Source organism: Saccopteryx leptura, chromosome 2 (assembly GCF_036850995.1).
Source record: "Saccopteryx leptura isolate mSacLep1 chromosome 2, mSacLep1_pri_phased_curated, whole genome shotgun sequence".
In the NCBI taxonomy this organism is placed as follows: Eukaryota; Metazoa; Chordata; class Mammalia; order Chiroptera; family Emballonuridae; genus Saccopteryx; species Saccopteryx leptura.
This window is the reverse complement of record NC_089504.1, coordinates 166,235,428-166,523,785: the sequence shown is the minus strand read 5'-3', so window position 1 is coordinate 166,523,785 and position 288,358 is coordinate 166,235,428. Positions and strand designations below refer to the sequence as shown.

At 41.4% G+C, this 288,358-nt stretch overlaps 3 protein-coding genes, 1 long non-coding RNA gene and 1 pseudogene across 4 annotated transcripts; 2 read left to right on the top strand and 3 right to left on the bottom strand.

Moving 5' to 3' along the window:
- Positions 1–103,408: 103,408 nt before the first annotated feature.
- On the bottom strand, positions 103,409–161,743 carry LOC136395099 (protein POLR1D). The gene is made up of 3 exons (XM_066369258.1): positions 161,606–161,743; positions 119,502–119,576; positions 103,409–104,451 (listed from the first exon to the last, which is right to left on the bottom strand). The coding sequence occupies exons 1-3, from the start codon at positions 161,629–161,631 to the stop codon at positions 104,184–104,186; spliced, it is 369 nt and encodes a 122-aa protein (XP_066225355.1). The 5' UTR covers positions 161,632–161,743; the 3' UTR covers positions 103,409–104,183.
- Positions 160,034–161,744, bottom strand: POLR1D (RNA polymerase I and III subunit D). The gene is made up of 2 exons (XM_066369257.1): positions 161,606–161,744; positions 160,034–160,589 (listed from the first exon to the last, which is right to left on the bottom strand). Exons 1-2 carry the CDS (start codon positions 161,629–161,631, stop codon positions 160,217–160,219), a joined length of 399 nt encoding a protein of 132 aa, XP_066225354.1. The 5' UTR covers positions 161,632–161,744; the 3' UTR covers positions 160,034–160,216.
- Positions 161,745–163,047: 1,303 nt separating this feature from the next.
- On the top strand, positions 163,048–233,232 carry LNX2 (ligand of numb-protein X 2). Its single transcript, XM_066369251.1, has 10 exons — positions 163,048–163,244; positions 197,848–198,371; positions 215,213–215,460; positions 216,620–216,819; positions 217,943–218,311; positions 222,179–222,319; positions 226,718–226,895; positions 229,350–229,581; positions 231,235–231,393; positions 233,078–233,232. Exons 2-10 carry the CDS (start codon positions 197,959–197,961, stop codon positions 233,211–233,213), a joined length of 2,076 nt encoding a protein of 691 aa, XP_066225348.1. The 5' UTR covers positions 163,048–163,244; positions 197,848–197,958; the 3' UTR covers positions 233,214–233,232.
- LOC136395093 (nucleolar and spindle-associated protein 1 pseudogene) lies at positions 201,991–203,250 on the bottom strand (annotated as a pseudogene).
- A 53,175-nt stretch (positions 233,233–286,407) lies between the features above and the next one.
- LOC136393200 (uncharacterized) lies at positions 286,408–287,893 on the top strand. The gene is made up of 3 exons (XR_010749058.1): positions 286,408–286,638; positions 287,337–287,413; positions 287,830–287,893. It is a non-coding gene; the product is annotated as an uncharacterized lncRNA (long non-coding RNA).
- The last annotated feature ends 465 nt before the right edge of the window (positions 287,894–288,358 follow it).

Below are 288,358 nucleotides of genomic sequence, written 5' to 3'. Positions count from 1 at the left end.
GCTGTATATAATTATAACTAATGAGGCCCCTACCCCTGATCCTACCAGATAAGAATCACGTCAAATGAAAGAATCAATAGTAATCATATCATAGCTTCTGGGAGAGCCTCTTGTTCTTTGCCATCTACATTAGAAACCCTGAAGGGCCTGACCAAGCGGTGGCATAGTGGATAGAGCATTGGACTGGGATGCAGAGGACCCAGGTTTGGGACCCCGAGATTGACAGCTTGAGCGAGGGCTCATCTGGTTTGAGCAAAGCTCACCAGCTTGGACCCAAGGTCACTGGCTCGAGCAAGGGATCGCTCAGTCTGCTGTAGTCCCACGGTCAAGGCACATATGAGAAAGCAATCAATGAACAACTAAGGTGTTGCAAGGAAAAACTAATGATTGATGCTTCTCATCTCTCTCTGTTCCTGTCTGTCTGTCCCTATCTATCCCTCTCTCTGACTCTCTCTCTGTCTCTGTAAATAAAAATAAAAAAAAAAAACAAATCCTGAAGGGCAAGGATAAAGGACTTATTCATATTGGTGTTGCTAACCTTTCTCACAGTGCTTGGCACATTACATATATTTAGTAAATGTTTAATGTTAGTGCTAATGGCAGTAGAGGTGCTGTCCCTTCTTAGCATCTATTCAATGCATCACACCAGCATCTTGATGAGCATCTTGGAATTTTATAAGCTCTCAGGGCTCTAGCTTTCTTTTCTATTAAATAATTTTTTAAATTTTTAATTAGAGTTGATATGACATTATATTAGTTTTAGATATGTAACATAGTGATTAAACATTTACCTAACTCACAAAGTGATCACCCCCAATAAATCTAGTAACCATCTGACACCATACATATTAAATATTATTGAGTGTATTCTTAATGCTATACTTTACATTCTCATGACTGTTCTGTTACTACCACTCTGTACTTTTTAATCCCTTTATTTTTTTCATCCTTCCTCCCAATCTCCCCTCCCATCTGGTAACCATCAAAATGTTCTCTGTATCTATGAACCTGTATCTGTTCTGCTTGTTCATTTATTTTGTTTTGTAGATTCCAGATATAAGTGAAATTATATAGTGCTTATCTTTCTCTGTCTGACTATTTCTCTCAGTACAATACCATCTAGGCCCATCCATGTTATCACAAATGGCAAGATTTCATTCTTTTTTATGGCTGTTATATTCCATTTATATGTGCACCATTTCTTCTATATCTATTCATTTATTGATGGACATTTAGATTGCTTCCATATCTTGGCTATTGTAAATAATGATGCAATTAACATATGAATGTATGTGTCTTTTCAATTGAATGGGTTTGTTGTTGTTTGGATAAATACCCAGAAGTGGAATTGCTGGTTCCTTCTTTGTCTCTTATTACAACCTTTATTTTAAAGTCTGTTTGATCTGGTCTAAGTATTGCTACCCCAGCTTTTTGTTTTTATTTACATTTTTATGAAATATCATTTTCCATCCCTATACATTTAGTCTCTGTTTGTTTTTCACTCTGAAGTAAGTCTCCTAAAGACAGCGTATGTAAAAGTCTTACTTTGTTATCCATCCGGCCACCTTATATAATTAGAGCATTTACTCTATTTGCATTTAAAGTAATTATTGATAGATATGTATTTACTGCCATTTTATTATTCAAATTTTTAAATCTTTTTTTCTTCTTAAAGAAGTCCCTTTAATATTTCATGTAATACTGGTTTGGTGGTGAGGAATTCCTTTTGCTTTTTCTTATCTGGGAACCTCTTTATCTCTCTTTCAATTCTAAATGATAGCCCTGCTTTGTATATTTAATGCCAATCCTTTCTGGCCTATAAAGTTTCTGTTGAGAAATCAGCTCACAAGTCTTATGAGAGCTTCCTTGTAGGTAACTATCTGCTTTTCTCTTGTTGCTTTTAAAATTCTATCTTTGTCTTACCATGTGTCTTGGTGTGGGCCTCTTTGGGTTCATTTTGTTTTGGATTCTCTGTACTTCCTGTACTTGTATGTCTATTTCCTTCACCAGATTAAGGAAGTTTATCATCATTATTTTTTCAAATAGATTTTCAATTACTTGCTCTCTCTTCTCCTTCTGGCACCACCATGATGTGAATATTGGTATGCTTAAAGTTGTCCCAGAGATTTCTTATAGTATCTTCATTTTTTAAATTTCTTTTTTTTTTTTTTTTTTTGCTGTTATGATTGAGTGTTTTCTGCTTTTTTATCTTCCAAATCACTTATTTGATCTTCTGCTTTATTTACTCCATTCTTGATTCATTGTAATGTATTCTTCATTTCAATTAGTATATTTTTCATTTCTGACTAGTTCTTTTCTTATGGTTTTTATCTCTTTTTTGAAGTTCTTACTAAGTTCCTCTACTCTTTCTTAAGTTCATTGAGCATCCTTATAAGCAGTGTTTTGAACTAGTAGATTGCTAATCTCCAATTTGTTTAGTTCTCTTTCTAGAATTTTGTTCTGTTCTTTCATTTGAGAGATTTGTTTGTACCCTCATTTTGTCTGCTTCCCTATGTTTGTTTCTATGTATTAGGTAGAGTTTCTTCCTCTCCCAGACTTGAGAGAGTGGCCTGGTACAGTAGGTGTCTTGTAGGGCCCAGAAGTATAGCCTTGTTTATCACCTGAGCTGGGTACTCCAAGTGCACTCCCCATCTGTGTTGTGTGCACCTTCCTGTTGTAGTTGAGCCTTTTTAAAATTAATGTTTTAGAGAGATAATGGGAGGATGGGAGAGGGAGAGAAAGAAAGCAAATGAGAGAGAAACATTCATTTGCTGTTCCACTTAGTTGTGCATTCACTGATTGCTTCCCACATGTGCCTTGACTGAGGATTAAACCTACAACCTTGGCATTTCAGGAGGACATGCTAACTGACTGAGCTAGTAGGCCATGTTCATGTAGTTGAGCCTTGATTGCTGTTGGAACATTAATGGGAGAGATTTACCTCCAGGCCAATCAACTACAAGGACCAGCTGCTACCAACCGTGGAATATCTGCTGTGCAGGGGGTGACCCCACAGAGCAGAACTCACTTCAACAGGACTCTGATACCCACTGAGTCTACCCCTTGCGTTTGTCAATCGTGGAGGTGGTTGAGTGGTGCTTTAGCATGGTCTGAAGCTGTGCTGGCTCTGGGGCCTCCTGGGAGGTACAAGCCAAGTATAGCCACTGCCTATGCCCTGCCAGGGGCCCAGCCAGCATGAACTACAAAGCAATCTGCAGATGGCTGCTACTTGTGCTGGGTTTGCTCCAGCTTTCTTCGATTCAAATTGAAATAATATCTCACTTCTTTTTTAAAGATTAAGATGATATACCTGTAACCAGAAGGTCACTAGATTTTCTGGTGAATGTGTGCAGGTGAAGGCAATTAATATCAGCAATGTAGAGTTTCTATTTGAGCTTTGCAGGACCTCTGGCCTCACTTGTACAGTGTGTCCATTTCCCATGCTTTCCTGGAAGTCCTTCATGGGCTGCCTTACTGTCCCAGTAGAGCCCAAGCTCTATGTTGATCAGGCGTCCCTGATTTGACTTCCCCACACAGTGGGACACTCCTGCAGGGCCACTCTTGAGGCCGCTGTGAGGATTCTACTTATCAGTGCTGACAACAACTGCCACTGGAGGAAAGACACAACCACACACAAGTTAGTTGCAAGAATCACACAGGCAGTTTATTACTCACAAATCCTTTTGGCGTGCCTAGAGCGTAAGGGGGCCCCCGTCGGTGTGCTCCTCTCAACTGTCTTTGGTCAGAGCTCAGAGCAGTGTGGAAATAGTCCACGTTCACATTGGAGTCTGGCTGACTACCACAGCAGGGGGGCCCTCAGCTTTAGTACTTTTTCTGGCCAACGCCTTCTAGCAGGTGTCAATTTACAGGATTATCACCTCAAACCACCTTATTGGAAGTTTCTAGCAGGGAGCCCTTTTTATGTTAATCTACTGAAATGTTACATCAAGCCACTTTTAAGATGTCCCTAGGGAAGCTTCTTGTTTTTGTTAATTTACAGAGTTATGACATCAAGCCACTTTTTTTTATTGTTTTATTTTTATTTTTTTTAATTAATTTTAATGGGGTGACATTGATAAATCAGGGTACATATGTTCAGAGAAAACATCTCTAGGTTATTTTGACATTTGATTATGCTGCATTCCCATCACCCAAAGTCCAATTGTCTTCCGTCACCTTCTAACTGGTTTTCTTTGTGCCTCTCCCTTCCCCCAACCCCCTTCCTCTCCTCCCCCCCACCCCGTAACCCCCACACTCTTGTCCATGTCTCTGAGTCTCATTTTTATGTCCCACCTATGCCACTTCTTATCTATGTATAACTTCACACACACACTAACTGGGCCCTGCTCGAAAGTCAGAGTCTGTTTATCACATCTGCACACATTATATTAATTCCTATCCAAACAGCATAATTTCATTTAATTTCCTTAATTAATTTTAATATTGTATCTTAATTACTTTTATATATCTTCCATTTTTTATATTTCTATATATTTAATTACTATAACATTATATTACTACAACACTTACAAGTGCCCACAGGCTACTTTGTTAGCTGGCACTCACCATGGCACCCACCATGTGCTTCTCCAGAGAGTATTTTCCTTATCCATGTGCTCAGCTTAAGCTAGATCTACTGCCTCTTTCTGCAGCTCACTCTAGGACCACTGTTTATTCCTTATGCATTCATAAAGTCCTAAGCACATTGTCTAAGACAGAGTGTGCCCTCAGTAAATGGAGCTGTGTTTTCTTTCCTGGGTGACAGGATGCAGGAATGTTGGTGAAGTTCTCTCAGGGCATAGATTGTCATGCCCAAGTAATTCACACCAAACCTTTTCCTTCTCTCTTCCACTTTGACATCAATGGAAGCAAAGGCGATTTCTGCAGGAATGAGGTCATTCTCCTATTCAGAGATCTTGAAGATGAGTATGGAACATTTACTAAGTATGTCAGTAGGAAGTGTTTGAAGAAGAAAACATGGTGGGCTTGACACAGACAGAATCAGTCTTCACCTCAAGTAGTTTTCCATTGAATTAGTTTCTGTTTTATCCTTAGGGATGACAGTGCCTCTGAATGAAAAGGCTGAACTTCAATGCCTGTGGCCTAAGGTGAGATTTCTATCAGAAAACTTGGTTTTTGGCCTCCCAGTATAAATGTTCCACATCTTGTCTGTCTTTCTTCCCCAGCGGGAGCCTACAGCTCAAAGATCAGCCAGGTGGCAGCATAAAGCAGTAAGCCCACAGTGACTGCTTTGGCTGCTCAGTCCTCTCCCTGCACACTCCTCTTTTCCCATTTTGATCAGAGTAGACCCAGGATACATCCCCTTGCTCAACCTCCCATTCTCTGAAAGCCCTTCACTCAAAGCCACCCAAGAAAGCAAAGATAAACCCCTGGAAGAGAAAGGACAAAGGACTTGTTTAAGGGGATAGTTCTGTGGTGTGTCATGCAGAGCAGAGAATATTGGTTTTAAAAGTCCTGGGGATTCTAAGACCATCACCCCCACCCTGACCCCCAACTAACACAGGAAAGATCCAGTTTTGTTCAGCAAGGTACTTGGGTTAGTAATTTCTCAGGGCCATAAGGAGCAGGTGATTAATGATGGCTGTGTATTCATCACATTTCAGAAGAGAGGAAGCCTTCTCATGGAAGGCCACTCCAAGAGACCTCGATTCTCACAGGAGCTGCTCTGGGATTTTCTTAGTGATGCCCTTAACCCTGGTAGGGGGCTGAGTATTTCTATCCTAGTTGTCACAAAGAAGCCAGTGAAGCGCCAGTGGATTCTTGGGCCATGTTATCTCACAGTCATATGCCATTCTGAAGGGCAATGTCCTTGCTAGTTGGCTGGTACTCCTCAACCTCAAGAACCTTGGTTCTTAATTCTCACAAAGACCATCGCAGCTGTCATCATTGCTTGAGTAATTTTAACTGCGTAGATCTCTGTGTCATTTTGGAGTATCGGATTAGTGTCTCCAAGACAGCAGATCCTTGTAAAAGAAAGAAAATTGAACAGTTAAAATCCACAGAGAATGGCTTACTACTGGATGTTCTCTGAGTAGGCCCTGTGCGTCTGAGAGAAGTGCTACTTCCATATGACAATGCAGAGTTACTGAGTAAACTGAATCCCTAAGAAAATTAATTTCTTTTATTTCTTCAGCTATGAAATAAAGGCTAATACCGCAGAACAGTTTACATCAGCTAGAGCTTGAAAGCCAAGCTTAGCTGGCTCTATCTTGGACGTATCACTCCTCTTATATCATTGATATCTTGTCTAGTTAGTACATCAGACATAAACATCTTTCTAAGCTTTCATTACTCATTAAAGATTAAAGCACAAATTGGGAACAATCTGATAGATCTCTTCAACTTTCTGTCTTATCTTAGGATCTCTTGATAAGTCTCCTGACCCAGCAGGAGCTCCACTTCCACGACCACACTATGCCAGTGACAGTGATTCATAATGCTAGTGGCCATGTTTAGGGTGCAGACACTGCCTGGCTCTTTCCATCCCAACCTCAGACGCCATGAAAAGGTTCTAAGATTATCCATCCCAACTCTCCAGTGTCTCTTTCTTGATTCTGCTATAGGTGCAATTCTTTTTTTTTTTTTTTTTTACCACACTTAGCACTAGCAGGCCTAAGTTCTGTGGCATGTAGTTTTGTTAAGCTGGCTTCCTTTAGTGGGAGGGTTGGCCTGTTGATTTGTTTTACATGAATGCTGCAGGAAGATGATGGTGGAAGCAGTGTCCCCTGTGAATATTTCTTTAGGTAGCAATTGGTTTATGAAAGAATAGTTTCTAAAATATTTAAAAATCAAGTTGGCTCTGGCTGATTGGCTCAGTGGTAGAGTGTCGGCCTGGCGTGTGGATGTTCTGGGTTCAATTCCCAGTCAGGGCACACAGGAGAAGTGACCATCACCTTCTCTACCCCTTCCCCTCTCCTTTCTCTGTCTCTATCTCCCTCTTCTCCTCCCACAGCCATGGCTGGGTTGGAGCAAATTGGTCTTAGGTGCTGAGGATGGCTCCATGGCCCTGCCTCAGCCACTAAAATAGCTCAGTTGCCAAGCAACAGAACAATGGTCCCCAGATAGGCAGAGCATTGCCCCATAGGGGGCTTACCAGGTGGATCCTGGTCAGGGTGCATATGGGAGGCTGTCTCTCTGCCTCCCCGTTTCTTACTTAAGAAAAAAATAAAAATCAAGTAAAGTAGATTACTAACCAAAAACCATCTCAAACTGTAACATCTGGCTAATAAAATATAAATATATTATTTATATTTATATATAAAAATAGAATACAAAAATATAGATTTTATATTCTCAATTAATTGTTCATTTTATTGTTAAAATATGTTGCAATTTTGTTTTATGACAGAGAGCCTGAATGGTGGAAGTTTTTCTAAATCTCTCATTTCTTTGCTAAGAAAGACTTACAGAATAGTATTTGGTTTAATTAAATCAGTTGGCCAGAATTTAATACTTATTACATGGCAGTCAGATGTACCAACTTATTTAATCTTCACGATCAGTAAAATGAACTACAAGTTAGGAATTAAAAATATGTATTTTACTGGTCAGATATTATAATTTGGGACAGTTTTGGTTAGTAATATACTTAACTGGAAGTTCATGTATTTGAGAAACATATGACATAGGTACTATTTTTATTTCTGTTTCACAGATGTAAAAACTGAGGCATAGAGAAGTAATTGGCCAAGTAGGAAGAGGCTCAGCTAAAATCTTGGGTAATGGTGGTTATTACTAAGATAAAGGGAAGAGTGGAATAATGGGGAAATGAGCAATTTCTACCACACTTGTACTAATCCACTGAATGAATATTCATTTGAGTAGAGTAACACTGTTGTTAACAGAGGGGCCTCTGAACATACGCTGGCTATGATCTTGGGCAAGTTGCTTAATTCTCTAAGCCTCAGTTGTCACATCTGTAAAACATGAAGCATGATAATGCCTGCTTCTTGGAACTGAAGTGACTTAAAAGACTTCTGGAGCAGTCAGTACAGTGTCTGTCATATAATAAGTACCCAGTAAATGCTAGCTATTCTTTTTTTTTTTAATTTATGATTTTAATTTATTGTGTTTACATAGATTCAAGTGTCCCATCAAATATATCTCCCCCCACCCTTGTGTTCCCCTCAGCCCCCTCTTTTCCCCCTCCTCTCAACCCCTCAATTCCTTCCCCCTTCGCTTCAGGATTTGCTGTCCTGTTCTCTAAAACGCTGTGTTATATATATATTATTTCACTAATCTCTTTCCCTTCTCTGATCCCGTCTTCTCTTCCACTTTCCCTCTGACCGCTTTCCCTCTGGTCCCTTTGATCCCACCTCTGCCTCTGTTGCGTTTCTCAGTTCACGTTGTTCATTGCATTCCTCATATGAGTGAGGTCATATGATTTTTTTTTCTCTGCCTGGCTTATTGCACTTAGCATGATAGTTTCCAGGTCCATCTATGTTGTCGCAAAAGGTAAGATTTCCTTCTTTTTCCTGGCCACGTAGCATTCCATTATGTATATGTACCACTGCTTTTTTTTTTTAATTTATTTATTCATTTATTTTAGAGAGAAAAGGGAGAGACAGAGAGAGAGAGAGGAGAGACAGAGAGAGAGAAGGGGGGGAGGAGCTGGAAGCATCAACTCCCATATGTGCCTTGACCAGGCAAGCCCAGGGTTTTGAACCAGCGACCTCAGCATTTCCAGGTCGACGCTTTATCCACTGCGCCACCACAGGTCAGGCTGTACCACTGCTTTTTAATCCACTCATCCACTGATGAACACTTGGACTGTTTCCAGATCTTGGCTATTGTAAATAATGCTGCAATAAACATGGGGGTGCATTTCTTCTTTTGAATCAGTGATTTGGTATTCATAGGATATATTCCTAAAAGTGGGATAGTTGGGTCAAAGGACAGTTCTATTTTTAATTTTTTGAGGAAACACTTTACTGTTTTCCATAGTAGCTGCACCAGTCTGCATTCCCACCAGCAGTGCAGGAAGGTTCTCTTTTCTCTACACCCTCATTGGTTGTTTTGTTAATGAGCACCATTCTGACTGGTGTGAGGTGGTATCTCATTGTGGTTTTAATTTGCATTTCTCTAATGATTATTGATGTTGAACATTTTTTCATATGCCTATTGGCCATCTGTATGTCCTCTTTGGAGAAGTGTCTATTCATTTCTTTTGCCCCTTTTTTGATTGGATTGTTTAACTTCCTGGTGTTGAGTTTTACAAGTTCTTTATAAATTTTGGTTATTAACCCCTTATCAGACGTATTGGTGAATATATTCTCCCATTGTGTGGGTTGCCTTTTTATTTTGTTAATGGTGTCTTCTGCTGTGCAAAAGCTTTAGAGTTTCACATAGTCCCATTTGTTAACCCTATCCTTTATTTCACTTGCCCGTGGAGATAAATTAGCAAAAATATTGCTACGAGAGATGTCGGAGAGTTTACTACCTATGTTTTCTTCCAAGATGTTTATGGTTTCACGACTTACATTTAAGTCTTTTATCCATTTTGAGTTTATTTTTGTGAATGGTGTAAGTTGGTGGTCTAGTTTCATTTTTTTGCAAGTACCTGTCCAATTTTCCCAACACCATTTGTTAAAGAGACTGTCTTTACTCCATTGTATGCTCTTTCCTCCTTTGTCAAATATCAATTGTCCATATAGGTGTGGGTTTATTTCTGGATTCTCTATTCTGTTCCATTGATCTCTATGCCTGTTCTTATGCCAGTACCAAGCTGTTTTGAGTACGATGGCCTTGTAGTATAACTTGACATCAGGAAGTGTGATACCCCTCACTTTATTCTTCTTTTTCAGGATTGCTGAGGGCATTTGTGTTCTTTTTTTGGTTCCATATGAATTTTTGGAATATTTGTTCTATATCTTCAAAGTATGTCATTGGTATTTTAATAGGAATTGCATTGAATTTATAGATTGCTTTGGGTAATAGAGACATTTTAATGATGTTTATTCTTTCTATCCATGAACACAGTATATGCTTCCACTTGTTTGTATCTTCCATGATTTCCTTTATCAATGTTTTATAATTTTCCGAGTACAAGTCTTTAACCTCTTTGGTTAAATTTACTCCTAGGTACTTTATTTTTGTTGTTGTTGCAATAGTGAAGGGGATTGTTTTCTTAATTTCTCTTTCAGACAGTTCATTGTTGGTATATAAAAATGCCACTGATTTCTGAATATTAATTTTATATCCTGCCACCTTGCTGAATTCGTTTATCAGGTCCAGTCGTTTTTTTTACTGCAACTTTAGGGCTTTCTATATACAGTATTATATCATCAGCAAATAATGATAGTTTTACTTCTTCTTTTCCAATTTGGATGCCTTTTATCTCTTCTTCTTGTCTGATTGCTGTGGCTAGGACTTCCAGAACTATGTTGAGTAAGAGTGTGAAAGAGGACACCCCTGTCTTGTTCCTGATCTTAAGGGGATTTCTTTTAATTTTTGCCCATTGATTATGATGTTGGCTTTGGGTTTGTCATAGATGGCTTTTATCATGTTGAGGTATGATCCCTGTATTCCCACTTTGCTGAGAGTTTTGATCATAAATGGGTGCTGGATTTTATTAAATGCTTTTTCTGCATCTATTGATATTATCATGAGATTTTTATCCTTTCTTTTGTTTATGTGTTGAATCACATTGATTGATTTGCAAATATTATACCAACCTTGTCTCCCCAGAATAAATCCCACCTGATCATGATGTATGATTTTTTTCATGTATTGCTGGATCTGGTTTGCTAATATTTTGTTGAGAATTTTTTTTTTTCATTTTTCTGAAGCTGGAAACAGGGAGAGACAGTCAGACAGACTCCTGCATGCGCCTGACCGGGATCCACCCGGCACGCCCACCATGGGGCGATGCTCTGCCCACCAGGGGGCGATGCTCTGCCCATCCTGGGCGTCGCCATGTTGCGACCAGAGCCACTCTAGTGCCTGAGGCAGAGGCCACAGAGCCATCCCCAGCACCCAGGCCATCTTTGCTCCAATGGAGCCTTGGCTGCGGGAGGGGAAGAGAGAGACAGAGAGGAAAGCGTGGCGGAGGGGTGGAGAAGCAAATGGGCACTTCTCCTGTGTGCCCTGGCCGGGAATCGAACCTGGGTCCTCCGCACGCTAGGCCGATGCTCTACCGCTGAGCCAACCAGCCAGGGCTTGTTGAGAATTTTAGCATCTAAGTTCATTAGGTATATTGGTCTATAGTTTTGTTTTAAAGTACTGTATTCATTTCTGCGGGTTCATGTAGAGACACCAAGTCCAATATGAATTTTGAGGAGTTTTATTATGAAAAAGCCGGTGGCTTACACGGGGCAATCCTCCTACCCAAATCATGCAGCCCTGATCACCTCTCAGAGGCTGCTTATATACTCTGTGACCACATACAGGTGGGGGGAGGCATAACATCATGACACAAGCTTACAACTACATACAGGTGGAGATTCACAAGACAAGCATTTCATAGATTCTTCCAATGTCTTTCCCCTCCCTCCATTTCCTAGGGGCATGCTATTCCTAGGATTCAAAGAGGGGAGAAAGAAAGCAATATACAAATTCTATCTCCTGTTGAAAGAGCAAGGAAGTTCTTGAAATACCTTACTACAGTTTTCTTTCTTTGTGTTGTCTTTGCCTGGCTTTGGAATCAGTATTATGCTTGCCTCATAAAAGGAGTTTGGAAGTCTTCCTTCCTCTTGAATTTTTTGAAATAGCTTGCAAAGGATAGGAGTTAGTTATTCTTTGAATATTTGGTAAAATTTGTCTGTGAAGCCATCTGGCCCAGAACTTTTGTTTGTTGGGAGTTTTTTGATAACTGTTTCAATCTCATTTGATGAAATCGGTCTGTTTAGGTTTTCTGATTCTTCTATATTGATTTTTGAAAGATTACATGTTTTGAGGAATTTGTCCATTTCACCTAGGTTGTCTAATTTTATGGCATACAGTTCTTCATAGTATTTTCTTACAATCTTTTGTATTTCTGCTGTGTCAGTTGTTACTTCTCCTCTCTCATTTTTAATTTTATTTATTTGAGTCTTCTCTCTCTTTGTCTTGGTAAGTCTGGGTAATGGTTCATCTATCTTGTTTACCTTTTCAAAGAACCAGCTCTTGGTTTCATTAATCCTCTGTATTGGTTTTTTTTAGCCTCTATGTCATTTATTTCTGCTCTGATTGATCTTTATTATTTCCTTCCTTCTACTTCCTCTGGGTTTTACTTGCTGTTTTTTTTCTAGTTCTTTTAGATGCAGGGTTAAATTGTTTATTTGAGCTTTTTCTAGCTTCTTAAGGTATGCCTGTAGTGCTATGAACTTCCCTCTCAGGACTGCTTTTGCTGTGTCCCATAACTTTTGAGTTGTATGTTCATTTTCATTTGTTTCAATTTTTTTTTAATTTCTTCCTTGATATCATTGTTAACCCATTCATTATATAGTAACATGCTATTTAGTTTCCAAGTGTTGGAGTGTTGTTCAGTTTTTCTATTGTAGTTGATTTCTAGTTTCATGCCATTGTGATCAGAGAAGATGCTTGATATGATTTCAATCTTCTTAAATTTATCAAGGCTCATTTTGTGTCCTAACATGTGGTCTATCCTAGAGAATGTACCATGAGCACTTAAAAAGAATGTATATTCTGCTGCTTTAGGGTGAAAGGTTCTGAAAATATCTATTAAATCCAGTTGATCTAGTGTATCCTTTAAGACTGCTGTTTCTTTGTGAATTTTCTTTCTTGAGGATTTATCCAGTGATGCTAGTGTGGTATTGAAATTGCCTACTATTATAGTATTGCTGTTGATCTTGCCCTTTATGTCCATCAAAATCTGCTTTATATATTTAGGTGCTCCTATATTAGGTGCATAGATATTTATACTGGTTATATCTTCCTGTTGGATTGCTCCCTTTATCATTATGTATTGACCTTCTTTATCCCTTTTAAAGTCTATTTTTTTTCTTTTTGTATTTTTCTGAAGCTGAAAACGGGGAGGCAGTCAGACAAACTCCCGCATGCGCCCAACCAGGATCCACCCGGCATGCCCACCAAGGGGCGATGCTCTGCCCATCTGGGGCGTCGCTCTGTTGCAACCAGAGCCATTCTAGCACCTGAGGCAGAGGCCACAGAGCCATCCTCAGCACCTGGGCCAACTTTCGCTCCAATGGAGCCCTGGCTGCAGGAGGGGAAGAGAGAGACAGAGAGGAAGGAGAGGGGGAGGGGTGGAGAAGCAGATGGGCGCTTCTCCTGTGTGCCCTGGCTGGGAATCAAACCCAGGACTCCTGCACACCAGGCCGATGCCCCACCACTTAGCCAACCGGCCAGGGCCTTAAAGTCTATTTTGTCAGATATAAGTATTGCTACCCCAGCTTTTTTTTTTCATTTCCATGAAATATTTTTTTCCATCCCTTTACTTTCAGTCTATGTGTATCTTTTGTTTTGAGGTGGGTCTCTTGTAGACAGCATATGTATGGGTCTTATTTTCTTATACATGCAGCTACCCTATGTCTTTTGATTGGAGCATTTAATCCATTTACATTTAAGGTTATTATTGATATGTAGTTGTTTATTGCCATTTTATTCTTTAAATTCCCATTTCTCTTTTACTAGATTCCCCCCCCCCTTTGTTCTGTTATACAGCAGGCCCCTTAGCATTTCTTGTAGCATTGGTTTGGTTGTAATGCATTCCTTGAGATTTTTTTTATTTGGGAAGCTTTTTATTTCTTCTTCAATTTTAAATGTTAGATTGCTGGATAGAGAAGTCTTGGTTATAGGCTCTTGTTTTGCATTACTTTGAATATTTCTTGCCATTCCTTTCTGGCCTCTAATGTTTCTGTTGAGAAGTCAGATGTCCTTCTTATAGGGGCTCCTCTGTAGGTAATAGACTGCTTTTCTCTTACAGCTTTTAGTATTCTTTCTTTATCTCTTAATTTTTCAATTTTAATTATGATGTGTCTTGGTGTGGGCCTTTTTGGGTTCCTTCTTATTGGGATCTCTGTGCTTCTTGAACTTGTGTGACTTTTTCCTTAATCAATTTAGGGAAGTTTTCAGCTATGATTTCTTCAATCAGAACCTCTATCCCTTGATCTTTCTCTTCTCCTTCAGGAACCCCTATAATACGGACTCTGTTCTCCTCATGTTGTCACAGAGCTCTCTTAGAGTTTCCTCATTTATCTTGTCCTCTAAATTACTGATTCGATCCTCAGCTTCATTCATCCTGCTTTTAATTCCTTCTAGTGTGGTCTTCATTTCTGATATTGTATTTGTCATTTCTGACTGGTTCTTTTTTATTATTCCCATGTCCTTTTTGATACTTGCTATCTCTTTATTTAGGTGCTCATTATGTCCATCCATTGTTGCTCTAAGATTCTTTGAGCATCCTAACAATCATTATTTTAAACTCTGCATCTGGTAATTTGGTTATTTCCATCTCATTCAGATCTTTTTCTGGGGATTTCTCTTGTTGATTCATTTGGGTTGCATTTCTCTACCTTCCCATTTTGTCTGTGTCTTAGAAGGGTGTGGCCAAAGGAGTCCAATGGGTGTGGCCTCTGTGTTCCCTAGATGTGGTCTGTCTGCAGGCCTGCCACCCCCTTTGCCATCACCTTGGGTGTTCAGCACAAGCATTGATAGTGCCAGCCCACTGCTGCTGTCACTGTGGCTTCTGCCTTACTTCTGTGGGTGGGACTGTGTTCGCATGCCAGGGCTGCAAGCCTTGGCCCCACGGGTGGGACTTCAGGCAGGATCACTTTCATGCGCCCAGCCTGGAGCTGCGGGCTGTACCACTTTTGTGTGCCCCATCCGCAGCTGCAGCCGGCCCCTGGTTTCCGCCCCCACAGGCAGGACTGCACTCCCACATCTCACTGCTATTTTCCCTCTGGGGAGCACTCAGCAGTGTGGGGTTGGCGATGCTCAGTACTCAGTACTGTATCCCTTATGGCTCCCTGCTTCTAAGCGATTCTTTGCTCTGACGGCAGCAGGAGAGCTTCTGTTTGGCTGGTGACCTGCTTCCCTTTGCTGGTATTGCTGGTTCCATGAAATATATTCACTTTAGATTTGGGGAGTGACACAACCAGGGGTTAGGATGGCTGTCCCTCAAACTGTTTCACCCTGTGCCTGCTACTCTGGTCCTCTCAGCTCATCCAATTCCCTGGAGCCTGGGTGAGTGGTTGTGAAAAAGATTTTCTGCACTGTTCCTTTAAGATGAATCCTGGGTCTGAGAAATCTCTCTTTCTCGCAAACAATATCCTTGTTTGTTTCGCAGCTAAATACTGTCCATATGCCTCTTCTAGGCTGCAGGCTGGGGCTTCAGTCCTGGGACCCAGGACCCTCCCTTCTCCAGGAAACTTCCCTCCCCCTACATGAGTCTCTCTGGGCTGCTGTTTGCTCCCAGTAGCTAGGCCGCCCTCTCCGCATTTCCACTTTCCCTACCAGTCTCACTGTGGCTTCAGTGATCTTTGGTTACAGATTCCTCTTAGTTTAGCCCAAAGTTTGTTTTTCCAGATGATTATTCTTAAAATTAAGTTGTAATACACTTTGGTTCTGGGAGGTGAAAGTTGGTATGTCTGCCTACTCCACTGCCATCTTCAAATGCTAGCTATTCTTAAATGCATGTATCATATGGGCAATTTCATGCAAGTCCCAGAGCCACCAGCATTTCATAGGAAGGGTGAATTCCCATGCCAGACCTTGAGAAGAACTCCAGAATAGCACAGGGCAGTACAGAGGGGTGAACCAGTCAAAAAACTGTTCTGAGAAAATACTTCTAGAAGTTACTTCTCAAGAAGGCGGGGCAGGGGGGGGGGATGAACATTTTGGTCACTTTAGGGAGCAGGACATAGTGGAGGGTTCCAGATACTTTGCTGGGAGTGACTCAGTCAACCAGAACTCCCATTCTAGGAAGAATCCCTAGATCAGGATACAGATTAAAGACAAACTTTTTCCTTTGCTTTCCATTCTCCATAAGATGTAGTGGCAGGTATGGGAACATTTCTGTGACTGGGGACATTCTCCAGAATGAGATAGGTTTCTCCCTGACTTAGCCAAGAATGTGGCCAGCTCAGGGGAGAGAAGATGAGAAACTCTCTTTTGTCACAGAGAAGTTAGAGGACAATGTAAATTAAATAAAATAGAACAAGGGCTCCAATTGGTGATGCTAGTGTTCTGCAAATGAAAATGTATGCTTCTCCTTTAAATTGCAGTACACAGAGATGCAAGAAACCTTTCTTTTTAGAGAATATGTGCTATTTTCTTGGGGAAATGAGGAGAAAAATAATGATTTCTTCCCTTTCCTACTTCTCTTTTTCCTGCTTTACTCCACCATTCTTTATCCCCTCTTCTTTTTCCTTTTGCTATCTAATTGTCATCATCGACATCATCATCTTTACCATCATCAGGACTTCCTAGTGGGAGGCACTCAAGCTTTGGAGAACAATGAGACTCAGACTCTACTTACATTAGTCACTACAGGAAACAGAAACTACTCCAACTATATTAAATAGTGAAGAAAGAATGTAATATAGGAAAAGTTGAAGTTACAGAACTCTTGGAAGGGATAGAGAAGCTGACTCCAGGCTGGGCCTTCAGGAAGTTCAACAACACCTAACTGTCCTGCCTCAATTAAAAAAGAGAAGAGTTAGGAGGCTGCCACAGGCACAGCTGAGCTAAAATATCGCTCACAGCTATGATCTTGGCTTAGGGGTTTTGTTTCTACAACTTCTTTTCAAGTATGAAACTAGTGACTGTACACTGGACTGCTGCACTGGAAAACCCGAAATCTCCAGGACCATTTCTGCTAGAAGCAACACCTGGCAGCAGGAATATGACCTTGTTGGAAAACAATTCCCATAGGTCTCTTGTGTCTATACAACTTGCAGATGTACTGACTGCTTTGTTCTAAACTATCTTTTCGGCCCTGGCCAGTTGGCTCAGTGGTAGAGTGTCGGCCTGGCGTGCAGAAGTCCCGAGTTTGATTCCTGGCCAGGGTACACAGGAGAGGTGCCCATCTGCTTCTCCACCCCTCCCCCTCTCCTTCCTCTCTGTCTCTCTCTTCCCCTCCCGCAGCGAGGCTACATTGGAGCAAAGATGGCCCGGGCGCTGGGGATGGCTCCTTGGCCTCTGCCCCAGGCGCTAGAGTGGCTCTGGTCGTGGCAGAGCGACGCCCCAGAGGGGCAGAGCATCACCCCCTGGTGGGCAGAGCGTCGCCCCTGGTGGGCGTGCCGGGTAGATCCAGGTCGGGCGCATGCAGGAGTCTGTCTGACTGTCTCTCCCCATTTCCAGCTTCAGAAAAATAGAAAAAAATAAAAAATAAAAAAAAATAAAAAATAATAAATAAACTATCTTTTCAAGGTGGCTTGCATAACGAATTGCCTGGGAGATATAGATATGCTCTCCTTCCAGTAAGGAATGCTTGTTATCCATTATAAAGACACCTGGGTTCTTCAAGCTCAGGGCTCCTCTCCTTTACCCTAACCCCCTGCGTGTACAAGTGTCCTGGCTTTTTTCATGTTGTCCTGTGAGAATTGAGGCTTATAGAACCAGCATATGGAAAAGCTGATATTCTGGCCACTGCTATTTTGGGGAGTAATAAAGCCCTTTGTCTCTGACCCAGGAGTCTCAAGTTCTCTGCCAGCAACTACGCTTCCAAATTTGAACAAGTGCATCTAATTGTTGAAACCGTATGAATAACTTGAATCTTAGGTACAAGAGAATCTGAAACATGTCAGTTTAACTGGTCATACTCTGCAGTATGGAAAAGCACCATATGCATCACCCTTCTTTCTAAGGATGTATCATCTGTTTGGGACTTAAAACAATGGTGACCACTTATTGGGTTCCTACATCATCTGGAAATTACAATAGGTAGGTTACATAAATTACTGTGAACACTGACAACAGCCTTTTAATATAGATATTATTTCATTCCTTTTTCTTAGGGAGAAACTTCTACAGGATTCAGTGACTGCCTGGGGCCATCCAGCTCCCAGTTTCTAAGTCAGATTCAGACTTTGGTCTGCCTGATTCCATTGCCTGGCTCTGTCTGCCCCTCAAGGCTGCTGTTGCAGCATAGCACAAGGTGGTGTGTGCCACACAGTCTTGATGAGACTTTTTTTCCTGGAAGCATTCTAAGAAGAGCTCTTGATGCCCTGAGTCAGGGAGAAAATGCCTCTGAGGAAGGGAGGCTTGATATACCTCTAGGAAGGTTGAAGCTTAGATTAGTGGGGTGCATTTGGATGGATGAGACGGGGAAGAGAGAGCAGCTGAAAAGGACCGTGTGAGAAGATGCATGAAAATGTGTGTCGGGAACAGAACAAACTTTGTGAGAGCAGAGGGAGAGTGTAGAACAAATAGGTTGTTGCAAGGGCCTGGTGTATAAAGAGTATTGAATTCCAGATAAGACCTGACCCTATAGATAGTGGCAGGAATACCAAATTGCCATGACAGGACTCCCACTACCTTCTTTTCCCACTAACTTGTTTTTCAACCAAAATAATCCCCAGGAAGAAAGAGCAGCTCATTGTATCTCTAAACCAAGGAATTCTATGAGGGGAAAATGGCTGCTAGGCAGCACAGCCTGTCTCTGAAGGCCAGGGAGACAGCCTCATCCCCAAATTCTCCAGTTCAGGACCAGGACCGCGTTAGCATAAACTGAAGGAAGAGCCAGGAATGTAGCACACATTAGCAGACAATATTGCTTTGATTGCAGACAACACACATGAATTGAATTGATAAAGGAATCTTTCCATCAAAGCCAGAAATGAGTGGAAATTAACTCTAACAAAGTAAGCAACTGTGCTCAAGAGACGGGTGGAAGAAACCTACGCATTCTTGGTGTGTGTCAGAGACGCAAAGGAGCAAAGTGTTCAGGCCCATCAGCGAGTGCGGGAGTGATTAATAAACACTTACGTGGACATTCATCCTACAGGCGACTGACAAAGCCTCACAATGATGGGGAGAAGGGGCATTTCTTTTGATAAATGTATGTGAAATGCTCATTTACTCCTTTTTGATGGATTTAAATGTCCAGGTATTCTCTCCATAGAAATTGATTCTGAAATGGTGCTGGGTTAAAAATAAGGGTTAGAGATATAACTACATCAATAAGGCAGGAAATATATTCATCCTAGTCATCAATGCATAGATTGAAAATGTGCTGTAGATTAACGGAGGTCTGTGGGGGGGGGGGGTGGCGGTGGTGGTGATATTTATTCTTTCTAAAGTATAAAGTCAGGTAGACGGATACACAACCACTCTGCCTGAGATTGTGTAAATAGTATTAGAGACTAAATGCCAGCCTTTTCCTCCCTGCTCTGAAACAATTTAAAAATTACCTATTGGAAATCAGTTCTCAAAAACATACTTAAGTTTGGACTTACTGGGATTGGCACTGGGTCTGAATTTTCCAATGGAGGAGGCATGAATGTGACCACAGAAGGTTGGTTAATGTGGCCTCAGAGACAGGAAGCTCATTCATTGAGGCCCTCATCCACTCTCTTCTTCCCAGGTAACAAGTTAGGATCTGGTTTGTCAGAATGAATTACCCGCCATTGGCCCCATGGTCCCCTTCTCTTGACTGTGAAGCCTAACCCCCAAAGGCTCTGTTATTTTGTCTGGCATTTTCCTGTGCCCACTCAGACAAACCCTGGGGAAGTGTGTGTCTGAAGGAAGGGAGTCCTGTTTGTGTAACTATTGTCCATTTTCTGCCTGCAGCAATAGCATGATGGCACAAAAGATACTCCCAGGTACAAACATCCAGGGAGACAAGATGTGTCTCCACCAGCCTGGAGGCTATCTAAAGCAAAAGAAGCCTGGCCTTGGGCTCTATATGGAACAACTGTAGTTGGTCCCATCCTTATCATTCCCAGAGACTCAAATACTGTACATGGTCTCATGAATCTTACAGTAAAATATTGGAGGTATTCTAAGAGGTCCCAAGACTCTATTTTTTGAAATGTATGTCAGAGCACCAAAGTGCAATTCATGGTCCCTGCCAGGTCCCCTCTGTTCCTATAGTGCAGTGATGGGCAATCTTTTGAGCTCGGTGTGTCAAAATTTGCCAAAAAACCAAGTATAACTCGGGTGGTGTGTCACTTCGAGAAAAAAACCCATAATTTCGTGATATTTATAGTTTAAATAACAAAAATGTATAATTGTAATATATAACTGTATTTAATAAACCAAAAACTAATTATTTAACTTACCTGCTTAGAGACTTCTTTGTTCATCTGTCAGTCGGTTTCTTTTGTTGGACTTGATATTATTTAACTTGTGTGGGGTGCCATGAACTAAATAAGTGAGGGGAAGGGGAAATTCTTTAACTAACCTGCCTATTAGTGACTTTTTTGTTGCTGAATTTCATTGGCTAAATCTTCAATTGAAGGTTGATATTTTGTACACTTCAAGCCCAAGCAAGCGCTACTAACTTCATCTGTCAGTCTGTTTCTTTTATTGGTTTTGATATTATTAACGCTGAAAATAAGGTCTCACAAAAGTATGTAGAGGGAAAAATTGTGAGTTAAGCCATTGCTATATTTTTCAGGGTGCTAAAAGTGTCCGGTAATCGGTTCCAGGCACTCCAAATTTCCTGTTGGTAGTGGCACTCCTCTTGATTCTCCAAGCGGCACCTTTCCAGATTCTCAAGCTTTGACCTCAAGTTGACAAACACCTGAGCCCAGTTGCTGTCTTGAAATTCTGCAAGTTGCATCTTATGTAAATTAAGATGGCTGCCGCTATTTCTAATGGCGGGAAACAGCACCCATAGCACAGGCTGTCGCCTTTCTCAGCCTCCCCCTCACTTATCTCAGTAATGATGGTCAATTAGAAATCCACAATACCCCAGAACAGTAGATTGGATGATGGTTGCTGTGGTTATGTGGTTGCTGGTAATGGCGATCACAGGGCCCCCAGAAATGCGTCCCCCACGGCATTCTGCTGCTCCCTGCTCCGCCGGCCGGAAGTGAGGTCAAAGATCCCCTAACAGCCTAACCAGAAGTCCCAGAACTAGACACTCTATGCCAGAGTTCTGTTGTTTTGGCCTACAGACCTCCAGCACAGAGTGTCTACACTACAGCAAATGACTTATCCTCGGCTACTGCACCTGGCCATGCAAGAGCCAAGGATAAAACATCCTTCTTGGCATGCGGCCCCATGCTTCTCTGGTATGTGGCCGCATGTGGCTGCATGTCATTGAAAATGGCTACGTGGCCCTGGCCGGTTGGCTCAGCGGTAGAGCGTCGGCCTGGCGTGCGGGGGACCCGGGTTCGATTCCCAGCCAGGGCACATAGGAGAAGCGCCCATTTGCTTCTCCACCCCTTCCCCCCTCCTTCCTCTCTGTCTCTCTCTTCCCCTCCCACAGCCAAGGCTCTACTGGAGCAAAGATGGCCCAGGCGCTGGGGATGGCTCCTTGGCCTCTGCCCCAGGTGCTAGAGTGGCTCTGGTCGCCGCAGAGCGACGCCCTGGAGGGGCAGAGCATCACCCCTGGTGGGCAGAGCATTGCCCCTGGTGAGCGTGCCAGGTGGATCCCGGTCGGGTGCATGCGGGAGTCTGTCTGACTGTCTCTCCCCGTTTCCAGCTTCAGAAAAATACAAAAAAAAAAAAAAAAAAAAAAGAAGAAAATGGCTACGTGTGTCAGTGCTGACACGGGTGTCATAGGTTCACCATCACAGCTATAGAGGCTGAACATACAATGGTGAGTGGGCAGCCCTCCTTCAAGCTTTCCTCTCTGGAAAAGTCAAAGGAATAATCAATTAAGGAATGCTCTTCAGTCCTCTGTAGGGTGGAACTATATGTATTAGGATTTCTCCCAGCTGCAAATGCAGAAAATTGGACTAACAATGGTTTAAACACATAGGAAATTATTCTTTCTCCTAAAAACAAAGTGCGATGTAGCTCTGCAACAACATCTGCGGGGGCCAGGCTTTCCTCATCTTTCCTCTCCTGCGTTCTTAGTCTGTGCTTCTGTTCGTGTGGGCCCACTGATGGTGGGCAGAAGGCTGCTGCATGCTAGATCTCACCATGTTTCGGGCAGGGACCAGTAGGAGAAACATGGATAAAGGGTGGGCCACTGGCTTTTCATCAAGAACCAGAGCTTTCTGGGAGCAAGGAGCCAACAGAAGGGGTTGGGGTTCAGTCACCAGGGTTGCGTGACTGGGCCAGCCATCAGAGGATGTCCCACAGGTAGTGACAGCAATGACTGCACACAGAAGAATAAGGGGCACATCTGGGATGGAAACTGTGATCAGAGGTGTTTCAGTCAGTTTGAGCTGTTACAAAAAACACCACACACTGGGTGACTTAAACAATACACTCTTATTTTCTCATGGTTCTGAAGGCTGGGATTCTGAGGTCAGGGAGCCATCATGGTCAGGTTCTTGGTGAGAGCCCCATTCCTGGTTTGCAGATGACTGTCTTCTTGTATGTTCTCACATGTGGGAAGCAGAGAGAGAGAAAGCAAGCTGTTTGGGGTCTCTTTTTGGAAGGAGAATAATTCTATCCAGAGGGCTCTATCCTTATGACCTAATCCCTTCCCAAAGCCTACATCTTAACACCATCACCTTTGAGATTAAGGTATTAACATATGGATTTTGGGGGGCTGCAAATATTCAGTCTATAGAGGGATAATGAGAATCATAGGGTAGTTTTTTTTTATATAAATAAATTTTTATTTTAATGGGGTGACATCAATAAATCAGGGTACATATATTCAAAGAAAACATGTCCAGGTTATCTTGTCATTCAATTCTGTTGCATACCCATCACCCAAAGTCAGATTGTCCTCCGTCACCTTCTATCTAGTTTTCTTTGTGTCCCTCCCCCCCCCCCCCCTCCCCCCTGCCCCCCCCCCCCCCCCCCCCCCCCCCGTAACCACCACACTCTTGTCCATGTCTCTTAGTCTCGTTTTTATGTCTCACCAATGTATGGAATCCTGCAGTTCTTGTTTTTTTCTGATTTATTTATTTCACTCCGTATAATGTTATCAAGATCCCACCATTTTGTTGTAAGTGATCTGATGTCATCATTTCTTATCATAGGGTAGGTTTTTAAGTGAGGTTGACTCAAGATTTGACACCTTAAACCTTACAGCCTTTTAAGCTTATCTTTATTTATTTTTCTTTTCTTGTTTCTTTTTTAATATTTGATTAAAATAGCTTGATTCTCCACCCCATCCCAGGAACCATGGAAAATCCGATGCCATCCCTAAATTCCTGTGGGTCCATGTAGCTTGCTTCCAATGAAGCCCTTCTCTGCTTTCCACAGCAAGTTCTCATAAGCTCAACTGTACCTCTTCGCAAAGTATCATAACGTGAGGCTCTTTGCAACCATGGTGTTTTGGGGTTTTTTCCCCAACTCATCAAAACCAGGAGTGCACACATTGTAGTTAACTGGTATTTAATCACTTTTTTGGCTACTCAGAATGGCGAGCCTGCATTTTTGAAGAAATTTTCTGAGGGGCGACTGACCTTCTACATCTGGAATGGAATTCTCAAGGGCATTTCACAACAGTCTTCTTTTTCACCTTGAGATAATTTTTTTTCTTACAGAGTTTTTTTTTAGCTGATGTTTTTTATTGTGAACTAAATACATAAGTGAGCACTAATTAGTCTCACCTATTTTAATAGACTTTAAAGTCATTTTTTCCCTAAGGTCCAATAGTCATATCTCTTTAACAGAAAGGAAAAGAAACTGAAGGTTTTTTTGTTTTTTTGTTCTTTGCCACCCATCACAACTATAAAAATGAATCATTTGTATTTTCTTTAGTAATAGCTAAAAGGAAAGACCATGAATTAATCTCCCTCCATTAGGTCAGTAAATAGAGGTGTGGACCCTTTGCGCCTGTCTATACTCCTTCTGAGAACAAACGTTAGAATGAGGCACATCCCCTGCCCAACCCCAGGATGAAAGGACCTGCTGATCACCATCCACATGACTCTGGGAAATGCCAGGGCTGGAGCTCAGGTGTGACTGTCACATGGCAGGGGGCAGTGAGGGATGGAGTTCCCACTGGAAGGTCTTAGCTGCCATGGAAGAGACATGTCTGCTGTGCCTCCTGGGGACTGAGTTTTTTCAACAGTCACTTACAGCTTTCGGTAAACCCTGCGCTGTTCCTATGACAGAACTGGGAGCTGCTGTTGACACAGCATGTTAGATGAGCACACGCCTCCACATCTAAGCAATGGTGGGGGCCAGTCAGAAGATGTCCAGAATCAGACTATGAGGAATTTGATAAGGTTCTGGAATGAAGATGGGACATAAAACTGCTTCCTTTGGAAGGGGGGGGGGGTTCCTTCAAGGCAGCTGGGAGCTCATCTTGGGAAACTGGAAATGTAACCCCAAATGCTGTCACTTCCATGTCTTCTAGTGTAGCCCTGGCTTCCACTGAGCCCCTCCAAAGAGGGAGCTTGAAGTTGAAAGCCTGAGTCTGCCCTTGGGGAACTAAAACGTTACTCACCTCTCGGCTGAATCACAGACAAACAGATCATCTGACTGTGGTCATTTGAGGTGGCATGGGCGAGGTGTCCTTCAGCCCCATGAGCCATATAGAGGCAGGTGGGAAATTGGGGGCCCAGGGGCACCCAGGGCTGGGTCATATTCATACGTCACTGCTTCCTCGTTCATTCATTTATTTAACAGCAGGTCATTGGCACTGGACTAGAAGCTGAGGTCACATTGAAGTGATTAAGATACCATCTCTGCTGACACAGAGCCTTGCATACATGTCAGGAAGTCAGGAAGTCCCCACGTGGAAGAGTGAGGCCAAAGGAGGACATGGGGAGATTGTCAGGGGAGGTGATTCTTGGGCTGAGGTTAAAACAATGAGAAGGGGCTGTTCGGTGAATGGTGGGAAAAGCATCTTGGGCAGAGAGATCTCTGAGAGCGGGCATACAGCAGAGGCAGCCTGCGCCCAGGGGAGATGCAGGGAGCTCTGTAGGACTGGAGTACGGGGATAGGCCAGGGCAAAGGTGAGGCCAGAGAGCTAAATGTAATTTTGGCCAGTGCTGCCCCATTGAAATATTATGCGGGCCACATATGTAATTTTAAATTTATAGTATAGTAGTCATAGTTTAAAAGTTTTTTAAAGCAGGCAAAATTAATTTAAATACATATTTTATAATTCAAAATATCATTTCAACATGAAATCATGCATAAAATTACTAATGAGATATTTTATATTATTTTTCTAACCTAACAAAATCTGGTGGGTATTTCACACCATGCCTTGGACTTGCACCATCACCACACCTAGGGCCACACAAAGGGCCATCATGCTGGGCACTAGATGTTATCCTGAAAACAAAGAAAGGGCCATGGAAGAGTTTCAAAGAAAGTAGTGGCTTGGTCAGTTTTGTGTTCAAGAAAGCTCTCCAGCTGAAGTGGGATGAGAAGCCAATCGGGGCAGAATTACAGTAGGCCACGCAGAAGGGAATGCCCTGGAATAGAACAGTGTGTGCACATGTGTCTATAAGAGTGTGTGAGAAAAAGAGGGGGGTTCCCATCTTTCTTGGGAAGTGCCTTGCATAGCAGGATTAGAAAGCACAATGCCCCATAAGAAGTGTGGGTAATTAAACCAAATTGTGTGCTTTTCGGTTTTCCATACAGACGACCCTCTGAGGTGCTGCCTTCTTCCCTTGCTCCCCAATGCAGGCAGAGGGCTCTCTGGTCTCGGCATTGTCATGCCAATGTTACCATCTGTAGAAGAGCAGCCCTTGAGGGGATGTCAGGCATGAAGTTCCATGAGCCCCAATATCACTTGCTTTGAGATCAGCCCGGAACATGGAAGGCCCTGGCTCTGCTACCCTCCTTTACTATAGAGTAATGCATGAGCCAGGGCTCAAGCTCCTGAGCTGCTGGGGAGGGGTTCTGAGGTGGGAGCCAGTGTGGGCAGGCAGGAGGGCCCAGGGCACCCCACCCCCCACCCAGAGCACAGGGCAGATCCCAGAATTCAGGACAGGTACAGCTGTGTTTCTCAGGCAGGTACGAATGGTCCTGAGCAATTCCTCTGAGCCTTTGTTTCCTTATCTCAAAACAGAAATCATAGCTTACCTGAAGGGGCTGTTTTAAGGAACATATGGGACAATACAGGCTGATGGCCTGGAAAAGAACCCTGCCAGTGGGCAGCATGCAGTGGGCACTTGTTCCTTTTCCACCACTTTGGGGCTGTCCAGGTCTCATTCTGTCTCAGACTCCCACACTGGGACCGCCTAAGCCTGCCATGTCCGGCAACATGGGTGCCCCTTCACTGTTATTCAGGACATGGTGGCTGGGAGGTGACTAAAAGACCTCAGTAAAGGCACTATAAACATGTTGGCAGATGTCCCATACATGGGAATGTGCTTCCTTCCCTCCTGTCCCCTCCCTGCCCCTCCCCTCCTCTTTGTTTTCCCCCTCTTTCTTCTCTTTCCTTCCCTTCCCTTCCCTCCCCTCCCCTCCCCTCCCCTCCCCTTCCCTTCCCTTCCCTTCCCTTCCCTTCCCTTCCCTTCCCTTCCCTTCCCTCCCCTCCCCTCCCCTCCCCTCCCCTTCCCTTCCCTTCCCTTCCCTTCCCTTCCCTTCCCTTCCCTTCCCTCCCCTCCCCTCCCCTCCCCTCCCCTCCCCTCCCCTCCCCTCCCCTCCCCTCCCCTTCCCTTCCCTTCCCTTCCCTTCCCTTCCCTCCCCTCCCCTCCCCTCCCCTCCCCTCCCCTTCCCTTCCCTTCCCTTCCCCGGTGTCCCAACTCTCTGCCCTTCTGCTCTCTTCCAGAACCCGAATTCTCTGTCCTTGACTCTCAACTAAACATCTCAGTTGTTTTCTTAAGCAAATAAACATAATCACGCTACCTCCTCTATGACTACTGAAACCGTCACAGAGTCAGGCCTGCAAAACTTTTTGTTTATTGTTCGTGGCCAGAGAAAACACTCTCCTGCCAGTCTTGTCTGGGAAGGGTTGGGGGTACCAAGGGGTGGAAGGTTTTTACAGAGAGTTGGAGGGGCTGCCGTCTGAGGGAGAGACAGAAGGAGTGGAAGTGGTAAATGCAGTGGGCTGGCCACTTGTGCATTACGGGTGTCAGTGTGTTAAGGATGGTGGAGAGCTACTTTGGTATGTGCGAGGCCACATTCCTTTGTTCTCCCCTTGGTTGGGTGGAATCAGTAATCATTATCGTGCTTGTTGGAAGCATTATTCCCGTTAGCTCTGATGCCACATGGTGCCCCAGATGCTCCAGGTAACTGAGAGCCAGAAGGAAGCCTTCCTGAATACAAAATTCTGTCTGGAGGCAGCCTCAGAGAGGGTTGGCTCACGGGAAAGCCCGTGGCTGCAGGAAAGAAGCAAATCTGTCTCCTATACCAGCTGGGGCTGAGGCTGAGCCCTGGCAGAAGCTGGGTCCTCTTTCTGCTTTTGTGGGCACTTGCACCTGCAGTCTGTTCAGAGAGCAATGCAGGGGCTGACCTGATACTGGGCACCCTGCCCTGAGCCTGTCTGCCATGAGTAGCAGCCTGGAGACACATGAAGAAGCCTGGGGCTTGTGGTCCTTCAGGTCTGGGTCAGGTGTAAGTTCTAGCACCTATAAGCAGTGCTGCCTTGAACAAGGCATTTACCTTCTTGAAGCCCAAGTGTTCCCAATTGCAAAGCAATACTAAAAATGCCTACCTGCTTTCCCATATGGGAGAAGTACAGAACTCAAATGACAGGGTGTAAAAATGCTTGGTGAGCAGACTCTCTGGACAATTTGTGGTGCTGTTATTATTACCTGTTCTGTGAGGGGCTGTGGTACTGTGAGTGTCACCTGTTCTATGAGGGGCTGTGTACTGTGAGTGTCACCTGTCTTGTGAGGACCTGTGGTACTATGATCATCATCTGTTCCATGAGGGATGGTGATACTGTGATTATTATCTGTTCCATGAGGGACTATTCAAAATGTACTGCAAGACCCCTAATGAGGAAGCCTGAAATTATTGTGAGAGGGTCATGTGACGGCTGGCTCTTGGCAGGGATTCCCAATGTTTAGGCAGCACTGGGTCTGGGTCCAGCTGACACACCAGCCCTGGTTGGTGGCCCAAGCATCAGTTTCACGCTTCCTGAGACAACCAGGCAAATCTAAGTTACCATGGCCAAGGGTCTGGAGGATTTGGACTGAACCCACTGCTGCAGCTCTCCAAAGGGCTCAGGCTGGTGAATGGAAGTTCTACACGGTCAAGATGAGAAAGCTGACCAACTGCCACAAGGTGATGGTCACCTAAGGCCTACCAGAGACCAAGGGCTGATCCTCTGTCTTATGTGAGCACAACTTTTGTTTTTTTTCAGAGTTAATTAAACTTGGGGATTCTGGCTCCCTTTCTCAAAGCAGGCTGATACATAAAGCTAGAATATCACTTACTAATTGATAGTGAAAACACAATGGACAGTGGACCAGATCAACACATGACTTCATATTACATGAGCTGTGAAAAAAGTAGACTTGTCAGAATTATCAATATTAATATTAGAAGATTGTTTGCTGAGCTTGGAATTGGAGTGCAAGGAGTGGCTTAGATGAGCTCAATAATAGTATTAAGACAGATACTCTCTTTTCTCTAGAATATAACCTTGCCATGGAGATAAGGATCAAGTTCTTGGCCAAACTGCCTTACTTCCAGACAGAGAATGGATAAGCACTGCCAATACTGGTCTTAGGACCTTTCCCTAGTCTTCATTATAGACCCATCTATCTTCTCTTAGCATTTGCTCTTTCTAACTAAAGTTCACATTTGGTAGATCAAGTTACAGTGGGGTCCCACAGTCCTAGGAATCCGATGAGTTTTCATGTCTCCCTTTGCTTCCACCCTGTAGATTGCACAGTTTCCAAACACTCTGGAAAGAGGGGCAGATGGAGATGAGGCTGGGTGAAGTGTGATTGCAGGAGGTCCATCAGACCTGGAAGAAGATGTCCAGCAGCACTGGAGGATACTGGGCACAGGACTTAGCCTCTGATAGAAGCTAATTAATTGAGGAGTAAAGTCAGGGAAACAGATAGGTCAGGGCTCAGTAAAAGCAGAGCCACTTAACTCTACTCCAGAAAGCAAGACAGAACCCTGGTCTTAAAGACTGGACAGGCCAAAGCAGGCAGTGAGAAGGGTGCAGACAATGGAGTCTTTGTTCCTCCCTTCACCCACAAGGCTCAACAATTATGAAAAGGGCAAAAAAACCCAATGGCAGATAACACATGCAGGTGGGGACTAGTTTGGGTTGGTTCGTGTACTGAGTGAAGTGACCCCTGCACATGGGGTGACCCTGAGGCATACATGGGCCTGATACCTCAACCATATGGCACCAAGACTAGCAGAAAGAGTTAGAGAAAGCCTGGCCTGTGGTGGCAGGTGAATAAAGCATAGACCTGGAATGCCGAGGTCATTGGTTCAAAATCCTAGGCTTGCCCTGTAAGGCATATACAGGAAGCAACTACTACAAGTTGATGTTTCTTCCTTCTTCTCCCACTTTCTCTCTCTCTCTAAAAATCAATAAATAAAATTTAAAAAATAAATAAAAGTTAGAGAGCAAGTGATGTTAGCAAAATAGCAGGAGAACCAATGCTAATCCTGTAGGCAAAATAAAAATGTTATGATATGTCTTGGAAAGCTATCTGCCAGGTCAAAGTGAGATCAGACCTGCTTGGTTATCTTCTCCTTCCTTCCCCAAGCTCACCTGTAGCAGCTCACTTTGGGGACAGGATAATGGAATCTTTTCCCGGTCCATAGACCAACATGTGTCATTTTTATTTTCAGAGCTGTGTCAAAGGTTCTGAGAGAGGCTACGTGGTTACAAGCACTGGCTTCTGAGAGGGACAGTCTTTGTTTGAATCCCAGCTCTGCCACCTGCTGGCTATGGGACATTGTGCAAACCAGTTAGCCTCTCTTAAGACTCAGTTTTATCCACAGTAAAACAGGAGAATCACTTTTCCCTCATTGGTTTGCTGTGAGGATTAAATGCCAGGGCCTGGCATGAACCAGTATCTGTTGGCTGATGAAAGGAGATAATGCTTGTGAGATCTTAAGGCAGCAACTGTCATATAACAAATGTTCAATACATGTTCAACAACAAAAAGGAGAATTAACATTATAATTTACAAGACTACAGAGCTCAAGGCACTTGGGTCACCTGCACCTATACACACAGCCTTTGAGAGGTGGGGCAACACCTTCTAGTCCCTGAATGTGTGGCCACAGTATAAAACAAGCTCATACAACTAGAAAGCAACTTAAAATTTGGATGGTTTGTTAAAGTGTTCCTGGTCAGGAGCCCACACCCACTCTCTCAGCCCCTCTGAACAGGCAGGGAGGTCTACGGAGGGCACACACCTGACCCTCTTCCTCACTAGCCGACAGCTCCCGGCAGCCGCCGCATGTGCTCCCTGACAGAGGGGCAGAAAAGCACCCACACTGCTGCTTCTTTTGGCTCAAAGGGTGGAAGCATGCCTCCTTCTGTCAGGGATGCTCAGACAGCCTTGGGAACTTCAGTCAAACAGTCATTTCACATCCTGCTGAGGTCTCCTCTCTTCTAGGAAATGACATGCATGGAGCGCACACAGAAGTTCCCGAGTTAAAATGGAAGGCTGACACTTGTCTTAGGGTAGGTCTATACAGGTCTTCTCCCTCCTTGCCTGACTCCAGCTTAGGGGTCTCAGCCTTGCCTTCATGTGACCCAAGACCCCACCACATTCTCAAATGGCCTTTGGCCTGAGAACCAGCAGGGTAGAGACAGATGCATCTTCGGGTTTTCAGGGCCTGTGAGATAGAGAGAATGAGCGGCTGTTTTTCTCTCTACCTCACAGCCTAGCCCTCTGTGGTGCTAGTCTCCTTTGCCCACACTTCTTCTGGGGAGAGCCACAAGGTCAGGGCAATGGCTGCCATCGGGCATAAATGGATTCCTGCATACTACTTTGTCCCTGTCCTGGTGTAAGTCCATGGTAAGCTCAGAGCTTGCTGGCCTCACACCCTCTAGGGAACATGGTGAAGAGAATTTGGAGATGTTTCTTGTTGGAAAGCAACTTTGCCTATAGTGTTTCAGACTAGAAATGTAAAGAAGACACATTTGCCACCAGCTGTCCGAAAGAGATGGCAGGTATCACCGAAGGGGGCTCAGGCACAGCTTTTTCTGCCCCACCTCCACTCCCAGCCTCTGAGGCAACTGAATTAGGAATATGACTGAAAATAGTTTTGAAAAAAAAAAATGATTAAAAGGGCCAGCTAGTTTTCAAGCAGGACACCAGGCAGACACTAAGGTTATAATTACTTTGAAATGTCCAACAAACAGATGTTTCTGGTCTCTCGTTATCTCTAGAGGGGCGAGACTCTGAAAGTGATTCAATCATAATTAATTTTTTAATTGCTTTATCAGTAGAGTCATTAATTATTTCCCAAAAAGCCACATTTCTCAGACCTGGCCTTGCAAAGGAGGCTGGGAGGAGCCATCACTCTCTTCCTGACATCTGTGCCAATCAGCATTACACTTCCTTCAAGACTTCTGTCATTACCAATTACAGCAGCAGCAAGCACAGCACCCAGTGGGTGTTCATGATGGTCCTGCAGTCCTCACAATAGTCTTACCATTAGCATTGTTACCCTTTCACAAATAAGAAAACTGAGATCCAGAGGCTTTTCATCACTGACTAAGTCTACCAGATTGTCTCTTTGGTCCTCAGTTCTCTTTCATGAAAATGCTGCTCCAAAGGTAGCAAGACATGAACTCCGAATTTTTTTCTGTCTTTTGCACTCCTATTCTTCTTACTCTTCCTTTCAAAAATAAACATCATGTAGCCCCTGGCCAGTTGGCTTAGTGGTAGAGCGTCCGCCCAGCATGTGGAAGTCCCGAGTTCCATTCCTGGTCAGGGCACACAGGAGAAGCGCACATCTGCTTCTCCACTCCTCCCCCTCTCCTTCCTCTCTGTCTCTCTCTTCCCCTCCCACAGCCAAGGCTCCATTGGAGCAAAGTTGGCCTGGGCACTGAGGATGGCTCTGTGACCTCTGCCTCAGATGCTAGAATGGCTCTGGTTGCAATGGAGCAACATGCCAGATGGGCAGAGCATAGCCCCCTGTGGGCATGCTGGGTGGATCCCGGTCGGGCACATGCAGGAGTCTGTCTCTCTGCCTCCCCACATCTCACTTCAGAAAAATACAAAAAAAAAATAGGCATCATGTACATACTGAACATTGGGCAATGAAGGACAGTGGTCCTGAGAGACAAAAACAAACAAATAAGCAAAACCCCACAAAAAATGAAGTGAGCCCTATGCTTGCCCTAGATGACTACCATGAGAGCATATCAAGGCCACAGTGCAGGGAAAGATACCCAGGTGGAGCCTCTGGACTCTGGAGTTGAGAAGACAGAGATAAAATTCTGGGGAGACCAAAGTAGCAGGAGTTCACAGAACAGAATATTAAAGAGGGTAAAATTGCATAGACAAAGAATCTGAAAATCTGGAGAGGATCCCCCTTGAATATTCAGGAGGATATTGATCAGTGTATGCATGTAAGGAAACTACACAAAGTTGGGGAAAGAACTATACAAAAGATAAGAGGGCACAGTGCCCAGTGCTTCACATGGCAGGGAATAGTTTTTGTTCCCACCAACCAGGCTGGAAACCTCCACAATTCTCCAAGGAGTTGGTGAATTATTCTGAAGGGTCTTGCCTAGGAGCAAGGAATAATTATCTCCAAACTAAACATGTGCGTTGCCCTAACCAATCTTAAGGTTAAGACTCAAAAAGACAAAATTGTTTTCAAGAACTTAACTGCATCGCAGAACAATGTTCAAGAACACTTATAATAATACAAACATATTCAGCATACAACAAGGAAAAGTTTATAATGTCTGGCATTCTGTCAAAGATTACCAGACATACAAAGAAGTTGAAAAGTATGGCTGATAATAAGGAGGAAAATCAATTAATAAAAATTCACCCAGAATAAAATAAAGTTACATGAAGTTGTAGTTTGATACAAATGTTAAAATTAATAGAAAAGCATATTAAGGCCCTGGCCAATTGGCTCAGCAGTAGAGCTTCGGCCTGGCATGTGGAAGTCCCAGGTTAGATTCCCGGCCAGGGCACACAGGAGAAGCGTCCATCTGCTTCTCCACCCTCCCCCTCTCCTTCCTCTCTATATCTGTCTTCCCTTCCCGCAGCCAAGGCTCCATTGAAGCAAAGTTGGCCCGGATGCTGAGGATGGCTCCATGGCCTCCACCTCAGGTGCTAGAATGGCTCCAGCTCTGGTTATAATGGAGCAGCACCCCAGATGGGCAGAGCATCGCCCCCTGGTGGGCATGCCGGGTGGATCCCGGTCAGGCACAAGCGGGAGTTTGTCTCTTTGCCTCCCCACTTCTCACTTTAGAAAAAAAAAATTAAAAAACCAGAAAAATGAAAAGCATATTAAAACAGTTGTTATCATTGTTTTTTATAATTAAAAAAGTTTAGAGACATGGATGCTCTAAGACCTAAATATAAGATCTGAAACAATAAATTACATAGAAGAAAACATAGGTACTAAACTCATGGACCTTGGCTGCAGAGAACATTTTATGAATTTGACCCCAAAGACAAGGGAAGTAAAGGCAGAGGTGGATTTAACTGTGGGCACACTGGGCATGCGCCCTGAGATCCGAATTGTGAAGAGCCCCCCAAAATCCCAACTTTACACTTTTTTTTTCATGTGAGGGGCCCAATATTTTCTTCTACACCTAAGGCCTCAACTGACCTTAATCCACCTCTGAGTAAAGGTAAAGATAAATGAATGGGACTACATTAAACTAAAAAGCTTCTGCACAGCAAAAGAAACTGACAACAAAACAGACAGCCAATTAAATGGGGGATGATATTTTCAAACAACAGCTCAGATAAGGGGTTAATATCCATAATATCCAATATATAAAGAATTCACAAAACAAGCAAACAATCCAATAAAAAAATGGAAAGAGGACATGAACAGACACTTCTACCAAAAAAACCCAAAAATACAAATGGCCAATAGACATATGAAAAGATGCTCATCTTCACTAGCTATTAGAGAAATGCAAATCAAAACTACAATGAGATATCACCTCACACCTGTTAGATTAGCTATCATCAACAAGACAGGTAATAACAAGTGTTGAAGAGGCTGTGGAGAAAAAGAAACCCCCACTGTTGGTGGGAATGCAAATTAGTACAACCATTATGGAAAAAAGTATGGTGGTTCCTCAAAAAAATTAAGAATAGAACTACCATATGACCCAGCAATCCTCTACTGGTTCAGATGTTCAGTCATGTCCACAAGATAGTAGTACTTTAGGAGCCACTCAGTGTTAGCTAACTCAGGAGAGAGGGAGGGAGGGAGGAAGGGAGGGAGGGAGGAAGGAAGGAAGGAAGGAAGGAAGGAAGGAAGGAAGGAAGGAAGGAAGGAAGGAAGGAAGGAAGGAAGGAAGGAGAAAGAGAGAGAGAGAGAGAAAGAAAGAAAGAAAGAAAGAAAGAAAGAAAGAAAGAAAGAAAGAAAGAAAGAAAGAAAGAAAGAAAGAAAGAAAGAAAGAAAAAAGAAAGGAAGGAAAATTAAATCTTTAAGGTCACTTAGACCTGAGTTTGAATCTTGGCTCCACAATTTACGAGCTATGTGACTTTTGTCACAAAACTTAATATTGAGTTTCAGTTTATTCTTCTTTTTTTTTTTAGGTTTTATTTATTCACTTTTGAGAGAGAGAGGGAAGGGGGGAACGAGCAAGAAGCATCAACTCCCATATGTGCCTTGATTCGGCAAGTCCAGGGATTTGAAACGGGGACCTCAGCGTTCCAGGTCAACGCTTTATCCACTGTGCCACCACAGGTCAGGCCAGTTGGTCTTCTATAAAATGCAGAGGATGGCTGCTTCAAAAAGTTGTTAATAATAATAGTACATACTGTGTATCAGGAAACAAAAATTACCAAGTAGAGAACAAACTCTCTTTGCCTGTCTCCAAATGGGTCTATCACCCTTTTCACCAACTCCAAACTCTTGAGAAGGGATTTGTAGATCACTCTCTAGCTAATGGTCAATGAATTCCAAGTGTATAAAATACTGTCTTAATGGTCAGCCTGGTTATATCTTCTCTGCCCCCTTTAGAATGTAATTTACAGAAGGGCAGGAAGTAGTCTATTTTTCAGAAGGCTCAATAATTTATAGGTGACCAGTAAAATTTGTTGAACAAATTGGTGAACTAGGGCAATGTGGCAGGGGATTCTATTCTTCAAGAAACAGCATCTTGCCTGACCAGGCGGTGGCGCAGTGGATAGAGCGTCGGACTAGGATGCGGAAGACCCAGGTTCGAGACCCCGAGGTAGCCAGCTTGAGCACGACCTCATCTGGCTTGAGCAAAAAAAAAGCTCACCAGCTCGGACCTAAGGTCCCTGAGCAAGGGGTCACTCGGTCTGCTGAAGGCCCATGGTCAAGGCACATATGAGAGAGCAATCAATGAACAACTAAGGTGTTGCAACGAGAAACTGATGATTGATGCTTCTCATCTCTCTTCGTTCCTGTCTGTCTGTCCCTATCTATCCCTCTCTCTGACTCTCTTTCTGTCCCTGTAATAAAAAAAAAAAAAAGAAAGAAACAGCATCTTTATCACTGTAGCACAGGCTGCTCTCAACTCCTGCAAAAATGTGATGTTGTTTTGAAAATGGAGGTATGGGTCCAGGGGTTGGATCTGTGGACAAGCACCTTAAAGACAACATACGTCCCAGGAAACATGTCAGGGACATCATTATCCTATGCAAGTACAGGGTGCTGGCCTCAGCTGGGTTTTTCCCTTTGTTACTTAACATAATTCTTAGTACATTTTCTTCAAGGTCTTAGCTTCTATCCCTGAGACAGGTTTCTTTTTCTATGAATTCCATTCTAATACTTTGTATAGCTGTTATGGTTAGAGTACAGGGTTGAACTCCAGAAACTAACAAATAGCTTGTGTTCTATTTAAAGAAAATCTTATACACTAAAATCCAAGTTTATAAAATACATAACTATAGGCAAGGGTCTGAATATCACAAAATGTCCTGAACTTGCAAAAGGACTCATCTCTGAATTCTGGTAAAAAGCGAACCCACTGGTATATTTAACACACTATTCACTTTGCAAATCTTGATTCACAATCACCTGAGGGCATGTAATGTGGGATGTACTACATGCATATGTTATGGGATTGTTTGTGTTAGTGAACCAGCATGGCTACATCGCCTTATTTCAGCATCTCTTATTATACAAGACTGAAATGGCCATTTCTAACTTTCAGCAGTAACCTTTAAGTTAAAAGAAAGGAAGAGAGAAAGGAATACAAGTTGAATGGTTTGGGCTCAAGTTGGCTCCCTTTAGGCCAGGGTTTATTGTTTGCATGAAAATCCCTTCGTGTTTGCCAAGAGTTTTCAAAGGCAACTGCCAGGCTGCTGGCATCATCAAAGGAGTTATCCCAAAGAAAGCCAGAGCACAGGGACTTCATGGGGCCCCCCTGGTGGGGCTTCATAGGGACAAGCAGATGAGACCCTGGCCTGGATGGCCAATCTTTACCTGTACCAGCATCTCAACAGGGCAGAAAATATGTCTGACCTGCTAGTAGGTCAGATCTGCTGGCAAAGAGCCACTTACCTTATCCTATTATCTACAATTTGATGGCTGTGACTCCTAGCCTGGGTGACCATGGAACAGGGCAAAAGTTATTGGCCTGGGGAGTGGGGGGGAGGGGTGTGAAATGCAAACCACTTGTCTTTTTCAGACCTCCCGCCACCCCCGCCCCAGAGGTGTACAGACTGACTCCATCATCCGCTAGGTCATGGTCTGGCCAGTCAGGCAGCCTCCTCTGACCACAGAACTCGGAGAGAATTACTGCACTTCTGTGTTCCTCTGTTCCTCTCTGACACTAGAGAGAACAGTGCCATCCCTCTTCTAAGCTTGTTCCTGAAGTTGACAGTGCTGCAGGTGGCAGAGCGGCAGAAACCACTAGGGCAGGTCGCCTCTGAGCAGGGTTGCATAGTGACTTTCATGGGCTCTGGACACTTTTGCCTATGTGGGCCTCTCCCTCCATAAAAGTTTTTTAGCCCTGACCGGATAGCTCAGTTGGTTAGAATGTTGTCCTGAAGTGCAGAGGTTGCCGGTTTGATCCCTGCTCAGGGCACATACAGGAACAGATCAATGTTTCTATCTGTCTGTCTCTCTCTCCCCCTCTCTCCCTTAAATTAATCAATAAATTAAAAAAAATTAAACATTTTAAATCTATTTTATGATTGTGTCAGTATAAGGTAATATATTAATATATGGGGGGGAGTAGGTTTACAGTTGTTTATATGGAAAATAATACAATAATTAATAAATAATACAAGAATAAACTGTGTTTTGAGTTCTCACAACTGTAAACCTATTTTTGCCCCACTTGGATATTAAGACATTTTTCAACCAAAAGCTAATGTTTGTTTTTTTTTATTTTAAAAGTAATTGAGACATTTTTGTGTGCCCCAAAAAGTACCGTGGGCTCCAACACTGTGCCTGTTGTGCCTAATGGAGCAGTTGGCTCGGATTATGAAGTGACTAGATTTTGACATTCCTTTTACTACACAATACTGTAACGTATGTTACAGTTAAGAGTTGGGATTTTGGAATTAGATTTAGGTTTGATTTGTACTACTAGGTTGGTAAATTGCTGAACATCTCTGAATCTCACTTGTGTCATCTGTAAAATGGGGGAAGTATTTCCTTGGAAGGTTTGATGTAAAGGTTAAATCTCCAACATAGTGCTTGTCAATTAGGAAACACTCAGTAAATGGAATGAGAGCGATGATGAAACACTCCAGTGAGTGCTGTTCTCCAAAATATAAGTCATTGGGCATTCTTTTATTTCCTACACCCAGAGCCCAGAATTCTGGAAGGGAACTCAGTCCACAGATCAGGGGGTAAAGGGACTAGACAGAGTCTATGAGGAGGTAGAGGGCAGGCAGCAGGAAGACTTATAAAAGTCAGAAGTTTTCTTATTCTTCATCTTGCTGAATGCCAACAAAGAAGCGACCTACGTGAAGTCCAGCTGGTTACTGGGGAGATTTCTGTCTGGTTCAGGCAAGGATAGAGTAAGGGAAGATGGGCACAGAACCCCCTTAGCATAGTTTTAGATTTTCAGGGACCAAGTGCAGAGAACTTGCTTATCTCCTCAGGTTGGTTTGGCCAAGGCAGGCCTGGCATCGTATTAGACACGAGGCAGTGAGAACAATGCAGGTACAATGGTTTTTAAACTAAGCCGAGGACATGATTACAAATGAGAAGATCTGAACTTTTATAAGAAAGGTTTCAAGTTGCTTACATAGCTTAAAAAAAAAATTTTATGCTCTCCTAGCTTAAAATGCATGCAAATAGAAATACCATAGGGCAGAGAAGATCTTTTAAAATGCAAATAGCTATGGGATGTTTATGGGACTATCAATCATTCACACCTTCGAGGGAATTAGTTTAGAGGGCCTGATTTCCCTCAACACTTAACTGAGATTTACATTACTGCCAAACAGGAGTTTGGATGGGAGGAGAAGAAAGAGGGAGAATATACTTTGTTCCCTGGGTACTTAGTTGAAGGAGGACTGGAGGTTTTCTGGGTTGGAGAATCTTCCAGTGACCAGGGAGCACCAGGTGGTATTGAGACCCTGGAGGGGAGGTTGGCGGGGGTGGGGGGTGGGTGAATAGTAGAGCACAGGGCAAAGGGAACATAGAGAGAGATGGGGAAATGTTCTACCCTGAATTTCTTCCTTTTTTTTTTTTTTTTTTTTTACAGAGACAGAGAGAGAGAGTCAGAGAGAGGGACAGATAGGGACAGACAGACAGGAATGGAGAGAGATGAGAAGGATCAATCATTAGTTTTTCGTTGCGACACCTTAGTTGTTCATTGATTGCTTTCTCATATGTGCCTTGACCGCGGGGCTACAGCAGACCGAATAACTCCTTGCTGGAGCCAGGGAGTTCAAGCTGGTGGGCTTTTGCTCAAACCAGATGAGCCCGCACTCAAGCTGGCAACCTCAGGGTCTCGAACCTGGGTCCTCCACATCCCAGTCCAATGCTCGATCCACTGCGCCAACACCTGGTCAGAATCTACCCTGAAATTTAAGCAAACAGTGAAATCAGGGTCTTTGAGTGTTTTATGAAAAAAATAAGTTGTCATCCTTTTGGATGCAATGTCCACATCGGTCACTGCTCTGAAAATTTTTCTCAGGTGGCCTGTCAAATGTCAGGAAGCCGCCTATTCTCATCTCCCCATCAAATTATATTTTAATAAGTTAGTTTGAAAATAGTATACTTAATTGCTAGGTATACTTTTAACAAGATTTGTGTGCAACATCTATGCTGTCTCGTTAATTCCCTAAAAGAAAACGTCTTTAGGGAGAAAGTTCTTATTTGACTACAGTACATTTATTTTGGGTGGTTACTTATTTTGGTACCAAAACTTCATCCTCAACTTTTCTACTGAGCTTGAAAGAGAATTCCCATACTGGCCCAATATAACGGGACTAAGAAACTCCCTGGGAAAATAATTTGAATCAAGCCCAAAAACCATGTTCTTTTCCCAACTCCTTAAGATAAATCAATCTGAGTATTTATTCTTTTTTTTTTTAAGAAGGGGGTGCAGAGCCACTGCCCAATCCAGCTACGGTTGGGGCAGGAGAAAATGCACCTCTGGGAATCTTGTTAGAATGAAGATTTAAATTTGATAGGATTTGGAAGGGCCCCCAGAGTCCACTTTCTAACAAGGTTCTAAATGATTGGATGCTACTGATAGGGGACCACACTTTGAAGAGCAAGGCAGACCGTGTACCCACTGGTGATGGACTCAGGAATGATAACCTTGACTTATCTAATACACAAGACAGAAAGATAGATGTATAGTATTTAATGTGGTACCTGGTATCTTGTCAGACTCTCACTGTTGCTGATTTATTATCTGTGTAGGATAAACTGGAAAACTTATTCTTGATACACTACTGCTTTATATAATCAAAATTGAGACAAAGTTAATGCTGGCCTTCAAGGACATGGTAGGTGACGGCTTTCCCGGAACCACTGTGGGGAGAGCAGTCACTTCAGAATCAGCCTGCAGTCCCACGGGCTTGGTAGTGAGAGGTAATCAGGGGAGTGAGGGTAACAGAGCCATGGCCTGGCTGGCTGGGTCCTGGAGCAGCCTGGCTTGCAAGGAAGATGGGAAAAGCCAAAGCCCGACTATAGCCCTGAATCCTCAGGCCTGACCCTGTATCCGCACTGGCGTGCAGTAATACTCAGTGGAAACAGCTGGGCAGACAGGTCAGGCGGCATCAAAAAGATGCTCACAGGGCTGCTGATATCCTGCGCAGTGCCCATGGCTCATGGTTGTGTTTCTCTGAGGGATATGATTGCCCCACATGTGAACTAGAAATGAAAAAATGTGTGCCATATATGGTGTGGAGGAGGCACGTGTACATTGGAAAGAATAGGGAGTCTGGGGTCAGTGAGAAGCTGCTTCCAACCTCAGCTCTCAGGCAGTGATTACCTGGGTGGCTACAGGCAACACCGTGGCTCTCCGAGCATCAGTTCTCTGATCTGTGAAATGGGGCTGCCAACACATAACTTGCAGGGTCACTGTGAGGAATGAAGGACGCAGTGTGTTGTCAGATGAACAGGCCATTTCACCTTTATGAAATGGCGCCTTTAACATGACGAGTTCTGCCTAGTTCCTGGGAGGCAACAGCTTCCATTCAGATAATCAGGCAGGCAGTTTCACTTCAGGTATCTTCCCTCAATGTGGTTCCTACACTCATTCAGTAGACGTTATCTTGACTTTGATGCCTAAGGTTGTGTGCATTACAGCCCACAGTAAGGGGGCCTGGACCTGGCCGTTCCTTCTCTCCTACCGAAGTCACACCTTGGGACTCTGTTGATCCTGTTCAGTGACAAGCCTGATGGGATTGGGGGACCTGTAGCTGAGCAAGTTTAGCAAATCTGATGGCCTTCCACACAGCCCCTGCAGAGAGTCACACCCCCAGCCCTTGCTCCACTCACCCCTCCTCTTGGCCAATAAAAGAGAAAACAAAATATTTTCATTAACAGTGAGGGAAATCTAAGCCAATCTATGAAGTGACCAACCTGCTGAGTTATTAAATTGGACCTAGAAGTAAACAGCATAGAAAAAGATTTTAATGAAAATGGTTAAATATTATATAGCACATAGCACAGATCCTGTGAGCAAAAGAGTGATAGTTTTTAGACTGTTGAAGTATTACAACAGGTCCAGAGCTCTTTGCTTGTTCAAATAATGTGTTTTTTTGGACTGCTGATGGTCTCTGGCATACCTCAAAATTCATGCACACTCAGTTGGCTAAATGCTATTCAGAATCTATAAAAACCTTCAGGCTTTATTTTCATATAAAAAAGTCACTTGTCACCCAGATCATTCATTTAACTCAATTTCAAAGCTTTCTCCCTGGCTACCATCCCATCAGGATCAAAGAAATGGGGCTTGACCATATTTTTTATTTGACGGGATCACTAGAGAATCACAAATGATAATGACTCTTTCCCCCTTTTGAACATCATTCTCATTTTCCAAAAATAAACATGCCTTGTCATCGTGAAGCAGCTTATGCCTTTTGCCAGCATTTTGTCAGACAAAATGGGTGAGGAGGTCGTAAGGTCCTGGGACTCCTGGCCCCCATAGTAAGCGAATCATCATCTCGTGGTGTGCAACTGTCACAAGTCACAACACTGTGAGGATGGCACAGGAACTCTAGGCCGCTGTCTGTTGGAATCCATGGGAGTCCGAAAGACCAGAGTAACAGGCTTTATTGAAAGGAAGAAAGGAACCCTGCTGGGCACTTCTCCCGGGGAGAAGAGCGCTGGTTACAGACTAGGGGCAAATTATATAGTGTTTGAGAGAACCTGAGGGGATACTGAGGCAAAAGTTCTGGTATGTCCGGAGTTTTCCTCCTTGGAGGGCTTGCCAGCTTCTTGGAATTCCTCTGTCTCAGGGGCAATAGTCCAGTAAGGGTGAGGTCTGACAGATAAGCGGAAAATCAAGAGAGCAGTTTGGAATCCCTGTATCTATCATTTCTCAACTGTGTGGTTACATATAAAAGAAAGGCAGTAATTAATTTTATAATATACGATGAGGAGTGAAGAGGAGAAAGAGGAGAAAAAATTGGAAAATTATTGCTTCTTCTGGAGAGAACTCAAGAAAAGAACCTTGCCAAGCCAAGTCCCTCATCCAGCTAAGGAGGTCATCAATTTCCATGCTGTGAGGTCTGAACCAGGTGATGTCTCCGAAAACCTGAGTGAGGAAGTAAAATAATTTTGCGAGGTAATAATTGTTAGTTGCTTGCTGCGAGTGCTGATTGAACAGGGTGACATGGTGATACATGGTCTCCTGGATGAGCCTCATGAGACATGCAGCTCTGGTTCCTCTCGAATGGGAGGACATGTGGAGATTTTTAGAGACAGGGAATCTGTTGGTGTAAGTTTTTAGAAGGACTGAATATGTGTGGTTAAAAGGAAGGGGGTTTGGAGAACATTCAGGAGGGAAATTCTCGGGCTGAGGGGTGGCTTCTTCCTGCTGTCATCCCTACCTATTTGCTATTTCTCTCGTGAAGTTCTCCTTGGGGTATTGGGGAATAGGAGTGTAGGAGCATTTGATTGTAGGTAATCCTAGAGATTTCTTTCATCTGGGCCTGTAGGAACTTGATAAAGAAGGGGGCAAGTATTTAGAGATCAGGAATGCAGAGATAAGGCGGGTTGTATAGTGGGGGGTGAAAGTTCTTCCATGGTAAAGTTAGAGATATTTCTTCCTGGCAGCCCTGGAGAGAGCAGTTAGTTTGAGCTAAAAGAAATGTTTCATGTTCATTTGTAGGCTCTTCTTCAGCCAAGAAGACCCAGTGATCTTGTCCCCTTACTATGTGAAGGGTAAAAAGACTGAGAAGTGTTAAGAGGTGAATGCTATTTATTCTCCTAGTTCTTCAGGGATATGGGAGAGCTTTAGGGTTAGGGGACCTGTAGGGGTTGAAAGATAGGATTTAGGAGGTTTGCTGATATAGGGTTTCAGATTTTTCTGTTTCGTGAGGGCAGGTTTCAGGGTTGGTGTGTAGGGTTAGGTAGATTTTTCCAATTTTCTGATTGGCGAAAGTCTTCATGAGGTTCTGTAAGAAACTAGTGAACAAATGTAAGAGGCAGGGTCCAAAAGTTAGAAAAATAAATAGGAGAGTGAGTGGACCAATGAAAGACAGTAGTCAAGATGCCCAGTTTGTGTGAAACCACTGATTTCATGTTTACAAATTTGTTGGGCTTCAGAGAGAGAGAGAGAGAATAAGACAGGGAAGTGTGGCCAGTCCCCCTGTCCCTAGACCTACTTTTATAGAATTTTAAAGCAACAAGAAGAGAAATTACCTGTATAGCTCTTTTGGTCCTTAGATTGATGGGTAATGTACTAGGAATTGAAAGAGGCTCATGGGGTGGGATTAGGTTAATATTTGGGGTGAGATAGATTAGGGTACAGGTTTCTGTCCAATTAGTAGAGAGACATATATAGGTGTTAGTCCCACATGAGTAGAAAGTCCCTGATTGGGTGAGGTAGGTTGAGAGGTGCAGTGGGAGTTGTCAGGATCACGGTGTATGGACCTGTCCACAAGAAAGTCAGCCCTTGGGTGATGTAATGCTGGAAGCGCCTCTTGGACAGTCTTTGAACAGTTTGCTGAGTAACCTGTAAATCCTGCAAGTGCTTAGGAAAAGGGTGGTTACATTTCTACACTTTGCAGCTAGAGTTTAAGTCCTAGTGACCACTGCTTCTAGCTGGAATTAGCAGCAGGTCCCAGCCTACAATAGGCATGGGGCATTGAGACAAGAGGAATAACGGAGATATTATACATTAAACAAAGTAACAAAATCAGACTGTCAATACCCACAGTAGAGATCTTTGAGGGATAAATAAAACTCAAATATTTAGGCAAGACATAGTGGATGGCCCTTGTGTTCACAAGAAATGAGATCAGTTTATCTGCTACTTGGAAGAAATACCTTAGGCTCATGAACAATGTCCTTGGGCCTTCAGTGGCAATTCCCAGCATGCTGGGCAAGGTCAGGTCACAGGTAGCTGGAGCAGGGCTAGAAGACACTGAACCCTCCCCCCATGGAGCAAGGGGGCAGCTTACCTTCTCGTGTCCCTCTTTCCACAGCAGAGGTGTGTCCCTTGATGGGGCTGGGAAGCCTATCAGGCTTCAGTTCAATAACATTTTTTTCCACTCTTGAAGTAGGGCCCTGATGGAATTCTATGAAGCCCTTTAGGGTGCTGGAGCCTTTAAGAGTGTATGCCAAAAGCTGGTATTTCCTGACTTCTTTTGGGCCTTATTTGCCTTTTCTGTTACTTCCTTGGTCATTATAGACCTTAAAAACCATGCTCAGAAGATCTCACTAAGGGGCTTGACTAAGAGCAAAATTGGGAATTCACTGTTTAAAGAAGCCTATTGGACCAAGGAAAGAAAAGATTTGATCTGTGGTGGTAGGTGGTTCGAGACTGTGGAGGGTCTGAGTTCGATCTAGGGTGAGACTTCAGGTGGTGGGGGTTAAGGCAATGCCTAGATAGACTATGGACTGAGAATGAAGTTGAGCCTTAGCAGAGAAGACACGATATCCCTTCACAGTGAGGAAGTTAAGAAGGGTGGCGGTATGTCTCCTTGAGGCAGGCAGGGAGGGGCTGCAGAGGAGTAGGTTATTTACATATTGTAAGAGAGTACTAGTTTTGAGATTGCATGCTGCTAAATCCTGAGCTAGTGCCTGCCCAAACAGGTGTGGGCTGTTTTTGATCCCCTGGGGTAAGACAATCCACGTAAATTGCTGGGCTGCATTAGTGTCCGGATAAAGGTAAACAGAAAGTAAGAGTCAGGATGTAGAGGAATGGTAAAGAAGGCATTCTTGAGGTCCAGGACCTGTAGAGATTAGGGACTACTGCATGGAGGGGAATTACTGCCTCTTTGATTAGGTGTAAGGCTTGTACAAGGCGATAAGCCCCTGAAGGTTTTTGAACAGGAAGTGTGGGGGTATTGCAGGAAGAGTCCGTGGGGATGAGTAAACCTGGTTTAAGAGGTGGGTAATTATTGGTTTAAGGCCTTAGAAACAGACACAGTTACACATTAAACAAAGACTTTACATAAAAGTTATGAATTGAGGAATTTAAATGAGCGTGCTTTACTTGTTTCAATTCAAATTATACTAGAGATATTTTCTGACAAAGAGACAAGACGGATTACTTACTCACATAGCTTAATATACAATTCTGTTTTTTTAAGTTTTTTTGAGATGGCAGGGAGTTGTCAGCATAGAGGGGAGGAAGATAGAAAGCAGATGGATGGACAGTGTGAGCAGCTGGATGGAAAGAAGAAGGGTCAGAATCTGCAGGAGGAGGAGGAGATTAAAGCACCACGTGGTCAGAGGAGTCAAAAAAGATTTAGAGCTCAGAGGAGAGGGAAGGGGGCGAGGAGGAAAGAGGCACAGTCACAGTTTGTAAGGAGGGAGGAGGGGTCAGAGAAGAGACAGGCACCTCAGCCAGAGCCACAGCCTCTAAGGAGGTGGGAGGGGATGAAGAACACAGTGAAGAAGGGAGAAGCCCCTGGCCAGCAGGGGAAGAGAAAGAGAGTGTGGTATTTGCAGGTGAATGAGAAACAGGTTTCTGCAAAGGGAGGGGGCTCTTGGAGGGAAGAGACTCAAGTTGAAGAGATTTGCAGAAGGACCAAAGAGGGGTCCCAAGAGAGGGGTGCCCTCAGGAGTCAGGCAGGAAAGAGAGAGTTGGGAGTCTGTGGAGAAGGAGAGATTAGAAGCGAAGGTTTTAGGTGAGGTTTCTTTGGCCAAAAACGGCCTGCGTGTAGAACAGAAGGCACAGAAATTAAGGACAGGAGAGAAGGGAGAAGAAAAGCCCGCACATAAGGAATCTCTGATGCCCTCCCCATCCAGTGGCAGAAATTGTAGTAGTCTCTGAGGTCTGAGATTGGGAGGAGCCCATGTTCCGAGGGGAGCCCGGCTGGATGGTTTGGACTGAGAGGAGCCCACATATGGGGTCCGAAGTCAAAACCGTCCGACCAGGAAGGGGTGTTTTTAGAGAGAAATTTGGAGGCCAACCGGGGAAGGGGAGGGAGAAACTCCTTACCTCTGGTCCAGCAGGGGTTCAGGACAGGATTAGACTGCTGGCCAATCGACCTACAATTACACATCCAAACAGAATCAGGGAGTAAGCCCGGGATGAGCTGCCGCTGCCCATTGCTTCCCTGGTTGTAAGTTTGGATGGCAAAGAGGGATCGTCCAGGCAGTTAGTACCCTGTCCTGAGTTTAGGCACCAAATGTTGGAATCCATGGGAGTCCGAAAGACCAGAGTAACAGGCTTTATTGAAAGGAAGAAAGGAACCCTGCCGGGCACTTCTCCTGGGGGAGAAGAGCGCCAGTTACAGACTAGGGGCGAGTTATATAGTGTTTGGGAGAGCCTGAGGGGATACTGAGGCAAAAGTCCTGGTATGTCCGGAGTGCTCCTCCTTGGGGGGCTTGCCAGCTTTTGGAATTCCTCTGTCTCAGGGCGATAGTCCAGTAAGGGTGAGATCTGACAGATAAGCTGAACATCAAGAGGGCAGTTTGGAATTCACATATCTATCACTGTCATGACATGCTGTCCTACATGGTTAAGGGACACATAGGGGGACACTGCCCTTGTAATGCTTTGTCAAAGACGGCAATCCAGGAGACATGATCTGGTGAACTGCGCACCCACCAGAGGTCTCTGTGAAGCTCGTGCCCATTAAGGTAGCAGTGCAGGTTCCACTACCTGCAGATGTGGGGCTCATCCAGACCCAGAGCCTCTCACAGACGTCACTTCCCCACACCCACAGAACCTAACGTTAGGAATTCCTCCCACACTCACCTTCCTCTTCCTGCACTGGGTGCCTTGTGCATTTGGCTGCTGGGGGAGAGGATGGAAGGAGAGGAACTTGTGAAATCAACATTTTTGGGAAACCTCCAGCTTGTTTCAGAATCAGCAGGACACATGAGCTGCCACAATAGGTTCACTTTCATGTGGATGCCGCAGTAGGCAAGACTTCCAAGTAAAATCTCTGAATGTGAATTTAGCTAGTTTTGGATAAAGACGCCTTTCAGCGTCAATAAACACCATGAATGCAGCGGCGTGGAGTTACAACTTAATGAGATGAGGGGAAGTGCACCGGGTCAGGCCTCATCTCCCAGCCTCTGTCATGCTAATCAGCTGGGCAGCCGGCAGCTGAAAAACTGCTGGAATTTTTATTTGCATTTCATTTACTTGGAAGGAAATTGACCCAGATGGTCCACAAAGGCCCTAGAAGGCTGGCAAGCAGTATAGGGCTGCACACTTCTCGGAGGGCCTGCACTTGTCTGCCCATCCTTCTTTGAGCCTGGGGCATAAAAGATTAAAACAGCGTAAGGGAATTGATTTCATGATTTTTAGATAATTTCCCCAAGATTTCAGAAAGGACCTCAGCAAACTAATTTAATCAACCAGGAGTTCAATAGTAATTAAGGGGAAGAAAAGCTGAGATAATGAAAGAGGTGGTGAGGATTTCTGCTGTTGCTGGTGGGAACCTTTCTTAATTAGGAAAAATCTAAAAAACGAGCTGATGTTGATGGAGACAGGCACAGGCAGGGAGAGCCAGGGGCGGCGCCACGGTCAGTCCATGATGGATTGCCCACGCTATTTATGTCCTCTAAAGAGTGCCCAGACAATTGGCCACTGAAGTGCCCTGCATGGCATTTCCATGGGTTTTTGCCTGAATCATGAAGGTTCGGCCCTTTGGGGGAGTCCAGGGTTTGTCTCCACCTGGTCCCTTTCAATGGAGAGCTCACTCTCATCCAGGTGACACTCACACCTCATTATGACCCTTGGGTAATGTAGGATTGGGGAGCACAGGCTGTGGGGTTTTTGCTGCAGAATGGAATGCAGAAAGCCAAACAACACTCAGAGAGGTGGAGAACCAGTTTATTACACCTGCGGGTTCAGAGGAGCTGATTCTTTAAAGTCTGAGCCCCAAACGGCAGGATCTAGGGGGTTTTAAGGTCACATGGTTGGGCGGGGTTACAGAGTATATGGAATGCAGAAGCAGGTTTACAGAAGCTAAAAAGGCAGGGTTAGTATAAGCAGAACAAAGAAGCAGTAACAGCTATATTAAGGTAAAGCATTATTGCTTTGTCATTATGGAATCATAGCCATATCAGAATCAGGTTGTCTGCATCCAAATCTAGGCTCTGTGGATTACCAGCTGTGTGATCTTGGGTGAGTTAGCCTTCACCTGCACCTCAGTATCCTTGGAGATAATAATAGTATCCCTCTAGGGTCCTCGTGCATCTGAAATGAGGTAAGGCACAAGAAAGGTTTAGCACAGGGCCAGGAACATAGTAGGGCCAAATAAATGGCAGCTATTGCTATTGTTGTTAAATGGCTATTCTCTTCCAATCTTTATTTCTTTTTAAAATTTTTAATTTTTTTATTTTTAGCAAGAGAGAGAGAGGAACAGACAGGGATAGACAGAAGGAAGGGAGATGAGAAGCATCAGTTCTTTGTTACGGCACCTTAGTTGTTCATTGATTGTTTTCTCACATGTGCCTTGACCAGGGGGCTCCAGCTGAGCCAGTGACCCCTTGATCAAGCCAGTGACCTTGGACTTCAAGCCAGTGACAATGGGGTCAAGTCTATGATCCCATGCTCAAGTTGGCGGTCCTGTGCTTAAAGCTGGTGACCTCGGGATTTCGAACCTGGATCCTCAGCATCCCAGGCCAACACTATATCCACTGTACCACTGTCTGGTCAGGCTTTTCCAGTCTTTAAATAAAAATACCTCCTAGATCAATGAAAATGGTTTGATATAAAAATAATTGGTGCCCTTCCCATCTTATTTGGATGCCCACAGATACCTGGCATATAGTAGATATTTAATGAGTGTTGGATGAATAAATACATAAAGCACCAAGTATCAAAGAATAAAACACATGGTTAGACTGGGCAATAGGAAAGAGGAATGAACCATGAGTTTGTTCGATGGAGCCACACCCTTAGAGTCCACCTATAAGCTCAGGCTTCTTCTCAACTCAGCCTGTATCAGAATTTCCTTTGAATCTCAGGAGTTCTCCTTTCCAAACTACTGCTACCAATCATTGGCTCAAATAGATCAACTCAGGTTTACCTGTGCTCAGCTCTGATTTTCTGACCTGAAAGCAAGTAGGAAAAGTATACCTAAATAAACAAACACTTTACCTCTTTGAGGATGTTGAATACATGTCCCAGAGTAGAGTTTCTGGTGGTTGGGGCTGGTACTTGTTTGTTGACTCTGTCCTTTGGACCCTTTCCCATCCTAGATGCTGATTCCTGGACACTGATAGCCATATGCCTTTTGCCTGTGGGGTCACCTTCTTCCTTCTGAGTCTTGCCTTTTCCTGACCTCTCTGGTCACATGTTTCCTCACTTCCCACTTACCACAAGGCCTGGAGTGAGGCCCCATGCAAGGTCCCGCAAGAAGGTAAGCCTGGTTTACTTGCCAGCTTGACCACAGAATTTTACCCCTGACTTCATCTCTGCTTCCACTTAAAAGAAGAAGTGAGAGCACCAGGCATCAGTGCTCATGAAATGCATCCTGATTTATGTCTAGGTATTTACATGTAACTATAAGGGTGTTTTGGCAGTGGTGATGTGAAACATTCATTCCACGTATAAAGCCAGTAGCCATGGCTACCATCACAGCCACCTGGCCCATGCAGGTTCGCATTTGATTCGGACAGACAGTAATGAAACAACAGAACCAAGAACTGGTGGGCCATTACCTTTAATCCTAGCTCGCCCCCGGCGGGCAAGAAATACACACAGTGGGAAAACATTTCCCTTTCCATTCAGGGCTCCCAAAGCCACTGACTTATCCAAGTTTCCTAGAATCAAAGGTGTCTACCTCACCAGCCTTATTCACCTCTGTTCCCCATCTCCTTCTCTCTGCACAAACTCTGCACAAACTGGCTTCTCCTTCGGCACTCTGCCACCTTGGCTGCCTCTCCTCTGCAATGCTAATTTCAGGAACCGAGAGAGAGAGATCCCCTGGTCTGCCTTATTTTATAGTGTAGAAATTAAAGCCTTTAAGCCAATATACAAATAAGGAAGTTTCTGATACAAAGCCACTCATCTGAGGCATAAATGGAATTCCTCATAAGAGTGCACCACCCCACATCATGCAACAGTCAAGGATGTGGGGAAAAGCTTAGTTTTGAGAATATTTTAGTATTAGAAAGATGTTGAAAAGATCTTAGTATTAAAAGGGTGGGAAAGGCTTAATCTTAAAACTAAGCCTTAGGCTATAATGACCCTGCCTGCTTACAACCTGTCCCCCCACACCCAATGCAAACTATAAGCGAGCAAATATAAATATCATATTTGCAAATTTATTTTACCTATACCACGTGAGTGTCAATAAATAGTTCTCTTCATTAGTGTTGTATATTGGCTTTCAGTAACAAGCATTATCCTATTGTCTTCCAAATATATACCAACTTAAGCTGTATTATGCAAAACTTGAGAGTTTTGGAAAGATCTAGGAGTGGGCCAGGGATCAGGGATCCCAGAGACAAGGACACACCTGGACTGGGAATGTGCTGGGAGCTGGAACTGAACTTGAGGCCTCTCTGCCCCTCATCTGCTCTTTTCTATGTTTTTCTTCCTTCTTCTCTTGTTCTTGGCACACTGGCTTCCTCCATTGTTTTGGGGAACAGAATGGAAAACATGGCCCCCAATGGCTGCCACGTTGATATGTTAAAGGTCCAGGCGCCCAGAGAAAGAACCCAAATCTCTTTATTTTAATCCTAAATCCAAGGGAAGGGACTCTTGAGTGTCTCATCTGAGGCAGGCACTTACCTCATCATGGGGGGGGGGGGGGGCAAAGTAGCTGCCAATGTTTATGAGTTAATATTGTAGGGCACTCTGAGTCCAGGAGACCCTAGACACCTGGAGCCAGCTGTCCGAGAGAGTCAGTGGCCTTAGTGCCAGGAAGTGCTCTCCACTGATGCCAAGAGAAAAATGAAAACACAGGAAAAGACCTCAAATTGTTCTTCATAGTCCCTTGAGGATAAGTAACCCAGTGTTCTAGACAGCAGGGCAGGGTGAGCTCGCAGACTCTGTATCTGTGTCAGTTGTACTAAGGGAAGGAAGAATTTCCCTTCTGGGAGGCTGGAGTGAGGGAAGAAGGGGGAGGATGGAGTGGGGGTGGGGATTCAGGTGCACACTGTCTTGAAAAGGAGCCTGATCAATGGTTAAGCCAATTCCTCTGCGGCTATCTGAATTTCCCAAGAGGGGACTGTACATCATAGAGCACATAGGACAGAGACGGGAGAAGAAGCCTGGTTGGGCACTTGTCCCAACAAGAGTAGTGTTTTAGAGTGCCATAGTGGGGACAGGCTTTGCATCAGAAACCTTAATTTCTCAGGAACTCTTGTTCACAAGCAGGGAGAAAGCTAACAGGATGAGTACCCTAGGGCAGTGGTTCTCAACCAGAAGTGATTTGCCATCCTCCCTATAGCACTCCTCTCTGGAGCATGTGGCAATGCCTGGCTGAGAGATAGGCAATGTTACTGATCCATTGGATAGAGGCCAAGAATGCTGCCAAATGTCTTATAGTACTCAGCATAGGACCCCACACAAAGAGATACCCCAAGGTCGCCAGCTTGAGTGTGGGCTCATCCAGCTTGAGTGCAGGCTCACCAGCTTGAGTGTGGGGTCACTGGCTTGAGTGTGGGATCATAGACATGATCTCATGGTTGCTGGCTTGAGCCCAAAGGTCGCTGGCTTGAGCCTAAGATTGCTGGCTTGAGCGAAGGGTCACTCGCTCTGCTGTACCCCCCTGGTCAAGTCATATATGAGAAAGCAATCAATGAACAACTAAAGGAGCTGCAATGAAGATTTGATGCTTCTCATCTCTCTCCCTTCCTGTATGTCTATCCCTATCTGTCCCTCTCTCTGACTCTCCCTCTGTCTCTGTCACAAAAAACAAACAAAAAACAAACAAAAAAAGAAGTGAGTCTGGGCAAGTGGTGGTGCAGTGGATAGAACATCAGACTGGGATGCGGAGGACCCAGGTTTGAAACCCCCGAGGTCACTGGCTTAAGCATGGGCTCATCTGGCTTGAGCACAGGCTCATCAGCTTGAGTGCAGGGTCACTGGCTTGAGCGTGGGGTCATAGACACAACCCCATAGTCGTTGGCTTGAGCCCAAGGTCACTGGCTTGAGCATGGGGTCACTCACTCTGTTGTAGCCCCCAATCAAGGCACATATGAGAAAGCAATCAATGAACAACTAAGGTGCTGCAATGAAGAATTGATGCTTCTTATCTCTCTCCCTCCTGTCTGTCTGTCCCTATCTGTCCCTTTCTCTGTCTTTCTCTCTCTGTCACAAATAAAAGAAAAGAAAAGGAAGGAAGGAAGGAAGAAAGGAAGGAAGGAAGGAAGGAAGGAAGGAAGGAAGGAAGGAAGGAAGAAAGAAAGAAAAGAAAGAAGGAAAGAAAGAGAAAAATAAAGAGAAAAAGAAAAAAGAAGTGAGCTTGGTAAAACAAGCCTAGATGAAGCAAGTGACAGCAGGTGGCATTTACAGCAAAAAGCAGTGTGGGGCTTGGGACACAGGGAGACCTCTTGAATTCTTAAAATTAATAAAACCAGTTCTGGCGGAGGAGGACAAGAAGGAAACATAGTTCTACAAACTTGTAGAAAAATGTAAGACTGATGAGTTAGCAAACCGGATCCCTGTATCTGGCTTTGGTGGAAGATGGCCAGAACTCTGAGGCAACACCTGCTGGCCTTAAAGATTGGGAGTGGCCAAGCCCCATTCTCCAAACTGTGTGTCTCTCAGCCAAAGCTGCAGTGTCCAACAGAACACGCTTGTCCAGAATTTTGCTCTGTAACAAAAGAGGAGGATGGGTTAAGAATCCAAGGAAGCATGTCTAGTCCTGAAAACCCAACAATTTGCATAAGGGAAGCTGGGAAATGACCCTTGGAATTTAGTAGAGCCACGTTATCTTTAAAGGAATTGACTCCACTTAAATGGCCAACCTGACTCTCTTCTCTTCTCATAACAGGAGAGTAATGACACCAGGAAAGATGTGCTTTGTGGTTATAAGAGATAAGAGCCAGGTCGAAAAAATGGAATCAAATTTTTCTATAGTCACCACTTGTTCTACTTGTAAATTCAGGACCTGGAAAGGCCAATCCTAGAGCATAGGGTCTCCCATGGTTCTGCCATAAGCAGGACATGTGCTGTTGCCAGTAGAATTTCTTGAGAGGACTGTATGGGTGATGGATGAGGTGTTCTCTGATCAAGCAGAAATGATAGAGGTGGTGGCCCTCACAAGGATTGACCCTAGCTTCTTCCAAATTCTGTCCCTGTATTGCTGGTGGAAGGCTGGGTCTAGAGAGGGAAGCGGCAAGCAAACTCCAACCTATTTCTCTCTTCCTGTGCTTTACCCTAAGGAACCCCACTGCCTGAGCCCTAATTGCTTTTACTGACAGGACTCTTGGTACATAAGAAGCACAAGAGAGTTTGAAGGAGAAGCCAGTGGCTATGGTAGCAGTGTTTGTGTTTTGTATTTTCTTTATACAAGTGGGATGTAGTATTTGTCGATGGCATCATTAAGTCTCTTGGACCTTATGCTTCTCTAGTTACTGTATTTAGAGAAGAAACTCTGTAAAGATTCAAATGTGCATGGATTTCACATTTAGCTGGATCGAGTAGGCACAGTGTCATAGGGGCCACTTATCCTGGGTTACTTACTTACAAGGGTTAATGTTTCAGGGTGTTAAATCTCCTGCATCTTATCTGGTAGCAATGAGTGAGAGAGATAAAGAAAACAGTGAAGTTTTGTTTGCTGTTTTATCAGCTAAGAAGAATTCCCCAGTTATCCTAGGAGATGGGTACATTTCAAAGTATATTTAGAAGCCAGGGGCTCTACAGGGCCTTGTGTACTTTTGCTAAGATACTGGATGAGCAGCAGATGTGGTTCAAGTGCCAAACCTGGATGGAGCTGTTGTAGGTTATACTATGGCCTTCTTCAAGGATATCAGGAGGGAATAATCACATATCTTTAAAAAAATAAAATAAAAAATATATATTATTCTTTTCTAAGTGAAAGGAGTGGAGATAGTGAGACAGACTCCCATACACACCCTGACTGGGATCCACGCAGCAACCCCTATCTGGGGCTGATGCTCGAGTACTGAGATATTTTTAGCACCTGGGGCTCATGCATCTCAGTGCCTAGGGCCAGCTTGAACCAATTGAGCCACTGGCTGTGGAGGAAAAGAAGGAGAGAAGGGGGAGGGGGAAGAAGCAGACTGTCACTTCTCTTGTGTGCCCTGACCAGGAATTGAACCCAGGATATCCATACACCAGGCTGACATGCTATCCACTGAGCCACCTGCCAGGGCTAATAGATGTATTTTTAATTACTCAAATTTTATTTTAGCATTCCAATGAGTGTTATATTAACAAATAAAAACTAATCTGTTTAGTTGGGGCCTTTTGGACTGAATGATTGTGTCTCTCCCAAATTCATACACTGAAGCTCTAACTCGCAATGTGATGGTATTAGGAGGTGGATCCTTTCGGATGTGATTGAGATTGCATGAAGTCATGAGGGTGGAGTCGTGAATTGGAGTCACTGGAGAGCTTGCTTCCACCTTCTGTTCTCTGTCACCCAAGAACACAAAAGTCAGCAGTCTGCAACCAGGAAGAGGGCCCTCATTAGAACCCTATCCTGTAGGCACCCTGATTCTAGATTTCCAGCCTCCAGAACTGTGAGAATAAATTTTTGTTGATTATAAGCTATTTGATCAGTGGTATTTTTGTTATAACAGCCCAAATGGACTAAGACAGGTTTCTCATTAAGGTCACCAGTGGGAGCCATTAGTCCTCTTAATGTATATTGATGAGCTGAAGGTTTTTGCACTGGTCTAGGCATACCAGTACCCACTGGCACTGATCCTAGATATATCTCTTAACTGGTTTTGACCAACCCTTAATTTTTGTTGTGTAAAATAGGTTATGTGACCTTAAAGGTGTGTTGTTTTAAACATTTTACCCCCCCAAAAATTAAATAAATAAAAGGAAAGAAAGAAAGAGAAAAAAGCAGAATGTTGTTGTAGTGGAAAACACTGGTTTCAGAGTCAGACCTGATAAACTTTCTTCATTCATTTTATTTTACCTGCCCATGTCCATGTTCTTTCCTTCCTCCCTCTTTTTCCCTTCCTTTCTTCCATAAACATTTATTGGGCTTCCATAACATTTACTAACTTTATTTCCTTACTCTTCAAGTCACTGCTGGCTTCTATCCTTTTCCCCTTAACTTGTTCTATTCTGTCTCCTACCCAGAAGCCTGTGAAGTTCTCAACATGGGGCATGATGGCTCTAGTACTGCAGTACCCCGCTCAGGACAGAAGATGCTGAGCCAACACCCGCTGTGAACCTCGTGTGGTATTATCTGCGGGACTTTCTGCTCTGTATTGACTGTTGGCAGACTAGAAGAAAGATAGGAATTCTGTGTCCAATGCAGTGGCTTTTTGTTAAAAGAGAAGTTACTCCTGCACAAATGAGCTTATGTTTTAGAAGAAATTTAAGAATCACACAGGACATGATTATTTGCAGATGAGGGGGATATAAATAAATACATGAGCTTTTCTCATGCTTCTTCAGTGTCATCACTGATGTGATGATCATCTTCTCCTTTTATTTCTTACACAGCTCCATTGGATCACTTCTCCTGGGGTGTGCAGCCTCACTGGCTCCTTTTATTCACAAGACTCAAGGTAATGCCCTTGAAATTTCCATCCTCTGCTCAACTCCACAAAGAGCATACATCATCAAGAAGCTCAGGATGAACTAATCACATATCTTGAAAAAAGAATTATACATATATATTTTTAATCACTCAAAATTTATTTTAATGTTCTAATGTACATTATGTCTATCATTCTTTTACAACAAAAGGTTGTTTTTTGGGTGGTGGGTGGGTGGTGGATGTAATTAGCAGGAGAAGAGCTCTGTCTGTCACACCCTGTGAGACTAATAGCATTTCCTCTAAGAGCTAGTAAGCTGATCAATAAGATGTCTCTGATGCAAAATATATAGGTTTTAGCAATGGCTCTCATGATGTTTTTAAAGACAAGATGACTGGATAATAATTGTACTGCTAGACAAATCCACAGCTGCACGACCAACCATATCTGAGGAGTATTAACCCATAGATCCATTCACTGATAATTATTTGTGGATGAATGTTGTATTAGAGTTCTGTGCTTGTAAGGTAGAGAAATTTATTATAGCTAATTAAGCAAAATAAGAATTTATTGGATGGCTACTGGGTCACTCACAGAATTAAAGAAAGAATTACAGCCTGACCTATGGTGGTGCAGTGGATAGAGCACTGACCTGGAATGCTGAGGTCACCATTTAGAAAACTGAGGTTGCTGGCTTGAAGCAGCATTGCCAGCTTAAGCATGGGGTCATTGATGATCCCAAGGTCACCTGCTTGACCTAGGGCTGCTGGCTTGAGTCTAAGATCAGTGGTTCAATCCATGGTCAAGGCATGTATGAGAAGTAATCTATGTACAAATAGGGAGAGCAATGAGTTGATGTTTTGTTTTTCTCTCTCTCCTTCCCTCCTTCTCTTCCTTCCTTTATCCCCCTTCCTCTCACCCTCTCTCTCTAAAAAAAAAAAAAAGGCTATAAGAAAGAAAGAAAGAATTGGAAAATCAGACCTCAGGTAAGAAAGGACCCAAAGGGTGTGGGGATCTTGCAGCAGTAACTGAAGTGCTGTTTCTTCTGGGGTCTGTCCTGCAAATGACCCTGCTTTAACCACTTTCCATTCTGTCATTGCTCAAGATTCAAATTCCCAGAAAAATGTCTCAGCCTAATTTAAACTGAAAAGAGGGAAGTTTGTCACATGAAATGAAGACAAATAAGTCACCAAAGAAAATGGGACACTGTTAGCAAAAAAAGAAAAAAGAAGAAGAAGAATGAATAAATGAATGAATGAATGCTAGGTAGGTAAAAACAACAAAGTCCACGGGGATAGAATGGAAGAAAGTTTCTGGTGACAAACTATGCCATGACATATTCAACGCTTTTAATTAAAATCTTAGATAGAGATACTAGTGGAAGACCTAGAAAACTAGGACATGACCCTGGCTAAAGGGAGAGAGAATGATCTGAGTGACTGAGCTAGAGTAAGGTTAAACAATGATTGCATACTTTCTCAAACTCCCATCAAAATATTCTCAAAGGTAAAACACTAGAGGAATAAAATAATAATAATATAAAACACTGTTCTAAAATTTCTGGCTAATGCAACTGCAAAATAGGAGATTGCTAACATTACATTGCACAACTCCAATGAATATTATTCATATGAGTCTATGAAAATGATGCTCTTAGAATTGTGTAATTATGCTTGTGTGCCTGTTTATGGCAACCCTAGAAACAAAAATATAATTATTAGAAGGGAGAAGAAAATTTATCATTATATGTACATAACGTAATTTTCACTTAGAAAATTCAGAATAAAAATAAACCTATCAAAATAATTCAGCTAAGTAACTTGACATAAGATAAATTAAAAAAAACAAATAGTTTTTATACCAAAAATAAACCTATCAAAGTAATTCAGCTAAGTAACTTGACATAAGGTAAATTTAAAAAACAAATAGTTTTGCCCTGGCCGGTTGGCTCAGTGGTAGAGCGTCAGCCTGGCGTGCAGGACTCCGGGGTTCAATTCCCAGCCAGGGCACACAGGAGAAGCACCCATCTGCTTCTCCACCCCTCCCCCTCTCTTCCTCTCTGTCTCTCTCTTCCCCTCCCGCAGCCAAGGCTCCATTGGATGGCTGAGGCGCTGGGGATGGCTCCATGGCCTCTGCCTCAGGCACTAGAATGGCTCTGGTAGCAAAAGAGCGATGCCTCGATGGGTAGAGTATCGCCCCCTGGTGGGAGTGCTGGGTGGATCCGGGTTGGGCGCATGTGGGAGTCTGTCTGACTGCCTCCCCGTTTCTGGCTTCAGAAAAAAACAAAACAAAACAAAACAAAAACCAAATAGTTTTTATACCAAAAGTAAACAATTAGAGCATATAACGAGAAGAAAAATCCCTTTATATTAGAAATAAACTTTTCCCCAACACACGCATACACATTACCTAGGAATAATCTTAATAAATGTGTAGAATTTACATGGAAAATAATAAACTACAAATCTTTATTGAGAGTTATAAAGGACATGAACAAATGACAAGATATTATAGACAATATCTGTGCCCCCCAAATTCAGATTCATGTATTGAAACTTATCTCCCCAATGTAATAATATTTGCAGATGGGGTTTTTAAGAGGTAATTAGGTCAAGAAGGTTGAGCCTTCATGAATGAAATTAGTGCCCTTATAAAAGATACTCAAAGAGCTCCCTCCCCACTTCGACCGTTTGAAGACACACTAAGAAGACAGTTGTCTATCAACGGGAAAGTAAGCTCTCACCAGATACCAAATCTACCGGCACCATGACCTTAGACTTCCCAGCCTCCAGAACTGTGAGAAATAAATTTCTATTGTTTATAAGCCACCCAATCTATGATATTTTTTACTTTAGCAGTTCAAGCAGACTACGATATGAGACATACCATGCTACGGAATAGGAAAAACATCATTTTGTAAATAAGCAATTCTTTTAAACCTGAAATGTATAGGTTGGATGTTATTCCAATCAAAATTACTATAAGATTACCTTTCCTTTGGAACTAAAAAAATCAAAGTTTAGATAAAATAATAAATGTGGAAAAACTAAGAATTGTCTGAAAAAAGAGACTAAGGAGAGCTGTCTGTATGGTAAATTATATATTATAAAATTTCTGTAATACAAGTATTTCTTAGTACAAAAATAGAAGTGTTAATGGAACAAAATGACTCATATAGATCTTAGTATACCTATAAATTCAACATGTTGATAAATTAAATATAGAAAATCAATAAGGAGGAGATAACATTTAATAATTGGTACAAAGAAATTATGTGGACCTTCACACCTAACACCAAACATAAAAATAAATTTTAGGTGGATTAAAAAGTTACATTAAAAAAAAACATAATAAAACTGGTAATCAGAGATACAAGTAAAGCTTAAGCTTATAAAAAAGGCTGTCTCAAATAATCGTAAATTGTGGTTAAGACTCTGGCATTTTGCTAAGTGTCTAGATGAGGCTGGTGTTCTGACGCTTCCACATGTGCTTTGCACAAGTCGATGGGTAGTAACTTTTAGAGTTTGGGTGCTTAGGTGTCTGGGTCAGAGGCTAATGACAGGAAATATGAAGGAAGACGTACTCTCCTTTTCTGCATGAAATTTATGGCCCTGGTGTCACTCATAGTGAAGACTGAAGGGGACTATTTCCACCTCCAGCAATAGACACATTGAGAGGACCATGACACAATGTCCTTGGTAGGAATCAGCTTGTCACAGGGAACACCAGGAGCAGTAGTCATACTGAAGGCCTTCCCTCAAAGGATTTGTGAGTAAATAGACACCCATCTGGAAGATGAAAGGAGAAAGAGGGTGCTGAAATCCTCAAGCACAAATCACCCCCTAGTCTCCCAGAAGAAGACTTTGAAGAGAGGTTCAAGGTTAAGTACCAGCTGATGAGGGCTATTGAGCCTTCAGAATGAAGTTGCACTACTGGTTAGAGTTCTTCTGGCTGCAAATAACAAAAAGCCTGTCCCCAGCTAGCTGGACATTAAGAACTTTTATTATTTCACTCAGAAAAGTGCAGAGGTGGGGCAGCTCCTGATGGGGCACTTCAGGCTTCAGCTTCGCTTTCCCACCATTCTCCTTGCTCTGCCTTCCTCTCTGTGCCATCTCTTCTTTGGCCCAGAGAGAGGTGGGTCTCCCCTTTCTGGATGTTGTCATGCTCTAGGTGAAAAAAAGACATTCTTTATTATTATTATTATTATTATTATTATTATTATTATTATTTTGACAGAGAGAAAGTCAAACAGACAGGAAGGGAGAGAGAAGAGAACCATCAAGTCTCTGTTGCAGCTCCTTAGTTGTTCATTGATTGCTTTCTCATATGTGCCTTGACCAGGGGCTACAGCAGAGCTAGTGACCCCTTGCTCAAGCCAGCAACCTTGGAGTCATGTCTATGATCCCACGCTCAAGCCAGTGATCCCTCGCTCAAGCCAGATGAGCCCACGCTCAAGCCGGCAACCCCAGGCTTTCGAACCTGGGTCCTCTGTGTCCCAGTGTATGACACACTATCCACTGTGCCACCGCCTGGTCAGTCAAAGACCTTCTTTTTTCTAAGAGTAAAACACTTTAAAAGAAGCCCCAGATGATATTCCCCTATATTCTGTTGGCCAGAATGATATCTCAAGGTCCAGTCCTATCCACTGGTTTGCTTAGACTAGGCGGGGTCTATGCTGAAGCTGAGGGTGGGGTTTACCTCCATTTAATCATGTGGGAAAGGGAAGAATTGTTGAACAAAAATGGAAATCTATTATATTAAGGGAAACATGGATTTGAGTAGACTATTAAGAGTTCATTAATGACTAATTTTATGTTGCTGCATTTGGGGCTTGGAAATATTGGTTACTTTCATGACAACCAAACTCCAAAGGAGCCTGACTGTACCCTAGGAGGACTGCACCAGGTTCCCTGAGTGTCCTCTTACTTCCATTTTGCACTCTTACCATCCCTCTAACCTCCACAAAGTAACTGTTGTATTGGAACAGCAAGAAACGGATGTCTTGCCACACAATCAATTAGCCAAATTAGAAAGTCATTAGGGCCAGTGCGCAACTGCATGGAGACCTAAGTCGTTCAAATCAATGCGGTGCTAACTACAGTCTGAGACTAGCTTATAAAGGCAAAATTACATACTGATTGAGGAATGGGGAGGAAAGGAAACATAGCAATAGAATTAAGCAGTGAAACAAGCTTTCTTACAACATTTATCTATAGGGTTAATTCAGGGAGAAACATTCTGAGAACACCTGCTACTTCACAAAGCTAGTCCAAGGCCACAGTCTGGGAAATCAGCCTCAAGGCCAAGAATAGGGAGTCTTTTAGAAAAAGTAAGTTCTGCTAAAAGTCTCTTTGTTTTAAAGAAAGTAAATTCTGCCAAAAATTATTTATGTTAAGAGCCTTTTTTTTCTATATTTGAGTAACCAGTCATTCTTATGACACATCAGTGAGATCCTAACCCTCCCTGGCTCAAGACCTTCCAAAGGTTTTCTGTTCATGGGGAATGATATCAGTATTAAAAACAGTACTTATAAAAACAGCTAGTAAGCTCTGCCCAGCGGGCAGCACCACCTGACTCCACCCCCTCTCTGCTACACAGGGCGCCTCCCTCACCGGGCTTCCTGCTGTTCCCTAAAGGTATCTATCTAGCTGGCGCAGGTCCGAGGATATTTGTAGCTCCTGCTCCCGCCACCCGGAATGCTGCTCCTACCCGGTGGTTTGGCACCTCTTGCACCTTCGTATCGTTTTAGTCTCTGTTCAGGTGTCATTCCTCAGAGGAGCCTTCCTGACCAGAGCGTTTCAGTCAGCCCCTTCTTCACCTTCGTCACTTTAAGACACTCTACCCTGACTTCATTTCTAAGTATTTTCCATTGAGAAACATATCACTCTTACAGAAATGTACACGTGTTTACTGACAACACAACAGTATTAAGTGAGTGCTGATGTGCCTCAGCCAGATTCAGGGACAGAAGGTGACCTGTAGCCTGAGCTCCTTCCCTGCTGCCTGCTTCTCTCCCGCCTGGCGCCGTTACTCATAGCTTGACTCATTTCCTTGCTTTACTGATGTGTTAACGCCTGTGTGTGTGTCTCAAATTATACATTGGTTTAGTTTTGAGAACAAAGTAGCAAAAAAAAAATTATTTGTGTAAGGAAAGGAAGAGAGTGTCACTGTGAGATGAAGGCTCTCAAGAAGAGAGTGGTGTCATCTCCCTGTGAGTTTACAGAAGCCCAGGCTTCCCACAGGGCACTGGACAGAGCTCTCTAGCCAGTGCGAACTGCGGGCTGGGTGTCCAGCAGGTAATGGGCCCAGGGATTGGGAGCTCTGTATGTTCTACTTCCAAGTTCACTAGGGCCTACCTCCATCTCACAAGGGTAGCTCAGTGTCCTCAGCTGCCAGACAGCAGGGTATGGAAAGGCATGGGAGGAAGAATGAGGATTCCTCAGTTGTCTCTAGCCTGGGCTTTTCCCTTACTCCAGATCATACATCCATTTGCTTAATGATATTTCTGCCTTAATGTGTAATAAGCATGTCAAATTCTACAGGTACCAAACCACATTTCAATCTTCTTTCTTCTCATGGAATTATCCATGACTTGTTAATTCCTCTTTTTCATATTCTACATCTCATTTATCAGAAAATTCTATTAGTATCTCCCCCACCCCCAAAAAAAAATTATAGTTAGAATCTGACCTTCTTTCCCCATGTTCCCTGCCTCCATCTTGCCCAATCAGCCAATAATCCTTCCTGGATTATTTCAATAGGCCTTTAACATGTACGCTCCATGAGGGCAAGAGTCTTGTCAGTTTTGTTTAATATTTATCCTCAGATAAATTTGTAGGACTCCTCTTTACTCTTGGTCTTTGTTTTATTTCAAATGCCTTTTCTATTTTGGGGGTTGTCAAGTGTCTGTTAATCCTCGATGTCTGCTAATAATTTAGAGTTGGGTCTATGAAGCTGTTTGGAAGCTCTAAATGTCATGAGTGGCTAGTTGACATTGAGTTTCACTGTACAGTGGTCTTAGTGCGTTTACTGTTGAGGACTCTACAATGTCAGTATCTATTTTTTTCTCTTAGACTGAAATATTTCCCCGTCTCTTGCTTGGAGGATAAGAGTGTGGCCGCTCATGTTCTGGGAGCCAGATGGAAAATGTGAGCGGTAGGCTAGGGTACGGAGTGGGGCAGGAGCTGTTTCAGCTGGGGGCACACACTAAGCATATGACTGCCTAATCCTTCTGTTCTTTGAAGGGCATGATCTCATGTCTTCTGGTCCACAGGTCCTCTTCAGAGAACCAACCTATAGTCTGCTTTTCTGATGGGGAATGGCAAATGCCCCTTGGAGTGCAATGGGTGAGGCATCTTGGAAGAAAGCTATTTCTCAAATGTTCCATGCTTTGCCTGCAGGCCTACTGGGGTGATCTGGCTTTGGAACTCACCAGCACAGCAGCTGACCCCTCTGGAACTGAGAAGAACACAGCCGAGCCCTGGGTTTCTTGAATTAATAATTAATTAAAAAAAAAAAAAAAAAGAATGGTCACAAATTCAAAGATCCTCTCTGTACTTTAAAAGTTCAGCTGCCAGAAGGGAAAAAAATTGCCTTTTTAACTCATGGTCATATGTCTGCCACGGAGTGCAATAAACTAAGACCCAAAGGCCTCTAAGCTCTAGTGTTCTCTAAGAGATAAGTATTGAACTCAAAACTCTGTTTCAGGAAAAAATATAATCTGTGGGAAAATGTAAAGAAAGGCAATAACTTTCCGGAGATGTTAAATATCAATACCAGTTTTGTGCTAAGATATCTCAGTCCTCAGGAAAGCAGAGCTACGTAGGCAGAGTAGGGGATGTGGGATGTTCATGATCATGCCTCTCCAGTTCGCCTTTCCATTACTGTCTCAGTCTTGGGAGCATTCTCTGGGGCAGCATGAAGGGGCATAACATATGGGTGTGATTTCTGTGAGGGTGAGCATAGAGTTAACAGTTCACTCTCTTGGCCTACCTTCTTGACTTCTACTATTTATATCTTTCCCAAGAGATGTATTTGTATATACATCTCTTGATAAGATAAGAGGAATTTTCCTCTTATCTTACAGCAATAATCCCCATCATTGCTTACCAATCTTAATTTAACACTTTTTTTCATACCTCTCAGCCAAATTCATAGATTCATAGCAACTGGTGATTGAAAGGAATTTACACAGAGCTTCCCTCAGGTGTGGGCTTTGTGATAACATAGATCTGGGTTCTATTTCACTACTTTTTTGCTAAGTGACCTTGGAAAGTTACTTGACCTTTAATTCTCAATTTCTTCATTTATTCAATGAGGATATCAATAGCTCCCTCAACAATGATGCTGTGATAGTACCTAGCAACAATTAGGAGTGAGCTTTCTGGACACAAAGAACTCTGTCCCAGAAGTTTTGAGATTTCTACAAGTATTTTCACCCCCTGAGTGTTTTGCACCCTTTTCAGTTAGACAGAGCCTCCTGATATTCCCTGAGTGCTGCCTTTTTCAGGGCACTATATCTCCTTGAGGTTCTCACTCCGTAACCACAGCTCACTGCTATCTCTTCTCCTGGCATGATTGTGTTGACAGAATTAGTTGGAAAAAAAAATATCTTCAGAATTGTGATATTTAGTAAGTGCCATCAACAATTTGATTTGTGCTATCTTTCTAAAAATAAAAATTTGTGGATGCTTTTTCTACTTTTAATTGTAAACTATAGGAGAATGATCAAGGCTCAAAGTGGAAGGGAGAGAGAAATCGCAGGGGAAGGTGGACTTGTAGCTCAAGGGCACTTTTCTGGCATTTTATTGGCAATTCCTCTTCTTCCTTGTCACCTCCCATAGAAATGAGTACTGTTTGTGACCATTTCTTTGCCATAAAAACCCTCACTCAAAAAAAAGTGTAGGAGGGGACTTTTAAAAAAATGCTGACAGTCCTCAATACTGTCCAAAAGGAAATTCAAACTCATTTCAAGCCCAAAAGTGCATACTGACTTAAAGGTGACAATTCACCCTTAGAGAGCTCTGAGCAGGAGCAGGCACTCTCTGGCCAAGCAATAGGGCAGCCTCAGCTGCAGCCTTGTGAGGCTGATGAAGAAGGGGACAAAACTACCTCTTTGGGAAGAAAGTCAAATTCAAAACAACAGCTTCCTTCAATCCCAGCATTTGTTTCATCCTTACATAAAATTAAAAACAAACACAAACTTTTTTCCAAAAAGCTTGTCTAGCTGCAAGCCAGACTTCAAACAGGCCTAAAATGGCCTTAGCATGCTGCACACCAGATAGTTCAAGGGAGCCGAAGAGTGCCCTGGAGAAGACTTTGTATGAGAATTTTAACTTCCCATTTCATTTGACTTTTGGTCTTTAAAATGCAGGTCAAATCAATGAATTTAATGAAGGCCGTTTAACACAATGGCTTTGCCTTGCATTTTGACCCACATAAAGGGGAGGCAGTCCAGGTCACAAAGCTTTAGCAAAACTTTAAGTGGTTAGTACACAAATGTGACAGAACGTTTAGAATCTTAGAGATTTGCAAGACCTATTGACAAGCGGTTAAAAGTATTTGAAATAGCTGCATGAGTGAACTTTGATAAGGTAGCACTATTGTCTTCCTTCTATTGTCTTTTTCTCTTCATATGAAAACTCCCCCAAAAGAACAAGAGTCTATGAATGTGAAATGTAGTGTCAGTTTTACTGGACTCTGGCTGCCTTTGAGCACTGTGGACTTTTTGTGGTGAGTTCATGCTATTTAAAAGTATTCTTCCCTCTGAGTTTCAACTCTTGCAAATGGCGATTTTTCAGTCTACTACCCACCCAAGTCTATTCCAACTGCTTTCACACCATGAATGACTCTTTAAGCTAAAAGAAGTGGAGATTAATTTCAGTATTTTTGCTTCTTCTTGACAGTTGGATTTTTCAAGAGGGAATGCATCCTTGCTCACCCTTTGGCTCAGTAGAGGGGCAGTGGGTTGAATTTGCCATGAAGGATAATGAACCACATTCTTCTAGGTGTCCTTCACGCCAAAAACACAGGCAGAAAGTTCCACTCCAGAAAACTTCACATCACCTTTAAACCTGGGAGATGTGAAGAGACTAAAATAAAATCTGACTAAATGTCAAATATTTAAAAAGTGTGTATTTTATGGAAATGCAGGGTTGGGAAGATCTTAATCTAAACCAATACCTTAGGAATCAATGTAAGCCAGTTCCTTGATTCCAAGGTTTGTTACTACGAATCATCTATACCTGTCTTTATATATCTTTTTTTATCAGCAAACATTCAGTTTTTTGAAGCTGTGTCTAAAATATCAGTTCCTGGGAGCTGCCATCATTGTTTGCAAACATCCTCAGCCTGTCGGTAAATTGCATGGAAACTGGTAGGATGCAAAAAGTCTACAAAGACCTCGTCCAAAGAGCCATGTGTTGGTTTCACAGGGTCTCATAGTTCTAAGATTTGCTAAATATGCTTTGGTGGGGTTTCTCAGTAAATCTCTATAGATGGTTTTTATTGTATTTTACCCTTTTGTCTGTTTTTTTTGTGTGTGTTTGAAATTTCTCCCTTATTCATTGACCGGTAACTTTCTGTCACCCATCTTTGACTTTTCTCCTTACATCTGCATTTAAGCTGTCATTTACTTCTGCTGCTCCCTCCTCTCAATATCTGACAGCCAAAGCCTTCATGCGCTTTTATCCCTTTGTGTTTGCATTATGACATAACCTGTGCAAAGTAGCCCAGCTCCCCAATTCTTGTATGTAAAATTTGCAACATTTTTTGAGACGGGTCAGTGCCCATTTTGGGGATCCTTTTCTTTATCTGAGTACCGTGTTAAAACTTTTTTTGCAGATGTGGCCTATTCAGGAGCAGACTGTGGCTGCATGCAGAGATGGGGAAAAGAAGAAAAGGCCTTCCTATTTTGTGATTGCCATAGTAACTCAAACATTGCCAGTGTGTTTGCTGGTCCCCTGGCCGCAGCCTGTGAGCTTGATTTCCTGTGCAATCAAGCCCTCTACTGGAGACCATGGCTTGTATGACACAGGGCTCCACAGAGGACAGTGTGCTTGTTAGGCCTGAAATTAAGCATTTCACTTTAAAATAATACCCATTTGTATCCATTTTGTTCAACATAACAACAGCTGCTGTCCCTGGAATGACAGACTTGCCTTTTTAACCAAAGCTTCATATGACATTTATGAATGAGGCTGGTTCCATTCATGTGCAGTTTGAATTCACAGTAGTTATTTTTGCTGTTTTTTTTTCCCTTCCACAGCATATGGGTGAAATTCAACATGATTCAAGTAATTATATACACAGTTCATGAGGAGGAAAAAGCCTGCTTTGTTTGTATCATCTCTTTTAAACTAGTTAGTGGGTTTTAGTTTTTAGTTCTTTTTTTAAAAAGGAAAATATAGAAGATGAATAATGGTAACTTTAAAAATGTTGATTGCCTCAAAATAACAGGCATCATGAAAGAAGACGCAATGTTGTCACCAAGTTATTTTGGATAAACAACTAAAAACACCACTCCAAATTTCTCAGTGGGGAAGATTCTGAGAGATCTCAGGCTAAACTCATTAAAAAACTACAGCTCTAAGTTCCTGTTCTGCTTGCCAAGTGCTCAGGGGCCCAGAAAAATGAACAAAATGGCAAGGCATCCTGCAGGTGAAAAAGCCTGATTTGGCATAAAAGACCAAATGGCAATCCTTCCAGAAAACTGCAGTTTTGCCATATTGTTAATATTAAGAAAAATGATCAAAGTTGTCACAATATTAACCAATAAATGCTGGTGATGTGTGAATAAAAGCTACACTAGTAGCTCTTCTCCTTTTCCTCCTCTTCATCTTTGTCCTTATCCTGCCCCCTCTTCTTCTTCTTCATAATCACCATTATCATCACCATTATCACCATCATCATCACCATCATCACCATCATCTTCCTCCTCCTCTGATTTACTAAACTCTGGCAGAAGATACCACTTTTTCATAACATGTCACCAAAAGTTTTCTATTCCAACTGGAGACTGGAGAAGCAATAAGAAATCAACCTATTTGAGCCTAACTGCCAATTTGTAAATCATTCAGCTAACAACAAATATTTGACTCCATAGATTCAATGTCACTTACAATGCTCCCCTAACCTGAAAATTGAAAGAACCCAAAAGAAGGATTTCTCTCAACATGTAAAATCATTTAGAAAACTAAAGCATCTTTCTCTTGTCATAAAGTTTGAACAAGTTATTCCATCCTCCCTCCTTTATCCCAATTTGTAGAAAATAAGACTTCCAATCAAGATGGAGTGGAGATGAATGTGGTACGCACATCCTCCCACAACCACATCACAATTACAACTAAACTACTGAACCACCATCATTCAGAACCACCTGCAACCTAGCTTAATGGAAGTCCTATGACTAGGGATTTAAAGAAGAAGCCACATCGAGACTGGGAGGAGAGGCCGAGACGTGGAACAGGCTGATCCTATACCCACATGTAGCATATAAAAATCAGAGAAATAGTTTGGTTGTGGAGGTCTCATCTGAGGAGCAAGGGGTCTCAGGCTTCCCAGCTCAAGATTCCAGTGTCAGGAAGAGAACTCCCCCTAACTTCTGACTGTAAAAACTAGTGGAGATTGAGGCTGAGGGAGACAGAAGGCTGGTGGAGTCCCAAGCGTTCCTCTTAAAGGGTCTGCACACAGAGAACTTGCTCACACTCACTCTCTCTGAGCTCCAGCTCTGGGCAGCAGCTCAAAAGGTGCCAGGGACAAAAGGGGAGGAACTGAAATGTCTGGCATCAGGTGTGAGCTGGGAGCAGCTTTCTGCCAGACCAAAGTGCTGGCACCCACCTGTGGGCCCACCAAAGCTGTTTCTAGTGTTTTTTGTTGTTTTTTTTTCATAAAAATGACCCCTTTTGTCCTGTGCTTCAGACTTTCCTAAAATCTCTCAAATGAGCAGCAGTTGGCCTTGGTTCACAGCATGGCCTTGCCTAAGCACCTCCAAGCCCAGCACAAGTAGCCACCATCTGCAGGTCACTTTGTAGCTCATTCCAAGTGGCCCTTGGACAGGGCAGAGGCAGTGGCTGACCTTGGCCTGCACTTTCCAGGAGGCCCCAGAGCCAGCACACCCAGTGGACAGCTTCAGATCGCATCAAAGCACCACCCAACCACCTCCCTAGCAACACACTCAAGGGGTAAACTTAGTGGGCACCAGAGCCCCACTGAAGTAAAACCTTCCCTAGGGGCTGAGCCCCTGCACAGCTGATCTTTCATGGGGGTTGATGGTCAGTGATCACAGGCACTCTGTGTAGCTGATTAGGCCAGGCATAAGTTCTTCCCATTGATATGCCAATAGCAATCAAGATTTAACTACAACGGGAGGGTGTATACAGCTCACATGGGAAGGTGCATCTGGAGTACCCAGCTTAGGTGATCTGGGAGGCTGTGCCACTGAACCCCAAAGAACACCTATTATATTAGGCCACTTTGCCACACCCAGGAGACATGGCAGCTCTACCTCACACATGAAAACAAATGCAGGGAGGCTGCCAAAATGAAGAGACAAAGAAACACGTTCCTAAAGAAAGAACAAAATAAAACTGCACAAAGGTGGAGACAAACAATCTGCTAGGTGCAGAGTTCAAAACACTGGATATAAGGATGCTCAATGATCTCAGTGAGAATTTAAATAACATAAAAAAAACATGAAAACCATTATAAAAGAGTCAGAAATGAAGGATACACTAACTGAAATGAAGAATAATTTACAGGGAATCAACAGTACAGTACATGAAGCCAAGAATTAAATCAGCAATTTGGAATATAAGGAGCAAAAACCACCCAGACAGCAAAATAAAAAAAATCCAAAAAATGAGGATAGTGTAAGGAGCTTCTGGGACAACTTCAAGTGTATCAATATTCACATCATGGGGGTGCCAGAAGGAGAAAAGAGAGAGCAAGAAATTAAAAACACATTTGAAACAATAATGACAGAAAAATTCCCTAACCTGGTGAAGGATATAGACATACAAGTCCAGGTAGTGCAGAGGATCCCAAACAAGATGAATTCAAAGAGGACTACACCAAGACACATCATAATCAAAATGCCAAAGGTTAAAGACCTTAACAGCAACAAGGGAAAAGCAGTTAGTTACCTACATTGGAGTGCCTATAAGACTGTTAGTTGATTTCTCAACAGAAACTTTGCAGGTCAGAAGGGAGTGGCATGAAATTTCAAGCGATGTAAAGCAAGGACCTATAGCCAAGATTACTCTACCCAGCAAAGTTATTTATCATTTAGAATTGAAGGACATACAAAGAGCTTCCCAAACAAGAAGTTCATCACCACCAGATCAGTATTATGTGAACTATTAATATTAAAGGACCTTCTTCAGAGGTGGGTTTAATGGCAGGTGCACTGGGCACGGGCCCTGGGCCCCGACTTCTGAAGGGCCCCGCAAAACCCCAACTTTACACTTTTTTATAATGACAAGGGGCCCAATATTTTCTTCTGCGCCCAGGGGCCTCAACCGACATTAATCTGCCTCTGGCATTCTTTAAGAAGAAGAAAAAGAAAGATTAAAAATATGAATAATAAAATGTCAATAAATACATATCTATCAATAATGAATCTAAAAACCAAAATAAGCAAACAAGCAGAACAGATACAGAGAACATTTTGATGGTTGCCCAATGGGAGTGGGTTTGGGGAATGGGTGAAAAAGGTGAAGGGATTAAGAAATACAAATTAGTTGTTACAGAATAGTCATAGGGTTGTAAAGCACAGCATAGGGTTGTAAAGCACAGTATGTAGTCAATAACATTCTAATAACTATGTGTGGTGTCAGATGGGTATGAGATTTATTGGGATGACCACTTAGTAAGTTATACAATGTCTGATCACTGGGGTGTACACCTGAAACTAATATAATATTGTATGTCAACTGTAATTGAAAAATAAAAAATGATTTAAATAAAAAATAAGAATAAAAAGCAGCATCATGGATCAATTTCAATGAAAATGTCTTTCTTTGAGACCTATAGCATATGTTTTCCAACTCTTTCAGAGTTATCTATTTTACAGAAAAATTATTACATCAGCACAAGCTATAAATTTAGGCTGAAAAGTTAAACTAATATGGTATTTGATTTTTGTAAGAAATTGATTAAGTATGTTAATATATTTAAGCAACAATAACAAATAAGATTCCACTCACCAGCAGGTATGTGTGTGTGTGTGCATGCACATAATATATCCACACTAAAGTCAAGTGTGAAGTTTCAAGTAGAAACCATTCTATATCTAAAGTGCTTAGTAATGAGTTTGGAATATAATGTGTTTGTAATTTTTATTATCCTAGTAATTGCATTTATTCATTTATTCAAAATTCACTTGAAGCCAACATGGGATGTGCAACACTTGTATAAAGTAAACTCTCCAATAACTTATTTACTGAAGAACTAATGGGAGTCTTAAATTAATTTTTAACTATGTACACACTAATGAATAGATATTTCTTTATCCTCTCATTCATTTATGCTGAAACTTTATAGACTAAATCTTTCTCTTTGTATATATTACATACATACTAATGTATATTAAGTACAGTGACAGCACTGAGACCAAAAGATAAAAGTACCCCAACACTCACTGAACAAACACTGAGTGTGGAAACAGCTAATAAAACAATGTTCACAGCAGTGTGAATCCGGTGAGTGGAGTATGTCCAAGGTGTAAGGAAAGTGCCTGGCTGTGAGGAAGGAAGGACGTCACTCAGCAGAAACCAGAGAATGACTGTGCTTTGTAATTTGGCTCGCTGGGGAGAAAGAGAGGATAGGTGTGATAAAGAATTCTAGGAGGTTGAATGCAAATGTACAGAAGCATGGAGGTATGAAAGGGTAGGAGGCTTTCTGGAAATAAAGAACTCAGGATAGTTGACATATTCCTTAGTTTTTTCCCAAAAATTTCTAAGTAAGTAAATAATTTATTTTTTAAATAAATGATTTTTTAATCATTATCACAGTCTCTGCCCTCGATCTACCATGTTAAGTTTAACAAGGTAAAATTCTGCATTGTTAAACTAAAGAGAAACCGTATTTGGGTTGTCGTAAGCTTGGGTTTCTTGCACTCATTTAAAAGCTTGAGGATTAACTATGGTCACTTCTAACCACAGCCAGTCTTTTACTCTCTGCAATTTAAAAGTGTGTCATGTCCTCTGGGAGCCCTCTGGTCTATGTGACACGTGCATCGTCTGTGAGCATAGGGATGTCTTTCGGATGGGACCTGGTGGAGGAGCCTGGGGCAGGACTGTGTTTCTGTGGGTCTGCGGAGACCTGGGGACAGCAGTGAGACAGAGCAGGGGTGGGGGCAGCGCAGGGCCCAGCTCGAGGTGAAGAGCAGGACATGCATGGGGGGCCTAGGGAGCCCACTCCAGCCTTCCCTCTCCAGCTTCACTCTGTCTGCCTTCCTCATATGTCTTGTCCTTCCAGCTCCCCACCCCAATACAGCCACAGAGCCACACACACACCACCTCATTTCTGAAACATTTCTTTAGTTCTCAAGTATTTAGGATAAGCAGATTTGTTGGTGTGTTGTTCTACAGTTATTTTTGTTAGTTCACATTTATTGGTTAGCCCAGCCAGATCAGAGCTACTCTGCAGGGCTCTGGCAGAACATATTTCTTCACACTTTCAATATTGTCTCACCAAAGCTTTCCCAATTTGAGAATTAGAGAAACAATAAGAGATCAACCTCTGGGACCCTAATTCTCAATTTGTAAATTCATGTCAGCTAACAAGAATACGAGCCATGAATTCAGTGTCCAGTAATGCATCTTACTCTGTGCTCAGGATAAGTCCAGGTAATGGGATGGAGGGCTGAATAGGGACTCAAAGAGGCACAGACACAACCTTGTGACATACTCCACAGCACCCTGCATGGCACTTACAGGCTGCAGTTTAAATAATAAGTTGGTTCATTGCTTGTTTCATCTATATCCCGCTCCGTGAGGGAAGGCTTGTTTTTTTTGTTTGTTTGTTTGTTTCTTTTTTGGGTTTTTTTTTTTAGATTTTATTTATTCATTATAGAGAGGAGAGAGAGAGAGAGGAGAGAGAGACAGAGAGAGGGAGAGAGAGAGAGAAGGGGGGGAGGAGCAGGAAGCATCAACTCCCATATGTGCCTTGACCAGGTAAACCCAAGGTTTTGAACCGGCAACCTCAGCATTTCTAGGTTGACATTTTATCCACTGCACCACCACAGGTCAGGCTGGGAAGGCTTATTTTCTGCTGTATCTCCAGGGCTGAGCAAAGTTGCCAAGAAGACAGTAAATTAGACAATAAGACAGAGAGAGTGATCACATCCAGCAACAGTGCTGTTTCAGACTCTCTAGGATCCTCCCAGTGGCCTGTAGCAACCTCTTGTCCCCATTGAGACTGTCTCTGAACAAGACAGGTACTCAACCAGGTCTTTCTTGGGCCACCCACAGTGCCTACTATAAAGGCAACACCCATCTTCTTTTCCTAGTTGAATCAGAAGGATGCCTGATTTTCCCCACTCTGCATACTTTGCAGATTCTGTGCCCAACTATCTTAAATTGTGACAGACCAGTGGCTATGAGACTAAGGTCAAAGCATTCTATAAATGTTGACAATTCTTATTCATCTGCAGTCTCTCTAGACCAGCGCTCTCAGCCCTGCAGCCGCCCGGGGTGGGGGGGAGCGTTAGCACTGCTGCACTCTGGGCTGGTCAAAGCAGATTCTCTGCAGGCCACACCCACAACTGAGTATTTTTAAATGTTCTTTAGATGATTCCAACGTGTAGCAAAGGTTGACAATCTCTTATCTGAAGGTTGTTACAAACTCTTCCTGTTGGGTTCGAAGTTCTATAAATTCTGTGATCAGGAGCTCTCAGTGAGTTCAGAGGCAAAGGGTCTTTCAGTGTATACCTTCTCTGCTCACAGCCTCCCCAAAGAGCCGTGCATTGGGTCTATTCTCTGACTTGGATTGGCTTTGCAAAGCAAATGAAGATGGAAACCTTGTTAAGCTTGAACCTCTTCTTTGCGATAGTAGTTGGAAGTTCCCAAGAATGTGGTATGGGAAGAGCCACTGAGGAGGGTGGATGCAGAGGGCAAGTTTGGGGGTCAGGAAAGCCAGGGAGGCAGCAAGATAAGCAGCCCCCAGAGAAAGGCTGCTTCGGAGACCAGGACTCAGCCTCGAACCCGTTTGATCTCATTGACCAGAGGCAGCCATGATTGAAGTGATCTTACCTGGATCCCAAAGGCTGTAGGTACTAATGGGCTCACTGTAACAGAAAATGGTGGGAAACACTAACTGCCTCCACCTGCTGATGGGGCTGTCTGGGCATCAAGGGTAGGAGAGTCTCACCTGGGCTCAGAGGCAAGTGTATTATTTCTGGGGTCCCGGCGCTGTCAGGAACACTTGTATCTCACCCACCATGCTGAGTACCCACCATGGAGCCCTCACCAAGACACTGACCCTTCAGGTGTCAGAGATGCAGGGGGTCATGGCAAAGGTGGGGTGAGGGGACCTTAGAAAAGGGCAGTGACTTTCAGCTTTGCAGAGGGGCCTCAGGGCCCGCTGTAGGTGGGGTACCTATGCTAAGGAAGAGCTGAGCGGGAAAGGCCTGGCGTCTAAGCCAGAGCATCTCAGCTCTCATGATCTTATTGTCAGGTCTGTACTGGATCGCACATTTACATAGGCTTGCTTGGGCAGTACAAATATGAAACCCTAAGGTACCCCACTCCACTTAACTCCACTCAAGAAACAGACCCTTGTTGTGGCTTTCAAAGAAACTCCCATCACCACACAACTTCCCACATTCTAATTTCTGTGAATTTGACCGCTCTACAAACCTCGTATAAATAGAATCATATAGAATTTGCCCTTTTGTGACTGGCTTATTTCATTTAGCATAATGTCTTCAAAGTTCATCTATGTTGTAGCAATTTTCTTCCTTTTCAAGGCTTAATAATATTCCATGGTATGGGTGGGTCACCCTCGTTTACCTGTGCATCCATCGAAGGGTGCTTTGGGCTGCTTCCACCTCTGGTGACTGTAAAGAGTGCTGGTGTGAACAGGGGTGCACATAAGCTCACTGTTTAAGTGGATTTCTACAACTGCTCGTGGCCCCATGCCTCACCCTGCTGGGTCTTTTCTGCCAGCCTGACCTTGGCACACTATGCTCTTCTTCTCCCAGTCTCCTGGGTACAGAGAAAGGACCTTGAGATAAAGCTCCTCCCCTGGCGTCTCCCAGGCCATTCTCAGAGCTGCCTCCTCCCCTGCCCTGCTCCCAAGTTACCAGGTGACCAGCCACCACTCAGGGCCGCTGCTCCCATTCAGGGATGCTCTGCTCAGTGCAGACACAGCAGCGTTTGTTCTGGCCTGACTACCTGGATGGGAGAACTCCATAGAATTCACATATAGAAAGAGTTAAAAAAATAATAACCCTAAAATCATCACAACTAGATAAAGAAATGACAGTGATTCTGTTCCCAACTCTTTTCTTTTCTTTTCTTTTGTTCCTTTGCTTCTGTAAGAAGCCACAAAAGGGTTAAATACTTTGCCATGAGGTGAGATCAACTTCTCCAAATCTGTGGTGGCCTGACTGTCCCCAGACCTGCACTGTGTGAGAGATGCCCCAGCGCCTTTGTTGGTTATAATGGTTCATCTTCATTATTGTTCTAATACTCCTTTAAAAGAAACACACTTTAATCTTTCTCTGATGCCAATGACTGCCACAATGCGGGTGCTTTATTCCTCTCCCCTCTGTCCTTCCCTTAACCCCCTATTGTTGCCATAGCCACGATGGGGTGATGGCCTGTTTCTGTACTGTACCGCCTGAGGTTATTGTTTAAATCTGTATTATTCTACTGTTCTGAAGATTTACATTTTTAATGGCTCATTTATGTAATCCCATAAATAAAGTAGCTAAAAAAGCATCCCACACAAATGAGAGAATCAGAGTTTGTAAAAGGCTCCTGAGGCAGGTCAGCCAGGGTCTCAGCTGCGGCGCCTTGATTGGTGTGGCTGGTAAAACCAGGGTGGCAGTGGGCTTAAGACCACCCAGTCAGCGCCCAAATGGGGCATTACCAAGGAATAGCGGGATGGTGCTGGAGTTCAATCTCCCCTATTTATCAGAGAACACAGTTCTCCGACAAAATCCATTTTAGTCTGAGACTCATTTACCTTATTGCTTTAACAGCTGCACCTCTCTCTGTCTGGCAAAGAAGTTTCTACGATTAGCTTTCTCCCTTGTAGCAGCTGATGCTGTGCATCCCCCCCCCCCCACACCCCTCCTTTCTGCTTCTTAACCAATATATTCCTGGGGCTGCTAAATTCTCTCTAAAGAGCCTGTGAATTCAAGCACCTGCCTCAAGAATGTATTTGACACGCTAAACAGAGATATAGTTGGAACAATTCACTGTTAGGCTTCCCTTCACCAGCTTCTTGCCTCATACTCGTGAAAAGCCTTAGTGAGCCTTAGCTCCTTTGGGGAAGTTTGTACTAATTAGGCACAAATGAAGAAAGTGGCTAAAATGGAACCAAATCAGCACGTGCCTAACAGTCTTTTCTGGTCTCTGCCCGGCTTAGATGCAAAACTCCAGCCTGGTGGACATCTGGACTCCTGAATACTTGTGCAACAGCCAGTATGTAATGCTGTCACTTGAAACAATTTTTCTTTTGGACATCACAGCAGAGCCTGACCACAGGTTGGAGCCTCTGTCTTTCTCTGTCCCTCATGTCCCTGCATCTCTGCAGTGGCCTCTGCACAGACTTGGACATCTGTGTGAGCCTTTGTCAATCAGAAACACCACTGATGGTTCAAAAGTGGTCTGGGGTGGAAGCCATAAAAAACAGGAATCAAAGTGCTCTAAATGCACAGAAATATCATAATATAGTCCAATTTAGTCAAATTTTAATTGATTAAAACGGCAAACCCAAAACAAAAAAAGTATTCAAGTCTCAAACTTCCCATTTTCTTGCCACAGGAAAACAACTTCTAAGTTTGGCAAAATGAGAATTTTTATCTGTAATACTCATCTTAGGGGTTTGTAGGAAAGAAAAAGGCATTTTTCTCTTACATCTTTGTAGAAGAAAAAACACTATGCAAGTCGAAGGAAAATCATAGGTTTGTTGTCTGGTTTTCCCAAGAAAGATGTGGAGACAGAGTGAAACTGAGGGTTCTTATGAATTTGATAAAATTTAGTTTTCAGTCTTAGCTCTAGAAATTCTCTTTCTCTCTCTCTTTCTCTCTTCACCTCAGAGATCTAGTTTTCCTCCCAATAATCAACAACTCCCAAGTCATCAGAAAACAGTATCCAGGACCTGATTAATGGTCACATGGTCCAGACTTCTGGCAAGCCAAAGATAACATTTTTTTTTTAAATAATTTTTTGGGTCCTGGCCAGGTAGCTCAGTTGGTTGGAATGTCATCCAGACACGCCGAGGCTGGGGGTTTGATCCCCAGTCCAGGCACATACAAGAATCAACCAATGACGCCATGAATAATTAGAACAACAAAATCAATTTTGTCTCTGTCTCTCTCTTCCTCTCTCTTTAAAAAAGTCAAGAAATACTTTTTTGTCTCTCTTTGTCTCTGTCTTTCTCCTTTCCTCTCTCTCTAAAAAAGTAAAAAAAATGTTTATTTTCAATTATATATAGTTGGTATATATTATATTAGATTTAAGTGTACAACCCAGAGAGACATTTATATAACTTACAAAGTGATCACCCTGATAAATCTAGTACCCATCTGATACTATACATAGTGGTGTTGGTGAGTAGTGACACACTACTCACAAAAATTAGAGGATATTTCAAAATGAATACAAAGTGATAAAAAAAGAAGCATTTGATTTTTTTATTAAACAAGAACATCAGAAAAGCAAACGACAAGTCAAAGAAAGTTGTTTGATTATGCAAATGAGATACAAAATCAACTTTTATCTCATTGGTGAAAATGCACTATTCAAAAGGCTGAAAGTACTGGAGTATCTGCACGTTCCCTGATCTTGAAAGTGCATTTTGAAATATCCCCTAATTTTTGTGAGAAGTATATTATTGACTATGTTTTCTAGGCTGTACTTTATATCCCATGACTATTCTGTAACTATCAATTTGTACTTCTTAATCCCTTCACCTTTTCCACCTATTCCCCCAACTTTCCTTCCATCTGGCAACTGTCAAATGTTCTCTGTACCTATGAGTCTATTTCTGTTCTGCTTGTTCATTTATTTTGTTTTTTAGATTCCACATATAAGTGAAATCATATTGCATTTGTTTTTCTCTGTATGACTTACTTCACTCAGAACAATACCCTCTAGAAATCATGTTGTTGCAGATGCAAGATTTTATCTTTTTTATGGCTGAGCCATATTTTATTGTATATATGCACCATTTCTTTAGTCATTCATCTATTGATGGACACTTAGGTTGCTTCCATATCTTGGCTATTGTAAATAATTCTGCAATGAATATATGGATGCATATGTTTGTTCTACTTAAGTTTCTTTGAATAAATACTCAGAAGTGGAATTTCTGGGTCTTTCTTTGTCTCTTGTTATAGCCTTTGTTATAAAGTCTGTTTTGTCTGGTGTAAGTATCACTACTTCAGCATTTTGTTCATTTGTTTCCATTTTCATGAATTAGTAAAGATAACATCTTGACTTAAGTTATGTTTTAGTTCCTGAGCCGTAAGGTGGAGGGATGTAGCTACTTTTATATGACAGTGGACAACGGGACGCTGGAACAGACCTCAGAGCTGTCCTGAAGACCTAAAGAAATGACTCATTTCCTTTACCTCACCTCCAATCAACAACTGCCAGCACAACCACAAGGCCCTAACACGTGGTGCTTCTGACTTTATCCTTTATAATCCTTTTTTAAAAATTTATTGATTTTAGAGAGAGAAACACTGATCTGTTGTTCCACATATTTATGCATTCATTGGTTGATTTTTGTATGTGCCCTGACCCAGGATTAAATCCATAACTTTGGTGTATCAGAAGGATGCTCTAACCAATTGAGCCATGTGGCCAGGGCTTGACCTCTATAATCTAAACCTACATGCCATGGCAGAGTTTTGGCTTTTGAGCATTAGCTTACTGTGTTCCTGGATGGCATCATTCATAAATAAAATAGTCAATCTTTCTCCATCGTAATTCTCAGTGTTTACTGTTTTGCTTTGCCAGCACCAGGTGGATAGCCTCTTTCTGTTCTGTAACAAGAGAAGGTGCACTGGAACCAGAGCCAGTGAGTTCTCGTGGGGCGCTTACGGCAAGTCCTCACTCTGCTGAGTGCAAGTCCTGAGAAGTCAGCGGGAACTTCTCTCTGTTAGCTGTAGTCCCCCTACCAGGCAGAATGACACATGACACATGGCAGTCACATACGCTGAATGATGAATGGAAGAACTTATCTGAGCCTTACTTTAGTCATTGGTGAAGACTGTCTCTGAGTGCTGTCATGAAAACCTAAGGAAATGATATCTGTGAACACCCCATACAGAGCATAAAGGTGAATTATTATTTATGGTGATGAAGGCCTCCAGTAGAACAGAAAGAAGCTAGTCCTGTAATTAGACTTTCTGCCTTTTACAGAATTTTTATGAGTAAACTTTAAGCATCACTAGTGAGATTATTATCTTCCCTTAAAAAAAAAAGAGGAAATTCCATAATGTCTGACTTTCATATACAGAGTTAATGCTAATCTTTTTTTTTTTAATTTCATTATTGGGAATGGATTTGCCCTGATTGATTTACAAGTACTGGTGGGTCTCTTTGTGACCGTGACCCAAGGATGAGCTGAGATAATTGTGGCTAAAAGAAGAGTTTCAGGTCAAGCCATGCAGTTGTGTCACTTAAAAAAAATCTCATATTCATGGATATTGAATTAACTGTTTTGATCTTTCATTGAGTTCTGACTAGTAGAGCTGAAATACCCAACTAGTCCATGCAAAAGTTAACATAAGACTGACCAGGCGGTGGCATAGTGGATAGAGCGTCAGACTGGGATGTTGGAGGACCCAGGTTCGAGACCCTGAGCTCGCCAGCTTGAGCACGGGCTCATCTGGTTTGAGCAAAAAGCTCATCAGCTTGGACCCAAGGTCACTGGCTCGAGCAAGGGGTTACTCGGTCTGCTGAAGGCCCATGGTCAAGGCACATATGAGAAAGCAATCAATGAACAACTAAGGTGTTGCAATGAAAAACTGATGATAGATGCTTCTTGTCTCTCTTTGTTCCTATCTGTCTGTCCCTATCTATCCCTCTCTCTGACTCTGTCTCTGTAAAAATAAAAAAAAAAGATCATAAAAGTTAACATAAACTAAAAATTAACTTTAATAATTGGGAAAACAAATGAGCACATCTATTTTGTTGGTATTCCTGTATATTTATCTCTTTGATGAATCACTATGAAATTGAACTAAGTGTTTCTTGAGGATTCTGTACTGCCAAAGCCATAGATAATTTCACTTGCAGTTCTTGAAGTCTCCCCTCCGTGAAGAGTTCTTGGACTAAGCAAATCTACACCAGCCTCAGCCCACCTGATCATAAAACCTCCAGGGGCTACGCGTGCCTCACGCTCCCAGCACAGCTGCAAAGATGCACCATCTACTCTGTATGAGAAATTAGGTGCCAGGAGCATTTATATCACCTCTCCCTGGTGCTGCTCAATTGGATGCTGAAGATGTCGCAGGAACTTGGGCCCAGGTGAAAGACAGGTCCTGGCCGGGCCACTGGAGCCTGGTACTTTAGGACTCAGTTTTGCTTACAGGTCAATGGCATTAATCTCATCTTGCCTCAGTTCTCTTCTGATCTCCAAGCCATCCAGGTCATCTATCATCATAAAGATTTTTTTCCCCAGAGGGTCCTATAGTCACCTAATGCCATGGCTTTCAAACCTTTTCCACTCCAACTCACAGTAAGGAATAAATTTTATGTCTATATCTAATACACACACACACATACTCATATATACACACACAAAATTATAAAACAATGTTTATCCAAAGTTTCAGATATGTCTTCACATTTTCTATTCTGTCATATATACTCTCTATCAAAATTTTAAAGCTCAATCATGTTGCACTAAACTGAGTCATAACATGATAAGTTCTCGTCCTGCTGTAGCTGAAACCGGTCTTTTTCCTAAGGACACGCTTTCCACTCTCTTTCCCCTGGAGGCTTTCCCTGCCACTCTTCATGTGTCATACACTCTTTTTGACCCCGCCAAGCTCTTTCTTCCATCTTCCTTCTGATCTCTCAGCTCCTTTGACTTGCCTTCCAACAGCCTTTGTTGTCAGCCATTCCTCCTTGTATAAGTACCAAGCGCTGACCAATTGTGCTGCTGGAGCCCCTGATCCCTCCTTGTTACTGTCATCTACCAAGCTCCCTATGTCTTCCCCTCATTTATTAAAGATTTGGCTCCCAAGACACTGTTTTCCTCTTCAGAAGTACTCTTACATCATTCTGAGTCATTTCGACATCCAAGTCAATGATCCACTCACACTTTGATTTCTCAGTTCCTTGATGTCTGCAGGTCCCGTGATCTCTCCTGTCCTCCTACTCACTGCTCTACTCCCCTGCAGCTGGTCATTTACTCTAGTACCCTTCAACCCCAGTAAGACCTTAACTCTTTAACACTTCTCTGTCAGTCACTCCTGCATGTCCTACTCCAGGGCAGATTCTGTGGTACAGACCCCTGACTTCTTTCTCCTCCATTATAATTGCCTATCTAATTGGGGCAGAGGCTTTGGAAACAAACTATGGTTTGCCCTGGATTTCTGCCTTCTTTACGCTGTCGTGTTAGCAGCTGGATGTGACTTTAAGAAAGTGCACACCACACAGACAGTTTTCTCCTTAAATTTACTAACACAGACAGCACTGCCCAGCCCTCCCACTCCAGGCCTTTATCAAATTAGATTTCTGCTATTTCACGCATTCTCCTCTTTTGTCTCAGACTTCCAATCCTACACAAATACCAACCCAGATATTGACCTAACTCCATATTTCTATTAAAAAGAGTAGCAGATAAAAAATGCCTCATCTTCCCATGACCAAACTGTTCAGCAGATACCTGTCTGTACCCTAAATAGGCTGCCTTTCCTCTACTCCTAAAACCAACACCTTCGCTTGTACCAGAATTCCACGCTCTCTCACCTTTTTAGGGACTTGGCTCTGAAATGTCCCTCTTTCTCTCTGCATCACCACTTCCTCTTTCTCTTCTTGGCCATTCTCTTTAACCTACAAATATGCTGTAATATCTTCAAAGTAAAAAAAAAAAATGTACTTGACTCCATGCTTCTTCCAACTATATATAATCCAATATTTGATTTTCCTTCACAGAAGATCTCAAGTGTCCTAGACTCACTGCCCTTACTTTATATCTTATTTTCTCTTTAAACCACTCTGATAAGGGCTCATCTTTATCTTTCCCCTGATTCTGCTCTCATCAAGGTAACTAATGACCTCTACCTTGGCCAAATCAACAGTCTATTCTCTATCTTCTAGAGAACAGGTTTGTCATATAGTAGGCAAATAGTTGTTGAAAGAATGAATGAATATAATTCCTATTTTTTAATACATTGGGGATTATAGAAATAAATGAAATTCAATTTTCATACCAGGCTAATGAATTTTCATCCACTTACTCACTTTCTGTAAAGTTTTGTGTATATTTCATCTATGTCAGCTTTGTACATATAAATTCTTAGAGCTCTAATTCCTCACCTTGAAAAAATTTTAGAATACTTTCTTTTTAACTTAAATGCTAAATGTTTAGGATAAAAGAGTACTGATTGAACATATATATTCATGTGTAATTTTTATATTGGACCTCAGATACACAAAATTGGACTATTCATAATTCATAGTTCAAGATATTTTCATTGTTATCCATGCATGGCTCACTCTAATTTATCAATCAGGTTTTAATAATGTAGCCATTATTCGTGAACCCACTACCCATCATGAAGGTTATCACATGTTAATTTCACATAGAATTGTTCCAGTTGTGGATTATAAGAGGAAAAAAAGAAGGAACATTGCTTTTGTACTTTGTATTAAAGTCCATGCTAGATAGTTTATCTGCATTATTTAATCCTCACTTAATCTGAGAAATAAGCATTATTATCCTCTTTTTCCAGATGAAAAAAGTGGCTCAGAAAGATCTGAGTTTTCACAGGAAATACTAAAGGAGGAATTCAGATGTATGCTTGTCTAGCTTAGAAGCACATGCCTATGTGAGCACACTGCCCTGTGGAAGGACGTTAGTACACAGAGGACAAGGGACCCACGGTGGCTGAGACCCAACCTGTTCCATGTCAGCATCCCTGCTGCTGAGATTTAGACACCTTAACTCCAACAAAGAAGGAAGATTTTAAATAGCATTCTTTTATAAGCTGTGATATGTAATATTGCATATAAATTGCAAGAAATCAATGAGCTTTAAAAGTGCATGCATCTTAGAAACCTTTTATATATATTTTTGAAATCTTTTATGTTAATAAATTATTTGAAGAAGTATTAGCTGTTTTGCATCATTCAAACACATTTGGGGATATGTTAAAATGAAAAATATTTATGCAAACTTCATATTTTTAGTGCCGTAAAAGTCAGCAATACATTTTATATATCCATTTTCCAAAATACAAAAAATCCTGAATTTGCAAGGCATACTCATTTCCACCGAAAGAGTTTGATGCCTTAAGAAAACAAAACAAAACCAAACCCTAGAAATAAAATGTCATTGCTTTATGGAACAATGTTTGTTGTGGTAACCTTACTCCATCCACTGCAGGATTGACTGTCCCAGCATCCACAGGGCAGGTGGAAGGGGTGATAGGGTGGCTCTTTGGAAAATCCTCTGGTGTCGTCCCCCCCCCCCCCCCAACCCTTGTATCTTTTCTTTTCACTCCCTTGCTCAGCCTGTGCATTGGAGAATCTCTTGTTCAATAGTTTATGACTTTTGTTTTATGAAATTCATAGGTTTTCACTACACAGAATTACCTCTGATAAAATTGTTTTTGTTCTGCCCCTTTCAATCTGTACCCCATTGTTTAAATTCCATGAACTGGGTCCTTGTATCATCATAAACTGATGTTGTAGGCAAGGCTCTGAAACACTGATTTGTTTCCCCTCTATAAAATGCAGATGATAATTTCCATACTGAGTTGTATTCAGTGGTCATGTCAATTTGGTCTCCTTTAATTAGGAACTGTTTTAGCTGATCTTTGTCCTTCATGACACTTTTGAAGAGTAGAGGCCAGCTATTTTGTCTAATGTTCCCTGGTTTGGGGTTTTCTGGTTTCTTCATGACCAGATTCAGGTTACATTCTATAATAAGACACAAGTTCTGTGACGTTCTCCGTGCGTCCTTGGAGGCATGCTGTACTGCTTTGTTCCCTGGCTGGTCACATTTGTTCTGACCTTTGGTGAAGGCAGAAGCCAGGTTTCTCCATTATAAACTGAACTATTTCCTCCTTTATAATTAACAAGTGTCTTATGGGAAGATATTTTGAAACCATGCAAATATCCTCCCATGAATTTCAGCATTGATTGATGATTCTGAACTGAAACAATTACTGCCAAATGGCCATTTTTAAATTCCTCCCTTCTTTCTGTAGCCTGACATTTTCCAAAGCAGCATCAAGAAAAGATTTTAATTCAATTTTGAAAGGACAAAGTTCAACAATTGTTTTAATTCCTCCTGAATATACCCGAGAATATTCAACTCAATCAGCCCCTTAGACACCATAGTATTTATGAATCAATTCAGCAGTTAATGGTTCCCTGAGCTCATCTCTTCCAGAGCCCAACTAGGAAGCACCTTCTCAACCAGTATCCCCAGTGCTGTTCGATACTATTGTCATTGTTTGGGGCGGGAAGTTGTTGGAGTTGAATAGGAATTACCAAATTAAAGGAAAAGTCAAACCTAATTTAGAGTAAGCCAAGTTTCAGTCTTTCTGTAGCTTAAGTATTATATTTAGCAAATAATGAACTCATCACAAAGAATAAACTTAATAAAGTCAAAGAATTGATGAAGGATAGAACTTGATTGTAGAGTCTCTCCAAGCTAAATAACTTGATATTTATATTGCAAAGTCATTGTTTTAATATTAATTGGTAAGTCATTAAATAAATGTCATTAATAATTTTAAAAGCTGTTTTCTTTTCTAATTTTTGTCCTGTCTTTTTCTCTTTATTTCATGCAGAAATAATTGCAAATATGATCTTGAAAAAAGTTGCAAACAAGGAATAAAATCTACATTTTCCAAAAGTTTTTTTTTAGAAAAAATGCAATTGTAATTCTGACACATTTTCATTCATATTCCAGGCTTTTCTTGTTCATTAAACAAACACTTCTTTAAAGATTTGTACTGAGAAGTGGCCATTTAGTCTCCACTATTTAAAATAGCCAGCCTCCTAAAGCCATTATTTAGCAGACCACATAGTGAAGTCATTTGAATGATTACTGTAAAACAGGATTTAAGAAGAAAATAAGTGAAAGGGGAAAAGTGTTTTTGTGATCATTTCAAAGCTGTAAGCACATGGGGCTGGGTGCCATGACACAATTATTCTGTCTTGCCTGTAGACACAGGAAAAGTAGAGGGATTTCCTTTGGAAAAGGAGCTCCTTTTAATCAACAGTCAGTGGTCAAAGTAAACACCCAGCTGAAGATTATGTTTGAGAAACTGCTTACAACTATTCCAGAGGCATTAACAAAGCAAGGAGCTGGGTGCAAAGGCAGTGGAAGGCATGAAAGAAATGTGTTGAAAACGTCCCTCCTGTACGTCACACTGTCAATGACCAGAATCCAGACTCTTCCGCAAGGATTTCCCAATCTTAACTATTTTATGGTTCTCCTGAAAAATCATTGTTATAAGATACTGTAGTTGAGTAAAATAAGAAATATAATCAGTAACTAGCTTGTAGACACACACAAAAACACAAAATCAATTCTGTTTGTTGGGAGAACCACAACCCCCTCCTGCTACATTATTCCATTGATGGAAAAACATTTACATCTCTTTTGTTAACTAGTTTTCTGTAGATATTTTATAATCACTGGGCAACTCCATTTCACTGCTCTTTCAGAAGCAACTCTGAGAGGCTAGACCCATGTTTTTTATTCCACAGTCAAAAAGAAAAAAATCTTTTTCTGGCTTTTCTTTTTTTAAAAACATTAGTCTATCATACATCAAACCTGTCAAGCTTTTTCATTAAAGTTCATGGTTTTTAAGTTCATTGTAAATAACTCAACTTGATTTTACAAAAGAGAAAAAAAGTGTCTTGCCCTGATGTTGGCCATTACAAACTGTAATAATATCCCTTGTCAAATGGGATTTCTCAAGAGGCTTTCTGAAGGTGTAGGGGGAAGGATTTAACTAAATAAAAATATTTTGAAATTAACACCAATGTTATACTTTGATTGTGGGATGACTTCTTTCATTTTATTAAAAGTCTAGAATTTTTGCAAAACATTAAAGGCAAACTCAGTAGCTATGTTTATCAAGAGATATGTGTTAGTTTTCACAGTGGTTTGAAGTAATACTGACTTTGTGGAAAGAAAGTCCCAACAATAAAAAAGAGCCATTTGTTTGCTGATAGTTCTTTAAATTTTTAAAGTAAGCAATCTCTTGGATTTTTTTCCCCAAAGAAATGAAAAAAAAAGAGGCATTCCTCCTGCCTGTACACATACCTTTTACTCAGACAGTGTCATTGCAATAGGCCATATTCCATCACTCAGAGTTTTCAGTCTGGGAAGCAGAACCACTACAAATGATGTGCCTTAAGGGACTCTGCAGGCACTCGACTCTGCCCAGTTGTGAGCTGATGAAGATGTCTATAGAAAGTCCTGTCTCTGTCATCTGGTGGTGGGCATATAGTTACTGCAGAAAAGTTGCTGGCAGTAAGGAAAAATCCCAGATGTGAAACAAAATAGAGCAAGACGAATCAGAACCATAGGACAAACTGGAGCCTGTGTCTGTCTCCCACCATATCTAACTTGGACAGCATGGCTGACCTACAGAAGAAGTTGGCACTCTCCTAATGGAGCTGCACCTGCACCTGGTCGGAAACTCAAAAGTAGGTGAAAGAGATCTGGTGGGAGTGGGAGGAGCTGCTGGCTCAGCTGCTGCCCCACACAATAAGGCAGTCCACACACCAGCAGCCATGTGCACGAGCTGCAGTGGTACCCATACCTGGTGACAGTTTGAAACTTAAAGGATGCTGTTTCACCTTCACCTTTCAAGTCCCTGTGCCCAACCCTAACCTAGAATCAGTCAAGAAGGCTATTCTGGGAAACACTCTAGCTTTGCTAAGTTGATCCGGTGGGGAAACCACCCCTGCCATTTCCCTCCAATCTTGCCAATCCTCTATCAGCCTTCTTCTCCTTTTTCTCTGAGAACTCCCTGATGTTGCTTCTTTGTTGGGATGTCAGAAGGAACTCAAAGTTTTTACAACTAAGGAAATAATTTGGACGTTCTTTTTATGATAACATTATCAGGACGGTCCCCAAAGTTTTAGTACTTCGCAGTTGGTAGGATACATGGTTAACCTTAAGTTTGTGCTCCCATTGGACATGTTTGAAAAAGCTTAAATTCAAGCCCTGACCAAATATTGTTTCCTTTCATGAAACTTTTCCTGTCCCCACCACAGACCATGTCCCTTCCTCTTCTATACATGGAAACGTCTTTCTTAGCGCTTAGCTTATTCTGCCTTCTGCAGCATCATTTCTGAACTTGTCTCCCCAAATAGAGGTCTCTGAGAGCAGGACTTTGTCTTAGTCATGTTAGTTCCCTCTCCCTTTCCCACTTCTCACTCCTACCTCTAGACTCGATATATGCTCTGCACATAGTAGATGCTCAACAAATGTTTGCTTAGCACACTGATTAATTGTTGTAACTTACTTTTCTTGTTTTATACTTTACTTTCATGGTGGAGCCTAGTAGGCCAGACAAAGAATATCTCCATTGTGAGTGTGTGGTTTCCTTTCATACGATGCCTATGTTTGCACAGATCGCCCCAACAATTCCTACTTTTACCTTGAAACGAGAATTCTTTTTTTTAAGATAATAAACATTTTTATCATTCATGATGAACAATTTTTTGCTAATAAATTGTGGTAAATGGAAAAAAATGAAGATACACAATTTTATATAAAATGCCACTGTAACTTTTAAAGGAGCTGTGGTCATGTAAACAATGGCCTTTAAGGATACCCAGGTCATAATCTTTGGAATTTGTGAATATTGCCTGTAAAAGAAACTTTGCAGAACTGATTAAGTATCTTGAGAGGAGTAACTTATCCTGATAACTTCTTGGATTATCCAGATGGGCCCTAAATAGAATCACAAGAGTCTTTATAAGAGGAAGGCAGGAGAAGAATTTACTGTAGAATAGGGAGAGGTAATGTAATGATAGAAGCAGGCATTGAAGTGATGTGCTTCTTTTAAAATATCAAAAAAATTGATAAGGTTTTAGCCCAAACTGTTCAGGAAAGTAGAGACATAAATTGCTAATATCAAAAATGAGAGAAGTGACATAATTACAGCAATTAATAGTATAATCAGGGAATATTATAAACAATTTTATACTAATAAATTCAACAAATCAGCAAATCTCACTCAAGATGAATTAGATAACCTGAATGGCTTCATATCTATTAAATAAATCAATTTCAAGAAATCCCACAAGGAAAACTCCAGGTTGAAATGGCTTCATTAATGAAGTCCTTAAAGAAGGAGTAATACCAAGTTCTATACAAATTCTTCCAGGAAATTTAAAAATAGGGATTATTTTTTTATACATTCTATGATTATAACATTACCCTATTCCCAAACACAGACAAAACCCATTATAAGAAAACTACAGAACAATATCCTCCACAAACAAAGATAGCTAAACAAAATTCTAGCAAATCAAATCCAACCACGTATTAACAAGAATAAAGTATCAAGACCAAGTGAGGCTTATCCTAGATTGTACATGGTTGGTTTAACATGGAACAATTTATTTTATTCATCATATTAACAAATAGAAAACAAAAGCCATATAATCATTTCAATAAATGCATAAAAAGCATTTGACAAAATCTAATATCCATTTCAGATTTTAAAACTCTCAGCAAACTATAAATAAAAGGGAACTTCTTTAAACTGATAAAAGGCATCTACCAAAAAAAATGTATAGCTTTTCTAAGTTTAGGAACAAGAAAAGTATGTCAGTTTTCATCCTTCTATACAACATTACAAACACTAGAGGTTCTAGCCAATGCAATAGGGCAAGAATAAGAAATTATTAAGACATTTATATTGGAAAAAAACCCTATATTTTTGCAGATCATGTGAACATCTATATAGAAAATCACGTAGAATATAGAAACAACAATAACAACAAATCTACAAGAACATCTGAGTTTATTTTAGTAAGGTAATAAGATACAAGATCCATACATAGAAATCAATTGTACTTCTATTGTCTAGAAATATAGAATTTCATGGTTCGGTCTGGATTCCCCCTCCCTGCTCAGCAGCCTAAAAACTTTAACCATACAGGGGCAATTATAACGTTCGCCTTACTTGTTTTTTTTTTCTCTAAATCATTGCCATTTGTTGCCTGCTGTCCAATATATTGAGAACTGTTCTTTCACATGTTTGATTTAGTTGTTTCACATCAGAGGATAAATCTGGTCCCTGTTACTCCATCTTGGCCAGAAGCAGACATTTATCTCTATTCTTGATACATTCATTCCACAAGTCCTTTTCCATACTAGTACAACCCAAGATTTCCACCCCAGCTTTCTATAGGTAAAGCAATTCACATGTAAATAAACTTATAGTTAAAATGTGAAAGCAATTCAAGAGTGTATTTTTGAAAACAGGGGGAGTGATAGTAAACCAGATAAAATGTACACTTACCAAGAAAAGAAATGGCAACATTCTTTAGTTTTTTAGAATATCTGACATAAAAGTTTTTCTCATCATTCTTCCCCTTCCACAAATATATAAATCCACACCATTATACATATATTTCCATTGATTATAATTATACTTTTCCAAGAATTTCCATTCCTCATCCTCAGTGTAAGAAAAACCTTTAAGAGGTAACGAGCATAAGTGAAATGAAAGGAAAATCTTCTTACAAGACAGCGATACACTCGAACTGTAAGAAAAAGACATGCATCATATAGTTACCATTATCCAAGTGATTTTCAATTAATACAAGTAGTCCTGATGTTTTTGGTCCTGAGTCTCCATGCAGTTTTTCTTTTTCTTTTTTTTTTTTTTAATAATTTTATTTTTTTAATGGGGCGACATCAATAAATCAGGATACATATATTCAAAGATAACATGTCCAGGTTATCTTGTCGTTCAATTATGTTGCATACCCATCACCCAAAGTAAGATTGTCCTCTGTCACCTTCTATCTAGTTTTCTTTGTGTCCCTCCTCCTCCCCCTTTCCCTCTCCCTCTCCCCTCTCCCCCCATAACCACCATACTCTTATCAATTATCAATGTCTCTTAGTCTCACTTTTTTTTTATTATTATTTATTTTTTTTTTTTTCTGAAGCTGGAAACGGGGAGAGACAGTCAGACAGACTCTCGCATGCGCCCGACCGGGATCCACCCGGCACGCCCACCAGGGGCAACGCTCTGCCCACCAGGGGGCAATGCTCTGCCCCTCCGGGTGTCACTCTGCTGCGACCAGAGCCACTCTAGCGCCTGGGGCAGAAGCCAAGGAGCCATCCCCAGCGCCCGGGCCATCCTTGCTCCAATGGAACCTTGGTTGCCAGAGGGGAAGAGAGAGACAGAGAGGAAGGAGGGGGGGTGGTGGAGAAGCAAATGGGTGCTTCTCCTATGTGCCCTGGCCGGGAATCGAACCTGGTTCCCCACATGCCAGGCCGATGCTCTACCGCTGAGCCAATCGGCCAGGGCCTCTTAGTCTCACTTTTATGTCCCACCTACATATGGAATAATGCAGTTCCTGTTTTTTTCTGATTTACTTATTTCACTTTGTATAATGTTATCAAGATCCCACCATTTTGCTGTAAATGATCCAATGTCATCATTTCTTATGGCTGAGTAGTATTCCATAGTGTATATGTGCCACATCTTCTTTATCCAGTCATCTATTTTTTTTTGTATTTTTCTGAAGCTGGAAATGGGGAGAGACAGTCAGACAGACTACCGCATGCACCCAACCAGGATCCACCCGGCACGCCCACCAGGGGCGACGCTCTGCCCACCAGGGGGCGATGCTCTGCCCCTCCGGGGCGTCGCTCTGCTGTGACCAGAGCCACTCTAGCGCCTGGAGCAGAGGCCAAGGAGCCATCCTCAGCGCCCGGGCCATCTTTGCTCCAATGGAGCCTTGGCTGCGGGAGGGGAAGAGAGAGACAGAGAGGAAGGAGGGGGGGGGGTGGAGAAGCAAATGGGCGCTTCTCCTATGTGCCCTGGCCGGGAATCGAACCTGGGTCCCCCGCACGCCAGGCCGACACTCTACTGCTGAGCCAACCGGCCAGGGCCTCCAGTCATCTATTGATGGGCTTTTTGGTTGTTTCCATGTCCTGGCCACTGTGAACAATGCTGCAATAAACATGGGGCTGCATGTGTCTTTACATATCAATGTTTCTGAGTTTTGGGGGTATATACCCAGTAGAGGGATTGCTGGGTCATAAGGTAGTTCTAGTTTCAGTTTTTTGAGGAACCACCATACTTTCTTCCATAATGGTTGTACTACTTTACATTCCTACCAACAGTGTATGAAGGTTCCTTTTTCTCCACAGCCTCTCCAACATTTGCTATTACCTGTCTTGTTAATAATAGCTAATCTAACAGGTGTGAGGTGGTATCTCATTGCAGTTTTGATTTTCCATGCAGTTTTTCAATACTTAATGGAGTCTTAGATGCCACTAACTAGCCCCCTTTACTCTTTTTTTTATAAATAAATTTTTATTTTAATGGGGTGACATCAATAAATCAGAGTACATATATTCAAAGAAAACATTTCCATGTTATCTTGTCATTTAGTTCTGTTGCATACCCATCACCCAAAGAGAGATCGTCCTCCGTCACCCTCTATCCAGTTTTCTTTGTACCCCTCCCCCTCTCCCTCTCCCTCCTCCCCTCCCCTCACCCCCCATAACCACCCCACTCCTGTCCATGTCTCTTAGTCTCGTTTTTATGTCCCACCAATGTATGGAATCCTGAAGTTCTTGTTTTTTTCTGATTCACTTATTTTACTCCGCATAATGTTATCAAGATTCCACCATTCTGCTGTAAGTGATCCGATGTCATCATTTCTTCTAGCTGAATAGTATACCATGGTGTATATGTGCCCCATCTTCTTTATCCAGTCTTCTATTTTTTTTACAGTGATTAAAAGCTTTTAAACAAACTCTTAGCCAATACAGCAAGAATCCATAAAAGAGTAGTGTCCTTAACATGTTCACCAAGTCCAAGTTGGCCCCATCACCATGCCAAATTCCTGAAAAATGCAACCCAACCACAGTTCAGTCTGTTAGGAGCTGTCACAGGGAGCAGGAGTCCAGGAAGAGTCCACATCCAGGAAAAGTCCTCATGGCACTGGAATTGTTGTCACCATTCTATACTTTGCAGCTCATGTCCAAGTCCCAATGACTGCTGCTTCTAGCTGGTAATGATTCAGGTAGACTGGAAAAGCCATTTGCAGCATGCATGGATATGGAGCTTCTGTTCTCCTCTGCCTGGAGAGATGAGAGCAGGTTGCTTTTCCCTGGAGCTCTGCGACTGTGGCATGGTAAAGAGAACCTTGGGATACACTAAGCTGGGTGGCAAAGGTAGATTCATAATAGAAGTTGGCAAAAGGGGGAAAGAGAGCTCTAAATTAGGAGTAGGTCCCAGCCTGAAATATGAGTGGGGCATTGAGGTAGGAGGGATAAAGGAAACACTATATATTAAGCAAAACAGAAGAAAATAGGACTATCAACACCCACAACAGAGATCTTTGAGGGAAGAATAAAAAACCTGACTATTCAGGCAAAACATAGTTAAGTGGCCCTTGTGCAAATGAGATCAGTTTACCTGTTTCTTGGAAGAAATACCCTAGGCTCGTCCACAGTGTCGTAGATGGGGCCGACGGCCCTGGGCACCTTCAGCCTTCAGTGGCAAACCCCAGCATTCTGGGCAAGGTTAGGTCATAGGTGGCTGGAGCAGGGCTGGAAGAGACTGAACCCTCCCTTAGAGGAGTGAGGGGGAAGCCTACCTTCCAGTGTCCCTGTTTCCTCACAGCAGAAGCATGTAAGCCTGGCAGGCTTTAGCTCAATGACCTTCCTTTCCACTATTGAAGCAGGACCCAGATGGCATCCTATGAGACCCCTTTGGGGCGTTGGAGCCTTTAAGGGTGTATCCCCCTTTACTCTTTGTACACTAAATCTGCATTTGCCTTCCTACAGGAGAAAACCTGAGCCAAAGAGAATTGGAAGACTACAACCAAAGCCTGGACATAACCTCCTGACTATATAACACAACAGTTTGTACTCCCTACTGCTAAGAAAACATCAAAATGCTTGGTGGGTTTCTTTTATATATGTTCTCTTGATGTAATTTTAAATAACATCCTATTCATTTAAAAGTGCTTAGGCTTGAAAAATAAATCATGTAGCACCCTGATGTAGTATATTTGAGTGTGCTTCTCTACCCATTTACTGAGAAATCTGTGAAGCTAGCAGATCTGAGTGGTACCAAGAACAGGAGAATGCTGTCTAACTAGTTCAGGCTGTAATGTGGCTGTCATCTCTAGGCCTTGTGATCTAGTAGATCCAATGATCCTCAGTGTGTCTGCAGCAGATGGAGACACTCTGCAGAGCTTGGGACAAACTCATATGGGAGAATCACAGGTTAGGTTGTGGCATTTAGGAGAAGAGCCATACTCTCCTGGGCAAATAGCTAATCTCCTATTGAGAAAAGGCTTCAGTGTTGTTACTAAGTCTGGATAGAGACTAAACACCTGATAATAGGACACCAAGTGGCTATGTGTTTGAACTGCCCATTATAAACCGGATGTCATCCAAAAGTCATACATGTGAAGCAGCGTTTCAATTTCAAATGAAATGTTGATTTGAGATTAGGCTCAAGCAGGTTCTGAAAGCATAGGTAAGATTCATAAGAATGTGGCTTAGACTTCCCGTGCACTTACTCCGGTGCCTTGCCCATCTCCTGCAAGATCCACCTCTGGCCTCCTTACAAGTTCTTTGTGTTAATCACAGGGATGATTATAGCACTATTAGGTCATGGGTAGCTCTGAAGGACACCAGGAAAAGGAATCTTCCCAGTGGGTAGAACTTCTAGTTTGGCATTTGGTTATCTAACTTAAATGGGAGAAGAGAAAGTCAGAGGTGCATATCTACACTAATAATAGGCAATGGCTAAAGGTTTGCTCAGATGGTCAGAGATATGGCAGGAACAAGATCAGAGAGATTTGGGCAAGAGGTATCTGGATAACTGTCTTAGAATGCACACAGTGTAAGAAATTAGTGTCCCATGTAAATGTTCACCAGAGGAAATTCATAGCAGAAGAGGCTTTCAATAATCAGGCAAAGGTTATCCACTGTGTAGATCTTAGTAAGCATTTCTTTTCTGCCTCCCAGTGGGCTGGTGTACAAAGTAAACGTGGTAGCAGGGCAGATTAGACACGAGCTCCACAACATGGATTTTGTCAACAAAGCTGACTGGCTACCACCATTGCTGTATGTCCAACCTGCTAACCATAGAGATCAATATGGACCCTCATAAAACACCATGCCCTGAAGGGAATAGCCAACCTCCTGTGGCTGATCAATTGCATGTGACTCCTTTAAAAATGATAATAGTTCATTCTTATTAGAGTAGACACTTATTCTGGATATAAATTTCCTTTCCCTGTCCACCATACTTCTAAGTATCTTCATCCCTAGACTTACTGAGTGTTTTATGTACCTTCATGTTATTCCTTACAAATTTGCTTCTGACAAACAAATGTGACAATATGTCCAAGGGATTCATTGTTATTACCACAAACCCCATCAGCTAAAATCAGCTGGTCCTATAGAATGAGGGAATGGCCTATTGAAGATTCAAATATGATACTGGCTGGAGATGGGGTATTTGCTTTATAGAATAGCCAATACAGAGTACAAATGAAAGCAAAATCCAGCTTGCACACAGGTGGCCAACATATAAAGCACAGATTTCAGCAATTGAAAGTGAACACCTTGTTCTCATTCACGCAAAGGTGTTATGTGAACTAGGCATGACTGGCCTGTGTGGCCATGGCTGTTTGAAGCTTTAGTAGTCTTCCACTAACCTTTAGCTCTGAGCATGATTACTCACAGAGGTGTGCCAGAATTCCTCGTAAGCTTCCTCCAGATCCAAAAATGTAGTGTCAGTTTTCTTTTAATATTTATGGTCAAACTCCCAGTTTAGCAGTCTGATATAAGATGTGACCGAAACAGCCAGGGGAACTTCCACGGTACCAGTACCCCAGGTAGTGCCCCTTCTACTGGCGTAACAGATCTGTGGGGTTCAGAGATTTAGGGATAGGGAGCATGGGGTTTTGAGAGTGAATCATTAATTTAAACTTTGAGATTTACCACATCCTCTTCTTGATTTCCAGATGTGGTATGTGCTGGCTTTAGGGGAACTAGAACTATTTACTGGTCACTAATTTGGAGCAGATACCACATCCGTGGTAATGTGTGAACAGAACTACAAAGGAACAGGGAAAATAAAACTAATTAACATGTAAGAAAAGAGTTCTGTGATTTATTTGCATTTTTACATTTGTATTTTTAAATTGGTTGATACAGAATCGTTAAAATAAAGGCAAGAACAAAAAGTAAAATATACTGCTCACAAAAATTAGGGGATAGTTCAAAATGAATATGAAGCAATAAAATATCCCCTAATTTTTGTGAGCAGTATAATTGAGAAGAGGTTAGCCTTAACAAATATGTAGATAAGGGCATATACTAAATTTAACACAAAACCTGTGAAACTCTTACAAGCAGGATTTCTTTGTTAACAAAAGAACATTTTTTTATACAGTATCAGGTCATCTGCAATAATGACAGTTTCACTTTTTCCTTTCCAATTTGGATGCCTTTTATTTCTTCTTACTGTCTGATTGCTGTGGCTAGGACCTCCAGTGCCATGTTGAATAAGAGTGGTGATCGTGGACATTCCTGTCCTGTTCCTGATCTTAAGAGAAATGTTAGTAGTTTTTGCCCATTTACTATGATGTTGGCTGTGGTTTGTCATATGTGGCCTTTATTAAGTCAAATTATGTGCCTGCTATCCCCACTTTGCTGAATTTTTAATGTATATGGGTGCTGGATTTTATCAAATGCTTTATCTGCATTTATTGATATGATATGTGATTTTCATCTTTTATTCTGTTTATATGGCACATCACGTTGATTTGCAGATGTTGTACCAACTTTGCCTTCCCAGAAAGAATCTCACTTGATCATGATGTATGATCTTTTTAATGTATTGCTGGATCTGGCTTGCTAACATTTTGTTAAAGATTTTAGCATCTATGTACATCAGGGATATTGGCCTATAATTTTCTTTCTTTGTAGTGTCTTTATCTGGTTTTGGAATTAAGATAATGCTGGTCTCATAAAATAAGCTTGGGAGTCTTCCTTCCTTTTGAATTTTTTGTAATAGTTTGAGAAAAATAGATGTCAATTCTTCTTTGAATGTTTGGTAAAAATTCTTCTATGAAGCCATCTTGTCCAGGATTTTTGTTGTTTTTTTTTATTACCGCTCAATTTCACTACCTGTAATCTGTCTATTCAGATTCTCTGATTCTTCCTGATTCAATTTTGGAAAATTATATGTTTCTAGGAATATATCTATTTCATCCAGACTGTCCAGTTTATTGGCATATAGTTGTTCGTAATATTTTCTTTCATTTTTTTTGTTTTCTTTCTTTTTTTTTATGACAGAGATAGAGACAGAGAGAGGGACAGATAGGGACAGACAGACAAGAAGGGAGAGAGATGAGAAGCATCAATTCTTTGTTGTGGCCCCTTATTTATTCATTGATTGCTTTCTCATATGTGCCTTGACTAGGGGGCTACAGCAGACCGAGTGATCCCTTGCTCAAGCCAGTGACCTTGGGCTCAAGCTGGTAAGCCTTACTCAAACCAGATGAGCCTGTGCTCAAGCTGGCGACCTCAGAGTTTCGAACCTGGATCCTCAGCATCCCAGTCTGATGCTCTATCTACTGCACCACTGCCTAATCAGGCTATAATATTTTCTTATAACCCTTTGTATTTCTTTGATGTTAGTTGTTACTTCTCCTCTTTCATCTTGGATTTTATTTATTTGGGTCCTCTCTTTGTTTTTCTTGATGAGTCTAGTTAAAGTTTTGTCAATCTTGTATCTTTTCAATAAAGCAAACCGTTAGTTTGATTGAACTTTTATATTGTTTTTAGACTATTTTTTGTTTATTTCTGCTCTGATCTTTATTATTTCCTTCTTTCTACTCACTTTTGCCTTTGTTCTTTTTCAAATTCTTTTACATGTAAAGTTAGATTGTTAATTTGAGAATGTTCTTGTTTCTTGAGGTAGGACTATAATGCTATGACTCTTAAGACTGCTTTTGCTATGTTCCATAGATTTTGGGCAATTGTGTTCTCATTTTTATTTGCTTTAAAATATTTTTTTTTATTTGTTCCCTGATCTCACTGTTAACCCATTCATTGTTTAGTAAAATGTTATTTAACCTCCATTTTTGTGTGTGTGTTTTTCATTTTTATTTCTTGTGTTGATTTCTAGTTCTATCAGAGAAATGCAAATTAAAACTACAATGGGATATCACCTCACACCTGTCAGGATGGCACTCACTAATAAATCAACAAACAAGTGTTGGTAAGGGTGTGGAGAAAAGGAAACCTTTATGTACTACTGGTGGGCATGCTTCTTGGTGCAGCCACTGTGGAGAACAGGATGGAGTTACTTCAAAAAATTAAAAATGAAACTACCTTTTGACCCAGTGATTCCACTTCTGGGAATATATCTTAAGAATCCTGAAACACTAACTCAAAAGAATATATGCACTCCTACATTCATTGCAGCATTGTTTACAATAGCCAAGCTCTGAAAACATCCTAAGTGCCCATCAGTAGATGAGTAAATAAAAAAAGTGGTGGTACATATACACAATGGAATGCTACTCAGGCATTAAAAAAGAAAATCTTGGCCCTGGCCTGTTGGCTCAGTGGTAAAGCGTCGGCCTGGCGTGCAGAAGTCCCGGGTTTGATTCCAGGCCAGGGCACACAGGAGAAACGCCCATCTGCTTCTCCACCCCTCCCCCTCTCCTTCCTCTCTGTCTCTCTCTTTCCCTCCCGCAGTGAGGCTCCATTGGAGCAAGGATGGCCCGAGCGCTGGGGATGGCTCCTTGGCCTCTGCCCTGGGCGCTGGAGTGGCTCTGGTCGCAACAGAGCGACGCCCCAGAGGGGCAGAGCATCGCCCCCTGGTGGGTGTGCCGGGTGGATCCCGGTCGGGCGCATGCGGGAGTCTGTCTGACTGTCTCTCCCTGTTTCCAGCTTCAGAAAATACAAAAAAAAAAAAAAGAAAATCTTACCTTTTGTGACAGCATGGATGGACCTGGAGATTATCATGCTACGTGAAATAAGCCAGGTAGAGAAAGACAAGTACCATACAATCTCACTTATATATGAAATCTAATGAACAGAATGAACTAACAAGCAAAATAGTGACAGACTCATATATAGAGAGCAGGCTGAGAGCTGTCACGGGGGTGGGGGTGGAAGGATTGAGCAAAAGAGGACAAATATTAAAGGAAAGAACTTTCAGATACGGACAACAGTGTGGTGATTGCTGTTGGCAGGGGAGGTGGAAGAGGGTAGAGGAAGATAAGTGATGATGGACGAAGACTTGACTGGGCGGGGTGAAGACACAATACAGTGTGCACGATACAGAGATGTGTCGTGCAGTTGGGTACCTGAAACCTATATAGTTACATTAACTAGTGTCACTCCAATAAATTCAATTTATTTATTTATTTTTTAGATTTTATTTATTAATTTTTAAAGAGAGAGAAGAGAGAGAAGGGAGAGGAGCAGGAAGCATCAACTCCCATATGTGCCTTGACCAGGCAGCCCAGGGTTTCGAACCTGCAACCTCAGCATTCCAGATTGACACTTTATCCACTGTGTCACCACAGGTCAGGCAATAAATTCAATTTAAAAAAGAGAACATTTTAAAGATTCCTAGAAATATTAAGCCATTTTACCATGTTATGAAGTTTTTCAAGAATATTTGTATCACTATACTTTTGTCAGCCAAATTACAAAAAACCCTCTAATTTGAAAGGTAAAAATCATTTTAATTTACATTTTTTGTTTACTGGTGAGATAAATATTTCTTCATGTGTCTATTGAATGTCAGTGTTTTCTGTGACTATTTCATCTTTTGCTAGTTTTTTATTGTGCTTAGTTTATTTCTAATAGTTTTACATGAGCTGGTTATAGTATATGTTGCCTTCTGTATTGGTTATTTTTAAAATTCACATACATATTTTTAAGATTCATTAGATACATATGTATTTTTAGAATTCATGAAAATAAAAATTTTGACTTAAAAAAAAATGAAGATAAAAGCCCAAAGCATCTGTGCAGTTTTTGTACTGATGACCAGCAACCAATTGCTTCCCAACTATGGAAGATTGGACTCCCACAGGGAGGGCCAACAACATTTTGAGAAGCAAATATGCTGCACAAATCTGAAAGAATACAAACGTGGCCTAGGAGATTCTGAGGACAAGTGAGGTTGTTCAAGTCTGGGCTCTACATGTGCTTGACATACACACTTGGTTCTGTTTGCTGAATGAGTGAGTGAGGGGAAGAATGAATGGTCTGTTCTTCATGGAGGGCACAGGATTAACAACCAGACTTGCAGTTTTCCCTTTGTCAATTAGCACTGAGTTTTGAAAGACTATCCATTATGCTGATGGGTCTGTAATTTGGAGCAAATAAAGGCTTGTAATTGGATAATACATACTAGTTCATCCTGAACACTGGAGGAATTAATGAGAAAAACAATTCAGGAAGGACAGAGGACAACCACTGAGGGCAGGCCACCCGTGTCTGGTACAGAAATATCTCCCTCCTAGATATGTTATATGTGGAGTTTGACTCAGGTAGAAAATTTTTGTTATATCTGGAGTTTGTCTCATGTAGAAAATTTTTATAAGTTATTAAAATCAAAGGTGAAAGTTAAAAGGCTAGATAGATGAGAGAAATCACTCACTGAATCAACTATTAATGATACACCCAAATCTATGTTTATTGTTGGCCTTGTAACTATAATGCCAGGGCTTTCTACTGAGATTTATAGCATGGTTATCCAAATCAAAATTATTTATTTAAAAAATTCTTTTAAATTATGCTTATGAGGTTTTCTGCAAGTTTAATGTATATTTACTTACTTCTTTATGCGTTCCCATGTTTCTGAGTACATGCTTCCTGGTGGTCTTTTCCAAATTGAGAGTTTCCATTTGGCAAACTAGCCTTTTCATCGTCTAGGCTCAGATGAGCCATAGGGCATGGCTCAATCTATGATGAATTGACACACCTTTCCCAGGCAGGGAAGGGAGAGAGGGAATAGACTTTCCTTGGATCACATAGGATGTTGTCATTTATCAAGCCAAAGAGGCCTTAACTCTCAGACTCCTTAACTCCAAAATCTTGCTATTCTTGTGAATGGAAAAAGGACAGGTTAAATGTGAAATAACCTAAAACATTTACTTCACATGAGACTTTAGTTTCTCCTAGATATATTCCATCAGCTTTCATTTCACCATTAAACAACAGAATGGTCAAGTTTTTCTCTTGGATTTAGATGGTTGTCTAAACCGAACCAAAGGGAAACACTTTCCCAGTGCAAATGTTCCTTAGATGGGGCTTCTGCATTCAGGCCTTCAGGAGTAAATTTCAATCATATAAAATGCATTGGTTATAAACATTCTTTAGGCTCTTAAACTGAGACTCCTTGGGCCATTGAGGTTTGTCAGTCTGTATTATGGGAAGCTGAGTTTGGACCAAATTTGGCCAAAGGTACAGGGAAGAAAATAGGGTTTTGATTCAGATAGTCCTGGCTTCTGATAGCATTTCTGCCACTTCCAAGCTCTGTGACGTTGGGCAAACTTTTAAACGTATCCTTAGTTTTCTTATTTATAAAATGCAAGCAATAGCACCTTCTTCATGGGACTGTGAGGTGACCATGTGGACACAAATAAAAGGCTTATTGTAAATGTTCTCATCACACACACTCCAATGATAAATGTGAGGTAATAGATGTGTTAACTTACCTTACTGCAGTAATAACTTTGTTACATAACATATCAAATCATCACACTGTATTCATCAAACTTAACACATTATATGACAAATATTATATATCCCAATAAAGCTGGGGAAAAAAGAGCCTAAAATATTTGGCTCAGAGGTGGTAGACAACAAATGTTATTGTTCATAAGGCTCAGTATAGCTGACCTTGTGGTAAGACTTTGTGGGTTTAATAATCCTTAGGAAAGTGGTCAGGCATCTCTGTATCAGGAATCCATCTCATGTTATGTCTACTAAGCAAGTACTGATTACTCACCAGATACTCCTTACGATCAAAAGACAATGGCATTACCTCTAGGAGTGACAGGGATTATTATAAAAATAGAAGTGCTCTGCTAAGTTACATCAATAATCAATGAATGACAAATTCTACTTAGTAGATTTGAGGCAAGTCTTCTGCTCCTTGCCACGTCCTCTCCCCTCCCAAACACAATGAAACTCAAAACTCCATGGCCATCTTCCAGAATCAGACTGAGGAAATGTCCTGTAGGACTCAGCCGACTCTGATTAAACGACCCAGCAGGTCCTCTCCCATCATGCACCGGCTGTTCATAAAGACCAGCCACTCACAGGTGACTGGCTATGGCAGAGACCACAGCTTTCTGTTCATATTTCTTAGAGAGTATGTTTTCGAAAATTAGATAAAACAGAAAATAAGATTTGCTAAGTCACATTTGTGTCTAAGTCTTGTTAGCTTTCTAGTGGAAGCATGAAAAGCAATTTCTAAAACTTAGGGCTAGCCATTTTGCATTTCTGTCTCTAGAGACTCGGTCCAAACATCTTAGTTATGAATGAAGATGACCAGAAAAGTGACCAAGGTCCCACAGGTAGCTGATAGCAGAGGCAGGTCTAAGGTTTAACTTCTCTAACTTCTATTCTGGGTTGTGCGGTCTCTAAATACTGCCAGCACTGTGGACAGTAATAAGTAATATTGAATAGGAGTTCTCAGCCAGGCAGGCTAGTATGTTAACCACAGAAGTAGGAAGTAGCCACTGTGTTTCTTAGGACCGGTCCTTCCCTAACATTTACTGTATAGATCTGGAATTAGAACAGATATTCTGCTCTTAACATTTATATGCAGGAAACCATGGAAACCCTTGATGAAGATTTTGAAGAGTCTAATAAAATTTTCAGAAGTATGTTTAAAAAATTTAAATAAAATTTTTAGCCCTGGCTGGTTGGCTCAGCAGTAGAGCATTGGCCCGGTGTGTGGAAGTCCTGGGTTCGATTTCCGGTCAGGGCACACAGAAGCGCCCATCTGCTTCTCCACCCTTCCGCCTCTCCTTTCTCTCTCTCTCTCTGTCTCTCTCTTCCCTTCCCACAGCCAAGGCTCCATTAGAGCAAAGTTGGTCAGGATGCTGAGGATGGCTCCATGGCCTCCACCTCAGGCGCTAGAATGGCCCCGGCTGCAGCAGAGCAATTTCCCAGATGGGCCGAGCATTGATCCCTGGAGGGCATGCTGGGTGGATCCCGGTCAGGCGCATGTGGTCTGTCTGTCTGCATCCCTGCTGCTTCTCACTTTGAAAAAAAAAAAAATTAAATAAAAATTTTAAAGTAAAAATTATTTGTAGAGCACTCATCCTTTAACAAATTATTCAATTTTATTTTACTTAATTATAATAAGAATTTAAAAAAACCCGTCACGACTCTACTTCTGAAAAATATTTAAATACAAAACATTTCAAACTTAGTGTAAATAATATAGGCTAATGCACAACTAGATTTAGATAAAGTCAAATGAACTAAGTATTTCCTTTTGTGTGTTCGAGAGTGACAGATGAGACTCGGTCTTGGATGAGAAAAAGGGTGGATGAGTGAGAACGCACATGTTTGTCACTCCTGGGCTTTTAGCTCAGAGCAGAATGAGGGTGAGGCAGAGCAGTTTGGTGGGGGGGGGGGGGGGGGGGGGAGGGGAGCAAGACAGTCTATTCTGGTTTCTCTATAAACATCACAAAGTGAACTTTTCTAAGGTGCTCCTCTCTAGCTTTTAGAAAGGGCTTTCTTGTCTGCCAGTAAGCAGGGAGCAGGGCTGTGGCAGAGCGATTATCTGGGAACTGCCAGGCATAAGCTCAACCACTTTGGAAAGCTGGGGGGGAGGGGACTCACAGGGAGACAAATTCTTCTTCCTTTTGTAGACAAGGAAGGATGGTGCTTGCTGACATTTTCCTGAGTATAAAAGGAATAATACAGATTTGAAGGTTTGTATGTTAAAACAGTCACACTGATATTGAAAACAACAAAAGGCATTGTAAACAGATTTTTATTTAAAATTAACAATTTTGAAACAACTATATGCTAAGAGTGGTTATCACAGGTCTTTAGCTAAATAAGACATAGCATTAAAATAATTATATCCATTTTAACTTTTAAGAGTTCTTTTTAAAGCACCACTTAAAACTTACATATTCAAAAAAATTAAACATAGAAAAACTTCTTTCTCGGGAATGAGTGTAAGAATGCGCTTTGCTTACTGACATGGGGCACTAATTTCAAAGCCATTCTGAGTTTCTTACATTGTTCCTTGCTAAATATCTAGCCCTTGGAAGGCTATAGCTTTTCTTAAATATGATTTCTAAATTTTAAATTTGTCACCCCAAAAGGTAAAGTATAGGATTTCTCATTTTTTGAGAAATTCTAAGAAATGATCAAAATTGCAGCACACCCAAAAAGCTGAAACTAGTTTTAACAATCTGAAAACCTTTATGTTCTAGATTTATTTTGAAGCCAACTTCTAAACGAGATAAAACAGAAACAATACATATGTATACTACACTGCTGAAGTAGCTTACACTTGCCAAGGCATCTTCAAAGCAAGACCCTTTGTACTAAATGCCTTGAAGAGCATCTAGGCCATTTCCTGCTTGTGGCAACAACAAAGGACCTACTGTAAAAACTGCTCTTAGGTGTCTGCTCTGCCGGCTCAAGGCACATCCTCAATAACCCTCTCTGCACACCCGTCTCCCATGCGTAATGGTATTCATGGCTGGGGGACAGTCTGGCTTATTCTCGTGCCTGCCTCATCGCTTGTCTGACCGCTTCTCATATTTGTCCCGTCTGCTCTGCTTTCTCGGCGGGGAGCAAGCCGCTGTTCCTTGGGCTGGGAAGCTGTGCTCGTAAGGGTGGGCTCTTTGCTTCCTCCGGCTTTCTTCTTTCTGGTTCTGGCTCTTCGCAGGTTCCTTATCGCCCTCTTTTTGTTCATGGTCTTGCTCTTTATGGGAGGGGAGTGTGTTCTTAATTGTGTTAATAAGAAATCTTTTATTGGTGCCAGCAAGAGGACACTTCATCCTGGTGATGAGGGGAAAGAAAACAATCACAGATCAGAGAGTGACTGCACAGCTGAGTCCACAAGCATGGATGGCTGCCACCAAAGCCTCTCCATCCACAGAAGCAAGTTGCTGAACCCAGTCAGCTTTCCTTGCATGCCACCTAGTGTAAACTCTGAGTACAAGGGGGAAAGCAAGATCTGAGGCTTCCTGCGGCCTACTAGCAGGTCCTCATCTCAACACTTCCGCTCTTTCTTCCTCATTGGGACTAACTTCTCTACTGCTTTGCATGTACCGTATTGACTGCAATGCAAAATAAGAAAATCATTTAATATTTTCTCCTTAAACAATAAACAACTGATTTGACTACAACCTGCATTTTGAATGAAATATGTTTTGGCTTGCTTTTAATTACCAATTGGTAAAAATGAGTTCATTTCTAAGAAATAAAAAAGTATAACCTACTATTTATTGGAGCTAAACGATCTACTCTAGAAATAAAAATTGTCTAAAGAATCTATGAAAACACAGTAATCACCTTTTACCTTTTATTTTTATTTTTTTGTGACAGAGTCAGAGAGACAGAGGGACAGGTAGGGACAGACAGAAAGGAAAGGAGAGAGAGATGAGAAGCATCATTCTTCGTTGCGGCACCTTAGTTGTTCATTGATTGCTTTGTCATATGTGCCTTGACTGTGGGGCTACAGCAGACTGAGTGACCCCTTGCTTGAGCCAGCGACCTTGGGTTCAAGCTGGTGAGTCTTGCTTAAACCAGATGAGCCTGCGCTCAAGCTGGCAACCTCAGGGTTTCAAACTTGGGTCCTCTGCATCCCAGTCCGATGCTCTATCCACTGCACCACCACCTCATCAGGCTAATCACCTTTTACTTTTTAAATACCTCTTCTACTTCCTATTTTGGGACTGCAGTCTGTGCTCTGTTGGGGAGCACTGTACACTTGCCCACCCTCTGGGTGCATTTCTGGGCTGTGTTTATTTGAGTAGCTTCAGGATTCAAGGTTATCCAGGAGGGAGGATATAACTAATTAAACTGTTAATTAACATGTTGAGTTACACTTATATACCATGATATTTATTTTTCAGGTGTAGCAAGCCTATCATTTTGGAAATGAAAACCCCACAGATATGAAAACTTGTACATTTCTCCTGCTTGAGCCATCTGCCATATGATGAGCTAATTTTAGGTGGGGGCTGATCCCCAACATTAGGCTGGCTGGTATTGAACAAGATGCATGTAGGACTCTATAATCTCCATCTCTATATCAAACTTTGATTCCAAGAAAATCCCACATAATACTTCCAAATCAGCCCACCAACACCCCACTGTAATAATTTTGTATCTGTTACCGTGTAAGTGAAATACAAGCAGTCTTCAGCTTGAGTGTCACCTATGTGGAGGAGACCACCTTAGGCAACCAGAATGGCATTGAGTCTAGAAGTAAAGGCAGAAGAAAAAGAAAAGTCTCCTGCTGCAAATAAGCAGCTCTGAGTGTGCGCAGACAGAGAAAACACCTAAGAGCCAGCGATGGTGCATACACCGAGCTTGCTGGGCGCGGCTCATACTCAGGCCAGGAAAGGTGGCAGGGGAATGAACTAGGGCAGAATGAGCCAGAAAGGAATGTAGAGAGAGGACAGTGGAGTACAGTAGAAGCAGTGGGAACATTTAGAGGTAGTGATGGCACTACAGTTTTTTGGGGGAGGGTTAGCACTGGAGTTTAGAAGTCACAGTGAATGAGATGAGGAGCAAAGAGGAAAGGTGGTAACAAAGTCTGCAAGTGCTGGGGGGAGAAAACTACCAGCTCCTTGTGGCCCTGTAGGGCTTCACTGAGCCTCCAGGAAACGCACTCCACCATGCTACCTGAGTCATAACAAGGCAAAGTGATTTATTCCTCCTGGAGGTCGGAATAAGTGATTTATTCCACCTCAGTGTCAGGTGCCCTGTGCAACAAGAGTGTGATGAGAAGGCAGGCCAAGCTCTTACTGCAGTGGCTTCATAGGGCATCACTGAGTCCAGGTACTGCTTTGGTGAAGAAACTTAAACCACTGCCAACTCTGAGCAAAAGATTCAGAAGAACATGACACACCAGTGTCAAAAAGCAGCGCAGCACTGCTAGCCTACAGGAAACACTATCCTTTCATGTGAAACACAAAACATAAGAGCCCCTCCTTGTCAACTGTGGCTCATTTTTATGAACAAATGGGCCACATACATATTTTGGATATCAAAGGCTAGGAACAGTGGAGAAAATGCCCACCTACAGAAGAATCCTGGGGTGTTTTCATTGGACTGGGCCATCTCAGTGCTAGTAAAACTAGTCATTTCTTCTCTGGATTAAACAAATGAGGAAAAATAATTATAGCCAATGGGACAATAATCCAGGATTTTAAAGCAAAGCCTTTGTAACTCCTGGTGAATTCTACTATATTTTGCTATCTTCAGTGTGAGGTCACCTTTAACACCCCTTGATTAGCCGAGATGAACAAAGCTCTTGTTCCATTAGAGAACAGCAGAGTTAATGGAGAGAGCGAGGGCTCTCAGAGAACACGCTTCCTTCTCTCAACAAAGTGACCAAAAGAGCTAGCTACTCAGGGAATGCATTTTCCAGAATATCCACAAGCAAACTGGCATTTGCATCTCTTTTTAATACCAAAGGTGGCATTTTTAATGTTGGTTATGCCTAGCACACCATCCAAGGTGAAAACTCAAGGATGACTTAGAACTGAATTGCTTGAAGGCAGGAGTGGGAAGGCTTCGAGTGACTTCTCTCAAACATGCCAGGGCACATTTTAGAAATGATGTCAAGTGCTCATTTTAACTCTGTTAACAAATAAGGCAAGGCAATCAGATAAGGGGGTAGTTGCAAGCAAATGTGAAGGTACATGTAGTAAATAATTCGGTATAATCATAAAATCGGCACTAAATATATTAAAATATAAAGAGAGTAACACCAATACTGATGTTTCAGGAAATCCACTGGGAGAGAGCTGCTTTGGACTTAATGTGGCAATTAATTCTGCTGAATCTCACAGCTAGCTATTTTATTGCTATAGACTCATACAACACGGAATATTGGCCGAGCACACCTTTCCTGGAATCATACTATCAGACTGAATGTGGGACACCTTATATTATCTTCCTGTTGGGGATAATAGTAGATCAAATGAGAACATGTCAAGTGCTTGGAATAATCCCTGTTATTAACTAGCACTTAGTAAATGCTAGCTTTGGTGCATAGCCCACCTTTTCTACTTAATTAGCTGTCTGACCATTGGCAAGTTACTTCGCTCCTCTGTAAATCAGTTTTCCCTATTTGTAAATGGGAGTCAGAAACATTTCCCTTGTAAAGCTATTGTGAGGATTCAATGCGATAATGCACAAAGCACTTAGCACAGTGCCTGGCATACAGCAAACTTTCAATACATGTTACCAACGGATCCATAACTTCTTAACCACAATTCCAAAATTTAAAAACCTCTGGAAATCAAGTCCTTTTTATGACATCACAACTCATTTGGCAGCATAATCTGACTTAAATTCACACCAAGGTATTTATATATCTAGTCTTTGTCCCATTTAGGACAGGTACTCATATGTTTTGCTGAAGAAATGACAATGTGTTGAGCAAGTGCCACCAGGGACACCTGTGGTACATCCCACATGCGCCTTTCCAAAGTGGGAAATTTATACCTAAATTTAGAAGGTAATCTGGACCCAAGGGTTTTAAACAAGGAACTACAGTCTTATATTATTATTATTCACTTTCTATTCCTGAAAAAGAATATACATATCATTATCAAATAAGTTAATATACTAGGAATTTTCCCACGATGGCAACTCAAGAGAACATCCCAGTTTCCAATCACCTGGGATAGCCCTGGCCAGTTGGCTCAGTGGTAGAGTATCAGCCTGACATGTGGATGTCCCAGGTTTGATTCCCAGTCAAGGCACACAGGAGAAGCAACTATCTTCTCCACCTCTCCCTCTCGCTCTTTTCTCTCTCTCTTCTCCTCCCGCAGCCATGGCTCAGTTGGAGCAAGTTGGTCCCAGGTGCTGAGGACGGCTCCATGGCCTCTCCTTGGGTGCTAAAATAGCTCAGTTGCCTAGCAATGGAGCAACGCCCCAGATGGGCAGAGCATCACCCCATAGGGGCTTGCTAGGTGGATCCCAGTTGGGGCGCATGCAGGAGTCTGTCTCTCTGACTCCCCGCTTCTCACTTAAGAAAAATTAAAAAAAAATAAAAATAGTATCACTTGGGATAATAAACTAATCAAAAAAAGTATTATATCTGATGTTTCCCAATAAATACCAAAACCAAAAAACATCTGAGCTATCAAGAAAAAGTTAGATATTTTACAGAAATTTTCATAAAAATAGTTAAAATTTTAAAGTTTCAGTATTTAGAAGGATTAGACTTCGATATCTGCAGTTTCCCTTCTAAGCTATCTCAATTCTCCATAGAGATCAGGGTCCATAGGAAATAGGTGATTAAAATTTGCATTTCCTAATATTCTGTAAAATGTTCACAGATGGTCCTCAGATATAAAACTAAAGGTTGACATAAGCAGGTGGTCTCCATGATCTCTTCCCAATTAAAAATCCTCTGCTTGTGTTCTTTATGTTTATCCTTCAGAAAATTACCATATTTCCACATGTATAAGACGCAACTTAATTTGCTGTGGCAACTTGAGATGCTGTGGCAAGCCAACATTAGAAGAGCATCTGGCATCAATGAGTATCTAACTCAACTGTTTCACAGCCTTTTTCATACCAGCACTACGGTGAAACCCTGAGCCCTGCAGTAAGGGCACACAGGTCATGGCCACTCAATGTGTCTGCTCTGTCTATGTCACTGGCTGTGCCCAAAGGTGTGCTGGTGTGGGGGACTCAGAGAGGCCACAGGACAGGATGGCCACTTTCCTCTCTGTAGCTCTGACTTGCACAACGTCAACTTTCTCACCCTGCTAATTATTTTTATTTTTGGTTTTAGAAAGTTATACTAGCTTGTGTGGAAACAGGTGCTAACAATATAAATTCATGTAAAAAAATATAATAAGAGGCTAAAACTGCTCTAGAAAGTACTCCTGACAACACCGTCAAACTGAAGACCCAGCAGTCTATCTACGTTAAACTTTAAATGTAAAGCCATCCTTTCACTTTCTTTTCTTAAATTTATATATTAGAGTGACACTGGTTAGTAAAAGTACAGGTGCACAATTCTATAGCACACCATCTGAACACTGTACTGTGTGCTCACCCCATCCCATCACTTCAGAGCTGTCAGTCGAGAAGCTGTACCAAAGGGCTCTGTATGTCCTGGCAGAGGTGGCATTCCAGAGACTGCATTAAGCAGACTAAGATTAATTGAGGTTAGGCAGGACTGTAGGCTTTTTAATGTATTTCCCCCAAGTATAAGACGTACCTTAATATTGGTGCCTGAAATTTGAAAAAAAAAGCATTACATAAATTAAGTTTTATTCATCATAAAATTCATACAACTCCTCATCACTGTCAAAACACATCCATTAGCTTGTCCTCATCTGTGTCTCATGATGAATCACTGTCTTCATATATTGCCTCGTCCTCAGTTCCATCTATGGCATTTGAAATGCCACACTTCTTAAATGACTTGACAATGATCTCAATCTTAGTATTATTCCAGGGTCTTTTCACCCAGGCACAAACTTCTCCTATAGTTGGTTTCTTCACTCTTTCTGCTGATGTCAAATTATCCTCAGAAGACTTCATCCATTGATTCTATTCGTCTCTCATGGCAGCTTTGAAGGGTTTGTTAATGCTGACATCAAATGGTTGGAGCTGGGATGTCAAGCCTTCAGGTATGACAGCAAGTTTTGTTTTATGCTCTGCAGCAATCTTATTTGTGTTTTTTGTTATGTGTGCTCTGAACTAATCAAGCACCAATAGGACAGGTTGGTGTAAGAGCCCACCCGGTCTCCTTCTTCAAACTTTCTCAAACCAGATCTTCATCCCATCCTGTTCCAACCAACCCTTGTCAGGAATGTGGACAATCACTCCTCAAGGAATGTCTTCTTTTGGCATTGCTTTGCATTTGATAATCAGCATAGGAGGCAGCTCGCTTCCATCAGCACAACAAACTAGAACAACTGTATAATGACTTTTTTATGTCCACTTGTCTTCACAGTTACAGTTTTCATTCCTTTCTTATCAACAGTTCTGTCACTTGGGACATCACACTGAAGAGGGAATTTGTCCATATTTGCAATCTGTCCCAACTCAAACTGATGTGTCTTCCGACATTGAATGACAAAACAATGAAATTCAAGGACCTTCAGCTCATAGCTTTCAGGCACCTTTTGAACAAGTCTGGTGTGTGTACACGTGCCTAGTCCATTCTGTTTCATGAACCTGAAGCACCGATTGTGTCCTCCTTTGAAATCAGTAACTTCTTTTTTTGTACTTTTATTATTTTTTTTTGTATTTTTCTGAAGCTGGAAACGGGGAGAGACAGTCAGACAGACTCCCGCATGCACCCGACCGGGATCCACCCGGCACGCCCACCAGGGGCGATGCTCTGCCCACCAGGGGGCAATGCTCTGCCCCTCCGAGGCGTTACTCTGCCGCGACCAGAGCCACTCTAGCGCCTGGGGCAGAGGCCAAGGAGCCATCCCCAGCGCCCGGGCCATCTTTGCTCCAATGGAGCCTTGGCTGCGTGAGCGGAAAAGAGAGACAGAGAGGAAGGGGGGGGAGGTGGAGAAGCAAATGGGCACTTCTCCTATGTGCCCTGGCTGGGAATCGAACCCGGGTCCCCCCGCATGCCAGGCCGACGCTCTACCGCTGAGCCAACCGGCCAGGGCCAGTAACTTTTTTTCATCAACAATTCTTCTTGCCTCATGCTGAACCAATCTTTGTGGACACAGGAATTCCAAATGCCCTTTGCTCTTCAATCCATATCTTCAATTCCCTCTTTAAATCAGGCCATTTTGCTGACTTACCTCTCATGGCCTCATTCTGCCACGGCGTTTTCAAGTAGAGTTTCTTCTTTCATAGTTTTTATTGATTTCTCAGTTGGAGGAGGACCGAACTTACATTCAGCAGCATGATTTCCATTCAATTTTGCAAAGTGGATGACTTTTAACTTGAATTCAGCACTGTATGAAAATCTTTTCTGAGCCATTTCTGGGTAGAACATGGCAAAACGTAACCTATCGTAATATACAGGTAACCAGTGCGAAACAGTGAGTGCAAAGACAACAAGTACGAAAAAGCAGAAAATTCAAGTAAAAAAAAAAATCTAAAACTACTGTATAAGATGAACCCAGTTTTTTAGACCCCAAATTTTCCAAAAAAGGGTGCATCTTATACTTGGGGAAATACAATATTTATTTATTTGTTTTTGGATTAGGAACACTGTGAAATATAATTTGCAAAAATAAGGCATTTTTTTCCTGCAGTTATCATACTCGACTCGTGAAAACCAGTAAACAAATGTAATTTTTTTCAGATTTTAATACTTTTGTCTCTCTATTGCTGAAGGATGGAATTGCCACTTTGGGTTTCTAAAATAGTCCCATGGATATGACCCATCCAGTAGAGACTCATGATCACCAGCCAATAAAAATAACAATGGGGATGCTAACTGACACTTATAAAGAAATCACCCTGTGCTACTACTTTACCAATGTCACCTCATTTCATCTCTCCAACTGCAGGGAGTCTGATTCTGGAGCTCAGCCTCCCAGCACTACCCTAGAAGAGAACAGAGGAGTGGAGGAAAGACACGCTGCAGTCTAATCAGATGGCCGATTACAGAGTGGTCAGGGAAAGAAACTGTAGGTGAGCCTGTCCGGGTGGTGGTGCAGTGGATAGAGCATCAGAATTGGATGTAGAGGACCCAGGTTCAAGGCCCTGAGGTCGCCAGCTTGAGCGCAAGCTCCTCTGGTTTGAGCAAGGCTCACCAGCTTGAGCCCAAGGTCGCTGGCTCAAGCAAGGGGTCACTCGGTCTGCTGTAGCCCCCAGGTCAAGGCACATATGAGAAATCAGTCAATGAACAACTAAGGAGCCGCAACGAAGAATTGATGTTTCTCATCTCTCTCCCTTCCTGTCTGTCCCTATCTGTCTCTCTCTCTGACTCTCTGTCTCCCCACAAGAAAAAAAAAAAAAGAAACTGTAGGTAAAAGGCCTATCAGTACACATGCGGCCGAGGCTTTTCTGTCCACACAGGTACCAAGAAGCAGATCGGTACAGTGTCAAGTCGGCTAATGACAGCTGACTACTCACAAGCGCCACAACAACAAAGGCAGTGAGTGAGCTCCTCAAACACACTTGAATTGACTTTGATATTTGGGTATTACAACAGGCAGTGGGAAATTATGGTTATTTTTATGGTCAGGGAAATAGAGGCCCTGGGATCATGAAGCTAGATTCCAGGCAATGCACCTCAATTCATCACTTTATTTTAGAGCCAAACCCACCCCTACACCAGCATACAGCATTTTATCTTCCATTCTGTACACATATCTGGGCACTCTCATGGATGTAAGTTTAAAACAACCCCCAAAGAAACAATTACAACTATGCTTTCAACACACCAGAAGGCTGTGGTTGATCGCAACTGACTGTTGTTTAATGCTGCCATAACCACCCTCGGGGCTCCAGTTTACAATCTGGCAGTTGAATGCCTCTGTGTGGCCACATGAGAAATTCTTTTATACTGTTATGATCCCTCATTATTAAACTTTAGTTCTTAATTTCTGTGCATACAACAAACAGTCCTGAGGCCCACGGATAAGTTTTTCAATGCACTCTGTGTATAACACTACACCTAACAGTAATAAAAACTAGTTGACATAGATGCACATAGCTACAATATTTATTTTATAAATCTGAAAATCTTTCATATTTAAGGCATTGTGCTAGGTCCTGAAGCAAAGATAAATACCATCCTGTCCCTGTTTTTCTGCTTGTTAGGGGACTGTCAAGAAGAAAGAAACTATGGGAAGACGAAGTTCAGAAGCAGATCTGTAAACAGTGGTGTGCTGGGACAGATGACAGGCTACATTCATGGCCTCTTCTCCCTTAGCAGCACAAAGCATTTACACAGCTATCTGATCCAGTGGACGCACATCTGGGCCCTCTGATGCAACTTCAGGACTGGATCTGAAAGGAATATGGGAAGCAGGGGCAGGAAGCACTGGTAGTGTTTTGATGTTAACACAATAATAAGCTTGAGACAAGGAAGTGAAGTTCTAGTCCCATCAGCAGTCGGCTGGCTGGGTTCTAGGAAACCTCTCTGGGCCCCATGTTCTTAAACTATAAAGTAAAACCTTTGGATCTCTGTGGCCCTGAAATAACTGCCAGGAGCCTCCTCTATGCGTTACTCTGAAGTTCAAGCCCTTTCTCCTTCTAGCTGCTGCACTGGGCTCACTGGCTCCCTTGTTCCTTTCCACAAGTAGATGAACAACCTGAAGGCCAGCAGAGTGCCTTCTTTACTGTTGCCTGCGCTTGCCCTCTTCACACACCTACTGCTGCTCCATGAACATTCAATTGTGTAAAAAAGCACAAGCCTGGAGAAGGACCTGGGAAACTATGTGCTTTCCAATAATCAAAAGCTGATGACATAAAATAGAACAATGTAATGGTCCCCTTTATCACCAGATTGACCCCATGACAAAACAGAAAAGCACCCCTAAATGTCATTTCCCTTAAAACAACTAGGCAAAGAAAACTGAAGAATCATTTTCTGTCAGATTAGATCTTTGGAACTTTTTGTACCAAAAGATAAGCTTTTCCAAGCATATAAGGACTGAAGTTCCATAGGTACGAGACTCAAAAATTATACTGGATCACAGACAAGCTGAAGTGAATGTGCCCAGAATAAAAACAGCTTTGTAGACAATGAAGCTGAGCACATTTCTGAAATTTGTGCTTATAAATTCCTTTATGTCCACTCAAAAGAAGTCAGAGGGGCCAATATTTCAGCTTCTCCAAGGCCTCTGTCAAGAATACTTCTGAAGAGATTCTTTTGATGAAATACATTCAAGTATAGAGCACCAAATGGTCTTTTTCTTATAAAAATGGCATCATGCTTGCAAAATTTTTCTTTAGTTCAGCAATTTCTTTCTGGTAACAACTCAACTACCTCACTAAGATCATTTAATGAAATATCTAAAAGGAAAAGCAATGCCACACTCACTCCAGTTCTAGTTTAAATTTTAAAGCAAATATAAGTCTTCTAGATGCTTAGTAAAACAGACCCACACTAGTAAGCAATAAACGTTTTGATCATCCATAAAGTTCTGCAGTGAAGTCCCTCCTTCTACGCCCAACTCCTGGCAAATATGACCTGCTCAGGTTTTTCTAAAGTGTCACATAAATGGAGTCTGTGTGATGTTCTGTGTCTGGCTCCCTTAGCTCAATGCTTCTGAGATCTGTCCATGCAGTGAGTATCAATAGTTCTTTTCCTTTCTATTACTGAATAATACTGAGTGAATGGCTATAACCACAATTTGTTTATCTAATTATCAACCAATGAACATTTGGTTTATTTACACTTTTGAGCTATCATGAATAAAGTTGCTATAAACATTGCTGTACAGCTTTTTACGTGGACGTAAGTTTTCAATTCTCTGGTAAATGGTTGGAAGAATTCTGTATGTACATAAGAAGCTGTCAACTGTTTTCCAAAGTGGTTATACAATTTCACTTTTCCATCAAATACTTTTTCCACATTCTTTCCTTTATCTGGTACTAGAAGCTTTCTTATTTTTTATTTAGTCATTTTAATGTCCGTGTTGTGGTAGCTGTAACTAATGATTTAAGTTATCTTTTCTTATGCTTATTGGCCAATCTTAAATCATTTTTGATGAAGTATTTACTCAAATGTTTTGTCCATTTTAAATTACATTGTCTCCTACTGACTTAAGAATTACACTATACTTTTACTACCATTTTATTATTCATACTTTTTATCTTACTCTTTCTTCCTAAGTCTCTTTAACATTTCGTTTCTTTTTTCTGTGACAGAGACAGAGACAGACAGAGGGACAGAGAGACAGGAAGGGAGAGAGATGAGAAGCATCCGTTCTTTGTTGCAGCACTTTAGTTGTTCAATGATTGCTTTCTCATATGTGCCTTGACTGAGGGGCTACAGCAGACCGAGTGACCCCTTGCTCAATCCAGCGACCTTGGGCTCAAGCTGGTGAGCCTTGCTCAAACCAGATGAGCCCGCGCTCAAGCTGGCGACTTCAGGGTTTTGAATCTGGGTCCTCCGTGTACGAGTCTGACACTCTATCCACTGAGCCACTGCCTGGTTTGATTCTTTAACATTTCTTGGCACCCTGGTTTTGTGGTGATGAATACTTTTGCTTTTCTTATTGGGAAGCATTTCATCTCTCTTTTGACTCTGAATGATAGCCTTTGCTGGGTAAAATAATCTTGGTTGTAGGTCCTTTCTTATTGCTTTTCATGCTAGTCCCTTCTGGCCTGCAAAGTTTCTGTTAAAAAGGTAGAAGTTAGGTAGGTGACAGTCTTATGGGAGCTCTCTTGTACTAACTGCTTATCTCTTGCTACTTTTAAGGTTCTTTTTTTTTAAAGATTTTATTTATTGATTTTAGAAAGAGGCAGAAAGGTGAGGGGAGGGAAGCAGGAAGCATCAACTCATAGTTGGCTTCTTGTATGTGCCTTGCCCAGGGAAGACTTGGTTTTCAAACCAGTGACCTCAATATTCTAGGTCGATGCTTTATCCACTGTGCCAACATGGATCAGGTTAAGATTCTCTCTGTCTTTAACCTTTGACATTTTAATTATGATGTATCTTGGTATGAGCCTCCTTGGGTTCATCTTGTTTGAGATATTCTGTGCTTCCTGGACTTGTATGTCTATTTCCTTCACCAGGTTAGGGAAGTTTTATGTCACTTTTTTTTTTTTTTACAGAGATAGAGAGTCAGAGAGAGGGATAGATAGGGACAGACAGACAGAAACGAAGAGAGATGAGAAGTATCAATCATTAGTTTTTTGTTGCTACACCTTAGTTGTTCATTGATTGCTTTCTCATATGTGCCTTGACCATGGGCCTTCAGCAGACCGAGTAACCTCTTGCTGGAGCCAGCGACCTTGGGTCCAAGCTGGTGAGCTTTGCTCAAAACAAATGAGCCCATGCTCAAGCTGGCGACCTCGGGGTCTTGAACTTGGGTCCTCCACATCCCAGTCTGATGCTCTATCCACTGCGCTACTGCCTGGTCAGGCCTTTTTTTTTTTTTAATCAAACATAACCCTTTATTTTTTTTAATTAATGTTAATTTATTGTGTTTACATAGATTCTAGTGCTGCCCCGAATGCATCCTCTGTCATTATTTCTTCAAAGAGGTTTTCAATCCCTTGCTCTCTCTCTCTTCTCCTTCTGGATGTTGGTATGCTTGGTGTTGTGCCAGAGGCCCCTTAAACTATCCTCATTTTTTAAAATTCTTTTTTCTTTTGGCTGTTCTGGTTGGTGTTTGGTGTTTTCTGCTTCCTTATCATCCAAATCACTGATTTGATTCTCTGCTTCATATATGCTACTATTTATTCCCTATAATGTAGTCTTCATTTTAGTGTATTCTTCAAATGACTGGTTCGGGTTTTTTTGGTTTTGTTTTCTATCTCCATTTTTATGTTTCTTATGTCTTTATGAAAGTTCTCACTGAGCTCATCTACTCTTTCCCTATGTTCATTGAGCATCCTTAGAACCAGTGTTAACTCTGTATCTGGTAGATTGTTTATCTCTTTTTCTAGAGTTTTCTCCTATTCTTTCATTTGGGGTATGTTTCTTTGTCTTTTCATTTTGGCTATCTCCCTGTGTTTGTTTCTATGTATTAAGTAGATCTGCTATGTCTCCTAGTCTTCGTAAAGGGTCCAATGATGCAATCTCCCTGGTCACCTGAGTTGGGTGCTCCAGGTTTATCCTTTGTAGGATTGTGTTTTTTGTTGTGACACCTTAGTTGTTCATTGATTGCTTTCTCATATGTGCCCTGACCGTGGCCCTTCAGCAGACCAAGTAACCCCTTGCTCGAGCCAGCGACCTTGGGTCCAAGCTGGTGAGCTTTGCTCAAAACAGATGAGCCCGTGCTCAAGCTGGCGACCTTGGGGTCTCGAACCTGGGTCTTCTGCATCCCAGTCCGACACCTTAGTTGTCCCGTCCTGCTATATTCGAGACTTGATTGTTATTGGCACATCAATGACAAAAACTGACCCTCAAGCTGATTAGCTGTGAGAAATGACCATGATTACAGCAGAGGTACTATTGTGCAGGGGCTGACCCCATGAAGCAGAAGTCACTTTAGTGGGGCTCTGGTGCTTGCTGAGTCTGCCCTCTGGTTGTGGCATTTGTGGAGGTGGTTGGGTGGTGCTCTGGTGTGGTCTGAAGCTGACCACCAGGTGTATTACCTTTTGGGAGGGGCTGGTACAGGCCAACATCAGCCTGTGCCTGGCCCAGGGACATCTGGTATAAGCTACAAAGTGATTTGCAGAAGGTTGTTTACTTGTGCTGGGCTTGGAGGCACACGGGAGAGGCTAAGCTGGGAACCAAGGCTGGCTGCCACTACTGCTGATTTGGGGGCTGCTAATGGCTAGGCCAGCTGCTGCTTGTTTGGGGTTTGTGAACCTTTGAGACATTTTAGGGAAGTCCCCAGAACAATCCAAGACTAATCATTTTTATGGAGAAGCCACTAGAAGTGGCTTGGGGGAGCCTGCAACTTGGGTAGAGCTGGGGTCCCAGGGAATCACCAGGGCAGGGTGAGTGTGTTAGCCAAGCTGATGGAGATTCAGACTTGGAGGCTGCCTGTGACCACAGGTTCTTCGGGGGTTGGTCTCAATAAAGGAAAATGTGTTTGCCTGCACTTCTGTCTAGGAGAAAGCTGCCCCTCAAGCCTTTGACCTGAAGGTAGACAATTCAATTCCTCATTTATGTTCTTGGAACTTTTTAAGCTCCTACCCCAGTACTGGAGCTTAGAGTAAGTGAGTCCGTCAGCAAGTAAGTCCAAGCACAGGCCCTTTAGAGGAACATCTTGGATTCCAGTAGCCATCTGTCTCACTCAACCACAGTTCCTGCTAGTTTTTACCAGAAGTTAAAGTTTGGGACATCACTTCCCCAATGTAGAACTCTGGGCTGGGAAGCCTGTTGTAAGGCTAAGACCCCTACTTCCTCTTGGAGGGACCTCCACAGCAAAAATATACCCCCAGTTTCTTAATGGCCACACCATGGCTGTGGGGTCAGCCCATTCTGTTTGTCTACCTGTCCTACCAGTCTCCATGTGGCTTCTTTTGCATATATTTAGTTTTAAGGCTTCTGTTCAGTTAGTATTCAGGCAGCTTTCAATGATGATTGTTCTGTAGTTTAGCTGTAATTTTGATTAGGTTGTGGGATAAGGTGAGTTCAGCTTTTACCTACTTTGTTATCTTGACAGAAATTCTATTTTATATTCAACTTTTGAATGGCTCACAGTACAACATCACAGTAAATTTAAAATGGTAGATAAAAAATCTAAAATCAGCATATTTATTGAATGTGAATGCTATTGCTAAAGTCATGCTTAAAAAAGCAGACTTGATTCTTAGGGCTAAATTTTTCCTTTGTTTATAATACTAAATTTTAACCAGCTCTATTTTGTATAGAAACTGTAAAGGTAAACTTTAGTTCTATATAGCTGAATTGTCACAAAAACAAAAACTTACAATCAGGATTTTTTAAAGTAAAATTTAATTTACTAATGACTACACTTAAAACAGAATTGTTAAACAATGAGCACTGATGTAACACTTTCACACAGATGCCTTTAGGTACAGTAATGACTATGTATCTCTTGGGGATTTGGGAACCAAAGTGATGATAAAAACCATGACAGACAGTCTCCATATACATCCCTCAGCCCATTTCTTCATGTTATTCGAGTTCCTCAGCTTCAGCCCTCAGTGGTATTCTTCTCTTCTTCTTGCCTCAGTTGATTTCCTCTATATCCATAGTTTTATATTCCCTATATTTGCTAAAGAAGACTTTGCTCTTTAATATTTCTTTTCAGTTTTAAGATTACTCAAGTACTTACCAACCCATAGGTCCCATTGTTTCTGCTCTTGTTTTCCCACGTTTTGCCTCTTTAAGCAGTTCTTCTATTGCTTTCCTGATGGGGAAAAAAAAGACATTTGAGATGTGGTTACCCTACTCAATTCTGAAAATCAATTTATTCCATGTTTATGCCATTAGGAAAGGAACAGCTCTGAAACATAAAATTTCAAAATTGGGAGAGAAATTTTTAAAAATGGTTGATAGTTTTGAACACATAAAATTAAAAATAAACTTTTTAAATGATGGGTAAAAACACTGGAATAAAAACCACTAAAGACAAAATGATAAACTATATCCATATTTAAAATGTTCAAACGCATTGTTATTCCAAGAAATACGAATTAACCCAACAATGATGAATCTGTTTCGCTTCTTCTGTTAGTGAGACAGTAGAGAAATGGATATTCTTTTCTCTACAAATGGGGACTGAAGCTGGCATAACATTTCTAGAGGACAATGTGATAACAGGATAAGAGCCTTAGAAATAACATATACCTATTGACCTAAAATTCCACTTTATCTTGTCTTATGAAATATTCAAATAAGTATGAAAAACCATATGTACAAGGATATCATTAGAGAACTTGTTAACTGAACAAAAATAGAAACTTAAATGTTTACTTAAAAAGGCTTAGATAAATAAATCATGGCATATCCACATAGCAGAAAACTAGGCAGTCATTAAAAATGAAGATGAATACTTGGCACAAAAAGACATTCATAACATATTTAGTATGTAAAGCTAAGTTTAAAAAAATGAACTAGGGTGGGCCAAGGTAGATTTACAGTTGTGAGCACATGAAACAGTTTATTCTTGTATTAATATTTATTAATCATTGTTATTTATTACAAACTGTAAATATACTTTTGCCCATACCTATAAATAAGATGATTTAATTTTAAATTTATAGATATAGTATATATATATATATTGCATAGGAAAACATTTTAAGAGATATTATCAATATGGTATGGTGAGTCATGGGGTGATTTCTATTTTTTTTGTTTGCTTCTCTGAATTCCTATTTTTTCCTAGAGTGAACCTGTATTTTCTGTGTAATTTTCATAAAGATATATTTTTAAAAACCTTCAAACTTTTCTATCAACCATATTCTGGGACTCTACTATGTCTAAGATACTGTGCAAGGTGTTATGGGTAATAAAATAGAAAGACAATCACCCCTGACTATTACTTCTGACATAAAAATAAGAAGGTTAAGAAAAAGAGGCTTAGTGCCTGACCTGTGGTGGCCCAGTGGACAAAGCGTTGACCTGGAAATATTGAGGTCACCAGTTCGAAACCCTGGGCTTGCCTTATCAAGGCACATATGGGAGTTGATGCTTCCTGCTCCTCCCCCCACTTCTCTGTCTCTCTCCTCTCTCTCTCTCTCCTTCTCTCTCTCCTTTCTAAAATGAATAAATAAAATAAAAATAAAATGAAAAAAATTAAAAAAAAGAAAAAGAGGCTTAAGGGTGCAATATATATGTAAAAAATATATATGATTTACATATATTGTATAATAAATATATATAAAACAAATACAGACTAAGGTGGAAGTATAAATCTAATCAGAATGTTCTGAAACTGAATAACTATATATTGATTCTATATAAAAACATTTAATTACACTGTTATAGATACTTTAAATGTCTCAAATGGTATTAACATTATGTTTATAAAAATGTTATTTTATATTATTTTTATCAAAGCATGCATAGTTTAAAAAGACAAAGATTATTTAAAGACTTGTAATAAAATGCCAGCAGTCTTCTACATCACCCTTCCCCATCGACCAAAAATAAATAAATAAATAAATAAATAACCTCCAAAAACCAATTTCAGCTATTTTTTATCTGTTTCTCTTGGTTTCTTTACTTCCATATTTCTAATCATATGCTTTCAAACAATTTCACCACCTTCTTAATCTTCAACAGATATTTCTGGCTATTTTCCTGTAATTTGTACATTTTTAAAAAATAAACTCTTATTAATAATGAGATCTTTTTTTTTTTTTTTTGGTATTTTTCTGAAGTGATATGTGGGGAGGCAGAGAGACACTCCCTTATGCACCCGACCAGGATCCACCTGGCACACCAACTAGGGGGCGATGCTCTGCCCATCTGGGTAGTTGCTCTGCTGCAACCAGAGCCATTCTAGCAGCTGAGGCAGAGGCCATAGAGCCATCCTTAGCGCCCCGGCCAACTTTGCTCCAGTGGAGCCTTGGCTGCAGGAGGGGATGAGAGAAATAGAGAGAAAGGAGAGGCGGAAGGGTGGAGAAGCAGATGGGTGCTTTTTCTGTGTGCCTGACTTGGAATCAAACCCGGGACTTCCATATGCCGGGCTAATGCCCTACCACTGAGCCATCCAGCCAGGGAATAATGCAATCTTTTAAAAATGTCTTTTCAGCTAACGCAGCAGCGTGACACTTTCTAATCCATCCTGGGAGGGCCTGCTGACAGGGTCAATGACAACCTGAAACTGCAACTGTGTGCCTTCTGACCCCTGGACCCACACACTTAGGCTGTCTCACAGCCGAGCTAGCTGGTATCATGAGCAGGCAAGAGCATCTGATTACCCCACACACTTCTCCTTTCACCTTTTAAAAATAATAATAATAATAATAATGCTTATGCTTGACCAGGCGGTGGAGCAGCGGTAGAGCGTCGGACTGGGATACAGAGGACCCAGGTTCAAGACCCCGAGGTTGCCAGCTTGAGTGCGGGCTCATCTGGTTTGAGCAAAAGCTCACCAACTTGGGCCCAAGGTTGCTGGCTCGAGCAAGGGGTTACTCGGTCTGCTGAAGGCCCGCGGTCAAGGCACATATGAGAAAGCAATCAATGAACAACTAAGGTGTCGCAATGAAAAACTGATGATTGGTGCTTCTCATCTCTCTCCGTTCCTGTCTATCTATCCCTGTCTATCCCTCTCTCTGTCCCTGAAAAAATAATAATACTTACCATTGACGTGGATCTGAGTGCTTCGTCTTATAGAGTATTTCATAAAAAATATATTCTATTCAGCTCAAAAACAAAGACCCTTTTTCACCCTTATAGATGTAAGTACAAAATATCATAGAGGAAAAGTATTCCAAATACACTCCCCTATTCCCATTAATTAGTGTGGTAGTTTTCAAATAAAAACAGGTAATCAATCATACTTGGATTCAACAAATGTGTTTTCTCTGCTCCTGACAACAAAAGCTGTTAAAAAATCATTAGGGAAATACTTGTTTAGACAGTTCCCCGGTATGAACAATCCATGTATACAGTGTGTCCGTAAAGTCATGGTGCACTTTTGACCAGTCACAGGAAAGCACAAAAGACGATAGAAATGTGAAATCTGCACCAAATAAAAGGAAAACTCTCCCAGTTTCATACCTATTCAGTGCAGTTCGATGTGGGCTCACGCACAGATTTTTTAGGGCTCCTTAGGTAGCTATCACATATAGCCTCTACAGACTCGTCACTGACTGATGGCCTACCAGAACAGGGTTTCTCCACCAAACTGCCAGTTTCCTTCAACTGCTTATCCCACCGAGTAATGTTATTCCTATGTGGTGGCGCTTCATTATAAATGCGCCGATATTCACGTTGCACTTTGGTCATGGATTTGAATTTAGCGAGCCACAGAACACACTGAACTTTCCTCTGTACTGTCCACATCTCGACTGGCATGGCCGTGGGCTACTCCGCTGTATACACAGTGTTACATCATCATCTGCGCATGAGCACATGCTGCCACATCATCCTACAGAAACTGGGAGGGTTTTCCTTTTATTTGGTGCAGATTTCACATTTCTATTGTCTTTTGTTGCTTTCCTGTGACCGGTCAAAAGTGCACCATGACTTTACGGACACAATGTACATTACAAATAAACTAGAATGCATTTTCCCATAAAAACTGTTAAAATATTTGGCTAACTTTCTGGACCAGCCTACAAAAGCCAATTCGTGTCACCATACAGCAGAAATGCTGTCCGCCTAAAGGAAACAACAAACACTGTCAGGAACCTTGAAGGGATCCTGAAAACATATTCTAGGCAGTCAACAGGCTATGAAGTTTGACACTGATTCTTCTGTAATTTTGATTTATTTAAAACCATCTCCAGCACTGCTATTAACTTTATCTGCAGCAATTAAGGAAACCTGATTTACAACTATAATCAAAAGGAAAAAAAGGTATATGAATGAGAAAGACTGCCTGAGGTGAAACGAATTCACTTGTGCTGAAAGATGGAGCAGGTGGGGCTCAGAGTGCATGAGTATGGCAGTCAGTCAGTCTGTCCTCTCATGGGTAAAGCCCGCAGCAAAGGTGGGCAATACCACATACTCATGGTTGGGGTGCATCTAAGTTACGGATTTATATGTAACTGGTTTGACTAACTTGCCTGAGGTAATATTGCTAATGATCAGAGAAGAGGAACAAAACAGACAGACCTATGTGTTTATGCCTACAAACTTCCTGATCTATTATACTTCCCATCTCTTCCACAAACTTTTGCACAGAAAGTCCTGGGGAAGAGGCAAAAAAATAAAATACATGGAGAAAAAAAAAGAACTAACAGTTTTCACTGCTTCTGCACTCATTCCAGGAGAACTGGGCCACATGCTGATCCTGGAGGAGCGGAAGGAATGAAGGATTCTCACTGCTTTGTCCTAAGAATGTTGAGCATTTGCTACCTCCCACCCCAACTTCTACTGTACAAGCTTTACTTCCAAGAAGGAAAACAACAGTTTCTAGCAATCATGTATTCATTCACTCCTTGAATATAAAACCACCTTCAAAATTAAGGAGGAGAAAGAGAGTCAGGTAGTTTTCCTCACTACTGTAGCCTGGAACTTTCGCTAATGAATTCCTGGGTAAGGAGAGAGCAAGTCCAATCTCTACCACACATTTTACAGGGGCTACATACTTAAGTTATCAAAGATTATGAAATATAAACATCATGAAATGATGGTTTGTAGTGAGGTGATGACAGTATAAACTAAGATGAAAATACAGGAAAGGCAAACTAGAATATATAAGAACTAAATATATAGTGTAAAGTATCCAATCCATAATTCCGCCGATTTTCAGAGACACCAAGTCCAGATGAATTTTGAAAAGTTTTATTAAAGGAGGAAATTTATTAAATATGCCGGCCGCATATAGTTTACACGGGGCAGTCCCAAATTGTGTGTATTAATAATATTCTAGAGGCTGGTTATATAACAGTAATTATACATGGGGGGGGGCAGGGAGCCTGACATCACGGCATAAGCTTATAACCTTTGTTCAGAGATACATACATTAACTACACGCTTTCAGGAGGGGAGGGATAGTTTCCATGGGGACAAATGCCTGTAAATGGACCATTAATATAAGAAAAGATTTAATTTACTCTTTCTCTCTCTGCACCTGGCTAGCTATTCACTCGCTTCCTTATAGGTGTGGAGGGGAGGGGGGGGGGGAATCCAAATCCTTTGCCTCTGCATTTACAATACAATGCTATTGGCCATCTTGGTTTTATGCTAATCACACAAGTACAAAGATCATTTACAAAATCTCTCTGCACACCTAGCCCAAATTAATAAAATGTTCTTTAAGCTTCCTAAAATATTAATATTAATTCTGTAACTTTTGATACCTTACAACAATAGAGAACATAAACAATGAAAATATAATACAAATTTGGTTTTAGGTGCGGTCATTTTTGTACTTATATCCTTTAAGCATCTTAAAGGTTTCTTTGTAAAACAGATTCATTTTATTAGAGTATAAAGTTCTGGACAGGCTGATCTGCGGTGGCACAGTGGATAAAGTGTCAGTCTACCAGGAACGCTGAGATCGCAGGTTTAAAACCTCAGGCTTGCCTGGTCAAGGCACATATGGGAGTTGATGCTTCTTGCTCCTCCCCCACTTCTCTCTCTCTCCCATCTCTAAAAAAATGAAAAAATAAAATCTTAAAAATATAAATCAAGTTCAATACAAACAAGAAGTCTAAGAAAGCTAGGTCGTTAAGCAGACAGTTTTCTGGGCACAGGAACAAAGTACAACCAATTTCCACTGATCCACCCTAACCTAGCTTCCTTAGGCCTGCCTGCTTGGTCCATTAGCCAGCTGGTACATGCTTAAGGAATGTCAACTAATGATAATAGCAGCTTAAATAAAACCCAAGTGGGAATGCAAATCTGATGCAAAATCATCTCAAAGCCCAAAGTCGAACAAATTTGTTTTGAGTTATCTGGGTGTGTTTCTTTTTATTCACATAAATCAACTGAAAGTTAACTATATCGGCATATAGAAAGGGTAACAAGAAATTTAAGGCAATGAAAGTGACAGCAGAAATTGAAAGGCAAATATAGTAACGAACAAGAGATTTTTAAAGAAGTAAAATCAGAGAAGCTAAATATCAAATAATTGCTCAAAGAGATAGTGAGATGGATCTACATATACTTTATTGAGAAATGAAGGAAAACGTTTTGGACCGAATGTCTGTATCACCCCCCAAATTTATGTATTTTTTAATTCTAACCCCAATGTGATAGTATTAGGGCCTTTGGGAGATTGTTAGGTCATGAGGGTTGGGCCCTCATGATTGAGACTGTGTTCTTATGAGACCCAGAAAACAGGCTGTTACCACACACTGAATCTGCCAACACCTAGTAGCCTCCAAAACTGTCAGGGATAAATATCTGTGGTTTAAACCACCCAATCTGTGGTATCTGTTCTAGCAGCCTGGAGAGACTAAGATAGAGAGTTGGGAACATAAGACTGAATATTAGATGCTTGCCATATTTTGTGACTTCCTTATTAGTCTTTAAAAGTCACCTTTGATCAATCGCGAACTCTAATATCTCTCATGATGATGGAAAAAGAGGTCCAAATAAGGCACTAAGTTGTCTAAGAATACTCTGATGGTCTTGATGTGTTCAAATAAACAAGAATCAGTGACAAGCACACACAGAAAATCAGATCTGGCTACTGGAGACGGGAGCATCTGCCCGGCCTAGCACACCACCAGGGCTGAATGTAACCGCTTATACCCACGTCGCCCACATGCACTACCCATCAAAGCACTGGGCAGAATTTTTTATTTATTTTTTTTTTTCATTTTTCTGAAGCTGGAAACAGGGAGAGACAGTCAGACAGACTCCCGCATGCGCCCGACCGGGATCCACCCGGCACGCCCACCAGGGGCAACACTCTGCCCACCAGGGGGCGATGCTCTGCCCATCCTGGGCGTCGCCATGTTGCGACCAGAGCCACTCCAGCACCTGAGGCAGAGGCCACAGAGCCATCCCCAGCGCACGGGCCATCTTTGCTCCAATGGAGCCTCGGCTGCGGGAGGGGAAGAGAGAGACAGGGAGGAAAGCGCGGCGGAGGGGTGGAGAAGCAAATGGGCGCTTCTCCTGTGTGCCCTGGCCGGGAATCGAACCCGGGTCCTCCGCACGCTAGGCCGACGCTCTACCGCTGAGCCAACTGGCCAGGGCGCACTGGGCAGAATTTAAAAGAAACTTCCCCTCAGCAATCTAAATTTCCTCCCATAATGAAGTGCTGAGGTTTGGAGAGAAAAATTGAAAAATTTACTTGATCTTTCAGCAAGGATTTTCTGTCAGACCACAGAACATCCTGATGAAAATATATGGACAGATGGTTTGGATCCATGCTATCTGCAAACAGCTGCCTACAGGCTTCTGACCAGCCAGCAGTATTAGTGGTCATGATCATACAGATCAGCAGAACCCACAGGACAAAGTCTGGGTGCTGTATTACTTAGTAATTCAGGCAATAGATATAGATGAAGAAATTCAGGCCATACTTATTTAATTTCAGGAAATATCAAACTGTCTGGGTCACCTGTCACCTGTAAAGAAAGGTAAGAAAATTCAAATTGTAGAAAAGGTTTGTGTTTTTTTGTATTTTTCTGAAGCTGGAAACGGGGAGAGACAGTCAGACAGACTCCCGCATGCGCCCGACCGGGATCCACCTGGCACGCCCACCAGGGGTGACGCTCTGCCCACCAGGGGGCAATGCTCTGCCCCTCCGGGGCGTCGCTCTGCTGCGACCAGAGCCACTCTAGTGCCTGGGGCAGAGGCCAAGGAGCCATCCCCAGTGCCCGGGCCATCTTTGCTCCAATGGAGCCTTGGCTGCTGGAAGGGAAGAGAGAGACAGAGAGGAAGGAGGGGTGGGGGGTGGAGAAGCAAATGGGCGCTTCTCCTATGTGCCCTGGCCGGGAATCGAACCCGGGTCCCCCGCACGCCAGGCCAATGCTCTACCACTGAGCCAACCGGCCAGGGCTAGAAAAGGTTTTTGAAGACAGGTAAAACTCGCTAGGGACACTGAAGTCATTTGGGAAATGAAAAGAATTTATTCACTGGTAAAAAATGGAGCTACAGAAGATGACGTCAGAGTAATGGCGGGGTAGGAAGCGATACCGATAAATCTCCCCCAAAACTCAACAAGATCTTCAACCAGAAACAGAAAAACCTATACTTGGAGCTTCCAGATGCTTTGCAATACACCCAAAGGTATGATTGAGTGAAAAATTGGCTAAATATATAACCAAACCCCGAAGGAAATAGGGAGTAAGAAATGCTCCGCCTTCCTCACTAACCTAAACAGGGCGGCTTTCTCTGGTAACTGTGAATATAGAAACTGAGGCGGGCAAAGGGGGTGAATACATCCAGGCCGTGACACAAACGGCCGAACCAGGCTGTGGCACGGAGATCCAAGCCAAGGAAAATCTGATCCTTTGGCAACCCGGGCAATACAAGCTAACACTCGCGCCAAACCCAAACAAAGAAAGACAAGCGGCGCGGACATTTTACCCGGTCTCCTGGTTGGTGCGCAGTTAGTGGGCGAGAGATTTCTTCCTAAGCCCCGGAAGTGGGTGCCCGTGTTGCCCCACGGAGAGGCAGGGTCAGAGGCCTTTCTGTGGGCCGAGGGCAGAGTCTCTGGGCAGCCCCAGCGCCCTGGGAAAGCCACGCATGGGAGGGAGTGAGAACTAATTCCAACGGTGGAGATTTTCCGTACTGGAGGGTGTTTCACTCAGAGGGAAACGCGGCCGGCCTCATATCCTGGTTTGCGCGCGCAGATAAGGAGTGAGCGATTCCTCCGAGTGCCTCGGCAGTGCGCGCCCGTGTTATCTCACAGAGGGGCAGAGTCAGGGGCCTTTGTGTGGGCCAAAGCGGAATCTCGGGCCGCCCCAGCGCCTTGCAAAAGCCGCGCACGGGGACGGAGCGAGACTCAATTCCAACGCTGCAACTTTTCCCTGCGGTTGGGGGTTTCACTCAGAGCGTGAGACTGCTGGCCGGATATCCTGGTCTGCGCGCGCAGCCAGTGAGTGAGAGTTTCCTCCAAGCGCCCCGGAAGTGGGCGCCCGCTTGTGTTACCGGACAGAGTGGCAGAGCCAGAGGTCTTTGAATGGCCGGAAAGCCCGCCTGATTATGCTAGCAGCTCTGACTGACTGAGCCTTACCCAGAGCCCTGTGCTGAGTGGAAATAGAGTGGGGAGTTGCCAGCTCTTTGAGCCTCTTACTATCCAGGCAGAGGCAGCAGCAACCCCATAGCTGGATTATCAGGCTACTAATTGAGGAAGGAAAGACTAGGAGAAAGGCTCCAGGAACACGGACTCTCTCACTGTCGGAGCCTATAAATGCTAATAGCCTCGACTGCCAACGAGACTAAAGCACAATACATGACATTGCCATAGAGACTTATCAACTGCAAACCTCCACCTGAGCGTGGCAAAGGGGCAAAACCCGGGGTACAGAGTCACCGACCAGGAAGAGGGAGAGAAAAGAAAAAGCAAGAAGATAACCTCTCAAAATCAAGAATAATCTGCAGACTTTATAACCTATCCCATTTTATTATATTTGTTCGTTTGTTTCTCTTATCTTCATTCTTGATACTTTTTTTTTCCTCCTCCAATTTGGCCGATTAACTCTCTGCTGGTCTTACTCTCTCCTCTCCTTGAACTACACTACCCATAAGTGTTACATCTCCCATTATCTTTTCTCTTCTCTTCCTTTCTCTCTATGAGGGTTGCACTCCAAAACCCTTAACTCTCTCTCTCTCTCTCTCCTTTCTTTTTTCTTCTTTTAGTGGTTCCCTCTTTTTTTTTCTCTCTCTCTCTTTCTTTTCTCCCTCTATATTAGTTTCTTCCTTTCTCCTTTACATCTCCTCTCATTCAAACCTCAATAACAAACAAATTATCTTATCTGGGACTCAAACTCATGTTTGTGGCATTTTGGGGGGTTTTTACTTCACCTTTTTAACTCACTAGCAGTGCTCCCATCCCTGGCTCTCCATATTATCTAGTTCTTGTTCCACTAAATACAATAGTAATTTTTTAATTTGTCCCCCCATTTTTCCGTTTTCCTCTTAATCCTCTCATCATAACTCTTAGACAACCAACACCTAAAAGCAAATCATTTTATTCTTGACCCAAATTTTTTCCTTATTTGCTTTTTGTGGGTCCATACGCTCTTTTTTTTTTTCTTTTTTCTTTCTTTCTTTTTTTTTTTTTTTTGCCCCTTTATTACTTTTCCCCAATTCAGGCCCTCCATCACAGGCATTGTTTGTTATAATTCACAGTCCACCACAAGATTTTATCAAGAAAGAGGGGAGAGGAGAGGAGAGGAAAAAAGGAGGGGGGGAATAATTTCCTTTTTTTTTTTTTTAAATTTTTATTTTATTTTATTTTTCTTTATTTCATTATTAATTTTTTTTTAAAAAAACAACTCTTTTCGATTTTTTTTATTATTTTTTTAAACTTTTTATTCTTTATTAAATCTCATTAATACTATCAACAAAACCACCCTCAGATGCCATTAAGGAAGAGAAAATCGAATATCATGGATAAAAAAGAAAGAGAGGTAACATAGCTAGATGAGGAAAAATCTATGGAGAAAAAATTTAATATATTGGAAACCTTGGAGCTAAATGACAGAGAATTCAAGATAGAAATCCTAAAAATCCTCCGAGATATACAAGAAAACACAGAAAGGCAATTTAGGGAGCTCAGAAAACAACTCAATGAACACAAAGAATATATGTCCAAGGAAATTGAAACTATAAAAACAAATCAAACAGAGATGAAAAACTCAATTCACGAGCTGAAAAACGAAGTAACAAGCTTAGCTAATAGAACAGGTCAGATAGAAGAGAGGATTAGTGAAATAGAAGACAAGCAACTTGAGGCACAACAGAGAGAAGAAGAAAGAGACTCAAAAATTAAAAAAAATGAGATAGCCCTACAAGAATTATCTGACTCCATCAAAAAGAATAACATAAGAATAATAGGTATATCAGAGGGAGAAGAGAGAGAAAATGGAATGGAGAACATACTCAAACAAATAATAGATGAGAACTTCCCAAGCCTGTGGAAAGAACTAAAGCCTCAAGTTCAAGAAGCAAACAGAACTCCAAGTTTTCTTAACCCCAACAAACCTACTCCAAGCCATATCATAATGAAATTGACACAAACCAACAGCAAAGAAAAAATTCTCAAGGCAGCCAGGGAAAAGAAGAATACAACATATAAAGGAAGGCCCATTAGATTATCATCAGATTTTTCAGCAGAAACTCTACAAGCTAGAAGAGAGTGGACCCCAATATTTAAAGTCCTGAAAGAGAGGAACTTTCAGCCACGAATACTATACCCATCAAAGCTATCCTTCAAATATGAAGGAGAAATAAAAACATTCACAGATACAGAAAAGATGAGGGAATTTATCATCAGAAAACCCCCACTCCAGGAATTACTAAAGGGGGTTCTCCAATCAGATACAAAGAACAAAAAAAAAAACAGAGCCACAAGTAAAAGCTCCAAGAAGAACACAATAAAACCAAATTTAAACTGTGACAACAACAAAAAGAAAGAGGGGGAGAAGATGGAGATTAACAGTAGCAAAGGACGATGGAGTGCAAAAGTACTCACAAAATAGTTCACTACAATGAACAGGGTAGGGACCCTTTTCATTACTCAAAGGTAACCACCATTGAAAAAACCACCACAGAAGCACATGAGATAAAAAAGATAGCAACAGTGGAAAGATGTATGGAATACAACCAAATAAAAACAAAAGATAGAAAAACAAAAGAGAAGGATCAAACAAGACACAAAACTAACAGAAAGCAAGATATAAAATGGCAATAGGGAACTCACAAGTATCAATAATTACACTAAATGTAAACGGATTAAACTCACCAATAAAAAGGCACAGAGTAGCAGAATGGATTAAAAAAGAAAATCCAACTGTATGCTGCCTACAGGAAACTCATCTAAGTAACAAGGATAAAAACAAATTCAAAGTGAAAGGCTGGAAAACAATACTCCAAGCAAATAACATCCAAAAAAAAAGCAGGTGTAGCAATACTCATACCGGATAATGCTGACTACAAGACAGGAAAAGTACTCAGAGACAAAAATGGCCATTTCATAATGGCTAAGGGGACACTGAATCAAGAAGACATAACAATTCTTGATATATATGCACCAAACCAAGGAGCACCAAAATATATAAGACAGCTACTTATTGATCTTAAAACAAAAACTGACAAAAATACAATCATACTTGGAGACCTCAATACACTGCTGACGGCTCTAGATCGGTCATCCAAACAGAGAATCAACAAAGACATAGTGGCCTTAAACAAAACACTAGAGCACCTGGATATGATAGACATCTACAGGACATTTCATCCCAAAATGACTGAGTATACATTTTTCTCCAGTGTACATGGATCATTCTCAAGAATTGACCATATGTTGGGCCACAAAAACATCAGCAAATTCAGAAAAATTGAAGTTGTACCAAGCATATTTTCTGATCATAAAGCCTTGAAACTAGAATTCAACTGCAAAAAAGAGGAAAAAAATCCCACAAAAATGTGGAAACTAAACAACATACTTTTAAAAAATGAATGGGTCAAAGAAGAAATAAGTGCAGAGATCAAAAGATATATACAGACTAATGAAAATGACAATACGACATATCAGAATCTATGGGATGCAGCAAAAGCAGTGATAAGAGGGAAGTTCATATCACTTCAGGCATATATGAACAAACAAGAGAGAGCCCAAGTGAACCACTTAACTTCCCACCTTAAGGAACTAGAAAAAGAAGAACAAAGACAACCCAAAACCAGCTGAAGAAAGGAGATAATAAAAATCAGAGCAGAAATAAATGAATTAGAGAACAGAAAAACTATAGAAAAAATTAATAGAACAAGGAGCTGGTTCTTTGAAAAGATCAACAAAATTGACAAACCCTTGGCAAGACTTACCAAGGAAAAAAGAGAAAGAACTCATATAAACAAAATCCAAAATGAAAGAGGAGAAATCACCACGGACACCGTAGATATACAAAGAATTATTGTAGAATACTATGAAAAACTTTATGCCACTAAATTCAACAACCTAGAAGAAATGGATAAATTCCTAGAAAAATACAACCTTCCTAGACTGAGTCAAGAAGAAGCAGAAAGCCTAAACAGACCTATCAGTAGAGAAGAAATAGAAAAAACCATTAAAAACCTCCCCAAAAATAAAAGTCCAGGTCCTGACGGCTATACCAGCGAATTTTATCAAACATTCAAAGAAGACTTGGTTCCTATTCTACTCAAAGTCTTCCAAAAAATTGAAGAAGAAGCAATACTTCCAAACACATTTTACGAAGCCAACATAACCCTCATACCAAAACCAGGCAAGGATGGCACAAAAAAAAGAAAACTACAGACCAATATCTCTAATGAATACAGATGCTAAAATACTAAACAAAATACTAGCAAATCGAATACAACAACATATTAAAAAAATAATACATCATGATCAAGTGGGATTCATCCCAGAATCTCAAGGATGGTTCAACATACGTAAAACGGTTAATGTAATACACCATATCAACAAAACAAAGAACAAAAACCACATGATCTTATCAATAGACGCAGAAAAGGCTTTTGATAAAATACAACACAATTTTATGTTTAAGACTCTCAACAAAATGGGTATAGAAGGAAAATATCTCAACATGATAAAGGCCATATATGATAAACCATCAGCTAACATCATATTAAATGGCACTAAACTGAAGGCTTTCCCCCTTAAATCAGGAACAAGACAGGGTTGTCCACTCTCTCCACTCTTATTTAATGTGGTACTAGAGGTTCTAGCCAGAGCAATCAGACAAGACAAAGAAATAAAAGGCATCCATATCGGAAAAGAAGAAGTAAAGGTATCACTTTTTGCAGATGATATGATCCTATACATCGAAAACCCCAAAGAATCCACAAAAAGACTACTAGAAACAATAAGCCAATACAGTAAGGTCGCAGGATACAAAATTAACATACAGAAGTCAATAGCCTTTCTATATGCCAACAATGAAACAACTGAGAAGGAACTCAAAAGAATAATCCCCTTCACGATTGCAACAAAAAAAATAAAATACTTAGGAATAAACATAACAAAGAATGTAAAGGACTTATATAATGAAAACTATAAACCATTGTTAAGGGAAATCGAAAAAGATATAATGAGATGGAAGAATATACCTTGTTCTTGGCTAGGAAGAATAAATATAATCAAGATGGCTATATTACCCAAAGCAATATACAAATTTAATGCAATTCCCATCAAACTTCAAATGACGTTTTTTAAAGAAATAGAGCAAAAAATCATCAGATTTATATGGAACTATAAAAAACCCCGAATAGCCAAAGCAATCCTAAAGAAAAAGAATGAAGCTGGGGGCATTTCAATACCTGACTTCAAACTATATTATAGGGCCACGACAATCAAAACAGCATGGTATTGGCAGAAAAATAGACACTCAGACCAATGGAACAGAATAGAAAGTCCAGAAATAAAACCACATATATATAGTCAAATAATTTTTGATAAAGGGGCCAACAACACACAATGGAGAAAAGAAAGCCTCTTCAATAAATGGTGCTGGGAAAACTGGAAAGCCACATGCAAAAGAATGAAACTGGACTACAGTCTCTCCCCCTGTACAAAAATTAACTCAAAATGGATCAAAGATCTAAACATAAGACCTGAAACAATTAAGTACATAGAAGAAGACATAGGTACTCAACTCAGGGACCTGGGTTTTAAAGAGCATTTTATGAATTTGACTCCAATGGCAAGAGAAGTGAAGGCAAAAATTAATGAATGGGACTACATCAGACTAAGAAGTTTTTGCTCAGCAAGAGAAACTGATAACAAAATAAACAGAAAGCCAACTAAATGGGAAATGATATTTTCAAACGACAGCTCAGATAAGGGTCTAATATCCAAAATATACAAAGAACTCATAAAACTCAACAACAAACAAACAAACAATCCAATAAAAAAATGGGAAGAGGATATGAATAGACACTTCTCCCAGGAAGAAATACAAATGGCCAACAGATATATGAAAAGATGCTCATCTTCTTTAGCTATTAGAGAAATGCAAATCAAAACGGCAATGAGATACCACCTCACACCTGTTCGATTAGCTGTTATTAGCAAGTCAGGTAACAGCAAATGTTGGAGAGGCTGTGGAGAAAAAGGAACCCTCATACACTGTTGGTGGGAATGTAAAGTAGTACAACCATTATGGAAGAAGTATGGTGGTTCCTCAAAAAACTGAAAATAGAACTACCTTATGACCCAGCAATCCCTCTACTGGGTATATATCCCAAAAACTCAGAAACATTGATACGTAAAGACACATGCAGCCCCATGTTTATTGCAGCATTGTTCACAGTGGCCAGGACATGGAAACAACCAAAAAGCCCATCAATAGATGACTGGATAAAGATGTGGCACATATACACTATGGAATACTACTCAGCCATAAGAAATGATGACATCGGAACATTTACAGCAAAATGGTGGGATCTTGATAACATGATACGAAGCGAAATAAGTAAATCAGAAAAAAACAGGAACTGTATTATTCCATACGTAGGTGGGTCATAATAGTGAAACTAAGAGACATTTATAAGAGTGTGGTGGTTACGGGGGGAAGGGGGGAATGGGAGAGGGATAGGGGGTGGGGAGGGGCACAAAGAAAACAAGATAGAAGGTGACAGAGGACAATCTGACTTTGGGTGGTGGGTATGCAACATAATTGAACAACAAGATAACCTGGACTTGTTATCTTTGAATATATGTATCCTGATTTATTGATGTCACCCCATTAAAAAAATAAAATTATATAAAAAAAAAAAAAAAAAAAGTAAAAGAAAAAAAAAAATGGAGCTACAGAAGTTAGTTCTGAAAATTATGTTAAATTTAGCCAACCTCTATCAAGCTCTGTAAGGCACAATGATTTATGGTGTGAGTGAGGGCCTTCCCTGAAGAGGTTTATTATCGATGACCATATATGTAAAATAAATACTCAGATATGTGCTTTAGAAACAAATATTGGATTACCTAAGGAATGTGGGGAATCCCAATATTTATTTATTATATAACAAGTAAGGAGAAGTGTGAGCAAACTTGCTTAAATTTTTTTAAGACAATTTATGACAATAAAACACTGAAGGATGATGGAGAATCATGAGTTTAAGTGGAGGATTAACAAGACTTTTTGATTTCATGCAAACATGGACCAAAAAAAAGGGGGGGGGGAGAAAGTGATATTTTAAGCAAGGCTAGAAAAATCAAAGATATAATTTGGTTTTTTTTTAATTTTTAAAAAATTCACTGATTTTAGAGAGAAAGGAAGGTAGAAAGAGAAACATTAATTTGTTGTTCCACTTATTTATGTATCCATTGGTTGATTCTTGTGTGTGCCTTCAGCAGGGATTGAACCTACACCTTGGCATATTGGGACAATGCTCTAACCAACTGAGCTACCCAGCCAGAGCTTGTGGCTTGCTTTGTACTATGATAATAACCTCACATGATTGTAAGGAGGATAAAATAAGGTATTTACTTAGATCCAAGTGTTCTGAATCTTAGCAGCAGCACAAGAAATATGATAGGTATTTTTCACTTAACTAAACTCCTACCAGTCAGGGAACTAGTTTTTTTTTCATCTTAGTTCTCCCTATGCCTGTCACACAGTAGGCACTAAACAAAGATCTGAGAAATGAACAGGTTCTGGGTGTGAGTGGGGCATGTCAAAACCGAACAGATTTAAAAATACTGTATCTGTATCCAGAAGAGGAGATGACAGGAGAGATGGAAGAGGCGAGACAAGGAAAGTGAAGACAGGAGAGAAAATGTTAAGCACACATAACTGAGCAAAGAAATGGAATGAAGGAATTGGTAGCCACAGGCTCCTTGTGTGATCTCCAGCAGTGGCCAAATTTGAACAGGAGCACAACAATCCCACAAGGCCTCAGAAGCATCAAATATTACATCATAGTGGGACATAGCCAACACTGATTAAAGACACAGAAACAGCTGTCAAAATGAGGCAGGCTGAAATTTCTCCTGTCAGGATCAGTCTTTAATCCCCGACCAGGCAGTGGCGCAATGGATAGAGCATCGAACTGGGATGCGGAGGACTCAGGTTCGAGACCCCGAGATCGCCAGCTTGAGTGCGGGCTCATCTGGTTTGAGCAAAAGCTCACCAGCTTGGACCCAAGGTTGCTGGCTCGAGCAAGGGGTTACATGGTCTGCTGAAGGCCCACGGTCAAGGCACATATGAGAAAGCAATCAATGAACAACTAAGGTCTCGCAACAAAAAGCTGATGATTGATGCTTCTCATCTCTCTGTTCCTGTCTGTCTGTCCCTCTCTATCCTTCTCTCTGACTCTCTCACTGTCCCTGTTAAAAAAAAAAAAAAAAGGAAAAGAAAATCTCAGGAAGATTTCATCTCTAGAAAATACTTTTCCCTTAGTGCGCTACCAATCAGAGATGAATGGCCTTCGTTTAGCTTCATTATGCAAATGAAAAGCCCACTTCATTCACATGTTAACATTCTCTAAACTCCATCTCCTAGTGAAGATACTGATTGTGCTTTGAAATGCAAGTGCCACGTATGCTAATCCAGAGACCTGAAGATGTCAGAGTGGGGACTGCTGGCCCGTCTCTGCAAGGCCTCAGACAGACCTTGTATGCCCTGTGGGATGACCACATTTTGGCCCTAGCTTGGCTAGTCCAGAAGCCCAGTTGGTTGAGACAACCAGCCTGACTGAAGCCCCCCAGCACACATGGCAGAACTCTGTGTAGGCTGCACTCTCTGTCCCTCTGTCGAGCAGTTCTGCAAGCAGCCACACCCTCTCACTAGACAGGGATCTGCCCTTCCCTGCTCTGTGAGCCTGACTGATTTCCCCGTGTGTGTCACATCCGTGGATGTAATTGCTCCTTTCTTTCAGGCAAATCAAGTCCCACACCATAGTTTTAACTATTTAAAAGTTATGCCTGACTGGGCGGTGGCGCAGTGGATAGAGCGTCAGACTGAAACGCGGAGACCTAGGTTCGAGACCCCGAGGTCGCCAGCTTGAGCACAGGCTCATCTGGTTTGAGCAAAGCTCACCAGTTGGGACACAAGGTCGCTGGCTTGAGCAAGGGGTTACTAGGTCTGGGGTAGCCCCACGGTCAGGGCACATATGAGAGGGCAATCAATGAACAACTTAAGGTGTTGCAACAAAAAACTGATGATCGATGCTTCTCATCTCTCTCTGTTCCTGTCTGTCTATCCCTCTCTCTGACTCTCTCTCTGTCTCTGTAAAAAAAAAAAAAAAAAAAAAAGTTATAAAATAAACTAAAAAGAATTAAATAAAATATACTCCTACCATGACAAATATACAGCAAAAACATGTGTAAAGCTATGATTTTTTAAATGATTGAAAGTCAGCAAAGTATCAAAGATGACAAAATTAATTGCACACACTGATTATTTCATTAATTAGTTGGTAATATTTGGATATGAATACAGAAATAAAAACACATAATTCAGACTGGAAAGAGGTAACTGCCAGAGGGGAAAAATTAAAAAATAGATTAAAAATGGTCAAAAAAGACACATAATTCATATATTATATATTCTACAAAATGTATTTTCTTGATTTCAGCTAATCACCAATAATGTTATAACCAAGATTTTTAAAATAAATTATGTTCTATAAATTATAATTAAACTAAACTATTAAAAAAGAAAATGTAATTATATTTAATGTAGACAAAATTTGAATGTATTTGTCAAAATATAAATTACCTAAAATATAAAAAATTGAAAATCTAGAATTTCCCTGCAAAACAATAAGATGATTAATGAATCAGTATCAAACTTCTTGTTGGTTCTATATAAACCTACACATATACACACAGATGAGTAATATGACTTAACATTGCAAATGTTAGCCTTCAAATATAACTCTTCCTAATACTGTACTAAGTCATGAGAACCTCTAGAACCATGAACTGAAATCTCAAGACAAGAAAATGGAAGCTCAGCACTACCAGAAAATAGTATTTTCTTTTTTTTTTAATTTTAAAATGGCTTTATTTATTCATTTTAGAGAGAAGAGAGAGAGAGAAGGGGGAAGAACAGGAACCATCAACTCCCATATGTGCCTTGACCAGGTAAGCCCAGAGTTTTGAACCAGCGACTTCAGCATTCCAGGTCAACATTTTATCCAGTGCGCCAACTCAGGTCAGGTGGAAATAGCATCTTCTTATGCTACAATCTATTGCATTCATGCCAAGATGGTTTTGACAAGTTAATGTGTCTTTTCTAAACACTACTGCAACTCAAATTCTTCTTGTACTCTAAAACAGTATGCACTCCAAAGTAACAGTGGTACAACCCATCAATCCCTACATATTCAAGTTTCCTTTCATTCAAGACTGCAGAACACAAGGAGGGTGTCTCCTGGGTTATGAATTGCACTGAGTGTCAGATCCCCAGTGACAGATAAATTCATTCGTTTTTATATATATGCGGGCTGGCTTTTTTGCCCAGGTTCAAGGAAATTCTCCTTTGAATATCAATATGCACCACTAGGGATATGATGAAAAATAAGAATGGCAACAGTGCATGTACCATGTTTCTTCACTTATTCTCACAAATCCTCTATGTATTATTTCATAAAGAGATAAGAAGAAAATATGGGAAAGTTAAGGAACTTACCAAGGCAACAACAGCCAGTAAGTGATAGGGCTGTGATGTGAACCCAGGGAGGGCCAAGGATCTTAGTTACCCCTTCGACTACAATGATGATAACGCTATCGACCCTTCACCTAGACTTTGACATTCTCAAATGTTCATAGCTACCCTTTTCTAGGAGACCTGTGAAGGTGGGCTCTTCCTACAGAAAGATGAGCTCTTCAGTTAGTAGTTAATATATGGGCTGATTCTTACTACTTTAGCTCTTAAAGGAAAACCTTATTTCTCAGTTCACGAGACATGTCATGGTAGGAAAGGCATCATAATGAAATAGTCTCATGTTCAAAGTATTTTTACATTTATGCTTAAATCTTGAATAAGGAGCCACACAGAAAATATAATGGTTCATTTCAGTTCATATTATTAGACCTCATTATGGATGCCATGGTAAATTTTATGTTGTGAACAAAAGCATCTCTTACTATACTAAAACAACGTTGTAGAGGTAAAATGAGCATGGTAAAGAATTAACTTTAAAATAGTAAACTCTGAACAGAAAAGCCCATGAATCACACACCATGCCAGGAACAGTATATCTGTTTGCTAGGTCAATTGCTAAATTTAAATATATGTATATTTAATAAATATAACAAATAAATATATACCGAAATATTCATTGGGAGAAATCTCAAAAATATAGTCAAAATAATTATTAAACTTTTTACTCAATGGAAGCATTTTGTGATGTCCTTAAAAGAACAGATATTTTGAAGAACAAAATTGATGAAAAGAAAACTGCAAAAAAAAGGGGGTTTAAAAGTCTAAAAAGATGGGTATGAAAGGGAACCAATATTAGAGCAAAGCTAACATGGCAGCTACTTGAATTCAGTAAAGGATTGGAAAATATGACAGAAATATAAAATAAAATTCAAACTCTCACCAAACAACTATGCAAAAAGGAAAAAAAGACCCATAATTATATAAAGGGAAACTACAATACTAAAGTTTGCATCTATAACTTTCTTTAATGAGGGTTGAAGTTTGCCACATTGTCTTTTGATAAACACACCACATACCAGAAAAACCATCTCATGGAAAGCATGGTATGTAAATCACTCTCTTAATCCTAAAGAGGTTTATTTCATATAAATGATCTGCAATTCCCTGCAGACTGCCCTAAACAATGCTTTAGAGTCCTCGGATCTCAGGCCCAAGAATGGCCTACTATTCAGCAAAAGTCTGGTCAGCCTGCTAAAGCTATTTCTTCAGTTGAGTCAAGGCTACAGAACTCTGCTAAAAGACAAGCTGTCCACTTCTTGTAGATCTGTGCCTAATTCACCAAATGATTATAAAACATACTTAGACGAAGAGTCAATGAAAAAATGAGGATAGAGTCAATAAATGAAAAAAATGAAGATAAAAAGTTCCAGAATGTGTAGGACTTCCTAATCAATTCAAACTTTTTAAAAAGTTTTCATTTTAGCTTGACTGGTGGTGGCGCAGTGGATAGAGCATCAACCTGGGATGATCAGGTCCCAGGTTCAAAACCCCGAGGTCACCAGCTTGAGCACAGGGTCATGGGCTCGGCTAGAGCACCCTACCCTGGTCAAGGCACACGTGAAAAGCACTCAATGAACAACTAAAGTGCCATAATGATGAATTGATGCTTCTCATCTATCTCCCTGCCAGTCTCTCTCTCCCCCCCAAAAGTTTTCATTTTAAAACACAAATGGAAACTAGTCTCTTTAAAGTACTATTTTAAGATAAGTAATTTACCTGTCATTAACTGAATTAAGCATTTTTAACTCATGAAGAAAACATATTGATACTTCTAATTTTCAGGAGTCCAGCAATACGCAATGAGATGGGCAGAAGGGAGAGCATTAATTACATAGTGACCAGCACAGCTTCAATGACTAGCCTGGGGCTTCTTGGTGCCAAGGCAGAGTCTGCCCTCAGGAAGCAAGAGATGGAGAGCCAGCCCTGGGCCCATCTAGACCACCAGGTGTTTTCTGTCTTTCGCACTCTAGATATTAAAGAGTACTTTGAGAGATAGTTTCCTCTACAAAACTGGCAAGTAGAGTTTCTGGTAAAATAGTATATCTACATCCAGACAGTATTTCCTACATCAGTAATTAAGTATAAGAATCAACTATAGTCGGCCCTGGTCGGTTGGCTCAGTGGTAGAGCGTCGGCCTGGCGTGCAGAAGTCCCGGGTTCGATTCCTGGCCAGGGCACAAAGGAGAAGCGCCCATCTGCTTCTCCACCCCTCCCCCTCTCCTTCCTCTCTGTCTCTCTCTTCCCCTCCTGCAGCTGAGGCTCCATTGAAGCAAAGATGGCCCGGGCGCTGGGGATGGCTCCTTGGCCTCTACCCCAGGCGCTAGAGTGGCTCTGGTCACAACAGAGCGATGCCCCAGAGGGGCAGAGCATCGCCCCCTGGTGGGCAGAGCGTCGCCCCCTGGTGGGCGTGCCGAGTGGATCCCGGTCGGGAGCATGCGGGAGTCTGTCCGTCTCTCCCCGTTTCCAGCTTCAGAAAAAAAAAAAAAAAAAAAAGAATCAACTATAGTCTGACCAGGTGGTGGCACAGTGGATAGAGCATCAAACTGGGACATGGAGGACCCAGGTTCGAAAACCCGAGGTCACTGGCTTGAGCGTGGGCTCAGACAGCTTGAGCGCAGGGTTGCTGGCTTGAGAGTGGGATCATAGACATGACCCCACTGTCTCTGGCTTGAAGCCAAAGGTCGCTGGCTTAAGAAAGGGGTTACTTGGTCTGCTGTAGCCCAGCCCCCCATCAAGGTACATATGAGAAAGCAATCGATGAACAACTAAGGTGCTGCAATGAAGAATTGATGCTTCTCATCTCTCTCCCTTCCTGTCTGTCTGTCTGTCCGTATCTGTTCCTCTCTCTGATTCTCTGTCTCTGTCAAAAAAAATAAAAAGTAAAAGAATCAGCTATAAGAAATAATTTATTGAACCCAATCAGTAAGTTCTTTACTCTAAACATTCCAGTGTCAAGTTTCAAGTTGTTTTTCAGGTGCTAATTCAATAACAATGAATTTAAGTAGCAGAAAGCAATGTCAACCAGATTTTACAATTAAAAAAATTTTAGTTAATGACATACAAGTTTTTTGAGGAAAAAAAAAAGGAAACTATTTTTATAATGTAAAAGTTAATGGAATTAAACAGTTAAATACACAAACAAAACTAAACTTTGGGAGTACTGTCCTTTTGAGGAAACATTTACAAAAGTTCAAAGTACTAACCTTACATGGGTCACTGGACAAGTCAGCCAAAACTGCAAAACTGTACAAATAAGGTTTTTCATTTACTTGTACAGATCCCAAAGATGCTTCCCTGGTTGTGGGCAGAGAAGTTCAGAGCTCGGGTGCAATGCAAGCACATTCTTGCAGATTCTAAATTCAGTAGACCAGTAGGGACCACTAGAAAGGCTGCAGAGGTTATGGAAGGGAAGGAACCAGTACGTGGGACTAACCACTACAGGAGAAAAGCTCAAAGCATGGGAAATTTCATTATTGGTTAATACAACCATTCAATGTATATCGCACCATACAAACAACACATCAAAAGAAAGAACTCACAGAGAGTAACACAACTGGTGATCTGGGTACCAGAAACCAGATGTAACACAGTCCAGAACCAGCAAACTCTGAAGTAGACTTTACTATTCAGATTTATAAATTACTTACCTGTGATATGCTATAACCAAGAAGGGAAATAAGAAAGCATGTTCTGGAGCAAATGTTTCACAATTCATTTCATAACATATCAAAAAAACAAGCACAATCTTCTGTCCCTTTATTACTGTTAGGCTTTAAGTTGCTGCATACATTAACCACCTCGTTTACCACTGACACACAACCCATGCTTGCAGTGGCAGTTGGACTGGCTGGGCCAATGCTAATGAAGAACTGAGACTGTATTAAAATGGAATGGATGGAATGGGTCCCCAAATGCAGGGGAAATTCTGAGAGGCAGATCACGCTGATTAACCAAGGTCTTACATACTCTTATGCTTACAAAAAGGGTATGCATTAATACAAATGTTTGGGACCATACTTTTACAACTGATTTGAAATAGCAAATCCCTAAATTCACAATTCTCTCTTAGCATTGACCCTTATAAGAATTCTTGAAATTACTGTCCCCTTTTATTTGTTAGCCAACTTAAAGCTTAGGGAGGCTGACTTGCCTAAGGTCAACCAGTAAGCTCAGTACACCTGATGCTAACTAACCTTTGACTCCACATCCAGAGTCCTTTTAGCTAACATTGGCCCTTGTTTTATTCTATCCATGAAGATACATTTTGAAGATGATCAAGTGCAGCTTTGGTACAATATACAGTAGAATAAAAAGTCAAAATTAATGTTTCTAAAAACAATGCCAAGAGTTTACTAATATGGAAAATGATATTTTTATAAACCAAGTATTAGTAAACCCATATCTGGGTTCTTAACCAGATACTCTCTCACTGACTTTTTTCAACCTGAACTTAAAAATAAACAGGATTAATTACTGTTCAACTGTTTGGTCTCTGTTGGGCAAATAAGTTTGTAACAAGTGCTTTTAGGTTTGTTTGCTTGTATTGGAGCAGCACTACTACGTGTGTGTATAGCGGCAGATTGCAAAATGTGGACTGCCTGCCACTACCCGTGGGGCGGGGCGATTGTTTGCTATTTGTTTCCTGTTTTGAAGAGTCCAGAGAAAAAGAGAGACTGCTCAGGTCCGTTGGTGCTGAGAGAGCAGGAGCCAGGGTTTGAAAGCCCTGAGATTTCCACCCGGCTGCTTTTGCTGGAGAGTGCTGAGGGGTTTGGGAGCTCTGATTTTGGCCAGCCTGTTTGGCTGAGGAGTGCTGTTTTACTTGTGGGGGCCTGTGAGTCTGGGTGAGTCTGGAGAGAAAGAGGGAAGCGGTCTTCCCAAACTGTTTGCTCATACACTGTTATGAGACTTTAATAAATATAATAGAATGGTCCACCACTTTCTGGTTCCACAGTTCCTTTACCATCTGCCTGAATCAAATGGGAACCTGCATGGCCATGGTGGTGGCCACTGGCCTTACAGTCTCTCAAACTGAATTCTTTAGAGCAGGGGTCCCCAAACTACGGCCCTCGGGCCACATGCGGCCCCCTGAGGCCATTTATCCGGCCCTCGTAGCACTTCTGGAAGGGGCATCTCTTTCATTGGTGGTCAGTGAGAGGAGCATAGTTCCCATTGAAATACTGGTCAGTTTGTTGATTTAAATTTACTTGTTCTTTATTTTAAATATTGTATTTGTTCCCGTTTTGTTTTTTACTTTAAAATAAGATATGTGCAGTGTGCATGGGGATTTGTTCATAGTTTTTTTTACAGTCCAGCCCTCCAACGGTCTGAGGGACAGTGAACTGGCCCCCTGTGTAAAAAGTTTGGGGACCCCTGCTTTAGAGCATATATCTGGCAAACTTTAGTACCTTCATATGTACCTGAGGGAGGTAACATAAGCAACATCGAGGACATTAAAAGCTGAGCCTAAGGAGTCAGGTATTCTTGGGTTTGTATCTTCTTTTTTTTTTTTTTTTTCCTGAAGCTGGAAACAGGGAGAGACAGTCAGACAGACTCCCGCATGTGCCCGACCGGGATCCACCCGGCACGCCCACCAGGGGCGATGCTCTGCCCACCAGGGGGCGATGCTCTGCCCCTCCGGGGGGTCGCTCTGTTGTGACCAGAGCCCCTCTAGCGCCTGAGGCAGAGGCCAAGGAGCCATCCCCAGCGCCCGGGCCATCTTTGCTCCAATGGAGCCTCGCTGCGGGAGGGGAAGAGAGAGACAGAGAGGAAGGAGGGGGGGAGGGGGGGAGAAGCAAATGGGTGCTTCTCCTGTGTGCCTGTATCTTCTTATAAGCTGTATAACCTTAAGCTGGTTACTTAACTTCTGCAAACCTCAGTTTCCTTTTCTATAAATGGAAAAGACACTAACTACATTGAAGCAGGATTTAACTGTTTGTTTTCCACTTGGCTGGGTAAATCAGTCTTCTTACTTTACAGTCATGGCTACGTGTCTGTTAAGCTGTCTGCTTTGGGCTAAGAATAAGCCCAGTTGTCTTCCTCATGTCCTAGCTTGTTCTGAAGCACCACACTCTCAGATGGGGACCAACTTACTAGAACAGGAAAATAGGGAACTCTTGGCTTGTTTGCTACAAGTCTGGGCAGCAGGCAGTGACACACCTGTAGGCTGACACTTCTAACGACAGACATTTTTGGCAGAAGAGTTTCTAATCATAAGGCCCTAGAATCTCCAATTTTTCCCATCTACTTAGGGACAGAGTGCAATCTTTGCTATGTGTATGGCCAGTATCTACGGCCACCAACACAGCCGCCTGGCCTGTGCAGGTTCGCACTGGATTCGGACAGATGGCAATGAAACAACGAAGCCAAGAACTGGTGGGCCATCATCTTTATCCTAGCTTGTACCCAGCAGGCAAGAAATACACACAGTGGGAAAACACTTCCCTTTCCATTCAGGGCTCCCAAAGCCACTGACTCATCCGAGTTTCCTAGAATCAAAGGTTTCTACCTCACCAGCCATATTCACTTCTGTTCCCTATCGCCTTCTCTCTGCACAAACTGGCTTCTTCTTCAGCACTCCGCCATCTTGGCTGCTTCTCCTCTCCTCCACGTGGCCTTTCTCTGCTCTCTCCTCTAATGCTAATCTCAGGAACCAAGAGAGCAAGCTCCGGTCTGCCCCACTTTATAGTGTAGAAATCAAAACCTTTAATCCAATATACAAACAAGGAAGTCTCTAATACAAAGTCACTTGTCTGAGGCATAATGGGATTCCTCATGAGAGTGTACCACCCCACATCATGCAATCAGAGAAGGGTGTGGGGAAAAGCTTAGTCTTAAAACTAAGCCTAGGGGCCCTGGCCGATTGGCTCAGCGGTAGAGCGTTGACCTGGCGTGTGGGGGACCCGGGTTCGATTCCCGGCCAGGGCACATAGGAGAAGCACCCATTTGCTTCTCCACCCCCACCCCTCCTTCCTCTCTGTCTCTCTCTTCCCTTCCCGCAGCCAAGGCTCCATTGGAGCAAAGATGGCCCGGGCGCTGGGGATGGCTCCTTGGCCTCTGCCCCAGGCGCTAGAGTGGCTCTGGCGGCAGAGCGATGCCCCGGAGGGGCAGAGCATTGCCCCCTGGTGGGCAGAGCATCACCCCTGGTGGGCATGCTGGGTGGATCCCAGTCGGGCACATGCCGGAGTCTGTCTGACTGTCTCTCCCCGTTTCCAGCTTCAGAAGAAAAAACAAAACAAAAAACACTAAGCCTAGGGCTATAAGGACCGGGCCTGCTTACAGCCTGTCCCCCACACCCAATGCAAACTGTAAGCGAGCAAACCTATATATCATATTTACAAACTTATTTGACCAACACCATGTAAACAAACAAAAAACAGGACAAAACCTCTAGAACCAAGTTGGGAAAGCTTAAATTACAAAATCGGATGCAGAACATAATCCAACTAATTCATTTTGACAAAGAACACTATGATTGTACTCTTTATTCAACTTCAGGGAATGAGATGATAACTGATGCTTATATTCCCAATTTTATATTAATAATCACTTTTGAATAAAACCCCCATGAAGTATTTCAAGCACCAAGATTTATGTTTAAGTATTCAGGACAGAGTAAGCTACCAAACTAGGGTCTGAAATAACTTTAGGTGAAGAATCACAACAATGTATAATCCTTACCTTGAAATCTGAGTTCCAATTAAAATTCATTCTGATATCAATCATACCTCAATAAAGGTTTTTTATAAAAAACTAAAATTCATCCTGACATCCCATATAATTTACCAAACAGCAGTGAGAAATTAAGAGTTGTAGATTAAATGTTCAGGAGGATCAAAGAAAAACTGGAAGAAATTGATTAGAGCAATAAAGGTGCCTTTTGTTATGTTAATAGAAGCCCACAGGCAACCTAACTATGGAAACTATTTGCCAGAAGAACCCACCAGGTGATTGGAGGGTTGAAACTTTCCTGCAGGGATGGGCTTAGTCATAAATGGTCAATGACTTAGTCAATCACATCCCTGCAATGGATGAAGTCTCCTTAAACACCCCAAAGGATGGGTTCAAAAAGCTTCCACAGGTGAACACAGGGAAATTCAGTTAAAGAGGGCACAAAACTCTACTCCCTGTCCTACACTACCTTGCCTAATGTACCACTTCATCTGGCTGTTCATCTGTATCCTTTAATTGAACTGAAGAGGAGGTCATGGGAACCTCCGATTTATAGCCAGTTTGTCAGAAGCACAGGTAATAACCTGAACTTGAAATTAGCTTCTCAAGAGTTAGGGACTGGGGAGTGATCCTGTGGGACTGAGCCTATAGCCTGTGAGATCTGTGCTATCTCCAGGCAAACAGTGTCAGACTGCATGATAGTAGTGGTGGTGGTGTTGGTGCTGGTGGAAAACATACTGGAGGCCTTCTTCTATCAGGCCACATAAAGACTGAGATTTCTGACAATTTTCTTTCTTCTAAAAATTTTTTTTAAATTTTTGTTGATTTTAGAAAGAGAAAGACACACACAGGAAGGAAGAAAGATGAGAAGTATCAACTCATAGTTGCTTCACTTCAGTGTTCATTGATGGCTTCTCATACATGCCTTCATAGGGGGGTGGGGTTCAAGCTGAGCCAGTGACCCCTTGCTCAAGCCAGCAACCCTGCACTCAAGCTGGTAAACCTGTGCTCAAGCCAGCAACTCAGGATTTCGAATCAGGGATCTCAGTATTCCAGGTCGATGCTTTATTCACTGTGCCACCACTGGTCAGGCTCTAACAATTTTCTACCAAAGCTAGGGAAAGTCCATTTTCAAAGGCAAAAGAAAACCTAAGCAAGCATACATCAGTTCACCCTATTAGAGATTTTAATTTTTGAAATATTACTGACCTGTGAATCCCCCAAATCTGAAACCATATAGGAGGTATAAAATAGAGCAGTTCGCCTGACCAGGTGGTGGCACAGTGGATAAAGTGTCAGACTGGGATGCAGAGGACCCAGGTTTGAGACTCCGAGGTCTCCAGCTTGAGCGCGGGCTCATCTGGTTTGAGCAAAAAGCCCACCAGCTTGAACCCAAGGTTGCTGGCTCCAGCAAGGGGCTACTCGGTCTGCTGAAGGCCCGCCCATGGTCAAGGCACATATGAGAAAGCAATCGATGAACAACTAAGGTGTTGCAACGTGCAATGAAAAACTAATGATTAATGCTTCTCATCTCTCTCCGTTCCTGTCTGTCTGTCCCTGTCTATCCCTCTCTCTGACTCACTCTCTGTCTCTGTAAAAAAAAAAAAAAAAAAAGTAGAGCAGTTGCCCACAAAACCAACTGTGGCTGCCTTGGGGAGAGGTGGTTCTCACTAACGTGAGGTTTATTCACTTACAGCCAAATCTGGCTTTCCAGATCCAAAGTCCTGCTTCTATGTGTACATATAACATGCCCAACTGTTCTTAGCTCAGGTGACATCTCTGAACTCACGGAACACCTAACAGATACAACTGTATGGTCTGTTAGGCTCCCACCATGTAGGATACTCCGTTGGCACTCTGCTAGCTCTGGTCATGACTTCCTTGAGCCTAAATGAACACCTAAGTCTGTCTCCTCCCTGACAGTCTCAGCCTGTTGTAATTTATATGTGACAGATTATGGAGCTAAAGCATACAACCACAAATTGTGGTTTTCTACTCCAAAGCTTATCAAATAGTTATTTTAGACTTTCAAATTCAAATTCAGCTCAGGATACTAAAAAAAAAAAAAGAAAAGAAAAAAAAAAGATTCATTCATTGAAAAGTATTTTCTGAGCATCTACTATGGGTCAGGCATTGTTCCAGGGGCTGTAGACACACATGATGAAGGTGTTGGGAGAGGGGCTACAATTTTAAATGAGGTGGAAGAGCTAGAAAAATGACATCTGTATTCACAGCTCTTAGGGCCAACCTGATTGCAAACTATGATGGCAGGAATCAAATGAGATTCATCTTTGCATGCCCAGTTCCTGGGACACAGGCAAGACTACAAAACAGCTGCTGAAAAAAGCAATACATATGCAGGGAAAAAAGTAGGTTTACGGTTGTGAGTGCTTGAAACAGTTTATTCTTGTATTTTTATTCATTACTGTATTATTTTCCATATGAACTGTAAACCTACCTTTGTCCTGCCCTGCCTTCTATATTTTTCCAAAGCAATGCTACTTGTAATAAATAGCATTAATTGATCAGACAGCTGGTCAGGAAATGAATCTATTATTTGGCATTACAAAACAGCAAATCTTAAGAGCCAAATCCTTTGCAATTCACCTCATGGTATCCAAAATAATAACCCTACAAACTTTGTCCCATGGAATTCTGTGGGGACCTGGTCTCAAGGATAATCAGTATCATTATTTCATATTGCTGCTGCTGCTGCAAAACAAAAAAGTCCTCTTTTCAACTTCAAGTGGGAGATAAGCTTTCTTTTATATTAGAGTAATAGGAGCAAAGGTAACAAATGGATAAAGGTGGCAGGGATGGCTGTATCAAAGGCTCTTGGGGATCAAGAGAAGACTTAAATGAAATAGTCTAAAGAATAACACCTTTACTGAGGTTCTGCGATGCTTACCACCTCAGCTCTTCCTCCCAGGGAAGCCACGGGAGAGGCCTGCTTCTTTGCCTCACTCAAGATTTTTTTTTTCCTCTCAAAGCTTGTTACTGTGGTGGCTGATTATGTAAATTGCATCTGGTGAGTGTACAAACTAATTTCATCAGAAATCAGTCCTTTTCTGCAGTCTGTCCTTCCTGTTGTGGCAGTTACATCAACACTGACATTCAATCATTCATGCATTCATTCATTCACTGAACAAATAGTAATAAAACCTGCTCTGCACCTGGCAGTTTTAAGTGCTAAGGATATATAGGCAAACAAGGACAAACCTCTTGCCATTAGAGAGCCTATATTTACATGGAGCCAGACAACAGACATAGAATGCATACCATAAAGGAGTAAAGCAAGATCAGATCAGGGATAGAAAAGGGGGGAGGTTTGTATGGAGATGCACATGCTATTTTAGAGAAGGCAATTCTGTGGGTAGCCTCCAAGATGGTCCTAAGGATCCCTTCCTCCTGGTATTCACACCTCTGTAAAATCTACCCGCCGTGTGGGCTGGACCTGATTCATTTCTAAAAAACAGAAAATGGCAAAAGTAATGGGATGTCCTTCTGAGACTAGGACATAAAGAGACTGTGGCTTCAATCTTTAGCTCTCTTTCCTGGATCACCTGATGTGGGGGAAGCCAGATGTCACGGCATGAGGCAGTTCCACGTGAATGAGCTTGGAAGTGAAATGTTCCCCACTCAAGTCTTGCAGCCCAGATGACACCTTGACTACAGCCTTGTGAGATGCTGAGTCACAATCATCCAGTGAAGCTCCAACCAGATTCCTGCTGCACAGAAACTGAAATGCTTTTTCAACCAACACAGTGGTCAAAGGATAGTGTCTGAGTAAATGACCTTGGAAAGAGACAGGCCATGTGAAGATGTAGGTAAAAGGGCACAGCTCTAAAACAGAAAACAGTTGGAACAAGCTGGTCTTGAAGACTACCATGGATAATGAAGCATAACAACTACTATGGAGGCTTCTATTCCAACCACCACTAACTGGCTTAAACAATAATCAATATAACATTTATAGTGATAGATAATATTGGCACATTTAAATGAACAGTACTAGGCATTGTGTTAAGTGCTTTATTTTACTTAGTATTCACAATAACCCTTTAAAGTAGGTATTAATATTTGCCCAATTTTACAGATAAGGAAACTGAGGCTCATAAAAGTTAAGTCACTCTCTCACATTCAAAAGTTAGAAGTGTCAGAGATGGGCCCTCTGACTCTTAAAGAGTCCTTACTGTTCACCTCTACACAGTACTGTCTTGAAAAGAGGCCATTAGAAAGAAGGCCTCTTTCACCTTTGAAAAAGAAAACAGTCAAAAACATAAACAAAACCCAAACTGTTTAAGCCAATTGGTTCAGTCTCTGGTCTGATTAGATGTTCCTGGCAGTTTTTCTCTTGGAGGCCTTTTATAGTACTGGATTTAGGCAGTATGTACAGTGTTTCTGAGTTTTGACCCAGGTCAACATGGTATACTTAGAAAAGCAAAGAGGCAGCTTTTCTTTTTGACATATATTAAGTGCCTTGCATAACAAATATGAAATTTATTGAGGATTAGCATGATTAGATAACAGCAATATATTAGAAAACAGCAATATATTTCACTTTAAGCAATTTTATGTTTAGCTGACCTAGCTTGAACCTTGGCTTCCTATCAAATTCAGATATTTTGGCATCAAACCAAGTATTCATCTGCCATAGAACTTCCTTTTCCTTCTTGCTTAACCTTTGTCTTGAAGCTTGGGAATAATTATAAATGTTCCAACAGAACCTTAATTTCTTTTTGAGAAGGGAAGAAACACCATCCATTTATCTTTGATTTTTATCTATAGCTTATTAACAGGAATGTTATTTTAAACTATATTTCTTAAAAGCAATGGCCTTGACATACTGATAACATTTCTTACTGGAGACAACAAATAACAGAGGTTAGTTACTAAGGTTTTTTTGTTTTCAAGTTTTCACCTATAAGAAATGAACAAAAACAACTTGTTCGGCACAATTAATGATACAACAATAGCTAATACTGATTAAGAGCACACTATATGTAACAGATAATATCCTAAGCACTTTCAATATATTATCTAAAGTAATAGTTATAGCACCCCTATAGGGTATTATTATTATTATTCCAATATTATTGATGAAGAAACTGAGGAACAAGGAGGTCAAACAGCTTGCCCAAGGACATATAGCTAACAGGTCTAGAGCCACGACCCAAGCAGGATGCTTTTGTTTTATTGTTTGTTTTGTGAGAGAGATAGAACAGAGAGAGGGACAGAAAGGGACGGACAGACAGACAGACAGGAAGGGAGAGAGATGAGAAGCATCGGTTCTTCCCTGCGGCACCTTACTTGTTCATTGATTGCTTTCTCATCTGTGCCTTCAGGGCGGGGGGGGCACAGCAGAGCCAGTGACTCCTTGCTCCAACCAGCGACCTTGTGCTCAAGCTGGTGAGCTGTGCTCAAATCAGGTGAGCCCTCACTCAATCTTTACTCCTCGGGGTTTCGAACCTGGGTCCTCTGCTTCCCAGTCCAACACTCTATCCAGTGCACCACCACCTGATCAGGCCCAAGCAGGAAGTTTTTAATAGTGCATCCCCTTAGCTCCTACACTATACTGCCTCAGTTATTTAGCCTGAAAAGGATCCCAAACACATCAACTTTGCTTCTAAGATAGAACTTTCTCAAAAATACCTAAATAAAGCAGCCCCATTAAGATCAAGTCAACTCCTGGAATACATACACATATAAGCCAATTCAAAACTCCTACAATGGGCCCTGGCTGGTTGGCTCAGTGGTAGAGCGTAGGCCTGGTGTGCAGGAGTCCCGGGTTCGATTCCCGGCCAAGGCACACAGGAGAAGCGCCCATCTGCTTCTCCACCCCTCCCCCTCTCCTTCCTCTGTCTCTCTCTTCCCCTCCCGCAGTGAGGCTCCATTGGAGCAAAGATGGCCCGGGCGCTGGGGATGGCTCCTTGGCTTCTGCCCCAGGCGCTAGAGTGGCTCTGGTCGTGACAGAGCGACGCCCTGGAGGGGCAGAGTGTCGCCCCCTGGTGGGCAGAGCGTCGCCCCCTGGTGGGCGTGCCAGGTGGATCCCGGTCTGGCGCATGCGGGAGTCTGTCTGACTGCCTCCCCGTTTCCAGCTTCAGAAAAATACAAAAAAATAAATTAAAAATTAAAAAGGTAACTTCAGAAAGGCCTTCCTTAACTACTCAGTCTCTCAGTACCTTCTCACCCCATCATTCTTTTACTTCCCAATTATATCGCTACCTTGAGTTACATTACATACTCATACATTTCTCTTCTACCTCTGCCATTAGAAAATAAACTACTTGTTCCTTGCTGTATCCCTAAATGTGCCTGCATACAGTATGTGCTCAAATAACGTTAATGGAAAAAATGAATGAATAAAATGTTCTCTTTGAGGAGAGCAACAGTAAGAGCCAGTCAGCTTACAGCCCTGACGGACTCCACATCTCCAATTTCCACCTTTGTAGCTCTGGATTCAAGTCCTTGTTTAACATACGTGATGGAGGAGGTAAGGTGGTCGCACCCAGTGGTTCCCATTAGCAAGGACAGGTTGGGGAGGAGATGATAAATCCCCCATTCTGGTTTTGGTCATGAGAAGGTGGTGGAAAAACAAAGCAGTCAAAGACATGGTATGGAGCAATTTTCAACCCTTCAGTAACCTTTCCTCCTATACAGAATCCATCTTCACATTATTTTAATTCTTTTTTTTCCCCTCCATTCCTACAACTCTTGCCTCCTTACGATATTTATACCTGGACAATTACAAATGCCCAACTCACTGCCATCTCCCAATATTTCCTTCCATTCATCCATTCTGCACAAGCACAGGGTGAAAAAAACAAAACCTTCATGTTATGCTCTAGTCTAGCTCAAGAATCTTTTTAATGCTCCTTTACACTAGGAAAGAGTAAACCATTTACCCTAGAACACTATTTAACAAGTCTGCAAACTTCAATATACTATGAGACTATGCCTGTCTTGTTTGCTATCTCCGGTGCCTACCACAGTGGCTGGCAGAAGGGTGCTTGTGAAACAATCACTGCTTCAATAGTATCTCTCACTGATTCCCTTCTGTGTTCAGTACAGAATACTCTACACTGAAAATTAGGGTACTTAATCGCAATTTGTTTTCTTTTTCATGTGTACCACAGTCTTCTCTCTCTCAAACCAGATGAGGATTTTTAGGACAGACTGATATTATATTCTCCCATCGCCACCATTTCTCAGGTCTGTGCTACTATTATGTACATATTTGTTGTACAGACATCCAATAATGTAGGTTTGGAAGAAATTTCAATATGGGGAAAAATAATACAGACCATACATTAATGGTAGTAGAACAGTTTATAAAGTTTCAAATAGCAAAAGAAAAACCAAGATTAAAATCTTGAGCTCAAGCCCTGGCCAGATAGCTCAATTGATTAGAATGTTGTCCTGGAGTGCAGAGGTTGCCGGTTTGATTCCAGTCAGGGCACGTACAGGAACAGATCAATATTCCTGCCTCACTCTTTCTCTTTAATCAATAAATATAAACTAAAAAAAAACAAAACAAAAAAAAACGAGCTCAAAATGGCTAAATTTGAGATCTTCGTAAGTATTTGAAAGCAGACGAGTGGATTTGGATAAACTTCTTAAAAGCTCAGATAGAGGAATATTACAAAGATTTGTCTTTGACTCTAAAATTATGCTAACCAAAAATGATGACTTTTGTGTAATGATCTGGAGACTAGCCACTATGGGACTACATCAGACTAAGAAGTTTTTGCTCAGCAAGAGAAACTGACAACAAAATAAACAGACAGCCAACTATATGGGAAATGATTATTTTCAGACAGCTCAGATAAGGGCCTAATATCCAAAATATACAAAGAACTCATAAAACTCAACAACAAACAAACAACCCAAGAAGAAAATGGGAAGTGGACATGAACAGACACTTCTCCCAGGAAGAAATACAAATGGCCAACAGATATATGAAAAGATGCTCATCTTCATTAGTTATTAGAGAAATGCAAATCAAAACTATGATGAGATACCACCTCACACCTATTAGATTAGCTATTATCAACAAGACAGGTAATAAATAGCAAATGTTGAAGAGGCTGTGGAGAAAAAGGAACCCTCATTCACTGTTGGTGGGAATGTAAAGTAGTACAACCATTATGGAAGAAAGTATGGTGGTTCCTCAAAAAACTGAAAATAAAATTACCTTATGACCCAGCAATCCCTCTACTGGGTATATACCCCAAAAACTCAGAAACATTGATATGTAAAGACACATGTAGCCCCATGTTCATTGCAGCATTGTTCACAGTGGCCAAGACATGGAAACAACCAAAAAGCCCTTCAATAGATGACTGGATAAAGATGTGGCACATATACACTATGGAATACTACTCAGCCATAAGAAACGATGGTTTCATCGGATCATTTACAACAAAATGGTGGGATCTTGATAACATTATACGAGTGAAATAAGTAAATCAGAAAAAAATCAAGAACTGCATGATTCCATACATAGGTGGGACATAAAAACAAAACTAAGAGACATGGACAAGAGTGTGGTGGTTAGGGGGGGAGGAGAGGGGAAGGGGGAGGGGAGGGACACAAAGAAAACTAGATAGAAGGTGACGGAGGACAATCTGACTTTGGGTGATGGGTATGCAACATAATTGAATGACAAGATAACCTGGATATGTTTTCTTTGAACATATGTACCCTGATTTATTGATGTCACCCTATTGAAATTAATAAAAATTTATATATAAAAAAAAAGAAAATCAGAAGGAAGTGGAAAGGTGGGCCATAAAACTTGATAAACTTTCATATTTCCTGATATGCAAGACATAGTTTGGGTTGAAGTGTACTATATGTACTTGTTATATAGATACCTTTTTATCGCTAGATTTTTTTTTTCCTGTATTTTTCTGAAGCCGGAAACGGGGAGAGACAGTCAGACAGACTCCTGCATGCGCCCAACCGGGATCCACCCGGCACGCCCACCAGGGGGCAACGCTCTGCCCACCAGGGGGCGATGCTCTGCCCCTCCGGGGCGTCGCTCTGTTGCGACCAGAGCCACTCTAGCGTCTGGGACAGAGGCTGGGGAGCCATTCCCAGCGCCTGGGCCATCTTTGCTCCAGTGGAGCCTCGGCTGCGGGAGGGGAAAAGAGAGGCAGAGAGGAAGGAGAGGGGGAGGGGTGGAAAAGCAGATGCCCTGGCTGGAAATCGAACCCGGGACTTCTGCACACCAGGCCGATGCTCTACCACTGAGCCAACCGGCCAGGGCCGTATCGCTAGAGATTTTGTAGGCACCTGTGTTATACCAACTAACTAGAGCATTTAGATGTTACAACTATATGCAATTTATAGATTATAAAGTGCTTTGAAAATGGAAAGTGTTAGGTAAGCAAATTATTATGTATTAAAAGCCTTTGATATATAATCATTTTATTTAATAACTGGTTTCTTAAAAGGCATAGTACTCTATAGCTAAGCAGAATTTCAGATCTTAAACCATTAATATTCATTTAGAGTGAAATGCTATTAAGAGAGCAAATCAGAGATACTGATCAAGTTATTTTCAATTTATACAAATATTATTCATATCTCCCTCATCCTTTCTTGGTCTAACTCAGCCTTCCCTCAGGCTCTTGCCAACTTTATGCCAAGATTCCTCCCACATATAGTTGATTCCTGATTATCTCACCTGCCCTACTGTTTTTTCTTTTCACTCATCTGCCTTCAAGTGTTCTGTATGAACCTGTGAGTTTATGACAATCCTAAACAGATTCAACACAGCATGCAACATGATCAGTGACTGTATCTCCTTTTAGGAGCAATAAAGCCATGAGATGCAACAAGTGGTCACCACATATACTGTTATTAATCACTTCAGTTTTCTGTCATCATTCCATACCTCTTTGTGTACTAATTAAACTTTGCTTTCATCTGCTGACAGATCTTGGTTCAGAGGTATTAAAAGTCCATGCAAATAATCTTATTTATCATCCCCATAGGACTACTCACAAGCAAAATTTTAGAAAAGGCAACTAAGTATTTGATCCTTTCCCATTTATCCCTGTAGGACTTCCTTACAGCTTCAAGGGCTAATTTCCTTACATCGATTTTGGTTTTCCAGAATTTCTGTCACCATAGGAAAATACTCTATCCATGTCTCATGACTTTGATCTTTCCTCATCCCTGCTGCCACTTATATTCAGCTAATGTCCTGCAGTATATTTTCTTCACTGGAAGACCCAAACGAAGTCATTCTTCTGCACAGTGTTAATGTCTAGCCTTCTGAGGCATTATACTAATGCTGCCCACTGCCCAACAACCTCCCTGTTAAATCCAATCAGCACTTTTCCATCCCCATGTTCGACTCATTCAACATCATTCTCCCCAAGAGCCTTTGCTTCCAAAACTCTTTCTATAGACCTTCCTACTAACTCACTGGTTGCTCTTTTTTAACCCAAACTTTAAACACTAAGCATACCCAGGGCTCAGTCAAGCTTTATGGACATACCACCTCAATGGCAAGAACTCATTAAGTTAATCCCTAGTTTCATTAGATCTCTTAATGACTTCCAACTCACCTACCTACTATCTACTATGTTCAGAATGAAACTTCTAAATTTAGTCACCTTCTACAATTCCCAATCTATTTCCCCTCTTAAGCTTCCCATTTCAGTAATTTGGCCCAAAACCTAGAGAGAAGTCATTTTGTTTCCTGACTTTCCACGTCCAATTCCTGAGGCCTACCAATTCTGTAAAATTTGGTTCAAAAGTATGTCAAATCCACCATTTTTTCTCCATCACTACTTTACTGTCAATCTAGACCACACCAACCATTAGCTTCTGCTTCTACTCTGACCTCTCTACACAAAATTTCCCCACACTATAATCAAAGTATTCAGATGTCAGTTCCATTGTACTTAAAACCCAACTCCTTGCCACCCTAGCTCTTCTTCCCATTGAATCCCTCCAGGTGTCCCCAAACTATGGCCTGTGGGCCACATGTGGCCCCCTGAGGCCATTTATCTGGTCCCTCCACTGCACTTCCGGAAGGGGCACCTCTTTCATTGGTCAGTGAGAGGAGCACTGTGTGTGGCAGCCCTCCAACGGTCTGAGGGACAGTGAACTGGCCCCGTGTAAAAAGTTTGGGGACCCCTGGGATAGGCCCTTCTCCCCCTTGCTTACCATGCTACAGATATATCAATCTTCTTTCAGTGCACTTAATTCCCCAAACCACCAGTTTTCTGCTTCAGACCTTTGCACATTTTATTCCTTAAGAATGCTTTCTGTCCTTTTTGCAGATGCTTTCTTCTCTTCTGTAGCCTCTGAAAGATCTTCCCTGACTTCCATACCTGAAGTAGATTCTCCTCTTATGTTTTAATATAAATACACATATATATACACATATATATATATACATGCATATATATATTCTCTCACAAATACTTAAAAAGTTTTTTACTCCTTTTATAATGTATGTTCCATGAGAACAAGACCTGTGTTTCATCCACTAGCGTATCTATCCCAGGGCCTGGAATATGCCAGGTGTTCAATAAATACACGATTATATTTATCTAAAGAAGTTGACTGCATGTTGGAAATGCAGGCTCCATAGCAGGCCAGAAGAAGAGCTCTGATATTAATAAAAGGCTATACAACACAACTAGCTACACGGATTCATCCAATATTTACTGATGGTCCACTGCCTATCAGGCATTGTACTGCTACTTAGTATAATGGTAGTTAAGCACCAACAATCACACAATAAATCCAAAACCACTAAAGAGTATAATGGAAAGCACAGGCAAGTACTCAAACTGGGATGGGGAGTCTAAAATAGAAGTTCTCATCTACACTCCAGCATGGCATGAGTCCTCCAAGAAGAGGAAATAACATAAACAAAGACCTCAAAACATAGAGCACTGGGGTGTGAGGTACTTAGATTCAAAGGTTGACAGATATTTAGGGTATATTAGGAGTCAAGTTGGAGTAGGATGGCTAGGAGAGACAAGGTTGAAAAGGTAAATGGGGCAGCTTAGATGTGATTCACTAACATCTTAAGTTTTCAAAAAAGAAAAAATCATTTTCTCACATGGAGTTTTCTTTTACCCTGTCCTTACTATCTTTTTAATACTGCTTCTTTTATGTAACCCAGGGCTGTACTTAGATACCTACTTAAGGACTGAAAAGGTTATCTGGTCATCCTAGTCATCTCTTTTTCTAATATAATTAAAACTCTCTTGGCCTACCTTAGGTCATTTCTGACTAAATATTTTATTAGTGTCCTGAAATTAAAGCAGTAAATTGGTGTCTAGCCTATAAATACTACAAAGATATAGCCTGATAATACCTAACATTTTCATGTGAAACCGGAATTCTCACAATTCTTTCAAAAATTCCCACCCTTGCCCAATCTACCAATCAAAGAAAAAGATGAATTTTCTCATGAATTACAAAAAACCATGTAGCAAGAAGCCAAGTCCTCTCCCACCACTCCCACTTTTCTTTTTTTCTTTCTTAAAAACACCAACCAATCTGGGGTCATGCTCTATTGCATATCTCCCTCTCCTCAACCACAGTCATAATGTATTATTTCTTTCAACTCCCTTGACAAAAGTCCTTGTCCAGGCCTCTGCTTTTCTCATAACTTCCTCATGTTCAATGTTGGCTCAATTAAAAAAAAGAAAAACTCCTAAAATCTCTTGAACAGTCAACCTTGAGAACCAAGGAACAGAAACCATTCAAATTAGTTTAAAGAGGGAATTTATTAGAAGAATACAAAGGTTCTTGTAGGGATTCCAACAGTTGTGATGGGTTAATAGCTTTCTGAAGGACGGATCGCGTTGTAATTACAAACTTCTACTGGGTTTTGCAAGGTCACGAAGAGAATATCCTAGAAGATGTTCCTCCCTGTAGAGTGCACAAGAAACTAGAATGTGGATTCACTTCTTGCTTTTTGGTCCTTATATTCCTTTATGCTGGCCTCAAACTTGTCAAGCACATGTTGGCAGACATTCATGAGCTCACTCAGGCCTCTCTGAAATGGCTCAACAGCTGGAAGAGCACCTCGAGTCTGAATACGTAAATTAATTTTACTCTCTGAAGGATGCGTTGTAGTGTAACCACAAAATTCCACTTCCGGGTTCTTCATGATCATGTAACGAAGAGAATTTCCTAGGGTATGGTCCTCCTCATGCAAAACAAATGTCACACAGTGTCTATCAGTTCCAGCTGCCTGGACCATTTCCAGGGCTGTCTTCCTCTCGCCTTCAGCCATTGAGGTCTTCAATCCAGACAATTTTCTACACACATTTTTTATAAAAATGAGATTATACCGAATATGGTTTTGTATTTACTTCTTTTTCATTTACTATAACACATTAATATTATTAACACACTCCAACTACATAGAACTATTAGCATTAGCTCATTTTCCTACCTCCACATATTCTATAGAATAGGGCACCTGAAACCTATAATTCTGTTAACCAGTGTCACCCCAATAAATTCAATTAAAAAATAAAAATAAATAAATACCAAAATTATTTCCTCCAATTTCTCTCTACTCCATCTGACCATCTACACGGCCACAGACGAGTCTCCTTAAAACACAAACTTAAATGTTTGCTAAAATATTTTGACAGAATCACAAGAAAGGCTAGGATTAGAATAGGGGGGCCTGCTAGAGGATGAAAAGGGAGTTGGAAAGCATAAATAAACATTATTATAAGATTAGAGACTACAGATCATCAACGTGCAGGCCCAACTATGTCTTCCATTTGGAGGAGGTAAGGAAACTAGAACGTCAAGTCTGAGAAGAGTCAATCTAGCAGGAGAAAGAAAGAGAACTCAGCCCTGGGGGGGGGGGGGGGGTGCAGGGCTTAGGCCTATACACCAATACCATCCCTTGGGGACAGTGGCCTGGGGCGTGACTTTATATGTTAACGCATTTACTCTTGCTGTTCTGACTGGGGATGGGCAGTTTCGGGCTTTCTAACAACTAGCCTCTTCTCATGCTATCTAGTGTTCTGAGCGTCTCTATTCAAACACATCCTGTCTGCTCCGCCCTTTCCGAATCGGAGTCCCCTCTCCCGCCTTAGCACCAGTTTCTCTCTCGGTCCCTGCCCTCCCAGCCAGGCCGTGCCGCGGGGGCTGAGGCCTCGGCCGGCCGCGGGCCCTCCTCGGCCACCGGCTCCGGGGCAGGGCCCGGCCCGCTCTTCCCGCCCGCCTCCACGGGCGCCGGCTCCAGGGCAGGCCCGGCCCGCTCCCTCTGCCCGCCCGCTGCCTCTGCCCGCCCGCCCGCCGCCTCGGCCGTTACCTCTCCAGTTCCTGGTCTTCTTCCATCGCGGGGGTCGCTTCCGGGATCCTCAGGCGGTGCAGGTGAACAGGAGGCTCTGCCCCATGTTGCGAAACGTGCGAGCCGAGCGGGAAGGAAGGAAGGAAGCGCTAACAGCACCAACCGTAGGAGCGGAGGACGGAAAAAGGGAGGCGGGGCCTCAGCGGCGCTACCAGGCCCATCCACTGGGCGGGGCTTCGAGTCTCCGCCCAGGAGACCCGCCCCCGGCGCGAGGAGGGCGGGGCTAGGCCGGAGCGGCGCACCTGGTTCAAGTCAGCTAGCAGAGCTAGCGCGTACTCGTCGGGTCAGCCTCGTCCACCGCCACCCCCCCCCCCAGGCCGAGTAGGACCTGTGGACGTCTAAGCTCAGCCCTTTAACACTTTACCCTAGGTGTAGGCGAAAGGGGCGGGGCCTACCTGCCTCCACCAATTCACCTTATTTCTTAGGGCCCAAATCCGGCTTTCTTTTGACTTGCTACTAGAACTTTGGGGGACTCTGTTACTCCCACGTAGAACACCCAGCCTTTGCGGGGGAGGGTTATGGAACAACAGGCTTAAACTATAGTTGATAAATACACCTTGATGAATTTCACAATAGAACGGAGTAGGTTTAAGACGATATTTGTCTATTGAGGATCTTTGCACATCTCAGCTGGGTCCAAGGACAAGCGTTTGACTTGATCCTTTGGGGGAAGAGTGAGAGTTTAAAGGAAACTTTTCTCTCCCATCCTTTCTCTCCTACGATCTTTTCTACCCCTGAAGTACGTCTTCCGTCGCTTTGGACTTCCTTTTCCTTTTACCGTTTTGGCTTCTTGAATCCCTTCACCTGCAGAACCTCCCTCTCACCTTTGTTCTCAGGTTCCTCTGCCCAAGCCTCGGCAACCTTTCTACCCAGACCTGCTCTCTGTCCCCTGCTAACTGCGTACCTCATCTCTCTCCGTCCTTTCAGGTATTCCTCGCTAATATCTTCCCTTCCTCGTTCTCCTGCTCCCTTCGCCCTATTCCTCCCAGCCAACCCCTGTCGCTATCACCCTGCCCTGCTTGTCCTTTCGCCAAGCACACCTCTATTTCTGCTTTCCTGTGCTACCTTTTCTCCCCCGATTCCCCTAGTCGATGCCTCCCCGCGCCGTTCCATGCTCCTCGCGGCCATCGGCGGGGAGAGCAGACACACTTCTCCAGCTTGTCTTCCCCGAGGTAATCCGAAGAACCCTGCAGAGAGCAGGTGGGGGAGGGCAGGCGGCGCGGGGCGGAGTAGAATCACTCTAACCCGGGAGTGACGGTCCCGGCCTGACCCGCCCCCTCAGCCCTCGGATAGGTGGCCCTGCAGTTTGTCCCGCCCTCTCCCCTCCCTATTCTGCCGCCGGTTGGTCCAGGTGCGTGTCGGGTTGGGCGTCTCGGCTCTGGCGCTTGCCCCGGGAAGGCAGCAGGGGCGGTTGCGAATTGAAGTCTTAGCCAGAGTTTGCTTCTTGCCAAGAAATCGGCGGCGGTGGCGGCGGCGGCGGTTCCCGGCCAGGCGAAGGCCGCTTCGCTCCCTGCTTCTTGAACGAGTCAAGGAGAGAGGAGCTGGCGCTGGGCTGCGGTGCCGCGAACCGGCGCGCCCCCTGGGCCGCCGTGCCTTCCCAGTGAGTAACTTTGGCCCGTCTGGCTCCGCGCCCTCCCGCCGCGTCCCGACAAGCCGCCTCCGGTGCGGGCGTCGCTGGGGTGTGGGGCAGCGCGGCGCCCTGGAGGCGGCCGGAGCGGCGCCGCAGGGCTCCTCCGCCGCTCTCCTCCTCTCCGGTCCGGGCTGCGGGGGAACTTGAACCCGGTATGGGGCTGCCGCGCTTGTCCGGGAGGAAGGGACCGACTGCCCTGCGCCCAGTGCTCGCCGCCCGGCAAGCGTCCGGGAGAGGCGGGCGGCCCCCGGCTGCTATCATTAGGCGGTTCTGCCCTCGGTGTTGCTGATCTTCGCGTCGTTTGCTTTTTTAGGGAGGGGAGAGGAGGGGAAGACTCATTCCCTGCGTGCATGTTGTGAGTGTGGCGCTAGCTGTGTTTTATCGGGTCTTGTTCTCCTGGAAAAGAATGGAGAGAGACCATACTCTCCATCCCAGCCTGTTGCCTATAAATCTCACCTTACCCTTGAGGCTGGAAAAGGTGGGAGAGACTTGACATCTTCGACGTCGTGGGGTGGGGGTGTGTGTGTGTGTGTCTAGATTTCAAAATATGGAGCTTGATTTGGAAGCGGTTACACACAAAGCACTATTCTGGAAATACAACTCTTGCTTTGCAAAGCTTTATGCCTTTGGCAAAAGACTTTTGACTTATATGTAGTGTTTCTTCGGATATTTCAATTTACGTCTAAGGCTACGAATCAAGACATCCCTATTTGCCAGGGGCTACTGTGCACTCATGCAAGGGCTGGGCTTGACTGTATAGATGTTTTGCTTGTTTGTTTGTTTTTTAAATCACAGAACCCAGAAACCAAGCTGAGTGAAAAGCATGGGTGAACTACACTGTTCAGGAGCTGTCTGTACTTTGAGAATTTCCCATTCTTGCAGCAGTAGTACTTATTTGTAAATTGGTCTTTGTCTAGGACAGATTTTGGTTTTCTTTTTCCCTTGCGTGTACTGTGACGCAGCACTGATGAAGTTGGACTTAAAGTTTTATTCACTTTGGTAGATTTGATTCCCATCTTCATATCCCTTTCAAAATGGACTTTGATCTAGTATCTTTTTTGGCCTGTCAAAAGCTTTGTAAGCAATGAATGACAAAGTTTTACCTTTTTAGTTTGTCCAAGTCACACATGTGAGTTTTCCCATAGGGGTAAAATGTAGGCCAAATCAGAGCTAAAGTAGACTAACACTACTTTTAATTTGGCTCACTTGTGTGTTAACATCTTTAATTCTATATCTTGTTCCTCTCCTTTCCTCATCAAGTTAGAGATATTTTCATTATTCATTCAGCAAATGGTAGAGTGCCTACTGCTTGCCAGACATTGGTGGCAGGAGTTGTAAATAGTTACAGCAGTGGTTCTCAAACTTTGAAGTCAGGGCTCATTTAAAATCCTACAAATAATAGTAGGCACACTATATACAAATTTCTGAGAAATAGTTATAATAATTAAGTCACATATTAAAGAAAAAAATATAAAGTCCAAGCGTGCTTTTATGGTAAACAAAATAAATATGGCAAAATTAAATTTATTCTGACATTTAAAAACATTTTTATGTTACATTTTTTGTTATGCTTTATAGAATTCGTAAAAAAGAGGGGTTAAAAAATAAAGACAAAAGTTATCTTTTTATATATATAGATACATTCTTAGTAAGATTTAGTCAATTCGGCAGGACCCAGCACAAATGTGTTTTTTCATTCTTGTGTTTATGAGAAACATGAGCCTGATGTGTCCTAGCAATTTCTTCAATGTTTGGGCATATATTTGAAAGGCAAACTCTCATTTCCTCATCAATACATTGAAGAATTCCTCTCTTTTTACTCTTAATTGTGTTGAGGGTAGAAAATACTAATTCACATAAATAGGATGTTGAAAACTGTAGTAAAATGTTCAGAGCTTTTTAAGATATTGCCACATATTCTACTTTTATAGAAATCCAGAAGGCTTCAAGAGACAATTCTTTATGTTTAATCAATCTAAAACCCCCACCATACATATCATCTTAACTTTACACCAAACAAAGGATAGAAGAAATTTGCCTCCAGTCTTTCTGGGGAACATGGGGGGGGGGTAGTGTAAACAATCCAGCACCACAGCTTAACAGCCTTTTGCAACCTAATTAGGCAAGTAAGGTGGGGGGTTAGGCAGACTGCCAGCTTACAGCCAATTCCCACACCTCTGTCCCCCAAAAACCTAAACTCCAAAATCCCTGTTGGTTTTTTGGTCCCCAACAGGCATATAATTCTCTGGAATACCATAAAGCATACTTGGAAACCTTCTAGGGCACACCAGTGTACCCTGGCGCACACTTTGAGAACCGCTGAGTTTCAGTCTCGTTTGGAAGCTGATCCATACCTCTGTTCCACTGGCTGCCTGAAAGTAATTTGAGCGAAGTGCTGTGGAAACTTAAGGTGCATTTCTGCCTAGAGTTTGTTAAGGAAGTCCTAACAAAGACACTGACTTTTAGCTTGGTGTGGGATTTTGCCAGGTACATTCTGAGCAGAGGAACTAACATGCAGGATGTTGTGTTATGAGATCTGTCTCTAGTTACTGTGGCTGAAGCACACAGTGTCTGGGGTTAGAGTAGTCAGAGGCTGGTGTGGTACTCATTTCAGAGCACTTAGCACTTTGTCTTGCTTACAGTAGGTACCCAAATATTTACTGAATTGACTTGAACAGAAACATGAAGGGTTTTGTCTGCCAAATTAAGAAAATTGGACTTTATTATAATCAGGCAAATGTCACAATGACATTGGCATTTCTGAAAGATATCTGCAGCAGTCTGAAGGATGGTGGGGACCAGGTATGAGTGAGGTAGGGAGACAATGTACAAGTTGTTATATTGTAGGTCAGTGGTAGTCAACCTGGTCCCTACCGCCTACTAGTGGGCGTTCCAGCTTTCATGGTGGGCGGTAGCGGAGCAACCAAAGTATAAATTAAAAGATAGATTTAACTATAGTAAGTTATTTTATAAAGATTTATTATACCAAACTTAGCGAAAATCCAACATAAAGTACTTGGTAAGTAATTATTATTATGTGCTTTAACTTGCTGTAACTCTGCTTTATCAATTTTATAAAGTAAAGTTACTTCCCTACTTTATAAATCACCATTACTGTGGAACTGGTGGGCGGTTAGAAAATTTTACTACTAACAGAGATACAGAAGTGAGCGGTAGGTATAAAAAGGTTGACTACCGCAGTTGCAGGTGGTAAGTGCTGGTGGCTTCTTGATTCACATTGTCTGGGTTTGAGTATGACTGTCACTCACTCTGTAACCTCTTTTTTTCCTTAGGTTATTTCATAGGGTTTGGGGGATGAAACTTAGAAAATATGTATATTACTTAGAATAATGCTTGACATGTGGTATAGACTTGGTAGATGTGAGTTGTTATTCTGTGTGAAGGCAGTGGAAGAACAAATAATGTGGCATTTAGGAAATGTAATTGGTTGGACTATGTAAGTGACTTAATATGATTAATGAGAGAGGGATGATTTCTAGGTTTTTTGACTGGAGGCATTGAGGTGTACTGGTTAAGGTTGCTGTGGAATTAGAACAAGGGTTAAGTTCTATCACTTACCCTTAGAATTACTGTCCTGACTGAACTTTGGTTTCCTAGTGTTTAGGAAATGATCACAGTACCTGTCTAGTAGGGTTTGAGGATCAAATGAGATTATGCATGTAATGCCCTTGTTGGAGTACCTAGCACATTACAAGTGCTCAATAAATATTAGTTATTCCTTTAAGTGACGACAACATTAATGAGCTAATGGAATGTTAGAAGATATGAGAAGGCGCAGTTAAAAACAGTTGATGGTAGGAGTGAGAAAGGGAAGATAAACAAGTTTTGGATCAACCCAGTGAGGTGTTAATGGATAATTGAGATGTCTGTGATGTTGTTGGATAGATTTGTCCAACAGGAGCTAGGAAAGAATGGAAAGGAATAAAAAGCTCACCTAAAGCCTTTGTGGGTGTGGCAGATTTATGGAAGATTTGGAGAAAGGGAAGGCAGGGAAGAGGTTTACGAGGTTTATGCTATAGCAGTGCTAGGAGTGTTGATATCGAATATGAACTCCAGGCTCATGTAATCTGATCGGTTCTGTACATTTTCCCACTCCTCTTTCTCTCCTTTCTGATTGCCCTCCACCAAAATCCAAATCTTTTTATTTTATTATGCCGAGTCATTTAACTTTTCCCTACTTATGTGATGAGAGTTCTACTCCAAGCCCATCTTTCTGTATCAAAACCCAGCAAGGTTTCTAGAAGAATCAAATGCCTCATTTCATAGGTTCCACTCTACTTAGGAAGCAGTACTGGTTGAAAAAAAAAGTATGTATGTAGGCGTATACATGTAAGACAGCAGTTCTCAACCTGTCGGGGGTCAAACGACCAAAACACAGGGGTCGCTTTTAAATAAAATATGTATTTTCCGATGGCTTTAGGCGACCCCTGTGTTTTGGTCATTCGACCCCAGCTGGGGTCGTGACCCACAGGTTGAGAACCGCTGATGTAAGATATACATGTGTATATATACAAATATATCTGACATGTACAACTATACATGTGTATATCGGTGTGGTAGGAAGGAACAAACTTGTGTAGGGGTATTGCTTCCTGCAGAGTTGAAATGACAATGGCTGCATCATAACTTTGTCCTTTCTTTTTTTTTTTTTTTTTTTTTTTAAATATTTTTTTATTTTTTATTTTATTTATTCATTTTAGAGAGGAGAGAGAGAGAGAGAGAGAGAGAGAGAGGGAGAGGGGAGAGAGACAGAGAGAGAAGGTGGGGAGGAGCTGGAAGCATCAACTCCCATATGTGCCTTGACCAGGCAAGCCCAGGGTTTCGAACCGGCGACCTCAGCATTTCCAGGTCAACGCTTTATCCACTGCGCCACCACAGGTCAGACTGTCCTTTCTTGAGTATTAGCATAACTCCAGAGTGGAGTCTCTGAAGTCTTGATAAGCTGAAAAGAAAGGAGTATTGTGGACAGAGAAGGTTAAGCATACTTCACACTTTCTCTTTCCAGGCTCTAGATTTAGGACTATTTCTTCTGACAATCAGCATTTATCAGTGAAAAAATTATGTGGTGGAAACATGATTTTTTTCCTCAAAATTATACTAGGTAAGAGAAATGAGAATAGAAACAAATGCAGAAAATAGGCAACAGAAAAAAGTGTAACTATATATGCAAGTATACTAGTAGTATATATAGAATACATATGTGTTTATATATATACTAAACAGTGGTGTCCACTTAAAAACATACCTCTTTCATATGTAAAACAAATTAAGTTTTAATTTTTCTTTATTAAAAGCATGATCTTAGAGTTCTTTTAAATAACAAATTGCCCTAAAGTGTATAATAGGGGCCACTGTAAAAACTGTTTATAACCAAGTTATGAGGATGTATATCTTATGTAAAACAAGTGTACTTGGCTAATAAAGTTTCCAAAGGCTCTACTGGCCATTACTTTGTTTATACATGAAAGTAAAGCAAGTCTAGGAAATATTGATATCCCTTCCACCCACAAATTGGGATTTGGCCATCAATCTGAAAAGTTAATCCTTTATCAGAATTTTTAATACTGTTCAGTTAAACTGCAGAAATAATTATTGAACAAATCAATTGGAGTACTTTTACTTCTTCATTATTTTATTGTGACCATTGTCACTTTTCTTCCACAGGATTTTAGTGTTTGAACTTTGACTTTCAATGTAATTATATTCAAGGAGTACCTAAGCATCCATGATGTGATCAGCACTGGGCTGTGTTGAACACAAAAGAATGTCTCTGCCCTTGTGGAACTTAAAATCTTAAGACATTCAGTCAAGGAGTTAAGCATTTGCAGTCTGGTGACTAATACACTTGAATTTTAGTACCTTAGCTCCTCAACTCCGTGACCTTTATTTCTACTGTATTTTAACATTCCCCCAAATTTTCCACAATAGAAATTTTAAATTTATATATCCTGTTCTCTGACCACAGCCTTCTGTCCTTCCAGCTCCATCACACCCACACTTTATATTAAAGCACCTGTCCTTGCGACAGAGACCTCTTACCAGTCCTTTATTTCATCCCACCCCCTATTCCCTACTGTATTAACATTTATTGGCCTTGAGGCCTTCCCTGTCCAGTTTGGAATCTGTTGTTAAGCACTTTCACTGGCACCTGTGTGCCTCTCTTGAACTTGTTTTTGTGCTGTGTCTTCCAGGAAACATCCCTGATTAACCCTGCTTCTCTCCCTGAGTTGCTTTGGTGGTATCATTAAAAGGCCAGACCCTCAGGGCAGGTAATTGTCCCTCAAACAACACTTTCCCCATCCCCAGTCAGTGAGTGCTCTGGCACTGAGCTAAGAAGACTGGAGTATCCTCATAGAGTTTACAGTCTAGAGGAAATAGACATTCATCAGATATCAGCACACATATGGTAAGTGCTTTGAAGAAATAGTGTGGGCTGTGTTGTTCAGTACAGTACTGGTCACTAGCATAAGTGGCGACTGAAATGTGACTTGTTCCAACTGAGATGCACTGTAAGTGTAAAATAAAATACACACTGGATTTTGAAGACTTTATACTCCCCAAAGGTGAAATATCTTAATAATATTTATATATGAAATGATAATCTGGAAATATTAAGTAAATTATTAAAAATCACTCTGTACTTTTATTTTTTTAAAATGTGTACTAGAACATTTAAAATGACATGTGGTTCACAATCTATTTCCGTTGAAGCCTTCCCTGAAGAACCATTTTTGTCTTTGAACAAGATACACCTGGCTGAGTAGATGGTGAACTGGTAAACCCTTCTCAGAGGAAGTAGTCAGAGGTAGATGGCACTTTGAGGGAGAGTGGAAGCTGGGAGCAATTGACCAGGGATAAGGCCAGGGAGGTAGACAGGGCCAGATGTTAGAGGCCTTGTGGGCCCCAATAAGGACTTTGTTCTCTTCATCACTCAAAGATGATTTCAAACCTTCATCATTTACAGACCTCTTTATCCAACCCCTAGTTCTTCTACAGTCTTCAGATAATCTGGTCACTTCATCTGGTTTGATCTCAGACTTCTGTCCCTCCCTTCCTCAGTTTATCTATAGCAGGCTCATCTGCTGAGACTAACTTTTCCACATGTGCCCTTGATCTCATCCTTCAATGTCTCTTTCAGGGAAGGCTTCATTAATTAACTGCCTTCTATATTTCCTCCCTTTCTCCTTGCTGGTTTTTTCACATCAGTCTATAGATACTCTCCAGTCTTACAGCTCATACAACAAAGCTCCAGGGGACCCTACATTCCCCACAAATTACGGTTCTTGAAGCATAACAAGATATTTTTAAATGTAATGTTATATATCATTTAAAGCAACACATTAAAAATGTATCAACATGTAGTCAAAAGTTATTAATAAAATATTTGACTTTTTCATATTAAGTATTTAAAATTTGGTTATGCCTGACTGTGGTGGCGCAGTGGATAAAGCGTTGACCTGGAAATGCTGAGGTCGCCAGTTTGAAACCCTGGGCTTGCCTGGTCAAGGCACATATGGGAGTTGATGCTTCCTGCTCCTCCCCCCTTCTCTCTCTCTCTCTCTCTCCTCTCTCTCCCTCTCTGTCTCTCTCTCCTCTCTAAAAATAAATAAATAAAAATTAAAAAAAAAATTTGGTTATATTTTATACTTACAGCATATCTGTACAGATAGTAAAATTTCAGTGGTTAAAGTAGAAGGAATCTTTTCAAAATAATTTAACAAAAATGTTTTACATGGTTTTACCTTTTTGTTGTGGTAAAAAATGTGTAACATAAAATGTACCATCTTAATCATTTTTAAGTGTATAGTTGAGTAATGTGAAGTATATTTACAGAACTTTTCATCTTGCAAAACTGAAACTCCATTAAACAACATCTCTCCATTCCCCCTCCCCTTAGCCCTTGGTAACCACTATTCTTTTCTGTGGATTTGATTAATTTAGATACTTCATATAAGTGAAATCATACAGTATGTGTCTTTTTATGTCTGGCTTATTTCACTTATGAAAGCCTCTAGGTTTATCCATGCTGTGGCATGTGACAGGACTTCTTTCCTTTGTAATACTGAGTAAATATTCCATTGTATTTATACTTTGGAATGCACATTTTGTTTATACAGTCATCCCTTGATGAGCGTTTGGGTTGCTTTCACCTCATAGCTATTGTGAATAGTACTGCTATGAAACATGGGTGTGGAAATAAATCTTTGGGATTCTGCTTTAAATTCTTTGCATTATATACTGAGAAGTGGGATTGCTGGATCATATAGTAGTTCTTTTTTAATTCTTGAGAACCTCTTTACTGTTGTCAGTAGCCTCAGCACTGCTTTCCAGTCATATTAAGAGTGCATAAGGGTTCCAATTTTTCTACATTCTTTTTTTTTTTTTTTACAGAGACAGGGAGTCAGAGAGAGGGATAACAGGGACAGACAGACAGGAACAGAGAGATGAGAAGCATCAATCATTAGTATTTCATTGCACATTGCGACACCTCAGTTGTACATTGATTTCTTTCTCATATGTGCCTTGACCACGGGCCTTCAGCAGACCCAGTAACCCCTTGCTCAAGCCAGCAACCTTGAGTCCAAGCTGGTGAGCTTTTGCTCAAACCAGATGAGCCCGCACTCAAGCTGGCGACCTCGGGGTCTCAAATCTGGGTCCTCCACATCCCAGTCCGATGCTCTATCTACTGCTCCACTGCCTGGTCAGGCCAATTTTTCTATATTCTTACAAACACTTGTTACTTTCTGTTGGTTTTTTTTTACAGTATCCATCTTAACAGATGTAAGGTGATAAATATCTTATTGTAGTTTTGATTTGTATTTATCTGATGATTAGTGATTGATAGTGAGCATCTTCTCATAATACTTGTGGGCCATTTGTGTATCATGTTTGGAGAATACCTAAGGGTTATTTTGAAATTGAGTTATTTGATTTTTGTCGTTGATTTGTAGTTCTTTATATATTCTGGATATGAAGCCCATATATATATTATTTATAAATATTTTTTCCCATTCCATAGGTTGCCTTTGCACTTTGTTGTTGTGTCCTTTGATGTGAAATTTTTTTTATTTTTTTATTTTTTTACAGAGACAGAAAGAGTTAGAGAGAGGGATAGATATGGACAAACAGGAACAGAGAGATGAGAAGCATCAATCATTAGTTTTTCGTTGCGACACCTTAGTTCATTGATTGCTTTCTCATATGTGCCTTGACCGTGGGGCTACAGCAGACTGGGTAACCCCTTGCTCAAGCCAGTGACCTTGGGTCCACGCTGGTGAGCTTTGCTCCAACCAGATGAGCCCACGCTCAAGCTGGCGACCTTGGGGTCTCGAACCTGGGTCCTCCGCATCGCACTCCAAAGCTCTATCCACTGTGCCACTGCCTGGTCAGGCTGTGAAGTTTTAAGTTTGATATAGTTCCATTTGTCTGTTTTTGCTTTTAGTGTCGTATCTTTGCTAAATCCAATGTCATAAAGCTTTCCCCTATCTTTTCTTCTAGGAGTTTTGTAGTTTTAGGTCTCACATTTAGGTCTTTAATCAATTTGGGGTCAGTTTTTTAATATGGTATAAAATAAGAGAACGAAATATTTTTAACATACTTCTGAGACCTTGCTTATGGAAACAAGAGGGGAAGATTGGAAATATGGAATAGTTTTAATTTGGAGGAATTGAGGATAGTGATTAGGCCAGGACACAATTCTCAAATGGTGCTGAGTAGTATATTTTAATGTTAATTTCTCTGCCCTTTTTGTTTCTTAGAGTTGTGAGACACCGATAGGGAAGCCATCAATAGTCTAGGCTAGCTGCAGCTAAAAAATAAAATGATTGGGAAGAAACCACATATCAGCGCGAGTGTGATTGTATCCTCTGCCTCTACTACTAACTATGTAATGTGTGTGGTCAATAGTTGCAGGGCATCCCTTTTAAGACCATTGTATCAGGGCCATTTAATCAGATTTCAAAAGTTATCTATAGCAATTAGAACCTACATGAAATATTTATCAACCTCATTAATTTCTTTTATTTTAGACTTTGTCCTTTTATTATAGATGAGACATATTAATTGATACTTCAGTAGACTATCTTTAGAGTTTGTTAAAAATAGGTATAAGTTTTCTGGCTCTCTGACCTGTTTTTCAGGTATATAGAGAACATTTGTCAGCATATTTGAATTTTTCCTGCCTTTGATGTTATATAATCAATGACATTGAGACACTTTTTAGGATTTAATCTATGAGTCTAGATTTTTTTATAGTAACTACAGAAAGTGCTAAAAAATTTTAATGAATCAATTTTGCAGGATACAAAATTGATGAAGTCTATGTATTCTTAAACGTTAAGTTGATTCAAACAAGTCAACTTTTTTTTTTTTTTTTTTTTGTATTTTTCCGAAGTTAGAAGAGGGGAGGCAGTCAGACAGACTCCCTCCTGCATGCACCCAACCGGGATCCACCCGGCATGCCCACCAGGGAGCAATGCTCTGTTGCAGCCCGAGCCATTCTAGCGCCTGAGGTGTAGGCCATGGAGCCATCCTAAGTGCCCGGGCCAACTTTGCTCCAGTGGAGCCTTGGCTGCAGGATGAGAAGAGAGAGAGATAGAGAGGAAGGAAAGGGGGAAAGGTGGAGAAGCAGATGAGCGCTTCTGTGTGCCCTGGCTGGGAATCGAACCTGGGACTTCCACAGGCCGGGCGGATGCTCTATTGCTGAGCCAATCAGTCAGGGTCAAACAAGTAAACTTTTAAGTAATGTATTAACTTTTTTTATTATAAAAGGTTTACATGTTACAAAGTTGCTTAATGTGATTTTATTCTTTCTAAAGGTGACAATGTGACTGAATTTTCTTTATTTGTAGTTTGGGTTTGCCAGAGGCAGTAAATCAAAGTTGGTGCTGGAAGAAAGCAAAATGGGGCATTAAAAGTAGTTCTTCCCATGTTTATTCACAATACAGTATCTTTATGTCTTTGTAAAGAATTACTCTATTTTTCTCTCCCCCCTTCTCACACTCTCCTCTCTCTAAAATCAATAAATAAAATCTTTAAAAAATAAAAATAAAAAGCAAGCCTGACCTGTGGCACAGTGGACAAAGTGTCAACCTGGAATGCTGAGGTCACCAGTTCCAAACCCCCAGGCTTGACCGATTGAAGCACATACAAGAAGCAACTACTGCCTGACCAGGCGGTGGTGCAGTGGATAGAGCGTCGGATTGGGATGCAGAGGACCCAGGTTCGAGACCCCAAGGTTGCCAGCTTGAGCGTGGGCTCATCTGGTTTGAGCAAAAAGCTCACCAGCTTAGACCCAGGGTCACTGGCTTGAGCAAGGGGTTACTCGGTCTGCTGAAGCCCCACAGTCAAGGCACATACGAGAAAGCAATCAATGAACAACTAAGGTGGTGCCACAACGAAAAACTAATGATTGGTCTTTCTCATCTTTCTCTGTTCCTGTCTGTATCTGTCCCTATCTATCCCTCTCTCTGACTCTTTCTCTGTCTCTGTAAAAAAACAAAACAAAAAACTGTGAGTTGATGCTTCCCTCTCGTCCCCTCCCCATTTCTCTCTCTTCACCCCCCTTCTAAAATCAATAAATAAAATCTTTAAAAGAATTACTCTATTTTGGTTACTTGAATCTTTTGAAAAGAAAATTTTTCTATTGATAAAAAACAAAAAATTATTCTCTTTGTATACTAGGATTTATGAAAGAATACCTTTCTGGAAAATAAAGCTTAATGTTCTTAAAAATAATAATTCAATTTTAAAATAATTAAATCTGTTTTTAAAGAATATTTTCCCTCTGATAACTCCTGGGAAACAAGTAATACAGCTTTATTGCATACATTAATCAAGTACATGAGGGCATAAAGGTAATATCAGGTTTTTTTATAACAGTATTTTTTTTAATAATGGAAGTAAGACATGCTAAATAGAGAAAATTTAGGAAATTCTAAACTATGCAAAGAAAATTAAAATGACAAATAACCCACCAGTTTTAATTCTTTCAAAATTATTTATTCAACAAAGTTTTAAATATCTACTCTGTACTGTGTATACTATCCTAGATAATCGGGATATGGAAGTTACTTGTAGAAATTCTTGTTCTCAAAAATTGAGACTAGTCAGATTCCAGTTTCATTACAGTTACTATATTTCAATTCAAATATGAACTTAAGCATAGAGTCTTATGTCAAGGTAAAAGTTAATTTTATTAATATAAATTATAGGTAAAGAATAGTCTCAAATGAAAACAAATTTCAGCATTTTTGTGATTGTGCAGGTCTTGAGATAGGTAAGTACATGATTATATATCTTTTTTCTCTACTGGATATTTATTTATTGCCTATAATGTGCCAGACACTGTTTAGATTATGAGAATATAGCAATGAACCGGATGAGAGGGATCCTTGTTCTTAGAGAATTTACTTATTGGGGGAGGAGAGGGGAGATAAACAAAAAACACACAAGCAAATTAATGAAAATTCTAATGACCAATGCCTGGAAGAAAATAAGATGATATGAACAGATCTCAAGTCTGGTATACTGGTGACTAAATCTAGCTGGTCACCAGACTTCCTTTCAGCTAGTAATTTGTCATCTTCACCAGGAAAACTTTTAATTAATACTGCCAAAAAGAAACACCAAGTATAATCTTTGTTTCTTGCCCTTTTGTACTCTTTCCTTGGAGATTTCTTACTCAGTGAAATGGCTAAATAGCAAAAGTAGGCAGGAATTAAATGAAGTATGTATATGGAAATCATTTTGGCTTTTCATGAAGCTGAGAGTTTGTTGAGTTTGAACCAACTTGAGTTTGTACTTATTAGTATCCCCAAAATACTTACTATTTGTATGTTTTGAATTAAGAAAAATGAAACCCTACCATGTATTAGGAGGGGGAACAAGGGAAAATAATTTTATCAATCCTGTGGAATTTTAAGGATTGTTTTTAAACTTTCTCATATCTCTTTAAAAAATTCTATCTGTGTGACCTTATAAAATAGAATTCCTGATTTGTACCTTAGCTGATTTGACAGTCTTTACAATTGACATGTAAGACTTGTGCCCTGCTTTCTTGAGTACGTAAGAATTTGTAGTGTGACCTATGACTCATCAGTTGACATTGCAGTACATTTTTAGAAACAAAGAATGTGATAGCAAATTTCCTTCAGTAATAGTAGTGGAAGCAAATGCAAGAAAATACAAATTTGTCTGTTTCTTTCCCGATGCTATTATAGCTGTATGTTAAATTGATTTTTTGGAAATGTGTTATAACACTGGACATTCCAATGCATTTTTATAGAATAAGTATAAACTATGTATGCCTTGTAAAAAAGATCTTTTTTTGTGTAGCATTTCTCCCATTTTTATGGTATGAAGTCACCTTGTAGATAATTATAATATTTAGGCTTATGATTTATTTATTTAGTTTTGGAACAGAGATGAAGCAATGAAGAAAAAGCATTGTCTTGGGCATACTGCTTCATTTTTACTGCTCCATAAAACTGTTTTTATTTTTGATGTGGACATCTTGTTAGTTTGCTTTGCTTTCTAATCACATATATAGGAACCAATTTGGCTGCTTTCTATTTCCTACTTTATTTCCTTTTGTCTTTATTTCCATGGTATACTCTCATATACAAATAAACACTTAGTGAAAAACAAATCTTATTCCCATTCCTTTACCCTAGCCATCCAGTTCCTCCAGAGTTGCCTGCTGTTAGGAGTATTTTGTGTTTCCTTCTAGGAACACTGTGTATATGATCTCGTGTGTTTATCTATATAGAGAGATATTTTGAAACACATACTATTCTGTAAATTGACTTAAACTAGCTCAAAATTTATATAATTTGCTAGTCATTTTGAAATTTAACTTAGTTATCTTTTATTTGTTTACTGATCTCACCTAATTATATTGCCTTAAAAATATTTATCTCTTGACTGCCAGTACTGGGCCAGTGAGGAGCTGAGCCACTGCTTAGAATGATAGCCCATGGAGCTCTGAGCATCGAGGGAGCAAGTGGATGTCGAAGGCCTGGTTTCAGCATTCCACAAGGACATCTGTACGGAACCATCAGAACCATCCCAGGCTGTAAAACACTGTAAGGCCATGCTGGCATGTCTCATGGAAAGGTTAATCACAGGATAGGCAACACTTGAGCTGGAAGAGAATTTAACAGTCAGGACAAGAAATCCAGAGCTAAGCAGATGCCTGTGCTGCTCCAGTAGTGATTGATACTCAGTGATGTAAGGAACAGTATGGCTGCCATATTGCTACAGCTCTAGGCATCACATCCTGTAGTCAATACAAGAAAAAAGGAGGAAGAAAAAAAAAATTATCTCTTGAAAAACATTTACTAGGTCCCTTTGATCTGACAAATACAGTTTAACCATGGGAGAATATGTTTGAAAATTTTTAATTTTGTTGAAAAGCTTGGTGATTAGGAAATATTATAGTACAAATTATGCTAAATTAAAAATTATTTGTTTAACAAGGCTGCTTATAAATTGGAATTGTTTTAGTGACTTTTACAATGTTCATCAGTTCTGAAGGCAGGCTCCAAATCTGAATCTTCATTAACATCCTGAACACCATCAATCCCCACCTTGGTGATTCCCTGAAACACCACTCCACCCAACTTACACATTGCCCTTGGCTTTTTTGGACGCTGTGCTTCATGAGCAGCCTCAGCCTGCACAGCAAGCTTTCTTAAAAGCTTCTCAAGGTCTGCAGCTCATGGGCAGGCAGCAGTTTGCCTTGGTAGTGCCCTGTGCTATTTGCACCAGACCTGGTGCAGGTGGCAGTCAGCCTCTAGTCGCAAGGTAGCCTCTCCCATGTGCTTTCTACAATAGCTCAAGCAGCTACCAACAGTGAATTATTGTGTAGTTCCTCCCAGGTGGCCCTGGGCCAAGCACAGGCAACAGATAACCTTGGCCTGTAAGAGGCCCCAGAACCAACACACCTGGTGACAGGTTGCAGACCACAATTGAGCACGACGAACCACACACCCAAAGGGTGGTCTTGGCAGGCACCAGAGCCCCACTGGGATGAATCCTGTTCTGCTATCAATACTCAGCTCTAACAAGAGGGCACACATAGTCCACACAAGGGACACACCTAGAATGCCTGGCTCAGGTGACCAGAGAGACTGTGCCCCCAGGTCCCACAGTGCACCTACTATATAAAGCCACTCTGCTAAGTCTGGGAGACATAGCAGATACATAGAAACAAACAGAGGCAGCCAAAATGAGGAGACAAACATGTCCCAAATGAAAGAGCAGGAGAAAACTCCAGAAAAAGAACTAAACAAAATGGAGGCTAGCAATCTATCAGATGCAGAATTCAAAACATTTATAAGGATGATCAAGAAATGTAAAGAATTTCAACAAAGAGATAGTAAGTATAAAAGAGTAAGTATAAAAAAAGACAAACCATAAAAAAGAACCAGTCAGAAATGAAGAATATGCTAGAAGGAATCAACAGTAGAATTAATGAAGCAGAGGATAGAATCAGTGATTTGGAAGACAATGTGGAAAACAGCCAATCAGAACAGCAAAAAGAAAAAAGATTTTAAGAAGATGAGGATAGTTGAAGGGGCTTCTGGGATAACATCAAGCATACCAACATTTGCATATAGGAGTTCCAGAAGGAAAGGAGAGAGAACAAGGGTTTGAAAATTAATTTGATGGAAATAATGACTAAAAACTTCTCTAACTTGCTAAAGGAAATAGACACACATCCCAGGAAATGCAGAGACCCAAACAAAATAAACCCAAAGAGGCCCACACCAAGACACATCATAATTAAAATGCCAAAGATTAAAGGCAAAGAGAATCTTAAAAGCACCAAAAGATAGGCAGTTAGTTACATCAAGGGAGCTCCCATAAGTGCTGATTTCTCAACAAAGACTGCAGTCTAGAAGGGATTGACATGAAATATTCAGAGTGATGAAAAGCAAGGATCTACAACCAAGATTACTCTACCCAGCAAGGATTTAAAATGGTAAAGAGCTTCCCAGACAAGCAAAAGTGAAAGGAGTTCATCACCTCCAAAATAGTAGAATGTTAAAGAGAATTCTTTAAGAAGAAGAAAATTTATAAATTTGAATAAGAAAATTACAATACAATGGTAACTTGAGATCCGAACAGACCAACATACGAATTTTTTAAGACACAAGCTGCAACTCAGTTTGTATTTTTGTTCGAGATCCGAAAGAAATTCTGAGATCCGAGTTGTAATTCGGGAAGCTGCCGCTAGTTGGCGCATTGGCACACGGGTCCAGTATCAGCAGTTTGATATACGAGTTGACTGACTTCGAGCTCAGTTACAGAACAAATTAAATTTGTATCTCAAGGTACCACTGTACTATATACCTATGAATGATTACTTTAAATGTAAACAGATTACATATTTCAATCAAAAGACATACTTTAATTGAATAGATAAGAAAACAAAACCCATGCATATGCTGTCTACAAGTGACCCATTTCAGATCAATGACACACATAGCCTGAAAGTAAAGGAATGAAGATATTTCATGCAAGTAAAAATAAACAAAAAGGCTGGGTTAGCAGAATTTATATTGGATAAAATACTTTCATACAAAGGATATCACAAGAAACAAAGAACAATAGTACATAATGACAATGGGATTACTCTAACAGGAGGATATAACCTTTATAAACATTTACATACACAACCTAGGAAAACCTAAATTCATAAAGCAAATATTGACCAACATAAAATGTTATTTTGACAGTAATACAGTAGTTGTAGGGGACTTTAACACCCCATTGACATCAATGGATATATTTTCCAGACAGAAAATCAACAGGGAAATAGCAACCTATTTAAACAGATGTATTTAGTTGATATTTTTAGAGCATTTCATACTAAAGCAGCAGAATATACATTCTTTTCAAGTGCATGTGGAACATTTTTCAGTATAAACCATAAAGCAAATCTCCATAAATTTAAGAAGATTGAAATCATATCAAGCATCTTCTCCAACCACAATGGTATGAAACTAGAAATCACAGGAAGAAAACTGAAAAACACACAAATAACTTGGAGGCTAAATAATGTGCTACCAGACAATGAATGGGTTAACAATGAGATCCAGGAAGAAATCAAAAGATACCTTGAGACAAGTAAAAATAAAAACATGGCCCAAAATCTGTGGGGCATGGCAAAATCAGTTTTCTAAGAGGTAAATTCATAGCATTGTAGGCCTACCTCAAGAAACAAGAAAAATCTAAAAAAATAATAATAATAAATCTAGCTTTATACCTAAAGGAACTATGGAAAGACAGCTACAAACAAAATCCAGTGAGTAGAAGGAAGGACATAATATTAGAGTGAGAATAAACAAAATAGGGTATAAAGAAATAGAATAGGATATAAAGAAATAGAAAGGATCAGTGAAACTAAGAGCTGGTTCTTTGAAAAAATAAAATTAATAACCTTTAACCAGACTCATCAAAAAAGAGGATGCAAATAAAAACAGAAATGAAAGAAGGGAAAGGACTACTGACACCACAGGCGTATGAAGGATTATAAGAAAATACTATGAACAAGTATACACCAACAAATTGGACAATCTGAAAGAAATGGATTTTTTTTTTTCCAGAGAGAGTCAGAGATAGGGACAGACAGATAGGAACGGAGAGAGATGAGAAGCATCAATCATCAGTTTTTCATTGCAACACCTTAGTTGTTCATTGATTGCTTTCTCATATGTACCTTGACCGTGGGGCCTTCAGCAGACCAAGTAACCCCTTGCTCGAGCCAGCGACCTTGGGTCCAAGCTGGTGAGCTTTGCTCAAACCAGATGAGCCCGCTCTCAAGCTGGAGACCTCGGGGTCTCAAACCTGTGTCCTCTGCATCCCAGTCCGACACTCTATACACTGTGCCACCGCATGGCCAGGTGGATAATTTCTTAAAAACATACATTCTTCCAAGACTGAATCAAGAAGATGTTTCAGAATAGACCCATAACTACTGATGAAATCAAATCAGTAATCAAAAAACTCTCAGCAAACAAAAGCTCTAGACTGGTTGGCTTCACAGGTGAATTTTACCAAACATTCAAAGAATTAATACCTGTTCTTAAATTATTTCAAAAAATTCAAGAAGAGGGAAGGGTCCCAAGCTCATTTTATGAGGCCACCATTACTTTGATTCTAAAACTAAACAAAGACATTACAAAAAAAAAGAAAATTATAGGCCAGTATCCCTGATGAACATTGATAGAAATATCCTCAACAAAATATCAGCAAAGAAAATTCAGCAATACATAACAAAGATTATATACGATGATCAAGTGGGATTTATTCCTGGGATGCAAAGTTTGTTCAATATCCACAAATTAATTGAGGTGATCCACCACATAAAATGAAGGAGGCCCTGGCCAATTTGCTCAGTGGTAGTGTGTCAGCCCGGCATGTGGATATCCTGGGTTTGATTCCCGGTTAAGGCACACAGGAGAAGTGACCGTTTGCTTCCTCCTCTCCTCCCTCCCCTCTTTTCCTCTTCTGCAGCCATGGCTCAATTGGAGTGAATAGGCCCCGGGTGCTGAGGATGGGTCTATGAAGGCTCCCACCTCAGGTGCTAAAAATAGCTTTGCTGCAAGCATGGGGTTGTTGGGTGGATTCCAGTCAGGCCACATGCAGAAATCTCTCTTATCTTCTCTCCCCTCACTTGGAAAAGAAGAAAAAATAAAATAAAAAACAAGCAACTTTTCTTAATTCTTGTTTTGCAATATATTGAGTAAGTTTTGAAATACAGATGTTATCCTGTCATTCTTAAAATCCTCCAATAGCTTTGTTGTTGTTGTTTACAGAATGAAGACCCAAATCCTTAGCATAGCCCATGGCTTTGTGAGTTCATCTTATTCCTGTAGACTTCCAAGCTTATCCTCATGTTTTCTGATGAGCTTTCTTTCCGTTTCCATGACTTTTCTCAAATCTCAGCTAAAACATCACATTCTCAGGAAAGCTTACTTTGAACCTCCTTATTATGCTTTCTAATAATGTACTGTGTGCTCCTATCCTTTTCAATTTAAATAGTTTGCTGGACAGCAAAAGAGTTGCTAAAGTGTAAGTGCTGTTCTCTTTCTACTAGATCCATTGTTGTTTGTTTTCACTTTTATTGTCTGTCACTTTTAATGATACCACCAAAGCAACTCAGGGAGAGAAGCAGGGTTAATCAGGGATGTTTCCTGGAAGACACAGCACAAAAACAAGTTCAAGAGAGGCGCAGGTGCCAGTGAAAGTGCTTAACAACAGATTCCAAACTGGACAGGGAAGGCCTCAAGGCCAATAAATGTTAATACAGTAGGGAATAGGGGGTGGGATGAAATAAAGGACTGGTAAGAGGTCTCTGTCGCAAGGACAGGTGCTTTAATATAAAGTGTGGGTGTGATGGAGCTGGAAGGACAGAAGGCTGTGGTCAGAGAACAGGGAACTGGGACTTCCACATGCCAGGCCGATGCTCTACCACTGAGCCAACTGGCCAGGGCCCACAAATTTCCACTTTGTAAACAAGTGTTACTAATTGACCTTCACCTTGTTAGAACATATGTAATTATACCATCTATAGCGCAAGTGAACTTCTCTTAGTAGAAGTCACAAGTTCAGCTTGCACTGAGGATGCTAGAAGGGATAGAGACAGTTCTACTCAAAGTGATTTATACACCCCACAGCTATTGGTGAGAAAAAACAGGTGGATTTCAGATCTCAAGACATTAATTTACAGGGCACATCCAAAGTAGATGACTTTGGATGCCAGTGTTGTGTCGAAGGAATAGAAAGGCTTCTTTTGTTCCTTAAAAACCTAGGAAGAAAGCCTTAAGCATGGTTGAACATTTCTTTATATGTATAAACATTTATATATGAAGACTGCATTCACAGCTTTGTAAAACTTTTATGCCCCATGGCAAATATAAGTGAGTGTTTTCCAAGAAACTTGCATAGAGTTTGGTGGATAGCTCAAAAATTGAGATGCTATACATTTTCATGTTCATTCAAATTGATTTTGATGTCTGAATGGAGGAGCACAAAGTTATTTGAATATTGTGGGTATAAAAAATGTCAATTTTGAAGATATCATTTTATCACAGTAAAAATAATGAAAGTACAAATTGTGAGAAATTCCTGTGAAACTAAGGAATAAGGTTCACCTAGCATTTTGGCCTGTATATAAATAGCAATATGTTTTCTTCTGGAAATTAGCCTCCCTGGTACTATAAACAAGAAGGTAAATAATTTCCCTGTGTCTGTGCATTTATTTATGTGAACATATACATTTGTATATACATGCATGGTTGTATCGTATGAACCTGTATATATGTGTGTGTGTGTGTGTGTGTATGTATGTGGGTACATACATATTTTTAGTCTTGTGTAACCTTTACATATTTACTTTATGTACTTAAGTACAATGTGCATTTCAAGAGCATAGCTCTAGAATCAATCACACGGCCTGATTTGAATCATGGTTCCAACATCAATTACTAGCTTTGGAATCTTGGACAAGTTACTAATGTTCTTTCAGTTTTCTCATCTGAAAAATGGGGATGATGATGATAATGATGATTTCAAACTCAGGTTTATCATGAGGAGTAAATCTGTTAATTCCCAATCTCAGTTAGTACTTTGTTTGACAAATAGTAAGAACTTAATAAATATTAGCTATTATAATTATCTTCTCTAATTCATTCCCTTTAAACATCAAAAGTGCCCTCATGAGTAAATCCCTGTTCAACGTAGAGTAACATGTATCTCTTTTTGACATCAGTCCTATCCCTTTTTGTCTAATAACAAAAACCCTCATGTTCTGTCCTGGCCCGGTTGCTTGTTCTCACTTGCTCTCCTTCTAGTTGCCTACCTCTCTGTCTGCAGAGGGCTGCTAGTTGTGCTGGGCTTGGAGGTGCCCAGGTGAGGCCAAGCTGCTAACCAGGGCCAGCTGTTGCTAGTGCCAGGCCTGAGCCACCTAGCAAGAAGTATGGGGTACCCAGAGGCCACATGCTGCTTGTTTGAGAGATTTTAGGAAAGTCTAAAGCATGAACCAAGACAGGTCATTCATATGGAAGAGCCACCAAAACTGCTTGGGTGGGCCCATAAATTGAATGAGGTGGGATCCTAAGGAATCACCAGGGCAGAGCAAACAGTGTGAGCCAGGTTGGTGGAGACTCAGATCCGGTGCCTGCCTGCTGGCTTTTTGGTATAGAGGGGGAGCGGGTCTCAGAAAAGGAACAATGGCTTCTTTCAGAAATTCTGTCTGGCAGAGAGCTGCTCCCCAGCCCTGACTCTGATGCCAGACAGGTCAGTTCCTCCCTGTATGTCCCTGGTTCTTTTCAGGCTGCTGCCCCAGCACTGGAGCTCAGAGCAAGTGTGTCCAAGTGAGTCCATACATGGACCCTTTAAGAGGAACTGCCTAGAACTCTAGCAGCTCACTGTCTCCCTCAGACTCAATCCGTGCTGGTTTTTACAGCCAGAAGTTATAGACACTTCTTTTCCTGGCTTTGGAACCCTGGGCCGGGACCCCTCACTCATCAGGGAGCACCTCCACAGCTGAGATATCCCTGCTGATCTTACACTGCCACATATGGTTGTGGGAACAGAGCTCTGCCCTCCTGTCTCTATACCATTTCTTCTTTATCCCTAGTTGTAGGACTTCCATTCAGCTGGATTTCAGGTGGTTCTGAATGGTGGTGGTTTTATAGTTTAGTTGTAATTTTGGAGAATTTGAATACTGTATTTACCTACACGCCATCTTAGCCAAAAGTATAGACGCAAATCTTTATCTCCTTTTTTTATGCAGGAGGGTATACAAGTAGGGAGGAACTTTGAAAGGGGAACATGAATGCATTCAATTACATGAAAATCGACAACTTCTTTGTGCTAGTAGACAACTAATAGACAAACAGGAGTCTTGGGAAAAGTAATTACAGTAATGTGATAAAGGGTTGTTATCTTAATAAATCAAGTGCATATCAATTAAGAAAAACTAGAACTCATGTGGCCTGTGGTGGTACAGTGGATAGAGCGTCGACCTGGAATGCTGAGGTTGCCGGTTCAATAACTTGGGCTTGCCTAGTCAAGGCACACACAAGAAACGACCAGCGAAGAACTAAAATGAGGCAGCTATGAGTCGATACTTCTCACTCCACAACCCCCTCTGTAAAATCAATAAATAAAATATTTAAAAAAAATTTAGCAAGCTTTAAAAAGCACAAAGGAAGAAAAACTAGAACACAATAGAAAAAAATGAGGCCAATGATATATAAGCATTTCATAAGAGAAATAAGGATAATAATTATATATTTAATTTAGCTGGAGTCAAAAATTCAAGTTAAGCCTGACCAGGCAGTGGCACAGTGGATAGAGTGTTGGACTAGGATGCGGAGGACCCAGGTTCGAGACCCTGAGGTTGCCAGCTTGAGCGCGGGTTCATCTGGGTTGAGCAAAAGCTCACTAGCTTGGACCCAGGGTCGCTGGCTCGAGCAAGGGGTTACTCGGCCTGCTGAAGGCCCACGGTCAAGGCACAGATGAGAAAGCAATCAATTCAATAAACAACTAAGGTATCTCAACATGCAACGAAAAACTAATGATTGATGCTTCTTATCTCTCTATTCCTGTTTGTTCCTGTCTATCCCTCTCTCTCTGTCTCTGAAAAAAAAAAAATTCAAGGTAAAGAAAATGAGGTGTACTTTTGTATTTTCAACTGTCAGACTTATAAATATTAAAAAGAATAAAATTATCCATGATTAGAATAATTTGGGAGAAGTTAGCATATTTATACATTACTAGTAGCAGTCAAAATTGTGTTCACCATTTTGGAGAGCAGTTCAGTAAAGTAGTAAATCAAAAGTCTTCCTCTCCTTTTGGCCCAACATTTTAACTTTTTTAGAATTAGCCTAAAAGAAACAATTGGACAGTTATCACAAAAGAGTGGTAAGTAGGATGAGAACTAGAAGAGAGTAGTATAATTTAAGCCAAGAGGTAAAATAGAATTTGGAACTGAGAAGTGACTATAGTTATTAGATTTGGGAGTTAGACATTTATGACCACAATAAAACCAGTCTCAGTGACTGATGGAGATTTCTAACTCTTGGAAATTTGAGACTGCAAGCTTTGTCTTATGTTTCAAAAATATTGGAGGTGAAATGGAAGTGGAGGAAATGGTAATAATTATAGAAGAATGTTTTGTTGTCATTTTTTTTAATTGTTGAGACATGAACTTTCTTATGTGGAGGTGAAAAGTTAAAGAGAATTTGAAGAAAGAGGAGGTAAATGACAAAAGTTGCCAAAGGGATTGGATATTGAGCCCAGGTAGAAGGGAAATTATGTAGCTTTTAAACAGGAGAGGGAGGGGTCTGATGGAAGAAGAGAGGAATTAAGGTTGTATATAGATACAGATAATAAACTTGTACAGATGGAGGTGAAAAGTGTTTTTGCTCAATGATTGAAGAAGGCTGTCACCTCTGGTAGTCTCAGTTCCTTTCAGAATACAAATTTACCCTTTTCCATAAAGTAAAATTTCACAGGAATTGTCTTTGCTATAATTGCTCTCTTCTAGTTCTCTCTTGAACTCTTTTCAAGAAGGTTTTGCTCTCACCATTCCACTAAAAATGTATTGAGGTCACTGGTGAATTCCTTGTCATTAAATCCAATATTTAATTCTCAGTCCTAATCTTATTTTCCTTGCCTGCAGGATTTGCCATAGTTAATCATTCCCTCCTGCTTAAAACACTTTCTTTATTTGGTTTCTCCACAACATACTCTCCTAATTTTCTTCCTACCACAGTGACCACCCCTGCTCAGTATGGTTCCTTCCTACTCCCCAGAATTCAGAATGTTGAAATGTCCGAAGACTCAGTCCTTAGACCCCTTCTCTTTTCTGATAATACTCATGCACTCTCCTTTGGTGATCTAATGGCTTTCCAGACTGTCTATGCACCTGAACTTCTGTCATCAGCCAGTCTTCTACCTTGACCTGCACTTGCATATTTATGCTTACCCAGTGTCTCTACATGGAGGTCTAATAAGCATTTCAGTTTAACATGTTCAAACGTGAGCATGCTCATTCAATCTACTCTCTTATAGACTTTTGCATCTCAATTGTATTTATTCGATCTTTCCAATTCAGACCAAAAACGTTGGAGTCATAGCTTACTCCCCCACACCATCAACTGATGTACACCCGTTAGTCATCAGAAAATAATATTGTTCTGCCTTCAAAGAATATCCAGAATTGAGTCACTTGTCACTGTCCCAACTATGTCCACCCTGGTTCAATCAGCCATCATCACCTCCTCCTTGGAATATTTCAGTAGGCTCCTAATTGCTCCTGCTTTTGGCCCGTTCAGATTGATCTCACATAGCAGCCAGAGTAATCCTGTTGAGATTCTTACTCAGATTAAAAGCCAAAATTCTATTAAGCCCTACAAGATTAAATTAGCCCCAGTTACCATTCTAATTGGTTCTCTCTGCTTCGTTCATTTCATCCACACTGGCCTCCTTACTGTGTTCATTGCATACACCAGCCATATTTTCACCTCCAGGCCTTTCTTCTTATTTCATTTGTCTAGTAACAAACATTCTTATACCAGATACCTGCATGGCTTTCTAGTTACTTCCTTTTAGTTTTAATTCAAGTGCCACCTTCACAGTCAGTTTTTCCCTGACACCTTATATAAAAAGCTATCGTTCTCCCAGTACTGTCTTCCCTTTCTTTTTCTTTGTAGCACTTTTCACCATCTGAAATAGTATTTCATTTCATTTTCTTGTGTAGGCTCCCACCCTTACCCAGAATGTAAGCTTCATGAGAGTAAGGGATTTTAGTCTTTGTACAGTGCTGAACTTTTAGCTCTAGAACAGTGCCTGACACACAGGAGATTTGCTACAACCTGCATGCATGGATGGATGGATGGATGGATGGATGGATGGATGGATGGATGGATGGATGGACGGACAGATGGACGGATGGACGGATAAACATATAGACAGTGCACAGATGTATGGAAAGAGAGGAGGATAAAGGATGACTAGGAGGTCAGATTCGAAGGTTAGGAAGAAGAATTACTTTGATTTTGAATATATTTTGTTTGCAGAAGTTACCTAGTAAAGACGTCAAAAAGGCTGGTAGAAACTACATAACATGTAAAACCTGGGATTTTGTTTAAATGAGTTTCTGAAACGAGAAGCTGCCACGGACCAGCGCAGCTCCAAGGAAACACACTTATCAAAACAAAAACGATGGGACCGGGAGGACTCTTCAACATGCCTGGCAGTATCCGAGTGCCCCATAGCCCCAGTTTGCTTTATTATATAGCCATATGCAAATCAAGGACCTTGATACAAAGTTGCACATCCAAGGCTAAGACAGGAACTCTCCCAAGGCAAAAACAGGATACATTAGTGAAATCTACCAACATCTGAAACAGAGTCAGAGGAAGGGCATGTATATATTGCTTCCTGCAACCCAAAGCAGCAAGTAGAGTGGGTGCAAATTCTCAGCATCATAGCCAAATATGGAGATGGAGGAGGGAGAACTTAGCCTTTTGCTAAGCCTCGAATCTAAAATGGCTTTTTGCCATTTATGGTCCACAATAAGAAACTATTATAATTTGGAGTGCAGTCTTAACCATTGTCATTTTTAAAATAATACAGCCTCTTTATGTTTCTGGCTTTACAGTATAAATAATTTATTTCCAGCCCTGGCCGGTTGGCTCAGTGGTAGAGCGTCAGCCTGGCGTGCAGGAGTCCCGGGTTTGATTCCCGGCCAGGGCACACAGGAGAAGCGCCCATCTGCTTCTCCACCCCTCCCCCTCTCCTTCCTCTCTGTCTCTCTTCCCCTCCGGCAGCTGGGGCTCCATTGGAGCAAAGTTGTCCCAGGCGCTGAAGATGGCTCTATGGCCTCTGCCTCAGGTGTTAGAATGGCTCTGATTGCGGCAGAGCGACACCCCAGATGGGCAGAGCATCGCCCCCTGGTGGGCATGCCGGGTGGATCCCGGTCTGGCGCATGCGGGAGTCTGTCTGACTACCTCCCCATTTCCAACTTCAGAAAAATACACACACACAAAAATAATAATTTATTTCCAATCATGTAACAGGTATTTATATGTTGAAAGACTGTCTTATTTGTGTTACATCTGAATGTGGGCAATGAGTTACAATATAGTAAGGATTAAAAAAAAATTTTTTTCTCAATATTAGGACTTTATATAACTGAAACAACTCATTTAGATAAATCAGAATAACCTCTGGCAACACTTGAACACCATTTCAGATAAATACCAAGGCTACCAAGGCTTTGGTTCCTTCCCATGATACCAATTTCTGCTTCTACTAATCTTGAGAAAGAGATCTGGCCCACTCAGTTATGATCTTTTGAAGTCTGGCCAAAGCCATTCTTGAGCTGATAAATTTTTTTAATTAAATATTTTTTTTAAATTAAATTTATTTATTTATTTATTCATTTTAGACCAGAGAGATAGAAAGAGGGGTGGAGAGGAGCAGAAAGCATCAACTCTCATCTGTGTCTTGACCAGGCAAGCCCAGCATTTCAAACCCGCAACCTCAGTGTTCCAGGTAGATGTCACCCCATGAAAACTAATAAAAAAAATTAAAAAAAAAATCTTCCAAAGTCTGAAAAAAATACTTGATATCAACACAGAAAACTGTATCATATTATAGTTGTATCGACTTTGATAGCTGCCTTTGTTGTCAAACTTTTATACCTAAGGATTTCTTTATCTAGTCCGGACAAGCCTGACAATTTCTTATAAAAAATTAACATGCAACTACAGCACAATTCCAACCAAACTCCTGAGTATTTACCCCAGGGAAATGAAAATTTACGTTCACATAAAACCTACACAGCTATACTTGCAATGCCAATCACTAGAAGCAACACAGATGTCCTTCAATAGGTGAATGTCTAAAAACCATGGTACAGCCACACTATGAAATACTACTCAGCAATTAAAAGGAAAGAACTATGGATACACATACAAGCCAGTGCGAATAAATCTCCAGAGTATGATGCTGAGTGAAAAAAGCCGGTTCTATAAGTTTGCATGCTATATTATTACATTTATATAAACTTCCTGAAATGACAATGCAATTAGTTTTAGTTAAATGTTTAAACATTCATTTGCTAATTAAACCATAAACCTATGCTCACATTTTCATGAAAAATAACTTACTTTTAAAATAAAAGTTATCGTGCCTGACCTGTGGTGGTGCAGTAGATAAAGCATCGACCTGGAGTGCTGGAATTGCTGGTGTAAAACCCCAGGCTTGCCTGGTCAAGGCACGTATGAGAAGCAACTCTGAGTTGATGCTTCCCTTTACCCCCTACGATGCATTTTCTTTCTCTCTCTCCAAAATCAATGAATAAAACCCTTAAAAATAAATAAATAAAAATATAGCAAGAGAGGCATTGTTTTAGATTTTTGCAAATCTGAAGTAAAATCTGTGTTTGTTTTCAATTTTTTGTAAGATCACATGTCAGGTGTCCTCTAAAAAAAACACCATTAGATACTCATGAAAGAATGAGAGTGAAATAGGCAGATAACGCCTTTGGAAAAACAGTTTTGACCTTATGAACCCAATGAAAGAGATTAAGGGGTCCTGGGTCACACTTGGAGAACAACTGGTACAGAGTACTAAGAAGTAAGGAAATAACCAACAATACTTTTTAAAAAGACAAAACTGAAAAAGGCAAAATATTGAGATGAGCCCATACTGGAGGAGTCTGCATTTCCTGGAATAAAGTTCTCCCATAGTCTTTTCCTACTGGAAGAAACATGTCTGAATATCTGTACAGAAATATTTACCTTATGAAAGGAGAGCCTTACATAAATTCTATTCTATTTTTAAAACATTTTCCACTGAGTCTCGTTTTTATGTCCCATCTATGTATGGAATCATATAGTTCTTAGTTTTTTCTGATTTACTTCTTTTGCTCAGTATAATGTTATCAGGGTCCATCTATGTTGTTGTAAATGATCTGATGTCATCATTTCTTGTGGCTAGACTTTGGAAGATTAAGTGGAATGATGATATTCTTTGTCATCATAGGGCAGGGTCCAATATGTTGACTGTTTTGCAGTGCCACAAATAAATGTGCTTGGTTTTCTTTTATGTGTTTCTACAGGTTGGGCAAAAGTAGGTCTACAGTTGTTGATATGGAAAATAATACAATAATTAATAATTACTAATGTAAGAGTAAACTTTGTGTTCTGTGTACTCACAACTGTAAACCTACCTTTGCCAGCTTGTAGAATTGTACATTTCAGAACTCATCTATATTTTAGGCTCACATATGTGCCTGAGAACAATTTTTTTTAGTGCATAATATATGCCAAGAACTGGAATAGAGATAAAAAGAGACACTTGTCTTTACCCTCAAAGAGGTGAGAAGATAGTAAGGAAGCATACAAATGTTGTAGTTGTTGGAAAGCAGATATGTATAAAAAGCAGCAGGAAACTGAGGTAAGGAAGGTGGGCCCAAGGGTAGGAAGGAGGTACATCAGCTTGGATAGGGGAGATAGAGCTTGAACTAAGACTTAATAGTGAATAGGAGTTTGTTGGGAGGAAGAATATTCTTAGACTCTTGGCATTGAGGAATCCAGGGTTGTTTCCCATCTAACCATACTTTGGTGGTAATACTTTGCTCATCATTGTTTTTCCTGTGCTGGACCTCCTAAGTTAGGGCCAGTGAGGAATCTTTCAATTTGAATTAAAAGTTACATCAAGGCCCTGGCCGGTTGGCTCAGCGGTAGAGCGTCGGCCTGGCGTGTGGGGGACCCGGGTTCGATTCCCGGCCAGGGCACATAGGAGAAGCGCCCATTTGCTTCTCCACCCCCGCCCCCTCCTTCCTCTCTGTCTCTCTCTTCCCCTCCCGCAGCCAAGGCTCCATTGGAGCAAAGATGGCCCCGGCGCTGGGGATGGCTCCTTGGCCTCTGCCCCAGGTGCTAGAGTGGCTCTGGTCGCAACAGAGCGACACCCCAGAGGGGCAGAGCATCGCCCCCTGGTGGGCAGAGCAGAGCGTCACCCCTGGTGGGCGTGCCGGGTGGATCCCAGTCGGGCGCATGCAGGAGTCTGTCTGACTGTCTCTCCCCGTTTCCAGCTTCAGAAAAAAAAAAAAAAGAAAAAAAAAGTAACATCAAGAGAAATGATCTGGCTCTGGCCAATGGCTCATTGGATAGATTGTACTCTCTGCGTGGACATCCCAGGTTTGATTCCTGGTCAGGGCACACATGAGAAGCAATTATCTGCTTTTCTCCCTCTTCCCCTCCCACAGCCAGTGGTTTGATTGGTTTGAGCATGGCCCCAGGTGCTGAGAATAGCTCTGTTGACCCAAGTGCTTCAGCCTCAGGCACTAAAAATAGCTCGGTACTTGAGCATCATCCCTAGATGGATTTGGCAGATGGATCCCAGTCAGGGAGCATGTAGAAGTCTGCCTCAGTGCCTGACCTGTGGTGGCGCAGTGGATAAAGCGTCGACCTGGAAATGCTGAGGTTGCCGGTTCGAAACCCTGGGCTTGCCTGGTCAAGGCACATGTGGGAGTTGATGCTTCCAGCTCCTCCCCCCTTCTCTCTCTCTGTCTCTCCTCTCTCTCTCTCCCTCTGTCTCTCCCTCTCCTCTCTAAAATGAATAATAATAATAAAAAAAAAATTAAAAAAAAAGAAGTCTGCTTCAGTATCTCCTCTCCTCTCACCTTAAAAAAAAATAAAAAATAAAAAATGAAGAAATTAATAGAGAAATGGTCTGAATAATATATAGTTAAATGTAAAAACATAATTCTTTCTAAGAGTCTGTATTATGTACTCAGATATTCTTATACCATAATCCAGGAAGAGCAAGCATGTCAGTCATCACTGGAGTTAGGTAATAACTCATGTCTTATAACTCCCTTTCTATTACACTGGCTATATTTCAAGATATTATTTTAGATGTGTTGTAATATCCCCAGCCAATTTAATAGTTTCCATGTCTTTACTATTCCCGGAATATTAGCTAAACATATAATGTAATTTGTAAAAATACACATTATCCTACATTTTATAGTTTGGAAAATATTGACTTATTTACTTAACTTGTATTTTAATATTTCAAATTGTACTCATAGAATATCTGAACTCAAAATTATATAAGCAAGAGCATATTCTTTTATTTACAAAGATATATTTCTGGTCACCTAAACTTACCAAGAGTGAGAAAGAGTATTACCACCCACTTGGTCATTCAGCAGTTACTGAGCTTCGCCCTGTGACATGTTCAGTTCTGAAAGAGGAGCTAAAGTGGGGGCTGCAGTGTGAGGAGTAGTATAAGGTTATAGTGGAGGACTTGCACAAAAAGTGGAAGTAGCATCTTCTGCCTGGATTGGGAGTAGAAGGGAGGGACTGGTGGCTGGAAAATCCGGGTCCGGCTACTTTTGTCTTCAATGACAGTCACACGCCAAGGCTTTCATGAAATGTCTTCCCTCATTCCTATAATTACTTAGTTTACTATTAAGTTATTGTGACACAAGAAAGAATTGGATTTACAGTATCTTCCTTTACTCTTACTAAGTAATCAAAAGTTGTTTGGTGTGGGGCAAATCAAAATCTGTCTAAACATATTTTTTATCTTTAATAATAGTAATAATATCTAGTACTTATATAGCACCTCTGTGTGTCAGGCATGCACACACAAGTATATTTATTATTACTCCGATTTCACAGATGAGAAGGAAACAAATTGAGTAAGATCACAAAGCTAGTAAGTGACAGGGAGGGTTTGAATCCTCACAGTCTGGCTGAGCTACCAGGGTAACTACTTACGCTACATGGCATCACAACTTTTTAATCAGTATTCATATACACATTAGCCATCTCCCTATGATAATTTTTCATTTAATGTTTGTTTTTGGATAACAGGCATTTCAGGGCTAGAGATCATGCAGTTATTATTTGGTATTTTAAATGGGAACATATTTTTTTTCTTCTTGAAAATATTTTGTGATAAAATGAAAATAATCAAAGAACGAAGTTATTTAGAGATTTAGAATATAGCTTAAACATAATGATCTTAAGAGAATGTTTTCTAGTCATATGTGGGAAGCTAGAAGTGCAATATATTTTCTTGAAGAAATGAAAATTAGAATAACCACTGTCACCAGAGGCAGATTAAGGTCAGTTGAGGCCCCATGCGCAGAAGAAAATATTGGGCCCCTTAAAAAAGGAGAGAGACAGGGAAAATACAAATACATGTTAACCATATTTTTAAATATATATATTTTGTGACAGAGACAGGGGGGAGGGGACAGATAGGGACAGACAGACAGGAAGGGAGAAAGAGAGACGAGAAACATCAATTCTTCATTGTAGGCACCTTAGTTGTTCATTGATTGCTTATATGTGCCTTGACCGTGGGGCTACAGCAGACTGAGTGACCCCTTGCTCAAGTCAGCAACCTTGGGCTCAAGCTGGTGAGCCTTGCTCAAACTAGATGAGCCCACGCTCAAGCCAGGCAACCTTGGGGTCTCGAACCCGGGTCCTCTGTGTCCCAGTCCAGCGCTCCATCCACTGTGCCACCGCCTGGTCAGGCCATATTTTTAAATAAATAAAAAATATTATGTACTATTAATGTTAAAATTGCACATATGGCCTGACCTGTGGTGGCACAGTGGATAAAGCGTCGACCTGGAAATGCTGAGGTCGCTGGTTCAAAACCCTGGGCTTGCCTGGTCAAGGCATATTATGGGAGTTGATGCTTCCTGCTCCTCCCCCTGTTCTCTCTCTATCTCTCCCTCTCTCTCTTTCCTCTCTAATAAAAATGAATAAATAAATTTAAAAATCTAAAAAAAAAATTGCACATATGAAGCCAAACTTGGTGTCATTAGAAAAAAGTGTGAAGTTGGGGTTTTGTGGGGCCCTTCAGAAGTCAGGCCCTTCAGAAGTCGGGGCCTAGGGCACGCGCCTGGTGTGCCCACCATTAGATCCTCCTCTGACTGTCATAGACAAAGAAGACCAAAGGATATATGAATTTTATTGCTAATTGACTAGAAAACAAGTGTCTGTCAACATTCTGTGTTAAATACCTGGGCTGAGGCAGCAGTCTGCCTGAGATAAATGATACGTATTTCTCGCCTTAATCTCACATACCTTGCACTGACGTTTAAAAAGTTAACGGTGCTCAAAGAATAAGGAAGAAGCCCCATGAGTTACAAAATAGAAAGAGGTCTCCTCTCTTAATGTTGGCACTGGTAGGGGTTTAGATCACAGACTGATCTTACCATCATTATATTAAATGGCGATTTAAAAACAATCTATCTGAGGTAAGCCATTCTATCTGAATCCTGTCCAACCCTGTTATAATTCATATCAGTTTTTGTTAAATCTGTTAAATAGTTAATGTTTTTTTTTTCTACTAAATATACCAAATAAATAAAATAACAAATACCGTATTTCCCCATGGATAAGACGCACCCTTTCCCGAAAAATTTGGGGTCTAAAACCTGGGTGCGTCTTATACAGTGGTTGTAGATTTTTTAACTTGCTTTTCCTGCTTTTTCGCGCTTGATTTTGTGTTCATTTTTGTAGATTTTTTTTTGTTTGTCTGGGGACAATCTGACACCAGCAAGGAAGAGTGAAGAAACCAACTATAGGAGAAGTTTGTACCTGGGTGAAAAGATCCTGGGATACTATCAAGATTGAGATCATTGTCAAGTCATTTAAGAAGTGTGGCATTTCAAATGCCATAGATGGAACTGAGGACGGGGCAATATATGAAGACAGTGATTCATCATCAGACACAGATGAGGACAAGCTAGTGGATGGGAGTTTTGACAGTAATGAGGAGTTGTATGAATTTTATGATGAATAAAACTTGAGTACAATAACTTTATGTAATACATTTTTTCCCCAGATTTTGGGCCCCAAAATTAAGGTGTGTCTTATACATGGGAGCATCTTATCCATGGGGAAATAACAGTACATATATATGAACAGAGCAGTATTTTATTATTGAAACAAACACTAGCAGCATTAACGTGGTGTCCTACTCTTTCCGTCCTTGGAGCAGGGACACTGAGTCTTATTACTCTACCCCAAATACATTTTCTTTGCCCCAGAGGTCTTGGTCTGCTCCACACTCCCTGAAGGTACATGCACTCTCAAGCTCTTGTGACAGCGTTGAGATGCCCTTGAGTTAATGCTTCCTGTCACAACTCCGCAGTCCATTTTTTCTCCCCTTTTGAAAGTATTTCTGGCCACAAAGCCAAAATGAGATAGATACCAGTTTTCCTCTTTCTCTTTATCCGCATAGCATCCTGTTCATAACTTGCCCAGAATACTTATTACATTGCATTTTAATAATGGGTTTGCTTAACCGTCCTCTCCCTACTTCTCTACCCTTGTTCAATGTTTGGCACATAGTAGACACTGTAAATATTTACAGAAGAATGAGTAGAGACAGTTGCTGCCTTTAGAGTTGACTATTTAACCTCTGGTGCTGCAGCAGCAGGAATCTGGAAACCCTTATCTGAAGGGAGCATTCTTTGCTAGGCCTGAACTGAACTGGAGTAGGCTGTTGTAAGAATCTTGTGTTGGAGAGGAGCCCCAGCTGTGTGCAAGCATGCGCGCACACACACACACACACACACACACACACACACACACACACACACACTCTGATGCTCTGAATAAGCCAGAACAAATGGAAATGTGGAACACTAGGAGGTGGAATTGATATTTATAACATGTCTTATCTGTTTAATTGAATTACAGAAGAATTTTTCTTTTATTGGCATTAAACTATTTTTTGAAGTTTGTGTAAATGTTTATAAGCGCGGCGCAGATTTATCTTTCTGTAATTTATCTTCCTGTGTTGTTATATATAGAGAGAATATTCAAATAATACATACATATTTTGAAATCCATTTCTCCCCAAAAATAGTGCAGTGCAAAGGTAATTTTTTAACATACACTGAATTATCCTTGAGACTACATTTCAAAGATACAGTCTTTGATGTAGTCTTATAAATACATAAAATCAGTCATAAGCAAAGAACCATGACTGGGATTGCCAATACAAATATATACTATACCTCATTTTACATTATTAGCATACTATGTAGATTAATTGGCTTCAAAACAGTCATTGAGCAGTGAAGTATTTGGGGATTTTAGCTGCTAAATCAAATTGCTTCTTATGTCACATATAATATTTGGCATCTTTGCTTTTAATTGCATTTTTTTTTTCACTTAGAACTTGTCAGTCTGTCACATTCTTAGCTAACTAGCAAATTAATTTCATTTTTATGTTTTATGACTAATTTTTACCTGTTCTAAATGTTATTATGATTTCTTTTTAATTTTAAAATATTTTTGAAAATTTATTTTATAATTTTTTTCAACTACAGTTGACATTCTACGTCTTACATTATTACTGTAAGTCCAACATGACCTAAATTTTAATTTTTTACTAAAAACAAAATTTACTAATAATACAATTTTTTTACTTTTAGCCTATCTTGATGGATATTAATTACTTTTTTTTTGGTTTGTTTATCTAGAAACCCTTGGTTTTAGTCAAATACATTCCTGTCTATTAAAGAAAACAGAACTTGAAGTAGAAGTGGAAATCTAACATATGAAGATACAGAACCTGCATCTGTCGATTCAAAATGGGAACAACAAGTGATGAGATACTATCTGTGAGACATACCTCCTCCTCCTCCTCCTCCTTTAATCCTCTGTGTTTTGAATGTGGCCAGCAGCACTGGACAAGAGAAAACCACCTGTATAATTACCAGAATGAAGTGGATGATGACCTGGTCTGCCATATTTGCCTTCAGCCTCTATTACAGCCACTGGATACACCCTGTGGACACACATTCTGCTGCAAGTGCCTCAGAAACTTCTTACAAGAGAAAGATTTCTGTCCATTGGACCGCAAAAGACTTCACTTTAAGTTGTGTAAGAAGTCTAGTATTCTAGTTCATAAACTTCTGGACAAATTATTAGTATCATGTCCATTTTCTTCAGTGTGCCAGGATGTTATGCAGCGCTGTGATCTGGAGGCACATCTTAAAAACAGGTAAGTAAAAAATATGAAAGAAAGAGAAGTAACTGGGTTTTATAAAAAGGTTGTTGAAACAAACAAAAACTTGATTTAAAAATAACAAGGTATCAATAGGTAATGGACAAATAGAATACAAGAGATACAATAAATAAATGTTTTTTGAAACAGTGTGATGTAACATTAGTATTTATCAAAAATATTAATACAGCCCTGGCCAGATAGCTAGGTTGGTTAGAGCTTCCTCCTGAAGCACAGAAGTTGCTGTTTCCACCTCTGGTCATGGCACTTACAGGAACAGATCAGTGTTCCTGTCTCTCTGTCTCTCTCTCTCTCTCTCTCTCTCTCTCTTTCTCTCTCTCCCTCTCTCCCCCCCCTTCCTCTTTAAAATCAGTAAAAATAAAAGACCATGAATATAAAAACTATACTGAGGAAGTACCATTTTATACCTATTAATATTTTTGCTGTTATGTTTGCATAATTAGCAGGATATAATGATAGACTCTATGCAAGACAGTTTAGCAATTTCTTTAGAAAGCTGTAAATGTAAATGTCCTTTTATCTACCTTATTATCCTAAGGAAATAATTCAAAAGAAGGAAAAATTGTATGTAATAAAGATGTTCATTGCAACATTGTGTATAGTTCTGTAAATTGGAATCAAACTAATTAACAGTAAAGTTATAAATACAATAGTACATCAACTCAATGGGATATTATGCCGCCAATAAAAATGATACTTTTGTTGTAACATGTAAAATGTGATTTTATTTGCCTGAGATCTTATAAGCATTCTGTTTACAGGGGCTAGTCTCAACAAGAACTGGGGGTTGGAATCCTTCAAACATTTAGTGGTTACTTTTGTTCTAATAAAAACTTTTTTAAAGGTTAAATAATTTAGTTAGCTGTTGTTTAGTGAGTATTATAATTTAACTTTGGTAAACTTTAAAATTATTCATACCCTTAGGAAGCATTAAAATACATGTCATGTCTTAAGTAGATGTAATCACATAAAGTGACAGAAATAAATATTAATTTCTAAATTTCAAAGTTAAGCCACTTGTGTGGTATAAAGCTGCAATAATTTTGAGTTCTGTGAAAACAATGCATCGTATAATAGAGGGTGGGGCAAAAGTAGGTTTACAGTTGTTCGTATGGAGAATAATACAATAACAAATAATAATACAAGAATACACTCTGTGTTTTACATACTTACAACTATAAACCTTCTTTTGCCTTGCCCTGTGTTTTGGGTTTGGAAATAACAGTATAAGTCTGATATAGAACAGCTTGTTGTTCTACGCACACATAAATTGTAGAATTGAAGGGGATTATCCAGTATAATCCCCTCACTTTACAAATCAGGAAACTGACTCACAAAGATCTGCTAGTTAATGATATAGAGACTTAAACTATAGTATTCTTACCATTCTAATATACCATAATGACTTTTCCACAAGTTGAATCATGTTTTCTACTGCTATATAGTAGTAAAAATTTCATATGGACAGGTGTATACATGTTTATTCTGTTCCGAAATATCAGTGTTATAATAAAATGAGTGTAGAAATAAAGATGTGTGAGGAAGAATGAGATGCTATTAAAATCTCAGAAACATGAAGGTATATAGAGAAATTACTTAAATCTAAGCTGTATTTAAAAATAAGCTCAGAAAAAGTGTAGGGTAAATCTGTAAACATTTGAAAATTCAGGTAGCCTTAGATTTTTGCATATCTTAGTTATCAGCAGGCATAGACTGCAAACATGGTAACAGACCTCCTGGAAATGGACACCAAACTTTTGAGTATGCTAGTCTGAGTCAGGTCTGGTTCCAGCTGAGCTTGAAGAATACTTTAGGACAGTGGTAGTCAACCTGGTCCCTACCGCCCACTAGTGGGCGTTCCAGCTTTCATGGTGGTTGGTAGCGGAGCAACCAAAGTATAAATAAAAAGATAAATTTAACTATAGTAAGTTGTTTTATAAAGATTTATTCTGCCAAACTTAGCGAAAATCTGACATAAAGTACTTGGTAAGTAATTATGATTATATGCTTTAACTTGCTGTAACTCTGCTTTATAAATTTTATAAAGTTACTTCCCTACTTTATAAATCACCATTACTGTAGAACCTGTGGACGGTTAGAAAATTTTACTACTAACAGAGACAAAAGTGGGCGGTAGGAATAAAAAGGTTGACTACCCCTGCTTTAGGCTTTTCTTATTTCACTCAGTAGAACTATTCTTTTAGGGGACGGGTTCTTTTGTGACTCTTTTATGAACACCAGTTATGGGATATTAGAGGAACTGAGCAGTCTCAATTCAGTTACTAATTATTTTGATAACAGCGAGATAAAATTTCACAAATTTTTAGGAATATTCACTTAACTAAAATGCATACAAGAATTTAATACAGGCATACCTCATTTTATTGCACTTTGCTTTATTGTGCTTTACAGATATGGGCGTTTTCATTTTTGTTTTTGTAAATTGAAGGCAAGACCCTCCCCCAGTAAAAACATTACAGCTTGCATTATTGTGGGACTTGAACCAAACCCACAACATCTCTGAGGTCCATCTGTGTGTCGTTGAAGTATCATTAGTATTTTCCATCAAGCATTTATTTTTAGTTTTGTTTGTTTTGTTTTGCTTTTTTGAGAAAAAAAATCTTTATGAACTTCTGAAGCAGTACAAAACTGGGAAGCTCAACTTAGGTGTAACAAACATGGATATGATGCTAAGCAACTCAATCCTTAAAGCAGCATCCCTCAAATTTTAATATGGCCCTATCATTAAATAAGCAAGGCTAGAATGAGCTACAGAGCGTTTGTTTTTAAGCATATATTGAGTGAGATGGCAGTTACATGAAATGATCTGAACAAAGTTGGTGCATAAGCTTGAAAAACACCACTTTGCTTTGGTAAAATATTGATGCTATATAACCAACCCTTAGGACCCACAGTTTCATTAAGATGACTAGATTCTCTAGGGCAGTGGTCGGCAAACTGCGGCTGGCGAGCCACGCGCAACTCTTTGGCCCCTTGAGTGCAGCTCTCTGGCCAGTTTAGGAGTACCCTAATTAAGTTAATAACAATGTACCTACCTATATATCAATAGTTTAAGTTTTAAAAATTTGGCTCTCTAAAGAAATTTCAATCATTGTACTGTTGATATTTGGCTCTGTTGACTAATGTGTTTGCCAACCACTGCTCTATGAAGAGGTCACTTTTCCCAGCTTACTGTTGTTCAGTTTCTACTAAAGCGTGTAGTATAACTAGCTGCCATCACGTAAATACTCTTGCCTAGAAAAGGATTGCAATTCTATTGATATTAGAAGTAGCAGGGAGAACTTGACATTAAAAATCTAGATCAATAATTTATAGGATAGGAAAAAAAAGGATCTATAGGCTGGTCTCAGAAAACTGAGTTTGTTGTACAGGGACTTGGGTTAACATTTAGAAGAATTTGTAAGCTTTAAGGTAGCCACATCTTTCCAGAGATTGTAGCATATGAAGAACCCACCAACACTGCATATTATGAATAAAGAGCAGAAAAATGTCTTTTTACTAAAGTAGGAAGGATTATAAAAATACATACTAAAAAGGGTTCAGAATAAAGGAATATTTACAGGATGTGAAACTATTAATCTGCAGCCATAATGAGGCCCCTCCAAGTTCCCAGAATCTCTGCTTTTTTCTCCTTCCGTTCTTGCTCATGTTTCTTCTGTTGCTCCTCCCTGGTCTGGAAACGAGGTTGCTTGTAAGTTTTCTTGTGGAAGCTAAGTCTGTTTATATATCATTCAGACATTTATTTTCTTTAGACTGTCCCCATGGTTTCAGTTTTCCTTTGTGTGGCTCATAGGTGAGGGGACGAGACAAACTTGCTTTGAGATCAACACTGGTTTTCTGTCAGAGACCGGAGTCTGTGCTGCTTATGCGGTCAACCTGAATGTGGTAGTAACTGGGGCAGAATTCCCCTTTGTGGTCTTTAACTGGTTTATTCCAACCATAGCCTGGCCTTTTGGGGTATTCCCAGATATGGTCACATGTGGAGACTTTCTGTGGAGTTTTGGTCAGTGAACGCTTGTACTCGTTATCTTTGGTAGTGGCTGAAAACCTGACATTCATTTTAGTTCCTGAGAGAGTAGAGTGCTTGACCGACTGATCCACGGTGACCTGGGCCCGGCCTTGCAAGTATCCCTGGCTTGTGGGAGTACAAGCCATAGAGAGTCGTCCTTGGAGACGAACTGGAGTTGCCACCAATTCCTTAGTGACAGATTGCTTCTTCAGTTCTTTAAATAAATCGCGTTGTTCAAAATGTTTCTTTTTTCTCATAATATATTGATCAATGGATTCCATTTCCTTAAAACGGGCCTCATGAAGCTTCTTAAAGTTTGGAATAGTGCTTGCAATGCTTTTATTTTTTTCAGATTTGGAAAACCCATCTATGTGGACAGACTTCTTTTTTCTGAAAGTACCTTTGAATCTTCATTACCTCCTTGATTCTTCTCTGGTGGAGAAGGAGCTCCTGCCTCAGTTCTGAGAGTGGTTTTCCTGCTTTTCTTGAGTCTGGAACTCAGTGGGATTACTTGTTTTTATGATCCTGAATGATCCTGCTGAGAGTCAGGATTCCTGTGCACTGTCCTGTGCCTTCTGGTTTGGGTGACACGCCAGTTTGTTTCCTCTCAGCTAGTTCCTGGCTGCTAATCTGTATCTCAGTCTCATCATAAGAGGATGGGGAAGTTAGACTTTCTTTCTGATTTTCATTTTCTTTTCTTGCTTCCTGTTTCAGGTGGGCTTTCAAGGCTTTTAGCAGGTTACCTCAGAGGCCCAGACTCTTGGTCAGGTTCTGCAGGTCACTGTACTTGAAGGAGTTCAGCTCCTCCACAGACGGGATGGTCATCGCAATCCACAATCCAGGAAACCACGCCAAGTACCTTCCAGATTCCACTGCACCTTTCAAAACTCTGGCACCACACTAAGCGTTTTTTCAAGCATTTATGTTGATGATATAAAAACCTGGGAATTACAAACTGTTCTTTCATTTATAGGTTGATATAGACTAAGCAGTTAATGGCTAGTTGAAAGTTCCATTTTTCCAAGTGTGCTTATTAATATTTGAGCTACTAATTTAATTATTTTCAAAGTGTCCTAGGCCTGTATTGTCAAAGATATATTGAAAATGTGTATGATTTGAAAAGATGTGACTCTTAATTGATATAAACACCAAAGAGTAACTATAGATTATTAAAAATAAGGTAAATTATAAAATAGAAGTTTTATATCCCATTTGAACATATATGTGATTAACAGCCTGTCCTTTATGTAGTTTCTCAATTAAAAATGTTGACATTCAGGTAGAGATGCTTACTATCCAGCACTCTAGCCACACTAAATAAATAGTTCATTTGTTCATTCAGCAAATAATTAATATCTGCTATGTACCAGGTACTGTTCTAGATGTTAAGCAGTCTTCATAAACTGATAGTAGGTTAGAGGCTACTGCTAGGTTGTAAATTCCTTCAGGGCAAGGATCATGTCTTTAGGAGTCTTTTAATTCCCTTGTCCAGAGTTGACATTTACCTAATGTTTGTTCAATTAAATTGTTAACCTGTGCTCTGGTTATCTATTGCTGAGAAGCTAACCACCCCAAATATAGTAACATAAAACAAGCATTTGATTCTGCTTATGGATTCTATGACATTCAGACAGGGCACAGCAGCTATGGCTCGTGGTTACATTATATCTGGGCTACAGCTGGAACGAACTGAAGATAGGAACTGCACCAGTGGAACTGGAGAAGCTACTCCAAGATGGCTTCTTTATTTACATGGCTGGACCTTAATGGGAATAACTAGAGGCATAGGCTCAGCTGGGACTTGTCAGCTGGAGAGCCTAAACATAGTCTCTCTACCATGGTGGGCTCAGGGTATTGCAAGTTCTTAAATGACACTCAGTGTTCCAAGTGAATAAGGCAGAAGAAGCTGCATGGCCTTGTATGATCTAGCCTTGAAGTCACATAGCATCTTTTATGCTGTTAACTCTGTTTGAACCAATCCACTCAGATGCAAGGAGAGGGGATATAGACTTCAATTTTTGATGGGAGGAGGTAAAAATATTTGTAACTGTTTTAAAACCAACACAATCTAGCAACAAGAATGATGTCATGAGACACAGAATATAACTGTGGCTCTCTGTACCCAGTCTCACTCATTTGTTAGGAATTGTTAAGTTTCATTGAAATGCATAGAATTCCAGTGCCAGCAACAGCAATTCATGTATGATATAAAAGTTCTATGACTATTATGTGTCATTGTTCCTGAAACAGGATTTGGAAATATCTTAATTATTAGGAAAAATATAGCATTAAGAGTACTTTGCATAGATCTGGCAATTTTGTGTTTAAAATTACCTTTTCTATTTGAATGAAATTCTACTCTTAATCTCCTTCAGTTTGAGGACAGCTGACATATTTGGCTTACAGTTAAAAGTAAAATATTTGTGAAAAATGTGTTTTTAAATAAAATTATTAGTTTTTAATTAATTATATGTTAGTAAAACAATGAAGAATTTTAAAAGATATGGAGGCTCTGGCTGGTTGGCTCAGCGGTAGAGCGTTGGCCCAGTGTGTGGAAGTCATGGCTTCAATTCCCAGTCAGGGTACACATGAGAAGCACTCATTTGCTTCTCCACCCTTCCCCGTCTCCTTTCTGTCTCTCTCTTCCCCTCCTGCAGCCAGCCAAGGCTCCGCTGGAGCAAAGTTGGCCCGGGCACTGAGGATGGCTCCGTGGCTTCTGCCTCAGGCGTTAGAATGGTTCCTGTTACAGCAGAGCAACGCCCCAGATGGGCAGAGCATCGCCCCCTGGTGGACATGCCGGGTGGATCCCGGTCAGGCACATGCGAGAGTCTGCCACCCTCCAACCTCCCCCCATCCCCGCTTCTCACTTCGGAAAAAAAAGACATGGGAAAGTGTCCATCTTTGAAAGGAGAATTAAAGCCTTTAATAAATATTTTAGGCCCTGGCCAGTTGGCTCAATGGTAGAGCAGCCCAGCATGTAGATGTTCCAGATTCGATTTCTGGTCAGGGCACACAGGAGAAGTGCCCATCTGCTTCTCAACCCTTACCCCTTTTGATTCTCTCTCTCTCTCTCTCTCTCTCTCTCTCTCTCTCTTTCTCTCTGTCCTCCTCCTCCTCCTTCTTCTCCCTCTTCTCCCCTCAAGCAATCATAGCTCAATTAGAGTGAGTTGGTCTTGGGTGCTGATGATAGCTCCATGGCCTCCTCCTCAGGTGCTGAAAAATGGCTCTGGTTGCAACTATCTCCCCCTAGTGGGCTTGCTGGGTGGATCCCAGTCGGGGCAAAGTACAGGAGTCTGTCTCTGCCTCCCTTCTGATCACTAAATTAAAAACAAAAAGAAATATTCTATATATTTGTACTAAGTATATAACATTTTAGTAATCATTTTGTGAAATTCTACCAAGCACCATCAACTATAACCCCCCCCCCACTCTAACGTTCATCCCTGCCTCAACCTCAACAATTTAACATTCAAAGCTTAGGGGAATTATAAATGTTATTTTTGTTGTTAAATCGAGCATTGCGTTGCAGTTTATGGCAAGGTTCAGAACTATTTTCTTTTCCTCTTAAAAAACTTATAGTTTAACAGTATGGTAAAAGGTGCGTACAATATAGCAAAAACCTTTAAAGGAGTCTTATTGGCCCTGGCTGGTTGCCTCAGTGGATAGAATGTCAGCCAGGCATATGGACATCCCAGTTTGATTCCCCGTCCGCACACAGAAGAAGCGATCATCTGCTTCTCTCTCCCTCCCTCTTCTCCTTCTTTCCCTCTTCCTCTCCCACAGCCAGTTGCTTGATTGGTTCAAGTGTTGGCCCTGGGGGTTGAGGATAGCTCAGTTTGTGTGAGCATCATCCTCAGGCACTGAGGATAGCTGGGTTGATTTCAGCATTGGCCCCAAACGGGTGTTGCTGGGTGGATACCAGTCGGGGCTCACTATTTCCCCTCTCGCTTAAAAAAAAAAAGGAAGATGAAGAAGTCTATTTTTCATGCTGAGATCTTTCCTAGGCCATCAAATTGTTTTGAAACGTTTCCGGGTAAGGGCAGTCTAAAGCAAGATTGCTTTTTAAATTATTTTATCTTGGAGGAGGTTTGAATTGGGCACATTTTTACCAGCATTCTTTTTTCATATAAAATGTAAAAACTGGATATGCGTGTGTGTGTGTGTGTGTGTGTGTGTGTGTATGCAAATCATATATCTGATAAGAGTCTAGGATCCAGAATAAATATAGAATTCTTACAATTAATAAAAAGTCAAGTCATTTCATTTTAAGTGGGAAAAGATTTGAGTACCGTATTTCTCATGTATAAGACACACAATTTTTCTAAAAATCTAGGGTCTAAAAACTGGATGCGTCTTACACAGTGGTTGTAGACTTATTACTTGCATTTTCCAATTTTTTGCGTTTGTTTTTTTGCTCATTGTTGAAGACTGTGAGTCATCAGATACAGATGAGGACAAGCTAATGGATGGGAGTTTTGACAGTGATGAGAAATTATATGAATTTTATGATGAATAAAACTTTTCAATAGCTTTATGTAATACATTTTCTTTTCCAAATTTCGGACTCCAAAATTTAGGTGTGTCTTATACATGGGAGCATCTTATACATGGGAAATATGGTAGATACTTTTCTAGAGATGATATTTGAATGGCTGATAAGTGCATGAACAGATGCTCAAAACTGTTAGTCCATTTTTATAATATTCAATAGATTGCTATGTTTTTATATGCATTCTATGTATACTTTTGTTATAGACCCTTATTAAACATATTGTACAATTTGAAAATATTTTCTCTTGTTCTGTTGGTTGTCTTTTCACTTTCCTGTGTTCTTTTAAGGACAACCAAGTTTAATTTTTATGAAGTTCAGTTTAGTTGTGTGTGTGTGTGTGTGTGTATGTGTGTGTGTGTGTGTGCGCGCGCGCTTTTGGCATCATATCTAAGAAACCATTGCCTGCTCCAAGGTCATGAAAATTTAAACCTATGATTTCTCTAAAACTTTTATAGTTTCAACTCTTACGTTTGGGTCTTTGACCCATTTTGAATTTATTGTGATTGAGAACAAGCTGTGTATGACTCTTTCCATTTTATTAAGGCATTTTCTTATGGCCTACCACATGGTCTATCCTGGAAAATGCTTCATGTGTCTTCCACAAGAATGTGTGTTCTGTTCTTAATGGGTGGAGTGTTCTATAGATGTTTACTAGGTCTGTTGATTGATAGTTGTGTTAAAGTCTTTTTTCTTGTTTTTATGCCTAGATGTTGTATGCATTATTGAAAGCTGAGTATTGAACTCTTAAACTTCTATTATTGAAGTGTCTGTTTTTCCCTTTAATTCTGTAATTTTTGCTTCATGTACTTTGAGGGTCTGTTGTGTTTGGGTTTATAATTGTTCTGATAAATTGAACCTTTTTATTATTGTAAGATGTTCTTGTCACTAGAAACAATTTTTTTTCTTAAAGTCTATTGTGTCTGAAATTAGTATACCCACCTAGCTCTCTTTAGGATACTATTTGCATGGTCTTTTTTTCTCCTTTTAATTTTGACTTATTTGTGTCTTTGAATCTGAAGTGTGTCTCTTGTAGACAGCATATAGTTGATCATATTTTCTTTTTAATCTATTCTATCAGTCACTGACTTTTGATTGGAGTGTTTATATTTGATATAATTACTGATAACATAAGATCTCTGTCTGCCATTTTGCTATTTGTTTCTATATCTCATTTCTGTTTGTTTCTCTGTTCCCTCATTTCTTCCCTCTTTTGTGTTAAATAGGTGTTTTCTATTATGTCATTTTCATTCTTTTGTCATTTCTGTTCATATGTATTTTTTAAGTTATTTTCATAGTGATTATGTTGGGGGTTACAGTTAATTTGGTAATTTATAATAATTTAATTCAGATTAATACCAGTTTGATTTCACTGGTATACAAAGGCTTACCTCATATATAGCTTCATTCCTTCCCCCATTTTTTGTGTTATATGAATAGTTATACAGACTATATCTTTATGCCTTATATACCTATCAAAATAATTTAATTATTACTTTGTGTGGTTGTCTTTTAAATCAGATTGGACAAAAAAGGAGCTGTAAACCAAAAAATACTTTTATGCTATTATTTTAATTTATCTATATAGTGACCTTTACCAGAGCTCTTTATTTATTCATGTGGATTGAGTTACTGTTAGAAGTCCTTTCATATCAGCCCAAAAGACTTTAGTATTTCTTGTATGGCAGGTCTGCTAGCAACAAACTATGTTTTTGCTCATCTGGGAGTGTCTTTAGTTCTCATGGTTTTGAAGGACATTTTGCTGGATATAGACTTCTTGGTTGAGAGTTTTGTTTTTTAGCAATTTGAACAGGCCTTCCATGTCCTTCTGGCTTCCATGGTTTCTGAAAAGAAATTAGCAGTCAATCATATTGAGGGTCAGTTCTATATGCTTGCTGCTTTTAAGATTCATCAGACTTGAGAATATTTTGGTCATTTTGTATTCACATATTTCTGCTTCTTTTTCTCTGACTCCTTCTGGAAATCTCATTATACATATCTAATATTCTTGGTAGTATCCCAGAGGTTCTTGAGGCTTTATCCATATATTTTTCTGTCAATTCTGAGACTGATAATCTGAATTGACCTAACTTGAAGTTCACCGATTCTTTCTTCTGGCTATTCAAACCTACCGTGAGCTCTTCATTTCATTTATTGTATATTTTAAATCCAGAATTTCTATTTGGTTTTTTATTTTAACATTTTTTATTGGTATTTTTATTTGGTGAAACGTTCTCATATTTGCCTTTAGTACTTTAGACATGGTTCCTTGGTTCTTTGAACATAGTTATATTTTATTTAAGTCATTGATGGTGAGGCCAATGTCTGGCCCTCCTCAGAGACAGTTTCTATTGACTGTTATTTTTCCCGTGTATGGGCCATACTCATTTGTTTCTTTGCATGTTTTTTAAATTTTTTTAAATCAAATATTGGACATTTAAAATAATATATATAATATAGAAACTCTGGAAATTAGATTGTTCTTCCTCTTCAGGATTGGTTTTTGCCATTTGTTATTTGTTTTTCCAGTAACATTTCTAAACTAATTCCGTGCAATCTCTGCTCAGCTTATTGGTCAGCTAATGGTTGAACAGAGAATTCCTTCAATGCCTATAACCAATACATTTCCCAGTTTTCTTAAGGGACTTTGTTCATGATGGGGCACACCTTCAACACTCAGGCAGTAGACAATTCCTCCTTAGCCTTTAATTCCAGCTTTCACAGAATGTCAGTGTTAGCCAGAAGTGAGAGCTTAGTGCCTTGTCAGTTTCCTATGCATGCACATAGCCTGGACATATCAAAAACCCTGTGGATATTTCTTTCCCTAGCTTTAAAATATATTTTTGTATTGATTTTAGAGAGAGAGAGGAAGGGAGAGAGACAGAGAGAGAAACATTGATCTTTTCTCTATGTGCCCTGACCCAGGGTCAAACCAACAACTTTTGAGTATTGGGACAATGTTCTCAGAGCTATCCAGCCAGGGCATGCACTAGTTTTTTAAACAAATCTTTCTGGTTAGCCTTTTGTTTGACCTTCTCAGGCAGCTATAATCTTAAACAATTTCCTGATTTTTTTTGTTTTTCAACAAATGTCCCCAGTGCAAAGGCTGTTTGTACTGGGTAAGCTCCAAGTCAGGTTAAGGACAGCCTTGCAAGTGGGGTCTTTAGGGAACCAACAGGTCAATTAATGACAGTTCTCTAAGAATGGGGCTTTGAAGGCATGCCAGTATACCCCTCTCCCCCAATGACTGCCAAGCTCCTGTTACCACACTGACTGTGAATGATTGCTTTTCCAGGCCTCTGTGGAGTTATGGAGATAGGGATGGGAACAAGGCAAGTTCAAGAGCCATAGAGCTCACTGTTTTTGCTGAGATTCAGCTATTTTTGTTTAATAAATGCACTTTGGATTGGTACAGAACGTTGGCTGATTTTGAGAGCTCAGTAATAGTTGAGTCTGACAATTTTTGCCAGTGTTTACATTGCTTTATGGGGAAGAAGCTTTCAGATACCCTTAACCTATCATTTTCACTGATGTCACTGAACTGATTTTTGCATATTTTAATCCATAACTATTTTTATCATTTTTCTTGTCTTTAATATGCTCATATTCTTTGAATTCCATTAAATACTTGTCATTATGCTATCACTTACCATGAATCATCGTATTTTACTTCTACTGCCGACCCACCACTGCCACTGTATGTTTCCTAACATGAATCATTGTTACATCAGGAAATTATGCCACTATATCTTAAGTTTTATGTAATTTTTCTCCATAAGGAGAGCCCGACTAATGGGAACAGAAGTATAAACTTCAGCAAGAAAGGAAAAGTTCCTCAGTTTGGCTATGGTTGCCGCAAAAGCCTTTTGGTTTTATTTAAGAAAACTGAAAACACACTTGCAGTAGAATGCCCTCCCTAGGAAGGTGCGGCTCATCATCCTGTGGCAGTCAGCCCTGTCTCCAGCACTCTACAGTGCAGCCACTGTCTGGAGCTCCTCTTCTGTCTGCATCTGGGCACGTGCCAGCATGATCTAATTAAATGTTGCATGCATTTATTTTCTACTCTTTTTATTTATTTGCAATGTTCTCTACACTAGCTTCTTGCTGCACTGAGTTACGTGCTTGAATAATCTAAGTATAACCCCTGATGCCAACTGTTGTTTGTGTTATTGTTAAATACTCCATTTAATAAGATGCATGGGTATTTGTTGTTCTTTGTGATTTTGGTTTGTTTTTTAATTATCACTGAGGCCTTTCTTGTTCTTACATTCTATATTGTGTTTCTGGAACAAATTCAATTTATGTTTTGGTAAGGCCTGGTAAAAGAACTCTGTAAGAATGCATTTAGTATGACACAGTGGAAAGAGGAAATGCCTCTGAAATCAGAACTGAATGTGTTTGGACTTGGGCTCTGCAATTTAACCAATATGTTATGTTGCCTAGTTTTAAGTTTCTCATTTGTAAAATGAGGATAATAGAGTGATTGGGAGGCTTCAATAAAATACTATATATAAAGGTTTTACGATGACTGGCACAAATTAGAAACTTAACAAATGTTGGTTTCTTCCCTTTCTCTTTCAGTTTCAAGTATTTGCAAGCTTTAGGAATGACAACTCTGTCTGGTCATGATCTTTCCTCTGCGCAAGCCTTCTCTGATCTACTCATTCCCTATAGTCTTTGAAAAAAAGAATAGCTTTATTTGACACATATTTCACCTACCGTAAAATTTACTTTAAAAAAAAATTTATTTAGAAAATTAAATTTAACAATGTGACATTGATCAATAAGAGTACATAGGTTTCAGGTAAACATTTCTATAGCATTTGAACTGCTGATTATGTTGTGTGCCCATCACCAAAATTTAAATCACTTTCCGTCACCTTATATTTGTCCCTCTTTACAGCTTTCCTCCCACCCCCTCCCCATGTCCCAATATCCCCCTCCGACTGGTAATGACTTCACTTTTATCTGTATCTATGAGTCTGTTTTATATCCCACCTATATGTGAAATCTTACAGTTCTTTTTTTTTTTTTTTTTTTTTTGTATTTTTCTGAGGTTGGAAATGGGGAGGCAGTCAGACAGACTCCCGCATGCGCCTGACCGGGATCCACCCGGCATGCCCACCAGGGGGCGATGCTCTGCCCATCTGGGGCGTAGCTCTGCCACAATCAGAGCCATTCTAGCGCCTGAGGCAGAGGCCACAAAGCCATCCTCAGTGCCCGGGCAAACTTTGCTCCAATGGAGCCTTGGCTGCGGGAGGGGAAGAGAGAGACAGAGAGGAAGGAGAGGGGGAGGGATGGAGAAGCTAATGGGCGCTTTTCCTGTGTGCCCTGGCCGGGAATCGAACCCGGGACTCCTGCACGCCAGGCCGACGCTCTACCACTGAGCCAACCGGCCAGGGCCATGAAATCTTACAGTTCTTAACTTCTCTGATTTAGTTATTTCACTCAGGATAATGTTCTCAAGGTCCATCCACATTGTCATAAATGGCAATATGTCATCATTTCTTATGGCTGAGTAGAATTTCATTGTATATATGTACCACATCTTCTTTGTCCATTCTCTATTGAGGGACACTGGTTGTTTCCATGTCTTAGCCACTGACAATAATACTGTGATGAATGAACATGGAGTTCATGTGTCTTTGTGTACCAATGTTTTTGAATTTTGGGGTAGATATACAGTAGAGGGATTGCTGGGTCATATGGTAGTTCTATTCTTAGTGTTTTGAGGAACCACCATACTTTCTTCCATAATGGTGGTACTAATTTGCATTCCCACCAGCAGTGAATGAGGGTTTCTTTTTCTCCACAGCCTCTCCAACACTTGTTATTACCTGTCTTGTTGATAACAGCTAATCTAACAGGTGTGAGGTGGTATCTCATTGTAGTTTTGATTTGCATTTCCCTAATAGCTAGTGAAGATGAGCATCTTTCTATATATCTATTGGCCATTAGTATGCCCTCTTAGGGAAGCGTCTGTTCATATCCTCTCCACATTTTAAAAATTGACCTGTTCTTAAAATGTACAATTTAGTGATTTTTAGTATATTCACAGAAATATGCAGCTATCATTAAATCTAATTTTTAGAACATTTTTAAAACCCCAAAGAGAAACCTCATCGCCATTGGCAGCCATTCCCATTCTCAGATGCCCAAGTTTTGAAGGGTCTGCCCCAGTCATCTTACTCCCTTCAGCCCTGTAGTTCTTAGTGTGCAGTTTTTGTAGATACTTGTATTGTGGTAGCAGGAATGCTGGTATTACAGTTTGTGCTTTTGCCCTCATCATCACAAGTGTTCTTTAAGGTCACCATGACCTTTTCATTACTTAAACAAGTGCTTTTTGGTCCTTATCTTATTTGCCCCTTGTATGGCATTTGCGTTATTGGTCACTATCTTTGGTGACACTCTTCTCTCTCTTGATTATGTTAAAGTCTCCCTCTCATAGTCTCCCCTTATGTAGTTGTTCTATCTCAGTCTACCTAGCTGGTTCATCTTCCTTAAATGTTGGTCTTCCCAATGGTCCTCTCTATAATCTCCCTCCAATGCTGGCGAAGACCATTCTTTCATTTTTCACATATCATTTTAAAGTATCTTTATTTAGATCCTTTAGCAATTTGCTGTCCCATTAGGAATTTATACCTGTTTCTTTACCTCTCTAACAACTATTTTTTTTTTTAATTTATTTTTGCATGTTTAACAGCTATCAGGTAGGTTTTGTAGTTACTTAGTTTGTAGGATTCTCTGTTGTTAGCTAGTCTAATTCTCAGGTCACATTCTGTTTGTATTTCCTGTTTCTAGTCCATGTTTTCCGTTGAAGACCAGCTATTATGCATGTATATATTTATGTATGATATATACTTTGGGAATTAAATCTTAACCTGTTTAATCACAAATATTTTTTATGATCTAGTTTTTGTCTCAAGTTTTTTGCTGAATAATTTTTAAAATGCATTTTTAATTAAATCTACTTACAAAAGTAATGTTTCAGTGATATAATTTTCAAAATTATGTCAGGTCATTGTAGGAACATTCCCTGGAATGCTGCACAACAATGCAATAAGGGAAGTCAGGTGTCCCCTTCTTAACAAGGAGAAGAGAACATCAGTAGTGAGAGAAAGTTAGTGAAGAAACTTCATAATGATCCTTTTAAGAACTTGAAATTCAAGACTTACATCTTTAGTTAATGAGGGAAAATGTATTGCTATTACAGTTAAGGGATAGCTTTCCATTTTAATTGAATTTAATCCAATACTTACTTTTTATCGAAATTTTACCGTGTTAAAAATATTGTCATTAGATGAAGATCTACAACCCTAGACATAAAACTGTTGCCTTTCTGTACCTTGAGAGTGCGCGGCGTCCGAGTTGTGTTGGACTTGGGAAATGTGTCTGCGGCTGCACCGCTGATCGCCGTTCTGGCTCCCACTCTGCAAACTGGGCGTCAGTCATGCTGTCCAGCCAGGGCTCTGAAAAGGCGTTCCTAAAATCTGTGTAAAACTTTATTTAAATGTTTAAACAAGCAGCAATCTGCCCTTTGGTTTGATTAAATAAGTAGAAATAAGCAAGTAACAATTCTTATTTCTTGGTGCTTATGTAATTTTCCCAAGTACGTGGAATGTATTTTTAACTTACACAGCTTATCTGTAACTCCCTTATTGCAATTCTTCTTTTACAAACTGGGAGATAATGTTTTTTGTTTTGTTTTGTTTTTGTTTCTATGTCTATGATAAAGCCTTTGCTGTGCTTTCCTGCAAGTGGTAAAGCTTTAAATGTAATACTGTCCACTAATGAGTAAATGCATAGCACTGGCTGCAAGAGTGGGGGGCGTGTTGACACTTAAGGCCTTGTTGAGGAAGAAGACTGCTGATTTCCACTCCTGTGGCTAAGCCATTTAACCTGTAAAAAGGGTTGTAATCAGAATTTCAGAATAATTCCTCAGTTATAGAGACAACTATGAGGACTGGTGTATGTTTCTGGTACTATTAGTATATATTTGAATACAAATTTTTTTGACGTATTGAGATATGTACCAACCATTGTTTATGCCGATGCCTTGTTTTGAATTTGCTATGTGGCAAGTTAAGAACTTCGTTCAACTGGAATTATGAACTTCTGTGGGTACCTTTCAATTCTCTGTGCATAGAAGCCACTGCCATTCTTTTGATGTGGTACAGCTGTTAATCATTTCTCTTCCCTTTCAAATAATCTGGAAACCACCTGATGCTCTCTCCCTAGATGTCCTGGAGCTTCTCATCGGAGAGTTGCCCTAGAAAGGAAGAAAACCAGTAAAACTCAGGCAGAGATTGAGAACGAAAATGGAACCACTATAATAGATCTCCCAGGTACCCTATCACCCGAAACAGACTGCTCAGGGACAGGCACAGGGCCCAGCGAGCAGAACCTGACCTCAGCCTCTCTTCCTGCCTGGACTGAGGAGCCTGGCCTGGACAACCCTGCCTTTGAGGAGAGCACCATTGCTGAAAGTATGTGCTATTCACCTTTTTTTTTGGTTTTCATGTTTGCAAATCAGATATTTGTTTCCAATTGCTCCCTATGATTTTCCCAACTTGCATTTTTCCTCTTTAAAAAAATAATTTTATTGAGATATAATTCACATAACACAAAAGTCACCCTTTTAAATCTATAATTCTAACAGTTGGCATTTTAGAAACAACATGAACCTCACCTTGGAAGAAGGCTCTCCTTCCCGATCCTCTTCTGTTGTAGTTCATGAGGTCACTATCATTAACATGCTGCTTCTTATTTGCTTGTATGTTTAGAAGTTTGTTGCTTCTTGACTAAATAACATGGAGAATGACAAAAATCATGCCTCAGATTAAATGCTTACTCTGTCAGGCTCTGTGCCCAGCACTTTATATAAGTTAACTGATTAAAAGCTTGTAACAGTATTATGAGATTTTTTTTTTTAATGCTGAGAATCTGAGTCTTGAGAGGTTAATTAGTCAAGCTCAGGCTGTCAAGAAATGGCCGGATGTGTGTCTGTCTATAAGGCCAGCTGTGTCAGTTGCCCTTGGCAGCCACTGTTCCAACTCTGCAGCCCTCTGGGAACCAGCAGGCCTGTAGTCCTAGATCTTGGGCATATCTCGGTAGTTGGTTCTACATATTTACTTTTAAATATATTTTATTTTACAAATTCCGAATTGTACTAAACATTTTCAATTTTCCCTGCCACAGCTATCACTTTTTTTCTTTTCCTAAGGCTTAAAACCGTGTCTCTTAGAGCTGACATGATAACTCTCTCAACATCTATGGTGATTACATACCACAGAGTTAGTCTTTTCTTTATACTAATTTGTACTGTTTATAATTATTTAATGGTCAGAATTTCTCATCAGTTAGCTCATCCTTTTGCAATTTCTTAATCAGATCATTGTGTCTTCCCTAGTGATCTGATACATAATAGCTATTTGTTGGTTATATACTGATTACCTTTGGAAGAGGAAATGTTTAGATCATCTTACTTAACATGTAAATATTTTTGATAATTCTGTTTTTCTTATCCAGTGGTATTGTTATTAATCGTCTATTAACATAAAATGAATTATTTACCTGAAGAGCATCAAAATATAAAACATTTGTTTTCTTTCCATCTGTTTTTCTCTGTTATTTCTAACTCAACAGCCACACAACAACCACCTAACTTACCAGAAGGCGAAATTACCACGATAGAAATTCACCGTTCTAATCCTTATATTCAGTTAGGAATTAGCATTGTGGGTGGCAATGAAACACCACTGATTAACATTGTTATCCAAGAAGTTTATCGTGACGGGATCATCGCCAGAGATGGAAGACTCCTTGCTGGAGACCAGATTCTTCAGGTATCAATTTTAATTGTTATTTGTACCCTTTTATTCTTATTCATTAATTTAAAACTTGGAAAATTGTGGTACTGTGGAACCTGAATTGTATAAAGGTAGTTATGCTGTTTTTGTATGTAAAACAGATTAGAATTTTGTAATTTCTCCTGTTTCCCCACACACATGAGCGTATATTTTTCTTTTTACCTTAATTTCAATCTCACATGTATGATGCATTTTACACACAAGGAAACACACTCAAACATGGTCTGTAATTGTCCGCAGTCACCTAGCAGCTATTACGTACATGGCAGGACCAAGGATGCTACTTCAAGACTGTCATTAACTCTGTGATCCTAACTACTGTTCTCTATGTAATGATAATTATTGTGAGTTTCTTTTAGGAGCGCTGTACTTTGAAATGTCTTTAAAGTGGATATCTTTGTAAATGATGTTTGTACAGTGTGTCCATAAAGTCATGGTGCACTTTTGACCGGTCACAGGAAAGCAACAAAAGATGATAGGAATGTGAAATCTGCACCAAATAAAAGGAAAACTCTCCCAGTTTCATACCTATTCAGTGCAGTTCGATGTGGGCTCACGCACAGATTTTTTAGGGCTCCTTAGGTAGCTATCCCGTATAGCCTCTACGGACTTGTCACTGACTGATGGCCTACCAGAACGGGGTTTCTCCACCAAACTGCCAGCTTCCTTGCAATTACTTATCCAACCGAGTAATGTTATTCCTATGTGGTGGCGCTTCGTTATAAATGCGCCGATATTCATGTTGCACTTTGGTCACGGATTCAAATTTAGCGAGCCACAGAACACACTGAACTTTCCTCTGTACTGTCCACATCTCGACTGGCATGGCCGTGGGCTACTCCACTGTATACACGGTGTTACATCATCATCTGCGCATGCGCACATGCTGCCACATCCTACAGAAACTGGGAGGGTTTTCTTTTTATTTGGTGCAGATTTCACATTTCTATTGTCTTTTGTTGCTTTCCTGTGACCGGTCAAAAGTGCACCATGACTTTACAGACACACTCTATATCTTTCACATTGTTCGTTTCCTTGGGGAGTGTTATTTCTACAAATTGGGGGAGAAAGATTGTCACACTCTGGTTATATTTTCTAGGTCAACAACTATGACATTAGCAATGTGTCCCACAACTATGCCAGAGCTGTCCTTTCTCAGCCCTGCAGTACCCTGCAGCTCACTGTGCTTCGAGAGAGACGCTTTGGTAACCGAGCGTACAGCCATTCTGATGGGAACTGTCTGCGAGAAGAGATTTTTCATGTAGTTCTTCATAAACGGGACTCTGGTGAACAGCTCGGCATCAAGCTTGTACGAAGGACAGATGAGCCAGGAGTTTTTATTCTTGACCTGTTGGAAGGGGGGCTTGCTGCACAGGATGGGAGGCTCAACAGCAATGATCGCGTGCTTGCCATCAATGGGCACGACCTGAAGCACGGGACTCCTGAGCTCGCCGCCCAGATCATCCAGGTAAACTCAAGACATGCGTTCCAGATGCTTGGCCTTTGTTACCATAGATCAATATTTGTTTTTACTGCCTGATAATAAAAGAATCTAAAGTATATTTGATATTTTATTGGAAAACTCAAGCATGGCAATTTAAATTCTTCAAAATCCATAGAAGAATAACTTCAGTAGAGATAGAATCTTTCCTAAATACTGTGTTCCATGTACTTCTAGGCTGGCTATTTATAAAGTCTCTAAAGTTTTACATGCATTTCTTGTTTGCTCCCTGGGCTTCCTCTAGTACCAGACATAACAGACGATGTTGTCCACAGTGAATGAGTGAGAAAAGTGAGGCTCAAAGGAGCTGTGATTGTCAAGGTTGTGACTTATCTGGTCTCTTAGCTTTCCTTTTTCACTTCCGGATCCATAAAAATAGAGGGAAAGTCTTTTTTTATTAGTAATAACTCATCTCTATAATGCTTTTTTTCTTTTAAGGAATTTAAAGCATTGCAAACACATTTCTCCTCATAGTAGCCCTGTGAAAAAAGTAAGGATAGTTATTATTATAGAAAAACCATGTTTTCAATAGTAGCATTAAAAAAATGAGAAAACCGTCAGAGAAGATTTCAGGGTCTGCAACATGCCATGGCATTTAACCTGCAGAGGTCAGGGTAAAACAAAAATGTCTCTTTATTTAAAGTAGGTACAACAAAACACTACAAAGAAAACCAAGTATTAATATAATTGAGCATCAGAAATTAAGGTAGGTTGATGGTCACTAAAAATGTGTATACTACACAGAATCAAATAACAATGAAAATTTGAGACTATAAGAAAACTCAAGTCTCAATCCTCTTTAACTTACTCCTTTTTTCAACTGTGGTTCAGGGTAGCCTTCTGGAAACACATATACAGCTATGATTGCATTGAAGGGAGATTAGTTATTGCTCTCAGTTCATAGATTTGAGATTTGAAGAAATTGGATGCCTTGAAATTTCTTGAAATCAGAGCAAGCATTTGGACTGTTACCTGTGGATACCATCCAGCTGCTATACCAGTGAGAACAAGTCCATCATGTAAGGATCAGGGTGGGCAAAGAAAAGAAGGAACTTGATCCCACTGTGTGATTTGTTAAAGGAAATAGGAGAGCTGAGTGGACTTTATAAAGTAGGAAGTCAGATGGGTAAGATAGAAATAGATCGACTATATATATATATGTACATATATCAGGCAGCGTTAAAATACTGTGATTCCCAAAACAATGGTCGTCACTAATTTCCTAACCAAAATGGGGGAAATGAAGATATATAGGTAAAAAAATATATATATTGAAAAATTTTCATGATAATCTACTGTATATTTGAATTCTTGTAGTCCAGATAAATAGTTGCATCATATTTTCCCCAAGCTATAGAAAACTGAAGTTGCTCAGTGTAAGTTTTTGTTTTTTTTTTTTAACTTTTTTACTACTCAGTTTAAGTTTATGAAAAAAATAAGTCTTTTATTGTTTGGGAAACTATAAAAATATGTATTCCATGTCTCAAAAGAGAATCATAAAGACAAAATCAGAAAATAAAGAAGGAAGTTAAAATCACATTCAATCTAAACACCCTAAGACAGTGGTCCCCAACCCTCGGGCCACGGACCGGTATCGGTCCGTGGGCCATTTTGGTACCGGTCTGCAGAGAAAGAATAAATAACTTACATTATTTTCGTTTGATTTATATTTAAGTCTGAACAATGTTTTATTTTTTAAAAATGACCAGATTCCCTCTGTTACATCCGTCTAAGACTCACTCTTGACACTGTCTCAGTCATATGATACATTTATCCATCCCACCCTAAAGACCGGTCCATGAAAATATTTTCTGACATTAAACTGGTCTGTGGCCCAAAAAAGGTTGGGGACCACTGCCCTAAGATGTCAATGTTTATGTTTTAGAGCACATCATTACAAATACTTTGTGTGTGGATGTCCACAGATGAATGGGTCCATATTTACACAGGTATTTAGCGCATGCACTCATCTTGTAAATTACAAGTTTGCACCTTTTTCTTTACATCAATGGCATGTTGTGGACTTCTTACCTTGAAAATAAATGTAGATTCACATCATAATTCTTAATAGCTGTTTAGTAGGCATGTTGTATTTTTTAACTTAAGTTTTGTTTCCAAGTTTAAGACATATTACTGAACTTCCCCCCCAGAGTCTGATCATACCCATTTCTACTCCCAGCAGTGAGGCATGCTACTTACTTATGAATTATAGGTGTTGTCATTTGGGCATCCTGTATTTTAAAAATCATGACTTTAACACAACTCTTTTGCTGTGTTTGAAACCCAGAGTATAAAATGTGCAGTCTGTTTAAAGTTAGTCGAAACACAAATGTAGGTTTGTCATTTAAAGCCTAGGTGCCCACTTTCATTACATGCAGTGAATTTTGTCTTTTAAGCAATCTGAGAAGATTAATGTGTGTTTCTGTTTAAGGTTTGCATAAACGGGTTTTCTAGTAAAATTGAAATATAGATTTTGAATTATTTGGTAGTTATGTTTTTGGCAGAATGAAAATGATCCTGTTTATTGAAATAAAGCCACAGAGGGAGCGTCTTCATGGTTCGTTCACACTGTGTGACCAAATAAATAAATAAATAAATAAATAAAACTTGTCTGAAACTATTTAGTTTAATAAAATACTTGAATAAGAAAATTATTTTCACTTGACCAGGTGGTGACTCAGTGGATAGAGTGTTGGACTGGGACACAGAGAACCCAGGTTCAAAACCCCAAGGTCACCGACTTGAGGGTGGTCTCATTCAGCTTGAGCACAGGGTCTCTGGCTTGAGCATGGGATCATAGACATGACCCCATGGTCACTCACTTGAGCTCGAAAGTGGCTGGCTTAAAGCCCAAGGTTGCTGGCTTGAGTAAGGGGTCACTTGCTCTGCTGCAGTATCCTCCCTCCTCCCGTGAAGGCACATATGAGAAAGCAATCAGTGAACAACTAAGGTTCCTCAATGAAGAATTGATGCTTCTCATCTCTGTCCCTTCCTGTCTGTCCCTATTCCTCTCTTTGTCTCTCTGTCACAGTCACAAAAAAAGAAAATGATTTTCAGTAGGGTCTTAGCATTGGTTACTACTTATTTTCCGTCATCATTCTTTTCAGGACTGTTGAAGCTGATACTCTGTTTTAACTCAAACCTGTCTGAAGCAGAAACAGAGCTGCGCATGGTTTCATTGATTATTGCTTCCAAAGTAGCCGCTACAAAATTTATTTTAAAGGTCACAATGTGTCTTAATCAAATTTTGACTCAGTTCCTTCTATTTTTTTTCTTTGCTATCTCCCTTTCAATTCCAAGGCCAATATTGAAGGGCCAAAGAAGTAATTTTTACTTTGCCTGACCTGTGGTGGCACAATAGATAAAGCATTGACCTGAAATGCTGAGGTTGCTGGTTTGAAACCCTGGGCTTGCCTGGTCAAGGCACATATTGGAGTTGATGCTTCCTGCTCCTCCCCCTTCTCTCTCTCTTTCTCTCTCTCTCTCAAAAATGAATAAATAAAAAATTTTTTAAAAAAGATTCTTTAAAGTTACCCTTCCAGAATTCAAGGGGAGATGAGAACACAGGTAGTTTTACCATTTGCCTTGTTACTTTGGAGGTAGGGTGGAGAAGGCATGTGTAAGAGCTGGGGGGGGGGGGTGTGTTCAGCTGCAGAAGTTTTAAAATATTAACTCATGAAATGAACCTCCTTTCTCCCCACCACCAGGTGCTTGCAGTCACTACCCAGGCAAGGCAGTGTAAACTATAAGTGCATTGGAAATTATACTGCCTATAATTTTTATGGCACAAAGTATTATTAGTGACTGTTGGTAATGCATGTGTGTTTTCTCCAGGCGAGCGGAGAAAAGGTGAATTTAACAGTTGCTAGACCAGGGAAGCCCCAGCCTGGGAGCACTGTCCGGGAGGCAGGGCCACAGAGCAACAGCCAGCCCCACGTACAACCACTGTACTACGGCAGACCCAGCTCACACAAGGTGAGGCTCTGGTTTGTGTGATTTAGTTTACTTACCTCAAAGGTTCACCATTAGAAGCTGGTAAAATTTAAATGAGGGCTGTTCTGTTGGAGAAGGTGAACATGGATGTCAATGTGAAACGTGCGTGTTTGCTGACTGGGAGAGTGACGGTGTTGTCTCAGTTCCTCAGGCGGTGGAGATGGTGTCCTAGAGAAGGGCCCTCTGCCAGGTGACTGACGAGAATTATCTGATCTTTCAGAAAATATTTTCTGTTTGTTTAGACCTGCTTGAAAGTGGGCACGACCTTAGGTTGCTCATTTGAATGCAACAGTCGGCTGTCTGATTGAAAAAGCAAAATGAAGACCATGATGGACAAGTCTGTACTTAGCAATTGAGCAGCTTGCCCACAACAACAGAGTTAGATATGTGATTATTAAAGTACAAATCATACATGTTGTTAGTTACTAGTATAGCACATTTCTTTTTATATTATAGTTTATAGGAATACTACCCTAAATTATTTAAAATTCTCATATGTTGAGCATTTCTACCCAGGCAAGCTTCTTTAATATTTCACTGGTACTGTAATATATTCCTAGAACATGTGTATCTGTACTGAGAACTCTCTAACTTTAGCTGCAGAAAGCAAAAAAGGGTGCTACTTTACTGCATTTTTTGGTATTATTTACTTCATTTGATCCTTCACTTGAACTCAACTTCTGTTAGGCCAGATTTTTTAACAGTGATGTTCTCCCAACTATGTGAAAATTAAAGCTAAGTGAGAGCTTCCAAAGTCACTTTCCTTATGCACAATTAAATTCTTTATCAAACAAAACTTATTCATTGATCTGCTTAAAAACCATAGCCATTTCCTAACTGCTAACATGGCTTCTTAATGTAAGTACTGTATTTGAGAAAGTAATTGCCTGTGGAATGTCACGGGTACCATAGAAAGCATTGCCTGAGACACAGGAACTTTTGGTGTGTCAGGTTTATCGGGTTTTCTGAGCTTAAGTACAGACTTGTCACTGGTCTTCGGTTTAGTTAATACTTAAATGAAATCGTAACTTTTTTGTCATTTCTGAACAAAAACCAAAATATTTGAGGGAAACCTATCATTTTACCTTCATAATGATGACTAGAAAAAAGGAGTTAGTGTTTTGAATAGGAATGTTCAATAGGAGTTGTTTCAGATAGCTTGTCCTTACTTTACAAGATATATATTCTGAAATAATTGTAGTATAAGCCAAAAGTGGATTATTGAATCTTTAATATCATTGAATTCTACAATAATTTGAGATATGGGTGTGTTATAACATTATAATTTTAACACATAAGATAATTTTCTTTTTTTATTACATGAGAGTCAGGGAGGCAGAGAGACGAACTCCTGCATGCACCCTGACCAGGATTCATCCAGCAAGCCCTCTACAGGATATTGCTCTGCCCGTCTGGAGCCATTGCTTTGTTGCTCAGCAACTGAGCTATTTTAGCACCTGAGGCGAGGACATGAAGCCATCCTCAGTGCCCAGGGCCAACTTGCTTGAACTATTCAAGCATGGCTGTGAGAGGGGAAGAGAGAAAAAGGAGAAGGGGAAGGGTAGAGAAGCAGATGATGCTTCTCATGTGTGCCCTGACCAGGAATTGAACCCTGGACTTCCACACACCAGGCCAAAACTCTACCGCTGAGCCAACCAGGGCAAGACATAAGACAATTTTTAAAACTGTATTTAATCATTTCAGCATTCACAGAGATAACTTTGCTCACTTCATTTTGTCTGTTTGGGGCACATGTATTCCCTTTTTACTGCACTAACTCTTCTTCTCTTTCATTTTATGTGACATTGATTTCAATAGCAGTGCTGAATTTATTTTTATTCTAAGAACTCTGCAGACCTAGTTAGTTGGAATAACCACATCAAGTGTACTTTTTCAATAAATAAAATCTTTAAAAAAAAAGCCTGGACTGGTGGCGCAGTGGATAAAGAGTCAACCTGGAACACCAAAGTGTCACCTGTTTGAAACCCTGGGCTTGCTAGTCAGGGCACATACAATAAGCAACAAGCAAGCAATGAACAACTAAAGTGAAGCACCTATGAGATAATAGTTCTCATTCCCCTCCCCCCATAAAATCAACAAATAAAATCTTTTTAAAATAAAAAAAATACATGTACAGTACTTTTAAGTGTTAATTTAGCTCTTGCATTTGTTATGTCAAATCCTGATTTAGAAAAATAAAGGTCTCCTACGGAAAGCAAACACAGAAATTTACCAAAACAACCTGTTTAGGTGATTATAATTGTTAAAATTTAGAGTATACATTAATCTACTATCAAGCTTCTAAGTATCGGCTTGGATAAACGTGCATAAGGTGATGGACGCTGAGAAGGTTCCTTGAAGCTTACTGAGTACAATCACTGAAGTAAGTTTGGTTCCGGTGGGAAAAAATAAATACATCTCAACCTTCAGAGGAATAAAATCACCATCCTTAACTGATAAAATACCTGAAGCTGAAACACTTAAGTAAATACACTCAAGGCTGAGTTTACACGACCTGTCTTCATAATAAAATGGTTTTGCCCAATTTTGAAGGATATTAACATATATTTCATACCTTTTGATAGGAGACTGCCTTAAGACATTTGCAAATTTTCTACTAGGTCATAACATTTTCTAGGAAGCTTTGCTGTTATTATAAATAGTTTCCATGATAATATTTCAGGAGTGCAGGAATTCCAGGCCAGAGAAGGGCACATGGCCTGGAATCCCATGACTAGGTTATCAAATAGGTATGTATGTGTCAGCTGTTGCATTTATTGCCAGTAAAGGAAATGTTCTAATTCTGTAAATATAATTCATGTATTTTCATAGTTGATATTGTTAGTAACATTAATATAATTATCAGTCTCTTATAGTTGTTAAGTGTTAAAAACCTTTTGAGACCTTGTTTTCCACTCTTAACATGTAAGGGCTAGTGCCCATATGGTGCGGTTCATACATAGAAACAGGAGATGAGCATAGTGCATCGTACTGACATACATACACAAAACCTGTGAACACACATTAGTTCAGATTCCACTGCAGTCACTTACAATTGTATGATTTCAGGCAAGTTACATAACCTCTCTAAAGTTGTTTCCTCATCTGTAAATGGGGCCAATAATAGTATTTACTTTTGGGGACACTGAAGAGGAAATGAAATAATGCATATAAAGCCATTAGCTTTACACATAGTAAGCCCTCAATAAAAGCTATTGATTCTTTGTTTTTTTGTTTGTTTTTTATTTGTTTTTTTATTTTTCTGAAGTGAGAAGCGGGGAGGCAGAAAGACAGACTCCTGCATGCACCTACCAGGATCCACCCAGCAAGCCTACTACGGGGCGATGCTCTGCCCATCTGGGGCATTGCTCCATTGCAACCGGAGCCATTCTAGGACCTGAGGCAGAGGCCATGGAGCTATCCTTAGCGCCCGGGCAAACTTTACTCCAATGGAGCCTCGGCTGCAGGAGGGGAAGAGAGAGAGAGAGAAAGGAGAGGGGGAGGGGTGGAGAAGCAGATGAGCGCTTCTCCTGTGTGCCCTGGCCAGGAATTGAACCCGGGACTTCTTCACACACCAAGCCGATGCTGCTATTGTTATTTCAATGTTAACATCACATATGTACACCTTGCTTTTTATTGTATTTTAATCAGAAAAAGAAAGTGATGTTTTAAGTTATTTTCCTACTTCCTGGAGTATCTCAGTAACAATAGTAACAAGAGATGTCACTAAAAATAGCTTTCCTTTGAGGATATAGTTTGGTGGGAACTCCCCTGTCATTAACTTCAAAAATTCCGTTATCTCATATCCTTTTAGCTTTCCATGAAGGTTTTGAAGGTAGATTTACACTCACTTCATGACTGTCAGGTGCTCATCAGTAAGAGTCAGAGGGTAGGTAGCTTGTTTCTAGCAGTTGGCAAAATCCATATTTTATGTTAGTACTGCCCTGACTTTTCTTTCTAAGAGGGAGGGAGGAAGATAGAAGAAAAGTTCAGTGGCTCATCTTCAGAATATTATTTACTTTTATAGAAGTATTATTATTTTTCTAGAATTGACCATATATTGGAGTTTATTTGTAGGTAAACTGTACAAATAGTGTGCTGCTTTTACTGTAACCTCCACACTGCAGCAGTTCTGCATTGTTCTAGTTCTATGAATAGTCAATGAAAAGATGGTAGTCTGAAGTTAGACACTGCAATCCACAGTGATCAGTGTAGTGTTTGTACCTATGCAGAACTGTGTATAACTTTCAGTTCTAGAGTAAGTGATAAAAAAATGATGTCTAGTTGCCACATAAGTTTTTATATTAGTCTAAGCTGTCCTTGCTGTGTATTACTCATTCTAGTGAATATGTTCAATAAATTTTTCCTTTCGTGATTTAGGATCTTACCCAGTGTGTTACATGCCAAGAAAAACATATTACTGTAAAGAAGGAACCACACGAGTCCCTTGGAATGACAGTAGCTGGGGGCAGGGGAAGTAAGAGCGGTGAGCTGCCCATTTTTGTGACCAGCGTGCCGCCTCACGGCTGCCTTGCACGCGACGGTAGAATCAAGAGAGGTAAGATGGGCTTTTGAGCTACTGCACCACTTCGTCTCCTTGAATTGAACTCTGTACCTAAAGAATGTGTACAAACTTTTCTTTAACCTGTGACTTTTTTTATTCTTTAAAATTTCCCTTACATATATAAGCATAAATGCCTAATGTAAAAGGAAATTGTGGAAGCTTGGCATTTTCTAACAATCATGTAGACTGTTGGTTTATTTTACGTTGGAAGGACTCTTAAGAGATTTGTTTTCCACATTATAGTCTCTGAAGGACCACCTCCAAAATTCATATGTTGTTTAAAGTGGGAGGGGCTCACAGAGGAGGTGGAGCAGAAGACAGAATTTAAAAGGTAGTGGGCTTAGGGATTAACACATTAATAAGTTCACATTCTGCAACAGTACTGTGTGATTGTATACATGGGGGTGGTAGTGGTAAAAACAGCATTCTTCATACACTTGGTTTACTTATGTGGAAAAGTGAGTCTTAAAAGCTCTTTTTCTGAGAATGAGGTTGGATTCCTACCTCACACAACATACAAGAATTAACTTATTATGAATCCAAGACCTAAATATAAGATCTACAATGTCCAGAGAAAAACATAAGTATAAATACTTGTGACTTTGGTAGGCAATGATTTTCTTAGCTATGACACCAAAGAGACAAGCAACAAAAACAAAATAGATGCACTGGACTTCATCAGAATTACAAATTTGATGAAGGACACCCTTCCCCAAGAAATTAAAAAGATAACCCACAGAATGGAAAATGTTTGTAAATTGTATATCCAGTGAAAAACTTGTATCTAGTACAGAAAGAGCTCTTACAAATCAATAAATAAAAAGTAAATAACCCAACTGAAATAATGGTCAAAGTATCTGAATAGACATTACTCCAAAGGAATTATGCAAATGGCCAGTAATCACAGGAAAAGATGCTCAATGTCATTGGTTATTAGGGAAATGTAAATCAAAACCACTACACACCCAGAAGGATGAATATAATAAAAAAGACAAGCTGTAACAAACATTGGCAAGGATGTGAAGAAATTGAAACTCTTACACTGCCAGCAGGAATGTTAAATGGTACACCTGTTTTTGGAAAACAGTTCAGCAGTTCCTTAAAAATATTAAGTGTGGTGTTACTATATGATCTAGCAATTCTGTTCCTGAAGAAATGGAAACGTATGGTCACAAAAAAACTTGTACATGAAGTTTTGTAGCAGTATTTTTTATAACAGCCAAAAAGCGGCAACAACCCAAATGTCTATCAGTTAATGAATTGATTCACATAAGGTGGTATATCTATACAATGGAATACTATTTGGCTATAAAAAGGAATGAAGCATTGACACAAGCTACAATATAATTGAATCATGACATCATTATGCCTACAGAAAGAAGCCAGTCACAAAAGACCAGGTGTGGCTCCATTTGTATGATATGCTCAGAACTGGAAGATCTCCTAGCGATAGAAAGTAGATTAGTGATTACTTAAGGCTGGAGGGGTAGGGAAGTAACTGCTAATGGGTGTGTTTTTTGTGGGGGGAATTGATCTTAATAGGATGTGTGATGGTTGTACAGCTCTGTGACTATACTACTAAAACAAATTGTCATTTTAAATGAATGAATTGAATATTATATGAGTAATATCTTAATAAGGCTGCTATTTTCTTTAAGTTATTTGTGCAGTTAAAGAATTAGAGGTAATTTTATTTCCTTCTTGTTACTGTTTTCTGAATTTTCTACAGTGAGAATGTTTTGCTTTAACATCTGAAAAATAAAGGATGATTTGGGAAAGGAGGTTTCTTGGTATAAATGCCTCCTACAGAAGTAATCCTTTCCTTCCTAACCTTTTATTAATCCTCATTGCCCATTTTATGATATTACTTGACAGAGGAACAAAAACTTTTTTTCTTCCTCAAGCAAGACATGTTCAAATCACAAGTTTCATTTATTTGTCTAGGCCCAGGGATATCCTCTTTACATATTCTGATATGTTTGTATTAAGTGAACTCTGGGGGGCTGTCATTATGTATACACTATGGAAATATAAAATAGAATGTGAAATTTCATTTCTAAGTGCAAAATATAAAATAATTTTTGAGTTGGAAAGAACAGTAGAAACCTCAGAAACTCAGAGAAGAGAAGTGAATGTGACAGGGCCTGTACCCAGCTAGGCTGAGGGATTGGGCCTCCCGTTAAACCGTGGTGCCTCAGACCACGCATTTTCCTATATACCGGTACTCTGAAATTAGTTTAAATTTTTGAATGGTTTTGGAATGTTTTTCATGAATTGGATTTTTTCTCAGTGTTATAGAAATTACAGAGAAGTAAAAATGGTCTTTTACCTTATCTCATCTGACTCAATAAAACTAACTTTTGTTGACTTGTTTACCAATAGGGGAATTGACAGGGAAATAATCACTTGGTAGCTGAGCTCATTTTTTTTGTCTCATCATTTGAACAGGTGATGTTTTGTTGAATATCAATGGCATTGATTTGACCAATTTAAGTCACAGTGAGGCTGTTGCTATGCTGAAAGCCAGCGCTGCATCCCCTGCTGTTGTCCTTAAAGCACTTGAGGTCCAGATAGTTGAGGAGCCCGCCCCGGCCACCGCAGAGCAGCCCAGCACTTTCAGTGAGAACGAGTATGATGCCAGTTGGTCTCCGTCGTGGGTCATGTGGCTTGGGCTTCCAAGGTATTGACAGCTCTTTTGTTGTTTTATGAAATAATCATAATTATAACCTTTATTTGTATGTAACCCCATAAAGTTACTCACTAAAGGGGGGGAGGCTTTGGTTAGATCAAAGTAACAACATCAGTTACAAAAGGAAATGGGAAATTTTCTTACATTATTATATTTAAAAGGTAACTTTAATAATAAGAACTAAGCTAAAAAAGACATTTGTTTATACGAGTGAATAAAGCCATCTGTCCATTTCATTTCTGTTCAGGCTCATAGGTGAGCAAATTACGAGAATGGATGGACATTCAGTCTCTTGCTCAGGAAAGCTGTCATTGTCAATGTTCATTCTGATACATGCTTAACCTTCATGTGCATGGGGTCAAAGCGTGGGGCCTTGTTCTATCCCAGAAGGCTTTCTGAAAGCCCTTTGTTGTTAATCCTTTTAACTTTCCTAAACTGGCAGAGTGTAAAACTCAGTTTTTATTGGATATAAGAGTTTTAAGCCCAGCTATTGGTGTTTAAGAGTAACTGCTCCTAACCACATTTCTGAAGATGCGGCTGCTTCGTGACTGGCTGACCAGCCAAGGCCTTCTGAATTGGGTGGGTGTCTGCCTTGAAAGCACTCAGAACCTCCAGGTGACAGTTGCAGAATTTGGTGTTGAGGGAGGAAGAAAGTGTGTTACTGTCTTCGTTTCCAAATCAATTTAGATTCTTAACTATGATGAAACATTTTGACTCTTAACAAAGTGTGAAAATTACTCATTTGAAATAAAAATAAACAGTAAGAATGTGCCAATTTCTAGCTGTCTAGCTTCATTTGGAATATATTTGTAATCACTAGAATTTGTATAGTGCTCTATGGTTTGTAAAGTACCTTCACAGAAAGAACCAAGAAGCAAGGATATTATTGGATTATTAGATTATTTGTTGATAGTCTAACTTGCTGACTTGTCTTCTTGATTAATAAAAACAGGCCTATAATTGTAATAGATTTCATGTCTCAGGGACCTGGAGGGACCGTGTATGTGGATCTTGTGGAGAGAGATTTTTTTTTATGACAAAAATAATTTAACTACTTCATATCTCTTTGTTCCATGCACCGAAACTGAAGTAGGGGATTTTTATTACTGTTTTCCGGATTGAATTCCCTATGTTGTCAATTAGAGTCTCTTAAAATGAAGCACTTTAAGTGAAAGAGGAAACAACAAATTTTAACTGCTGTAGATTAAAGATGGAGATAGTGACCTCACATTTTGGAGAAATCTACTCTGCTGCTCATTTTCTTCCATCTGAGTGTTGGGGATAGCAGTGCCAGAGCCTCGTACCACTTTGTAGATGCAGGTTTTGTAGACACCAGTGGAGAGCAGGATGGAAAGCCTGTTGACAGTGCCGTGAGCAAATAGAGGCTCAGACCGTTTTATACAAACTTCTGATGTGTATGTAACTTATAACCAAGTGTGCTGAAACTGGTGTGTGTCTTCACTTGGGAAAAAAGTGAAGAAAACTTGAGTCTACCTAGGACTATGTTTGTGCTGGAGAGTGGGTGGTCAAAATAATACATTATTTTCTCAGCGATGGTAAGTATGACATGTGTGGAGTTATAACAGATAAACAGGCTGTAAGAGCCTCCAGTAATTGTTATTTGATGTTTGTGTTTGTTTATAGTTCCCTTCATAGCTGTCATGATATAGTTTTACGAAGAAGCTACTTGGGAAGTTGGGGCTTTAGTATTGTTGGTGGATATGAAGAGAACCACACCAATCAGCCTTTCTTCATTAAAACCATTGTCTTGGGAACTCCTGCTTATTATGATGGAAGATTAAAGTGAGTCTTGTTATATTTACTGATGTGATTCATGTTTATTGTGATGGACATAATCTAGACTAGGGGTCAGCTCCAAGTGCAACTATCTGTTCTTGTAAATAAAGTTTTATTGGAACATGGCCATGCTCATTCATTTACATGTTGCCTGTCAACTGCTTCTGAGCTACAGTGGCAGAGTTGATTTGCTATGACAGGGACCATATGATTGGCAAAGCCTAAAATATAAGGTCTACCGGAAAGTTCTGTCCGTTTCTATCACAACAAGTTTCTACACGTAAGCACATTTATTTGGCGCATGTGTGCCTCTCTATTTTTATCATTTAATGTATACATACTGATGTAGCAAATTAACTATAATAAAACAAAGTTGATTCACGTTAGTCTTATGTGTGAAGCGATAGTGTACCTATGGCTACTGATAAAGTTCATTTACGCCACTGTAATTTTTATTTCAACAAGGAAGAAATGCTACAGAAGCATGTCTGTCGCATCCACCATATTCCCCGGACTTAGCACCTCCGATTATCACTTGTTTTTGTCCTTACAAAATTTTTTGAAGGGCAAAAAATTCAAAAATGAAGAAGATATCAAAGAAGCACTGGTTCAATTTTTCACATCAAAAGATAAAACATTTTTCAAAAATGGAATATACAAATTGCCCTTATGCTGGCAAGAAATCATTAATAATAATGGCAATTATATTATTTAATAAAGTTTATTGACGGTAAGAAAAATTTGTATTTTGTTTTATTCCAAAACCGGACAGAACTTTCCAGTAGACCATATATTTACTTACCATCAGTCCCTTTAAAGAAAAAACAATTGGTAACCCTGACCAGACTGAAGTGTTACCTTGACTGTCTTGCCCTCACAGCTCGATCTTGCTAATCTAATGATAGGCCTGAACCTGAGTCATTGCATGTGATACACTGTGATATGACCAGCTCGGAGCAGCTTTGCCACACAACCCACTCAGGTCCAGTCCTCTCATTAGATGACTCTACTTTATTTTCCTCCACAGCACTCTCATCTACCTAATACTATGTTTATGCAGGCTTGCAGGCAAGGAAGGGGGAGGATTTTGTTACATTTATTATGACATGCCTCGCAGCCAGTGTTTGCAAACAGGAAGTGACATCAAGTAATATAGTGAAAAGTCCATCGGGTTGGTATGGTCCAGATTAGTTTTATCAGATTATTTTATAAAATGGAAAGCATTTTTTTACAAGGAAAGAGTAGGGGGAAGTGGATTAACTGTTATTTTAGCTAAATTAACCAATTTGGGTCTCAATTAGTTTATAATTTGCATTCTATCTGTTTCCAAAAAAAAATTGAGGTAGCTAACCATAAGATAGCATATTCATATTATAAACTAAAGATCAAAATTCATAAAAGATTTATATTATATTTTGCCTATGCTTACATGAAAATTAATCTTCTTGCCCTTGAAATCACCCACCAGTAACAGTGGAGGGTGACGCAGGGATGTTCTTGATTGGCCAAGGAAAGCAAACATAGGTTTAAAAAATTACCCCAGATGTTTCTCAAGGTGTGTAACTGCCCTAATCATTGACAGTTAATGGTTAAGTGAAACTGATTTTCATGCTAAACAAATCTCAGGGTAAGGGATTTTAATACCATGAAAATCGTGACTTTCTGTTTCTGTCTGTCTGTGTTTGTCCAGATGTGGAGACATGATCGTGGCCGTGAACGGCCTGTCAACTGTGGGTATGAGCCACTCCGCACTAGTGCCCATGTTGAAGGAGCAGAGGAACAAAGTCACTCTGACGGTCATTTGCTGGCCTGGCAGCCTGGTGTAGATCTTCAAATTGTTTTTGAGTCAGACATCTTCCTTTCAAGTTTTGGAAAGAAAACCCTTTGTTTTATTGTGTTTCTGTTTGTTAGGAGCTGCTGACACAGCTCCATGCCGGGCCCTAAACAGCAGAGATTGTCCTTCTCTTGTTATTTAGGTGGTTTTCCTCAGGTTAGCCACATTTCTTTCAGCTTGGAAACAGTCTTCCACTTAACCCTGTGAGCCGTGGTTTCCGAATGTGACCTATAGTAATGAATGAAGTCTTCCCAAGCTGTGACCCAGCCAGCTAGCTAGAGGACTTCTGGTGGCTCTTTGTTCTCACTGACTGAGACCTATACTGTGGTGTTTTTCAACCGCCAATCCCTGAGGCGGTCCGCCAGAATTTTCATGCTGGTCCCCAAAAGAGTTAACCATCCTGATGTTGTATGAAGATTATAGACCCAATCATCTTAGTCAAATTCTCTTATGCTCAGTGATTTCTGCAGTCCCTGAAATAATTCTCCTATTTTCACTGGTCCCGTCCCCAAGGGTAAAAACGTTGAAAACCACTGGTGAGTTACACATGACCAAGACTGGTGTCAGTGAAGACAGTACCAATAACATTTGCTGTTGCTGTGCTACCAACACCATGAATGGATACAGTTTAAATGTGGATGATAACCTTTTCCCATTTTCCATAGGTGCCAACATTTCAAAACTTCATGCAGTTTATAAAGTGATTTTTCTGGCTTATTTTTTCTTTAATCTCTCTGCTCATAGATGATGAAGATACAAGTTTGACACCAGAGAAGAGATTTATGAAAAATAACATACCAATATTAGAATAGTAGAGAATAAAAGATAGCATTATCCAGGGACACAGGAATTTGAGAGGTAATTAGAATTTAGTGCTAGAGGTGGTGAAAGCTGCATTTGCTTGAAAGTCCAGAAGCTTTGATTCATTTCCAAAGGAATGTTTTATATAGGAAAATTTTGAAGCAGTTTTTGCTAAGAGTTATTTTCTAGAATTTGTATTGTTCTACCAGCAAACTTGGCTGGAAATGTTTTTGTGATTTATGCAATTAAATTAGATGATAAAAATAAAACCATATTGCTATTCAGTATACATTTATATATCATAACTAAATAGGAGAAGCTAGACCTTTTTTATTTTAATTTGGTAAGATTCTTGAGTGTTTTAGAAACCCTTATTTTTCCCCATTATTTCTTTACTTATGAACTTATTTTAAGAGAAAGTGAAAATTTCTTTTTTTTTTTAATCTGAAATGGTAGATTTTAGATGTGATTATCTTTCAGTCAGTTTTTGGTCACTAGACTATTCCATATTTTGAGATGTCTTTGGAAACTATGACCAGCCCATTCTGTTTGTCCTTTATTCAACGTTATTGTCCTTTGAAAGGACACGTAAAGGAATGAATAAGAAAAAAATAAATCTTTACCTTATTAATATTACACATACTTGAAAAAAAAGTTTCATTAGACATCTAGTTCAGAATCTGAGCTAATTTAATTTACAAGTGGCCTCTATAATAAATGGTATCGATGATCAGAGAGTATATTTCAAAGCTCTACAGTAGATTATGAAGCATGACCGCTTTGTTTTCAAACTTAGCAGTTGCATTGCTGGGGTTTGTTGTATTCTGTATACTAGCTTGTCACTTATTATTCCAGTTAGTTTTATAATGATTTTTAAAAATATATCTTTTGAATAAATAAGAAATGGAAACAGTAAATTATTATTAGCTTGTTCAACTCCTTAGCCACACTGTAGTCGACAGATAGCCAAGACACAGTGGAACGTCCCATGCAGTATATTACTGTTATGTCATGATTGGCTTTGGAAGCAGTTTGATATTGAAGTGCTTTGATATTTGAATTGACATGGAACAAATTTTTTCCCTGCTTCCCAAGTAGAATTTTGTAACCTACTTTGCTATTTTTTAAAATGTTTTATAAGGATGCCTCATTTCTCGGGGAGTGGCTGTCCATCAACAAATACCTGTTTCTTTGTTTTATATGAAATACTTTCATTGAACCCAGTGGTATAATGAGTATTTTGAAAGAAAATATTTTCAATATTATTTTTATCATGGAAATCTTGAAATCAGCTTAAGCTAATTTGGTTTTATGACAAAAGACTAGATTTTGGTCAGAATGATATTAGGTGATGGAAACTTGCTCATAATTTATTGTAACTGTTGAAATATTTGAATTTTGTCATTTGAAGCTTAAATAGTTAAATACTTCTATTCTGTGCCTTCAGTTTAAATTATTTCAGGGTTTTTCAGATATGTTTAAATAATGGTGTGATAATCATTCTGGATGGAAATAAAAGTCACCGTTTCTGTAATAGTGACATTGTTTCTTTTCTGGAACAGTGTGATCCTTATTTTTGTTTGTGACACCACTGTCATCGTTACCATACCTTGGGATCACAAATCCATCCTCTATATGTATGCAGACTACGCCTCGTCCCTGCTGACTCTTGGAAGTCCCGCCTATGCAGGACTAGACGTGTGGCTCGTAAGGACCAGAGGTGAAACGGGTGCAACGTGTTGGAATGAGAATACCTTGGATATATTAGACTAGATAAAATATATTATTAAAATTAATTTTACCATTTGTTTTTACTTTTTTTTAAATGTGGTTACCAGAAAATGTTCAATTGCAGGTGTGGCTCGCCCTGTGTGTCTGCTGGTCAGCAGCCAAGGGCCCCTCACCTTCTCACAATCACGGCGCATGCCAGGCCAGGTGTTCCTGACGGGATTTCTGTGCTTCTAGAGCTTTGATCATTTCCTGCGTTAAAAAAAAAAAAAATTAAAAGAAAATTGCCATGTGGTTTCCTAGCAAATTAAGTTCAAACCAAGACTACTGTGTCTCACCCCTACTCTGGTTTTTCAGACTCTGCAGTCTGGTTCACCCCTCCATCCCAGAAGACCCCCCTGCCCCGTTGGCCCTGCCCCCATGCACACACTTACAGACTTCTCTCCACCCTTCCCCCAACACTTCCTCTTCTGTGCACCATCTCACATGCCCCATATTTGGAGGCATAGCTTGAACACAGCCCTGTCTTGCTTTCTCTAACCTGCACTTCCCACTTTTAAGAGAATCACCTTCCTGCAGTGAAACTGCAGCCAGCCTTCATTTTTGTATGCATTATGACTCCTCCCACTTTCTACCTGTTTACTGCATAGTTCTAAGTGCTGTCTTTGATAGCCACCTTGCAATTTTGAATATCATTAAATGCCCTAAGTCTGCAGCTCCCACAGTCTGTAGCCTGAATATCCTAATTGCTTTATCTTATCTCACTCCCCCAAACTAAAATTGTATCCCCAAGCATCGGCCTACTTTTTCTCCATCTCTGGATCTAAACTCTTACCAGAGTAACTTTCCTGAACACTTTCATTGATCATGGCTCTGATCATATTTTGGCTCTGTTTATTTGTCAGTGTTCGCTGTGCAGAAGGCAGTCAGAAGGGCTCAGCATGGCGTCAGAGGCTGCTCAGGATGTGGCCCCCGCCAGTTTAACTGTACCTTTTGCCCTTCCTTGTCTCAGATCTGAACGACCACCTGCTCCCTTCACATCCCTGCCCTCCTGTGTCCACAGGGGCTGACTTGGCTCAGGTGACATCGCCTCTTATGGACAAACTTGACCAACCTCTTGGGGCAAGCTATTTTTTCTTTTAAGAGATTTTATTATATTTTTATAGTCATGATTGTGCACTAGGAGGAAGAAAACAAACTTGTCAGGTAGGTGTTTAAGGGCCACTGTAGTTTTTTTTTTTTTTTAACTGAATTTACTGGGATGACATTGGTTCACAAAACCATACAAGTTTCAAGTGTACAACTCAACACCATTTGCACACCATCTGCACCCTCCACCCCAAGCAAAGTCTCTTTTCATCCACACACACCCCTTTGATCACCTCCACCTAGCCCTCTTCCCCTCTATCACCACAACATTGTCTGGACTAATCCCTTCTATTTCTTTTGTCCAGTCCCCTCACTCCCTTCCCCTCTGACAGCTGTCAGTCTGTTCCTTGTGTCCATGCCTCCCATTTCTACTTTGTTCCTCGGGTTATTTTATTCATTAGATTTCACATATAAGAGTTCATATGATACTTGTCTTTCTCTACCTGGTTTATTTCACTTAGCATGATAATCTCCAGATCCATCTATGCTGTCACAAAAGGGTACGATTTTCTTTTTATATGCTGAGTAGTATTTCAGTTGTGTAAATGTGCCACAGCTTTTTTATCCACTCGCCTACTATTGGACACTTGGGCTGTTTTCATGTCTTGGTTATTGTAAATAATGCTGCAATGAACATAGGCGGGGTGATGGCATGCGGGTTGCATATCTTTCTTCTTTTGAATTAGTATACATTTTTCAAATTAGTGTTTCAGTATTAGGAAATATTCCCAGAAGTGGGATTGCTGGGTCAAAAGGCAGTTTCATTTTTAATTTTTTGAGGAACCTCCATACTGCTTTCCACAGTGGCTGTACCAGTCTGCATTTCTGCCAACAATACACAAGGGTTCCCTTTTCTCTACATCCTCACCAACACTTGTTTGTTGATTTGTGTAGGACAGCCATGCTGACAGGTGTGAGGTGATACCTCATTGTGGTTTTAATTTTCATCTCTCTGATGATTAATGACATTGAGCATTTTTTCATATGCCTGTTGGCCATCTCTATGTCCTCTGGAGTGTGTCCATTCTGATCATTTGCCCATTATTTAATTGCATTGTTTGTCTTCTTTGTGCTGAGTTTTATAAGTTCTTTATAGATTTTAGATATTAACCCCTTACCACATATATCAGTGAATATGTTTTCCCATTCAGTGAGTTGTCATTTTGTTGATGGTTTCTTCTGCTGTGCAAAAGTTTTTTAGTTTGATGTCATCCCATTTGTTTACTTTTTCCTTTGTTTCCTTTGCCCAAGGAAACATATCAGCAAAAATATTGCTATAAGAGATGTCTAAGAAAGACTTTTCATGGTTTCATGACATACATTTAAGTCTTTTACCTATTTTGAGTTAATTCTTGTGCATGGTGTAAGTTGGTGGTCTAGTCATGGTGTAAGTTGGTGGTCTAGTTTTATTTATTTGCATGTACCTGTCCAGTTTTCCCAGCACCATTTATTGAATTGACTGTCCTTACTCTACTCTATGCTTTGCCTCTTTTGTCAAATATTAATTGACCATAAAGTTTGGTTCCTGGCTCTCTGTTCTTTTTCATGGACCTATATGTATGTTCTTATGCAGGTACCAAGCTCTTTTTATTTCAATGGCCTTCTAGTATAGTTTGATATCAGGTAGTTTGATGCTTCCAACTTTGTTCTTCCTCAAGATTGCTGAAGCTATTTGAGGTCTTTTACTGGTTCCATACAAATTTTTTGGAATATTTGTTCTAGATCTGGGATGTATGCCCTTGGTATTTTAATAAGACTTGCTTTGAATATATAGATTGTTTTGAGTAGTATAGGCATTTTAATTATGTTAATTCTTCCTATCCATGAACATAGTATATGCTTCCACTTATTTATATCTTCTTCAGTTTCTTTCTTCAGTGTCCTGTAATTTTCTGAGTAGAAGGTTTTTACCTCCTTGGTTAAATTATTTCTAGGTACCTTATTTTTTTAATGTTTATTTTATTTGATTTTAGAGGAAGGGAGGGGGGAGAGAGAAAGAGAGAGAGAGGAATATCAATCTGTTCCTGTATGTACCCTGACCAAGGATTGAACTAGAAGCCTCTGCACTTTGGGACAATGCTCTAACCCATTGGTCCCCAACCCCCGGGCCGCAGACCAGTACTGGTCCGTGGGCCATTTGGTACCGGTCCGCAGAGAAAGAATAAATAACTTACATTATTTCTGTTTTATTTATATTTAAGTCTAAACGATGTCTTATTTTTAAAGAATGACCAGATTCCCTCTGTTACATCCATCTAAGACTCACTCTTGACGCTTGTCTCGTAAGGTCGACAATTATATTTAAAAATACCACAGTTTTTACGCCGGTCGCATAATTTTATTTTGTGCATTTATCCGTCCCACCCTAAAGGCCGGTCCGTGGCCCCAAAAAAGTTGGGGACCACTGCTCTAACCAAACAAGCTATCTGGTCAGGGCTTAATTTTTTTTTAATTTATTTTTGTTATTGTTGCAATAGTAAATGGGATTGTTTCCTTAATTTCTCTTTCTGATTGTTTACTGTTGGTTTATAAAAATGTCACTGATTTCTGAATATTAATTTTGTATCCTGTGTAGCAGTTTTTAAAAGACATTAAATGTCAGAGATTCTGTACCTGCTGAAATGCCCAAGGTATTCAGAGGAAGCGTCTAGGCCTGGTTCCAGGATCACCTAGGTCACCACATTCTATCTAGTTGTCGTATCTCCCTAGGCTCCTCTTGGCTGTGCCATTTTGTCAGACTTCCCTTATTTGTGAGGATCTTGACGGTGTCACTGGTCGGGGATGATGTAGAAGGCTTTCTGGTTTTTCCTTATAATTAGAGTGGGCTTGCTGGTTTGGGAAGGAACTTAACAGTAAAGTGCCATTTTACTTATGGCAAGTGTACTCTTGACATAAGTTATGACTGTTGATTTGGAGTTAACCTTGATCACCTGTCCTAAGTTGTGTTTGACAGGTTTCTCCATAGTAAAGTTACTCTTTTCTCAAACCTCTGCCCCAATACTGCACTCTTTGGACAAAAGTCATGATGCACAGCCCACATTCAAGGATTTAAGGAGTAGGCAGTTCTACTCCCCTCAGTTTAGTTTTGAGCTGTCAGGGAATGCGGGGACCCCTGATGCTGTGAAAGGAGGGCCATGTCTGTGGGTGGAAGCAAGGAAGCAGAACCCTTGGCTAAAAATATCTGTAGCATTATTCTTTCCTAAACCCTCCCTTGGCTCTGCTGCTTCATAGCAGAAATCCCAGAAGAGTTGTCTACATTTCATGCTTTCCACTCTTTATTTTAAAGTTTATAACTGCTTTCCAACACACGAAGTTGTGAAAATTACAATGAACACTCGTATACCCACCACCCGCTTAAGTAAAACACTGCTTTGGAAGTTCCTTCCTGTTCGGCTCCACTGTTTCTCTGCCCGCCTCCCCATGTGTCCCTTTATAATGATACAATGTTTTACCTTCAAATATAGTTTTGTGCATGCTTTTTTGGAAATGATGGCATGCTTATATGGCGTTCAGCAACTAACGGCTTTGCTTAAACAGGGTTCATTCATGTTTATTCTATGTAGTTCATTTTCATGGCTGTATATTCAGTGACGGACAACTTTATAACTGTTGTTTAGTGGATGGGCATTTAAGTTATTTTTCTTCCTTTCCTTTCCTCCCTTCCCTTCCCTTCCCTTCCCTTCCCTTCCCTTTCTCCTTCCCTTCCCTTTCCTTCCCCCTTCCCTTCCCTTCCCTTTCTCCTTCCCTTCCCTTTCCTTCCCCCTTCCCTTCCCTTCCCTTCCCTCCCCCCTTCCTTTCCCTTTCCTTCCTCCTTCCCTTCCCCCTTCCCTCTCTCCCTTCCCTTCCTCCCTCCCTCTCTTCTTCCCTCCCTCCTTTCTTCCTTCCTTTCTTTCCTCCTTCCTTTTTTCCTTCATTTTTCCTTTCCTTCACTTCTTTCTTTGCTGCCACTGACAATTCTGCTATGGCCACGCAGAGATAAGCCTCCGTGTGCACCTAGGAGAGTTCCTCCCGGCCAGCGGCTGCTCGGTGCCAGCTCCACAGAAGGAGCAGTTAGAACGAAAGGGGTGAAATGGCATTTCGTTGTGGCTTTGATTTGCATTTTCCTGGTTCCTGGGTGAAATCCAGTGTCTTTTCACATGTTTACCAGCCATTCCAGCTTCCTCTTTGGTGAATAACTTGTTTGAGCATATTCTAATAGGCTGTTTGCATTTTTCTTATTTATAGAAACGTTTTATTCAGGATATTAATGCTGAATGGTTTATCTGTGGTGCAGGTGTCTTCTACTGACTTGACTTCTCTTTTCAACTTTGTAACAATGCAATAATCTGAAGTTTATCATAATGTAGACAAATGTATGAATAGATTTTGATCTGCTTTTGAAATTTTTTTCTGCAAATTTCTTCTTTTGTTCAGTTACATTATTTTTGCCTTCTTATGTTGTACTTCCAACTTACTTTGCTCTCTGTGCGATTTTCTTCCACTGGATTATAAATCTGTTTCTGTTCATTTAGTGGTTACCCTTCAGTTTTTCTTTATACATATTATATATAATCTTAAGTTGGTCAATAGCTTTGTCCTTCCTCTGGGCTAGTGTTATACTTCCTTCTTCCTTTCTTCTCTAACTAGTAATTGTCATTTTTTAAATAGTCAAGATTTATTTAGATTTAGTTTCTGAATCAATGTAAAATACAGAAAAACTAACAAACACAGTTCGTAGTAGTTCTTAACATTGGAATAATATCCCGCCAAGAATGCGTAGGAAACAGAAGTCCTGAGGGGGCTTAATGGCGTGTTGACCTAGACAATGAGGTTGGAAGTCCAGATGTAAGGGAAGATTTCATAAAAGCTTGGGATGCAGCAACATCATCACTATCATGTTGCCAGTTTTCCAAGCTGTTTGGGTCACTAAAGCAATTTCACATTTTGGGGCTGTGTGTGGAAGGAAAAGGCAGTCCAGCAAAGATTGTCATCACCCACTTTTCTAGAGCAAATGCAACTTGTGTTCTAAATCCAGAGACATGTTTTATAGGAAAAATGGGAAGGCAGACTTAGAAGTTCATTTTCTCAAGAACTGTACTGTGCAGTGTGGCAGGTTTTCTGACACCAGGGCCCCAAGGCTGTCTCATAGCTACTGCACTCTTCTAACCGAAGGACCCGTAGCATCTGCAAACTCCATTGCTGCAACTTCCAAACTTGGTTTTCATTCTGTTGTGTATTAAAGTAGGCTGTAACTTTATGGTTCCTCCAGTACTTGAAGTCTTAGTCAGATTAATGGATGGTTAAAGTTACATTTGAAGTTAAGAAACCTGATGTGGGGAAAACAGCTGTGTTAGGCTTGCTCGCCGGTTTACCAGCAACAAGCACTTTGTCTGATTAGTGCATGAGCACGTGGCAGTGCCACATGTGGATAGTCTGTGTAAGGCTACGGGTGATTGCGCGCAGTGGCAGTTCTCCCAGATCGCTCTCCCGCCACTGTGAGGTGTGGTTTTCCTGCTCCCTTACCCTTCACTGGAAAAGCAGGTTTTCCTTTGTTTATTAGCCCTTTTCCTTTTTTGTTTGTTTGCTCAACTATCTTTGCAAGCCTCCAATAAACGAATATGGCCTGATACTTTCTGGCTACCATCTGCCCGACTTCAATGAGAATCTGCCTGGCCTCAACCACCAGCATTACATCTTGCGGACTTGGACTTGGATCAGACTGGTATGGAGCCACTGACACCCTTAAAGGGTCATTGTTCTTCAGCGTATGGTTCCCCATGGCTTTCCTTTTGGAGGCTGTGGGCTGGGTATTTTTTACAGCCCTGAGAACTCTGTGCGAGGGGCTGTCTGCAATGGAAAGCTCCAGGATGAGCTGCAGACACAGTGGCAACAACAGCATGAGCTGGAATGGTCACTGGAGAAAGAGCTGCAGATCCGAGAACTGCAGGTCAGACTGCAGGCTGAGAACCAGTGACTATGAACTGGAGCGAGCACTGGAGAGGGAGGCCAACTGGGTTCAAGAGTTGCAGTGTGAGATGCAGGCTGAGCACTAACAGCACCTGGAACTAGAACAGATTCTGGAAAAGAAGTTACGGGATTGCGAGTTGCAATTTGCCCTGGAAGCTGAACACTGGCAGTGACAGGTGTTGGAGAAACAACTGCAGGTTCAAGAGCTTGAGTCTCAGCTTCAGGCCAAGAGCCAGCAACTGCAGGAGCTGAAGCAGGTGCTGAAAAGAAAGTGGCATCCGTGACAGTAGAGTGGCTCTGAGTTGGTGGGAGCAGGCATTTCCGACTCCTCTGAGGAGGAGGAGGAAGTTCGAGCTGCAGCTGCCATCCACAGACTCAGAGCCTGGCTAATGGTCACCAAGAAGGTAGAAACCCAGCAGTTACCAATAAAACAGTTGGTGCACTGGTGGCATGGATACATTATATAATGGAGAACTCTAAGGGAAAGGAGGACCTTTGAGACCTGCTGTTCCAGTTTGAATAGGGGGAAGGCCGAGGGACCTGTCTAACAAGGACAGGAGGAGACCAGAGACCCTACATGGAACTGGCTATCCACTGGTCCCCTTCTAATGTACAATGGGTGTTGGCCTTGGTGGATACAGGTGCAGAATGTTCCCTCCTCCATGGGAACCCAGAGTGATTTGCTGGGACCCCAATGGCCATTGACGGTTATGGGGGCCAAACTGTTCGAGTGAAGCCAATAACTATTCCATTGGGGATAAGAAGACTGCCTCCTAAGCCATAGAAGGTGTATGTATTCCTATTCCTGAATATATTTTGGGGACAGATATCTTACAAGGACTGTGGTTGGAAACCACAGCCAGGGAGTTCCTCCTGCAGGTCCAGGTCATGAAGGCAGTGTTGCGGGGACATGCAGCACATTCCTCTTGCAATTTACCCATTCCCCAGCATGCGACTACCACAAAGCAGCACAGCCTGCCAGGCGGTTATGAAGAAATTACAGGGATGATCCTCGAATTAGAAAAGTTGGGGATCATCTGGCCAGCACAGAGCCCTTACAACTCCCCAGTATGGCCTGTGCGCAAACCAGACGGAACCTGGAGAATGACAGTAGATTACAGAGAACTTAATAATTAAGTTCCCCCTTTGCACGCTGCTGTTCCCTCAATAGCTAACCTGATGGATCAGCTAAGCCATGAGTTGGGAACATACCACTTTGTGGCAGATTTAGCTAACACCTTTTCCTCTATTGACATTGACACAGCTGCAGAAAATCAAGACCAATTTACCTTTCCCCACCTTGTGTCATGAGCTGGTGGCTGCTGACCTGGTAAAATGGAAAAAGCCAGTGGAAGTTTGTATATATCATTATATTGATGATATTATGCTAACTAGTGACTCCCAGAATTGGAGCAAGCTGTCCCTACCCTGCTATCCCATTTAAAAGCGTGTGGTTGGGCAGTCAATAAGGGCATATTACAGGGACCTGGCTTATCAAGTTCTTGGGGGTTGTCTGGTCAGTTAAGAGAAAGGTTATCCCTGATGCAGCTATAGATAAGACTCAAGCATACCCCGTGCCCACTACTGTAAAGCAGTTACAGGAATTCCTAGGTCTATTGGGGTATTGGTGAGCACCCATACCCCATTTGGCTCAGTTTCTGCATCCCTTATGTCACCTTATTCAGAAGGGGTTTCCCTGGGACTAGACTGAACCGGCACAAGGTGCGTTTACAACAGCGAAGAGAGCTGTCAAGGTGGCACAGACCTTGAATGTTTGATTCTGCTAGGCCCTGTGAGTTTGATGTCCATGTAACCTCTGGAGGGGTTTGGATGGGGCTTGTGGCAATGGACAGAGTGCCTACAGCAACCTATTGGGTTCTGGTCCTAATTGTGGAAAAGCACTGAAGTACATTACTCATTAGTGGAGAAATAGTTGGCAGCTGTGTATGCTTCCCTCCTAGCCTTTGAGGGTATTATGACCACAACTCCGGTTATGGTCAAGACCAAATACCCTATTGCAGGATGGGTGAGAGATTGGACAACCAAACCCCATAGTGGTATGGCCCAAACCTCCACCCTGGCCAATTGGGGTGCCTACCTGCAACAATGCTGAGCACCAGCCCATTGAGCAGAACTGCAGCAAATCTTGGGTCCAGTCACCTATGCAACCTTAGAGTCAGGTGCAGCTGGGGCTCAGGAGGCAGAACCTGAAGTCAGTCCCTACCAGGAGGGGCGGGTGCCCATCCCCGAGGATGCCTAGTAGACTGATGGTTCCAGCAGGGGACAGCTATAGCCTTCCATCCGGCCAAATGGACAGCTATAGCCTTCCATCCGGCCACTGAGACTATTTGGATGGACACAGGTACAGGCCAAAGCAGCCAGTGGTCAGAATTAAGAGCCAAATGGCTAATTGCCTATAATGAACTTTTACCTCTGGTGATCTGTACTGACAGCTGGGCTGTCTGTCATGGACTGACCCTTTGGATTGCTTCTTGGCACATTAACCAATAGATAGTAATGCACCATCCACTATGGGGTCAGGTCATGTGGCAGGACTTATGGGAAATAGGACACCAGAAGCAGGTGACAGTATATCATATCACAGGGCATGCCCCTCTAGCCCATCCTGGGAATGATGAGGCAGATACATTGGCAAGGGTGCGATGCTTGGAGACTGCAGCTGCAGGTGATGTGGCGCAGTGGCTCCACCAGTGCCTGCTCCATGAGGGACAGAAAACTATGTGGGCTACGGTTAAGGTATGGCACTTGCCTGTGTCCTATGCAGAGGTACTTGCAGCCTGTGAGCAATGTGCAGTATGTTCCAAGGAGCACCTTCGGAGACCACTAGTGTCACCTGGACAGATCCAGAGGGGTATTGTTCCACTGACACGATGGCAGATAGACATCATTGGACCCTTACCAAAGTCAGAAGGGTACCAGCATGCAGTCACCTGTGTAGATACTGCCACCGGGCTGCTTGCTGCTTACCCCGCCCGTAACCCTGACCAGAGGACAGTCATACAGACTCTGGACCACCTGAGTGCTGCATATGGGAGACTGCTGGTTCTTGAAAGTGACAATGGCACCCATTTAATGGGTTCTGTGACGAAGCAATGGGCTCAAGACATGGGGATGGACTGGAAGTACCGTGTTCCCTACACCCCCAGGCTGCTGGCATTGAGTGGTATAATGGACTCAAAGCAGGGACTGCGACAGGAGGGGGGCACCAGCTCCCTTACTGGATGGACACTCTGCTTCTGGATGGTACTTCAGATTCTGAATGAAAGACCTCAGTGGGGGAGCCCAGTTCTGGTGGAGGCCCTCTTGCACCGGGAATCTGCTCCCATCCAGGTGCAGATATGCACCAAGGATGCTTTGCTCAAGCCGGGCTTTGGATGGTAGGGCAACATGCTCCTGCCTGCCCCAACAGCCCTTCTTAAAGGCCAACGGCTTCAATGGACATGGTCTTGGACTGTACAGGCCCCCCATCTGTGATGGTGGCCTTGTTGGCACTGTGGGGTACAGGGGGATAGAGATGGACCTCCAGTTCACTCCCTGGGCAGCCAGCACATGGCCGCCTAAGGTAGAAATGTATTATCTCTGAGTGCTCGGGTACAGCATTATGAAGGGCAGCTTTGTAATTTCTTTATGGCCAATAATGACTTCTCCCATCTTGCTGCACATTGAACCAGCAGATCCTGTTGTGCAAGCCAATAAGGTTTGGTACACCTACCCAGGGCAGCCTGTGGTATCAGCTACTGTGTTGTCCATGGACAGAACTCTGTCCTATGTTCTGCCAGAGGGAAAGATTTGCCTCCCTTGGTGTCACTGACAGCGCTCTCATTTCACCCATAGCTTGTGCTTTGTAATTCTGTTCATGTAATGTACCTCACCCTTTGCACAGGGACCATCGCAGAAGAAACCTGTCACATAGATTGTGAGGTGAGCAACCCTAAAGAGGTAGATTGTGGGGGAAATGGCTGTGTTATGCTTGCTTGCTGGTTTACTGGCTGTAAGCACTTTGCCTGATTAGTGTGTGAGCACGTGGCAGAGGCACCTGCATGTGGTCTACGTAAGGCTGTGGGTGCTTCCCCTCAGCTGCGATTTTCCCAGATCGCTCTCCCGCCAACCTGCTCCCCTGCCCTTCACTGCAAAAAGCAGGTTTTCCCCTGTTTATTAGGTCTTCTCCTTTTTCCTTGATTCACTTGCCTATCTTTGTGAGCCTTCAATAAATGGATATGGCCCGATGCTTTTCAGCTCCGCAATTCCTTTACTGTGTGCCTGAATTAAATAAGAACCTGCCTGGCCTTGGCTACGTGCATTACACCTGAATTTCAGCTTCAAAGGATATTTCACCGTTTGTCGTGCCTGAAGTTCCCATGTTACAGTGTAGCAAAGACCCTTCAATTCAGACTTCACTGGTGGGGAATTTGAGTGCTTATAGTAGAAGTTAACTTGGCACTTATTTAAAGAAAGACAATAGAAAGTGGGTGTGGGAGAGCTGTGTTAGGCTTGCTCACATGTTTACCAGCTGCAAAGCACTTGACTTGATTAGTATCTGAGCACTGATATGGCAGAGGCACGTGTGCGTAGCCTGTATAAGGCTCTGGGTGCTTCCCCTGGGCTGTGATTCTCCCAGATCGCCCTCCCACCACCGTGAGGTGCGGTTTTCCTTGTCCTTACTGTGATAGCAGATTTTCCTTTATTAGCTCTTTCTCTTTTGTTGTTTATTTGCTCGTCTGTCCTTGTGAGCCTCCAAGAAACAAGTATGGCCCGACACTTTCCAGCTCCCAGTTTCTCTACTGTCTGCCCGAATCCATTGTGAACCTGCCTGGCCTTGGGCACTGGCATTCCAGTGGGTTATTTAAGCTGCATGCTGTCTTCGAGTTGCTTAAACACTTGAAGAATACCCATGTACATTTAAACTGATTGACGTTTCCCACGTAGTCGTTTAAACAAGAATTTATTCAGAACAACAATGCCAGTGGCCGAGGCCAGGCAGGTCCACATTGGATTTGGGCAGATGGTAAACTGTGGAGCCAGAAAGAATTAGGGCCATTCCGTCTAACAGTCTCACAACGATGGACAGGCACACAGGCAGGGGAAACTGCCTCTCAGGCAAACAAACAGCAAAACAGCCCCGCACAGTGGCGGGCAGGCAATCACACGTCTGCAATTCCTAATCTTCCTTGAGCACAAGCACGCATAGCCTTATACAGGCCACACACACGTGGAGCAGCCATGCACTCACGTACCAATTAAACAAAGGGCTTGCAGCCGGTAACCCCACAAGCAAGCCTAACGCAGCTGCCCCCCTTCCGCCCCTTTAGGGTTGTTCACCTCACAATAGGTTCATTACATACATTCCAAAAATGATCATTACAAAGGTGCCCTTCACAATGTCCCCCTGAGCACACTGCCCAAGGAGTTAACTGGAGGCCCACCTCTAAGTCCCCACCCCATGGTACCAACAAGGCCACCCATCATAGGTGGGGGGCCAGTGCGGTCCAGGGCCATGTCCATTGAAACCAAAAATGTCCTTGGTGCATCTCTGCAGCTAGCTGAGAGCAGCTTCCTGGTGCAGGAGGGTGTCCACCAGAGCTGCCTCCCCCATCAGCATCTCTCATACTGTCCAAAGGAGGTATGTCCATCCAACAAAGAAGCCAGTGCCCCCCCCCCCAGTTGCAGTCCAGAATAGACAGCCAGCTGTTTGTGCAAATCACCAAGGAAAAGGTTCATTACAGGCAACTAGGTTCCCATGGGGACTCAGGCCTCCCCCCTCATCCCTACCATAATGGCAGCTCTGAAGACACTGCCCCAAGGAGGAGCGCATGGCAAGAAGGGCCAACCTCTCCTCTGCCCCAGAGAGCATGATGCCATCCACCCCTATGCCCCACCATCACAGCAAGCCTGCCAGGGGCTCAGTAAGTACTCTTTGCTGCTGGATTTTTACCTTCCGGATGACCTGTGGCCAAGTTCTGAGTGTGCGGATGGCAGCTGCAGCCTGAGCCTCCTCATCCTCAGAAGAGGAACTAGAAACACCTGCTCCCACTGACTCAGAGCCACTCCCCCGGCACAGCTCCATCTTCTGCTCCTGTGGCTGCTGGCTCTCAGCCTGAAGCTGAACCTGCAGTTGGTCCTCCAACAGCTGCCACCACCAATGTTCAACCTCCTGAGCAAAATGCAACTCACAAAACCATTCTGCCTCCTTCTCTAGCACTCATTGCAGTTCAAGCTGTTGCTGCCACTGGGTTTGCAGCTCATCCTGGAGCTCTTGACCTCGGGCTGCCTCTTGCTCAGAACTCTCGGTTTCCTCTCGTAGGGCTGTAAAAAACAGCCAGCCCACAGTTCCCAAAAGTACAGCCATGGGGAGTCATAACAATGACCAGTCCTCTACCCCACCCCTCAAGGATGGCTGCGGCTCCATACCCATCTGCTCTGAACCCTGCCCACTATGCCAGATGTAATGCCAGTGGCCAAGGCCAGGCAGGTCCACATTGGATTCAGGCAGATGGTAGAAAAACTGTGGAGCCAGAAAGCATTAGGGCCATTCCATTTAATAAAGTCTCACAATGGCGGACAAGCACACAGGCAGGGGAAACCACCTCTCAGGCAAACAAACAGCAAAATGGCCCCTCACAGTGGCAGGCAGGCACTCTGTCATCGACAATCCATCTCTCTCAAGCGCAAGCACCCATAGCCTTATACAGGCCATACACACATGGCGCTGCCATGCACTCACGTACCAATCAGGCAAAGTGCTTGCAGCTGGTAACCCCGCGAGCAAGCTTAATACAGCTGCCCCACAAGTACCAACTATGGGCACAGTGTGTTGATGGGCTCTGGATCACTTCTTTAAAACTTTACCCTTCATAATTCAGACTTTATTCCATTTGTTCACGTTTGGTGATAAACTATATAGATTACCCGACCTGGTAAGCAGCTGCCCAGTCACTGGCTAGGAATTCATAATTGAGCTTTCCCTCTTCAATCTCTCTGCTGCTGAAAGGAGGGTTTCAGCTCCTTGAGGTCCTTTAAAAAAGGTTCTTTTGCCGTTTTACAGTGCAAATCTATTCCATTTAACTCAGCTACCAATTAATTTCTATGGCAAAACCAAAGGTCTTTAGAAGTAAAGTTGTACACGTGTGGCCATGCCTGCGGCTATAATCTGCCTAAGGTAGGAGACGCTGAAATGGGATTACACACAGGAGTAGGAGACCAGCCTCAGAAACCAGGCCGCTCCTGCACAGGGCAGAGTGTGTGCCTCCCCCGGAGGAGGCTGGTGCCAGGCACTTAAAGATTTCCATCTCAGCTCTGTCACCTGCAGGGAACACTTTGAAACTGGGCTTTTCGCAAACTTCTGTCAGTACTCTCCTTGTTCCTCAATAGTTTTCAGTTTTAGGTGAACCCAACCACGACCTTTCCTTGGATTGCCCGCAAACTTAACCTTGAGAGGTCAAGTTAGAAACATCTGTTGCTTAGGATCTGATGAGGAGAAGCAGCAAGTGCCCAGTGTCAAGGTTCAAAGGTGAAGACAGCTGTTAAAAATAAAGCTTTTATTTGCCTAGATTTCATTAAAAAGTCTCTCATCCACAACTCCAGAACCAATCTAAGAATGTCCTAGATCCTGAGTTGAGCACATACCCAGGACTGCGAACCTGTCCCACCAACTGACCTCCAGGGCAGTGACACCTCAAGCAATTGTGTAGATGTGACCTCCCTCCACCTGTCTCCTTTCTCAGGGATGCTGACAGTCAGGGTTGGAGACTGGCTCCTCACCTGGCCTCTTGATGGGGTGTGGGCTAGACTCCTACTCCTGCGGCCCCAGCCTGTGCTGAGGTATGTGGGCACCCATGGAGACTGGCGGGTGCTCATGGCAGCAAGGCTCTAATTACCCTGTGGCAATTAGTAAATGTTTAAGGAAAATTAGTTCTTATCTCCTCTCATTCAGAAGTCATTGCAAAGTGGACTGCTGGTGTCTGAGGCCAGGTAGGTTCACATTGGATTCGGGCAGACAGAAGAGAAACTGCAGAGCCGGAAAGCATTGGTTCATTACTGTTTAATAAAGTCTCACAATGGCGGATGAGCACAGGCAGGGGAAACAGCAAAATGGCCCCTCACAGTGGTGGGCAGGCAATCTACAATCCGCCACCTGCAATCCCCCTGAGCGCAAGCACCCACAGCTTTACACAGGCCATACACACGTGGTGCAGTCACGTGCTCATGCATTAATCAGGCAAAGGGCTTGCAGCGGGTAAGCCAGCGAGCAAGCCTAACACAGCTGCCCCACATGAAGGATATGATGTCCTCATGTCATCCAAGTCCTCATACCTTGTATAATCTTTCTTGCATTGGCCCAAAATCATAGAACCTTAGAAGTAGAAGATTTATCCATGTTTCTGGTATGAGAATCACTTCTATACCATGGCCATCTAACTCCTGCTTGGATGTTCCCATGACAGGGCCCTCACCACTTCATTTTAGGCTTTTCCATCATTGGGTAAGTCTAATTGTGATTGCATTTTTAGAAATAGTCTGTCCCTGTCCCTCTTTGCAACCAGAGTATGGGAACTGTGGAAGGAAAATTTATCTCTTCATTTGTTTTAATGTTTAAATATTAGGCAAGCAGAATACACAAAACATTGACTAATCTTTTTCTTTTACTCCACAAATATTTATCCCCGTGTGCCAGGCACTGTTCTGGATATTAAAATCCATCAGTCACCAAGACCAAGTTGTGATGATCTCTGCCTGACATTCTAAAGAGGGGAATGACAAACAATAAAATAATGTCATTTTAGATAGTGATAAATGCATGGAGGAAATGAAGACAGGTGGCTGGAGAACATGTGATAGAAATGAACTGTGTGAGAGAGGCGGTCAGGGCAGGCCTATCTGTGAAAGCATCACAGGGTCACTTGTACATGGGGCTGTGCATGACTGTTAATGGCCATCGGAAGCTTCTATCCTACTCACAGACAATCCCTCTAGGCCAGCTGTCCAATGTGATGGGCTCTGGGCTCATGGCACTGTAGCAGCAAAACCAGTCCAAACTGACCCTATGCTGTTTCTTACAACATACTGAGTTGTTTTTCAGGGACAACAGAACAAAACTGCAGGTCACACAGTCAAAGCATACACAAAGGCGAAAATGTGGCCAGTTACAGCCTGAACCAGTTGCTCCCCACACAAAACCAAAGGAACCAGGAAAGGACCAAGATAGGACTGGAGCCTGAGAGCCAGAGCCCTTTCAGAAGCAAAGGGGCTGTCGCTTAGGAATACCTGGTGCTGGAACCCTGAAGGGGGAAACAAACTGGAGCCTTGTCTGCTTGCTGATTGATTTTGTAATAAAGCTTTTTTCTTTTCTCCAAAGCCGGTGCCATGGTATCGGCTTCTGTGCATGTCCAGCAGTGAGCCCTTGCTAGGGAGCAGCATGTGAGGTGGACCCTCACTCTCATGCAAAAGCACTGCGAGGGGCTGGTGCACACAAGGTACTGTTTCAGACAGAGAGCAGTCGTGTGGCACGGGAGAGAGAAAGATCGGCTTAAATCTGCTCCTGCTAACTTACTAGCCCGGAAGACCTGGACTCCACATACTTGTCCTTGGGAATGATCAGGAATCATGCTACAGGTTTTCAGTTTCCTCTGAACTCTGAACTTTTGTTTACTCACAATATCATGCATGTTTTAAACAGTACAGTACACACTAATCAGCAGGTTCTCCCATGTACCTTAGTCACAGAGTGAGTATCCTTCCCCAGACATGGCTCTAAGCTCTAAGCTCTCTGCAGGCCAGACTTCTCCTCATGCTGTTCCACCCCCACCCCCAGGAATGTCTGACCCCAGCCTGTCCAGCCTTGCTGACCTTCCCAAGCCCAGCCCAAGCGCCAGCTGCAGCGAGGCTTCCCTCTGCCACAGTCCTTCCTGGGCTTGCATTCTGTCCCCGTGTGCTCTGGCTGCAGCCTGCACGGCTGTGCCCCTCCCTCAGTGGCCACGAGCCCCTCCAAGGCCTGGACATGCAGCCACCCACACTCCTGATAGCGTCTGGCATGTGGTGTCCATGCACTGCTTGCTGATTTTAAGTCAACAGTCAGAAGCTTCAAAGAATCTGAGGATGAAAACTGAGCAACAGTCCCTGGTTTATAACCTTGGTGACTAAGAGAGGAGACTGGGTAGCGAGATTGAGCTGGGAAGACCCATGTTGAGGGATTAAGAGGGGAAGAATTTGGGTAGAATGTGCAAGTGTTTGTTGATGAAATTAACACGTATCTGGAATCTGCTTTCAAACACTCCAGCAAACCAAGAAGAAAAAAAATGAGATAAGGGAATAGAGGGAGTAAGAGAATGTTTGAAAATTTCCAATATAGAAGTAGCACAATAGCAACAAATCAACAAAAAAGTTTGAAAGTGAGAAAAATGGCCGTGATTAGCCAGACCCCCCCGTAGTTTAAAATTCTGTACGAGGAATACAAGAAAGTGATTGATTTATTTTTGCTGACGTACTGTGGCTTCACTTCAAAGCAAATTTGCTAGTGTTTATTTTCACTACATGTTCAAGAAGCACAAGTGACAAATGTCTGACATAATGACCCCTGCATTAGTCTGACAACATTCAATACAGTAAACAGTTTTATTTTCACACTTTTTGCATTCATTATAATTTTTAAATTTGATTCTCATAACAACTTTATGACATAGGCTTGGCATAGATAGTCCCATTGGATAAATGAAGAAAATGGAGGTTGGGTGACTTATTTGTACATAATTGGCAAGTGGAAAAAAAAGAAAACAGAAAACAGAACTACCACCTCTCCTCCCCTCCCCACTGCCATCGTAAAACTGTCTCACTGCATTTCACTAGTATCCTGGTCACACTACACATCCTGAAAATACAGGAAAGAAATTATTTCCACCTCTTCTCATATCTGCCTCCCCCTTGACGAGGGAGGTCAACATTCATTCAACGAACATGGAAATGAGGAGACAGCCCTGCCATTTAGGGCATTTACAGTGCAGTAGCCAAGTCAGATGAAAAATAAATATTATTGTACTCTGTCAGACCACTGAAGAAGTCAGGAGTTAATATTCTACTGAGTAGGAATTTTGCAAGGTGCAGTCTGTGCTGAATCTTTGTTCTGAGTGACTTGTATCCTTGACTTTGAAAAAGATTGGCATTCTTGGTTCATAGTGTCAAACTATCTGTTTTCAGCTCATCCTTTCTATCTGAGCTATTTACTTACCAATTTGCCATTTTCATTTCTAAACAGGAACTTCGTGAGAGGTCTCAATTCCTGCTCTTGACTCTGACATTATGTATCTGCAGAAATTCTCAAGGGCACTTTGGGATTCAGACACTGTATATCTTGAGACCTTGACATTGAAATTCAGTAAAAGATTTGAAGAACTCCAGAAATGCTACATCTCGACCTGAAAAAAAAATTATTTTGTTTCTGTGGCTAAGGGAAATTATAACTACTAATAGCTACTCAATATTCGACAATATGCGAAGCAGTGTTCATATGCATTTATCCATTTACTCCTCATAAGCTCCCAAACTAAATACTACAATTATCCCAATTCTACAGGCAGAAGAAACTGAGACACACAGAGGTCAGCTTCTGGGGCTTGGAATCCACTGTGCTACATGCTGACCCATTGGAATACTGGTGGCTGAGGCCAGGCAGGTTCACATTGGATTTGGGCGGATGGTAGAGAAACTGCAGAGAGGGAAAGGGTTGGGCCTGTCCATTTAATAAAGTCTCACAATGGCAGACAAGCACATAGGCAGGGGAAACCGCCTCTCAGGCAAACAAACAGCAAAATGGGCCCCTCAAAGTAGTGGGCAGGCCATCCACACATCTGCAATCCCCCTGAGCACAAGCACCCATAGCCTTATATAGACTATACACACATGGTGCTGCCATGTGCCCACACACCAATCACAGGCAAAGTGCTTGCAGCCAGTAACCCCACAAGCAAGACTAACACAGCTGCCCCACAATTAGGAAATTTTGTTTTAACTTCAGGTGCATATATGAGCATTTTCCCAAACTTTCCATTTTCAAAATGCTCTCCAAACAGCATACATTTACTCTGGGAAAACACACACACACACAATTGCATTCTCACATTGTCAAAGCATCTTTTTCCTAAAATGTTGGGCTTGTTGGCTTTCCTGAAATAAATGCAGGTGGCCTGAGACTGTCAGGTCTGATTGGGCCCTCACTGTCTGTTCTTGTAGTGTGGCTGATGGAGGGTTCGGTTCTTCTTGGAGCAGCACAGGTATCAGTTCAGTCATTTTCTCTCTATTCACTTCTGCCTTCATTACCAACACTGTTGACCTGTCATTTCTTTACAGTAATCTTTTTCAAAGCCCCCATCCATTTTCAATGTCTAATTTAGGTAACAGTAGGTAATAAAATCCTTACATTCACTTAACTGGGTGCCTACAAAGTGCATTAAGTCACAACATGTCGAAAACAAGTGGAGATATCAGGGTTCCCTCTGATACTCTTTTATGAGGACCGCCTCTCCTTTCAATGGCTTGGCTTCCATACCGTGTAATGTGCGGCTTTGATCTTCAGAGTGAACCAGGATACTAGCATCAATATGTATTTTAACTATTTGAAAGTTTGTTATTTTGTTTTGTTTTGTTTTGGGGGGAAAATTGAATTCTGATATTTTTTCCCTACCACCCAAAGACAACAAGGAGGGCCCACGTGGGAATAAGTAGCATGGGTGGTGGTGGTGGGGTGTTTGCTTCACTATCTCTCCAGCCCCACCTGGTAAAATTGCCCCCTTCTACCCATGTATACGGTGACAGCAAAGGCCAAGGGTGGCCCAGGTAAATGGCACTCCCAACCATGCCCCCTTTTCATTCCAGACTCCTCTGCAGGACTGATATGTACAGAGGACCCATCACCGCATGGCCCCCAACCTGCCTTTGGGGTTTTATGCCTCCCTGCTGTGCCTCCTGGGACTTGTCCCTGTTTCTTGTACATTTACTCAGCTGTTCCCTCTCTCCCTCCACCCTGGATTTCATCTGCCAAAGCTACTCACTGCTCACTGCCTCCCTTTAGCCCTTTCTGACTGTCCCCTTCAGAGAGAATGAGTCCCTCATCTCTGCCCCTACAGTATGCCAGCAGTCCCTCCCTCGAGATGCCACTGCTGACTTGGGGCAAGACTGACACGCCTGTCTCAACATCCCCTGGCTGAGCAAGCGTCTGCCGGGTGTGTCTGTGAGATGGTTCACGGTTGTAAATGAAAGAGGACATGTTTTCACCTGCACGTGGTTTCTCGCCCTCTGCGGGCCTCTGCTGGGGGTCGTGGTGCCTGGGGCCAGGTGGCTCACCATGGCTGCTGGGGACAGTTCCCTTCCCTCTGTTCTTGCCTTGCCTCCTTTGGGGTTCTGTCCTCATCGAGTTGTGACCACGAATGCCAGCGCTGACCAAGCGCTTGCGGCTCAGAAGTAGTCTGGAAAAAGGTAGCGATGGAGGGACGGGTTCGTTTTCTTCTGGTCCACTGAAGGAGCCAGGACATCAGAACCTCAGGGAGGGACAGAGGAACGGTGCCGTTCTCGCGCCCTCTGGTGGCCGAAGGAGGTGCCCACCTTCACGTGCTCCCGGTGTTAGCTCCGCGTCCCACGGGGGAAGAAGGTGTGAGCCTGGCCCACGCAGGAAGGCAGGCTCGCTGAGGCTACAAAAATCTCATATGTGCTTGGGCAGTGGGTGTACACTCTACTACGTATGAAGAGCCCACATCGTTGGCATAAAATAGAAAAGAAAGGTATGCAAACATTGCTTATCTTCCTGTGGGCATTTCTCCACTGCTTGTGAGTTTAGCATCTATGGTATAGAGCTCTTTGAATGTCAATGTTATTGAGGTTTTCATAATTATTTATGTACCTTCAAAAGATGTTCAATGTAATTCTGATCATACTCCTCTAAAAAATGCCTCAGATTAAAAGCTTTTGCAGGCTCTTTAGACCGTGTGCCTGCAATTACAGAAAATGAACTGCATTTTAGCTTTCCATTGAAATTAATAACAACAGTTCCCCAGTTGACTCTATGAATAGTTAATGGAACAAACAAGATACTTCAGTACAATACAGGCTGGAAAGCCATCTGAGCCAGATTCTGGGTTTCAAATGGGAAAATAATTCAAACAATGCAAACCTTCCTCCTATACACTCTGTGCAGATGTTTCTCCAAAATTAAAACTGAACTATCTAACAGACGATTCACTATACTAAGTCTGCATGCTACTCCGATGAAAACGGAACTATCTAACAGACGATTCACTATACTAAGTCTGCATGCTACTCCGATGAAAACTGAACTCCGCTAAATTATCTAGCACCTGGTATTTAGCCCTGCTAGAGACCTTAGAGGACATATAGATGGACTTCCTTACTGACAGTGAAAGAACTCAAGTTCAGAGAGGTGGAGTAAGTATTTTCTGCAGATACCAAGCTGGGAAGGGACAGAGATAAAAGCACAATCCTGTCTACTGACCCAGAGCAAAGCCAATCCTGCCAAATAAGTACTATCAGTTCCATTTTATAGATGTAGAAATCAAGTAAAGTAACTTGTACAGTGTACCTCCTTGCCCCTCATGGTTAGAGACGTCATGTGTTACCAGCACATGATGGGGAGTCTCCACCCTTTTTCCATCAGTTGGCACCTCTCACCCCTGCTCCCAAGTCCCCGTGTCTGGCCCCATAGCTGGAAGGGGACTTTAAGAATGCTTTGACCCAAAGCACTTCATTTTAATTTCCTACCACCACCATATCAAGTCACCTGCTTGAGGGGACTTCATCTTTATAGGGTGTAAGCATCAGGAAGAAATTTCAGAATTAAGTTAGGCAGAGGTGGATTTAAGGCAGGCACACCAGGCGTGTGCCCTGGGCCCCGACCTCTGAAGAGCCCCACAAAACCCCAACTTTACACTTTTTTCTAATGACACCAAGTTTGGTTTCATATGTGCAATTTTAACATTAATAGTACATAATATTTTTTATTTATTTAAAAATATGGTTAACATGTATTTATATTTCCTTGTCTCTCTCTCTCTTTTTTTTAGGGGCCCAATATTTTCTTTTGCGCCCAGGGTCTCAACTGAACTTAATCTGCCTCTGAGTCTAGGTAATGTTAAGATGACAGTATATGAAGAGGATACTGTCCCAACTTCCCCTCATGTAGAAATTCAGTTGTGACAAGCACCTTCCTGGTGACACTGAGGCTACATCACTTCACATGCACCCACCCCTTATTTCACTCATCCATGAACACTAGAAAGAGGGTGAGTGACATAGAAGCATTACACCTAGGACATAGTAGAATATTCTGGAGAAATTAGTGGCTGTTAAAGACTCCCCAAGGTTTGACCATAGTGGGCATTTGGATTAGTGCAGACACTTACTAAAAATATCACTCTTTACAGATGGCAAACAGGTGCCTGAAAAAATGCTCAACATCACTAATCATCAAAGAAACGCAAATTAAAGGTACAGTGAGCTGTCACCTCACACCTGTCAGAATGGCTATCATGAATAAGTCAACAAACAAATGCTGGCGAGAATGTGGAGAAAAGGGAACCCTCCTGCACTGCTGGTGGGTTCAGCCACTGTGGAAAGCAATGTGGAGAGTCCTTGAAAACATTAGCTTGGAAAGATGTGTGCCCCCATGTTCACTGCAGTATTATTTACAACAGCTAAGATATGGAAGCAGTCTAAGTGGCCAGTGGAGGACGAATGGATAAAGAAAATGCACATGCACACAGTAGAATACTGAATACTGTTCAACCATTAAAAAAAAAAGGAATGAAATCTTGCCATTTGTGATAAAGTGGATGTACTTTGAGGGTGTTATGCTAATTACACTAGGTGAAATAAGTCAGACAGAGAAGAATAAATACCACATGATCTCACTTATATGTAACTATAAAAAACTTTTAAAATCAATAGATACAAAGAACAGATTGGTGGTAGCCAGAAGCAGGAGGTGAGGTTAGACAAAATGGGTGAAGGGGAGGGGGTCGAAAAAAGTACAATTTTTCAATGATAAGATGAATAAGTCCTGAAGTTGTAATGTACAGCAATGTGATTATAGTGAATAATAACACTGTACTGTGTATTTCAAAGTTGCTAAATGAGTAGCTCTTAAAAGTTCTCATCACAGGGGAAAAAAATTGTGTAAGTATGTATGGGGATGGATGTTAAGTGGACTTATGGTGGTCATTTGCCAGTATATCTGAAACTAATATAATGTTAGTTACACTTACAAAAAAAATGAATAACACTTCTGGCCTGTCTGAACTGGGAATAAAATGACCCAAAAGCACAATCTCAATGGTAAAAGTGATTTTTCAAAAAAAAAAAAAAGATTTCTGAGATGAGAACTGGCTGTTCTTATATACTCAGAGCTATTAAGATATATTTTAAAATGATATTAACTAATTTCCAATATTTCAAAGGCAATTAAAAAGAAACGTAATGTCACAAGCCAGAATCCTGTCCTTGGGGTTGTCCCAGGGGACTTTTTATCTCAGAATGGCACAAAGCTGGGTGCAAGAGCTGGGTCAGATGACCAAATATCAAGATTCCAGAAGATCTTAATAAACTGAAACTAAAAAGATGATGAGCTTTTAAAAGGTAAAATGTCTCATTTAGGTTCAAATAATTATGTTAGTATAAGACAGAGGAAAAGTTGAGTGTGAATTAACATGTAGCCTGGCTGCCAGTGCAGCTTTCAGTGATATTAACACAGTTGGAGCATAGTGTGGACAGGAAAGGGGGGAGTGGCTCCGTTATCCTTTGTTCTGAGCAAGTCACATCCAGTTCTTGTGGACACTTCTAAAGGTGGACATGGGAGTCTGGATTGTGTCCAGAGGGGAGCTCTGGAATCCTTGTCACGTGTGGTGTGATTGAGGAAACTATGGCTGTTTACCCTGGAACAGCCCCGGCCTGGACCTGCTGTCTTCCTCAGTGTCGGGGGGAGAACACGACATCTCCAGAGGGGATGAGCTGGTGCTGAGCTGGGGACTGTCAGGGCAGATCGGGGCTCACAGTGAGGGGGCATTTCTTGATGAACCCAGGCATTCCGACATGCAGCCAGGTCTCCAGGAGGTTTCATGTAGGGACCCTGCAGGCAAAGCTATGTCCCTCCCGTCTCATTCTCCCCCGGAACACTCACCACTCCTGGTGAAGGTTTGATGAGAAGATGAGTAGCACTTCTCATAACCCACCCACATGCCCTCTCCATACAGTGACCAGGATCAGCAGTCTTTTCAACATCCTGGGCATAAATTCCAGCTGAGAAGACATGTGGATGCTTCCATTGTTTCTTTTTTTTTTTTTTACAGGGACAGAGAGAGAATCAGATAGAGGGATAGATAGGGACAGACAGACAGGAACGGAGAGCGATGAGAAGCATCAATCATCAGTTTTTCATTGCGACGCCATAGTTGTTCATTGATTGCTTTCTCATATGTGCCATGACCGCGGGCCTTCAGCAGACTGAGTAACCCCTGCTCAAGCCAGTGATCTTGGGTCCATGCTAGTGAGCTTTTTGCTCAAGCCAGATGAGCCTGCGCTCAAGCTGGCAACCCCAGGGTCTCAAACCTGGGTCCTTCCGCATCCTAGTCTGACGCTCTATCCACTGCGCCACCACCTGGTCAGGCTTTTTTTTTTTTTTACTGAGTTTATTAGGTGATTCTGGTTAATAAAGTTATACGGGTTTCAGGTGCATAATTCTACAACTCATCATCTGTACACGGGATTGTGCGTTCACTCCCCTCCCAAGTCAAGTCCCTATCACCATTTATCCCCCCAATGCCTCCTCCATCTCCCTGCACCTTCCGTCCCTCTGACAATTACAACACTGTTGTCTGTGTCCTTGCGTTTTTTTCTCTTTTTTTGTGCAATCCCTCCAGCAACCCCCTACTAAACTCCCCTCACCACGACAGCTGTCAGGCTTCTCTAGCTATGATTCTGTGTTTATTTTGTTTGTTAGTTCATTTGTTCATTAGATTGAACATATGAAAGAAATCATACTGTACTCTTTACTGACTGCTTATTTCACTTATCCATTGTCTCTTGAAAACTTTAAAAGATTTTCTTTTCCTCTAGAAACACTAGATTTAAAAAAAAAATAAACACCTCTCATCATAAATTTTGGAAACATGCATGCACTCCTCATTGCATATTTTAAAAATTTATCTTTACAAATTTTTAATTTTATAACAATTATTAGATACAAAATAATTTATATGATAAGGTGTAATAATAAAATGAACACAGTGAATTGACCACCTGACCTGAAAACAAGGATGTCACCAAGTCCACTAAAAGCTATTGACTGTCCCTCCTTGAACCTATTGTCCTGCCTTATTCTCAACCCTGGGGCAACCACTATTATAAATTTTTCATTTCTCAACTCCTTGTATTTTTTCTTACAGTTTTATGAACAAACTTGACTTTTGCTTGATTTTGAACTTTATAAACTACATGCTATATGTTGGCTCTTTGGAGATTATTTTGACTCAACATTGTCTCTAAGACTCATCCTTGTTTTTGCATATTGCTGACAGTCACTCATTTTCACTGCAGTATAATATTCTACTGTGTGATCACACCATGATTTCCTTATCCATTCCCCTACTGATGGACATTTTAGTCATGTCCAGTTTTGGTCCATTATGAGCAATGCTGTTGTGAACATTTTTCCAGATGCTTCTTGACACCCAGGTGCAAGAACAACAGCAATTCTGGGGCATGTACCTAGAAAAGGAATTGCTCAGCTTCCAAATTGTTTCCTGAGGAGCTGTACCATTTTACATTCCTACCATAGTTCACAATGGGTTGATTAAGAGGGATGGCAGTGTTGCATTAATTTACAGTTGTCTCTTTATTAAGAGGAGATTGTCATCTTGCCTTAAGTATACTTATCATTTACTTCTCCTCTTCTGAAATATATCTGTGCATGACTTTGGCCCACTTTTTTGAATAGTATAACATTTTTTATTGATATTTTGTAGTTCTTTAAAATTAATCCTTTATTGATTACACATATTGTAAAAATATATTCCCAGATTATAACTATATATATTTTTTAATTTTGGAAGAACTTTAGATTTACAGAAGAGTTGCAAAGGTAGTACAGAAAAATTCTATCTAATCTTCACCCAACTTCTCCTAATGTTCACAACTTACATTACTAATGTACATTTGCCAAAACAAAGAAACCAACATTGGTATCTATGACTCTGAAAAGCTTTATTCAGATGTCACCTGTTTTCTTTCTGCTGTCCCAAGAGCGAATCCAGATAACACTGTGCATTTCATGTGAATTATCTTAATTCCCTTTATGTTGTCTTTAATGAATAGAATTCTCAGTTTTAATGTAGTTGGTTTACCAATCTTTTTATCCATGACTAGTACTTTGGGGAACTTTTTAAAGAAATTCTTCCTTATTGAAATCATACCAAGGTCCTGGCTGGTGGCTCAGTGGTAGAGCATCGGCTCAGCATGTAGAAGTCCCAGGTTCAATTCCCAGTCAGGGCCCACAGGAGAAGCGACCATCTGTTTCTCCACTGCACCCCTCCCCCTTTTCTCTCTTTCTCTTCCCTTCCCTCCCACAGCCATGGCTCAAAAAGTTTAAGCAATTTGGCCCCGAGTGCTGAGGATGGCTCCCTGGCCTTGCCTGACCCTGGCCTTGCCCTGGCCTTGCCTGAAATAGCTCGATTGCCAAGCAATGGAACAATGGCCCCAGATAGGCAGAGCATCACCCTATAGGGAGCTGGCCAGTGGATGCAGGTTGGGTCACATATGGGAATCAATCTCTCTGCCTTCCTGCCTCCCTGCATCTCACTTAATTAAAAAAATAAGACAAAGAGCCTGACCTGTGGTGGCACAGTGGATAAAGTGTCAAACTGGAATGCTGAGGTCGCTGGTTCGAAACCCTGGGCTTGCCTGGTCAAGGCACATAAGGGAGTTGATGCTTCCAGCTCCTCCCCCCTTCTCTCTCTCTGTCAATGTCTCTCCTCTCTCTCCCTCTCTGTCTCTCTCTCCTCTCTAAAAATGAATAAATAAAATAAAATTTAAAAAAAATAAGACAAAGAAATCATACCAAACATATTCTCCAACCACAATGCTTTGAAATTAGAAATCAACAGCAAAAAAAAAGCAAAAGCCTTTCCACAAAAATGTGGAGATAAATTAACATGCTATTAAAAATGACTGGATCAAAGAAATAAAAGGTGACATCAAAAGATATCTAGAGACAAATGACAATGACAATACAACATACCAAACCTTCTGGGATGTAGTGAAAGTAGTAATAAGAGGGAAGTTTATATCATTATAGGCCTCTCTCAAGAAACAAGAGAAATCCCAAATAAACAACCTAATATTACATCTCAAAGAACTAGAAAAAGAAGAGCAAAAAGAGCCCAAAGTCAGCAGAAGAAAGGAAATAATAAAAATTAGAACAAAGTCCAAGCCAAATAGCTCAGTTGGTTAGAACATCATCCCGACACGCCAAGATTGCAGGTGTGAGCTCTGGTCAGGGCACATAAAAACCAACTAATGCAGGGGTAGTCAACCTTTTTATACCATACTTACCACCCACTTTTGTATCTCTGTTAGTAGTAAAATTTTCTAACCACCCACTGGTTCCACAGTAATGGTGATTTATAAAGTAAGAAAGTAACTTTACTTTATAAAATTTATAAAGCAGAGTTACAGCAAGTTAGAGCATATAATAATAATTACTTACCAAGTACTTTATGTTGGATTTTCGCTGTTTGGCAGAATAAATCTTTATAAAACAACTTACTATAGTTAAATCTATCTTTTTATTTATACTTTGGTTGCTCCACTACCGCCCACCATGAAAGCTGGAGCACCCACTAGTGGGTGGTAGGGACCAGGTTGACTACCACTGAACTAATGGATGCATAAACAAGTAGAGCAACAAATTGATATTTCTCTCACTCTCCCTTCCTCTCTCTCTCTCCCTCTCAAATCAATAAAATAATTTAAAAATCATAGCAGATTTAAACAAAATAAAGAACAAAGAGACTATACAAAGAAGTAATGCAACAAAGAGCTAGTTCTTTGAAAAGATTAATAAAGTTGACAAACCTCTGTCTAGACCAGGGATCGGGAACCTATGGCTCGTGAGCCAGATGTGGCTCTTTTGATGGCTGCATCTGGCTCACAGACAAATCTTTAATAAAAAAAAATAATAACATTAAAAATATAAAACATTCTCATGTATTACAATCCATTCATTTCCTACTGCTCATGTTCATGGTTGCGGGTGGCTGGAGCCAATCACAGCTGTCCTCCAGGACAACACCAAATTTTTATTGGATAATGCATAATGTACATGGGTCGTTGTATGGCTCTCACGGAATTACATTTTAAAATATGTGGCATTCGTGGCTCTCTCAGCCAGAAAGTTTCCCAACCCCTGGGCTAGACTCAATAAGCAAGAAAGAGAAAAGACTCAGTAAACAGAATCAGAAATGAAAGAGAAGTTACCACAGACATCACAGAAATACCAAGGATCATACAAGAATACTATGAAAGAGTATATGACACCAATTCAAATACCTAGAAGAAATGTAAGTTCCTAGAAATATATAACCTTTCTAGACTAAATCACTAAAAACTAGAAAATCTAAATAGACAAAACAACAGTGAGGAAATTGAAACAACTATCAAAAGCCTCCCAAAAAAGTAGAAGTCCAGGATCAGATGTCTTCACTAGTGAATTCTACCAAACATTCAGGCCCTGGCTGGTTGGCTCAGTGTATAGAGTGTCAGCCCAGCCTATGGATGTCCCAGGTTTAATTTCTGGTCAGGGCTCACAGAAGAAATGGCCATCTGCTTCTCCATCCCTCCCCTCTGTGGAGTCTCGCCTCAGGTGCTAAAAATAACTTGGTTGTGAGCACTGGCCCCAGATGGGGGTTGCCTGGTGGATCCTAGTTGGATTGTATGCGGGAGTCTAACTATCTCCCCTCCTCTCACTTGCAAAAGAAGGAAAAAAAAGAACTGTACACTTAAAACCTATATAATCTTATTAAGCAATGTCACCCCAATAAATCTGATTGAAGAAAAAAGAAATTCTTCCTATGCCTATGTTATTCTGATACTCTCCTACATTTAGGTTCTGCCTTTCACATTTAAGTCTTTCTTCCATCAATATGGCCTTTGTGCATACTGTCACATATGCATCCAATTTTTTTCCCCAATCATAACAGCTGTTTAGTAAGACTTTATATTTGATATGAGAATCCCACTACCTTTTCCTTCTTCAGGAATTCTTTGTCTGATCTTGGTTCTTTACTCTTACATAAATATTAGATTCAGTTTGCTAAGTTCCTTGAAAAAGCCAGTTGGCATTTTTTTTAAATTTTTATTTATTTATTCATTTTAGAGAGGAGAGAGAGAAAGAGAGAGAGAGAGAGAAGGGGGAAGCAGGAAGCATCAACTCCCATAAATGCTTTGACCAGACAAGCGCAGGGTTTCGAACCGGCAACCTCAGTGTTCCAGGTCGACGCTTTATTCACTGTGCCACCACAGGTCAGCAAGCCAGTTGGCATTTTGACTGAGATTGCCTTGAGGTCATATAGAGAGAACTGATATATTTACAATATTAACATTTTCTATCCATGAACTTCATTTTTCAACATTTTCTGGGGTCTTTTCAGTATGTTTCAACTCTTCCTATTTGCGGCCATCATTGACGCAGCAGCAGCCAAAATGAAGTTCAGTCCCTTTGTGACTTCTGACCAGAGCAAGAACCATAAAAGGTGCTTCAGTGCCCCTGGCCAAAATCACAGGATGATCATGTCTTCTCCTCTTTTCAAAGAGCTGAAACAGAAGTACGAGCTTTGATTCCTGCCCACTCAAAAGGATGATGAAGTTCAGGTTGTGCAAGGACACTATGAAGGTCAGTATGGGGCCAAAGTATCGCATTGGGGAAGACAGTTAAAGGAGAATCAGGAGCCCTCACTTCCTAGGTTATTATAAATTTTATTCTCAAATGACAATAAGGCTGTATATCATCGGCTTAAGAACAGAAGAAATAACTAATAAAATAAAGCATAGCTTCTAGATAAGAGCTTAAATTTATGAGAGCTATTACTAGGAATAAGAAAATAATGTGAAAGAAAGCAACTTTTAATAATGTCATTGAAGGAAAAGAGTGACAATAATAGCTAATATTTAAGGAGTATTAACTGTGTCAGGGGTTATTCTAAGTCCAATAACTTAATTCATCCTAATAACAACTACATGAAGGTTGTCCTATTATCATCACAATTTTATGGACAAGGAAACTGAGTGACCAAGAGCTTGCATAACCTTGCCCAAAGCCACACAACAGGTTCAGGGGCATGGCTGATTCATGCTCGACCAGGCCCTGCCCAGGTCTAGCTGGGACTCTACTCTGTTTCTCCTCATTTTCCAGGATGGGGAAAGATTTAAATCAATTTTTCTTTTGTGACAGAGACAGAGAGAGGGACAGACAGACAGGAAGGGAGAGAGATGAGAAGCATCAATTCTTCATTGCAGTTCTTAGTTGTTCATTGATTGCTTTCTCTTGTGCTTTGACCAGGGGGCTACAGCAGAGCAAGTGACCCCTTGCTCAAGCCAGCAACTTTGGGCTTCAACCAGTGACCTTTGGGCTCAAGCCAGCAACCATGGGGTCATAGCTAAGATCCTACACTCAAGCCAGCGACCCTGTGCTCAAGCCAGCAAGCCCGTGCTCAAGCTGGATAAGCCTGAGCTCAAGCTGGAAACCTTGGAGTTTTTAACCTGGGTCCTCTGCATCCCAGTCTGATGCTCTATTCACTGCACCACCACCTGGTCAGGCTAAAGCATCTTTTAAAAAATGTTTAAATATCACCCTTGCTGGATGGCTTGGTTGGTTAGAGCATTGTCCCATAGCCCAGGGGTTGCTGGTTCAATCCCTGGTCAGGGCACATACAGGAACAGTTCAATGTTCCTATCTCTCTCTCTCTCTCTCTCTAAAATCAATAAATAAAAAAATAAAATAAAATATTGTAAAAAGTGTTTAAATATCTATCTCTAATGTACAAGAGGATAAATATAGTGATATTTAATAAATAAGAAGTTATCATAAGTGAATTTCAAAACATCAGTATAAAAATAAAATTTTTATAAAAAAAATTGAAATGACTAAAAAACACCACAGAAAAAGCTATGCCCAATTACCAGAATAATTAAAATAAAAAAGCTGACAATACCATAAGCATTATCTTAATTTCAAAACAAGGTAAAGACACTATAAAGAAAGAAAACCACAGGCCAATATCCCTGATAAACAAAGATGTTAAAATTCTCAACAAAATATTAGCAAATTGGATCCAGCAATACATTAAAAAGGTCATACATCATGATCAAGTGAGATTTATTCTGGGGAGGCAAGACTGGTACAATATTTGCAAGTCAATAAATGTGATTCACCACATAAACAAAATGAAGGATAAAAATTGCATGATCATATCAATAGATGCAGAAAAAGGATTTGATAAAACCCAGCACCAATTTATTATCAAAACTCTCAGCAAAGTTGGGGAGACAGAATAATAAACACCATATATGAAAACTGACATCCAACATCATACTCAATGGGCAAAAACTAAAAACAATCCTCTTAAGATCAGGAACAAGACAGGGCTGATCTCTTTCACCACTCTTATTCAACATAGTACTGAATGTTCTAGCCACAGGAATCAGACAAGAAGAAAAAAAGGCATCCAAATTGGAAAAGGAGAAGTAAAATTCTTATTATTTGCTGATGACATGATAGGGTACATTGAAAGCCCTAAAGTCTCAACCAAAAACTACTAGACCTGATAAATAAATTTGGCAAAGTGGTAGGATATAAAATTAATATTAAAAAATCAGTGGCATTTTTATACACCAATAATAAACTGTCAGAAAGAGAAATTAAGGAAACAATCCTATTCACTATTGCAACAACAACAAAAATAATAAAGTACCTAGGAATAGATTTAGCTAAGGAGGTAAAAGACTTGTACTTGGAAAATTATAAGACATTGAAAAAAGAAATTGAAGAAGATTCAAACAAGTGGAAGCATATACCATGTTCATGAAAAGGAAGAATTAACGTCACTAAAATGTCTATACTACCCAAAGCAAACTATAGATTCAGTACAATTCTTATTAAAATACCAATGACACACTTCACAAATCTAGAACAAATATTCCAAAAATTTATATGGAACCCAAAAAGAACCTGAATAGCCTCAGCAATCTTGAAAATGAAGAACAAAGTGGGAGGTATTACAGTTTCTGATATCAAGCCTGCTACAAGGTCATTGTAATCAAAACAGCCGCATATTGGCATAAGAACAGGCATACAGTTCAATGGAACAAAACAAAGAACCCAGAAATAAACCCATGTTTTTATGGTCAATTAATATTTGACAAAGAAGGCAAAAGTATACAACAGAGTAAAGACAGTCTCTTTAATCAAAGGTGTTGTGAAAATTAGGTACATGTGAAAAAATGAAACTAGACCACCAACTTAAATCATACACAAAAATAAATTCAAAATGAATAAAAGACTTAAATGTAAGTTGCAAAACCATAAATGTCTTAGAAGAAAACATAGGCAGTAGACTCTCAGACATCTCTCAAAGCAATATTTTTGCCAATATATCTCCCTGAGTAAACAAAATAAAAGGAAAAATAAACAAATGAGACTATATCAAACTAAAAAGTTTTTGCACAGCAAAAGACACCATCAGCAAAATAAAAAGACAACCCATTAAATGGGAGAACATATTCACTAATACATCTGATAAAGGGTTAATAATCAAAATTTATTAAGAACTTCTAAAACTCAACACCAGGAAAGTAAACAATCCAATTTAAAAAAATAGGCAAAGGACCTGACTAGATACTTCTCCAAAAAGGACATATAGATGGCCAAAAGGCATATGAAAAAATGCTCAATGTCTCTACATCATTAAAGAAATGCAAATTAGCCTGACCTGTGGTGGCGCAGTGGATAAAGTGTCGACCTGGAAATGCTGAGGTTGCTGGTTCGAAACCCTGGGCTTGCCTGGTCAAAGCACATATGGGAGTTGATGCTTCCAGCTCCTCCCCACCTTCTCTCTCTGTCTCTCTCTCCTCTCTCTCTCCCTCTCTGTCTCTCTCTCTCCATTTCTCTCTCCTCTCTAAAATGAATAAATAAAATTTAAAAAAAGATTAAAAAAAAAAGAAATTCAAATTAAAGCTATAATGAGATATCACCTCATATCTGCCAGAATGGCTTTCATTAACAAATCAACAACCAACAAGTGCTGGCGAGGATGTGGAGAAAAGGGAACCCTCCTGCACTGCTGGTGGGAATGCAGACTGGTGCAGCCACTGTGGAAAACAGTATGGAGTTTCCTCAAAAAATTAAAAAATGTAACTGTCTTATGATCCAGCTATCCCACTTCTAGGAATATATCCTAAGAATCCCAAAACATTAATTCAAAAGAAGATATGCATCCCCATGTTTATGGCAGCATTGTTTACAATAGCCAAGATCTGGAAACAGCCCAAGTATCTGTCAGTGGACGAGTGGATTAAAAAACTGTGGTACATATATACAATGGAATATTATGTGGCTGTGAAAAAGATGGAAATCTTACCTTTTGTGACAGCATGGATAGACCTGGAGATTATTATGCTAAGTGAAATAAGTCAGGCAGAGAAAGACAAATATCATATAATCTCACTTATATGTCGAATCTAATGAACACAATAAACTGAGAAACAGAACAGAAACAGAGGCGGGGCCACAAGGAACAGATGGACAGCTGTCAGAGGGAAGTAGGAAGAGGGAATGGGATCAAAGAAGGTGAAGGGATTAGCCAAATTATATACACATAACACATAGATACAGACAACAGGGTAGCAATCACTAGAGAGAAACAGGAGGTGGAGAAAGGGGAGGGGAGCACAAAAAGTGTGAAATGCAGGTGGAATGAGTGAGGTGATTTGCATGGGGCATGGGGGGCACAGTCTAGTGTGTAGAGGGTGTTATGTTGAGTGGGTCACTTGAAACCATGTCAACACAATAAATTAAAAATTAAAATTTTAGCCTGACCAGGCGGTGGCGCAGTGGATAGAGCATCGGACTGGGATGCAGAGGACTGGGTTCAAGACCCCAAGGTCGCCAGCTTGAGTGCGGGCTCAGTTGGTTTGAGGAAAAGCCCACCAGCTTGAACCCAAGGTCACTGGCTCCAGCAAGGGGTTACTCGGTCTGCTGAAGGCCCACAGTCAAGGCACATATGAGAAAGCAATCAATGAACAACTAAGGTGTCGCAACACGCAATGAAAAACTAATGATTGATTCTTCTCATCTCTCTTCGTTCCTGTCTGCCTGTCCCTGTCTATCCCTCTTTCTGACTCACTCTCTGTCTCTGTAATAAATAAATAAATAAATAAAAATTTAAAAAAACTTTAAAAAAATTAAAATTTTAAATTAAAAATAAAAGTAAAAAAAGAAAAACTGATAATATCAAGTGTGGGTGAGAATAGGGAGCAACTGAAACTGATGCATTGTTTGCTTGGCATGTAAATTTATTCAACTACTTTGAAAAATCGTTCAGCACTACCTATTAAAGCTATACATATATACACAATATGACCCAGAAATTCAACTGTAAGACTTAAACACAAGAGAAGTAAGTATATCTATCCCTCAAAAGATACTTATAAGACATGTGTAGCTTCTTTATTTGCAACAGGCAGGAATGTTTGGGAAACAACGTGGAAAAGGGGGTGAGGCTGTAGCAGAGAGATCGAGTGGGAGACGACTGCAGTGGTTCCAGCTACTGGAATGTGGGGGCGGAATAGGCAGTGGCAGCAGAGAGGCAGGAGACAGTGCAGTGAAAAGAATGCATATTTATGAAATGAGGTTGGATGGGGTTGGGTGATGTGGTGTGTGGGAGAGAGGTGGAAAGAAAGGTTTCCAAAGTTTCAGGCTGGGATGCCTGGGAGATGTCACACTGCTTTTGAGGCATTCATGGGTGGGACATCTGGAAGAGGTGGCAGCACAGAACAAGGAACACTCAGGTCTGGAATTAGAGTGGACACTCCTTTCTTCCTTCTTTGTATCCAGGGCCAAGCACAGGACTGGACACATGGAAGGCACTGAAACATGTTGGAAGATGGGAAGAAGAGAAGGAAGAAAGTGCTAGAAGAGAGAGACTGAGAGAAATGGGGTCTGTTTGTAGACCAGGAAGCCATCAGCAGACAAGTGGCAGCTGAAGTGGATGCTATGGCCTGTGATACACATGCAGCATTGAGGCCACAGGACAAAGTCCTGGGGATTACCACGTTTTCAAGGGCTGGTGGAGGAATCGATGTAGATGTATACAGGCCCTTGCAGGAGAACCAAGGAGCCTGGGGTGGGGTGGGGGTGCTGAGGAGGCAGCAATGCCCACCACTGAGAAGGCTGTGGAAGACAGGGGGTCTGGAGGAGCAGGTGTCAGCGACCCAAGCGAAAGGCAATCCTGCCGGTACTGGGCATGCCAAGGGTTGGAGGGTGACAGCGAGAGAGTGGGCGGCGGGGCAGGGCATGCAACAGTAGTGGATTCTCTCGGAAAAGGCAATGGAGGTGAGAGATGAGAAAGTTAAGGTAGGACCTGAGGGCCCAACAGAATGATTGAAAAATCGCTTTTTGAGGAATTTATTTGGGGGATTGGGTAGACTGAGCATATCTGTAAGCTGACAGGAAGGAGCTGGGGCAGAGATGGTTGGAGATAGAGACATCAGAAGCGGTGACAGCACAGGGTTTGGAGGCAGCAGGAGAGTGGAGCCCCTGTGCCTGGTTAGGGAAGGCTCAGGCGAGAAGCCAGGAAGAGGCGAGTTAGGATGTCAGCATACCTCTATCCTGAGCAGGACCTTAAGAGCTATTGAACCATTTGAGAGAGACTCTGGGAAAAGTTATTAATAAAGCAAGTATTTGGACAGCAATGGGCCACCTGGACCTCCCAGGAAGCTGTGAGTAGAGTTTGCTCTCTGAAGCCACGGCATGTCACACATCAGCCCCAGTGGCTCTCCTCCAGAGCATCGGTCCCTCGGTATACCTGTGTAGGGATTTTCACGTCGAGACTGTACACACCCAGCCACACCTTCCCTGGCGGGCCAGGGCCTCCGTCTGTGCAGGCCAAACGAAACCTGCTATCCTAGGGCCTCTGTGCTGGGCAGACCTGAGTTTGAGCCCTGCCATGCCATTAGTTACAGCAACCAAATTAGAGCAAATACCTGAGCCCTCTAAAGTCTCACTCTCCTCTATGAAATAGGCCAATATCACCTAATTCAAATGTGTGTGTTGTGTATGGTAAGAGATGTATGTGTTTCATAATGAAAGTTACATGAACTTGTGTGAACTTCCAGTAAGTAGTGAGCACCATAACAGACTGTGCACATTTAGAGTTCACAGCACACTCAAGACTACTGTCTTACTTCAGTCCCAGACCCCTGTGAGTTGGCTCTTATCAACTCCATGAACATCAAGAAAACTGGGACTTAAAGACTTGCAATGACTTGTCCAAGATCTCACAGCTAACAAGAGGCCATGTCCAGGGTCAGGTGATTTTGCCTTTCCCTCTATATATAATCTCACCTTTAATAAAAACATTTTTTCTTCCAGCAGTAGTTTTCAAAATAGAGTTAGATTTCAGAATCGACATTTGAAACTGTGTGCAGGTTTTACTGCACACAAAGGTCCTTAGACTCTGCAGGCACCCAGGCACCCTGAGGGTGACTTGCACAGTGCTCCCTGCACAGGGAACAGTCCTCTCTTCCAGCATGATATGTCCCCAGTATTCACAAAGCTCTTCCAGACAGAACCTTGCTTTCCATCTTTGTAATCCCATCCCTTAGCATAGCCCAATACATTGTAGTTGTTCAAAACATGCTTATTGAGTCAGGAATACATTCTGGGTTTCTTAACACTGACCTAGAAATTTATTCTCTTCTCACAGTGAATCTGTAGAAAGCTGCACCTATTCTTTTTTTAACCTGTCTTATCAAAGGCTGTCAGATTGTCTTGTCTAATATTGTCAAAAGTTGGAGGGCACCTCCGTTTGCAATTTGTCTTCTCCCATTTCTCATTGAATTCAATAATAAGATATTGCTGAACAGCCCCTGTGTGCAAGACACTGTGCCCAGTGTTGGAGATGTGGCCCTTAAAAGAGATGTGTATAAGTTGTACACTGCATAATTCCTGGGTCCACCATTCACAGTACAGCCTTTTCCTAAAATGTCTCTGAGTGCTCCAAGCCTGAGGATAGAGGAGCAGATCAGACTTCCCCCTCTCCAGGGAAATGTTCAGTTTCATCAAATCTGGTACTTGGGAGACTTACTAAAGTGTGGGTAGGGGACAGAGCCCAAGTCCCTCTAGCATCATGGCTCCCAAATCACCCAACATCGGCTTTGGGCACCAGGCTACCCCTGGCTAGATTCTTTTCCCTTAGGTCCCCAATGGGTACTAACTTCCAGCACCAGCCAAATTTCCTCCAATGGATTTCTAACCATTGAAATGGAGGTTTCTAATGGAAGTTTCTGCACCCTTTACTTAGAGCTGTGCTGGTGGGCACTACTCTAATTATTCAATTGCCTAATTCCATTTATCTTTCATGATCCATTATGTGCCACTGACAGGCTGCGTCTTCCTAGCAGATACATAACCTAGTCTAATGGACTCCCGGTGAAACCAAACACATTGAATAAGGGATTTAGCTGGTACCTAATTCCCCTAAACTATTATTTTATAAATGAACAAGGCAGACAGCCACATTTTCTGCTTTAGGATAAATATTTTATGAATTGCTCGTCTGGTCCATCACATTATTAGTACATTATCTTTCATCCCTTCCAAGGTTTAAAGGGCCTGGACATCTACTCGCGGGTACATTTGGGTGATCTTTCTGAGCAGGCTGCTTTTACAATCTTTTTGTATCAGTGGAAAAAAGTAATCATTTTGTCTCATGACGAGAAATGTTATTTAAATGATTATTTGCTATTTCAGTGTAAAAGTCATCATCTCGGGACTTCTGGTTTGACAGAAATGTCCAGGGTCTCATTTTAAACTTTCAGTGCATCTTCCCTCCTCGGCACCCCAATGGGAGCACGGGGACGGGTTTGCACAGTCACAGAAAGGAGAATCGCTCTCATCTTGAGAACAAGGCATCATAAGAAAGTCAATCTTTCTTTTTGTTAAGTTTACTTTTTAAAGACACCGTTTATAATATAAAAGCCTGCTTCTCACCAATGATGCTTAATGTTTTCACTGTACCCCAGAGGGGCACTTTAACCTGGGGTGATGGTGGTGATAGTGGGATGGCTTGTGACCCACAGGGTAAAAATTTGCATCTGTAAGCACTGTCTTTTCAACACCCATTCTGTCCACGTTGTAAACAACCACAATAAGCCCCATCTTTGAGTCCCACTGTCCTTTCCCTTGTCCAGGATAATAACTACACGCATTGTTTTAATGTTAGCCAAACCTGAGCATTATTAAAATGATAAAAAGCTCTCACTGGCCAGTTTATTACTCGGAGCCTTCATGTCATGATGGGCGAACAGAGGAGATGTACTGGAAGAAGCATGCTGAGAGGCAGGGGTCGCGGACACTCGGCCTCTCCCCAGCCACACAGACGACGATGAACAGCCGAGAGTGAGAAACTCAGTTCTGGGAGCTTTTCTGGTGATGGTCTTCACGTTTGTTCCAGATATTATGTCAGCATATCTGCTTACACAAATGAAACTAATCATAACATATTTTTAGGGATTGATCTGAAGCACTGCCTGCTCACCCTTGATGAAGGGCCGCATGGCGCTGAAGCTAGAGTGACAGGAAAAGGTAGGCACGAGTGCTAGTCGTGCATTTATGCCTTCTTTGACTCTCCCTTGAGTGTATTTTACCTTTGCCATCAAATGAAAAAAATCTAAATTTCTTTAAAATTACATTTGAATTAATTATACGCAGGCCCTGCTACCAGAAAACCTCCCCATTTTCCCTGTTTCTCTGTCCTAAACAGCAACCAGACTCATCATTTCATCAGGAGTCCTTTCTGTGGGAGGTTCGCTATGTGCAGAATGTTAATAGCTGGCTGAATATGAATAGGCCCTGTGGCTCCACTTGAAATATAGAAAAATGGCCCAGACATTAAAAAAGATAAAAGGGAAAAGGGCAGTAATGAATTTAGAGGAAAATGAACATTAATGGTACTAGCATTACTCATGCTCCACATAACAAATTATTGGAAATCTGTCAAGCACACCAAATTATCTACTGGTTGGCTGCAGCAGGGCCCTCCACAGCCATCCAAAACCAGCAAAAGCAGGACAATTTAAGCTAATTTTACTATTTATAACAATAGAACAGGCCATTAAGATAAATTAATGTCATTATCAAGTTTCTATGAAAATGACAAATACCACTATTTCGAGCAGCTTAGAGGCTGTTGACTATAATGAAATCTGCTGCACAGGTACTAAAGAGAGACACTCCAAGTAATTATTTTCTAGTAGCCTGTTTGTTTCCTGACCATTCATTTGCTTTCATCACAATTAGTTCTGTACACAATATGGTGGTAACTAAACAGTCAACACTACGCACCATTAGGACTAATTGGGCCATTAAGATGCAGTTTTCAGCCTTTTCCTCCCTAAAGAGAGGTGGAAGTAAACAGACCAGAGGCAACAATGAGAGTACCATGCTGGCATGGATTGTCTTAATTTAAAGGCGCTCCAAACAGGATAATAAACCCCACAGGTGAAAAGCTTCTGCAGATCCAAGTTGTCCAAGTTGCTGGGCAATCACCAGCTAGACATCACTGGGGTGTGCCCCAGTGCCCCCCGGGGATGCCACTCTGGGAAAATCTCCTTTAGCACCACCGGGCTTCAAGAAGCGCCATCCAGAGGTGTTCAGACTACCCTGTGGGTCTAAACCTGGGGATTCATCCACCACCTGGATCCATGACTTTTCTGAGTTGCTCAAAGCCATGCTGTCCCATCTCTCTAACAGGGTTTGTCATTCATTGCTTCTGGGGCAGTGTTCAAAGTACCAGAGGAATCACAGACCCTTACACCTTTCACTGGGTGTGCCTAGTTGGAGATCTTCATCTCTTAAGTGATTCATTCATTTATTGTTTCAACTAAATTGTTTTAGTACAAAACTACTCAGGGACTGTCCATAGCAGAGGTCTATTTTTCCTAAATCAAACGTTAATGAGAAACTTATCCCTGACAATGCAGTGAGTGACTGGTTAAGAAGAAATAGTCAATCCTGGCCAGTTGGCTCAGTGGTAGAGCATCAGTCCGGCATGTGCAAGTCCTGGGTTCAATTCTCAGTCAGCTCACACAGGAGAAGCACCCGTCTGCTTCTCCACCCTTCCCCCTCTCCTTCCTCTCTGTCTCTCTCTTCCCCTCCCACAGCCAAGGCTCCACTGGAGCAAAGTTGGCTCGAACACTGAGGATGGCTCCATGGCCTCCACCTCAGGTGTTAGAATGGCTCTGTTTGCAATGGATCAATGCCCCAGATGGGCAGAGCATCACCCCCTAGTGGGCATGCCGGGTGGATCCCAGTCAAGCACATGCAGGAGTTTCTCTGCCTCCCCACTTCTCACTTCAGAAAAATATGAAGAAGAGGAGGAAGAGGTGGAGGAGGAGGAGGAGAAATAGTCACACACCATGCTTTCTTGAGCCCCTCATTACATAAGGTAAGTTGAAAGCTTTGCATCAGGCAGCAGCCAGACCAGGAGCTGTGTGCACTGAATTAATAGCAAAGTGGGGCAATTCATGAGGCCTCTCGGGGTAGCACACGGAGCTCCCAAGGCCCTGTTGCTTTCCTATATAGGCAGAGGTGAATTAAGGTCAGTTGAGGACCCAGGTACAGAAGAAAATATTGGGCCCCTTACATTAGAAAAAAGTATAAAGTTGGGGTTTTGTGGGACCTTTCAGAAGTCAGGGCCCAGGGCGAGTGCCTGGTGCACCCGCAGTTAAATCTGTCTCTGCATACAGGGCACGTGAGCAGACCTCTCTGTGGATGCCAGTCAGACTGTTGTAGGCCATCCCCAGCATCTTTGCCCTCTAAGTGCCAGTTTTAGTTCTGCCTCAGGAAGCCCCTGGATTCTCCATAGATAAGAGATACCAATGCACTTGTTGATCTCCAAAGAATTCAGAGCTTGTAAGAAGTTTAGGCAGCAACAGAACTACTAAGAAGAAGAAGAAGAAAAAAAAAAAAGGACCCAAAGCAGAACAGGTGCAGTGTGCATAGTGATGCTGGAGGCATTTCGGGACCCACGTCACACATGATCTTTGATTTGCACCAGCTTCAAAATGTCACATCTGCAAGGTACACAGACTGTGGAATGAGCCAGGAGGGACCTTTGAGATGAACTCTTCACATGGCCATCTGAGAAGCAAGGCCAAATGGCAAAGATGAAAGCCCGCTGCGAGTGTCTTGGGCCTTTCACTTGTGTCCTCTCCAGAGGACCACTTTGCCCCTCTGCACCAGTGCGGGCACCCACACAGTGTGTGTGCACATGTGGATGAGGACCAGACGGGACTTCAAAGACAGGGCTCCTCTAATTCATAAGGAGAGCATGTCTGCTGCCTCATGGGGCCACTGAGACCTTGAAAGAAGGCAAGTGGCCCTCAGCAGCACAACTCTAAAATCCACACCATAGTCACCACAGTTCCCTCCCTCTCCCATCCTTTCTGCTCCCCCATCTCCCACTGCACATGGTCTTCTTCTTCTTCCTCTGCAGCCATAGCCATAAGCGACCCTCTGAACAGCAGAGCAGGTGTAATCTCCTTTCCACCTACAGCATCTAAAGCAGAGTTAGCATTTGATAAATAAATGGTCTTTCAAAGAGCATCCAGGTGAGCCTCTGACTGCAGTGGCTTGGGAAGATGTAACATGTAGGTGGCCAAGGACCTGAAAGAAGGAGAGAAGGCAGATACCAATTGGTTCTTGACAGCTTAGGAAAAGCTATTTCAACACTGGAGACTGTGTTGCTGTGCAACTTACTGACTCAGAAGCAGAGAACCTCAAACAGGCGGTTTGTCTCAACTCCACCTTTGGGATACTAAGTGATTCCAGTTCAGGACCCTCCTGGCCTTTCTGCAGAAGTCTCATGGCTGACAGCTGACCAGGCTGGGGCCATCCAATTTGTAAAACTGCAAATAATGATTTCCAAAGACATGGCTCCTGGGAAAATTATCTGGTGAGTTCATTAGTCCTCGTGACCCAGTGATCATCATCATCATGATCAACCTTAATCCTGAGAAGTCAAAGTGCTCTCAAGAATTGTGTTAGTGCCCTGGCCGGTTGGCTCAGTGGTAGAGCATCGGCCTAGCGTGCGGAGGACCCGGGTTCGATTCCTGGCCAGGGCACATAGGAGAAGCGCCCATTTGCTTCTCCACCCCTCTGCCGCGCCTTCCTCTCTGTCTCTCTCTTCCCCTCCCGCAGCCAAGGCTCCATTGGAGCAAAGATGGCCCGGGCGCTGGGGATGGCTCTGTGGCCTCTGCCCCAGGCGCTAGAGTGGCTCTGGTCACAACATGGCGATGCCCAGGATGGGCAGAGCATCACCCTCTGGTGGGCAGAGCGTCGCCCCCTGGTGGGCGTGCCGGGTGGATCTCCGTCGGGCGCATGTGGGAGTCTGTCTGACTGTCTCTCCCTGTTTCCAGCTTCAGAAAAATGCAAAAAAAAAAAAAAAAATTAAAAAAAAAAAAAAGAATTGTGTTAGTGATTCTCAAAGTTTTCCCCAAAGGCAGGTCACTTTGTTATCTCTGCTCCAAGATGAGGAAGCCATGGCTCTGCAGGCAGAAGTGCAGGAATGAACTGGAAGCTGCTGATCCATGAGTTGTCTGCCCACCCGCTGGCCCTACGCTGAGCAGACAGAAGCTGGGCTCCCCAAGGCCATCCAGGCCACAGGAGAAGGCTCACGGCCCCGGGATGTCTCTCCTAGTTAGGCCAAGACAGGGTGCTAGGATAAGCACATTGGCACATTTTCTGTTTTAATTTTCCCCACTACTCTGTGAAGCAAGGTTACTTACATGAGGAACTGAGGTCACACAAGTCAAGAATGGTGTTCAAGAACCATGCCCAAGACTGCTAGTGGGAGCAGAGGGGGAATTCAAACCCAGATGTGACTGCTGGTGAGGCTCAGGCTGTGCCTCTCTGAGGCTGCTCCTCTCCTAGTGGGAGGTAGCAGAATCCAGGCTCCACCACCTCCTTCCCTTCCAGCTCTGTGAATGGCCTCAGCCTCAGCTTTCCCATCCATAGAATAGGGTTCCTGATGACTCCATCTGATGACTGTGAATACTGAGATAAAGTGTTTCACATTCCACATCAGGCATAGAGCCTCGCACCTACCTGTGCCTGTCCCCCTACCCCAGCCCTTCTTCGACTCCATCTGGTTATTTCAGAGCCTCAGGAGCTTCTTGACCTGGGAGCTGGCTGCACCAATGTCATTCTTCATGAATCATACTGGCTTTTACAGGTCTTTACGGGAAGAATATAGGCTAATACACTGTTTTCCGTGCATGTTGGGAGCCCAATCTCGCTCTAATGGGCTCAGACTGCACTTCTAAAACCTAAACAATGAACTTAAACTCTCCTTCAGACATGCACAGGACAGATGTTTTCACTTTTTACACTTTCAGTGATAGTGAAGATAGAGAAAAACACATGGTGTCTTCCCTCTGAGTAGCAGGGCTCAGAAACAGGAGTGTCTGTGACCTGGATTGAGCTGGTTCTTTTATAAGTGAAGAGGTGAACGAGAGGGAAAGGTTTGCAAAGATTTCTTGTTTGAGAACTTACACTAGCTTCCAACACAGGGCTGCCTCTCCTGATGCCCCATGGACTCCCCATCTTGCTGTCTTAGGAAATGCAAAACAAAGCTGAGTCAGGCCTTGGCTCGGGGACCATGGTCCATTGATGTGCAGGACCTTCCTGTTGAAGACCAGCCTCACTTTTTGAACTCCACTACCATATTCCTGTGCCAGACCCCCAGGCCCTCTCTGCTGCTTAGATTGGTGTAATTGTTAATTGAATAACTTGAATTACCCTCAACAAACTGAGTTTCTGGCCAAGAACTTTGGCCAGCCAACAGCTAACGCAGGTACCGTCCACCTTATGCTCATTGCAGGCCCACAGCAGCCTCACGTGGAAACTGACACCCAGTTCTGCAGCTGAGCAAACAGGTTCAGGCATGCTCGAGATACTCACTCCAAGTCACAAAACTGGTGAGTGACAGGGACAAGACAGAAACCTGGGCATTCTGACACCATAAGATCTCTCTGCTAGCTGGAGACTGCACCCTCACTGGATTCCTGCTCCTGGCCTCCACTAGACCTACCTGTCCCATCAGCACCAACACCCTCCACAACAAAGCTCTGGGTGTATTGCCTAGACGAGGCAAAGGACTTGAGCTACTTGACTGATTCACTGTGGTGATGATCATTTTACTTGCTCTCTACTGCTACACTGTATCCTTCATGCAGATGGGGCCTGCACATGCTCTCTTCACTATCTTATCCCCAACACTAGTGCCCGGCAGAAAGAAGGTGGTCAACTAGAGATTTATTGAATAAATGAATGAATCACTTATGAGATGAAGATCTCCAACTAGGCACACCCAGTGAAAGGTGTAAGGGTCTACATGATTCCTCTGGTACTTTGAACACTGCCCCAGGAGTCGCTCAGGAAATGTCATCCAATTCCCACCTGACCAGGCGGTGGCACAGTGGATAGAGCATCAGACTGGGATGTGGAGGATCCAGGTTCGAGACCCCGAGGTCACCAGCTTGAGCGCAGGCTCATCTGGTTTGAACAAAAGCTCACCAGATTGGACCCAAGGGCGCTGGCTCGAGCAAGGGGTTACTCAGTCTGCTGAAGGCCTGAGGTCAAGGCACATATAAGAAAGCAATCGATGAACAACTAAGGTGTCTCAACAAGAAACTAATGATTGATGCTTCTCATCTCTCTCCACTCCTGTCTGTCTGTCCCTATCTATCCCTATCTCTGACTCTCTCTGTCACTGTAAAAAAATAAAAAAATAAAAATCATCCAATTCCCAATAACCAATGTAATGGGAGGAAATAGGGCCTGAATTTCTCTTCTTATATCTTCTCTTCACTTATGAAAGGAGAGATGGTCAATGCTCTCCTGCCTCCCAAGGTTCAAGCGTCAAGAGTGCTGCTCCAGCAGGCACAGAACTGCATCTGGCAGAGCTGCTGGGGTTCTGATGTGGCTGTGCTGACCTCCTCACTTTGCAAAATCTGTTGCACTTGTCTACATTTAACAACCCGCTTACTCCCAAGGCTAGCATCCAGTCTAGGCCACAGCGATGACGGCCCTGTCCCAGACGCCGCACACTGGGGGGCTGGCAAGAAAAAAGCCAGCAGGCAGATCTCAGCTTCCCCTAGGGTCATGAAGAATGTGGTTCAGTCCATAGATGGGGAGCGGGTCTGTTTTATTCAGCAGCTTTGAGTAAGTCTCCCAACTCCCTCCCATCTAGGCTACAAAGACTTGATAGCTCAGATTCCATTCTGGTTCTTAGTGAGACCCTGTGATTCCAGAACCATACAAATTCTGTGACTGTGCTGACCTACTGGGCTGGATTCAAAATCTATTTATCAGATTGTAACACCTACAATAGTTTGCTACTCATTGTGTATTGAGGGGAGAATAATATTCCACCTCATATACATGAAAGTGTGCCTAGAATGTGGCACTTTACCTCCCCTGCAGGTATGTCAGACCAAGACAAGTGATGTGGGGCCTGTTCTGAGGCACCTGCAGTTCCTCTGTCATCTCCTGAACATCAGTGCAGGTATGTAGGGTGCATGATGCTGCCTGGAGGTCTCCAGTGAGTGTGGGAAACGCCTAGCGAAGTAGCAGTTTGCTCCGGGTGCAAATAGCAGGTCTGGTCATTCATCTCTTTTTCCTAAGCAATAGCAATGAGCAGGAGCACTTTCCCACTTTGGTTCTTAAAATACCAAATCACGGCCCTGGCTGGTTGGCTCAGTGGAAGAGCGTTGGCCTGGCATGCAGGAGTCCCAGGTTCGATTCCTGGCAGGGCACACAGGAGAAGCACCCATCTGCTTCTCCACCCCTCCCCCTCTCCTTCCTCTCTGTCTCTCTCTTCCCCTCCCGCAGCAGAGGCTCCATTGGAGCAAAGTTGGCCCTGGTGCTGAGGATGGCTCCATGGCCTCTGCCTCAGGTGCTAGAATGACCCTGGTTGCAACAGAGCAATGCCCCAGATGGGCAGAGCATTGTCTCCTGGTGGGCATGCCAGGTGGATCCTGGTTGGGTGCATGCGGGAGTCTGTCTGACTGCCTCCCCGTTTCCAACTTCAGAAAAAAACAACAACAAATCACAGGCCAAGGCATTTCCATTTAACTGTATTTGCAATTAGTTTGAGTCTAGCTAATAGAGGATTTGTTAAACTGAGATTTTAGTGTCAAGATAAGGGTTTTTATGCACTTTGACTTCATAGTAACTTCCCAGGTTCATTGATCCAGATCACTTTGATTGCCCTGCAGTTGTGACTTCCCAATAGGTGCTCAAGAGAAAGTACTTTAACTCATCAGAGAGCTGCACCAAAGACCTGGAAATCCTGATGCAAATTAGAACCCAGGTTCACCTGTGACATAGGAAGGCAAACCTGACCCACAGGGCTGGTTAAAAGAAGGCAGGAATTCACTTCTCCTAGCCCCCTGGTGGTTTTAAACATCTATAACCAATTGCTAGCAAGTTGTTTATTAAAGAAACAATGACTGTGGAATGTTGTATTTCCTGGAAGGCACCTTCTCTACAATGGTGTCAATGATCTCACTTGGACCACATTCTGGCCCTTCAGGATTTCCCGAGAGATGAAGACTGTGGGCTGGCCTTGGGATCAGAGACTGCGAGAAAAAGCTCACAGATGGGGGAGCCCTGTACCGCCCCCCCTCCCAGGAGGGAGAGAAGGTGTGTTTCCATTTATGACAATAGAGCAACAAAATGTCTCTGGACACTGTGGGGGGTGGGGTTGGAGTTCTCAGACTGTGAGATGAATAATATATTGGAAAGCAAACATAAGCATTATTTCTCTTCTAATCAGGATCATGGAGCATTTTACAAATTAACCACTTTCCACAGACACTTACCATATTGAGTGGCTCGAGGTGTAGCCATCAGGGCAGACTCGGCCATCTGCATTTAGAAAATTGCTTATACATTTATTAAAGTGAAATTCATCCATTAATTATTGCTGTTCTCCCTGAAGACTCTCATTAGCACATTGATCTAATTACTGAAACCACAGGCCCAAGGGTTGGGTTGGTTTTTTTCCTATTACATTCACTTTACCTTTATAGGATTTAAAACAAGAAAATGGCAGATTCAGAATAACCTTTGGATGCAAACATCAAATAAACTTTCAGGCCACTGTTCCTGCTGGTTATCTTCTCAGCGGGAGGGGCATGCAGCTGCTATTTCATCAAGAACTATTTCGAGTATGAGAGAGGACCAAATAACCAGCTCTGTAGCCTTCGAAGCAGCTGAGCTGGGGTGAGTTTGGCAATAAATTTACAATAATATACAAACTAGAGCCCACTCAGTGTTTCCTCTAATGCTTTTGTTTCCTTGTCTTTTCCGACTATCCATGTGGTTCCTACATGTTCTTTTCATCCAGCAGAAAGCAAAAGCACTACAAATGATAGGAAAGGGTTAGACAGAGTTCTTTTTTTAAAAATTGTTTTATTTTTTCAATTACTGTTGACATACAACATTATATTAGTTTAAGGTCTACAACAGAGTGATTAGACATTTATGTAACTTATAAAGTAATCTCCCCAATAAGTCTAGTACACATTTGACACCAAGCACAGTTATTACAATATTATTGACTATACCCCCGCTGCATTACTTTACATTTGTTTTTATATCTGGAAATTTGTACTTCTCAATCTCTATACCTTTTTCATCCATCCCCACAACCCTCTGCCATCCAGCAACCATCAGTTTGTTCTCTGTACCTATAAATTTCTGTTTTGTTTGTTCATTTACTTTGTTTTTTTGTTTATTTTATATTGCACATATAGGTGAAATCATATGGTATTTAACTTTATCTGATTTATTTCACTTAGCATAATACCCTCTAGGTCCATTCGTGTTGTCACAAATAGCAAGATTTTATTCTTTTTTATGATTAATATTTCATATATTTTCATATTACACACACAGACACACACACACACACATATATATATTATATATATAATATATATATACCAATTCTTTTTTTCTTTTCCTTTTTTTTTTTTTTCTGAAGCTGGAAACAGGGAGAGACAGTCAGACAGACTCCCGCATGCCCCCGACCGGGATCCACCCGGCACGCCCACCATGGGGCGACGCTCTGCCCACCAGGGGGCGATGCTCTGCCCATCCTGGGTGTCGCCATGTTGCGACCAGAGCCACTCTAGCGCCTGGGGCAGAGGCCACAGAGCCATCCCCAGCGCCCGGGCCATCTTTGCTCCAATGGAGCCTTGGCTGCGGGAGGGGAAGAGAGAGACAGAGAGGAAAGCGCGCTGGAGGGGTGGAGAAGCAAATGGGCGCTTCTCCTGTGTGCCCTGGCCGGGAATTGAACCCAGGTCCTCCTCACGCTAGGCCGACGCTCTACCGCTGAGCCAACCGGCCAGGGCCCCAATTCTTTTTTTCAGTCGTCTATGGATGAACACCTAGGTTGCTTCAATATCTTGGCTATTGTAAATAATGCTGCAGTGAACATAGGCATGTATATGTTTTTTTAATTAGTTTTTTGAATCCAAAAAAACTTTGGATAAATACCTAAATGTGGAATTCCTGGGTCATAAGGCCCCTCCACTTTTAATTTTATCAATAACTTCCATATAGTAGCTGCAGCAGTCTGCATTCCCACTCACAGCACACAAGGCTGCCTTTTCTCCACCCTCTCGCCAGCACTTGTTGTTTGTTGATTTAATGATGCTAGCCATTCTGACAGGTGTCAGGTGGCATCTTATTATGGTTTTTAAATTATTATTATTATTATTATTGTATTTTTTTGAAGTGAGAAGCGTGGAAGCAGAGAGACAGACACCCGCATACGCCCAACCGGGATCCACCCGGCATACCCACCAGGGGGCGATGCTTTGCCCATCTGGGGTGTTGCTCTGCTACAATTGGAGCCATTCTAGCCCTGAGGTGGAGGCCATGGAGCCATCTCAGTGCCCCGGCCAGCTTTGCTCCAATGGAGCCTTGGCTGTGGGAGGGAAAGAGAGAGATAGAGAGGAAGGAGAGAGTGAGGGGTGGAGAAGCAGATGGGTGCTTCTCCTGTGTGCCCTGGCTGGGAATTGAACCCAGGGCTTCCACACACCGGGCCAATGCTCTACCGCAGAGCCAATCAGCCAGGGCCTCTAGTATACTTTTGACAAGTTATACCCTCTTGTAGTCCACATCTTATCACAAATAGGACATTTCCCTTCTCCCAGAAAGCTTCTTTGTATCCCCTCCCAAGTGATGCCACACTTCTCAATAGTAGCCACTGTTCAGAACTCTTTCACCTTAAAATCTCTCTACTTGTCCTGGATCTTCCCGTAGGTGGGGGTCACACAGGATGCACTTACTCTTTGGCGTCTGGCTTCTTTCACTCAGTATAACATCATCTGTGGCATGCATTCATGTTGTTTCCTATATCTGTAATCTGTCTTTTTTGTTGCTGGATAAATGAACACATATTTTTAAAAACTTCTATTTAGTCTCCCTTTGGAAGGGGCTCTCTAGGAGATTCTGGCAGGGGACAGTAAAGACACAGAAGGCAAGACCTCTGCCATCCCTCAGAATGGCTGGCCCACCTGTAAGGAAAAGGCATAAAAGAAGGGAACTCAGTGCCGAAGGGGTGATGGCGGATGCTGGTGGTTAGCTAACCAGTAACCCTGTTCTTTGTCTTCCGTGGAGCCCCACTTTGTCTGGGGACTGAGTCTGACTGGTTTGAGAGCTGTACCTGCCTGTATTGTTCAAGGCTGTGTCTGTGCCTGATGCTGTTGTCAGACAGATGGGGAAATACAGTGAAAGTTTCTTCTATTAAAAAAAGGAGGTGGAGGGAGAGAGAACCTCTGACCCCTCTTGCTTTGTGCTTCAGACATGGCAACGAGATGCCAGTGCTGGATTCACAAAGGGAAACACAATTTCCTACTGAGACAGCAGATAAACCTGATCCCTGGGGAAGTCCTTGAGTTGCCAAACCAGCCCCATGCTATCCACCACCCAACTTCTTGTCAAATAAACAAGACTTATCTTTCTGGTTTGAGAACCACTTGGCAAATACTCTATTATTTGCAGCCAATGGCAAATACAAGCCAGGCACAGACAGTTCAAAGGTGTGTCAGGAAACATCCCTCCAGTTATGGCAATGGCAGCTCTGGGACACACCACGCTGCTTCTCAGTTACAAGGAGGAAACCCACAGGACAGAGAGAGCTGGGGACTTGAGAACAAAAGATGAAGACGACCTGAAGGGACCAGAGAAAACAGAAGTTGGGCCTGGGCAGAGGAGAGGCTTTTAAGGTTTGGCATTATTTTTCAAATACCCACTCTGGTCCAAAAATATAGAGCTTTGTGGTTTTGGCCAGTGCTGTCACAGCTGCTCATGGGATACAAGAAGAAGTCCTTATTTCTGGTGAATAAACTACAATTTGAAGTGTCAACTCCACATCCTGGTAAGTACCAGAATAAGCATCACACCACGCCATGGACACATTGTAAGATTGTCCTATTTGTGATCAAAATTTAGAAAAGACATTTGATTAGAACTAGGTTTCCCATTCTAAAGGGGAGTTTTTATTTTACAAATTATTGTGGCTACTGCCCCCAAGTCTGTGCCCACATAGGAGAGTCTGCGGGGTCCTGCAGCCTCCTTCTTGCCCGTGTTTCTCCAGAGCAGAGCCTTATGACCACTGTAGCCAAATGTGCTGCAGATGTGCCTAAGAAGCTGTTCCCACCAGCCCTGAGGCAGCTAGGTAGGTCCCATTGTTCTGCAGCAGCAGCATCAACTGTTTAACCCTATTTGCTCCACAGACAGTATTATCTTCTCTGCGTAACAAGGCTTGAAAGCATCAGGGTAGGAAGCCCTGCTCAGAAGGCTGTAAATGCTAAAGATACTCCCTCATCCTCCTGCCTTTGCAGCTAGGGGCAGTCCCATGACACAGCTCTGGCCAACAGCCATAAATCCACATTACTCAGTGCTTACTCATGCCCTTCCTCCTCCTTCCTGAAGTGTGGGTGGAGAGCAGAGGACAGGCAAGCTGCGACCTGTGGGCCAAGTTCCACCTGCTACCTGTTTCTATAAGTCAAACTTTATTGGAACACAGCTATGCCCATCTGTTTCCACATTGTATGTGTCTTCTTTTGTGCAAAGATGGCAGAGTGAAGCTGCTGTGACAAAGACCTATGACCTACATGCCACTCTCTGATCCCTTTAGAAAAAGTTTGCAGGCCCTGGCCGGTTGGCTCAGCGGTAGAGCATCAGCCTGGCGTGCGGGGGACCCGGGTTTGATTCCCGGCCAGGGCACATAGGAGAAGCGCCCATTTGCTTCTCCACCCCGCCCCCCTCCTTCCTCTCTGTCTCTCTCTTCCCCTCCCACAGCCAAGGCTCCATTGGAGCAAAGATGGCCCGGGCGCTGGGGATGGCTCCTTGGCCTCTGCCCCAGGCGCTAGAGTGGCTCTGGTAGTGGCAGAGCATCGCCCCCTGGTGGGCAGAGCATTGCCCCTGGTGGGCGTGCCGGGTGGATCCCGGTCGGGCGCATGCGGGAGTCTGTCTGACTGTCTCTCCCCGTTTCCAGCTTCAGAAAAGAAAGAAAAAAATAATAATAAAAAAGAAAAAAGAAAAAAAAAAAAGAAAAAGTTTGCAGACCCCTCATGTAGAAGACGCAGAAGGCACTTAATGACACTGAGGACAAAGTTACACACTAAGGACAACAGAGCAGGGTGAGTCATTCATAAAACCACATACCCTTTGGGACTTCCTGACGACCTGATACATGACAAACATTTTTCACTGTAAGTCACTGTAATCAGGTTTTCTCCAATACTATCCTCCCCAGAAAAATTACTATATTGATTAGGGTTATTAGTTAAAACCAACGTCTTTAAACAGAAAAGATATTTATTAAAGGATGTTGGGTAATGCAAGGGTTCCTGGCAGGGCCAGAACTCTACACGCTGGCACTACACAACTAAGAACAATGCCCGATGACTTCACAAGTGCTATTTTAACACCACCACCACCTCTACCTCTTCCCTGATGATCCTCAGAACAAGGTACCAGAACCTCTACCATTGCCATTTCCCAAAGAAATAGCTGTTTCTGCCAGCACAGGAAGCCTCCTCACCCTGGGTATTTGTCAGCTCAGGCTGTTGTGAAAAATTCCAGCACAGGCA

Bases quoted from the DNA above. Each gene is read 5' to 3' on its own strand.
- LOC136395099 (XM_066369258.1), bottom strand. From the start codon at position 161,631: ATGGAAGAAGACCAGGAACTGGAGAG. The intron at 119,577-161,605 runs GTAACGGCCGAG...TTTCCCCATCAG, and splicing joins GAAGACCAGGAACTGGAGAG to GAAAGCAATAGAAGAACTGC. The intron at 104,452-119,501 runs GTAAGTACTTGA...CCTCATCACCAG, and splicing joins ACAATGGGACCTATGGGTTG to GATGAAGTGTCCTCTTGCTG.
- POLR1D (XM_066369257.1), bottom strand. From the start codon at position 161,631: ATGGAAGAAGACCAGGAACTGGAGAG. The intron at 160,590-161,605 runs GTAACGGCCGAG...AAATGTGTGTAG, and splicing joins GAAGACCAGGAACTGGAGAG to AAAATTGTCTGGATTGAAGA.
- LNX2 (XM_066369251.1), top strand. From the start codon at position 197,959: ATGGGAACAACAAGTGATGAGATACTATCTGTGAGACATACCTCCTCC. The intron at 229,582-231,234 runs GTATTGACAGCT...GTTTGTTTATAG, and splicing joins ATGTGGCTTGGGCTTCCAAG to TTCCCTTCATAGCTGTCATG. The intron at 231,394-233,077 runs GTGAGTCTTGTT...GTGTTTGTCCAG, and splicing joins TATTATGATGGAAGATTAAA to ATGTGGAGACATGATCGTGG.